Genomic DNA, 288,358 nt, shown 5'->3' with positions numbered 1-288,358 from the left:
GAGGCGCACGCCAGTACAAACCCATCACCTGCTGCAAGATAATTGCCACTTGTGCAATGCTGCACAACCTTGCCACGAAAAAAGGTACAGATGTGGAACTAACATATTTTGAGGACAACGAGGATGAGTCAGGCCAGCCAGAGGGCAGCGCAGCTAGAGTGCCAACTGCAATCGATGGGAGAGAGAGACGGGCAGAGATCACATGCAACTATTTCTGAGTAAGTGAGGGGACACAGCGAGTCGTGAGAAGTCATGACGTAGTTTAATGTGGCACCACGCCATGAACACATGAACAGGCCAATCTGGCAATATGCCATCTATACAATGAGTATGTCCAGGGTTACGTCACCCAATGGCAAGTGGATAAGCAGGGCCACATCAATGTTTGCGCATACGCGCTGCAGTGGTGGATTGCACGGCCTGTGCATCCTCACTAGAGCCAACCCCAAGCCGCCTGCTGCTCCTGCGTGCTTCTGGGACGGGGGGTGTGATGCTGCTGCTGGTGTCGACGCTCTCCGCAGCATCCCCTGCAGCAGTTGTCGACGCCTGACTTGTCAATAGCACCCCTAGTGCACTTGTCACCTGCACCATCCCCCGTGACAGGTCGCTGCAGCACTGTGTTAGGCCCTCCTGCATCGTCACAGAGCGCCGGCAAAGTAGGGAAGTCGCAGTTGCCAGACGGTTGAGTGCCCTGCTGGTAGTGTCCCTTCTCTGGCGTTCCCGGCGCCGTGCTTCGATGTCAGCATCTAATTTGCTGCACAACTGCTGGATTGACTGGGACATGTCCCGAATGCCCGCAGCCATGCCGCCAATGTTTGTGTCCATGTTGACTAAGCTTGTCCTCATCACCCGCATGTGCCTCTGGACTGACATTACTGCCTTTGATTGCAGGCGCTGTTGCTTCAACATTTGGCCCTCGAGCCCCAAGAAGACACCATGGCCGTCAGTGGGTGCTGGTGGACTCTGGACACGCGACCTGCGGCGCCCTCTTGCTCCCGTCTGTGCTGCCTGTGAGGTGTGGGGCACAGTGGGATGGCTCCCTTCCTGGGGCCCGGTGCGGTCTTCTGGGCCCATGCTGTCGTCTGACGAGGTGTCTAAGGCTCGTAGCCTGGCTGCTGGACGCCTCCTCATTCTCACACCTGCAAGCGGAGATGTGGCCGGTGAATCGAACATGAGTGGCGATGCTGGCTCTGGTGGTGGTGATGCTGGCTCTCGGTGAGGTGATGCTGGCTCTGTGTGCGGCGAGGCTGGCTGCGTAGGTGGTGCGGCTGCAAGTGGGCCTGCTCCCTGGTCTGCACTCGTGCTGGCTAGCGGTGATTTTTGTGGCCGGTGTGCCGTCTCCCCTGCAGCATGCCCTGTACTGCATGATGTCACATCTGTGGACAGAAAAACAACATTGGCTCAGTGTCCCCGAAGGGCTGCATTGCAAGCGTCACAATAAATCATTTCACATTCCAATCTGTCCTCTGTCTCCTTGTGCCTCGAGTGCGTGACATGCCTTGTTGCCCTGTGACATTTACGTCATGGTTAGTGTTGCCCTGACTACATCTCCCGGAATGCATTGCCTGTCTGCACTGACACGTGTGGACTGCAGTGTGATTCTCGTTTCACTATGGGGGATGTGGGATAGGGGTAGGGGCGGCTACATTGCTGTGCTTTCGTCTTACCTTGGTGTGTTGCGGCTCTGGCAGAGCTGTCGGCGTCCCCAAGACCCACGACGCTCTCTTGCTCGAGTGTGGCCGCCACCAGCTCCTCCAGTTCGGTGAGGGCAGGTGCCCTGTTGGTTCCACCTCCGGTCTGGCTGGCCTCCTTCTGGATGTCGGCCATCTTCCTCTTGGTCACAATCCTCAGGTCATACCAGCGCTTTTTGAGGCGCAGGTCACTCCCACAGCATTGACCTGCGCCTGGATGGCCAGCCATATGTTGCGCTTTTCGGCCTCAGGCACTTTCAGGGATTGCCTCCCAAACAGCTTCTGGTGCTGCTTCACCACCTCCTCCACCAGCACCTGGAGTTCCTTGGGGCTGAATTTGAGCTTCCTCCTCCTTTCCCCTCCGTCTTTCTGTGTGCTCTGGCTGGACATGCTGTTCGTTTCCCGCTCGCACATGCAACTGCTCCCTGCCTCTCCTCTGCACTCCGAGCCTCTCCAGGGTCGGCTAATTATGTACACCTGCCTGGGTGTGGCCACTTCGGCTAATTGTGTACACCTGCCTGGGTGTGGGCAGTTCCTGGTTGGGTGGGCTGTCGTTGCACAGGATTAGCTGTTTCGTCAAGTCATGTGATGTTATTTACCGAATCCGTACGTACCGATTCGGTATTTTCCGATTCGGTAGATACCACCTCGGTATTTTCCGATTCGGTAGATACCACCTCGGTATTTTCCGATTCGGTAATTATCACCTCGGTATTTACCGAATCGGTGAATTCCGATTCGTATTTACCGACTGTTACCGAATCGGTAACTGTTACCGAATTTTTACCTACATATAACTTACCGATTCTAATTTACCGATTCGGTACGGCTCGGTATTTAAGAACCGGTAAAATTTATTTACCTACATGAGGCCCTAAGTCTTTATTCTTGTGTATATACATGGGGGTGAGTGTCTGAAAGTTTCAGCGCTCCGTCCATCATCTCCTTGTGTTTGCTTTGTTTGCCCTAAGTTGGCAGGGTATGCCCAGACGTGGGTCCCTTGCTCACTTTTCCACTGGATTCAAGCTAGCCAGGCTGATGAGGGGTGTTAGCCCGAAACCAGTCCCAGGATGCTTGTTTCCGTTCCAGGGAAGATATAGCTTAGCAGTTCGAGTTGGACTGTTCCCATGAGGCACAGGGTCAAGACTGATTTGTATATAGCTGTGTCTGAACTGGGATGGCAAAGTGAGCTAAAGAACGATGATGGATTCAACCCAGATCTGCGACTTGTAGTGAGTGTCTGAAAAGTTTCAGCGCTCCGTCTATCATCTCCTTGTGTTTGCTTTATATATACGCACTATATGCATTTATTTTACATGTACGTTAGTTCCATTTGATATATGGAAACATGCTGCAATATATATTGCCCTTTACTTAGCAAATGAGTGTTGAGCTTTGTTTATGTTGTATTTTGGTATTTTAAAGTGTACAGAGCTCTATTTTGAATGAGTGTTCACGTTGTGTCCTGGTGTTTTGAAGTCTTGCTCAGGTGTTCTGAAGAGAAAGCAAGACATTTGGCTGTCATGGACAGGATTCAAAGTGAAAGAGGTAGAATGTTTGGTCAAAAAACAAAAATGGATAAAGCAGGTTCCCAGATACCAAATGAAATACCAGGACGGGAATTAGTTCCATATAGGCTTGCTCATGAGTGGTCGCATTGTGTTGGGTTGAGTGAGAATTGCAGTGGAGTATGTCTGATGACCAGCCAGAAGATGTATTAATTTGCTTGCAAAAAGTGCCAATTGAAAAAGGAAAAGAGTTTTGTACATTGGGTCAAAGAAGCTGGATTCTTTTAAAAGCTTATAAAAAAATACATGAAAAATGTATTCAATTAGAAAATGAGCGTGAAGCGATGGAAAAATAGCTAGTGGAAGCTAAGAATACTTTTGCAATGCTGTCATGTCATAATAAATTATTGCAAGATAAGTTGGAAACATATCAGCTAGTTACTGAAAAAGCAAATTCTGGGTGAGCATTTTTTCAGGATATTGGTCAGAATGAGACGGAGGGTCAGAAAACTATCCGACCACAGCCAATATACTGGCAAAAGTTACAGCAACATCTACAAAATCCACAGGGGGTTGTGCTGAACGCCTTGGAGGATTTCACACAACAGGAGATTACTGATATCATAGACAGATTTCGACAAAGGTCGGGTGAAACATTGATTGCATGGATGGTGCACCTGTTTGATTTAGGGGCACAGGGAGTGTATATAGATCAGGGAGACATGGTGGCAAATTCTTGTAAACTAAGCTATGATCCTGCTGTGCAGGATGAGTTTAGACATTTTCAGGGAAATGTGCAGACCACTTTACTGCAGCTAGCGGCAGATGGATGTTCACTGAAATACCCAACTGAGTCAGATTGGCCGCCAACTGATAAGTCCTGGTTTACACTAAGCTATACAATGCAGAGAATAAAAGTGGATGTTATGAAGATTGCAATTTTCATAGGTGTGCCTCATGATTTGATGAATGGATTGCAAAATACATCCGGATGAAATAAGATAATTATTTTGCCTCCTTTATACGAGGTTACGCTAAAGAAACATGGGTTTAAGTGGGAGAGCTGTAATAGAATGCATTTGAATCAGCAAAAGCACAGACATGTTTTATGTCTTGATTGCAGTGTTTGGACTGTGTTTGGACCGTGTTTGGACCTGTCCACGGGGGACCAGGATGGTCCAAGGATGCCCACAGCCAAGGGACTCAACCACCAGTATCAAATGGATGTTAAACTAACCGAGGGATGGCTCTTTTCGTTTGGCAATACATCATACACCTATATTCCAGCGAACCGGACTAGTGGACCATGTGCCTTAACATGAGCAGGACTTATGATGTCTCCTTTGCATTCAGCTTTATGTTCCCGCTATGCTAGAGAGACATTTCAATTGTTTAAAGCCTGAGGTTCTGAAATTACTTTGTTATGCAAAACTGAATATTTTAGTCTAGCCACATCCATAGTAGGCGTTCCTGGGTTAACTGTGGATAATACTAGAATAATAAGCAAGCTTGAATGTTTAATGGTGAAAAATATAAATGAAACTTCTACCGCTTTAGCTGAATTGCTATTGGATGTTCCGGAAACAACAAAAGGCGCTTCACAAAATAGGGCTGCTATTGACTATTTGCTTTTAAAACGTAATCATGGCTGTGAAGGATTGTTTCAATTTGCCTGACCATTCCACATCTATTCATTTGCATCTTAATACACTGCATTAATTAGTCAAGGGAGTAAAGCAAGATATGGACATGGGGTGGTGGGATTGGTTATTTGGATGGTTTCCTGATTTGGGGCAACTTAATTACATTTTAAGTGTCATTTTCATTATAATTTGTATTTTGATTTCTATTTGTTGCTGTATGCAACGTGTGCCTAACTTTATATTTTTGTTTCACCCTAGAACTATGATTTTTACGCCTATAAGTTATGCTAATTATTAGTCAATGGTCAAGGGGTGGAGTGTAATGCTACAGGCATTTATATATTGTGAGATCATGTGTTGACTATTGACTCCATGTTGCTTTAATTACAATTGTGAGCATGGTTTCTTCTTGTGTCTGTCTGACGCTGCCTTTTCAGCTGCAAACACAGGCAAGAGTTATTTGCGCACACACAGAACTGTTTATGTTTCTCACTTCACAGAGCAAAAGAGATAATCTACTAGAACAGACAGTGTGTGATGTGTACAGTGTCCGAGGATGAGAAAGTGAAGAATTCTGCCTCAGCTCTCATCGGAGTCTGGCCAGCTCCATTGAGTGAGCTCGACACAGAGAGTACAGCCAGCACCTACAGGGCAGATGAAGGTAGAGGGAGCATCTAGAAGTTTCTCTCTGTGTTAGCAAAGAGTATAAAGACAAAGACCTCTTGCCGCTTTGACAGGAACTCTCAGCTCTGTCCAGGACTATTGTGCCCATTTAAGACTCTGCCTGCCTGAGATTGCTAAAGGGTTCCCCAGTCATGCTGGCAAGGATGATTAAGCTAAACAGGCCACCAGTGAAGTATTCCAAGTTCTAATTACTCATTCCTATGTATATGCAGGTATCTTTCAAAGCATTTATTCTTGTGTAAATACATTCACTATATGCATTTATTATATATGTGCATTATTGCCATTTGATATATGGGAACTTGCTACAATAAATATTCCCCTTTACTTGACATATGAGTGTTGAGCTTTGTTTATGTTGTATTTTGGTATTTTCAAGTGTGAGTAGTCTTTTTTTGAGGAGTGTTCACATTGTATCCTGGTGTTTTGAAGTCTTGCTCAGATGTTCTGAAAAGAAAGCAGGACAACATCACATTCTCAGATCCTGGTGAAGTGCCAAAACTCCTTGACAGGTCTGCCAGAGTGTTTCCATATTTAACTGGGAGTACACTGCAAAGGATGGAAACAGAATGCCAAAACAATGTCTGTGTATCACCTGGTTGCTGAAAGCTCAGTTTTTTCCTACCAGACTTCTGTCTCTGAATTTGATGAGGGTATGTTAACTGCCTATTGCTGGATTTTAGTGTTTGCTGTGGTAAGACACCATTATTACCATAGTTCACACCCCACATACAACCTAAGCTCTCAGGGCCTAAGGTTAGTGGGGCAGAAGACTTCAGTCATCTTGAAAATACCCAAGCGGATAGGGCTAGCGTTGGGAACCTTTACTCAATTGGTTAGAACATTCTTAGGGGTCATTTCCACCCACTGGCTCGTACCAGGCATAAATGGACCTTCTCCAGGCACCCACCTCAGAACAATCCTGGACATCTGGACGATCAGAAGAGGACTGACCATGCTATCTGAGACCGTAGAAGACTGGACCCTCTTGTACACAAGACAAACAAGCTGACGCTAAGGGTCATAAGGTTGATCTTTGGAAGCTACAGGGACACAATAAGCTTCAAGTGGCCTTTTGCTGTAACTGCTCAGCTGACCAGTAGCAATTGGACCTGGACCAGACCCTGCCGTGGCCCTCTGCCTGCAACTCTGTAAGTGCCTCTCCTGTGGTTCTGGGGTCATTATAATTATACTTGTGTGGTGGATTGGGACTTTAAAAGACTAAACTTAAAAAGTAAAATCTTTGAACAGGATGAGCCTCGTTAGTGTATCCGGCCTGGAATCCATCATGGTGAGCATCCAATTGTGCCTAGATCCTGTTCTACTGCAACCGTTCACTGTCATTGGTATTTTTTGTCAATTTGGTGTCATTTTATTTATTCATTTTTACTCTACTTTTCTAATTGGGATTTTTTTTGTTTATCTCTTCAACTTTATGACTGTTTAGCACTGCTTAAATACTTTACGCAATGTCACTTAGTTAAGCCTGTCTGCTCTGTTCCACAGCTTACAGAGGATTGAGCTCAGGTTTATTGAGTCCTTTTAGTGGTTCACTCTAACAGTGATTGTGATTATTACTTCAGGTGGGTATTTACCCCCCATCAACTAATAACCTAATTTATTGTACTCATCTACTCCCTATCAGATTGGCTTACTTTCCCAAAGTGGACGACATTCAAGCAGGTGTTTTCAGCAGACTATTCCCTGCATTCACAGAAGTCTCCCTTCATTTTCGAGTCTTCCAGAGTCTGGTATATCATTGTGGTCCTCCATGGCTTGACCCGTTTACGTATCAAATTCACAGCTTCTGACTTTTTGCTCCAGGGACTCTTCGATGAATGCTAAGGGGTGAATGATTTGTCCTTCTGTCAGCTGACACGTTTATTATACACTGCTCCTCATTTTCCTCATCTCCTAAGGTTTCTTGGGAAAATCCAACCAGAGAAGATCTACATGGTTCTGATTGCACGCTTATGGCCATGCAAGGTATGCTTTCCTCTACTTTGGAGCTTAGTTGTGGCTCTGGAGTGGCACTATCCTCTGTCTTTTTCTGATTAAATTGGTAATTTCTGGTTAGGAAGCTAGCTCCAACAATCCAGATGGCCAGCTACACTTAAGTCTTATTCTACACATTGGAAGTCTTTCTACAATTGGTGTGAGGCCTGTTGCTTATCCCCTTTGTTTTATAACCATTTGGAAGTACTTGACCTATTTAAAGAATGGCTTTGAACAGAGTTTAACAGTGTTCATCTTACACACCCAGTTGGCTGCTGTTACTGAGCTTAGGGGAATTATGGGGTGGATTGGCAACGATATCCAAAGCTTTGAATTGTGTAGGGTGCTCCCATTATGTCCTTTTTGAGACCTGCCATTTTTTCTAAGGTCTCTTCTATCAGTATTTAAAAAGAAATCAAATATTTATTGATGTTCACATTGACATGACATGGCATTATCTCAGGTTACATGAATTAACAGTGTTTGTGTCCTTCAAGTGATAATGTAATTGTTTTCCAAAATAGGATTACAAAAATACAAATTCTCCTTAACACAACTAATACATCCCCTCACTTCTCCATCCGACCAACAACAATCATCTGCTCATGGCCAAATAGCAAATGATTTCAAGTGCTATTATTTTGGGTTTTCTCCCATACATCATAACAATTTTTATTTATGATCCGTCAGTTAGACATCTCATCTAAAGATTTATAGAGCTCTTTATCATGGTGGACACACTCTATTCAGGTGACCTTGTGACAACAGTTCCACCAAAGTGCCTAGAAAGGTAAGTATGGCTCCTTTTACATTGCTCATGAGAGGCTCCCTGGCCACTATGTTCCACAGGCAATTGTATGAATGAAAAATCACGGTATGGGGGTTCCTTCTTGATGAAAAATCATGGAATAGGGGTTCACTACCTTGTATTTGTTAGTCACTGTAGGAAATCGGGTAACTGGTTGAGGAGGGTGTGAGCCCCCCTCAGGCAACAACCACAATCCTTGTAAGGGTGAACCACAAAAGTCACTAAATTAACCATGTGCTTAACCCTTCTGGTAGCCTGGCACAAAGCAGTCAGGCATAGCTTAGAGGCAAAGTGTAAAGTATTATGCAGCACACAAACAGTAATAGAATTATGTGGGTGGTACTGGCTGTTGTAGCGGGAAGTGCCGGTTGGACATTGCGGACAGTCAATGCTAGAGCTTTGCCTTGGTGGACACTGCGGGCTGTCGTTGCTGTAGCATGAAGGGCAAATTTTGCATTTTCAGTCATCACTGGCCGTAGCTGTAGTGTGAAGAGTTGGGTTCACAGGAGCCTTGCATTAGCTGTTGCAGCTGGCTGAGTCTCTGTGCAAATAGGCCTATTCACAGGATTTCACATTTCTTCATAGGAGGAGCTCAACTGATGCTAGGACTTGGTGAGGTACCTCTTGGGGATTAGGAGCTCACTCCAGCAGGGCTCAGGCAGGTCCAGTCCAGCAGGCCAGCTGGGCAGTTGTAGGAAGGCCTATCCAACTTGTTGTGTCCCTGTAGCTCAGACAGGAGATCAGCCAACTCACCCTTGGAGTGACTCAGGTTAGCTTGGGATTCGCCTGGGGGGAAGGGAGCAGGTCCAGTCTTCTTTCTCAGAGAGCAAGGCAGTCTTCAAACAGCAGGACAGCTCTCTCAGGGCAAAAGCAGTCCTCAAGCAGCAAGGTAGTCCTCTGGGGAGCAAGGCAGGCCTCAAGCAGCAATTGGTCATCTGGGGAGCAAGACAGTCCTCTTTCTGTAATGTCCACAGGTCCAGGAGTGTACTGAAGAGTGGCTCAGGAGGTCACATATGCATACCCGGTGTCAGCCTTTGAAGTGGGGGTTTACCTATACTACTCTCATATCTTGTTCTGGAAAGGTCTTCCCTTCCCCTGTCAAGGCTCCAAGAAGTCTGAGAGTGACAAAGAATAGTGCCAGATTCCTTTATGTGTGCTGGAGGCAAGCCATTTGAAGTATAAGTAGGGTAAGGCAGAGTTCCACACCCAGCTATTGTGGCAGAAAGGCCCATCCTGCTCACATCTAGTCCCTTTGTGTGTCACTGTCTGGGAGCAATACATAAACCCCAACAGCAGAGTCATCCCTAGTCATGAGAACCAGGACACTGAAAAAGGCTCAAATTGTTAGGCATTTTCAAAATTGTGGCTTAAAATATGACTTTAATTCATTAGTGTAAACTCCATATCTCTATATATCCTCATTCAAAGGTTATCACCTATTAAATGTGATAAAGTATTCAAGAGTTAGTTAATAAGAGAGACAGGTCATACAATAGTAAACTAAAAACAGTTTTCGGAGTTTATTACTGCTAGAACATGTAAAACATTATCCCACATGTTCTACTTCTTAAATACAATGCATACTGCCATATATGGTGACCTATAAGTGTTAAAAAGGAAGGTTTAGGCCTCACAAAAGGTTTACTTTGCCAGGTCAAAATGTCAGTTTAAAACTTAGCAGTGGAAGGCTACTGTAGTGGGTGGCACAATGAGTGCTGCAGGCCCACTAGTAGCATTTAATTTAATGGCCCTGGGTATATATAGTACCATTTACTAGGGACTTTTAAAGTAAATTAAATGTGCCAGTTCGGAATAGTCCAACGTTACTATGTTTTAAGGAGAGAACACAAGCACTTTAGCACTGGTTAGCAGTGGTAAAGTGCACAGAGTTCTAAAGACAACAAAAACTAATTCAGCAAAAAAGAGGTGTGCAGTCAACATATTTGGGGGGATATCATGTCAAGGATTTCAAGGCTAACATGTGCCCCCCCCCCCCCCAGCTGAAAGCAGAGAGGACTGCCCATTATGAAAGTTTTTATTGCTATGGCAGAAGAACCTGGAGGGCCATCAGCATTAGTGTGGTCAGTTCCAGGGTGGTGTTCCACTGTAAACTCAATTCCCTATAGGTAGATGGACCACCTCAACATTTGGGGATTCTCACCCCTCATCTGCATTAGCCATTTGATTTGTCTGTAGTCTGTCTGAACCTGGAAGTGAGCCCCAAACAAGCATAGTCTCAACTTCTTCAATGCTCCCCAGACCGCTGCAAAGGCTTCGCTTTCAATTGCACTCCACATCTGTTTCCTGGGAAGTAACCCCCTACTTATGAAGGCTACAGGTAGGTCTAGGCCATCTTTGTTAAACTGTGGGAGCTCACCCTTTATGTCTTGCTCGAAGCCATCCGTCTGGACAATGAACCCTTTAGAGGAGTCAGGGACTTGAGCACTGGTGATGTGCACATGGCCTCCTTCAATGATGTTGAAAGCGTTCTGGCAGGCCTCCATTCAGAACTCCTTTCTGGGCTACTTCCTTGAAGTCAGGACTGTCAAGAGGGCAATAGAAGTGCCATATTCCACTGACAAATCTCCTGTGGTATCCAATGAGGCCCAAGAAGGCTCTCACCTCAGTCTGGGTCTTTGGGGGTTCAACAAGCTAAGATGGTTTGAATTTTGGCTTGCAGGGGCTATACCATGCCACTGCCACTTTGATATTCCAAGTAAACCACCTCTCCCTGCCCTATTTGGCACTTACTGGTCGTAATAGTCAGGCCCGCCGGTTGTAGAACTTGAAGCACTTCCTGGAGGTGAAAGAAGTTATCTTCCCAGTTAGAACTAAAGACCACATTGTCATCCAGGTAGGTGGCATTGAAGCTCTCCATACCATCCAGGACTCTGTTGAGCAGCCTCTGGAAGGTGACAGCGGCATTCTTTACCCAAAAGGTCATCACCCTAAATTGAAAGTGGCCCTTTGGGATGGAGAATGCAGATCTCTCCGTAGTCCCCTAAGTTAAGGCAATCTGCCAGTACCCAGGTGTTAAGTTAAAAATTCTTAGAAACTTAACAGTTCCTAACCAATCAATGAGCTCATCTGCTCAGTGGATGGGGTGAGCATCAGTCATGTTGACTAAGTTAAGCCCTCTATAATCCATGAAAAATACCTGGGCCATTTATCCATGCTCCAGGTCCTCTTGACTTCCCTCTCGGGCTGCCATGGACCATGTGGTCAGACACACCCACTCAGGCAACGCTAACATCTCCAGGTGGGACTGGAGATTTACCTCATTCCAGATGAGGTGCTTCACGTCATTAGCAAGCAGACAGTTCACAAGCATGGCTGGACTCAGAAGGAACCTGAGACTACTCCCCATTCAAAGGGAACTAGAAAAAGAAGGATAGTGACTCTCGTGTTTGTTTGCTACTACAACCTGGTGGAATACATTAGGGGTTACCTGCTCCGAGGACACCAAATGAATCCTAACAGTAGTTGTACTGGCTCCTGTGTCTCTCTGGGCCTCCACTCGCTGCAAATTGATGGTGCCCACTGCCTAATATTTGTAGTATTTTCAGGCATCATCTCCAGAGCAAGTTTCTTCTCCTCCATGCCCTCTTTGCAGAAGATTCATCTGCAGGCCTCTTGGCTGCTTCCATTTTTAGCTTGCGAGCTGCATTTGAAACTCCCTCTCAGATCTCCTGGCCTCTAATTCCTCAAGTGACAGGTTGTGAGAAGCAATGCTGCTGTCTGCTGTGGATCTGTCAGGGGACCTCACTCCTGTGGGCCGTCCTCTCTCCTCTGTGGCCATGCTCAGGAGTTGTTTCTCTCCTTCTCCTCAAACTCTTCTTTGTCCTCCTCCTTCATCTCCTCCTCCTGAGCTGTGGGTGTTAAGTGACGGGCTCCCTTTACCGGCCCCTGAGGGCCTTCTGGAGCACCTGCTTCTTAGAGCTCTTTGTTGCAGGAAGTCCATCTCCTTACAGAATCCCTTGACCTCTGCCGCAATGCATCTTTCCTGGTTGTTGAGATCACACTTCATGCTTGCAGGCAGAGTTACAGGTGCACAAAGTCAGGTGGAATAGATACCAATCAAGGAGAATTGTATACAAAAAAAAGAAAGTAGAGAAGCCCCCTCCACTGAAATTGGAATGCCCCAATAGGTAAACGACCCTAGGTAAATTATTCATTTTTACTACATTAATGCAGCCTATCCAAGATAGAAAAAGGGTCAACCGTTAATGTAAGTTGTGGCTAATTTCTTACAGTACTGTGGAGTAATTTGCTTTATACCGTTCTGGTTTATTTAGTACAATTTTTATCCTTAAGTATTTGACGTGACATAGACCACCCACAAGCTCTCCATGCCCTCCTGAGATAGATTTAAATTCAGGATTTCTGATTTGGTCATATTGATCTTAAAGACTGTCAAACATTAAAAGCTTGTTAGTAGTGAAAGTGCACCTTCCAGGGTGCACCAGAGAGCCGCAAAATGGCTGCACTTTAAGGAGGCTCTGCTGGCCGGAACGTTGATCCACTATTCATCCACATAAGGCACCACTGGCTGGTGCATTACGGGGGCCGCGAGGACCATGCGAGTTGTGGGGCTTTATCTTCTCACCTGAGAGCAGCCATTGGGGAGTGTGTGGCTGCCGGGCACACCAATGGCTATTATGGTGAGACTGTGCACTGCCCGCTCTACGGGGAGGGGGAAATAATAAATCAATGGGGTTTGCCCTAAACCTCCTCCAACATCTTGGCAAGAGAGCATCAAACTATACATGGACAGTGATGTGGAGGAATCAATATGATGAATTATCGATAGGACACAACAAAGAATCCTATTCTACGGTACACAGTCCCTTTCTATTAACACTTATTCACTATACGGCACATACCAACTCTGGTTCCAATAGGAACAATTAGTAAATTCTTTTAATTGTTCTCTTGTTTTTATCAACACAAAAACAAGTATACAAATTATATCAATACAACACAAGAAATAAAATACATTAATACAACAATCACTAAACAAACAATTACATACATTCAATTGCACATAATGATATATATAATCATATATTCCTTCCTACCCCAAAGTAAGAAATTCATGTTTTCTACATAACTATGAGCAAACCAGCTACGAGGCAATCCTATACACACAGGGGGTAAATACTTCCACCTCTAAGTCAATCCACAGTGCGTATATCAAATTTTGAAACAAAACATTTTTCATTCATTGGACTCCTCTTTATTCATGCAGTTGATGAGTTTTGGCCCTTTCATCTGGGCCTCATCAGGAAAAGGATACAAGGAAAACACATCGCCCAGGTGGGGCAGCGCTGGATATCAATGTCCAATCGACACTAGGGATGCAACACTATTTGTTATCCAGGTTCAAATAGGCGGAAAACTGTCTCTTCGCTAGTATGCGACCTCCAGCATATTCCGCGCTGTGAGCATCATGTATATACGGGCCCCGGGGAGAGTCACCGCATGCCCCCTTGACATGCTCACAACTTGTAGAGAGTGTATTAGAGAAGTAGGCAACAGTCTGCGCTGTCGCTCGCAGGGGAGGTGGGCCCCAATACAGGCAAGTGCTGCGGGACTGTTTTCTTGGTGGAACGCGGGGCTGACAAGCCCTTCTACATGACCCGCAGCACAGCGGGACTGAGAGAAGGCCGTAGAGACCTTGACTGGTGGAAGCAATGGCTGCAGAAGGCTGAGTGATGAACTGGTGAGTGCCGACAGAACTGACTGCCTGCCTCTGGCTGCTTTTTCCCGGGGCTGTACGGCCCGACCCTTGACAGTGAGGCGGCGACCTTGTAGAGAACTCCACGCTGGAGCAGGATCTGCAGAGATCACTTTCTGTGCTGGAAGGACCCAGTTAGGAGCTCATTCTTGATGCTGGCACCCCAAACAGATAAATGAGATCTGAACATGCTTGAGGGGTGTGATACCCAGGGTTGACGTGCCGGGCCCCTGCTGTAGAACACAGGATTTGCCCTGCTGGGGTATCTGGTCTCCTCATGCCCCCAGTGATCTGGGGTGAGCCAGGACCATTAAAAAAAATGATTGCCCCCGGCTCAGCTGCAGATAACTGTCATGCCCCGCGGTCATGCCCAGAGATGCGGAGGGTATTTAAGGAACACCGATCGTTACTAACGCTGCTTAGCGTTCTAGCTGTTAGCCCGTTTCCGTCCTTTCGTGTAGTGCCTGACTTCCTGTTTGGACGTGTTTCCTGTTTCCGGTTTTCTGGCGTCGTGTAGCGAACAGTGCGAGTACCTTGCTGTTCCTTGTGTGGCGTGGTGGTTAAGGTTGCAGTAAATACTGGGGCTGCAACGGTAGTCGTGCGCTGGTCCGCTTGCTGGCAGTATTCGTCTACATCCCTGAAGCCTCCGGTTCCAAGTAAGGTCTCGGTATCTGTAGCTTGGAGTTACTGATGGGTCCGTTCCCTATGCAATTCACTGTTGGGGATTTACTGAGTTGAACACTGGGTTCAGTGTTTAGGTATCGTGAGTTTTGAAACCTGCTATTAAGGAGCCTCTTTGACGGTTTTGGGTCAGAGGGATATTATTTTTCAGAGTTTGCTTCAGTTCATTTTCTGTATGACACACCACTATTAGGCGGGGATAACTAGCGTGGACCATTGAGCCCTGTCTTAGGTTACAGCAGTACTTCTCAGACAGAGAAGGTAATCGTTAGTCATCACACGAGATTACGTGGGGGTTATTTATGTTTATCTTTACGTTTTTTTTCTCACTCATGTTCCCTGCAGCCCTTAGGTGAAATACTCTCCTCAGAAGATTATTAGACAGACGCAGAAGTCAGTGTTCCGCCTGTTCCAACTAGCTGGAAGATAAGGGGTGAGCTAGATAACTGTAGGTAGAGAATTATCATCTTAGAGGGATTGTTGGGTGTAACAATTGTATGTTTCTATAGGATTCCTAGCATCTGAAACAAAGATAGCGTGCTGAGAATTCCCCGAAACAAGATAGCGTGGTAGGTTCTTTCCACTCACACAAGGGTAATACCAGGGAGATCATTTAGTAAACGATGCACATTAACTAAATCTTTATTTTTTACAGCTGCGAATTCTTGCCTGTTGCTCAGACGTGGTCCACAACCAGACCTGCCTTTTTCCCCGCCTACCCTTGTTTTGTTTCCCTAGCGTTCCTCCAAGCTCTAGAGTTTGATAGAGCAGGAGGGACGTGGGGGACGACTGCGGACTTCTCTTCAGGATTCCTGGCGCTCCTGCGGAACAGAACCATTGATCATTACAATAACACCTCGCCTGCTTTTGAGGTTGGGGTCTGGCTTGTTAGCTGTGGGTCCCTGGCTGTTTGACCTAGCCTTGGCTCTTGCAGAGCCCACTTTGCCCACGCCACCTGCCCAGTTGCTGGTTGGTCCTTGTTGATTCCAGGGGATGAAATCTGTGGAGGGGGCCACTATTGGGAAACATGACTGTAGCCAGGCAAATATCTAATTTGTGTGAAAGAAGGCGTCCGGCAGGGCCGGACCTGTGGAAAGACTTGCTGGCTACGGAGGGTGACCCTGAGCTGGATGTTAAGTCGCTGCTTGCAGAGGTGCAGCAAGGTGTACAAACCATTGACTTCACTAACGGGTTGGTTAGAATAGGCAAAAAGCTAGACAAATAGTAGAGGCGCCTGATCTGCCTAGAGCAGAGTGTCTGATATAGGTGACGATGGGATGACATGGAATGAGCAGCTGCTTCAGATGGAGAAGATCCTGGAAGTTATCAATTCCAAGAATGATAACATGTAGGCTTTCTCCAGGAGGAATAACATCAGGATCCTGGGCCTGCAGGAGTCAACCGGTATGGGGAAAATTGAACTATACATCGAAGACCTGCTTCGCTCCCTTTTCAACGACCATCTTACTACCTTATTCTCGGTTGAGCGGGCCCACCACTTGCTGGGCCCACGGCCAGTACCTGAAGCCTCGGCACATCCCCTCATATCATGTCTCTTGCATTATCATGTCTCTTGCATTATAGAGAATGGGATGTGATATTCCAGATCGCCAGAGAAAAGGGAGACATCCACCACAAGAGAAACAAGCTCTCATTCTACCCGGACTTCACTTTAGTGGTCCAGGGCACTCGTTGTGATTTCCTCCCTGCAAAGGGCGAATGTGTGTCTGCCCTATGCCCTCCTATACCCAGGTAAATTGAGGGTCGTGGCTCAGGAAAAGACCCACTTCTTCACGCACCCTAAGCAGGCACTCAAATGTGGACATAAACATATTCAAAAGCCCGTGTCTGAAGGCGACCCTGATGTCGAACCCCGCAACAGCCACTTGAATGACAACGATTAATGACTGGGGGAGAGACTGCGGTTGGGCCTCCCCGACTTTCATGACTCACTCCCTGCTGGAGACTTGGCACATCGCGTGAGCACCGTTGCCTCTGTGCACTGACGCTCTGTTCGACGAAGCCAGAGTCTTCTTTGGCTTCCCCACAGTAACATGATTGTGCCATGGCTAGTTGTTGCCCTCTGTGGGTACACCGCTATCCTGGCTATCCGTTGGCCTTCTGCAATAGGGTCCTTGCCTCACTCTCTGAACACATCCTTGATGGTTCCGATCCTGATTAACCTAACTGTTCCTATGGGGGTCTTTTTTACTGTGCTAATTATGTCATTGGTTGTCTAAAAGAGTGTAGACACAATTCACCTAAGCTGAACGGGGTCCCTGTCCCTGCATTACTTTTTGCAGCTGACATGCTTTTGTTGTCAAAGACCCGCATGGTGTTGCAGTCCCTGCTCAACAATTGTAAAATCTATTGCGACAGCAAGCGCTTTGAGATAAACTCAACTCAACTAAAATAAATGGTGTTCAATCCACGTGTCCTTTAAGGGGAACTTTGGGCTCCACCAACAAAAGCTTAAATGTGTCCCCAGATTTGACTGTTTGAGCACAATGCTGGACTCTAACTTGTCTTGGGCCCCTCATATAAACAACAGAGAACTGTCCCTAGCACCTGGATGCTTGGCAATACTAAACAAGCATCACAAATGCAATAGGTCTCGCCTTTGATTAAGTTAAAGCCATTTGCTTTGCTAATGGTATTGTATAGCAAAGCAAATGGCTTTAACTTAATCAAAGGCGAGACCTATTGCATTTTTAATGCTGGTTTTAAAATACTGGAGGAATTTTTTTAACTTTCCTCAAAATATTCCAGACTTGAAGCCAGACTAGTACATATGCCTCTTGGACTTTTTTGGGTAAAGTTGCACTGTCCTCAAATAATCTAGTACTATAGTTAAAATAGTAAATTTGCTTTTCCAGCTTCCACAAGCGCCTCTGCTGCACAAGCACACCGTATGTGAAACACGAATAGTGAAATGCACAGTAAAAAAAAATCTTTTTGCGCATGTTTGTTTCCATCACGTGTGTTACCTTTAAACCATCTGCACTTTAATTGCCAGACTTTTAAAAACGCTTCAATGTGCAATGTATCAGAACAGGCCATTTTCCATAGCTCCCAGATTCCTCAGGTTTGTGCGTGAGTAACTCGTCCAGTCAGGTTTTTGCTTTGCACTCTGGAAATTTGTAGCCCCAAATTTATAATTGGATAAACAGAACTATCAGTCTCAGACTGCAAACATAAACTACTGAAATATGCACCTGGAGAAATTAAGTGCTATGTTTCCTGAACAACCAGAATCCAAAACATAGACAAACCATGCTAAAACATACTCTCACCTGGAATTTTGCGCACAAAAAAAAATGAATATAGAGAAACCAGCCATTCCATGGACAATGTTACTTTCCACGGGAACACGTACCCTTGTTTCAGTTTAAGCATGGGGCTTTTGTCAGAAAACATGCAGGGGCAAATAACTTGGTTTTCCGATATTTGTGGTGCTCTGACTGAGGTGGAATGTAGTAGCTGTAAACACATCCAATAGCCTGTTGCGACTCTGCACCAGGATCCGCAGTGAAGCCAATTAACGCCTCATTGGCAGAGCTCCGCGTTTGGGGGTGCAGCTTCAGACCGAAATTGGCGTTACTGGAGTTCAAAGTGTCCCGCACTTTACCCACCACTAAGCAGAGATCAAAAGGAATCCACAGCAAGCAATAGCACGCAGGAAACATCGGGGAGGCCTTAAAATGACAGCAAACACATCCACACAATGACTTGTGGGCAGGGATTCCTCTTCCTTTTAATTAGCCGGCTGTCATAATGGCCATTGTAAATTCATTCTGCTTCTCCTGTGCCGTTAACAAAGCTGCAAGAGGAAACCAGTGGTTAGCAGTTCCATTAAATGCAAAAATACAAATCCCTTCAAAAAATACAAGTCCCTTCAAAAGAGAGAATGGATATGGCCCAACGGCTAAAGCGGTTGACCTCAAAGCTGGGGAACGGGGTTCGAGTCTTGTCAGGGACGCTCAACATCCTGTGATGCTGGGCAAACCACTAAATCTGACAGTGCATAACAAACTGATTGTGTCGGTCTATAATGCAACTGGAGCATGTGAAAAGCGCTCTGATGCCTTCAGGCCGAGTTCGCGATAGATAAAACTCCAGAAAAACGAGATAACGTTGTGCAAGGGGGCTCTCAGCACACCTTCATTCATAACAAATCACAATTTTTCTGTGAAGTTCAGGTCCGTTGCCAGGGGACGTATCTGTGAAGATGATAAAGGCTGTTTATAAATATAGAACTGGGCTAAAAGAATCATTATTGGCACATTTTCCAGTTGTGTTTCAAACCGAAAGTATCAAAACTCTTAAATATATATAACTGAGGGTAGAAAAGCTGCCTAAATAGGGCTTGGCGCCCCAGTGAAAGCGAAATTTTACTGGCCCTTTCTGGTTGGTGATAGGTCACATGGGCGGCAGGGAAGTTGCTAGTTACCTGTTCAACTAGTGGGGTGAAGGAAGCACCACATGACCCCATGTCTCCGGGACACCATATTTCCAGTCACGGGCTATGTCCTGGGAGTTGTAGTCTTAATTTAGATGAACCAACCCAGCGAAAGCCTAGGAATTAAAAAGCGGTGAAACAAGTGTTCTAGTAACTGCTGCCCCTTGTATTAAGAATATTGTAGCTACAGCGCTCTCCACTTTCGCAGAGTCCTTCGCGAGACTCGAATACAGTTCCCCAGATTTTAGGTCGAGCCCCCCCCTAAGCGTTAGGCTACACTGTCCACTGCCCTGTGCTTGTTTCGAGGAGCTCATTCAGTCCACGTTTTTGCATTTTAGGGCCTGTAGATTGTTTAATGTCTTGTATTATAAAATGATAACACCTATAATGAAACAAGTATGGAGTTATTATTGAGAGAGGGAGACAGAGACTTGGGAACGCTGAGATCACGAAGGGGGGGGGGGGGACAGGAGACCAAGGAAGAGAGAGTCCAAGCGAGAGGGGAAGGTTAAGAAAGATGCGACGGTGCCGGACAAGCAAGAGTAAAGAAAGGGTGAAGGGAGGAGACCCGGACACGAAAGGGCAGGGAAAGAAGGGAGACATTGACAGCTGTTGAAAGGGAGAGTAGATAGGAAGATTGGGAGGCAAAGGATACGAGAAAGAGGCAGATAATGAGAACAGGGAGACAGACTAGAAGGAAGAGACAGGAGAAGAGACAGAGCGAAGACAAGCATTGAAAATGTTGTTGATTAAGTCAGGTGCTGCTGCTGCTCTGAAGATTGTCATGAGTCCACTCGAGGGCAGCACATCATAAGTTAAGCTGCATTCAAGTAAACTCTGGGCTGAAATTTAAACAAAATGGCGTCAGCCTGTCCACATCGGCGTGCGCGTGCACATATTTGTCCATCCCTACGCGTGCATATTCAGCTTTGGCTGAATCGATTACAAAAGGCGCTCGCAATGGCGAGAGTAGCACATGCGCGCTGCTGACACTAGGCGAGACCTAAAAAGCATAAAGCTACTACATCAAGGGCCATTTCTCCAGCAATCAAGGTTTATCGAAGCAAGGCCCAAGCACCTGCTCTATATGGAGTTATGGGAATTCAAGAAGGTGGACAAGCTGACCCCAGGGGAGAACAAGTTTTGAGATCGTTAACGTGTCTTGCTATCAGTAGTCCACCTCATTCCTTGATACCAAGACACTGATCTCAAGAGAATTGAGCACCTAGAGGCCTTGAGACCTTTAGTATTCTGAGTGAGACTATGGACACACAGGAACCTAGCTGCTACAGGGAAGGGTTAATGGAACTTCCGGAAATAGATGAATTTCCTAGCTTTCCTTGGACCAGACATGTTGAGTCTTGGTTAGTTAGATTGGGTCTGGACCTAAGTTCCCTCTTAGGTGCGCGCTTGTGCGCCCGCACACATGCTGCCTTCCTGCCGTGCACAAAGAGCCTGAAAGCATGCATTTAAGTCAAACTGAACACAAAGCAATTATCACTCTCAAATGGGCCATTAATTCTTCTAAACTAAGGCACTCAAACACTGCATTCAACATTACGTGAGCTGTTCTCTGCTGATATATGACCGTCTCCCAACCCTTATCAGGCCTCAAAGATAAACAAATGTTTAAATAGTGTGCCTTTGTGATGCAGGTACTGACCCTGCTTGGCAAAATTCAACTTTCATGTAAGTGCGCCCAAATCACCCTCTGTCTTGGACAGTAAGGCCTGTTCAGTTTCAATTACACAAATTGCTCAAAAAGACATTTTGTCTTTAACAAAATAACTTTCAAGGGCCCTGTACCATTTGTTGTTTCTCTCAGCTCTCTCTAACATTGGGCTTATGAACAAGGTAAAATCAGGCGCTATTTCTAAATGGGGTAATTTTACGTTTTATACATTTAAAATATGTTATGCCATTTCATTAACAGTCTTAACACAAACCCCTAGCAGAACTGCTGATTGACTCAGAAAACAATAAGAGCATTATTTTAAAAAGACAAGAAAACCCCAAAGTCTAATAGTTCTGGTCTTGGCGAGCTGCTGCAATGGTCAATTAAAAAATATATGTATATATTACATGCAAATGCATGTGCTACAAAAATAAGCAGAAGAAAAGAGACACCAACCAAGCGTCGCAACCATATGATTGCAATGCAAATTTTAAAATAGGAAAACATTATCATTGCACATAATTCTAACTAAACAGTAGCAGTATATCCTAGCTGGTGTACATAGTACAGGTTCAGAAGCCCTTTTTAGTTATGTACATAATGGGAAAATATGATTCTTATGCAGCAACCTGAATACCTATTTAAAACACACAAGGATTTCAAAAATCAAGATAATGAATGGAAAATAAAAAGTATTGGCAAAGGAAAATATATTGGTGCACCAGCCCGGTCAATGAAACACCATTCTTTTGAAGTGGATGTGCACATGTGAACAGGCGAAATTATGCCAGTCACATTGCAGGAAAGCTAGTGGTTGCAATGGGCTGACACATTGCCCTCTGCTGAATGCTGTGATGGGTGAAAATAACATGAAAGAGAGCCGAACAGACCAAATAATTAAGAGGTATGACTTAAAATCAAAGTATGTTACGCTATGTAAAGCTTACATATAGCACCACTACACCAATGTTTCTTGGTACTATAATAACCTAACCTTAGTAACAGTAGCAGAGTTAATTTAAGAAATACGTATGTTTTCAAGTGTAATAAGTCAAGATTTCGAAATAATGGATAAGGGTAGAGAAGTATTATTCCTACTGTCTGCAATTGAGAAGGCGCTGTTGCCGAAGGTGACAGTTCTAGGGATTCTGAGAAGAAACTTATCATTCTACCTCCTACTCAGGGGCGCCTGTCCCAGCAGAATTGAAATGCAATAAAATGTGGGTTGTGTTGGAAAACAGCTCTGTGCACTATGAACTTGATAACAATTCTTTAATGGACCAGAAGCCTTTGTAATTGTTTTAAGAAAGGTGGAATATTTTGGTATTTTGGAACACTGCAAATCAAACGGGCAGCCTCATTGTTTCAGTGATTTGTCACCATCTTCTAAGAGTCGCATTGCCATATTCGAGGCGAGACTGAACATATGCGTTGATCAGAGAACATGGAATCTATTATGTGTGACTGGCAGAGTATTTTATGTAGTTTTCAAATGGAAAAATCAGATGCTTGAAACCTTGGAAGCATGAGAGCCAAATATAAGTTAGCATCAGGATAGGTACCTAAATAATTACTGAAGGCCAGGTCAGACAAATACAGGGCACCTGTGCCCTCAGAAATAATTGGCAGCTCAGATGGATTTAATTTCAAGCATTTCAGTGACAACCATGAGCATACCATAGACTCTGCGCTAGGAAAAGAGTATTATATTGGTCCATAACAACCCCAAAGATCAATTCTGTGTCTTCTGTGCACATATAACATTTTGCACCCCCTTTCTTCAACAGTTAGGCCAGATGGTGCATGAAGATAGTGAATAAAAGTGGAGAAAGTATTCGGCCATAAGGGACACCTTAATTGAGAACTTTGGTTTTTTACACATTTACAATTGCCATGATTTGATAACTATTTATTTTTATTTGTGATTTTTTTGCATAAGGCTTGCGCAGCAGTGAAAGCTGGCCCTGGGCCAGACCTAAAATGTACTTGATGCATGCATTGACATGCATGACCCTTATATTAGCACCTACACGCCATATTCATTTTTCAACCACTGCTTAGCCTCTTTTGCAGACCAATGTTATAACTGTTTGTGGTGTCTTTGAACATTATATTTCTAGGAATTGTTGCTAGGTTCTCTAGGTGCACGATTTGCCAATGTGCTTCTGATTTTCGAAAGGGTCAGTTTTACACAGTAGTAGGATTAGATTTATACAGTAATAAGTAGGGCTATAGGACTTATGCGATTAAGCGGCTTCTGCGATTTTCACATATAGATATCCGCATTTGCCACAAAATCCATCATCTGACACATAATCTTCAGATTTTAGCAAAAAAAATGTTTGGTTCTAGCGCAAATGGCTCACCAGTTACAAAAAATGCAGCGACACATGTTGCAGCACACTGGAAGGCTCTTTCCAAAACTGGACTGGTCACCTTTTGTTGCTTATTGCTATATTTGGGTATTAAATGGTACTAATGAGGTGCAACCAATGCCCAGACAGTGTTACCAAGTTTAAAACTGACAAAATAATGAAGTAATACCATTAAATAATGTGCCACATAATATACCTTTTCTTGCCGCAAAATGTACTCATCATGCTGCATAATTTGGCCCTCTCCAGCCACATAATTCCAGTTGCCCTGATAATAAGTGAAGAGTTCTCTTTCAGAACTTATCCTTTTACACACCATGCTATTTCATTTGAGTGTAGCTTTACAATGATAACTTGTTTGTGACATAGTGCTAGATACCATATTCCAACCATTTATTAGTGCTGTACATAAAAGATTAGGGGCCTGATTTAGAGTCTGGTGGACAGGTTACTCCATCACAAATGTGATGGATATCCTGTCCGCCATATTACAGGTACCGTAGGTAAAGATGCACTTGCAATATGACAGATGGGATATCTGTCATGTTTGTGACGGACTAACCCACTTGCTGAGCTCTAATCGGGCCCTAAATCAGCCTACCTAGACTCAAGCACTGTTGGTCAGCATTTATGTCAGTGGCAACCATTTAACTCACTGAGACATCCTCCCAGTTATTGAACACTAGTGTGCTTCTGCAGCAGTTGATCTGAATTGCAAGTAAATGGTGTTACTATTGTTATTTGACAGTTTAGTGTTCTTTTGCCTTTTGTGTGGCCTTGTACTACTGTAACTTCCATGAGGCATAATAAAACACTGCCTATGATCACTCCACAGTGGTTCATTACAACTGTCAATTGCGCACACAGTCAGGAAACATGTGCCCACAAACATGCTATTACCGCACACAGAGAAAAATAATGAGAGGGAACATTGGTCTTGACCCCTAAGTACTGTAACTGGGATAATATCCGCACACTTATTCACCATGATCATCATTCACCAAATCTCACACTGTGTCCAGTTAATATTCCACTCAGGATGCTAAAGCACTTACAAAGATATTTATTTGAACATGCCACAATGATACATTAAAAATAATTTAAAAAATGCATCCACAATATGTTAAAACCAATATATGTCACAATGTTACAAATTCATTACTCTACCAACTCTCTGGAAAGGAATATAATGAGACAGTTATATTGGTCTTGTCATTGTTAATTTGAAAATATTAGACAGCACCCTCCAGGGGAATTAATTTCCTGTCTTTGTTTTGCTACTGTCCTTTATCAAATTTAACAAACTTCAAGCGTCGATGCGTTTCGGTGGGGTAGCTTCAATCCAACCACCTTCTTCAGGACAGAAAGTTTAGTTCACTCCTTTCCATGATTGCAAATATCACATATAATTGATCCTTTATGCACCGGTGCAGAAGCACTAAGTTGAGGATTGCTTTGAAAGAATTTTTGATGATTTGCCAGTAATTTCAATGTACTCCATGGATCTCCACTGTGTCCCTGCATGGGATTTTCCACTATTCCACTAGCCAACTCCACACTTTATCTTTTGGACATTGAAAAATCCATAAATGCAGATTCACCTTCACAAGCTTTTCAGGATTGTGTACAAGATCTTTTGACAAAATAAAAAAAAGAAATTATGCTGGATCCATCCAAAGCAAGGCGCGTTTTGGGACCCCCTTTTTTCTCGGCCCACGCTTGACGGATCACCGCAAAAATTTCAGGGTAGGAGCAGAGCGGAGCTGGCCAAAAGTTTGGAAAATTTCGCGAGGATTCGTCAACCGGCGCCAGACTTATTGGGAATAGAATGTTGCGGATTTCCTATGGAAAATAGGTCCTAACTATAAATACCTACTGGCGACCGCCAGTAAATAATATACATATATATATTAGGCTCAAAAGAATTCCCTCGTCAAACAAAGGAATGGACCGCACTCAGGTTGAAGTGGTATGCGGTATTTATTTCCGTATAAAAATCATCGTATTATTTAACTGACTCCTGAGATATACAATAATCAAAGAACACGAGTATTTCGGAATCATTGGATATCACTGTGTGTCAAGCATTGTGATCTGAGTTGCCCATCCAGGGCGTAATTTGTTTGTTTCATTTGACATTTAGTATTATTTGCAATTATTGCAACAAGTGGTGTATGTAATTTCATTACCAGCCTAAGATGGCCGCCAAGAGCGAATGAATTTTGTGTTTATTGAGGTACTTCTTTTATGTTTATGGCACAGCCGGAAATTGTGTAATTTTTCACCCGGAAATACTCCATGACTGAAATGGTCAAATATGGCAATTGATTTCTGTGTGCGTTTGACTAGTAAGAAAAAGGCGCGAAGCCGAAACGCGTCCTGCTGATTTTTATACGGAAATAAATTCCGTATACCACTTCAACCTGAGTGCAGTCCATTCCTTTGTTTGACGAGGGAATTCTTTTGAGCCTAATATATTTTCCAGGGTACCTTTGCCACGGTTGAGACCGGCACCCGCTCCTGAGTGCTACCCGGCGACCACTGATGGACTTTCTATACATATATATATATATATATATATTATTATTATTATTATTATTAAATTTTATAGAGCGCGTAGTCACCCGTGAGTATCCCAGCGCTAAGATCAGTACACCTGGGGGTAGTGGGGGCAAGGGGGGGGGAGGTTAGGAGTTAAGGGAAGAGGTGGGTTTTCAGTCGCTTTCTGAAACGCAGATAGTTAGGTTCTGTTCTCAGGTCGCGGGGTAAGGCGTTCCAGAGGCATGCGGTATGAACCGAGAAGCGTCTTCCACCAGTGCGTGCCTTCTTGACTCTGGGAGTGATGATGAGGTGTTCCTGATCGGATCGAAGGGATCTTGGGGCTTTATAAGGATTGAGAAATTTTCCTAGGATCGGGGGATATATATATATTACCTACTGGTGGTTGCCAGTAGGTAGTTATAGTTAGGACCCATTTTCCATAGGAAATCCGCAACACTCTATTCGGAATAACTTTGGGGCCGGTTGACGAATCTTCGCGAAATTTTCCAAACTGGTGGGGCGCTCCGGTCCGCTCCTATCCTGAAAGTCTCGGGGTGATTCATCAAGCGGGGGCCGAGAAAGAAGGGGATCCCAAAACGTGTTTTCCCCATGCAATTTTCAATAGGAACCTTTAATCGCAGCTACAGCCCGAACTGCTGAACGGAATTACACCAAATTTGGCAAAAAGGTAGCCCTTGGTTCAGAGTCGTGCCTTAATGGTGTAAATCCATTCCGTAGTTCCTGAGAAAATCAAAAGTAAAATCACATATATATCTGGGCGGAGCCTAACCACACATCTCATCGTGAGATCTGATTAGCTGTCAGCACTTCATCCAAGAAGTGTTGGCAGCCATCTTGGTACCAATATACATGATAGCACCTCATTAAAAAGCATTGCAGTTAATAGAAGGTTTTAAGACTTTAGTTACATTATAAATCATTTGTTGATGGTACTATACTCATTTTAGGAATTGTGGTGTGTTCTAAGGTGATATTACCATGTGAAAAAGCCTTCTGCTGGGATATCATGAATCATGTTTGAGAGAAAACTATTTTCTCATGCTTATCTCACAGAGGTTTGGAAGGTGATCTATAAGCTAAACTGAGAGCATATTTTCTGTAAATTCATATTATCTTTCTCAGTCATGTGAGAATGAAGTCTGACATTTTCAGTAAAACATGTATATCCAACAAGGGCAGAGACTGTCAGTTGATTCCTTTGTGTTCTACTGCAGCTTCCCAGAGTGTTCTAAAGAACAACTAGAGCGCTAACAGTCCTACTTATGACAACTCTTAGAACATTTAATTTAAAAAGGAACAAAATGAGGGGGTTCATATTGCCATAGAAAGTATGATTAGTGCTGCAGAAAAAAAAATAAGGGCACATTTTGACTTCTCAAATCCTCTTCTATTTCATTAAAATATTCTGACATGCAGACTGAAACATGCATTTTGAATACCAGCAGCAGACTTCCCTGGTGAGCAGGAGCTTTACTACAGTGATCTAATGAGCAACTAGAGTGCTAACATTCAGAATTTATGGCAAATGTGTGACACATCTGAATGCCTTCTTGATGGAACCAAAGTAAAAAACTGAAAGTATTTCCTACTGAGGAGACTGCAGTAAATGAGGAAATTAGGAAACTTCATAACAAATAAGTCTCCCAAGATGGCCACCAGAGACAAAAGAGCCCAAATGTAGCACAAATATCACCCAGATGTAGCCCAAGTATAGCCCAATGACAGAATGTCCCAGAGTGTTCTTAAGAACAACTAGAGCGCTTACTGTCTTACTTATGACAAAAGTATGGCACACCTGAAGCCATCTTGATTGGAATAAACTGGTAACACTTAAAACATTTAATTTAAAAAGGAACACAATGAGGGGGTTCATTTTGCCATAGAAATTATGATTAGTGCTGAAGAAAGAAAAATTAGGGCACATTTTGAGTGACTTCTCAAATCCTCTTCTATTTCATTAAAACATTCTGATATGCAGACTGAAACATGCACTTTTAATTCCAGCAGCAGACTTCCGTGGTGAGCAGTAGCTTTACTACAGTGATCTAATGAGCAACTAGAGTGCTAACATTCAGAATTTATGACAAATGTGTGACACATCTGAATGCCTTCTTGATGGAATCAAAGTAAAAAACTGAAAGCATTTACTGCTGAGGAGACTGCAGTAAATGAGGAAATTAGGAAACTTCATAATAAATAAATCTCCCAAGAAGGCCACCAGAGACAAAAGAGCCCAAATGCAGCACAAATATCACCCAGATGTAGCCCACATGTAGCCCAATAACAGAAGTGTGCAAAACACTTTTTATTTTTTGTGTTTTTGCAGTTTTATATAGTGCAGACTTGTCAGGTATTGGAGTGCTTTACATGAGCATTAGTGACATCACACAAGAACACATTCATTTTGGTTGTAGACATGGGGAGATTAAGTGATTTGACCAGAATCACAGAATGTCTAGCTGACGCAGAAACTCCAACCTGGTTCCCCAGTTGCAAAGTCTGCAGCTCTGGAAGTAACACCACATCCTCTCCCCTAATTACAACATTTAATCAAGTGGTCAACTGGATAAAAAAACAAAAAGATAACAAATAATTTAAAAGTGCTTTGTCGCTATTTGAAAACTCAGAAAATATGTGCTCATTTTAGTTTTTTAGAGCACTAGCCATAATTTTGATGCAAATAAGACCCTCTCATATATGTAATTTCTAAAGGCAATGCTCTATGTATTTTAGTTTTGATCACATCAAGATGACGTCAGGCGTTCCACACTTTTGTAATAAACATAGAATGTTAGCAATCTAGTTGTTCATTAGGGTACTGCTGAGAGGCAGAGGCCAGGGGCACGGACTCTGAAAATTGAAGGCAGGCAGGAGGGTGCAGAGGCAACCATTTGACCACACTGGGCAGGCAGGAAGGGCAATGGCAGCACAACAGACTAAGGAGAGCAGTGGAAAGGGGGGCAGGGGCAACAAACCAACAATAGTGGACTAGCAAGAGAGGCTGTGGCAATATAATAGACCATTGTGGGCAGAAGGAAGAGGCAGTGGTAGTACAACCATACATGCCAACAGACCCGATTCAGCCAGGAAACGTCCAATGTTTTTAAGCTCAAATGGGCTTGATTTGATCTGTCTCCTGTCTACAATCTCCTCTTTTTCAATGTAACTCAAAGGGGAAAATCAATACACCAGTTTTTCCCCAAAATCTCCCTCTTACCAAGTTCAAAATGTTCGCAAGTATGGTACATTGCATCATGGAAGGTAGGAGGAATTGGGGTAGGGACATGGACTCGGATCACAGAGGGCAGGAGGGACATGGAGAGGTGCACCAAACTGACCATACAGGGCAGGCATCAGGGTTTTCAGCAGCACAATACACCACACAGGGCATGCGGGACGGGAGTGCAGCACAACAATCCATAGAAAGCAATAGGGAGGGGACAGGACCATGCACATAGACAACAGAGAACAGAGGGGAAGAGGCAATGGTAGCTAGCTGACCATAATGGACAGACAGGAGAGAAAGCTGCAGCATAACAGAACATAAAGGGCAGGAGGGACGGATCAGGGGCATTACAATGGAACAGACAAGCCAGGAGGGATGGAATAGGGGTCTGCACATGGAAACATGCTGGGGGCAAAGGGGCAGGGCAGGAGCAGGAAGATGACCATGGTGGTCAGGCAGGATGGGCACTAGAAGCAAGACACCATGGAGAGCAACAGTGAGACTATGATGGCATACACACAGACCATGGAGGGAAGGTGGGAGGGGGTCAGGGGCAGCTAGCTGACCACACAGGGAAGGTGGGAGGGGCCGTGGCAGCACAGAAGACCATGCATGGCAAGCGGGAGGGTTTGTGGCAGCACAATGGCTATGATGGGCAAGAAGGAGGGTGCAGTGGCATGCACAAAGGACCATGGAGGATAGAAGGGAGGGTCAGGACCTGGGCACAGACAAGAGAGCTCAGTGGAAGGGGCCTCACAACAGACCACGAGTGGCAGGCAGAAGGAGCAGTTGCAGCACAACAGACCAGATAGGGCAGAAGGGTGTGTCAGTAAAATGGACCATGGAGGACAGGAGGAAGGGGATAGGGGCATGGCATGTGGACAGGCAGGATGGAGGTGGCAGGGACAGGTTACAGTCATATGACAATGCTAGGCATGTGGGAAGGGAGTGGCAGCTCAACAGAACACTCAGAGTAGATAGGAGTGGCAGGTCCATGTAACATGGTGGGCAAAAAGGATGGAGCAGGGGCATGCACAAAGACATCGGAGGGCGGGGGAAGGAGAATAGGGGCAGCAAGCTAAGCACAGAGGCTAAGCAGGAGGTCAATGATGGGGCATAGAATTGGGCAATGGAGGGCAGGAGGAGTGGACTGGTACATCATGCTAAATGGAGGGCTGTGGCAGCACATCAGACCATGATTGGCAGAAGGGAGGAGACTTGTCCATGGATTCAGACAACAGAGGAGAGGGAGGAGGTGGATGGGGCAGCAGGCTAACTGTTCAGAGAGGGCGGGTATTAGGAACTTTATTGTTTTTAAAATGTGTGTCTGTGCGAACTTCTTAAAATATGAACAAGTATGCAGCATAATCTCACTTTTATTCAGGAAGAAGAGGACGTTTGTGACTGTGACTCCGGGCTCACTTGGCAGAACCACCCCCTGACCCTCCACCCCCATCGCAAAATGTAATGCCCGTGAAAAAGGTAGGTGAACGCAGTGTTATATAGAATATAGTCCTGGGAGCACGATTGAAAATTAAAACTAGATATAGTGTATGGTATAAACTATGCACCAAAAAGTGTGATATAAGATGAACCGGGGCATGAAATATAAAATGCAATACATTGTGCACAATGACAGATTCATTGGAGAGCGTGAGATAGCACAGGCACTCGCGCGTGCTATGCGATATGCACCTTGGAGTGTAATATGCATAGGGCAGTGTTGTGTAACCTAACCAGTCTCTAAAGTTGTAATATAAAATATGTGCTGGGGAGCGTAACATTGCATATGCACTGTGACAAAGATATGGATCCCAGATTGTAATATGTATGGCATAGCGCTGTGCGTTATAACATAGGCATCGAGGAAGGCACGTTAGATGGGGCAATATGACCCGTTTGAAGGCAAGTGTGGCATGACATATTCACGGGGAGGTGTTACAGTGCACATGGGCTAGAGAGTGTAATAGCATACGCACTAGCTGGTGGAATACAACACAGAGGAGTGTGTCACTCGACGGGCACTGGTGGGTGTAACACAGCATTGGGCTCAGCCAGGAGCGCGCTGTGACTCTCAAGTGAGGTCCGTCTCCTTTCCAGAGAGTAAAGTAAAAAGTATTACACATCCGGCGGTGGATGTGTGTTTTATTAACCGTGAGGGGGGTTTCTTGCATAGTTTTTGTCGAATTTTTGTTGAATCCCCTTTGAATGGCTTGGTGTGCGTGTGTATTAAATGTGCCCGTCAATAGCTACCCATGTTTGTATAAACGACAAGGGTATCTACTTGGAGAGTACCCACCTGCGGGGGCCGGGATTAGGCACGGTAGGACGTCAGAGCTTCACTAGCGGTGTAAATACATTCCACGTGGATTCATTGTATGCATAGTCACCTTTTAATGAATATCACGCAAATCATCATGGTGATAGGTATGTACGGTTTGTCCAGCATGTCCTAGTTGTTTCTATAAATATATATAAAAAAAAAATTATAAAAAACAAAGGCCAGCCCAGGGGATAGGGTCCCCGGGGCCATAATGACCTGAGGAGGGGGGCAATGCAGCCCCCTCCTAAAGAATAATAATTAAAAAAAAGGCCATGCCCCGGGGGTTGGGGTCCCCAGGGCCGATTAAGGCCTCAGGAGGGGGGCCCACTTCCAATTTTTTTTTTTTTTTAAATTAGGGGGCAGGCCCTGGGGAATGGGGTCCCCATAGCCAATAAATTAGAAAAAGAAGGGGGGCCACACAGCCGTCCTTCTTAAAAAAAAAAAAAAAAAAGATCGGCATCGCGCCGGAGGCCACGCACCCTCCTTGCAGCACTCTGCAAACGAGTCCCCTGGCGAGTTGTAAGTTGGGAAATTAATTCCCCTTCAATACTGAGGGCCAAATAGCCCAACCGGTATCTCCAGTATGCGCCAGGGAGCTGCGTTGCAGACAGTTGTTCTGAGGCACGGCCCTTTTTACACCTCTCTGCAACTCAGCTCTGTGGCGCTTACTGGAGTTACCTAGTGGGCTAGTTTGACCCTAGGGACCCTTATGATTCAAGGGGACTTAATCTCTCAACTTAGAACGGCCACAGGGCGCGTTTACACAGTGGTGAAGGGAGGGGACAGGGACGGGGCCTGAGGTGACGTGTTCAAACACGCCCTGTGGCGCATTTTAAGTTGGGGAAATAATTCCCTTTCAACCCTGAGGAACCCTGGGTGCCAACTAGCCCACCAGGTGCTTCCAGTAAGCGCCACTGCGCTGCGTTGCAGAGCGGTGGTCCAGGCCGTGCCATTTTTTTACACCTCTCTGCAACGCAGCTCTGTGGTGCTTACTGGAGGTACCTAGTGGGCTAGTTGAACCCTAGTGACCCTCAGGATTCAAGGGGGCTTAATCTCCCAACTTAAAACGGCCACAGGGTGGGTTTACACAGTGGGGAAGGGAGGGGACGGGGCCTGAGGTGACGTGCACAAACACGCCCTGTGGCGTGTTTTAAGAGGTAGTTTTAATCCCACTGCCCTATTATATACTAGGGGCTTACAGAGGAGGTTATGCTAATCACAGGGGGACCCCAACGCATAGTGTTCCCTAGTGTATATAGGTGTTTTCACTGTATTCTAAGTGTCTTTTAACATAGCACTGGCTCTAGGACTGGTTAGTTAGACTCCGTTACCACCAGTATCTGTCTGAAAAAGTTGAGGGTACAGGATGATTTTGCAACAAGGCTTCTATCTGCTCTTCTGTTTGTTCTTTCTGCACATTATCCTTCTTCCTGCACTTTTCTTCGTCTTTGAGGACTTCTGTTTCTTATTTCTGCATTTCTTTTTTTTCTTTCTGTGCGTTTTTTCTTCTTTCTTCACATTTCCTATCTCTGTAGGCATAGTTAGAAATTAGCATTTAAAAAACCTTTGAAATTCACTGAAAAAACCATAGGTTTCAGGCACGTTATAGTTAGGAATTAGCATTTAAAAAACCTTAGAAATTCACTGAAAAAACCATAAGTTTCAGGAACGTTATAGTTAGCTGGACTTTTCTCTCGTACAAAACCATTGAAATTCCCCCGTTATAGTTAGTTCAGCTAACTATAACTTGCGCGCCCGCAATGCACTGCTGATGATGTCACATATTACATCACTCATGACATGGTCAGTGACATCACTGATGACATCTCAAATGACACCACTGATTACATCATCCTTGTGATAGAGTGGCAGACCTCCTCTCACCCTAATATAACCTTTGATACACACATTCAAAAATAGAAACTAAAATTTTCAAAACAATGGACATACAAATACCAGTTACAACAACCTATTCAGTAATTCTAAGATCCACATACACATCCACTCATTCACCAAAAGTCCTATACAGTCACTCATACATGTACTCACTCATATGTACTCATACACCTATACATCCAGTTACACAACGCCACTCATCCATAGAGTTACTCACACACATAGTCACTCATGCTAATTAAGAATCAAACATCCATTTACTTGCATATACAGTTATACACACACCACCACACTTACTTCTACAGAAACATACATATACTTGTGATTGCTCATGTTGTAAATTGGACTTTTCAAAATTAGCCCTGTCAATTTTGTGCAGTCTTTCATCAGCTTCCTGCTGAGAAACCTTCCATATTTTATTATATACCACATACAAGAAGCATATTTGACGTGATTTTCGAGGACCTAACAAGAATTTCCATAGTTCCAAGTAATCAGAAAAGAAGGAATAAGTAAATCTTTTACCTGGGACAGTGTTGAGGTTTTTTTAGCCACTCAAGGCACAACTTGCCAACAGTGTATGTTGTCACAACACCAGAGTGTTTCGTCTGCACGCAACGCTGGTCAGACCTGCTGATTTTAAACCCCTGGGCATTGCCCAGGAAACGTGCTCGACATCCATTAGTATTTACCGGCCACACTAACAATCTCTTACAATCGGTGTCTGATGTATTGTATGTGCCATTGCATAACATGGTGTCCAGTGTTTCCTCCCTGTGTATTGTAAAGTGCTGCCAGTTTTAAAAATGTGCGTATGTGGGCATGAGTGGTGTGTTCAAATCTTTTATTTTAGCTATACCAAGACAAGAAGTTTGTTGCACAGTTTTGTTAAGGAAAATCCTTTATTGCGGTATCAGGCAAGCTCTAACCATAGTCCCGTTCCCCTGTACCTGCCAATCCCTTGCCCCCCTAATCGATTTGACATCAATAGTATTCCTCCAAATGTCTAACCCTTGTCTGGGCAGCTGGGAAAAAAAGAAAGCAGATATCAGTCTGGTGTTTTTTATTAGCATATTTTTGTTTGCAGGTGATGGTGCAAGCCTATAATTAGAAGCAGGGTCAGACGTACATCATAACCAGAAAAATAAGAAATCATCTGTGCAAATGTTTTTGAACTACCCAGTGATGGTGTTGGTCAACGTTCCCATTGTGTACAATTACAAAAAGCACATGGAGTACTCGCTTTATGCAGAAAATGATGACCGTAATTTTGAAAACAAAACCTTCATACAATTAATCAGATGAAGACAGTAGAATGCCCTAGATCTTTTAGCCTTTCATATACTGTATCTACATCTCAATTGTTATTTAAAGAAAGTTTAAACAAATATGGAATCTGTAAATGTTCAGTGGGGCCATACACATCACATGATACCCTATACCAAACAATCCCATCAAGAACTGGAACAGCTGAAATGTTCACCAGCGAAATGATGACAAATATGGTTTAAGAACCAAGTTCACCAGTTGTACTGCAAGGCGTTCTGGGTGATAGCGTCCAATTAAAAGCAGGAAAAAGACTGACTAAACCAATCCAAAGGGCCAGAAAAAGTAACAATGTTGTAATCCAAAGATGTAACCATGGATAAACAATGCATGTCTTTTTCAGCTAAAGACAGAAAACGCGCAGCTTCAGTTGAAATGACAAAGATGGCGGTTAAAGGCGATGAAGTAGCCAGAGACTGTCCAATCTATTTTTGCCAGCTCAGTAGGTTTTGTAGAACTGGGAGATGAATCAATCTGTGGTATGTTAACGTAGACCAAATTCTTATCAGGATTCAGAATTGAAATCTGTGTTTCTGTACTTGACGATTTTACAGCTGTTGCAGTTAACAGGCAGGAGGGATACTTTGTTGTTGCTTACTGTCCTCTCACCCTGGAAGGGATGATTAATCAATTATTAAAGCTTCCGTCTGAACTTCCTGTAAGGTAGCGAGAGGAGGCAGGTAGCTACCCAGGAGCCCACATGTCTTATTGTTGAGAATTGGCCATATAATGTTGTTTGATCAGAGTAATGGAGACAAATCTCTTGTCTTCATGACCAGAAAGAGGTGGAAGAAGTACAGTTCTGGTACCTTCAACAGCCAGGACAGGGGCTCTGTGAGACGGCCCAAATTATTTATTGTCCACAATGTTTTCCCTGACCAACCACCCAGGGATTTTCTAGGCAGATTGTTTAGTGCCTTTTGGATCCCATATAGATGATGGACCCAACTGACCCGAGCCTCTTACCCTAGCTGTTAAAGACTGCTTTAAGCCCAAGTTTTTCCTCTCTACAACTGCGTTTCTGCAAGGATTGTATGGGGATGAGTAACACAAGGTCACACTCAAACTTCTCATGGCCACTTTGTAAGCTCCAGAGCTAAACGACAGAACCTGGTCGGAATGGAGTGTGCCTAATTTGTATATCCCAAAAACTTCAATATCCTTTATAACAGTTCGGGCATCAGCATACCACTGTGGCCATAACCATAGGAATCGAGAGCAGAAATCCACTGCCACCAAGATGTATTTGTAACCCACATCTGATGACAAAAGGCTGCAGTGGTCCAAATAAATCAAAACCAGAGGCTTGTTAGAAATCAGTAGAGGTGTCTGTGGTGGACACCCCACGGTGGAACCCTTCATCTGCTGGCAGATGATGTATTTGAGGGCAATGTCCTTGGTCTGTTTGTAATGACATGGCCACCAGGAGCTTTGCTGCAATAATTAAATTGTAGCAGCCACCCCAGTGTGCTGATGCAAGTTCCTCGTATGCAGCTAGAATGAATCCTAACCTGTGCCCTGAATTATGTATCACTCTATCCCCTACTCCAGGAATGTGAGCATATGGTATGATTTGTGCATCTAACTTGTAGGAGTACTCGACTGGAAAGCCTTTCAGCAGGTGGGTGTCATTGTGAGCAGCATCGACAGCCACCATTATATCCGGGTCTATCCTCGTACTTGATCAAATTATGTTTTTGCGGCTTCATCAGCACATTGCTGAATCAATGTGTGTATTACATGAGTCTATAGAAAGCTATATTTCAGCTTTGCCACCTATTCCCACAGCATTTTGTGCTGTATTGTGCTCCCTTATGAATCTCTGAATCCATTTTGTCTCCAATAGTGTAGATTTTCATTATAAGACTAGGCACAGTAATATGAATCGCACACTATGAGTGTGGGGAATATGGGATCCACATTCTCTAGTGCCAGAATTAGAGCCTTGAGTTTAGCCAGCTGTGCGGTGCTGTCACCAAGTGAAAGAGTATAGGGTTTCACAGGATGGAAAGCTCCACCATGCATGGATCTTTCCACTACTGTGCATGCTGCTAAGTATTGATGTTTTGTCCCAATGGCAGACTGGACAGAACCATCAGTGTATAGGATGTAATCATACTGTTCTAGAGGCAATATTTGATTAGGCAGAAGGTATTCCTTTTCATATTGTGGAAAAACTTATGTCTGTAGTGTAGAGTCAAATCTGTAGTGTACGTCTGTTGGTGTGAGTAAGTTAGCCCACTGTATCCAACATGGATGTAATGCTTTTGCGTTCAGCATGCTTGCTCTGGTGATGGCCTCTAGGGTCCGTACCAGGGTCACGACAATGATGTGTTTTCCCTGAGACAGTGCACTTTCTATATCTTTCTCTCTCTCACCACAGCAGCCTGTACCACTATCAGTATTTTTTCTGTAGGTGCAAAACACATTTCAACATTGGCGTATACATTTAAATGCAATTTGTACTGTGCCACCTTCATTGAATGTTACGTAGGTGTACCCGGATGATGCTACGATAACGCAGATCACCAGATTTGTTGTGTAAATGTTTTGAAGCTGGCATGTCAGCTTGTACTGAACGCAGTATCTCTGTGTTCAGTGGTCCAGTGCGCGCTTGAGAAATCTGGACACATTAAGTCATTGAATGGTTTTACCCGTGCTGCGTAATCTGGAATGTAAGTTCTGCCAAATTGTAGGAATCCCCATATAGATTGTAACCTCTTCAACATAGTCAGAGGATGTAAGAGCAAACACTTCTCTACGAAATATCAAGAATTTTGGCTTCACTTGACAGCTCATATCGTAGAAACAGGACATTGAGGTGGGCAATTTTCGATTTTGTGAAGTTAAATTTGTAGCCCATGTGAGCAATTCCCAGAATTATGTGATCCACTCTTGTCAAGTGCTCTGAAAGGTCATCATCTGTCAACTATATGTCGTCGACGGGGGCGTGGCTTAACTGGCCGCAATGGCGGACGTGCTGTGTTGAGGCTCCGAGCAGGGGCCCTGACAAACTGCTATACATCGTGACGGCGGGACCTAGCGGGCCACTGGAACAGGTCCAGCTACATTCCTAGAGTCAGACGACAGCTGCGAATTACTGGTGACCCGTAGCACGCAGCAGAACCAGACCCTCTACAACGGTGCTGGGCCCTCGCGCCCGATTCAAAATTGGGCCCGCGCTGTGAGCTCCCCGACCAGTACCCCCGAGGTGCGGAGGTCCCAACGTGGCCGGGGGTGGATTGCAGCCCTGGCCGTACGGCGCCACTTACACAGACTGAGGGCCTGTCAGCGAAGCGCCGCGGAGGTGCCCAAAGGGGTCGGGCACCACAACTCCTTCAGCCAGACCTCCGCACACAACCGGGCAGGAAATACTGGGACCGCGCCGGAGACTGCCCGCAACCAGGATTGGCATCCGCCATCACCCCAAAAAGTAAGGAGGAGCGCTGCGGGGCAACCCTACGGGGGAAGATATCTCAGCCCCCCCCCAGACACGCTGCAAAGTCCCGAGATACCACCAGGCGTGGGGGAGGCTGGCATGTCTGGCGGTGCCAGGGTGACCCCAACGGGCGGCAGCCCAAAAGACATGAAGGAAGCCACAGAGGAAGAAGAGTGCTCCCCATAACGCTGGGAGGACCACGGGGCACCCGGGGGCCACTAATTCCAGAGAAGCCTATGCTCCTGGTCAAGTGAGGGGAAGCAATGCGCTGCATGAGGACAGCACCCCCGCCATTAAGTGACCCCCCAGATCAGCGTCCAGTGGTGTGGCTTGAGAAGGGAGAAGCAAATTAGAACACCCTGTCAAGGGAGGAGGTTGGAGCCTCTCTCCTGGGCGCAGTAAAACGGCCTGGGGACCCACCAGACGCACAGAAGACAGAACAGGGGAGTTGTGGCCCAGGGACACGTCATCGGATCAACAGGTCCACACTCCCCTTCCCACAACGAATAGGCTGGTCTGAGGACCCCAACAATTCATTGGCATACAGACGCCAAGGGCCTGGCAGCTTCCGGTAAGGAACTCCTGGAGGTCGGGCGTAGGAGGGCCTGAACCACAGTCGACATCCCCCCACTCAGGCATTCAGATCCCTAGAACGCACCCGGTCTCCCGTCACCACCTGCAACGCGGATTTCACACTAGACACGAGGCACTCCGTCACTGAGCGCTAAGGAAGGATGGTGTCTACACACTTGGGCCCCCCCCCCCCCTCGCGGCCCAGAGGGATATATACGCATGGGAGTGTGCCGCCACCACCACACTCGCCGTGCAACAGCGGGTCTCACGACAACTTCCCTTCATGGAGGCAAGGACCCAGGGTGGGCAACTGGGCCAGTGAGCGCATAATGAAGAGCGGACCAGATAAGGTATGGAGAGGCCCAGACATCTCCCCAAGCAGAGGCCTAGACTGGGAACCCCCCCCCCCCGTGTGACACGTGCACGCCGTGATGGCGTGGAGGGCAACACAAACTGACACCGGAAGCCCACGGACCGGTGACAAGGAGGGGGGGCGGATATCAGCCATGTCACTTGGGCGCCCTTCACGCAACCTCCAACCATGGGTTGCCTTAAGACAACAGGGACGTCCCAAGCTGTCCACCAATCCAGGTTGACTTCCCCATCCCAGCAGGCTCCAAGACAGATACAGACTTGAACGCCAATATGTCCGACAAGCTGGACAGAGTCCTAGCCGCCATAGAGCATTTGCGAATCAGTATGGAAGAGCCCTTTGGAACCCTGGCTGCGGACCTCAACCTGCTGCGGGACGACCACCGTAAGTTGGGGGACAAGGTGTCGGATGGAGGAAAAAGTGCTAGCCGTACTACAGCCTCAACCAAAAGCGCACCACGACTCTCTCAAGGACCGGCAGGCCCGCGTTGCCACCCTGGAGGAACGGGCAGATGATCTGGAGGGGCGCTCCAGGAGGATCAACCAACGAATACCGAATTTGCTGAAAGGAGTCTAGGGAAGAGACCCGATCACATACATGGAATCCTGGCTTCAGTCCTTCACGCCTCGAGAAGAACTCACTTCCTACTTATCCATCTAACGGGCGCACAAGGTACCGGTGCGCCGCCTTCCTCCGGGCACACTCCCTCGCCCCATGCTTGTTAAGCTGCTTCACTTCCAGGACAGGGACGCTATCTTGCGGGCTGTTAGAGAACACCACCCCATCATGGTATAGGACAAAAATGTTATGCTCTTCCCGGACAACTCTAGAGCGGTGCAGCGAAAACGGGCATCATTCCTTGAGGCAAAGCGAATGCTCCGCAACCAGAACGTTCAATACTCACTGCTGTTTCCGGCATGACTCAAGATTATCCACAAAGACACCAAACAATTCTTCACCGATCCACAAGAGGCCATTCACTGGACGGAACTGCACTTGCACCTAGATCAGTCATCAGGGACTGCAAGAACGCCCGGACCCAATTCACTGAAACCTCGGCGGCGCCGCACCCAGAAATCCAAAAGCCACTCCAACACTCAGTCACTTTGCAAATCACTGGCATCTCCAGATCTGGAGCAGATTATAGCAGATCGCCGGAGGGCGCTTCAAGCGGTAGCGGAGTTGGCAACAAACCTCTCCACCTCGGACCAAGACGGCACCCCACATATCTTCACGCTAGACGAAGACCCAAACGACTCCAGTGACTCTGGCGAGAACTCTAGAACCCTGCCAAAGGTCACACCGCAGACAGCGGACACTCATTTGAAGCTCCTACAAGACAATAGTTATGAAGACTATAGAAATTTACCACACTTCATAACACCATGCCCCGCGTCGCCATACGACCATGCATGTATCAGCAACCGGCACCCCGCCAGCACACCCGACACTATGCACTAGGGGCCCCCCTTCCTGCTGGGGAGCCCTGGAGACACAAGCTACCCGGAAGGGCACCCCCCCCGTTCATCTAGCTATTCGGTACCTGGTAGTACCAGTTTGGATGTGCTGCTCGTTGCTGCAGATCCCCTGTATTGGGTTCCAAACCCCACAGAGTTCTTATTCACCTTCCCCCTGCCCCCTGCCCTCACACTTCCCCCATCACGAAAGGTGGGGACTCTCACTCATAGGTCCCCATCATTCACCAGGTAGCAACTATGTGCAACAGAGGGGTGGCTCCGTTATTCCAGAGACCTCTCACCCCAATAGCGCAACCCACCAGCCGCCATGACCCCGACGACAGATCTTAAAATTCTCACTCTAAATGCCAGGGGTATACATTCGGCTAGGAAACGCTATGCTATCTATGCGTATGTCAAGCGCCAGCAAGCACAGGTCATCTTACTGCAAGTGACACACCTCACAAAAGGGGAACTGGGCAAACTCCAAAAGAAATGGCGGGGCATTTTTTACGCCACGACATATTCTGCATATGCACGGGGAGCCTTGATCTGGAAACCGGTAGGAAGGTAGATCCTGAAGGGAGATACGCATTGCTAGAGGGGCTACTAGACGGGCAGCCCATACTCAGACAGCATATACGTCCCCAACACGGAGCAGGCAACATTCTGGGAGACCCTAACAGGCAACCTGGAACAATTCACATATTCCCTGTGGATATTAGGAGGGGATTACAACTGTTCCCATTGATCTCACACTGGACAGGTCTCACCCCCCACCAAAGACTCCCCAAGCCCACACACACACAGCCCGATTCCAAGCTTGGGCCACTCATTGGTTATTAACAGATGCTTGGCGCCATGCACATCCGACAACTAAGCTCTACTCTTTCCACTCTATCCCTTATAATCCACAAGTCTGATTAGACTGCTTCATGTGCACACAGACGATTCTCCACTCCCTCCAACACTCTGACTACTTAGGCATTGTCATATCAGACCACGACGCACATGTCATGACCCTCCAGTGGCGCCCACCCATGCCCCCGATCCCCACGTAGACTGTCTAACGGACCCTGTGTTCCAACACGAGCAATCGGAAACCATCCAACACTACTTTTTGGAAAACACGGGCACCACACTATCCAGAACACTTGAATGTGATGTCTTCAAAGTGGTCCTACGGGGAGCAGGTATTCGGAAAATTACAGGGGTGCGGCAAACATTAGAAAGAGTGGTGCAGGCAATAGAGCAGCGAGTAGCGCATCTGTCTAAGGCAGCTGACCAACACAAGCTTCCCCCTGCTCAAATGGCAGAAGCCAAGACTAAATACGCGGAAGCGTGCGCAGACCTGCAGAGATATAATTTTCGTGCATATGCCACCAGAGCACACAACGAAGGAAACCGTGCAGGCACCTTACTGGCCTGGCTCATAAGACAAGACACACAGACACAACCGATCACCAGCATTAGAAACACCGCCGGCGAGATTCTAGACACACAAGCAGACATATTGACGGCCTTTCATGATTACTACACCACACTATACAGGATAGGGGAGAACACATCCACATAATGCTAGACACTGAGGCCACAACTCAGCTGACAGACGAAGACAGGGCGTCTCTAGACAAACCACTCACGGCGACGGGGATTAAACATGCCATCCACCACCTAGCTAAAAAGAAAGCCCCAGGCCACGACGGCTTCCCCATAGAACTTTATGCCACGTTCTCCCGACACCTAGTCTGACAGCTAGACACAGTCTTTCAAGCAGCGTTAGCAGTAAGGTTGCTGCCCATGTCTATGCGGGAATCAATACTAGTAACGTTTCCTAAACCAGATCGGGACCCCTTGCTCCGGACGTCGTACCGCCCTATCAATCTCCAGACCGCGGATTTCAAAATACTCGGGAAGATATTAGCAGACAGAATCACGGAGGTTCTCCCCCATCTAATACACTCTGACCAATGGGGGTTCGTACCCGGGAGGAGCACCTCCCAAAACATACGCTGGCTGTTCCAGATCGAGGACAGTGTGCGCTGTCTTGGACGGGGGATGCCCCACGATACTTGGGAATCAGACTATCATACACCTCAGGACCTCCTGGAGGGCAACCACTATAGGGGCCTCCGAGGGTTGAAAAGCCAAGTTAACTTCTGGTGAACAGTCCCCCTGGCTCCAATTGGAATGGTCGCCTTATCAAAAATGATTATGATGCCCTGGCTCCTCTACTATTTCACCAACGTTCCGGTTATCCCCCCAAGCTCCTTGTTTCAAGAGCTAGACTCGTTACTGATATCACTGATCTGGGGGACGGGCCGCCATAGGGTAGCCCTAACACTACAACTGCGTCCTACGAATTCCTAAACCAGATCGGGACCCCTTGCTCCGGACGTCGTACCGCCCTATCAATCTCCTGACCGCGGATATCAAAATACTCGGGAAGATATTAGCAGACAGAATCACGGAGGTTCTCCCCCATCTAATACACTCTGACCAATGGGGGTTCGTACCCGGGAGGAGCACCTCCCAAAACATACGCTGGCTGTTCCAGATCGAGGACAGTGTGCGCTGTCTTGGACAGGGGATGCCCCACGATACTTGGGAATCAGACTATCATACACCTCAGGACCTCCTGGAGGGCAACCACTATCGGGGCCTCCGAGGGTTGAAAAGCCAAGTTAACTTCTGGTGAACAGTCCCCCTGGCCCCAATTGGAATGGTCGCCTTATCAAAAATGATTATGGTGCCCTGTCTCCTCTACTATTTCACCAACGTTCCGGTTATCCCCCCAAGCTCCTTGTTTCAAGAGCTACTCGTTACTGATATCACTGATCTGGGGGACGGGTCGCCATAAGATAGCCCTAACAACACTACAACTGCGTCCTACGAATCCGCCGCCTACCCACAGCAACGCCCATGTACTCCCCCATTACTGCCGTTAGCGGGCCTCCCAAAGGGGAAAGGGTACTACACCACGGGTTGTAGTGAGGAAATGGGGTTAACTGCAGGCATTGCTAAGTTAGCGCAAGTAGTATATGCTTGGCTGCCATTCTGACGCTTTTGCACACAACACTACATGGCTCTGTTCACGTGAAATACTTTGCTGGCACTGCTTCACATGAGAACTATCTACCTTTCACATATTCAGCGGGGCACCACGCTCTCTGTCTGCACAGCCTGTTCCAAGGTCGAATAACAATGTATGCTGTTGATTCACTTTGGTCAGACCCACGCACACATAACATGAAGCACAGCGGCCCAACTGAAACTCGGATGCTTTTTATATGGCATTACATGCATGAGAAGGCACTTGGAGAAAACCTTTCCAACATAGAAGAGCTGTGCTGATCCTGAGATGTAGTTCACTGCATCTGATCTCGTAGGTATGGGGTCTCACTGACAAAGCCCAAAGGTCTTCTATAATTATTCTAAACTAGCTTATGAGCACGGGAAGGGTGGTAAAAGAAGCTATAGTCCTGTTTCCACTGTCATAATATGATAACCTCTTTTGTGCTTTATGGAATTGTAACAATGCTAATTAGATTGTTTTTATGCATTATGCTGCTCGTACTGCACCTAGAGTACTGCACCTTAGAGCACGTTAGTTAAAAATAAACTTTTTTAATTATACAGTGTCTCTGATGCCTCACGTTGTGGACAAGTATGAGTGTGAACGAAAGAGTGTTCTTGTTTCCCACTATTCCTGAGAGTTTACTAAGTCGCATGTTAAATGTTGTCTAATCATTGGTAGCTTCGCTGTAGTACGGAGAACGAATGAGACACTATTGCTAGTCGGATTGGGGTTCCGGGCACTGAGGTGGCCTTTTGGTACACAACAATACACCAGGGTGCTGTTTTCCTGCGCATAGTTCTGTGCATGAGCAGAATCCCTGCAACATGGCGCCCTAATGTTTGGTCTGGTACTTATTTACAAGACGCTTTAGTAGTGCTTCTACTTGTCCACAATGCCCTCACTCCTGTTTTCCGGTAAACAGTGGCGACGGCATAACCTACCTGTATTGATACTCTATAGCTTTTTTCAAGCTTTATATTATAAAATGGTTTTCTCATTCATATGAATTACGAACCTATTGCGCTGCCACGCTTTTAAGATTTATTCCTTTTCTTAGTCCTTATGGCTGAAGTCGATATTGCGGCACATAGCCGCACGCCTGTCCGTCATCATTTGGCCGCAAATGGAGTGCCAGACGCTGGCATCGCACTAATCTTTGTGGCTGGAGCCAATCCGGCTTTCCACTTTGAGGTATTTTACTCTTGGGTAACAGTTCCGGCAGTGAACGGTATGATATTTTGTTCCATACATACACTCCCACTGCAATACCTGTAGAGTATCGGCCATTTACGACTCTCAAGGTTCCGATTTCAACATGGCAACACCGTATTTGGTTTAATGGTGCCCACACCGGGACTCCGGTCCGGTTTGGCCCTTTGTCGATTGCAGGGGCCACTTGGCCAGTTTTGTCCGGGTACAAAACACATCCAAGTTATCTAGAAACCACTGTAGACAAATTGCGTGTCTTTTACACCGCCTTGATTGAGGTCCACAGGGCTCTAGTACAATAAGTTTCCAGCAACCTCCATATGGGAGCACCTGGGGTTGCGGTGCAACCAGTTGGCCCGGCCGGGATGTCTATTAGTCCTGTCATACTTAATTCGGTTATGGGCAAGCGACCACAGAATAAGGATGATTTACCTTACTGGCTTGCTGAGAAATTTGACCACCTGGAAGCGGTATTTCCTAATACCTCTCCTGTGGAGAAACACAGGATCTTAATAATAAGTTTGCAGAAAGACTGAATACCAGAGGTAACGGATTGTGAGACTTGGGGTACAGTATTTGCAGCAGTGTATGCAGTGTTTTGGCACACCTTCTATGACAGTGCTGCCCTCGATGATTAAGCGTGTTCAGGATGAGCACAGGCCAGAGGCGGCAGTGGAGTTGGGGATAAGGCTTATCGGAGTGTTTGACGTAGTTGCTGATCTCATACTTGTGAACGTCAAGGGGAATGTGGTTAACTTTCAGGTGTCTAATGCTTTGCGTCTTGTCCCAGAGGAAGAGAAACCCAGAGTGTTACCAAAGATTATTGCAGATGCCTAGGAGACCATTGGACGCAATAGTTTGGGTTTGAACCCTTTTGCTAAAATACTCGCCTTTGGGACCTTATAAGTGTTTAGTTATGCAGCACAATATCCTTGGTGCAACAACATCAACTGTTGCATGACTAAGCACTTATAAGGTCCCAAAGGCATGACCTATTGGCTATGCCAATGCTTGTTTATTCTTTCAATTCTGTTTAGGTAAAATAGGACGGTCGTCTTTATTAGACTGCGCCGTCTGAGTTTGCTGTTGTGCCGTTATTTTAGCAAAAGGGTTCAAACCCAAACTATTGCGTCTAATGGTCTCCTAGGCATCTGCAATAATCTTTGGTAACACTCTGGGTTTCTCTTCCTCTGGGACAAGACGCAAAGCATTAGACACCTGAAAGTTAACAACATCCCCCTAGCCGCATCCTTTGATGTAGATAATCATTCTTATGTGTTACAGAAACTACAAGGGACTCGAGACGGTCTTGCAATGGAACATTTACCCTCGCCACTGAAGCGGTGCTGCAGATTCCGGTAGTCGGCTGGCTACCCAAAATCAGAGACCTGGTCCATGAGAAGGTGGAGAACAAGAAAGTGTCTGGCCCCTCTTATCGTGCACCGGTCCCAGTGCTTGGCGTGAAGAGTACTCCTACAGTCATTTTACCACTGCTGCCTGGTCGCAAAGATAACAGATACATCTCAGTGGACAATGTCAAACTACAATGCCTAACCGATTCTACATAGAATGACACCTGCTGCTTCCTGCCCAACAATACCTTTCCCACTAATACGTCTATCAGCTGATCAGCTGGGACGAAGCTGGGTCGTATTTATCAAACGCCCCACTCCTTTTGGACCCTCAGAAGGCCCTCTCTTATTTTTTCTTTGAATAAAATAATCATTAAACTGCTTCAGCGCCTTTTGTGGTTAATGATTTCCAGTCCTATCCTAAAAAGAAAAAAAAATCTCGAAGAATGCCGTTCGGCTTCAATAGTTTAATTTCCTATGTCAATTGAGGTTACTGACTACTTGTTATCTGACTAATTAAAGCAACATCTGGTTTGCATTTCTCTTGCATGTTTTAGCATATGTAAACAGTTCCATTGAGTCACTACGGAAAATATAAAGAAAGTTCACACACAAAGCAATTCTTAGTGGAAGTGCTTTTTTACTGGATACATGCGGGTTGTGTCAAATGATAAGGCAGCAGCTAACATTTAAGCCGGGATTAAAGCACAGAGTTCAGGGGAAAGAAAACTAAAACACTAAACAAACTCTGAATAGTAGAGTAGTTTGGAAATAAGAACCCTTCGTTTTGGGAATGTCTCTTTTGAATTTTGTAATAATTATATACATACCTATATGGCGCTGTCTGACAAATCTGCATGAAACTTAAAACACACATCCACCTCAATTCTTTTGTGGAAGGTGCTGCGCTGATCCATCATGTGTGGTCCCAAAAATGTGATTTTACATGTTAATCCCATAGAAAAAAGTCCTATCCCGTATAGGATAAAATTGGTTGCACAGAATTACACCAAATTTGGCATAAATGTAGTACTTTATTCAGAACGCATGTGTTGTGATCTCACTTACTTCACATTCATGTATTTGATTGTGTATATAGAATGTTGACACCATACAGTTATGTTGTTCTGCTGAGATTCCTTCAGAACAGTAAGAGTGCCAGGAAGGGGGAGCACCACGTATGGAAAACTGTGAAATTAATAAACTCATGTTCAAGTATTTTGCAGCTGAAGGACCCTTGAATACAACATGAATTGGTGACGAGGGGCCATCCAAGTGGGCTGTTATCTCTTCATGCGTAGATGTGTACCAACACGTTAATGGCCTACAGATAAGTGGGTTTATAGTTAGGGCGTACCGTATGGCCAGTGACGGGGGTGATGATGGTGATTTAGCCTAACTGAGGCGCTTGAAATAGACCTTGTGGAAAATAGAGGCATTTCCATCGTTAATGCGAGCGCAAGCCTTCATTGCGAGCGATATTCTTCACATGCTGCCTACGAACGAGCCTCCGAACAAAACCGTCACAGCCGTAGCGCGAAGAGTTGCATGCACTGGGACCACGCGCACAAAGAAAGGATCCCGTGTCACAAGCTCCAATCACATGGCCTCGATTGAACGAGTCGTATGGCCGACTATAGGTGAGCACGAGCCACGGTCAACAAGCGCTGGTTACCTTAAATAAAAGGATGTCAAAAAGAGATTGTAAAAGTGGTAAACGCTTGACTTACCACTCACCAGGGGTAATCTTGTGCCTATGCTGCCAGCAGGATTCAATCTGAGTCACATGACGCTCTGCTAACTAAATAGCGTGTATAACAAGCATTGGCCGCGCGGCCATCAAAGTGAAAGTGATCACGATCACGGGCTGCAAGGGTGCCTGCGAGCAATGCACTTAATGAGCCATGTCGAGAGAGGAAAGCCAGATGGCGCCTCTGCTCGTAACTGTGCGCGTAACCGCACGCTCTAGGCCACACAAAAAGCTGTGGTCGGCTTTTTAAAGCCCACTCACTAAATGTCTCGCCAGAGCAGCGCATGCACTGGCTAAGGAGAGACCTAAAAACAGGGGAAGCAACAACAAAAACAAGGGTCACGTACAGCGTCACCGGTACCCGAGCCCTCTGAGCGCACTTCTGATCTGCGCGACTGCGCGATAATTAGGTCTCCTGATAGGTTTCAGATCCCTGCTCAGCGTTCTCCTCTTTCTTCACAGGAAACATCAGGCTCACAAGCCGGTGGAGGTGATTGCCAGAATCGTGGCAGAGGTTGAGGTGCCCCGCAAGGACGCGCGCAACCTCGACAGACTGATGGTAAAGGAAAGCAGGGCGATTTTCCTAGCCAGCGCACTCCGTTTCAGAAAAAAAAAGTTGCTACTTTAACAGCGAGATATGCCACAGACGGTGAGAACCCGCCTTCGGAATCTGACTTGGGCAGTAACGCTGCTAGACAGCGCAGCGGAGGTTACCATAGTGCGGCAAGCACTGCATCCATTTCTGGAGGAGACACCAACTGACACTTTCATCACAGTAGAAACTGCTGACACCAGAGTGGCTCCCCCTGATAGATTATATGAAATTGTATTTTTAATTGAAGGTGATATACAACGTGTTATTAAAGGGTATTTTTTGGGAAAATCTGATTTCTTCGTATGACATCTTGTTAGCTGAGTCAGACTTGCCCCCGCCTTTTGTTTTAGCCGCTCCTTGAGGGGACGAGGTCATTCTCCCTAGTTTTTCACACAATGTAGCCAAGGAAAAAAACAATGGCTTTTGTGAAAGAGTGGGCTTTGGTGCTTGCACCGGCTCTGTACCGTACTCAGGTGGGCTGGGATGAAACCTCTCCGCCTCATGAGATAGCCTTGTGGTCTATGCCACAGCCACAACCCCAATATCCCATCTGGCGGGAAGCTAAAGCTCCCGTTTCTGAAATTCTTGAACAATTAGAGTATCAAGGAGTGATTAAGACATGCGTGTCACCGATGAATAACCCTCTTTTTACAGTAACCAAACCAGATGGGTCTTACCGCTTAGTTTGGATTACCGACATTTGAACTCTCATTGTCGTAATTGTGCGGTTCAGAATACCCATAGCTCAGGACTTGTAGACAGTCTTGTGCGTAAAAAATATAAAACTACACTTGACATTTCCAATGACTTTTTAGCCACAATCTGTCCTCTATATAAGTAGTCAATGGACAGCATTCACATTGGGCGGTAAACAAAAACAATTTACAAGATTGGCCATGGGTTACAAAAACAGCCCAGGTGTTTTTGCCGCACCTGTGGTCTCTCTGTTAGACGACAGACCCTGATGCGTACTCGTACGTTGATGATATTTATCTCACGGACGACTAATTATGGCCGCATCTTTGTCGCGTGGACCGCATCATAGTTTTGTTTGCAGACTACGGTTACAAATTTAACTTTGCAAAATCCGACATTGCAGGAGTACACAGTGTTGTTCCTGGGCTATGAGCTCAATAATGAAGGTAGAGGCCTGACGCCTCACTTCTTGGAGAAGTGCGCACGTTTGCGCTCTCCTACAACCCTGAAAAAATTGCAATCTTTGCTGGGATTTTTAAACTTCGGACAAACTTACATTCCCGATTATGCCCAGCGTATCAAGCAGCTGTATGCCTTGATACAACCTACATTTACAAAAGCCTGCTGGCTTCCGGAACATTCAGCTATTCTGCAATCCTTGCAGTCTGATCTTTTTTTTTTTTTGAAAAACTTTATTGTGCAGAGAGTCAATATTACAGACATGGGTCTACAACCACCAGGGCCGGCCGCTAGTTTGTGCCAGTCAATTACATAGCGTCGCAGAGCAGCAACTGATCTCCAAAGGCACAGCAGGAATATAGAATTATTCTCGGCAACTCAAAAGTTAGACAGGATACAGACATTTTTAAATTTTGAAGAGAACTAAAAAAACAAACAAAAAACAAAACTCAAGGTGAGAAACAGTCTAAATGGTGCCGATCAGGAGGTCAATAAAGTCAACCCGGGGGGGAGGGGAGGCAGCGGGGAAGCCAGAACCATCCACATAACAAGTACAGTATTCCGGGACAGTCTGATCTTCTTGAATCTAAATACTTGTTAACGCGTGATAACCACACAAACCTGGTGATATAAATTGTGCCAGGGGCAGGGCAGTGAGTTTCACCTACTTGACATTTAATGAAGGAGATACAGTACCTATAGCTTACAAGCCAAATTTTTACACTTCGGCTGAAATGCGTTTTTCAACCGCTGAAAACGTATTGACCGCAGTCCAGATGGCTATCCTGAAGGAACATAAACGAATGCAAGGAAAACGCATGATGGTTGTAACACAATATCCTGCTCTTGAGGCTGCGACGAAAGCCAGTGTATCAAACTCAAAAGCTTTACATCCGCGTTGGATACAATGGGCTACTTTGTGGAGATCATCTGATGTCACCTAGATCTTTGACTCCTCATTGCAAACTCAGGTGTTCTTACAGTATGAATTTGTTCATCCTGCTCCTCTGTCAATGCGTCCGCTCGAGGACTATCATTGTATCATTTATACCGACGGTCTGCTCAACCGGCGACCAGATCAAAACATTCTTACTCGGCAGCATGCACTATAGTGGCAGGTACCATAGTGAACAGTGAGTTCACGTCCAGTGTCGTGCACAAGCAGGCACTAGGGGACTGTACCGCCCAGCTAGCGGAGCCGCTTGCTCTGCTGCTAGCACTGGAGTTTGCTGATCTTAATGTGACAACCTTGATTGTGAGTGGCTCTTACTACTGTGTACAGTCTTTTAATTTGAAAACAATTAGGGAGGGTCCAAGGGACTATTTAAAGACCAAACAACAGACTCAATCCCCTATTCAATAATTAATAAACCAAGGAAGTCTGGTGGTCTGCACATTCAAGAGAGACAAATAGAAAACATGCAAAAGGCAGGAAAGAAGCTTTAAAGTGCTGTTCGACTATGTAGGATTTCCATCAACAACCAGTGATTGGTCAGTATCATCATCTGGATATCCATCCTTCCCACCACTATAAACCTCTCCAACAAGAGGTGTTCCATGTGGTGTAGGTGTCAACCAGATCACCTGAATGTAACCCGGGAAGGGGAAAAAAGAAGACAGCAAAGATCACTGGTTTAGTCAAAAAATGTATCAGAAATGATATATGATAGGTGCAGTGCAGAAACGTGAAAATTTAAACAAAGGATTTAGAGGAAAAAAGGGGAATTTTATTCAAAATATTCCTACTAATCCTTTGAATAAAAATTGGTGCAAAAACAGCTTTTAACAAATAGGCTGTGTGTCAATACGGTCGACATGTTTCAGCCTTCTTGACCCAATGGTCAAATGGCTTTCTTCAGGACCTTATAACATACTTGTATTGCTACTGCAACAATAAATGTGACAAAAAATAAGTGCATAAAATACAACCTTCGTGGTGTATAACTCTTCGTGCGATCAGTATATATGAATTACCTGTACACAAAAAGGAAACAACTGCAAGTTTAATCATTCACTCTCTTGATTTGATAGTATATATTGGACAAGACCAATAACATATCTCCAAGCGCTTACCTGATTAGCACGAGGAGTAAGCCTCACCTCACCCGGTGCTGACTCAGGTTAAGGGAGGCCCCGCCCTGTAAAATAGAGGGAAGGGTTGCGACAATATGGTTATAGAGGAGAGAGATCTCTCGTTAGCACTATGCCAAAAATCATTGGTTTTGAAGGATCGCATTTGGGATCCAGAAAAACAAGACATCCGTTCAAACACTCTGCTAGACAACTCATCAAACAGAAAGACGATATATAAGGTAGTTCGGGCGTCTGTTCTTTATCTCTACAGTTGTACACTGTTTGTTTAAAAACTACGGTGCATGTAATCAAATCTGTGTAGGCAAGCTCTACAAATGTGTGACAGTACTAGGGATATTAATGAACTGTCCATTTGGTAAGCTACGGGCGAAACCCAAAGGAGACTCAATCACGGACTAGTAATCCATCGCTCTAAAACAGAACGCGCGACAAGTTCTTAACAAAACTCATTACAGAGAAGACGTTCGCCTACCTCTCCGTCTGTACCTCGAGATATGTCTGAGCCGTTTGGGAGGTAACGGAAGGTCTGAATCGCGGTCATTTAAACAACAGCGAAGCACGCAAAATTGCGTGTAAATCAATCAACCAATGACCATCGTGTGACGTCATCGGCAGAAAATATGTAACCAATCAGTGTATAGTAACGTTCCAAAACTACAAAATGACGTGAGCAAACTGGGAAGTAGTAGTTTTGAAAAATGTTAGCTTTATCGATCATGACAGTGGGAGAAACTTAACAAATCCAAAAAATGTTTATTCAAGAGGCTGGTATATGTAAAAAAGGTCCAAAGCTTAATATCTTGGACACTTCCTTAAGAATAACGCCTTATTCAAAGCTTCATTGGAAAGGAAGGAAAACAAATAAGCGTTTAGTTTGAGTAAGCGTTTTTTTATGTGTTTTTTTATGTGTGCATACACTTGAATCTATAAAACATTGTGAGGTCCACCACGTGTGTAGCATGCTGATCGGATGGGTATAAAAATAACCTCAATTATCTGTGCTAGGTCTGTGATAGATGGAGCTGCACCACACCGACTAGCTTACTACAAAACCGGCATGAAAATACATGCCATTACAGTATTTTCGCTGATGAGCATATGTTGGCAGTTAAGAGAATGTAAAGACAAAACTGCAAAAAGTGTACATTATAAAGAAGACCATGGGATGCCATCGTTTAGGCCTTCTAAATCACTGTGAATTTTGAAGACCCATCTTTGTTCTTTATGGAACAAAAAATGAGATGCACCACTGACATGAGACGGTACAAAAGGTTTTTCTAGAACCGTCCAAGTGAAATCGTTGGCTTGGTGATTGGCCTCAAGAAAATGTCGTGTTAACCTGGTGTTTGTTTTCTTGCATCTAAATGTACTCTTATGCTCAAGCATCCGTTGTCTAACTTTGCGGGTAGTCATGCCTACATATCGATATTTACACGGGCTTACGATCAGGTAAATCAAATTTTCACTATTACAATTGGGAAAAGTCCTTTGTTCCCACGGTGTCTTTGTGCCAATGTCTATAGATTTAGAATGTTAAGTTTGTGGGCAGATTGAACATGTACCTACCTATCTACAAGATACCAAGGATGTCTTACGTTTACTACCCATATCGATGGAATTGTCACTACTCCATAACTTTGTACAAACACAAGCCACCCCCAGGGAGACTCCACAAGCCACCCAGACGGAGCCAAGACCAAACACACCTCGACCCTCACAAGCCCTGCCCAAACTAGGCCACCCCGACCTCCCAGAGTAGATCATTCCACTTCCTCTGAAGGAAAATCACCGCTTGCTGATAGTGGACCGGCGAGGAGCTACCCCCCACCCATCCCCCGCCCGCATCTCCCCGAGTTCTATTTCCCCAGTTCCGTTGTACACATGGATCGTCCTCTTGAACTGCCACACATAGGCAGCATAGGTCCAACACTCGCTCCTAAGGAAGGGTTATTCCATTAAGCCTCCCAACACCCCCATACAGGCATACATCTAGGCCTGCCTCACACGCGCAGCATGCCACCCCCTCTCAATGGACGCGCAGTTATTCACTGTGGAAATGTAGAAATGAATGAATCCGCACTTACATAGGGCATGAAAATTGTGCAATGTTGAACACTAATAACTGTTGTATAACCTGTACGGTAACTGTAAAATCCAATAAAAAGGTTTACAAAAAAAAAACCTATAGGTCATCGACATAGAATAATGCCTGATCAAACTTTTGTAGAAGTTCTGTAACCCTAGCTGAAAATAACCCAGGTTCTGGTCTACTGTGTTTTTAAGGTCATCCCAGATGGTGATGAGGGCAAACTCTCAACCTCATCCTGGGTGGTATCCTGTTTGGTAGTCTGACAGTATTTAGTGATCTTCACTGAATAGTGACATCTGGGCAAATGCTGCTCTTTCCATCAGTTTAACCAGAGAAAGTCAGTTTGTAATTAGTCTGTAGTTGTTGAGGGTCGTGAGTGTCCTGGTTTGCCTTCTTTAATAATGGGAGTATGATGCCTTTTTTAGGTCTTCTGGAAAGATTCCTATAAGAAATATTGCTGATTATTTTTACTGGTGTGGCAGCAGAGGTAGTTAAAAGAATGTTTTTGAAGATTTGTGGTGGACAAGAGTCAGATGGGCAGCTTGCTGCCCTGCTTGCTTTGACCGGAACCACAAATTCACTTTGTGATACTGGTTTGAAGGAATGCAGAGGCTGGATTAGCCTGCTCTTGGGGGGAATGTTTTTGAAAATGGATTGGCACTTCCCGTTTTCCTTTGTTTTAAATAGGAGTACAACTTGTCTGCTTTGGCTGTGTAATGATTTGCCAGTTTGTCAGTATATTCTTGAGTAATGGGATGACTTTCTTCTGTGCATTTAGGTTTATGAAATTCAGTGAGAATGTTATCAAGTTCTTTATTTGCACATTTAGCATTTTTAATTCTGTCTGAATCGAACCTTCTTTTAGCTTTTCAACTTGTATAGTCTGCTAAGTTTGCATTGGTAAAGTTTACCTTGATTACGATTTGTTTTGAGCCATGGGCGTTGCAGCTTTCTAAACTGTTTTATCATTTTTAGTTCTGTATTTCTCCAAGGTGCTTGTTTTCTTTTGCCCTCTTTTGTTGTCCTTAGTGGTATTAGGGCATCAAAAGCTTCCTGTAGCCACTCAAAGTTTTTGAACTGAATTTATTGCATCTAGATCTGTGCTGGATGTTAGTGGTTTCTAAGTATTCAAAATTGAGTTAGTTCCACAGTCGATAGGTGGATATATACAAGGTGCTGTTATGTGTGTTGATTTGAGGTGCTTTATGTTGGTAAGGTACCAAATGGTGATATTACCATGTGACTGGAATAATCCTTTGAAAGGTAACCATTTCTGGATTTGCAATAATGACATCTAGGATGTGTCCAGCGATGTGTAAGGGTTTGTGTACAATCAGATGTAGGTTTAGTGTGACTAGGTCTAGGATGATAGATTTTGAATATGGGACATATTGGGTTTGTGAAACCAAATGTTTAGGTCACCAAGAATGCATAGGTTGCAGTGTAGCGTTATAAGGTTTGAAACTGTTTCTAGAAACGTGTCTGGGAATGTTGCATTGCTAGGTTGTGGTCTGCAAAAGGAGAAGGAAGTTACAGGAGGAAGTTTGGGTAGGGTTGCATCTGGTGATGAGGGCCTCACAACCCTGTATGGAAAAGTCATCAGTTTTGGTGAGATGTATTGTTTGCTTGAATATAACAGCTAGCCCACCTCCTGTTTTGCCTATATGATTCAGTGTGATAGTTTGATAGCCTGGAGAAATTACTTCATGCAACACTGAAGCCATGTCATCTCCCAACCATGACTCAGTTATGAGTAGTAAGTCAGTTTGTGTGTCAGTGAGTAGAGGGCAGATGTGGTGCTGGTTTTAGAGTCATCAAGCATTTATTAGTAGTCAGAGTAGGATTGTGTTTTGGTGTGGTGGCGTGACTGTTTTCTAGAATAGTGAGCAGAATTTTTGAACTTGTAGCAGGAGTGTCATTAGTGCTGGTATTAATTCTATGAGGATAGCAAGAGTGTTGTTTTTCTATATCTTATTTCTTGTCCAGCATGCTTCATAGGCATTTTGTTGGGTCTGCGTATGCAGGTGATGGAGATGGTGGTTGAGAGTGAGTTGAGAGTGAGTTGGTGACCTGTGCTATTTTCGTAAAGTAGTCTTGTTGTATAATAAACATGGAGATGCGAAATTGTGAAGAGTGGCATGTTTATTTTGTTTGGGTATGGGTTCGGGGTGGATGTGGAGCATGTGGGTCAAGGCTCTAAATTGTGCAATTGATGAGAGGCGAGTAAATGAGAGTTATTGTGTTGGAGTATTAGTGATAAGTGTTGGTGGAGATAGAAACTTTTGAAGTAAAGATGGTTTAGGATGCGTCTTATTTGTGTAATCATGAGGGTGGGAGTAGGAGTATGTTTCGAACTTGTGACAGAATGTATTATGAAAGTCTGTGAGAGATTTTGATGTGTTGGTGTGTATGTTGTTTTTGTGGAATAGTCAGAGCAGATTTTGATGTAGTGGTTTTCTGAGAAGGATTTGTAAGTTAAGTGCTGTTGGTGAGTGGAGGATGAATGGTAAAGGGGGTGGTGATGTGTTTTGGCAATCCCAATTGGCAAGAACTTTACCTCCTTATAAGTCTCTAGTATATGGTACCGGGGTACCCAAGGTATAGATGTAAAGGGGCCCCCAGGGCTGCAGCACAGATTTATGCCACCCTGGTGACCCAAGCAAACTACTGACAGCAGGCCTGCAATTGCAGACTGCAGGAGCAGAGCAAACTGCTCAAATTCAACTGTGCCCTCACCATGTGTGGCACAGTTAAATGCACTACCTGTAATACATGTCAAGCACCCGTAAGGCATGCCTCCTCAGCCCAGGAGGCAGTGTGCAGTATATTAAAGGTGAGGACATACAAGTGCTAGCCTATATGTCCCTATAGTGCCGTTCCCCATTGGAAAATACTACAAGTGTTAGCGGTCGATAGAATAACATGGGATGCCACCTGGGCATTCGAGTTTGGCAGCTCCATTATATTACCACCAAAGTATGTCATGTTTGGTATCAAACAACGTGCCTTCTCACCCGGACATGAATCTTGAGCCCTGGGTGACGTGGTATGCACCCAGGTGGTGACCTTAGAGGTTTCCCACCTGCTTGTTCCAGCTTCACTGTTCTCTGGCCAACCAGCTCGCGCTTTCCCATACCTGCAATCACCAAGATAGGATTCAGACCTCCTGCCAGGCAGTATGATCACTCCCAGGAGTCAGGAACAAAGAGCTTTGGCAGGAAGGACGTCAAACCTCCATCTTAACAAGCGGGCTAGTGAAGTGGCATATCAAGACCGTGAACTACAAAGGCTGCACCCACCTCGGATATGCACCAGGGCTGACTCCCAGAGGAGGAGACAGTTCTCCCCCTGCCCAAGGAACAACTGCACCATGGCAGGCAGGAAATTAGCTATGCAGGGAAGGGCACACCCCCAGAAGCCTGGCCACAGTTCCAGGGTGAGCAGCCTGGTCCGTACATCACAATTTCATTTCTACCATCTCCACGAGTGGCAAAATAGAGGATTCTGGTTAGAAAAGGTGACCTACACCATGGGATGGGGTCATCTCGGGGGGGGGGGGGGGACTAGGTGCAGGGATTAGCTGCCCATTGGCTACTAGCTCCCACACCCCTAACTCTAATATTGAAGGGACCCCCTCCCCTAACACCAGAACATGGGATCTGAACTTGCATCAAGGAAGGACTCAGAGGAGACCACTGTTGCCGACTTTGCCCACAGCACCAAAGCAAAAGAGGGTTAGTTTGTCCAAGTGGCAAAAGATGTGGAATGGAGTGAACAACCCTCATCCTTGGCTAAAACTTGGCACTCCAGAAGGGAGGGACCCCTCCATAAGCCAGAAACACCCTCAAACTCCCCTGGACCAGTAGCACTAGTCCCCTGCAAACTGCAGGTAAAAACACTCCCGTATCCAAAGAATTGCTGGGCACAGAGTCCTCTATGGGATCACCCAAATCCAGGTGGTCCAGTGTATTGTTGGAAATGCAGTCTCACGTGCCCAAAATGTTCAGCCCGCTGAGACCCCCCCGGACCCAGTGAAGTTCCAGGACCTTTTCGCTGTGCTTACCGCTGCAACGGCTTGCTGGTCACCAATACAATAACCAACAACCACACTCGATATAGCACCTACAGTGAACACTGTGCAACTTCCACCCGACGTCAGAAGCTGTGTATCTGTTGTGTTTTTGCATTCTGTTTCTTGTAGCACCGTGTTTGCGATAAAATCAGCACCCATGCAGCTCTTGTTCCGCACCACAGAAAGCTACAACAACTGCACAGTGACTCCATGAACTACGTAAAATTGATCTGACTGACTGGGCTTGGCCGAGGGGGCCCGCATGACCGTAACCCTGTAAGGGTTCCACGTAACTCAGCTTGCAAGTGACCAATTGTTACAAGTGGTTCTTGCCACTGACCGCAATGTTGTCTTTTTCATGTATTATTCTGCACTGATTTCATATTGCATCAAAAATCTCTATCTCAAGTAATATGTATGCTGTTCCGTTAGTTTTGTAGTCTAACTTAAGATAAAAATACATTCTAGTTTTATAAATTAAATGTTGGATTTCTCTTGAGTCGTTTCAATGACTTATTGTCCATGTTGGCACTCTGAAAGGCTTTTCTCTAATAAAGCCTGACTGCTCTTTACAACTCTACCAGGACTGAGCTAAGGACTTATTAGTGTGAATCCAAGGACCATCTTTGGAGAAAAGTGCATTTTCGGTGAGTGTGTAATTATGTTTGAGGGATTTGATAAGTTAAGGTGGTGGCTGATGAATGGAAAAACTGCATTTGTCCTCACCATCATTTGTCTCGATGCCCTGAGCCCCAAGGTAAAATAGCCCTAGGTCAGGTGACCTTTAGCAAATCAGAACCCTAGCCCTAGGACCAATGGGTGAGCTGTAAATCAATCAAAAGCTAAACCCAGAGTCCAATAGAAACCCTAGCCCTAGGAACCAATCAGAGCACAGATGCAACAAACGTTAAGAAACCTATTTAAGGGGCATGTGACCTTATACACAAATTGATGGGCAGGTAGCTGCTTCTGATGCCAGAAACTCCTTGGATACAGGAAGATCCAATCCATACTTTGTAGTTCCTGTTCCATCCTTCAGGTAAGGCCCAGATACAAAGCCACTAAAAATGCTGATTTTCGTACACATAAAGCACTTTTTTTTTTTGGGGCTAGAAAAAGAGTTCTGCATACACTTTCCAAACACACAGATTAAACCATAAGCAGTCACTTTAACACACTCCGGTTTGCCTCCGAGGGGTATTTTTCCTTTTTACCTTATAAAAAAGAGAGGAGGGATAGATTACCTTTTACAGGCTTTAGCATAGTATGAGGGAAAAACTAGGAGAGAAATTTAACAGTCACAGGCAGAAAGAAATGAGCAGTTTTAAAGTACAAAAAGCACAGAAACCAAGAGGTTAATTTAAAAAGTCACAGGTAGATGAAAAAGCAGTTTTAACGTTTCAGGAATACACAGCACAAAGATTGTGTTCTTACCACTTTCTTAGTCTTTTGCTCAGTTGGTTGTTTAGGGCACAGACAAGCTGGGGCTACAAAATGGAGGAGGCTGTCTTGGGATTCCCTCCACAAACTTTAAGGGCCTGTGCAGGTACGAGAGGAGGACTCAGGGTTGCTTGGGAGCTAGAAGGCCGATCAGCAAAGCATAGTGGGCTGGGAGCTGCGCCTGAGGTCAGAATCTCCTTAGATGTAGGCAGGCTCAATCCACACTTTGTAGTTATGTTTCAACCTCTGTTCTCTGGCAGAAGGTCTCTGTTAAGTAACACCATGTGGTGCTGTGAATGCAAAACATTAACCCTTTTGTAACTGAAGAAAAGTACTGTCATCTTAAGTAGACCAGGTGCCAGAGATGTTGTTAAGTAGATTTATTGGTTCAGGTAAGATGGTACAGGGTGCCCCACCGGGAGCAGCATCCTGCTGCTCAGCCCCACTCAGTCTAACTGCTCACTCCTTCAAAGCATGCACACACCCAACATTTCATGATATCACACTCATGCAGGCTGAGCAGCCAGGACTAAGAAACATAGGATGCAACACATCTCCTTCCTTTAGAAACAAAAGGAACAACAAAAACATAGCGAAGAAAATAATCACATTCCGTTTCTTGGAAATTAAATAAAGATAGGTCACAAAATCATATTAGACAAGTAAATGCCTTCTTAGTTCACCATATCAATCAAATAGCATTCTAGGATATTCTGATCGACAAGATCAAATAAAATAATAAGAGATAATTGATTTCCCTCTGGTTCACATAAGAACATATAGCATAAGAAATACTGGTGTTCCTCATTAAAAATTGCATATGTTTCAGGCAGAGTAATCAAAACAGATACCCCCTGAAGAACACCTCAACACACCTATCTCCCTCTGCTAAAGACCATGAAAGAAAAACGTGTACATGTTCCAGTATGGAAGTAATAACGTACAATAAATGATCCGCAAGGGAGAACTAAATGTCTGGAGCACTACCACCGCAACCTTGACGTGCGAGGCAAAAGACAAAAAAATAATGCACACGACAACTACAACACAATTTGTTGAGTACTCTACCAATGCAACCCTTACGTGCGAGGCAATTGCACCTTCCCAACACAACCTTGACGAGTGATCGAGACTGCCAACGCAATCCAGACGTGCGAGGCCAAAACACATTCCTAACACAACCATGACGTGTGAATAACACTCCCAACGCAACCATGACGTGCGAGGGACACCACCAACGCAACCATGACGTGCGAGGCAAAACACATTCCTAACACAACCATGACGTGTGAAGGACAATCCCAACGCAACCATGACGTGCGAGGCAAAACACATTCCTAACACTACCATGACGTGTGAAGGACACTCCCAACGCAACCATGACGTGCGAGGGACACTCCCAACGCAACCATGACGTGCGAGGGAGAAATAAAAATAAATACTGCACGGGGTACACATGTAATACGTACTAATACTTTAAAAACCCCAAAAAATGTGCACCCACACTGAATGTTCACTTACATACTGAGCACAATTAAATACCAAAGAAATCATCGAACAACATAAAACAAAACACTTGCCAAAATAACACCCTCCCCTACTGCTCACATGTACCACTCACTATTGCTGCCCTCACGTATCACTCGCTAACACAATGATAGCCTTCATGTCCCCGGAATCTACAGTGCAAATAATGAGTCCATCTACAACCCGCAACTTGAAAATAATATCCAAAACTAAGCAGCAAGCTTGGAGTGTACATCGGTGCTTGTGTTAAAAAAAAACTTCATGTTCGATACACTTCAAATTTGCATCGCATGCGCCACCTAAGTTAAATAGGAGCAGTTTACACGGGTTTTTGAGTGCAATGCAAACCGCCCTTGACAGAAAATATATATACTTTTAAACATTTCAGGAAGTCATCGTTGTTCAATCTACAGCGCCGTTGAGAATGAACTTTAATAAGTAACGACGTGGTTGGCAAGGTGCATCCTATGCTGAAGATCGCAATCAGCCACTGAAAATTCCACTCGCAAAATGGCGGCACGTAATTGACACTGAGCCGGGAGGCTCACGGTGCGTTAAAGCAGCAGAGCATCTCTAAACAATCCCAAACAGCACGAATACAGTTACGTCAGCAAAAATTCCAGGAAGCAACGCTGCAAGGCTTGAGGAACAGGTACGAGGATCACGTGCAAACAAAGACGCGCTGTTTGTGTTTAAAAGATATAGATAACGGTTAAACAGCCAACAAGATCAGGGAAAAACTGCTGGTGCCAAAATTCATTTAAAAATAAAATAAAGGCCCACCCCCAAAGATCATGGGCAGCAGAAAGAATCCTTCTCAGTAGTGTACCAAAATGAAATTCATCGTTGTCCTCCCGAACATGTTCAAATTCACACAATGAGGTCAGGGGACAACCCCGGCTCTGGCAAGCACAGTTCCAGGAATATCAGGATCTTCGACACTCGACGGTGCAATAAGTACTAATGCACATTACAACAGGGGCAGCCGTCAAAGTTTCAGTGGCCTCAAGCGCTTTTCCCATAAAAGTTTATTTCACAAGTCACCGCACCAGGGGGACACTGCAATTTAACTACAAATAACACCGGGGCCTGATACATGCCCCCGAATGTAGCGTCTGTTTCAATTTTGCATCGTTCAATAAAGCATGTTCACTAAGGAGGTTCCTGTTTGAGCCACAATGATAGTAGGCAGGTTAAACACGCAAAGCCCAATAGCCTGTACGTTGGCAGGTTTCAAACATCAGGTAGTTTAAATATCTTCTGATCTTCTGTATCATGTATAGGCACTGTGCAAGTCAAATGTGGATTGTCAGCTCGAAATCCCACAGCAAAACCGTTCATTTTATACGGTCTGTAGGGAGGTTTCAAGCCACTCAAGCCAGCTAATGTCTAACGCCCAACACATACCTCTATGGACTGTCTGTTGGAAAAGACACCGGTGGGGCATCCAAGGCGTTGCGCAGGCTTAAATTTCAGGCTTCTTTTAGATACTGGCCATCTTCTTTTAGTTCCTTGTGTAAATTCTTAGTTCTTCACGCGTGGTTCTTTTCAAAATCGTCGCCATTTTTGTAACTGAAGAAAAGTACTGTCATCTTAAGTAGACCAGGTGCCAGAGATGTAGTTAAGTAGATTTATTGGTTCAGGTAAGATGGTACAGGGTGCCCCACCGGGAGCAGCATCCTGCTGCTCAGCCCCACTCAGTCCAACTGCTCACTCCTTCAAAGCATGCACACACCCAACATTCCATGACATCACACTCATGCAGGCTGAGCAGCCAGGACTAAGAAACATAGGATACAACAAACCCTAACAGGTCTGGCCAAGTATAGACGTTTATTCGGAGTAAGCTATCATGACTGCACAGGAAAGAGCCTGGTAACCCTACAAATAAAGAAATCAAAATTATTCGTCTTCTGGAACGTCATACACTCAGTGCAGGGGAACCAGTAAGAATACAAAAATAAATAGTAACAATACAATAAAATAACCTGTAACATCAACTTACAAAAGGTAATAATGACAGTGCAAAAGACACCTGTATCACCACCTTTCACCTTAAAAGTTACCAAAACAAAACCAACTATCACTTGTACAGTATAACATCTATTTACATGGACAGAAGCCTCAAGGTACTGCCATGCTGCATCTAAACATTGCTTTTATTTGGTACTTCTCTATCCGATGAAGTAGTCGAACTAGATGGAGCATTAAAACCAATACTCAAACATTGCAAATATGCCTTTTCACTCAGTACAGTGCATAGCTTATCATTCTCTAACCAAAATACAAATCACAGTGTTTGCAATGCCCAGATGTTTCCCCAGACATCATAACTCGTCTCTGTTCTTCGAAAGAGGAACTACTACTCTTTTGTTCCACCATTTTTCTCTTCACTAGAACTGCTCACTCGGATACCAAATTAACTTTGACAGGCAACATCAATTTAGTCTCCCCTTTAATTACCTCAGAGTTTTCTGATGGTGACCCAGTTGTCCAGTTCTATACACACCTTTTTCACGTGTTTAGGATAATCGTATTCTTCTACTTTGTCTTGCTTCATGTGCACCTAGACCCGACTATCTTACAAAACTTTGTTGGAGACCACATCTGATTGATTGAGCCATTCAGGCACTACTCTAGACCTAGGTTCCCTTAGCAAAAGAAATCAAGATGCACCCGTTGTACTGTGAGGAGAGACAATATAGTTCCATAATGTTTTCTAAGGTATGATTCAATACAAATCCTATCGCTCAAGGCTGTTTGAATAACCTCTTTCCAAGTTTGGCTCTCGCCATTAAATCGTTCCAAGGACTACACAGTGCCACTCTCAGGTGCTTCACTTTCTGAAAATCCAAACATTTTTGCATTTCAGATTAAGCAAACTGGGTGCCATTGTCTGTAACAATGAATTAAAAGAGTCCCATCTAATGCAAAAATATTTTTGGGGAAATCCATCACACTGACTGATATCTAACCTCAGGAAAAAAAAACAACATTTGGATTGGTAAATCAAACACCTCTATCAAATACCTTTGTTTAGAGCTCAGAAGGATCAAAGGGTCCTGAAAAATCAAACCCCATCTATTCTCAGCATTCCTCAGGTCATACCACAGGTTGCAAAGGGTTTTTACTAACCCTCTAATGTTACTTAGATAAAATACAATATTTGCTTTGATCTACAAACTTTCTGATGTGTGTGTTTATTTATGGCCACCAGTAACTTTACTTAAAAGCAAGGTAGCAGAAATTTCCCGAATCCCATCATAAGCCAGTCTCACTAAATTATGTCTGAAACTTTCAGGCGGAATAAACCAGTCATGACGCAACACAAAACCACAAGCTGTTCACAATTCTAGAGCCGCTTGTGCATAAAGACATAGTTCTGCAGGTAAACGTTTCTTGCGAGGCCAACCATTCACTATATATTGACATACTTCTACCAAATGGGAATCATTTTTGCATTCAACTTGCCATTCTTGTGCAGAAAATGTCTCATCATAATCAGACACCGCATCAAAAGCCGCTAATACATACTCCAGCACTTCATCTGAAATTGGCAATCTAGAAGTATAGTCAGCTTTATTTTTTTATTTAATATCAAAACTGAGCTCTTGAAGGAGAGACAACAGCCTAACTAATCTTGAGAAAGCTCTATTCGAACAGCCTGGGATCTGCACACAGGTAGCCTATCGCAGAAGTTACACTTCAGGGATTGGTGCTGTACCGATGACTGAAAATGTGCGTGTTTCACTGTATTACACACTATAGGTGAAAATCTATACTTTCACCATTCTGAGGTCTAAAGACAAGTGTTACGTACTGATATTTGGTCAAAATGAGCCCAGAGTGCACATCCAATTTGCACTCCTGGTGCATGAGGATTTTTCTTATTTGTCTGACTCCGCTTCTAATCAGATTCAAGGATTTGGTTCAAAGGCCTCCCAACCAAATAGAGCCATTTGACAGTTCTTGCTTGGGTTGGTACCTGGGAAACTAAGGGCTGGGAATGAAATCTGTATGTTCACATTGCATCTGGCACAGGAAGGCTCACTCCTACAGAAAATAAGGAGACTGCCAGATCTCAGGAGACAAAACAGGAGAGGCCCCCCTTTGAAGTTTTGGAGGGAAGAGACCAGGCAGCTGTGCGAGTTAGGGGCATAGTTTCAGGCTCTCAGAAAGGTCTTTCGAAGACTACTTCAAGTCATCATGTTTGGGGGGGGGCGGTAGCAAAATGCTCTGCAAGAGGGTTGGGGCAGGGGTGGATTGATGTCTCACCCTAGCATTGGGTAGAGGTGCCTACCTTGTAGACCTTTCGACCCCCACTCAAAAACCCCAGCACAAGGGAGAGATTGTTAGTAGAAGAATTCCAACTTCTGACTCCTGCTGCCTGGCTCCTGCTGGAAAGAGGACTAGCACAAGGACCCCTGAATAATGCTGGCACTCAAGGACTAGAACTGCTCTGCAAGGGTAAAGTTGCTGGCCTTTGGCTTACCTGCTTAAGGAACACAAAAAGCAGAACACCTGACTCCAAGAGTGGCCAGCTGATTAAAAATGATTAGACCCTGCAAGAGACCTGGCTGGAGCGAGAACTTGTGCCCAGGAGCCTGCCACGAGGAGCTGCAGGACTGAGCAGAAAAAGCTTTACCAGCAGTTAGAGACTAAGTCTGAAGGTAAAAGCTTTGACTGGGACAACCTGCTTGGTGGTCTGACATTAGCGGCAAGGGAATACCCAGAAGTGTGTCCCGTGCTCACTGTGCCACTGGAGCTAAGCTATACCTGGCTGATGAGCCCTTATCAGGGTGAGGCTGGCCCTAGGTTGCTTGTGTTCCAGTTCGCTTTGGGCCTGGCTGTTCAGAGTGGAATGCTCTCATAAGGAGCAGGGCCAAGGCTGATGTGCATATGGCTGGGTACAAACTGAGGGGACATGGTGGGCAAAAGAACAATGGGTTGGGATGCCACCTCGAGCAATTGCCAGTGGTTAGACAAATTGCAGTCATTCTTTTCATTACCTTTATTGTGCTTCATGTACAGCCGTACGTGGCAAGTTTATACCCACACGTGGGTCCTGTGCTTACTATGCCACTGAAACCAAGTTATATCTGGCAGGGCAAAACCGGTCATAGGTTGCTTGTGTTCTGGTTCAGTGAGGCCCTGGCTTGGCAATTCAGGTTGGACTGTTCCCATGAGGAGTAGGGTCAAGGCTGATTTGCATATAATATAGCTGGGTCCAAACTGAGGTTGCAAGCATTCCTCCCTTCACATTTTGCTTGTTTCATGTATCTGACCTCTGCTTTACCAGGGACGGCCTGAATTGCATCTAGGTCTCAGTCCACCACAAACTTCTTTTCCAGGTTTCTAGATTTTTTCCTATGAGCTTTTCATCTAAAAACATTTAAAAAAATTATTGTTGGTTTCCCTCAACCTATTGTGCTGATCGTGGTGTCTTAGTGCTCACTGATGTTTTCTCTATTTTTCTAAATGTGGTTTGAGACTATAATTGCGTTTTCTTCTTTACTTTGAAACTATTGGTTTTCGGTACTGCTTGAACTTATTGCACAGTTTTCTGGGAATTGCCTGTGCCATAGCTACCAGGGGTTGAGCGGAGATTCTTTCAAAACTGTATTTTGACCTAATCAGAGTGGATATGTTAAGTTGGTAGGAGTGCCTCTCTCCCACATTAACTCCATTACTGACAGTACTGAAGGCATTTTGTAAAAGGCAACGGGAGCACTGTAGCAACTTTGCATTGACTTGACAAGAAGTTCAGGTTGGTCTGTTGGAGCTCAGGAAGACCTTTGATCTGTTCAAACAGCTCCTCTGTACACCTCCTGTACTTATGCATCTGACAATACTCGGGCATCAATTGACCAGAATGATGGATCCATCCATCAAAATGTCTGTCCATTAGTCCTCAGTAGCAGCATGTGTAGAAAGCACCAAGGGTCTGAGGTCATAAGCAGTGTGCATTCACTTACAGCGTAAAGGACGCTCAGACAGCTGAAGAGACATTCCCTGCAACGGATTGTACTAGTTGTGGGCAAAGCAGGGCCTAGGAGTGTGCAGACAAACACATTCCATTTTAAATCACGAAGGGACAACGAAATGGGCCTTCTTACTTTAGCCACATGTTAAACAACAGAATTACATGGATGCGCCTTCCTTGAGATAACGACACATTGGGGCCCTTTGAGAAACGCTGCATGTGAGAAAGTGCTCGGTTTCTGCATGGTTGCCCCCACTTTTTGCTGAACTGCTGATGTGCTTTGACTGAGTGTGCCCTGGGCTCCTGCTAATCAAGTACCCAGGGCCTATGTTCGTTCCCTAAAACTGCATTGAAACCAAAACCCAATTGGCATCTCTGGCCACAGTTCAGCCCCTGGTAAATGGTACCAGAGGTACCCAGGGCACTGTGACCAGGGAAGGCCTCTAAGGGCTGCAGCACTTATTATGCAACCCTTAGAGGTCCTGTACCTTTACACTCACACACTGCCTTTGCAGGCTGCGTGTCTCAGTACAGAACAAAGTGAAGAGTCGACATGGAACACATCCCTGTGTGCCGTGCCTACAACCCACTGCCCTGGCATAGATCAGTCATCCCTCTAGCTGGGTGCCCTATATCAGTGGTGAGGGTACAGGTGCATAAGCCCTGTACCCCCACAGTGTCTAAGTGCATTCTTAGACATTGTAAGTGCAGAGCTGCCATTAAGAGTATGGCTACACTGAAAACTGAGAAGTTTGGTATCAAACTCCTCAGCACATTAACCCCACACTGATGCCAGTGTGGGATGTAATGACAAATGCACATAGAGGGCATCTTAGAGATGCCCCCTGAAAAACGACCTACCACTAGTGTCCAGGCTGAGTGGCAGCTTTCAGCTGCCACCACCAGACATGTTTCTGAACCCCGGGGTCGAGAGCCTGCTACTCTCGGGGGCCTGAAACAATGCACATCCTGGGACGAGGTGCCAAGCCTCCGCTTGGCACCTCGCCCAAGGATGGGCAGGGTCCACGAAGGGGAAGCTTCAAAAGCTTTCCGCCTTTGTGAGCTTGCCCAGGCCACTTGCTGCTTTCAGCAACTGGTCCCCAATTGTTCTGACCCCCCACTTTGGGCGGGAGAACCGGCGGAAAAAAACAAGTGAGGAAGAGAGGTGTGCCTCCCTCTGCCAACTCCCCCCCTCAGGTGTGGTAAGAAAGGTGAAGCACAATTCTCAGTCCCCGCCATCTTGCAGGGGGGGGGGGGGAACCCAGCCACCCAGGGTGAGGCTTATGCCACCCTCCCATTGCAGGGTGTCGTAATTGGGGGTGTACCCACCCCAGGGAAGGGACCCATTGGTACCAACCTTTAACCTACCAGTAACACCCCTAAATCTAGTCTTTAGGGGTGCCCCTGAACCTTGCTTCGGCAGACAAGAAACCAGAAGAAGAAAAGAAGAAGTACCGAACAGCCGTGGTGAAGCTAACAAGAGAAGGATGCCTACTGACTTAGCCCCAGCCCTGTCCCCACCTCGAACCTGCAAAAGCGAAACCCCAGAGTGTCCTGCAGCCAGCAGCCTCAAGAACCCAGAGGACCTGCCCTGCCATCAAAAGAAAAGACTGTCTCCCGTGAACACCGGATTTGTCCACCAACAGACTCCAGCACTGGCAGGATCCACAAGTCTGCACCACTCTGCACCGGACGCCAGCGGCCCGAGTTCGAGTGGCCCAACACCAAGAGGAGGTCTCCCCGGCGACCCTGATCCAAGATCTGGTGAGCCCTGACCTGCCTCAAGCCTCTAGCCGATGCCTGCAGCCTCAAACCGGAAGGTCTCCCCCAACCGCGACCAGGAGCTGGAAAGAAGATCTGACCCCAAAAGGTACGCCTACACCCGAGACACCCCACGGCCTTGGGTGGCCCAACAGACGGTGCCTAACCAACCCCCTGCATCCCACCTTACCTCTCCAAGTGGTGGTCACAACCAGAAGACCTTCGTCCCCGAGCCTGCAGTGTGTTTGCAAACTGGAGACTCCCCATTAAAAACTACAGGGCACCCGACACCAAAACAGCACTTTGCACCCGGCCACCCCAGTGCCGCTGAGGGTGCACCTTTTATGCTGGCTTGAACCCCCATTTGCCCTGAGCTTAAGTCCAGGAGCTTTGCTCCCACAACCCAGTGGCCTGCTCGTAAACAGCCACCAACCGCGGGCCCCGAATCCCCCATTGGATAACATTGGGTCTCAACACTCTGCACCCGGCCGCCCTAGTGCCGCTGAGGGTGTAACGAGTGCATCCTTGACCCAGGGGGATCTGAGTCTAACCCCAGAATACCAACTCCCACAACCGAATACTTAACTTTGAACCGATAACCCTATTTTCCTCCATATGATAACATTGACTATTTCTATGAAAAGTTTTTAAGTGTGGGGTTGGGAAATCTAAGAAACCCTTTAAAACTGTAACTAAATAACAAAAACGCTTTTACTTACCTGTTTACGGGAAATGTCCCAGTGCAGTATCCAGGTATACTGCACTGTTTAAGAAAAGTAATCTACTTGACATTCTACTAAAAAGTCTATACAAAGTATATGTACTGGATTCTTAAAAGCATTGCATTATCAGTACTTCTAATGTAATCTAAATAAAATGAATATATAATTGCAATTCAAACTGTTTAACAAAGTGCATTACTGCTGTAAAGTATGTATTGCTTACCTGTGCCAGGCTTGCTTGGTTCTAGAAAATAAAATAACTAAGAGAAAATTTCTATACAAAACCAATTGCTCTGAAGTTCAGTCTTTGAGTGTGTGACATTTGCTGACTGTGTACAACAAATGCTTAACACTGTCCTCTGATACAGCCTTACTGCTCAACCACACGACCACAAATAGAGAGTAAGGTGCTATCTACTTTTACCTCTCCCTACCTTTGGGGTTCCACTGGACTCTGTGCACACTATACCTCACTTTGGTATAGTAAATACAGAGCCAGCTTCCAACACTCCACATTTCCTTTTTTTCTAAATCTGAATGTAAAGTAATACATTTCATAATGATCATCGTAAAAGGCTTAATCATTGCTTATATAGCCTTTAAAATGACACAATGGGAACCAATTTAGGGAGAGATCACCAAATTCAACCGTTATTTTATCATTACAAAAATACAACTCAAGCAACACGAGTTCTCTAGAAAAAATGTTTTAATTTAACAATCTGTTGCTATCATTTTCGTCATACAAACATAGCTTGGGGAAGACAATTAGAAATTATCGGTCTTTGGGTGGATTCGTGTTAATGCGCCTTCGTCGATACCTAGAAGAAAAGATAAAAACATAGTGATTAAAACCATTTCACCACCCCATGTACAAGAAACTCACCATAATGACCCCAGTCCCCTTGCGTACAGCTCCCTTCCTCTAGAGAAATGGAGTTTGCAGCATTCTCTATGCATAAAAACAATGGAAATTTTAGCAGAAGAGTTCTCCCCGACACGAACAAAGACTTGCTGGCAGCTGCACACTAAGTAGGCCAACGAGTCAGGCATAACTGTTTATCCAAATAAACCCAAATTAAGAATTTGACTGGCATGGGTCAGACAAACAATTAGACAATATATGCAAGGCACGTTTACGCACAATCCCTTCCTTCTTTCAGTTGCACATTGTCAAAAACAGGAAGGATGGGGAGGTCAGCAGACATCCCGTCTTGCAAACGGCAGCGGCATTTCCCCCCAAAATCTTATCACTCATCTCCTTGATCTAAAACAAAGTAGCTTAATCTCCTAAAATGAGTTGGTATAACTGCTCATGAGGCAGAATGGGTTTATCCAGAAGAAAGCAGACCGACATTGCACCTGTACTTTGTATACTAAATATTCTCATATCACTACTACCAGGAAGTGGCATAACTATGCTGTTCTTCGGACACAATCTGCAGTGGCAGAAAAAACATTGTTTTATTCGGTGACATAGCATTTCTCAAGGACATACCTGGTACATGATGACTATGTCCGTTTCTTTATCCGGAACTAGAGAAATAATGGCACTTTGATCTGTATCATCTTTTTTTATTTTTTAAATTCTGAATTTCTTCTGTGGCATGAACATTTTTGCCCTAATACCATCGCATGGGCTGAGCATAGAATGTAATGCTCATGACCTAGGTTAATGTGTGACAGTCGTTGCTGATGGGCACCACAAGCACTTATTTGTGCCCAAAGTGACTTTTTGTGTATTCACACAGGTCGCATCAACACTAATTATTAAGGGACGGATAGGTACTCTCCCAATGGTGCAGCTTTGGAGTGAGTGGGGGCAATCACTGTGGTAACTGATTTTACTGAGGAAGCTTTGAAAACCTCTGTAACAAAGCTGCTCATATTTATCCAGACAATTGCATTCAGTGAAACGGTTGTGCAGATCAGGTGGAAGGGCACATTTTTAGGTCGAGCCTAGCAGCAGCACACATACGCTGATCGTTCTGTGAGGCATGCTGTATTAGGTATGCACTAGCAGCCCCGCCCACTCCGCCCATATTTGTCATTGGCTTTGTGTCATTGTCCTTCTTAAATGGTGGCTTCTGATTCGTAAATAGGCTTGTTAGTCCTGCCCTGGTACCACCTTGTCTGCATTTGTTAACGCCCATAATGACAGGACCTTACTTGGCTTGTTAACATGGTCGGCTTTATTTAGTGGGTGAGCACTATTTTGTTTATGGACACTGAGGGGGACAATGGCGGCTGCTTTTTTTTTGTATTTGCATGCTGAGCGCGGCTACCGCTTCAGGGACACTGCACACTGTTTATTATAATTTTTTTTAATGTAATACTGAGCGCGGAGCCTGCTTCAGGGACACCACGCTCGGTTTTATTATTATTTTTTATCTTTAGTAATGAGCGCGGAGCCCGCTTCATGGACATTGCGCTCTGCAATACTATAGGTATTGCTTTTGCAAAGATTAAACTATTGGTATTGTAAATGACAATGCTTTTTATATTTTTTTAATAAAAGGCATTGCCATTTACAATGCCAATAGCTCAAACTCACAATTGCAAGACCTCTTTCATTGTAAATACTTGTTTGTGAAGTCTTCATATCGAACGAAATGGGGAGGGTGACTAGCCCTCAGATACCTACCTCTCGAAACCAAAACTAGCCCTGCTGACGTCGAACTCCTTTGACTCCATTCTTTCCTAACTGGCCACAAGTTGTGTCAAAGTCAAAGCTTTTCAATATACACCCCAAAAAATAACATCTGGAAGATGCAATAGGGCAACCCCACATTTCATTGCTAGGACACTAGTATGCTGAGGAGTCTACAGTGGTGGTGGGGGGGTAGGAAGGGGGTGGCGGGGGGCTAGGATATGAGGACTCAGAGAATGGGTACACAGGCAAGCACAGGCCTCTCTCCCCCCTCCCCCTCCACAGACATAAGTTCTCTAAGACATCCTACATAAATGACCTCTCTTCAAGGAGGCGGTTGGGAAGAAGCTGGAAGAGGACGTGAGCGAGATGGGAGACAAACCTGTTGAGAACAGGATGCTCAGGTGTGTAATGTTGAGAATAGCGTGATACAGACAAGAAGATAGCAAAACTGCTTCAGATGAGACAACACTCTTTCCAGAGACACAGACCATGGTCGCCGCAGAGAGGTGACAATGACTCACAATCACAAGCTCACAACCTGCCTAGCAAGACACAGGGAGCACACAGTTGCCGAGAGGACCAGGATGCAGAATCTCCTGATGCCACGACACAAGGTCCGGGTCCTAACTTAAGGACAGTATTGGCAGCGTAGTGGTTGCGCAAGGCACAGGGAAACAGTAGGGACTGGCTGTATCCTGGGAGCATTGAAGGTTAGGAAAACACCTGAGAGTGGATGGTTTAATGCTATGGTCATGTATTTTGTGGTATCTCATGCCATATTCTTCCTTGGGCACCAACAAAGTGGGTACTATTTTCAATTTTCAATAAACAAATAATTTTTTTTTTTTTTAAAAACGCTAAGCGGGTATAAGGACAGTTATCAGCATCAATTCCTCAACCCAGATTCCCATAAACACAGGTCTTAGAAACCCAACCTGAAGCTGAACAAATCAAGACCTTACTATTAGTAACATCTGGCATCCTGGAGCTTCTTTCTCACTATGGAAGACTATGCTGAGGGGGGCGTGGCTAACCAGCCAAGGTGTCAATTGCACCTTAGCAAAGCTGCAAGCGACTGGCACTATTATTTGACATAGATCCTGTACCTAGAACATCCGCAGCACCACAGCGTAATACTGCACTCCATGCAAGTTGCTACATTACTCTGTGGAGAGTAAACAATTACAGGAGTGGACCCGTTAACCCAGGTGAGACCGGGTAAAGTTTGTAACAAAACAACAATATCTCAACTGGAAATCATTTAACAAGGGCAATTAAAAATAGTAGTGTACATCACAAGGGACGGGAGTAAAAGAAGAGAAGGAGACCACAACTGAAATGGTAAAGTGAAACAATTATTATTTGTAGGCAGTTATAGCAGCACTACAGTACAATTAAATATATGGTGACCATAACACACAAGTGAGCCCTGGGTGTGCTGGTGACAAGTGACGGCGCAGTGACACAGGAGTGAGAAGATAACAGCGTGAACGGCGAAAAAAATATAAGAACTAATAACTAAGTGGTCAATGATATAATAAAATTATATACAATTGGTATTTTAAATTTGGGATGAATAAATTGACCACTACAGCGCCAAAGTTCTGTGCTGGGTAGTCAACGGCGTTTCAACTGGATTAAATTCAGGTCATCATCAGGACAATCGTCACTGGTTTGAACAATAGTGCTGTATAGGGAAGGAAAGGAGAGTAGGGTAAGTGGATTGGTAGCCCGAAGTAGGAAGTAAAGGAGCAGAGTGATCCAGGTAATGGACAATTACCTGAGGAATGCAAGAAATACGTTAAGTATGGCGGCCAAAGGTCCAGCCGAGAGAGAACACAATCAATGGTAGTAGCCCGGCCACTGGGTGAGGTAATCGGGTCTGGGCGAGGCCTAATTTCTGCGAAAAAACAACTGTGGCAAAGGCGAACAAGGGCAGAATGAGAGATGGTGGTGATCCACAGGATTCACAAAAGGAAAGGGATCCAAATGGCTCAACTCTGGAGTAAATACATTTACAATGTTTGCAAAATATTGATACATCTAAATAATTGTTATTTGTAACAGACTCCTAAAACACACGTCTTCCAAACAGCAATGCCTCATGGAATGGAAACCAGTTTTAGAGCTCAGTAATAACTGACCCCTACAATAAGGTTCGTAAATATTTTAAAAAGCTTCCAGTCAGCAACTGCAAAAATTTGCTACCATAAAAATGTTTTGCATATCTGGTCCCAGATTCCTTTTTTTTTGTTTTTTTAACAGTGGGCATGGCTGAGGTAACCTCTTCTCTCCATTTACCTCAATTCTGTCTCACTCTCAGCCTTCGCACTACCTCACCACTCACCCCATCACCTTTCTACCACACCTCTGAACTAATGACCACTGCTGGAGGAGCTAGAAATCTGAGAAGTAAAGGCTCACTACCACTTGAAGTTCCTAAATCCAACTCTGCCTCCATAAGCAAACAATAATTCTCAATCTGCCTGGAGCTCATCACCAGCATACTTCACGACATTAACACCACTTGCCTCATTCATGAAACAATTTAATGCACATCTATGTAAAAACTTACTGTACAAAGGTCACACTGCAATATGTAGAATACATGGACACACACTCTTATGCTAAACCATAGGTGATTAAAGATATTAATCTCTGTAAGAAAATACCTCTTTTTCTATGGTCACCCCCAAGGTTTTGGACTGATGCTGCCGGTTTTTCGATCAAAAGTGATTGAGGCCTGCTAACCAGAGCTCAATGCCAGTGCCCTGACCTTAAAAATATTTTATGGTTGATTGGCTCATACCCAATTGCCATAAGCTAACCTACTTGTAAGTCCCTAGTATATGGTACACAGGGCCGGCATGTTAGCATGTTACCTCAGGGGCTGCAGCACTGGTTGGGCCAACCTAGGAGTGACAAAGGTAAAACATGGCTCCCACTGCAGACTGGAAGGGCAATTTTATACTGCTACCTCAACGTGTTCATTTAAAGTAATGACAAAACCCATTCCTCCTTTTTGAATATAGTCAAGTCACTCCTAAGGTAGGTCTAACAAGCCCTAATGCAGGGTGCTGTATATTAGAAAGTGGAACGTGTACTTTTACATGTTTTAACAGCAAAAACTCGAAACTGTCTTTTTTACTGTGGGAAAGGATGGTAGCCCATTTGGCGAGAGCAGTGTTATAGGCAGACACCTCAGTCTTGCCAACTCCTGACTAGGACTACTAAAGTTGACACTGGAAGGTATCAAACAACTCGTTACATTAAGCCCAGCTCAATACAACTCTTACAAAGTTGCCAGTTTGCTGCCCAAAGTCTGCTGTGCCAGTTAACAGTTACAGATGAGGGCTGCGCCTGAGACAGCCTTCTTCACTCCTGGGGAGGCATGCTAACGACTCCAAGGAAAGGATACAATAGAAGCCACCGTGGGGGAAGAGGAGTTACCTCTACTTGGCAGGAACCCACACGTGTGTTGGCCCAAAAGGCGATCGTCAATGGGGAAGCCACCTTTGAAGGGAAAATGATGAACAGTTGGCCAATGGGCTGTTCTAAGGTTTAAGTAGACAGGCTGGCACTCGCAGAAAGTGGTTCTGCTATCTTGAGAGTGGGCAGACTAGATGTCACACTTCACAGATAGTTATCAGGCAGGAGAGAATCTGGTAGCCCATTGGTTAGTGACCTCCCTGGTGAGATTTTCTGGGCATAAAAAGGGCAACCCTGATACCTAGAACACAGAACTCATTGGACTGGAGAAGACAACCAAAGGAGGACTGTCCTGCTGCACCGAGGAACCGGCGAAGAGAGTCTGCACTGACGTGGACTGTACCTGCTAAACCTGGTGGCTAAAAATGAGAAAGGATTGTTCCTGCCGTGTCCTACTTGTAGAGAAGTAGACTCCTGAGCCCAGCCGAAGCAAAAGGCTCCAAGGGTCACCGTTTGCAGCACAGTAACAGTTGAAGAAGCCTGCTGGGGTGAGTTGGTAACCTTGATTGCGAAATCGCCGCTCCTTGCCGCTGTGCAGCCCAAGGGACCAAGACCCAATGCTCAAACGTTGCCCTAGAGTCTGCTGAATCCGTGAAAGCTGGAGTGCAGTTAGGCAGTCCCGGAGGCAAATTACGGACAAAAAGATAGGAAACGCTGAACCTGCTGTACTGGACGACTGGTAGCCAAGCTCGAGAGAACTTCTAGGGATGTCTACCCCTGTGGCCAGAATTGCCTCACCAAGCAATAAACCCAGGAACACCATATTCAAACTCCTTTAGCATCTTCAGCATCCTGTATCTCCTGCATCAGGACCACTCACTCCAGAGTAGTCAATAGCAAGAAGCCACCGACGTTGGACCAGAATTGGACTGGAACAGAACTGGACTGGAACAGAACTGGACTGAACTGAACCGAACCTGAAGACTGCTTTCCCTTGAGAGGCAACTGTTTTCTGTGGACCTAGACCCTGACTAGCTCCCTGCCGTAAACCGTGTTGATTTAAAACCTTGTACATTTTGTATCTCTAGAATCCCCACCTCCCCCGTAGATCTTTTTCGTTTTGGTGACTAAATTTACATAAAAATCTATTCCATCTAAAAGCAAATAGGTGTCTGATTTCTTAAGGTGCTGGTGTATTTCCTCTGCAATTGTTCTGGTGCTGTTTAAATGCTTTACATTTTTTCCTTTGTGTTAACCTGACTGCTCAGAGTCATACTTACTTAGGGTTGAGCTAACCTGATTGGACCTAAAGGATTTGGTAGTGTATTACACAGTGAGGACATACAACCACACCATAAAATACAACCCATTTACTCGCAAAATCACATTTTTCTATATTTCTCGTCCCATTACTAGTCCCTTTCTGGTTCATTATCGAGTGCTTATATACCTCCCTGGCTGCACTATCAAATATTGAATAAACAGTATGACCTATATGGGAACAGGTGGATGTCAGATTTGAGGTCCTGTAACAGTCTGGTTGAGCAGCAACGAAAGTGGTGCAACTTATATGCATACTCATGTTCTCAAGGACATGTGAGACAGAACATGTGTCATAATGTTTTAAATAACATGAAAAAAATTTGTTGCCTGGCATGTTTAATATACTACTTTGCATAGTGGTTCACTAGATCAATGGCTGATGGGTGTGTTCCAAGACTTGCTTTGGTTTCACTTAGGGCACAAAAATTCAAACAGCCATGTTTTTACGGTTTTGTAGTTTCCTTATCTGGGTTGGGAGAGAGTTTAACAGCTTGCTGTAGAGACAGACAAAAGGGTTTCACAGGGTCGAGATTTTTGGAATATGGTCATTTCTGTTGTGGGACGCTTAATCTACAACAGTGAGTAAGACATTTTGCCATACAAATGTTGGTCAGATGCTTTATGTTTTCCACTCAGTGCTTTAATATGATCCCATGAAACACTGGTGGAGGAATGGCTGGTGTGATGTGGTCCCATGGTTTCAGGTGTAGAAATAGTAATGCGGATAAGTTTAACACTTGTTGCAATTTGTTTAGGAGGGAGATCTTTGTTCCTCGATAGCAACCATTCACAGAGTCCAGGAGAAACACCACAAGCACAGCTGCAGCTTCAACTCAGTCTGAGATGTCTATGTAGGGGAAATCCATCTTAAAATTCTCTACAGGTTTGTTGAGGATTTCACTACAAACGCTGCGTAATAAACGTACGGCCCTTTAGGGCCCTTAGGTTTCAAGACACAAAAGAAATCCAACACCAATTTGTAAAAATATACTATATTTTCATGTATTTTAGACACCACAATGAAAAAGATCCACGGAGGGTTTCGGGATATAGAATTTACAAGGTAAACTAAATCAAAAATTTCACTCAACCGCAAACCAGAATTAGGCTAGTTGTAATGAGGTCACTTGGTGACTAACTCCAGTGGGGAAATATTTACCTCCGCGGGTGAAACAGGCACTTTTCTCTATTGTAGGGCTTTGAAGAATGCTGAAGATGCCCAAAGTATGCTGCGGATGCAAAGCGGTCAGCAGGGATCTTGCTGCGGCTACTCATTGGTCCACAAAAGGGGGTGAGCTGATCCTCGTCACAGGGTCGACTTCCCCCAAAGTCCTTTTGGTGCTGGCAGAATTCCAGCCACCAATGGAGTACCAGTCGCCCAGTATCACGGTCACAGGCCAATCCTTACTGGGTTGTTAACTTGTCCTACGGAGGTCCCAGCTGCAATCCAACAGCACCCCCGAGCTGAGTGAACTTAGGTGCAACTTTGTGCGTTGGGTTCTGGTCCCTGGTGCTGCACGGTGGTGGGTGGCGACAGGTTGAAGACTATGCTATCAACTTGCCCAAGCAGGCTTCTGCAGTGGATGTGTACTGGTGCTGCGAACAGGAGGCCACTCAACTGGCCCTTGGAGTCACTTGGCTTAGGCTGGTTTCTGGAGACAGCTTCTCCTTGAGCAGAATGTATGGCAGGCACAGTCCTCCTTTGCTAGCCACCAGGTGCAGTCCACGACAGAGCAGCCACTCTTTACTGGGTCCACGTACAGCAGGGCAGTCCTTCCTTGGTCCTTTTCCAGTCCAGTTGAGATCAGAATTTGAGGTCCCAGGGGTGCCCTACTTATACTCAGAAAATGCCCTCTGGGCAGGATGCAGTTGAGAGCCAATGGGTGACCAGGTTCCCTCCCACCTGATAACCACTTCCTGCAAAGTGTGGCATCTAGGCATTCCAGGATGTACCATTCTGCCCACTTCCAATATTGAAGGACCCCTCTCCCAGTGTGTGGAGCTCCCCAACCTACAGGTGTGGCTAGCAAGGAGGCCACATACCCCTGAAAAACCAGTTTGACTTCTGACTTCCCCTCTTCCCTGTCCCTAGTGCCGGCCTGTCTAACTAAACAATAGAGCAGCCCCTCTCCCAAGTGTTCCCCATTTCCCTTCAAAGATGACTTTGCCTTTGAAGCTCACCTTTTGGGCTTGTACCCGTGTGGCTTCCTGCCTGGGGAGGCAACACCTCCTTCGGTGGCAGGTCTCTATTGCTATCTTTCCTGGGAGTCATTAGCATATCTCTCCTAGGAGGGCAGAAAGCTGTATGCTGGACAGATCCAGAGTACAACAGTAAACTAGCACTGGAAACCACGGGCAACTAAAGTAGCAACTTCTAAAGTTGCACTTTGCTCACCAGTGACATTAATTTTGATTTAACCATTAAATCAGATTTAATGCACTGATTCTTCTGATACTGTACAATATAAACTTTAGTAGTCCCATTCAGAAGTTAGCAGAACTGAGGTGTCAGCCTGTATCTCTGTACTTGCAAATGCGGCTAATAGCCTTTGCACAGTAAAAACAACAATTTAGGGTTTTTACTGCTAGAACAAGTAAGGAATATGCTACTTACCAGTATGCATCTGTTCTTGGCATGTAGAGCTGCAGATCTATACACTGTGCATAGATCGCCATCTGGTGTTGGGCCCGAATGTTTGCAGTTTGTTTTTCATCTTGAAAAGTCTTTGGAAGTCACGAGTTCGGTGACTCCTCCTTCGGTTCGTATTGCGCATGGGCTTCGGCTCCATCCTCAGATTGTTTTTCGCCAGCAGGGAAAGATGGAGCATAGTAGTAACAGTAAAGAAACCCATGTGTGTTGTATCTAAATAAGATAAACTGGAACAGATACAGGTAGCCGGGGAGGCGGGTGGGCGTGTATAGATCGGCAGCTCTACATGCCAAGAACAGATGCATACTGGTAAGTAGCATATTCCGTTCGAGGCATATGAGCTGCAGATTATACACTGTGCATAGATTATATAGCAGTACCCAACCCTAGCGGCGACCACCGGCATCCGTTGCAGTGGTTTGAAACAGTGTTTTTAGTACAGCCTGGCCCACACTAGCTTGTTGCTTGGTTTGCACATCTACACAGTAATGTTTTGTGAAGGTGTGCGGTGTTGACCATGTCGCTGCTTTGCAGATGTCATCTAGTGGTATGTTCCCTAGGAAAGCCATAGAAGCCCCAATCTTCCTTGTAGTGTGGGCTTTAGGGGGAACAGATAGCGTTCGTTTTGCTTTGTGGTAGCAAATCTGTATGCATTTTACAATCCACCTAGCTTTCCCTGATTTAGAAATAGAGTTGCCTTTGTGTGGTGGGGAGAAGGAGACAAATAGCGGTTTGGTTTTCCTGAAAGGTTGTGTTCTTTGGATGTAGTAAAGTAAAGCCCTTTTAACATCCAGTGTGTGTAAGGCTCTTTCTGCAACTGTTTGGGGTTGCGAGAAAAAGACTGGTAATTCTACCGACTGGTTTAGATGGAATGGAGAAATGACTTTGGGTAGAAATTTGGGATTGGTGCGGAGTACAACCTTGTTGTGATGCATCTGAAGAAAAGGTTCCTGTATAGTGAGTGCCTGTATTTCACTAACTCTTCTGAGGGAAGTGATGGCCACTAGAAAAGCTGTTGTCCATGTGAGAAATTGCAGCTCGCATTTATGTAATGGTTCGAAAGGGGGTCCCATCAACCGTGGGAGGAATATATTCAAGTTCCAAACAGGTGAGGGTGGCACTCTGGGTGGAATTACTCTTTTGAGGCCTTCCATAAAGGCTTTGATGGCAGGCACTTTGAAAAGTGGGAGGTGCTGCCTATTCTGTAAATAAGCAGCAATTGCAGCGAGGTGTAACCAAATGGAAGTATATGCTAGGTTACACCTTTGTAAATGGAGTAAATAACATATAATGTGCTGTATTGGTACATTTAAAGGATTGATTGCGTTGTTGTGTCAGTAAACAACAAATCTTTTCCACTTTGCTGCATAGCACGCCCTAGAAGTAGGGTGTCTAGCTTCCCTGATAACGTTCATGCAATCAGGGGGAAGGTTAAGGCATCCAAATTCTAGGACCTCAGGAGCCAGATCGCAAGGCTGAGTTGAGCTGGGTCCGGGTGCCTGATCTCTCCATGGTTCTGGGTTAGCTTTTGGTGTGGTACTACTGAGAGTTCCAGCAGTGTGGTGTACCACGGTTGTCTGGCCCATGTTGGAGCTACTAGGATGAGAGTTAGGGAATGCTGTTGTAGCTTTCGCACCACTAATGGAATTAGTGGGAGAGGTGGAAAAGCGTATGCAAATTTGTTTGACCAGTTCATCCATATCGCATTGCCTTTGGACAATGGGTGTGGATATCTGGCGGCGAAGCTTGGGCATTTTTTGTTTTCGTGGGTGGCGAATAGGTCTATGTGTGGATGCCCCCACTTCTGAACGAACAGGTGAAGAACTTGTGGGTGAAGTTCCCACTCGTGGATCTGCTGTGTCCGTCTGCTGAGCAGATCTGCCACGGGTGTTTTGTACTCCTGGGACGTGTTGGGCTAGGAGAAAAATCTTTTGTGGAATTTCCCATCTCCATATGCTCTGTGCTAACTGAGAGAGCTGTGGAGAGTGTGTGCCCCCCTGTTTTTGAATGTAATGGCAGTCATGTCTGTGCGAATGAGGACTGCCTTGCCTGAAATCTGCGCCTGGAAGGATTTTAGGGTGAGGAAGATCGCCAGTAACTCCAGATGGTTGATGTGGAGTAACTTCTGTTGCGGCGTCCATGTGCCCTGTGCTGTGAGATGTAACAGATGAGCTCCCCAGCCGGAGAGCGATGCATCTGCTGTTAGGATTATTTGTGGGACCGGGTCTTTTGATGGTTCACTGTGAAACCTAGCTGGTGAAGTAGTTGGACCGTAGCGGCGGTATGTTGCACACATTGTTTGTAGGACGTGGCTTTTATGAGCCAATCGTCCAGATACGGGAAGACGTGAATGTGCTGTCTTCTGAGGTGTGCAGCCACTACTGCCAGGCACTTGGTGAAAACCCTTGGTGCTGTTGTCACCCCGAACGGGAGCACCTTGAACTGGTAGTGTTGTCCGCCCACCGCAAATCTGAGGTACTTTCTGTGAGACTGGTGTACTGGAATGTGAAAGTATGCGTGGTGAGAAAATCGTTCTGGGAGAGGAGTGGAAGAACCTGTTGAAGGGTTACCATGTGAAAATGGTCTGAATGTATGTAGGTGTTTAGAGGTCTGAGATCTAGGATAGGTCGTAGAGTCTCGTCCGTCTTTGGAATCAGAAAGTACAGGGAGTAGACCCCTAAATTTATTTGATTTATGGGGACCTGCTCTATTGCTCCTTTTTGCAGGAGGGAGATCACCTCTTGTGTTAGTAGCGCAGTATGTTCTTGAGACATAGGGCGGTGCCTGGGTGGAATGTTTGGGGGGGGGGGAGATGTTAATTCTAGGCAATACCCTGACTGAATAATTTGTGTCACCCATCTGTCTGAGGTGATTGTCTCCCAGATGTGAAGGAAATGTTGTAGTCTGCCCCCGACCGGAGTGGAATGGTCTGGAGGGAGCGGGTGAAAGTCATTGGGCAGGAGGTGTGGCAGAGCGGGCGGTATTTGTCTTGCCTCTGCCCTATTATTATTGCCTCTGTATCCGCCTCTTTGATAACCCTTTGTGAAGGTAGATTGAGGAGGGGATTTGTAGGACGTGGATGCACTATCCGAGGAGTAGCCTCTGCCCGTGCCCCGAAAGGAAGAGTGGCGAAAGGAGCGCCTGGGAGTATGTGACTGCAGGGCTCCCATGGATTTGGCCGTGTCTGTATCTTTTTTCATTTTTTCGAGGGCTTCGTCTACTTTGGGGCCAAATAGATGATCTTGGTCGAATGGGTGGTTTAATATAGAGGGTTGTACCTGCGGTTTAAACCCTGAAACTGTGAGCCAGGCATGGCGACGGAGAAGGACACTGGTGTTTATGGCCCTGGAGGTTGTATCTGCTGCATCTAGGGCGCAGCGTATCGAGGTATTAGTTATTGTTTTCCCCTCTTGAATCAGTTCATTAGCCCTAGTCTTGTACTTTTCAGGGAGATGGTGCATGATGGTCTCTAACTCATCATAGTGCGCCCTGTCTTATCGGGCCAGCAGTGCTTGCGTGTTGGCGATACGCCATATATTGGCAGCCTGTGACGCAGTGCGCTTCCCTGACGAGTCTAGGAGCTTGGACTCTTTGTCAGGTGGGGGTACTTCGCCTGACGCCTGAGAATTTGAGCGCTTCCTAGCTGTAGATACCACTAGGGAATCCAATGGTGCAGGGCCTTTAATGTAAGAAGGGTCTGTGGGGGCGGCTTTGTATTTCTTCTCTATACGAGGATTCAGGACCCTGGCCCTGACTGGGTCTTTAACAACCTCAGGGGCATGTTTAATTACGCCCTTTAGCATAGGTAGAACGGCAGTAGACCTATGTGCATCGTCAAAGGTGTCTAGGAGAAAATCCTCCTCCACTGGGTCAGTATGTAACTCCACCCCGTGGTAATGTGCCGCCCGTTGTAACAAATGGTGAAAACCCAAGAAATCTTCAGGTGGGGATGGCCTAGATGGGTAAAGGTCATCCTGTGGGACATCTGGGATGTCCGGATTGTTATAATCATCCCATGGGTCTGGAGATCCAGTAGGGGTGGGGTCTTGTGGCACATCTGCTGGATCATAATAAGGGTCTCCCAAATCGTCTGGGACAGAAGACAAGGTGGGGGAACGATGAGGTGGGGGGGTGGAGGTGGAGAGGGTGGAGGAGGTGGGGAAGGTACCCTGAAAGGAGAAGTAGCAATGTCCTTTCTCTTTGAAGGTGGAGGTGGAGCCAGCTTGTCCAAGTGTCTCTTTTTTAAAGACCATGTCAAGTGTCCAGTTTTTGGATCCTTGGTGAGTGTTTTCTGCAGAGGTTCTGGTGTGAAAAGTTCCTGCGACACTGGTTGTTCGGTCGGCGCCGAAGGTTTCGGGGCCGACAGTCTTTTAGGCTTATCGAAGCCGTGCTTCTTTGGGACCTCCGATTTTTTGGTCGGTGCCGAAGAAGGTCTCGGCACGGGAGTGTCGGTGCCGAGGGTCTTAGGATGTTTGGTCGGCACCGGAGGAGCAGGTTTCGACACTGAAGACTTCGGTGCCGGGTTCGGTGTGGAGGTGGAGGCCGATTTTTTCTTCGGTGCCGAAGGGTGTTTCTCGGCACTGGTGGTGGGCTGGCTCGAGCCCGAGCTGCCGGAAGGCTTAATAGGCTTCTTTACCGGGCCCGAAGGTGGGGTGTGAGAAGCAGTGTCCTTGGTCTTGCCTAGGCCCGGAGGCGAAGGTGTGACCGAAGCCTTTTTCGGTATCGGCGTGGGAGGGGGAATTGTACTCACGACCCGCTGCGCCGGGGTGATGTCCTCCACATCTGAGTCGTCGGCCTCGGAAGCGCTGACGAGGTAGTCGTCCTCCTGTTCGATATCCTGCTGTCCCAGAGCTTTGACGTTGTCCCCGAAGATGTCGACTGGAGCGGAGGTCGAGGAGTGCGCCATGTTGCGTCTAGCCCGTCGATCTCGAATGGTCTTTTTTGAGCGAAAAGACTTGCAGGCGGGACAGTCTAGGGCCTCGTGTTCTGGGGAGAGGCAGAGGTTGCACACCTCATGAAGATCGGTGTGGGGAAACTTGGACCCACATCGAGGGCACTTCTTGAAGGGAGTTCTTTCTATCAGCCGAGACCGGAGCCGGAATAGGCCCGAAGGCCGCCGTCGACGACCGGAATCGAAGAAGTGAGATGATTTATTATTTTTGAAGAAGCAAGGATTTGTGCGTCGATCGGTGAACTGGGAAGTTCGGAACCGGAGCGCGAAGTATTACATCCGAGCCCGATAAAAACTATTTGAGGATGGAGCCGAAGCCCATGCGCAATACGAACCGAAGGAGGAGTCACCGAACTCGTGACTTCCAAAGATTTTCCAAGAGGAAAAACAAACTGCAAACATCCGGGCCCAACACCAGATGGCGATCTATGCAGAGGGGGGGGGGGGGGGGGGGGTGTGTGTGTGTGTGTGCGTGTGTGTGTGTGTGCGTGTGTGTGCGTGCAGTAATAGAGGAAAGTAGGCCACCTTGCGCTGCGAGGAAAGGGGGCTAGTTTTGGATAGGCAAGGTGAAGAATCGACAGCTGAACAACAGTCCTATGGCCAGCTTCAGCTGTGGAGTTTTTTTTTTATTTTTTTTTTTTATAACTATGTATACACTGACTCCCCCTGACTGGGCGGCTGGTGCCTAACTCAAAAGGTTGATACACAGTCAGTCTGGCCAAGCTCATAAAGTCATCTTGATCATTGTCATGTGCACAAGGGCAATGAGATGGCCCGGGCAAGCACAGTAGGATGGGAGCGTCTTCCCAAAACAAATTATCCCAAACCTTTGGAAGTGACAGGGAGGCCTAGGGAAATTGCTGCGTATAAGCAGCACAGTTAAAATTGGCCTTGCTTGGTAGGTGAGAAGAAGGTGGAGTGTACAGAAAAAAGGGGCTGCAAGATGGGTCTGAGTGAGGAAGTGGGGGGGGGGCATTCCATAAAGTACATCAAGTCACATGGGGTGATCAGCCAGTCATTGAGCCTATGTGAGTAGGTGGCTAGTAGCTTCAGGGAGGCAAATCATGTACTGAAGGTTTGAAAAACCAGAAGTGTTTGGTTACGTAGCTGGTGACGTAAGAGAAGTAACTTGTGGATGATGGAAATGGTCTTGCAAGGGTCTTGCATTCAATTATCTTTTTAATCAAGATCCAGTGGATTTACCCGAGGGCAGGAACAATTTGGTTATTACTTCCTAGGCTAAATATGAGTTGAGCGACATGGGTCTTAAACCTTCACAATTTGGGAAGTGTCTTCTCAGATACCAGGGGCATGCAATATAATATTTTGAAAATATCAAATCTCTGGATTATAGCTTTATTTTGAAAGTCAAGCCCCACCTTCCCCAAGATACCTATTGCATGTTGCTAGATTTAATTTCCTAACAGAGGAAACAGCACTGAGTCTGCTATAATAAACCCTCTTGTGTTAATGCTTTAGTTTAAAAATTGTCTGTTGAGTAACTCGCTTCCAGTACAGCTTTTGGCAGTTGCTTTCCTGGCTACAAATTGTTGTTATTAGTAATCTCGTCTTTATTGGTTTAAGTTACTTCAGCTGTTTGGATCTCTTAAAAATGGAGTTTGAGTGTAATTGCTGTGTTTAGGCACTCAATTTGCATGTGAGGTCTAGCCTTTGGTGCTCCTGCCTGTTAATCAATTACCCACCCAACTATTTCATCCATATTGTTTTTTCCTCTTCTGCAATCTGTTCTTTCTGTTTGCTGCAGGACGCTCACCCAAACCAGCATGTACCCTTTGTGTTGATTCCTCCATGACTGCTTACAGTCGCAAGCCTTTTTGTCCAACTTCACCAGCATAACGGGAGGCTTGGCATGTCACCTGAAGACCCGTTGTATAGCTCTGGGCAATCTGTCTTGGAATTTTTTCTAATGCACTAATGTGGAAACAATTAGTACAGCAGAGTAACTATCAGTTTGAGAGAGATCTAGACTTAGCTTTGCCATCCAATTTGACCAATGTATTGTATTTCCACATAACAGAGCTTTAAAATATTTGTACTTATTTTATTAGGTTTTTATTTGCATTGTTAGTCATTTTACAGATATCTACACTAGATGAGTAGTTCCTTGCATAACTGCTTTAACAATGCCAGAAAATGAATGGTCAATTGAAGTCACTTACTTTGATATTACATCTTATGCAAATTAGAGGGGCCTCGCATGTTCCTATTGTGCCTGGGCCCCACAAATCCTTGGACCGGCCCTGGCTCTATAAACAGGGCAACCAATGCAGTTTACCTACAAAGTAATGCTGGAGACTGAAAGAGTTCACCATTTGTTTTTACTTTTTCAACTCTAACCCATCTAAAGAGATTTTCACTCATTACAGATCACTGAGATTCTACTTGGAAGGGGCAGATGGAAAAATTAAAGTTAGTGGTACAAAGATGAGTAGATGGATGCTATGGTAACTGTAAGACCTTGTGATACTGCATTTTCCAAACTGCTTACATCACCATATGGCTTTTCAGACTTTTGTTAAGAGAAATTGTACTGAAAACGCACCATTTGGTCTCCATCTTCTAAATATTATCCTATGGTGGGAGACCATGCAACACCACAGATGACAGTCAAGTTTGCTTGGCATGAGATGAACAGAAACTAACAAGGTGATGGATAGAATGCTTGAATTAATCTTAGCAACTGGTGATTGCTCAGGACGCATTCCAGTCTTTCGCCCACTATACCACTTTAGACAGAGAACAGACAAATTGGCCTTGGCCCAGAGTATTTACAAAGTACTGAAATTAATACAAGCATTCCACACATTACCTGTTTGTTATTCCCTGTAGCACGCCAAAAAAGCATTGGAATACTTTGCTAGTTTCAATTTTTTTCCAAACTCTATTCGAGAACGAACCACCCTAAATGTCTCCTAAAAAAAAAGTGTGCTTGGAAATTTAACTTGCTCAAATTCAGGTCAAGTATTACACCCCAGTGGATACTGGCCTTACTTCAGCAGCGGTGTTTGCACCTTTTTTTATGTTATCTGGTATGTAAACAAGCTGAACAATGTTACCATTTTTAACCCATTTTACGCCCTACCTTGTTCTAAAACCCTGCAATGCCCTGTTGCTACACATCTGCACTGCCCTCAAAATTCTTGAATCCCTCAAGAAGCTGAAGACTTGGCTCTTCAACTAGGCAAGTCCATGGATCAGCTCAGACTGCTCCTGCGGCAGGATACATTCCCGGGTGATAGCGTGCTTTAACAATACACATAATGCTCCACCCCACACTACACATCAAGGTCATGTTTGTGGCCTGTTTGCCATGTTAATTGTCCATCAGAACGTGGTAGATGTTCAGATTGCTGTATGACAAGTGCGTTACAATCTCAGCACGGTGGACGGCACTTATGCCACATTGTCACCGAGTCCTATGTGCGGCAAAAGCGAATGTCCTTAGTAGTTTGGGACTTGCACTTTAAGGAACTTAAATGCGAAGCATCCTCTGACACCCTCCAACAACTGGAAGCAGTTGGATTTAACACAGCAAGTGCAATACAGGCACAAGAAAGACCCATATTCCCGAGCCTCATGTGGCTCTCATGGGAGCAGTTAGTAAAGGTTCACTAGGGACACGTTCAGTAATGCTCAGAACGTTCGAAGCGGATACCTGATCGGTAGTAAAACCTATTTTTAATTTGTAAAGCTTGTTGAGGCACCAACCGTTGTGAATGTAGAGGTTTGCGTTTGGTGCCTTTGTATGCACGTTAGTTGATGACTGGGTGAGAGGTAATTTGATTGAGGATTCTGTCCTGTAGCTTAGGAATGTGATGGGCCCTTGGATGGTGAAAGTATGTTGATGGGAGTGCACTGCTGTGTTGGAATGGGCCCAGGGCTGCCAGTATCAAAATCTTGTGTGGTGCCCGAATTGCCCATAAAGCGTTTGGTGCCTTGTAGCTTAAGGTTCATCTTCAGCAGCCGTGTTGACAATATTCTGATACTGTGATTAGCATTTGTTCTATCAAGCTCGCATTTATGGAGGTACCAGAACCAACCAGTGTAAGTGGCAGTTTCACTTCGAAAGTTAAGTAACAATCCCTTTTTTTGAACATCCAGAAGGGACAATGGTGGTGTGACTTGCATTCATCTGGCTCACTTTCCCATAATGCACTGAAAAACTGGAAAGTGTGTAAATGGCTACGAGGACTAATTTATTTTCATTTTGTGCTGGACATTTATGGAATTGGTTGTGATCCACAAATTGACAACCACCCAGCGTTCACCCATGGTAGGAAAGGACACATAATGAAACATGGACACAAAGTTTTCCACTGGAAAGCACCCTGTAATCGCAATGTGGATAGCTGCGGATTTTGGGGCTGTCTGTGCCACAACTCAGGAAAACCTATCAGTCCTGCACATTTCTAGAAACAAGACAACCAGGGGAGTACAGGGTGGTGTGGCTTGCGTGGATCTCACAAGGTTATCCAGAACTCCTAGCAATCCTCAAACATTGGTTAAAAACACATTTTCATCACATTTCTGTGCAGCTAAGTTCCAGAATCTAAGGGGGATCCACAAATTACCTACCAACCGAGTTACTACACATCTCACGATAACAAAGGTATCTCACTTGTGTGGGTGAGCCAAGGAAGCACAACACAAAAGACCCTAAAGCGTCATGTGGGGAGATCAGCAATAGGGGAAGCTGCATATTTGGAGCAGTACTCAGACGCCACCCATTGAAACCTACCACCCAGACATTTCTTGAAACAAGACACAGAATGGATCCAGAGAGGTGTGTCTGCGTGAATCTCATGAGGTTTTCTTACCCCCAAAGCCCTGCAAACCTCCAACTTTGCCTAATATCATGCATTTTTCTTACTGTGATGGAAACTCCCAGAATCAGCAGGACTCCACAAAATTCATACCACCCGGGATCCGGATAAAACTGCTGCCCCACTTGAGTGACTGGGTCGAGAGCCCATTAAAGAAACAGATCAAACTGAGTCCTCGCTCCTCTAAATTCCAAATCTGTAAATATTAATTATCAAACCTCAAGTATGTGAAAAATTAAGACCCGGTCTCCAAGTTCAAGACACTGGAATTGTGCTTGTTCGAAGTATAACTTTATAAAGGCACTTACTGCCCCACTGGATACCAGCGGTGTTTGGTTGTGTAGAACATCTTGCTGAGTTGTTCGATGGTAGGGCCCTGCTTGTTCTCAGTCACCTCTTGATCAAGTCTGGCTTTCAGCACAAGGTCATGTGTTTCTTCTAGGCTGTGCACTGGATCTGGTCGTGGTATAGGCTGCAAAGCACCAGACACAAATTACTTATTGCTTTATAATAAACCTGTGGCAGTTTTGCTGGACGAGCTACAGGCTTGGTAGAATTACTCTTTTTCATTGATCTAAATAAACACGCCCAAAACCTCTTTCCGCTGTAGGAAAGAGGCAAAGAATTTGGACTAAACAAACAGGATTCTTTCCAACTGATATCATTTCCACCAATGAGTACGAGGTTTACAAGAACCTGATTTCTGGCTTCTTTTAACCTGTATTCAAACATGCTATTTACAAGGGTTACAAAGGAATACTGCTGAGATTCACGTCAGGTCTTGTCAGTTGATCCCTCATGACTGAATACGGTTTAAAGAAAGTCAAATGAACTGGAAAATCACTTTCTGTCACTTAAGGTATGGCATCTAAAGGATGACTTGAGTTCATTACAAGACCGGAGGCTACCATTATGCATAACATTTATTGCCATGCCTACACAGCAGCACCTTTAAGGAACTTCCAACATAGAAATGGGTCCAGAACCAGAACTTCAAAAATACAATAAATGACTCTTGCTTAGAACCTTCTTCTTTAAAATGCTGCTCCTGTTCAGATAAGTACATTCAGCATTTATTATTTATGGATGTGTCTGTTTATATGAAAGATATATGGAGATTTACGTATAAGCTTCTAATTTTGAGATGCTGCAGGTTTGTGTAGGGTGAGAGTCTTGGAGCATAGGTATTCTCTGTGTCTGTTTAGTAAAGTATTTTGGGGGATTAAGTATTTTAAAAAATAAAGTTTCTAAAATGGCCGCAGAAATAGTGGATTATTAGGTAAAGTGGATTTTGTTGAGTGATTAAAAAAAAAAAAAACGAGTTGGATCGTGCGCTGGGTCTACTGGTATGAAGAAGCGCGAGTGCTATTAGAATGAGCCAGCCTGGTTGAGTGCTTTCGAGCAGCACGTACTTGCACGAGGGGCTGGAGTCGCGTCGTGCAGGTTCACGTAGGACCTCAGAGCTGATAGCGCAAGCAGGGTTGATTAGCTGAGTCTTGAGCAGAGAAATTGGTGTCGGTAGCGTGACAGATGGAGGCGCGCTGTCACGCTATCGGCAGGGAAAAAGAAGGGATTTGATTTGTCTGCTGTGATCTTGTGAGATCACTGCGGCCATACTGAATTGGGAAAAATATAATGAAAAGTAATGGGACATATGGTCAAAAGAAACGGGTTAAGATCGTTTTAACGATTTAGTCATACAGAAGCTAACGGCTGAGCAAGAAGGTGCATGTTAAAGCAGTGTGAGATTTGAGAAGATACACATCTAAGGTTTTTGAGGAAGAGGAGTTTAGATTTGCATATATTTTAAAATTACTTATGAAGAGAATGATGTCTGTCAACAGCTGGTTGAAGGTGGAGTTAGTGAGGAAAGCTTGAGAAAGTTAATACAAAAAGACGAAAACTTCTATTAGGGAGGTAGTAGAAATTGTAATGAATAGAAAAAGAAATGAAATAAGGTCTGAAGAAGATTATTCGTTTTTTTCTGATGAGGATGAAGGCAGAAAAAAGAATAGACCAGCCAAAAAGGCAAGGAAAACAAAACATTTAAATAATAAATGTAAGGATGGATTTAACTCTATGACAAGAGTGGGTGCCCGTGGCGGCACACAAAGCAAAGGTGTTGGTAGCAGCACATAAGATTTGTCTGATGAGGAATATGCAATGGATATGGATGAAAAGATCACGCAAGGTGGTGATAAGATGTATGATGAGTACATATTTGACGTGGATCAGGACAATGATTTAAATGATGATTTGAGAAATGATTTTGCGTCCTCATCTAAGACAGTGATAAAAGATACATTGGGAAAAGAAATGTTTAGTCTATATGAATTAAGGCACCCGAGAAGTGTGGATTGGTGGCCATTGGATCATGTTGGTAAATTCATAAAACAATGGCTAAAAAAGCCTCTGGAAGGAGAGGTAAGAAACGTAGTAAGGGCTGAGTGCTCAATGCCACAAATAGAAAACAAGGGGTTTCATACCAAACCTTGATCCTTTCTATTCAAAATGGGAAGGGACCCACAAAAGTCATTGAAACAATGTCAAGACAATTTGTTAGACATATTGGGTCCGTTGGCAAAAATAATGGACATGGCTGAGGAGGCTTATAATAACGTAGAACAGGTTGATGTTCACCTTTTGAGAGGATGGAGCCAAAGGGTAAAGGTATTTTTAGATAACGCCAATTCGGGTCTTTTGGCAGAGCGTAGAAAATCAGTTTTAATTCAAATTAATCCTAAATTAAGAGATATGGCAGGCAAGGAACCCAGTGAGGAAACTAAAGGGTTGCTGTTTGGTGAAGGCATGGTAAAGAGTTTGAGCAAACACGTATCACTGTTCATTGCATTAGAAAAAGAACAAACTAATATGAGTAACGTAAAAAAGAACAAACTAATAGGAGAAACATATTTGGATGTGTTATGGAAGGGTTCAGCATATAGGCACCGTATGCTGGCCATGAGTTTCAGAGGTCCCAGTATAACTATGTATAAAGAGGAGCAGTAAGAGGATTCATGGGGTACTCAGGTTTTTTCCCTCAGCGAGGTCGCATTAACAGAGGAAGAAGAAGCAGAGGGAGAAGTTAGCCAAGTGCAGGAACACGATTTGAGTATGGAGATAACTTTTGGTTCTTTGCTAAAAAAAAGTAGGATGACGATCGAAACCGTTAAAAAAAAAAAAAAGGCAAATAACAAAGGACCCATGGGTTTTAAAAGTGATACAGTGATTCAAAATAGACTTTGTAGAATAACCAATTCAGAAAAAGGAGCCAAAGGGGTTAAATTTAGCAAGAGAACGGAAGGAAATTTCAGATTTAGAAATAAAGAAAATGTTATAAAAGGGTGCAATTTCCATGGTACAGGATCATATGAAAGGGTTTGTAAGCACTTTGTTTCTGGTCAAGAAAAAGGAAAAGGGATAGAGACTGGTAATAAACTTGAGAAATATAAATAAGTCTTAAGTTTACAGGCACTTCAAGATGGAGGGGATCCATCTTTTAAGGGACATGCTACATGTCAAAGTACTGGCTGGTAAAGTTGGATTTGAAAGATGCCTATTTCTCTATTCCAATGAAGAAAGAAAGTCAGAAGTATCTACAATTCAAATGGAAGAACCAGTTTTATCAATTTGTATATCTCCCTTTTGGTCTATCTTTGGCACCATTGTGCTTCACAAAGGTGATGCAATTGGTGGTAGCGTATTTGAGAGAAGAAAACAAGTTACTTACCTGTAACTTTAGTTCTCCAGTATTGGAAACTTTCATAGAATCACATGCTTGAATCATTTCCCGTCGTCTAGATGGGAGTCCCCGGTATATAAAAATAGCAATGAAAAGCCACCAGAAACCAGGCCTAGGCCCATTCCAGTTCTGTAAAATATCCACCTCTCCTTGTAAAAGAGACCAAATAAAATCAACAACCAATCAGATCAGCCTCACCCCGTAGAACCTTCCTGAGAAAACCTCAGACCTTCAGATTTTCATAGCCGTAGGGCCATAGGGTAATAAAGAACATGCAGAAGGCTGAGCTTTCCCAGGCGAGGAGGGTGCGTCGCATGTGAATCTTTGAAAGTTTCCAATACTGGAGAGCTAAAGTTACCGGTAGGTAACTGCTTTTCTTACTCCAGTATTGAACTTTCATAGATTCACATGCTTGAATCAGAGTAGCTAGCAGTAATGAGCAAATCTTTTGTCGTTATTATATTGAACAACCATAAACAATGTACAGAAGAATAGAGAAATGCAACATTTTCTCATTTTAGACTTCATAAAATATCACAACTACATAAAGTGTAACCCAACAGAAAAAACTTAAAGTAGAGGAACAACAAGAAGCATCATCAAAGCTTACAAGCCCACAGAATATAATCAGAAACAGAAACAGTACATTTATCAAACAATGTGAGAAAACGTCAATAAAAAGGAAGGAGGGATGAGAGGGAAAGCTCACCACTTACTGAAACAGGTTTCCCAGGACTGATTGGCCCACTGCAGTGTCGCTGCGTGTCGAAGAATCCAAGCAGTAATGTCTGGTGAAGGTATGGATACTCTTCCAGGTGGCTGCTCTGCAGATGTCCCGGATAGGTACCCCAGTAAAAAGGGCTGTTGAGGAAGAGATTGCCCTTGTGGAGTGAGCACAGACCTTCCCCTTGAGGGGTTTCCCAGCTAATTGATGAAAATATTGGATAGAGCAGTAAATCTAACGTGCAATTCCTTGTTTAGAAAGGGGAAATCCTTTACGAGGAGTGCTGTAAGCCACAAAGAGCTGAGGTGACTTCCTGAAATGTTTAGTTCTTTGGAGATAGAATTTCAGGCAATGTTGAATGTCAAGTAAATGATGTGATTTCTCAGCCGGAGTCGTAGGTTGAGGGAAAAAAGTCTTAAGGACTACAGGTTCATTTAAGTGAAAATCCGAAGGCACCTTCTGGATGAACTTAGGGTTAGTATGGAGTACTACTGTGTCATTTTTGAACTGAAGAAAAGGCTCCTGGATAGTGACAGCCTGTAATACACTAACCCTTCTAGCTGGTGTAAGAGCAAGAAGAAGAGCCACCTTCCACAACAATCAATCAATCAATCAATCAATCAATCAATCAATCAAAGCATTTATATAGCGCACTACTCACCCAGAGGGTCTCAAGGCGCTGGGGGAGGGGGGTCCGCTACTGCTCGAACAGCCAGGTCTTGAGTTGCTTCCTGAAGGCGAGGTGGTCCTGGGTCAGGCGGAGGTGGGTCGGGAGGGAGTTCCATGTCTTGGCGGCGAGGCAGGAGAAGGCCCGTCCCCCTGTGGTGGCTCTTCGGATGCGGGGGACGGCGGCGAGGGCGTGGCCGGTCGATCGAAGCTGGCGTTTGGGAGCGTAGAAGTTGAGGCGGCTGTTGAGGTATCCTGGGCCTTGGTTGTGTAGGGCTTTGTGTGCGTGGATGAGGAGTCGGAAGGTGATTCTCTTGTTGACCGGGAGCCAGTGCAGGTCTCTCAGGTGTCCGGAGATGTGGCTGCGACGGGGGATGTCCAGGATGAGTCGTGCTGAGGCGTTCTGGATTCGCTGGAGTCTCTTCTGGAGTTGGCGGTGGTTCCGGCGTAGAGGGAGTTGCCGTAGTCCAGACGGCTGGTGACGAGGGCCTGGGTGACCGTCTTCCTGGTCTCGGTGGGGATCCACCGGAAAATCTTACGTAGCATGCGCAGGATGTTTAAGCACGACGAGGAGACGGCGTTGACTTGTCTGGTCATGGAGAGGGAGGAGTCCAGGATGAAGCCCAGGTTGCGTGCGTGGTCTGTTGGTTTGGGTGCGCTGCCTAGGGCGGGGGGCCACCAGGAGTCGTCCCAGGCGGAGGGTGAGGATCCCAGGATGAGGACTTCCGTCTTGTCCGAGTTCAGTTTCAGGCGGCTGTTCTTCATCCATTCGGCTACTTCTTTCATCCCTTCGTGAAGGTTGGCTCTGGCGGTGGCGGGGTCGTTGGTGAGGGAGAGAATCAGCTGGGTGTCGTCGGCGTAGGAGATGATGTTGAGGTTGTGCTGGCGTGCGTTGTCTGCGAGGGGGCTCATGTAGACGTTGAAGAGGGTTGGACTGAGCGAGGAGCCTTGAGGAACGCCGCAGATGACTTCGGTGGCTTCAGATCTGAACGGGGGAGGCGGACTCTCTGTGTCCTTCCGGCGAGGAAGGAGATGATCCACTCCAGTGCCTTCTCCTGGATTCCGACGTTGCTGAGTCGCTGCACTAGTGTACGGTGGCAGACAGTGTCGAAGGCCGCGGAGAGGTCTAGGAGGATGAGGGCTGCTGTTTCTCCGTTGTCAAGCAGTGCTCGGATGTCATCGGTGGCTGCGATCAGGGTGGTCTCGGTGCTGTGGTTGGCCCGGAAGCCAGACTGCGAGAGGTCGAGGGAACCGTTCGTCTCGAGGAAGGCGGCCAGCTGCTTGTTGACGGTCTTCTCGATGACTTTTGCAGGAAACGGGAGCAGCGAGATGGGGCGGTAGTTCTTGAGGTCGGTGGGGTCGGCTGATGGCTTCTTTAGTAGAGCGCTGAGTTTGGCGTGCTTCCAGCTCTCCGGGAAGGTAGCGGTGTCGAAGGAGGTGTTGATGATGTCCCGCAGGTGGGGTGCGATGACAGCGTCAGCCTTGTTGAAGACGTGGTGAGGGCAGGGGTCGGTAGGAGATCCGGAGTGGATGGAGTTCATCATGCGTACGGTGTCTTCGGTGCTGATCGGGGTCCAGGCGCGGAGGGTGGTGGTGGGGGGCGGTGGTTCGGTCGTGGCGTGCGTCGGTTGAGTGCTGAAGCTGTTGTGTATGTCCGCGATCTTGTTGTGGAAGTAGGAGGCGAGGGAGTTGCGGTCTTGCGAAGGGGTGATGTCGTTGTTTCCGGCGTTGGGGTTGGAGAGCTCTTTAACGATGTTGAAGAGTTCCTTGCTGTTGTGTGCGTTGTTGTCCAGTCGTTCCTTGAATGCGGTTTTCTTGGTGGCGTGGATGAGTTGGTGGTGTTTTCGGGTGGCGAGCTTGAGGGCAGTCATGTTGTCCGTGTTGGGTCAATGCGCCATGTTCTCTCGAGGGCTCGGCAGTTCTTCTTGGAGCTCTTGAGTTCGTCGGTGAACCATGGGGCTTTCTTGCTGCCGGGTCTGCTAGGCGGGGTCTTCAGAGGGGCGAGGTCGTCTGCGCAGTTGCTGATCCACTTCGCGAGGTTGGTGGCCGCCTGGCTTGGGTTCGTTGCGCTGGTGGGAGGGTTCATGCTCAGGTAGGTCGCGAGCTGGTCGGCTGTGATCTTGTTCCAGCTTCTGCGTGCAACCTGTTGCTGGTGGTGGTGGATCGTGGTCCTTCTGAACAGGAATTTTAAGTCTGCTTTATGGATAGGCTCAAAGGGATGTTTCATGAGCTGAGCCCAGACCACGTTCAGGTGCCACAGTGGTGGAGGAGGCTTCACCAGAGGGAAGACTCGAAAAAGCCCCTTTATAAATTGTTGAATTATCCTTGCTGACCAAAGAGAAGGGCCTGAAGATATTCTTCTAAAGCGAGAGATGGCCGCGGGGTGAACCTTAATAGATGAATGCCCCAGTCCAGCTTCTGCCAAGGAAAGAATGTAAGGAAGGATTTCATGAGCCGAAGAAGAGAAAGGGTTAACTCCTGATTCCTGGCACCAATGACAGAACCTCTTCCACTTCATCCAGTAGGTTTTGTTTGGAAAGGAGGTCTCTACATTCCGTGGAGAACTTTAGGTCGAGAAACTCTCTGTGCTCAGCCATGCTGATAATTGTAGGGATCTGGATGTAGTACTTGGCCCTGTGACATCATCAGCCATGATTGAATAGGATCCAAGGGAACCGGTTGCTCCAACAATAGGAGAAGAAGCTTTGTGTACCAGTACTGGCGAGGCCAGGACAGTGCTATGAGGATCATTTTGCAGGGTTCCGTTTTTAACTTCCTGAGAAGTCTCCAGATCCGAGGAATAGGGGAAAAAGCATAAAGGTGCCTGACCATGCCATCGAAAACACATTCCCTGAGGATCCCGGATGATGATGATTCCAGCTTGCGAAGAACCAGCATTTTCTGTTCTCTGGTGTAGCAAAGAGATTTATGGACGGTTTGCCACATAGTCGGATAATGTCCTCTGGTCCAGCTCCCACTCGTGGCAGACTGACTTTAGTCTGCTTAGTGTGTCTGCCGTCTGGTTGAGATTTCCTGGAAGATGCTCCCCCTTCAGTGAGACCCCATTTAGGATCACCCATTCCCAGATAGATTGAGCTCCCACAGACAGCAGACTGGATCTCTTGCCTGTTGATATAATGCATGGCCGTGATAGTGTCTGTTCTTATTAGAACCAACAAATTCTTTATTCTCAGAAGAAAAGCCTGTAAGGGTAGGCAAATTGCCCCGAGTTCTAGCTGATTGATGTGCAAAAGACGATGATGATGATATAGCCATCAACCGCTTATCTGAGGGTCCTGTAAGACCGCTTCCCAGCCCTCCAGAGATGCATCTGTTGTAATGATCTGAGGAGCTGGGGTGACCATGAAGTAGAGACCCTTGGAAATGTTCTCCTTGTGCATCCACCATGAAGCGGCTGCTTTCATTGGCGCAGTGATCATGATCATGTCCTCGAAAGATCCTTCAACCTGACGCCACTGTAAGTCCAGTTTCTCCTGGAGAGGACGCATACGTAGTCTTCAGTGAGGAATTAGAGGAATGCAGGACAAAATGGGTCCCAGAAGGGGCTTGTAGAGGCAAACTGAAAGTGACCTTTTTAGAAGTAGATGGGCCATTGACACCAGTTTGGCTTGCCTTTCTAATGACGGAAAAGCCTTGTTCAGGGATGTGTCCAATATGGCTCCCAGGAATTTAGCGTTTTTGGATGGACACAAGTTTGACTTTTCCCTGTTGAGGGTAAGACCTAGACTCTTGAACAGTGTTGTACAAGCTGCCACCAAATTCTTGGCTGCGGTCTTGGAAGGAGCCTTTAGCAACCAGTCGTCCAGGTAGAGGAACACCTGGTGCTTGTGTTTCCTTAGGAAAGCCGCTACTGGAGCCAGCATCTTTGTAAAGATTCTTGGTGCCGATCAGGGGCCGAAAGGTAGGACCCTGAATTAAAAGTGGCTCTTGGCTACTGTAAAGCGAAAGAACTTCCTGTGTGATGGATGAATGGGAACGTGAAAATATGCGTCCTCTAGGTCCAAAGTGGCCATGAAATCTCCTGAATTTAGAAGTCGAAGTATATCCTGTAAGGAGATCATTCGAAACAACTGCTTGATGAGATAGGTATTGAGCTTCCTCAGATCAAGAATAGGGCGTCACCTTTCAACAGTTTTTCAAACTAGAAAGAACCAAGAGTAGAATCCCTCTCCTCTTTGGGATAAAGGGACCGGTTCTATCGCCCCTTTCTGCAGCATTTGTTGGACTACTAGGCGCAGAAGACGGAGATGTTTTGTTAAGCTGGGGCGAGGGGGGATGGTTGGAGGACGATGAACAAATTCCAACGTATGGCCAAATTGGACTTTGTTGAGCACCCAACGATCTTATGTTATTCGTTGCCAATTTTGGAAGTAGTGGGAGATCCTGCCCCCCAAAGGTGTTTGAGGAGGGGGAGGAACAGTAGTCAGAGCCTGCAAGCCGCTATTGACTTCTTCAGGAATCCTTTCCCTGGCGCCCTGCTCTTCCTTTGGGTGCCGATTTTGAATATGTTGTGGACTGACCCTGCCGCTGATTGTACGGTGGGCGGTAAGACTGCATGGCAGGTGTATACGAGGAGTACCTATATTGCTGGTACCCTCCTCTATATGAAGGAAGACCTTTACCCCTTGCTCCTCGAAAAGGGACCTTGTGGTATTGAAGCGTCCCTAACTACCTAGCTGTGTCTGTGTCCTTTTTAATGTCTTGGACTGAGTCATCTATAGGTTTTCTGAGGTGCGCTTCTCCATCGAATGGAAGATCTAATATTTTGTTCTGGACCTCAGGTCTAAACGAGGTTGCACGAAGCCATCCTTGGCGACGAAGGACCGCTGCTCCCACCAGGGAACGGTAAATTACCTCAGAGGAGGCTCTCTCTCCTTCCTGGAGGATCTTTTTCGCTTTGGCCTTGCCGTCTTCAGGCAGTTGGTCGAGGTAAGGAGATAGATCACACCACATCTGGCGGTAGTAGCGGCCCAAAATGGCTAAAGCATTAGCAGCTTTGACGAGCAGGCTTGACATAGAGGAAAACCTCTTGCCAGCATTGTCCAAGCGCCGGGCTATCCTCCGGGGTTTTAGATTTCTTTTCCAATCGAGGAAGCACCAGGACCACCGTGACTGGGGTCTTCATGACTTTAAGACCCGCTTCCCATACATGATTGACAATGGGAATGGTTCTTACAGACTTCTTAAAGGATTCCTTAAAGTCATATAAGAAACACTCAGATTGCACCGAAGGCATAGGCAGATCGAACCTTTTGGCTGCCCTTTCCAACAGATTATAGAAACCGCATATGTCCCCAAGTGGAGAATCTGCAGGAACCATTGAAGGGGAAGAAGGAGTAGGGATAATATAACCACCCCATTCCTATGTGGGTTCAGGAGATATGTATCTCTTTGATTGTCATCCGAGGTATCATCTTGGATTAGAGGAGCAGCAGGAGGATTCTCTAGCAACTGCAGCGGTGGTGCTGGCAGCCGGGGGTGAAAGGCACCGCAGGTGGTCCAGCAGGAACCAAGACTTCTTCCGGAGCTGAAGATGGTGTCGGAAATCTCCATTTGTAGTCCAACAGCAAAATCAAGGAGGACGGCATACAGAGCATCTCTGCTTGATAACCTCTATGGTAGTCGAGGGGAGGATCATAGTCTTGTTCTTCCTCATATCTGTCTTCAGAATCCAGTTCTTGGCACTTAACGTGCAGTTCTGAAGGGCTATGTGCATAACCAAAGGGACCTTCCTCATCTGAATCTTGTTCCTCCAGGATGTGAGTAGGAAGTAGAGGTGTCACTTTGCTAGGGGAAGTGAGCTCAGGAGTTATATGACACTTTCTGATAATTTCCCCAGAAATATACTCTCTCGTCGACGAGGTCGTCGACAGTGTCTTTGACGATGTTGATATTGTCATCGACGGTGCAGTTGGCGATACCGTCGTCATTACCGTCGACGCCGTTGCAGTCGTCGCTTTCGTTGTCGTGGCAGCCGTCATTCACTGCAGACACAGTATCCGTTGTCATCGATGGAGGTTGAACTGTGGACGTGGAAAGTAAGGAAGCCCTCTGCGATGATCCCGTCGTTGGATGAGCTGAGGAGACTGTACCTTTTCACTCCCAAGTCTACGATGAGGGTTTCTTCGTCGACTGTGTCGACAGCTTCGTCGACGGTGGAGCGTCTTTTGCCTGTTTTCCCTCAGAGGAGGGTTTTTTGAAGACTTTCCTTCCTTCAGGAGGAGAAGGTGGAGGTAGAGAGCTCGACTTTCTCACTACACTCACATCTGTTGTAAGTCCTTCCCTCTCCTTTTCACCTCGGTGAGGAGATTTATTTGGACTAAGCCTGTCAGACACATGGGATGTCTTTTTAGTGGCTTTTCCAGGACGATCATCTGAAGCAGAATGGTCAGATCTCCCGCTCTTTAATGATCTCCTTGAAGACGAAGCAGATGAGGCCTCATCCCTATCGTCACTGGAGACCGGCTCTCTTCTGGACTTTAGCTTCTGGAGCCAGGTCAGAAGTCGTCCCTCACGGTCCCTCAAGGTTTTGGTGGAAAAGGTACGACATACCTTGCAAACTTTGGCCCTGTGATCTGGATAAAGGCAATAGATGCAGTCCTTGTGAGGGTCATCCACATAAAGTCTCTTCGTAGAGCAGGTGGCACAAGCTCTAATAAGGCCTTTTGTCTCCTTGTCAGCCATGAGGAACAATGAAAATATCTAAGCTGTAGTAGTCTGTGAAGAAAAGTAATTGAAAAAAATCTCTCAATAGTAATGGAATAAGGAAAAAACTGTGCAGAGCTCAGTGGAGACTCCCTAGCACTGTTGCGAGGATTCTGCTCATGCACAGAATTATGCACAGGAAACCAGGACCTCAGTGAATTGTGGTGTACCAAAAAACTCACCTCAGTACCCAGAACCCCTAACCGACTAGCATCAGTGTCTCATTCGTTCTCCATATCATTTCGAAGCTACCAATGATTAGACAACCCAGAACAAGAGACTTGGAAAACTCTCAGGAGTGGTGGGAATCAAACATCTTTTCGTTATTATTCTCATATCAGTTCATAACAAGAGTAATCCGAGACACGGAAAAGTTTAAAATGTTTATTTTTAACTACGTGCTCTAAGGTGCAGTACTTTGGCTAACATAAGCAGACAAATGATTAGAAATAAAACCATTAGCATTGTTACAATTCCATAGAAAATGAAGGGAGAAATCATATTAAAAGGATAGTGGAAACAGGTCCTATAATACCTTGTGAACCACCCTCCCCTGGCTAGTAAGCTAATAGAAGATCTCTAGGTTTGAATGGGGAACCCAATACCTCAAAGATCAGCTTTGGTGAATCACATCACAGGATCCGCTCTGCTCTGCTCTCCATGTCTGGAAAGGATTTCTCTAAGTGTCTGAATCATGCATGCAAATGCAGTATTAAAGGCACCCGAGTTTCAGATATTTGCAGTTGTGTGCTTATTAATGTCTAGAGCGTGGGCCGATCAACCTGAATTCAACAGCATACATTGTTATTTGACCGTGACGGTTTCTGCACATAGTGTTCAGACTAAGGTCACGGTGCACGTCTAGAGATGTGAACAACAGACCGTTCTCATGTGATTAAAAAGCAAGCAAGCAGTTTTACTTGTAATAACAGCTACCTATGGTGTCGTGTGCAAAAGCAGCAAAGTGGCAAGATGGCGTTTCATTTCTAAAGTGCTTATGCTAACATAGCAATGTGTGCACATAAAACCCTGTCTTCACTACAGCACACCTGCGGTAGAAAATCTGAAGGTCTGAGGTTCTCTCAGAAAGGTTCTAAGGGGTGAGGCTGATCAGATTGGTTGTTGATTTCATTTGTTCTCTTTTACAAGGAGAGATGGATATGTTACAGAACGGGCATGGGCCTAGACCTGGTTTCTGGTCGCTCTGCATTGCTATTTTTATATACCGGGGACTCCCATCTCAATGTCTGTGAATGATTCAAGCATGTGATACTATGAAAGTTCCAATACTGGAGTAAAGGGGATTTCATTTGATTGTGTATTTAGACGACATATTACTAATGTCGCAGGATGCAGTGGAACTGGTTGTACAACTCAGAGACAAGAAGTATGTTGGAGAATTTAGGATTCTTGATAAACAAGGAGAAAAGCGATTCTGTTACCGTCTCTGAATCTGGAGTTTATAGGATTCAAGATAGACACAATTGGGGAGGTCTTAAGGTTACCAGAAAATAAAGTGAAGTTAATCAAAAAAGTAGGCCAGAGAGCTTTGCGGAAGGTTTAATTAACTTTGAGAAATTTTGCAAGGATATTAGGTTTGTTTCCCTCATCGATCCAAGCTATCTTTCCTGGGCTTTCGCATTACCGGGCCTTACAGAGAATGAAGGCAGAGGCCTTGGGAAAGGGTTTATGGTATGGAGACAAGGCAAGGCTGAATCAAGAGGCAAAGGAGGAATTAGCTTAGTGGATGCACAACCTGGAAGCATGGAATGGAAGAGCAATTTTTGGATGTGTCCCAGACGGATGCAAATCAATTATTTTGGGGAGCAAGATTAGGAAATCAAGAGACAGATGGAGCATGGTCAGGATTAGAGAAAGATCTTCATATAAATTGTCCGAAGCGGACAGTGGGATGGTATGCCTTAAGGAGTTTCAAGGAGAAGTTACAAGGACAGATAGTCTTGATGAAAATGAACAACATTTCAGTAGCTTATATAAACCATTTAGGGGGTTGCAGATCCAAAGGACTTTCGGATAGAACTGAAGGAGTTGCGGATGTTCTGTCTGGAGCAAAAAAAATCCCTATTTGTGAAGTATATGCCAGGAGTACAGAATGTAGTGGCAGATTGGAATTCGAGGCATGTGAGGGATTACAGTGACTGGATGCTGGGCCGAGAGTATTTCAGGAAGAACAGATTATGGGTCAATTGGAAGGAGATTTGCTTGCGACGAGATTGACTTTTCAAATCGAGAGGTATTTCAGCTGGTTACCAGATCCAGGGGCGGAAGCAATAGACGCGTTTCAGCAAGATTGGTCGAAGATTATGGGTTATGCTTTTCCGTCATTTGCAATGATCCAGAGAGTTCTTCTGAAGGTAAGAAGGGAAGGAAGTCAGTTAGTATTGGTGACACCTTTTTGGGTGTCTCAGGCTTTGTTTCCAGCAGTGCTGGAATTGAGATGAGTGATTCCTATGTTGATCCAAGCAGAAGGCGGCTTGCTAACTAACATGGAAGGAGAAGAGTATCCTTTGATTCAGAATGGAATGTTGAACCTTTTTGTTTGGAAGGTGTCAGGAAATCCAGAGCATTCAAGGGCCTTTTCAAGGGGCTGCAGAGCTACGTGATGAATAATGGGCAACAGGAACCAGGAGACGGTATAAAAGAGTATGGAACTTTTGGGTTGGTTGGTGCATGGAAAGGGATTTGGATCCCATGGAGGCACCTGCATTGGAGTTTGTGAATTTTTTTAGTAGAGTAATTTGAGAAAGGATTAAGCTACAGGACAATAAATTGTTATAGGTCAGCAATTTTGGCAGGCCATATTTTCGTTGGAGGTAGATCAGTAGGTAGCAATGTTTTAGCTAGTATTAAAGAGTATGAGATTGAAGAGGGGGCACGGTATGGGGTGTTGTGGGATGTAGATTTGGTTTAAAGGTTATTTCTTTGTTGGCTAATGAATACATATTTGAATAATAAAAATCTTTCAGTAAAGTTGGCATCACTTTTGTGTCTGATATCGTGTAGGAGATTATCAGATGTTAAATGTCTTGAGGTAAACAATAGGTATTTCAGTCCGGATGGGGTGTTTTTTGAGATAAGGAAAGGAGCTAAAACTATGTCAACTTCACTATTTTGTATTCAAAATAGGAGGAGCGTAAGAAATTATGTGTGGTTGAATGTTGGAAGAAATAGGAGTGTAGAGCTTTGGAGAATAGAAGGGATGGGGAGTATCAGCTACTGATTTCTTTTGTTACACCAGTTAAGGCAGTAAGTATGGCGACAATCTCATGATGGGTGAGGTTTGCTATGGAAAAGGTAGGAGTGAAAATGGAAACATTTAAAGCACATTCAGTAAGGGGGGCAATGTTGAATAAGTCTTGTTGGTATGGTGTTGGTCTGGAGAACATTTTAAAAGCAGATTAGTCAAATGTGGGTACATTTGCTAAACATTACTTTAAACCAATTGAACATATGTCTGAAGTGGTGTTGAAGGGCTTTCAACATGCATAATGGTAGCCTCCGGTCTTGTAATGAAATGACGATACTCACATTAACATGACAAGAGAATCAGGAATTCATTAACGACGCAGAGGCTAACATTATCCCTCCCTACATGCCCTTTAAATACAAGTGATAAAAAACAAAAAAAAGGGAAAAGATTAAAATGTAGGGAGAAAGGACATTATGTGTTAAGTAATTGGATTTAAAGTAAGAAGATTGTGGTACAGTTTTATGTATTTTGAATAAGAAGAATAATTTAAATAAATTGTTTTACTTTCAGAATAAAAGTTGGAGAAGTGGCTTCACAGCTTTGCATTTAAAAGAGGAGGATGGTCCTAAGCAAGAGACATTTTGTATTTTTGAAGTTCCAGTTCTGGACTGTTTCTATGTTGGAAGTTCTTTAAAGGTGCTGCTGAGCAGGGGTGGCAATAAAACGTTATGTATAAGGTTAGCCTCTGTGTCTGTAATGAAGTCGTGATTCTCGTCATGCTAATGAGAATCGTCATTATCAATCTGGCACAAATCCACCCTTCTTAGTCTCAGTGGCAGAGAAGATTCTGCATAACTTGGATGTGAAGTGTACCTTCTCCTTTATCTGGCTCAAGCCACGATTCTGCATTCGCCAGAACATTACTTTTGAGCATTGGGAAAAATGATGCAACCACGGGATCTGGTAAAGCCAGCATTACCAGATACACTTTATGCTTCAGCCATCGCTACACTCTACATGGTGCCCAACTTCCATCCAATGTCATGACAAAGTCTGAGGTTCTGTCTGCAGTATTCTCCATTTGTGTGTCAGACTTGGAGAAGGTCTCTAATGCTCTTGATTGGGGATAGGTGTTTCATGTTCTTAAAAAAAAAAATAACAATGAATTTTGACTGTTAAATAGGAGTGACCAGTTGCAATGTTCTCAACTAGTGCACAGAGCATGGAAGGCAACAGATGCTAAGGAGTTCATAACATTTAGCAGCTAAGATGTAGAGAATAAGATATAGGCTAAAATCCTATCTTACCAATTTGATCCAATTTAATGATCTGGGGTAATTCAAATTCTTCATTGTGTAAGCAGCAAACTGTTTTGGAACGCTTACAAAGGAACTCAGTTTGCAGTGTATCCTAGGTAGGGAACTTATTTTGCACTGAAGCAATGCAAAGCTTTCCCAGCAAAATCCATTTTCCAGTTCCAAGCTGGAATAGTTCATAAAACCTCGTTTAAACCTTCTTTGCAGTCTGGTTCTTGTTTTTTTTTTCTTCATTCTTAAATTAAGGGTAATAGGCATTAGAATTAAAGAACAAAAAATGCCAGGACTGAAGCATATACGGGCAACTTGCTTGGGGCATATGTAGGGCTGTAACTTGCCATCTTCCCAGAACTGAGAAGATGCCAGTCTGTTTCCATACTACTCTCAAATCCTCTCAACGGTAAGCAAGGTTTAAGATGTGAAATTAGTGCAATCAGTCTTTCACTGAAATATACAAAGGTTACCAATTACCACCATATCTTCTGTGACAGCATTTTCCAGTCTTTAACAGCTTTTAAAAACAAATTCTTTGAGTTGTAAATCTGGTTCCCCTTAAATGAACAAACTGAAGTACAGTTTTGCACTACAAAAATCTGGACTGAAGGGGGCGCTAGAGGGCGCCAGTCCGTAATGGCCGCAGCTTTGTGAGGCTCTCGCCAGCCGGGCGCTTCGAAGCTCCATAAGTCCATCCTCCATCGAGGGATCGCCATTCTGCCCAGCTCGATCTGTGGGGCTCAGGCCAGTGAACACCCCCACCGACTTGTGGCCCAGTTTGTTCGGCGGTTCGGCTGCGGCAGCGGCCGGAACTTCCCGCGGCCGGAGTTGCTGTGCGGCTGGAGCGCAGGGGCCGGCTACATCGAGTACGCCACGGTGGGGATCCGGCGTGTGGGCCGGGCCGGGCCGTGCGGCGAGGCCGCTGCGGGGAGGAGAGATCGGCACCGGGCGACCAAGCGGAACCCACACAGAGCCGGTGAACGAAGGCAGACCGGAGTTATACAGGGAGCTGCTGGACAAGAGGCTACCGCCTACTACCTGCCTTCAGCTGAGGGGGCCATCGTGGAGAGATCCTTTGCGGCGCGGTCCGACTCCGAGGGCGGTGAGTGACGCGGGCTCCTGCTGCCCCCCCCCCCCCGAGTTTGCTGACGGGACTTACCTGTCGTTTGGCTCCGATCTGGTCCCCGGGGCGGGGGTGGCTGAGCGGGATGTCCTAGCGGGGGTGCAGTGGTCGCTTGCCGCCCGTGGCGCCTCGCGAGGGAGCACCGCAGCGGGGCCTGCGCTTGGCTCTCCCCCTGGCCTGGTGCCCCTGACGGAGGGTACAATGCAATGCTGACCGAGAGGCTGAATCATCGCCTGCCCTGACGGGAGCAGTTGGCTGGATAGCTTTATGGACGCTGCATAGCTGGGGCGGCCCCCGGAAAGCGTGGTCTTGAGGCTGTAAGGTGCCCCTGCTTTCGAGGCATTGAATTAGTGGGCTCTCCCTGGCTCCATAAATCGCTGGACACATCGCTTTGCGGCCCTTGACTGCGCACCCTGGCGGGAGGAGTTTAAAGGACTGTTCTCGTTCCACAGGGTTCGATACGCCTAGGGGGTGCCTGTCAAACGGAGACTGATCGGACTCGGGCTGAGCCCTTGGCGGCCATCATGGGGAAGGCGGACGCCAGGCAATCCCGGCTCCCGTTCGAATCCCACAAAAAAAAAGAAAAAACACCTCGGGCCCCGCCGCCGGGAGATGGCGATTCTGCTGGCGGTGACAGCGAAGAGGTGGATTGGAAGGCACTCCTTCTGAACATGCAGACCAGCCTCACCTCCATTGATTCCAAGATCGACGGCATGTCCCGTCGCCTCGATTCCGTAGTACACAGACTTGATCAGCAGGAAGAGCGGTCTAAGGAGGCTGAACAGCGGATCTCGGAGCTAGAAGATGGGGCGTCGACCACCCAGTCCAAGGTCTCGCAAATGGAAAGGCTACTAAAAGTCATCGCCGACAAGAACGAGGATTTGGAGGCGAGATCACGCCGCAATAACGTACGCCTTCTTGGTCTGGCGGAGACTACCTCAGTGGGGCGAATGGAACTTTTCATTGAAAAACTCCTGTCTGACCTCTTTGGCGCGGATGCCTTCTCTACGCAGCTGGTGGTGGAGCGGGCTCACCGCACCTTGGGCCCCCGTCCGGTGCCCGGAGCACCCCCGCGGCCTGTGATCATCCGCTTCTTAAACTACAGAGATCGGGACACCCTACTCCGCCTCGCCAGGTAAAAGCAACCTGTCCTCTTTGAAAATACCACGCTCTCCTTTTTCCCGGATTTTACACAGGCAGTGCAGGATGCACGTCGCAAATTTGGACCGGTCAAGAAACGACTGCTTCAAACCGGACTTCAATACTCCATGCTATACCCGGCCCGGCTTCGGGTGGTCCATCATGGTAAGCCCCATATATTTCAGGATCCGGCTCAGGCTGAACTGTTTTTGAAGGACTGCAAAAAGTCTCCTGAATCCACCCGATCCCACTCGGAGAGGGCGGGGTCCCGATCACCCACTTCTGCCCCTGACTGATATGGGATGTCTAGCTGTTACCGTGTTCCAATATTGCTATTGTTGTGGGTTGGCTTGCTATGCCTATGTCCTTCGTTCAAATTGCACTGCTGGTTACATAACTATCTATGAACATTGCTCCTGTATGGTTGAGCTACTACCTGTTAGGTCCTGATGGCTTCGATGGTCTCTCGATGTGTTTAAATTTGCTTGTGCCCTGGCTTTGATCCCCCCCCTCCTGCACTTTCCGCTGGGCTCTCAATCCAGAGGATAGCGGGTGAGATATCGGGGGAGTGGGATGGCCGGCCTGGACCCCTAGTGTCCCCCTCTTGGGTGTTCCCCAATAAGTACATGACAGGACATTGTAGGGTTGTATGGGGTGGGGGAGATGCCCGACATGATTGGGATGTCGGAGTGGGTGGGTGGGTGGGATTTCAAGGGAATGTTTTGAAGTTGTTATTGTTTTTCAGCATGAGCACTGCGCATATACGTGTCAAAGTAGCACAGCATGCCTCCTCACTAGACAACTACCTCCATGGCCTTGCTGCCAGATAGGCCTCTTAACCCATACTCTATCTATTAGCGAATATGACCCACACCGCGTGCACTGAGCTGGGGGGGGGGGGAGGGCAGCTCACTGCTATCATTGGAATGTGAGGGGGCTGGGGAATCCGAGGAAGCGCCGGCAGATCTTGGGTGCATTAGACAGATTGAATGCTCAGGTGGTATTTCTTCAAGAGACCCACATGGATCCCCTCCGCACGGCTACCTTTGCTGCCAGATGGGCGGCCCACTCGCTTCATGCACCTTACTCATCTTATGCGAGAGGCACTACCATCCTAATCAAAAGAGGTATTCCCTATGTTCCTCTGGGCACCACAGCAGATCGCGAGCGTCGATATTGTATAGCGTGGGGAAGGATAGGTATCGAGACTATCACCCTAGCCTGCTCTTATGGCCCCAACTGCGATAACCCGAGCAGTTTCATGGCTCTCTGGAACAAGATCAGAGACGTGGGCTCCACACACCTCATTTGGGGGGGGGGGAGACTTCAACGCTGTATTGGACCCCGCTTTGGATAGGTCAAACCCATCTATACACCATTACACTAATACACATAGATACCTGAGGGACATTTGCGACACTCAAGATGTCGTCGATGCCTGGCGTCACTTACACCCGACTTCCCTGGAAGGCACGCACTGGAATACTGCACATGCAACATGGGCCAGACTAGACTACATTATGGTGAATAGGGCCTTGGCTCCCTCTCTGACAGAGGTGCGTCATGTAGGCCGTATATACTCCAACCACTCTCCGGTGCTAGCCAAGTTTCGCCTACCGGATATAATGGGTAGACCCCCGACATGGCGACTCCAACCCAACATCTTACTTGATGAACTGTTTCGAGCCGAAATTTGTCAAGAACTAGAAGATTTCATATCCCGTAACAAGGGATCGGTGGAACGGGCGGCCACTTTCTGGGAAGCACTGAAGGTCACAATACGGGGGTTCTGCATCTCCAAGAGCTCCGGGGTGCTGAGGACCCTGCGAGATGCATTACGTAGACTGGAGTCCACACTCCACACCCTGGAAACCAGCCCTGACTACGCCGACAACACAGATGCACAGGCAAAGTACCGCGAAACACTATCAGACTACACTTCCACCGCTGAAAGAGAGGTAAATTTCCGGGGCAAGCACTTTAAGGCTAGTGTGTACGGGGAGGGGGAGCGACCCGGTAAATCGCTGGCAGGAGCGATCCGCCCGCCGCGGGGCTCCAATTTTGTGCTGGAGCTGGAGGGAGAGGATGGGACCCCTATCCGTGATACACACTCGCTTTTGGCGGCCTTCACTACACACTACTCTACGCTATACTCTACTACTAGGGTCGGCGCACTGGACATGGGCGACTACCTTAAGGAGCTCACGCTGGGCTGGCTCTCTGACCGTCAACGGGAGTTTCTGGCGGAGCCGATAGGCCTGGACGAGGTTAGGGATGCGATCAATCAGATGGCACCGGGGAAAGCCCGGGGCTGGACGGGCTGCCCATGGATTTCTACAAGGCGTTTATTGATATCCTAGCTCCGGTACTCCGAGAGGTATTCATGGAGGCACATGAGTCCGGCACGCTTCCTTCGTCTATGCAGGAGGCTCTGATTACCTCCTTATTAAAGCCTGGAAAACCACCCCAATACTGCGACTCTTATCGTCCTCTCTCGCTAATTAACTGTGACGCCAAAATCCTGACTAAAATACTAGCTAATCGTTTGCAGTTATTACTGGGAGGCCTGGTGTTGTCTGATCAAGCGGGATTTGTCCCTGGTAGGGCCACCTCCAATAATCTCCGGACGCTATTTTCCATTATGCATAATGTAGACCCGGATTTGCCATTGGTGGCGGTTTTTTTAGACGCCACCAAGGCCTTTGACTCTCTGGAATGGGACTATCTTCACTGTATTTTACGCAATATGGGAATGCCTTTGGGTTTTACGCGCTGGATTGATATCCTATATGACCGGCCGTTTGCTAGGGTGGGGTTTAATGGGCGGATATCGGACCCCTTTGTGGTGTCGCGGGGTACTCGCCAGGGATGCCCCCTATCTCCGCTTCTGTTTGCGGTGGCGATGGAACCCCTGGCGGCCCGGCTCCGTCAGCATCACCGAGACAAGGCTCTGCGCTGTCTTCAGCGTGAGGTCCTCATATCCTTATACGCGGATGACATCACGCTATACATCCGTGATCCCGCTACCAACCTCAACCCTGTCCTCCGGGAGTTTATTCGCTTTGCGGGTATGTCTGGTATCCATATCAACTGGGGAAAATCCACTATATTTCCGCTGACTGCAGCCGCTCAACCGTTTCCTTTTGACTACCCCCTACGGTGGGACATGGATGAGGTTCGCTACCTAGGCATACTTCTCTCCCATGACCGCGAAGAGCTAATGCGGATGAACTATGGCCGTACGTTTGACCATATCCAGGTCTGCGTGTCCAGATGGATCACGCTGCCCCTCTCTTTTGCAGGCCGCGCATCCCTGATCAAGATGGTGGTTCTTCCGAAACTCCTGTACCTCTTCATGAATATTCCCTATTATCCAGGCAAGTCCTTCTTTCAACTTCTGAGGTCTGAGCTTATTCGTCTGGTGTGGGGTGGAAGGAGGCCGCGTCTACGTTGGGAGGTGTTGACTCGTCCGTTCGCGCAGGGAGGGTTCGACCTGCCGAACTTTGAGATGTACTTTCATAGTGCACAGGCCCACTACATTCATCACTGGATTCGCCCCACTCCTTTCATGCCACAGACGGCTGTGGAACACTGGCTGGTTGCGCCTATCCCACTGGAGGGAGCGATACTCAGTACACCAGAGACGCGTGCGGCGTACCGCACCACTATTTCGAGCTCCATTCTGGCGTGGCGATATATTGCGAGGATAACCCACACACCGCTGCTTTATTCTCCTTTGCTTCCCCTGGCATACCATCCCCGCTTGCCCCTTTTACAGGAACAACTGTTCAAAAACGTTATGGCCAAATTCCACATTACAACATGGGGGGACCTCTATCATGACGGCCAATTCCGTTCCCAGTCGCACATGTTCGCTGGCCTTGCACCCACTCTCATGGACACATTCCTCTATATTAGGCTTCGCAGTGGTATTCGTGCACTGACGGGGGAGTTTCCCAGTGAACCACCCACATTGGAACCCTTGCACCGGATACTTAAAGCTCCCACTCCGGCACACGCGGTCTCCACCCTATACCACTCTATACGCTCTACACCAGACCCCTTGCCTTGCAAGGCGCGTACCAAATGGGAGGAAGAACTGGGACTGCCCATAGCTGACGAACTCTGGGGCTATTGCTGCTTACAAACAGAACAAATCTCCTCCAGCAGCAGGTTCAGGGTGATTCATTATAGGTTCCTACATAGGCTTTATTGTACTCCAAGGTACATGTGTAGGGTGGGCCTTCGGGAGGACGATCTTTGCTGGCGGTGCCGCGCTCCGGCGGCGGACTTTCTCCACATGGCGTGGGAATGCCGGGAAATAGCCAACTACTGGCAACAAGTATACTCAGGCATTTCAGAAATGATAGATGTCCCGTTGGCACCCTCTCCGGAGCAGGCGCTTCTGGGCTACACCAAAACTATAAAAAAACCGACACGCAGATTTGCCACTATTGCCCTCCTTATAGCAAAACGACTGATAGCCTGTAGATGGGGACGGGGCAGAGCTCCCAAATTTAAGGAATGGGTCAGAGACATGGTACACTGTCAAGATACTTTACTTCGATATGCAGAATTACTACCTTCCGCATCTAGGCCAACTGATGTCTGGGATCCCCTACGAACGTATCTGCTGTCGCACCCACAGACGTGACGGGCTTTCCTGCCCGCTTAGCCCCTACCCCTCCACGCCACTACTTTTACGATAAGGGACCCAACTGAATGGACGGAGACGGGGACTGCTCGTCATGGGCCGGGAGGGGAGTTCATCCCTTACTTTAGCTGAGGCTGCGCGGTGGGTGGCTCTCCCTCTGTCCCTCGACCAGACAACACACTGGGATGTGGGGTGGAGCGGGCGGTGCGCGCAACTGTGGGGTTCCTCGCTACAACTGGTGCATACTACTGTGGAAAACTCATTTAATGCAAAAATGTTCAGTGATTGATGGGTTGTGTTCGTACATGATGACATTCTGATCATCCTTCTCCCTTACGCCGCAGCCGGCCCCTGGTGGGTTGTAGGCAGGCAGCTGTGTTCAACATTCACTCACATTTTCATATTACGCCGCCGGCCACAAGATGGTTGTAGGCATGGGGCTGTGTATTCTGTGATCATGCTGAATAAAGGTTTTTTGGGAAAAAAAAAAAAATCTGGACTGAAACATGCTTTCCTTAATGATATTTAGCTATCTGGTACACTTATTTTGTGTATATATACACACTGGTATTTATATAGCGCAAACCTAGATAGAAAAAAACAGATCGCATACATCGAGTGGGGATTACACAAATACAAATCATAATTATAATTTTCTTTCTTTAGACATTAAGTGATTCAAGAAAAACCTCTTGCAGCAAAATACTGCTCTTGTTCAGATGTGTATATAGCAGTAAAAAGATACAGGAATGGTGGAATCCATGAGAACTGACTCTCTGTTCATAATCTTTCAAGTTAGCACTGCTTGTAGCTTTTATTTCTTTAGATATATGTCGGGTTGTGAGAGCTCTAGAGATTTTCTTTTTAGATGTTAACAACCAAAGAGTGTAAGTGTAACAGTCTTAGTTCTCTTTCTTATATCAAAACAATTTTTATCCACGTTTTAAAGAGCATGAACATGTGTGTGCTGGTGTAAGGCTGGGAAGGTATTAAGCTGGCAATGAAGGGAGGGTTGGACAGGTACTAAGCAGCAACCAAGGGAGGGTTGGGCAGGCACTAAGCTGCAACAAAGGAAGGGTTGGGCAGGCACTAAGCTGCAACAAAGGGAGGGTTGGTGGGCACTAAGCGACAACAAAGGGAGGGTTGGTGGGCACTAAGCGGCAACGCAGTCAAGGTCGGGTTTTCACTACGCGGAAACGAAGGGAGGGTTCGGTGGGCACTAAGCAGCACGAAAGGAGGAAATGTGGGCAGGGAAAAGCAACAGCTGTAATGGAGGGAGGGTGGGTAGGGAAAATCAACAGTTGCAGTGGAGTGAGGGTGGGTGGATTGGTAAGAAAGCAACAACGGAAATGGAGGGACCAGATGGAGGGTAGGAGGTCAGTAAGTAACAGCGGCAACAGAGGAAGGGTGGGCAGGGAAAAGTAAAGGAAGGGGTCTGGGTAACGAAAAAGTACGGACAGCAATAAAGGGAGGCAGAGTGAGGAAACGGCAATAATGCAACGGATGGGGGACGGGCAGACAAACGGCAAAGGAGGGAGGGTGTGGTAAAAGCAACAGCAACAATGGAGGTGAAGGAGAAGGAGTGGACAGACACTAATCAACAACGGCAATGGAGAGAGGGTTGGGCAGACACTTATCAACAGTGGAAACAGAGGAAGGGTGGATGAAATCTTTGGGAGGAAGCTCACTGGCAAGAGATGAGCAATGGATAGAATTACATGGGCAGGGAGCAGGCAGGACGAAGCAAAACGAAGGGAAGGAGGTTGGGGAGAGGGACTTGGGTGAGACACAAAATCCAGGGCAGGGGACCAGCAGAACAGGGAGAGGAAACAACTTGGAGTACTAAGGGCAGGAAGAGATGCACACAATGAAGACGGCTAAAAAGCACATGCACTCTCATGGAGTGCTTCAAGAAAAAGCAAAAAATAGACCTAGAAAAGCAGACACTTCAAGAGATGCTAAACATGCTATGCTCCATGGAAAAGACACCAACTGGACAAGCTAAAACAAATAAAGCAAGCAAATAGAAAGCAAGCAAATGTGAGTGACAAATCTAATAATCAGCAATGGGCGGAATGCATTCCTAAGTAAGCTTTCAATGTAGTAGCTGATAGGCTTTGCCCTAAAAAAAGAGGACATGAAAGGTGGGAGAGGGCGTGCACAAAGCTTACTCTTAGGAGTACATTCGCTGACGCGGCTCCCATCTCACTCGGAGAAGACTCAAAACAAAATGGATGCCGCTGTACTTTTTAGGTATCTGTCACCATCGCACCCATTCATCTGAACACCAAAAGGAAAGCAGGTCATCAGGCCAGGTGCTTCTACCACCCCTCTTGCGCCCGTGTCTGGGAGGCGGGAGCAGGAACCAGTGTTGAGTCCCTCCATGGCCCCAACAAAAAGTATTGAGCTGAGAGGGCCATGAGTTTGATCGGGCACCCTTTAGAAAAGCCCCCCCCCCCCCCCCCCAAATAAGAAGCCAAATTTACCCGCGGTGACTACATCAAGGGGGACCTGGATTGCCCTATAAGCTCTTGCGAGTGCACTGTACAATTTGTGTAATTGGCTAGTGGTGTTCATTTGACGGCAGGGGCACCACCAATGTGTTCTAAAATGTACATGGGCTGCCAAGAGTGCAGGAGCAACCACAAGAGACCCAATCACATTTTTATTTTTTTTAGTTGACCCAACTCTCACAGGGGATTAAACTAGTCACCCCCAGACAGTTTCACATTATTTTAAGCACTCCAAGAACTTTGATCTCTCTCACAGGCTTTGGGGTGTGGGGACGCATGTTGGTGAGTCCAATGGCTGCCCTTGCAGCATGCTGAAAATTGAAGAGAGACTTGCGCTCATATTTTAATGAAACGGTAATACTTTAACAAAATTGACAGTAAAACTCTATATGCCTTAATCAAAGCGATAAGAATATTTTTCCTAATCATCAGATTAAAAGACATGCATTACATGTTCTAATGCATGTCATTGTAACGTAATGCCATTGATAGCAGGTTTAACGGTGTTGCATTTGTCTGTTATGACAGGTTTCGGCTCTTATGAATGTGGTAACAAACCAACAAAGCTGGTAGGCCTGCCTTTTGATAATTATATCCAATAATTTTGTATTTACTATATGAAGGGGGTAACTTACTAGGCATGTGGACTGTTAGAAGGGTGTCCCCCCGCCTACTTTATATATTTGCAAATTAATGCGTAGAATTATGCAGTATGTGTAATGATGCACTGCTCCTTTTTTTAAGTTAAAAGCTCTGGCTGGACAATGATTTATTGGGTATTGTTCATTACATACCTGCAGACTGGTGTACAAGGCAACACCACCTCCTCCCGAGTAGGCCTCGCTACCCTGACAAAGTCAAGTGCTACAACCGAGTACTTGGTTCCCAGTAGACAGAAGGTTGCAGACCAATTACTGAAGGACACACATCCTTCCCAACTAATAAGACCCCATTCGTACGGTCCAAGGGGGTATGCAGCAGGGAGTTGGGTGACCCTGATGCAACGAGGGGCCTTAATTTTATTTTTTTTAATAGATCTGCGATTTAACAGTCCAGATATCTAAAAAAAAAAAGTAACATCTCCATGAGATCAAACACTGACTTTTGGAGAGAGTGCTTTACTTAACTGTGCCACTATAAACAGATTTCGAACACCCTTTACTAGCAAAACAAGCTGGCGCTGGCACTTCACCACTGCATTTCAGGCCATATCAAGGTTATTTCATCACATCTCCCTAGATCCCATCTCTATTATATGTGAGCTCAGCAGCATTATTCTAGATTATATAGGACTTTCCACGTAGTCTACTGCAAAGGTTATGGAATTCTTTGCATAGTTACCTCAGTAAACCATAGGACAATTTTACGAGTAATCTCCTTTATACAGCAGCCTTGTATAAATTCTTAGGAATTATATTCTTGGATACTTGAAGGAAAGGTTCATAATCACATAAAAACACCCTGACCATCTACCTTCTGTTCTTGTCTTGAATGTCGACCCTGTGAATGAGGCTCCAAGAATTACAAGGGTTTAAAGGGCACATGAAAAGAATCACAGTCCACTGTCAGTTTAAGCAGAGCCATAAATGCTCTACTTGTTTTAGGCGCTTGGATCTAGTTCCTACCTCTAACTTTTTAGGAAGGGGGAATGGGGAGGGGTGATTACCATACAAGGGCACAAATGATGAATGTCTCCGGTATGGTCACATATTATAAGAAAAAAATAAGAATTTGAAGTCTGGGATTTTTTTTGGCAAATATAATATAGATACCATATAACCAACTGGTTAGGTGATGACTATAAACTGATAATCCTTTTATTTTTTGGTTGATATGAAAATGTTAAAACTCCTGCTGCAATGGACTCTTAGAAAAGGCAAATAGAACTTTGAGAGAGGCAAAACGTGGGGGAAGCTGAACCTGAAAAGGCCACTGATTACTTTTTGATGACAGGCAGTGGCAAGGGGAGTGATAGGCATGTGCCCTCTGCAGTCTCCAAAATCACTATAAATGAAGTGGAATCTGAAAAGACTGTTTTGAGGATTGTTGGGGATTTTGGCCCTACTTTGGTTCTGGAGGTTGCAGTTCTCAAAATGAGGTCAGAACAGTGAACTTGGGCAGAAATGGGTGAAATGGAGATTAGGGCCAGGGGGTTGTTCGGTCTGCTAAGTGTGTTTGCTTGCTGTGGAGGCAGAAAGGAGCGTCTTCTAGTTCTCGAATAGTTCTCGAATGACTGACTAGTGTAGGCCTGGCAAATGCCTATGCGGGACTCTAGGTTTTGGTGGGACAGTATCAATTCATTGGATGTCCCACTATTTCTCTCATAGACTATTTATTTACTAACGGTCGTGTGCTGGGGATGGGCTTCAAGCCGTCCTGTCGTCGACCTGTGTTTGGAGTGCCGACGCTCCTCCCATGGGCCCCCAGCAACAGGCCTCCATTGGGAGGTGCAGCGGAACCGCTTCTGCAGCCACCCCCGATCCACCTCAGCAATCTGATGTTGCTGGTGGAAGTCAGGAGTGGCTCCCATAAACTGTGTTTTTATTCAATGTTTTGCCATTGCAGGGTACCCTGGATAAGTAAATGTTGGAGGAATCGACAAGCGACATCTCCCCTGGACTTCCATTCATGTCTACTTTCCAGAAATGTCTGGGTTCCCCTACATGGTTGCCGACCCCATGACTAATTCTATGTCAGGCCCTGAGGAAAGGATTATGCTAATCTTTCATCAATTTAATCAGTAGCAGCCATTTTAAGAACCCCTTTAACAAACTACAATTCCCAGAATGCCTTGGGAATCTCAACAAAAGAAACAATAGAGTTCAGCATGACGACAGTCTCCTCCTTCAAACAATCAGGAGCCTACAATCCCAGAAATAGTCCATCAACGCAGTCCAACCATCCTCTTTCTTCGCTGCTAGAGATAAATGCTATGGCTTATTACTAGTGTGCTATTGGTATTAATGTACTGATTTAACTGCTATGACGCATTTTTTGTGTGTACTGACTTACTACTGCACTGATTTCTAGTGTGTTTCCCACTTTCCGCGCTCACGTGGTCCCGTTTGATTTGCTCTGTTAATCTTGCACATTTTATTTGGTCATTGCTTGTTTGTACTTTCTGCGCTGATGCGGTGTGTCTGCAGCTGCTAATTACGACCGCGAGAGCCTACATCGCTCCTACGCAGCCACTGCTACCCGAGGTTTAGCTCCACGGTGCGTTCCTCCCACCGCCTGAGGGCGTTTGACTGGTGCCTCCAGCCGCGAAGCGCTCACAAAATTCTGCGCATCCCGGAGTTTCCTGAGCAGAGCGCCTCGGTCGGGAGCCTTGTGTCTGGAGAGTGACGTCCTTCGTATGAAGGGTCCTTACGGGGGTCAGTAACAGGCTGGTTTTACTGCCACGCTCCCACGGGAGTCTGTATTGGTTTTAAAGACACGGTCCTTTAGGGACTCTCCCAGACACCTTCCCCCTTAAAGTTTTTTCTGTACCTGGGGTGAACTGTCCCTGGGGCTTGGACCCCACGCTGCGAGTCTCCCTCACGCTAATGCTTTAGGCGGACACCCAACCCCACCCATATACCTAGCACTCTGCCTGGGTGCTGCACAACATTATTTCCTGTGTGCTGCAGTGATACCAAAGGACATCTCCCAGCTATGGAAGCCTTTGACGATTTGCAGGGGGGAGGATGAACACCTGGCTGGCTTCCCTGGGACAATGATTTTTATGATGTGGTAGACGCATCAATTCATAGGGCAGTTTCTGCGGCCATCGCCACCCCGGAGGAGCGCCTCACGCGCTAAATAGCCTAGGCCTGTGACCGAATCAAGGGGCATTCTTCTTCCCCCCTTTGCCCGCTGGGTCCTCCCCACCCCAGGAAACAACACCCCCACCGGAAAAGCATCCCCGTGAAGCTGAGGTGGATCTCGACACCTTTGCTAGGTTGAAGCAGGCGTTCCTGGCCAGTACCGTGCCCACTCAGTTATCCCCCACCCCTCGTGGATGACAATCATAGGGACACGGATAACAACGTAGGCCCTTCCCGCCCCTGGCTCCCTTCCTCTCAGCCCCTGACCAACCCTCCCCCGCAGTGGATGCCAGGGGTTGTGCTCGGCCATGTTGGACCCGGATGAGATCCTTCACCAGAGGTCTTCCACATGGGCTCCATCAGAGAAGTTCACGCAGTACGTGGTGGGCCACATTTGGAAGCCTCTGGAGAAGGATTCATGGAACTGTTTGCGGGCTGAGTGGCCCCTGACCCTCTCTTGATGGCAAGGTGGTGATGACACCAGATATAGATGCCAGAATGGCCACTTTCCTGCAAAGGTTTATTAAAGATCTCAAAAAGGGGATAGACTGATCCTGGCGGGCTTGCCAGGGCAAGCTCCTGGATACCCTTGGCCCTCTAACAAAGATCCTAGACATGGCTGAGGTCAGGCTCCCTGATCTCCCCAGATACCCTCTACGCCTGGGCACAGCGTGCAATCGTCTTTTTGGGAAACACGAATTGCGCGTTATCTACTGAGAGACGTCGCTTGTTGCTTATAAAGGAAGACCGCAAGCTGGGGGACCTGGCCGACTGAGGCAGGCCCTATCGCGCAAGGAAGTCTTTTTGGGGAGCCCATTATCAAGGAGTTGGGGAGTTTCGGAATACTTTTACCTCCCTTTAGAAGGCGCAGTCCTTAATCAAAAAGGTTTTTCACTCCCGGGTTTTGAGGGGGGAAGGGGGGTGGGGTGGCGGTCGAGGTAGGGGACGCTTGACCGGCCAGCCTAATAACGAGTATAACACCAGAGGACAAGGCTCCCACCAAGGCCAGTATGAAGATCAGGCAAGGTTTGGTAACGTCTATCCTACCAGAGAACGACGTGGCAAAGGCAGAGGAGCCAGGGGAGCAGGTGCCTCCAATAACACTGGTGAGTGTTCTCCCTTCTTCCCACTTAAAAATAGGGGGCCGTCTGTCAAATTTTTTTCCAGGCTTGGACTTCCATCACAGGGGATGCCTGGGTTCTACAGACGATCCAATGGTTCCTGATAGAGTTCAATGGCACCCCGGTTCAGGTCACTACACCGCCCCACCACCACCCCACATCCCAGGGGGTTGATCAGCAACCTTTTTCTGATGGACAAGGCAGACAGTATCGGCGGCAGGTCATCAATCTGTGAGAATTCAACGAATGGATCATCTACCGCCACTTCAAAATGGAGGAGATCCACCTGTTGCGGGATATCAACCGTCACCGAGACTAGATGGTGCGTCTGGACCTCAAGGACGTTTACCTTTAGGTACCGAAATATTCCCCTCACAGTAGATTTCGGCAGTTCCGTGGAGCATCTAAGGCCTCAAGGGATGAGACTCATCGTCTACCTAGACGACATCCTCATAATAGCACAATGTCCCAACCATCTGACTGTGCAGCTTTGGCACGTGGTCAACCTCTTACAGCAACGGAGCTTCATAATCAACGAATCCATGTCCCTTCTGGTCCCCTCCCAGTGGGTGATTTTTCTGGGTTTCTCAATTTACTCCGTGGCCACTACTCTTAGCCTCCTGTCCGGGAAGGTAACGAAGATTCGGCACGAAATGAGACATGCTTTGTCCAGGCCTTGAATCTCTCCGAGACATGTGGCCCGCCTAGTTGGCCTCCTCTCTTCCTCCATTCAGGCCATCTTCCCGGGGCCTCTTTACTACAGTGCCCTTCAGCGCTTGAAGGCGGCACACTTGCGCAAGGGTCTCTCGTACTCCCAACAGGTGACCTCCAGAGACACCAAGGAAGAAATCAATTGGTGGGTAGCCAACATGGAGGCATGGAATGGCCGAGCGATTTTTGGCTTCGCCCCGGACATTGTAATGGAGTCCGACTCCAGCAGATCAGGTTGGGGTGCCAGATGTGGGGATTTCACTACACAGGGACTGTGGTCTCCACACAACGCAACATTTACACATCAATTGTCTGGAGCGCCTGGCGGGCTCTTTTGCAATTCGGTGATGGACCAAGGACTCTGTCCAATCTTGCATTGTTCTCAAGATGGACAACGTGTCCGCAGTCCGTTACATCAACCATCTGGGAGGCACCCGTCGAAGGCCCTCTCCGACCTTGCCTCCAATCTTTGGCAGTACTACCTGGATCACCAGATCTCGCTCACAGCAGAGTACCTTCCGCGTCAGGACAATCAAATAGCGGACTTCCTCTCACGGGCCCTACGGTGCACACCATACATGTATGGTTCGAGGCACAGCGTGCGTTAGGCTGGGAAGGGGTCGTGACACAAGCCACGCCACTATGGGACACAAAGAAGCTAGGTATGCTACGGAACACTAAAGGCTTTAAACAATGGGATTTGATAGGCATTTCAAAGGTGGGTGATATGTGGAAGAAAGGCGAGATAATCACACTAGCCCAACTACAACACACTAACGGCCTAGCGCAAAAGGAAATGTTCCGTTATATACAGATAAGACACGCACTCACTGAGAAGATCGCACAAGGCATGCAACTCGAAGGCATCACCGTTGGAGGACAGACTCCTGACGGACCATCTGGCAAAAAAGGCCATCTCCCACACATATCGGAAAATAATAAATAATCAACCAGATGCAGTAACAGCCCTACGAGCCAGGTGGGAATCGGAACTAGGTGACTTAGATGACACAGACTGGCAGGAGGCACTGGCGTCCCCCAAAGAAGTGGCGATATCTTCTAAATTCAAATTAATACAACTAAGAACTAAAAATTCTGCATCGTACATACTACACCCGCACGCTCCTCCATAAAATAGGTAGGACGGACACACCATTCTGCCTCCGTCAATGTGGTGAACCAGGCACATTCCTACACTGGGGGTCCAGACAGGCCCCTGCCCTTCCCCAGTGATGTTGTGACATGGACAGTATAGTGGTGGCTGAAAAAGCGGTATATATCCATAGAGGATGCCCCAAGAAATGGACTCGAAGTTGGAACGCTTACCGTGGACACATCTGTGAACCCCCACATAGGAACTTGTCGCTGGACATAAGTGACTGAAGTAAATAGCACAGTAGGATAAGTATAACACCGATAACCTATCTTGTTTGCTGCTACTGAGCGCTACAGAACCTGTCTGGTAAAAAGTAGTTGTCATACACTGGATAAATACTGTAAAGAAACAAAATGTATTCACGCACCATTGCATTTTTCTTGATAAAAACATGTTTAAAATTCTATCTAGCTCACACAATAAAATTATGTAGAATGTTTGTTCATCTTAAAAAAAAAAAAGTATTTTTTGCAGCCAAAAAAACCAACAAAAAAAACCTAGCGGACTTCCTGTCACGCAACTTTCGGGATGGCAGCTTGAGGTAGCTCCATAAAGGTGTATTCTCGGACCTCTAAGCCAAATGGGGTCCTTTCTCCGTGGACCTTTTTGCCTCCCACCTGGACCATCAACTTCCCAGATTCTTCAGTTGATGGCCGGGTCCCCTGGCAGCGGCCACGGATGCGTTCCTCCAAGACTGGAGGGAAGAGAAGGGTTACGCCTTTCCCCGTTCGCCATGATCACAAGCGCCTCGGTACAAGTTCACAGGCAGGAATCGGAGGTGGTACGAATCACGCTAATTCAGAGATCTCAAGTCTGGTTTCCAGTTCTTCTGGAACTTTCCTGGGATTTTCTAATCACTCTCTTCCTGTTTCCAGAGCTGCTTCTCAACCCAGCTAGGCAACCGCATCCTCTTGTTCTGCAAGGGTCCCTTGCTCTCATGGTGTGGCAGATTACTGGGGACGATGGGCGGTCCCAGGCCTTTCGGATGCGGCTGAAAAATGAATGGCCTTGGCGGACAGCACTGTCAAGCAACACAAATCCACTTGGTGGAGGTGGTCCAGTTCATCCACTTGGTGGAGGTGGCCCTGTTGGTGTCTGCGACGGAGCCTTGATCCCGTGGCAGCAGATGTGACACATGTTTTGAATTTCCTGGCCTCCTTAGCAGAGGAAGGTTTGGCGTTTAGATCGAGAAATACCTTCTGTTCCGCTATCTCGTCATGACATGCAGTAGTGGAGGGCTCTCCGGTGGAGGAACACCCCTTGGTGTGTCGACTTTTGCGGGGAATCTGCCTTTCCCTTCCCAGAGAGCTCATATAATCCACTCTCTGGGACGTGAACCAAGTCTTGAATCTTTTTCTCTCACGGCAACCTAATAGGTTCCTTTCCAGGAAAGAGTTTTCAGCGAAGCTAGCTATGCTTCTATGCCTTGTGTCTTGCAGACGAGTTTTAGATGCCCGAGCCCTCAACATCACCGATTGGATTTTTACTCCTTCAGGGGTGACCTTCACAGTCCGAAGACGCACAGAGTGCGGCACGAGGGTAATCTTGTACACAGTTTTCCCTGAATCGCAAAAACGGTGTGGTCTGATGCCTTAAGGCCTATGAAGAGATGTCAGAGTTTTGCCCCCCTGGGGAGCATCAGCTCCTTATTTCCCTGGTGGTGTCCTCTCCCACAATTGCCCACTGGGTAAGGTGGGTGATGCAAGAAGCAGGCATTGACCTGTGTTTGTTCGGAGCCCACTCTGCGCGTGGGGCGATGGCTTCCACAGCCTTCATGCTGGGGGCCCGGTTGGAGGATATTTTGTATGCGGCAGACTGGCCCTCGGACTCAACCTTTAAAAGGTTTTACTTCAAACCAGTGCTGCACATGGCCCAACTGGTGGTAAGTAAGCTTTGAACTAGCATAATTCTCGCCTCCGGTCCTGACATAGAATGAAAAATGTCCTAGCTATCGTAACGGAAAGTTTCAATTCTATTAAGGCGAGGATTATCCCACCCACTGCATTTGCCACGACACACGTGGTTGGAACCCTCCCTTATTCAGTGAGTAACTTAGTTTGATTAGTCCTTGCTTTGCTTATTTGCACCATTAAGGATGTTGTCTCTATGCAACTGTTGCAGTCCTTTCCTTCTCATTTACAGGCTTTAAGGCTTTAACCCCATTGCCATGGCAGGGATCTAATCTGCCCTCTTTGTTACAGGGATGGATGCGAATAAACAGGATGCTTGAAGGGATGGACTTGGTTGACTTCGCGCGACGAAAGAGGATGGGTGGACAGCATTGATGGACTTATCTGGGATTGCAGGCTCCGGATTGGTTGAAGGAGGAGACTCTCGTCATGCTGAACTCTATTGTTTCATTTGTTGTTGAAAATCCCACGGCATCATGGGAATTGGAGTTTGTTAAAGTGGTTCTTAAAATGGCTGCTATTTATTAAAGTGAAGAAAGATGAGCATAATACTCGCCTCCGCGTCCTTAATAGAATTGAAACTTTCCATTACAATAGCTAGGACATTTTTCATTAGTAAACCATACCATAGTTATCATTATCGCCACAATATGTCCTGTCCCTCTCCGCCCCCTATCCACCTCCCTAAGATAAGCCTTTTTAGGTCTCGGCCTGGAGAAAGCAGCGCATGCGCTGCTCTGCCATGAGAGGCCTTTTGGAATCGATACGATTCCAGCGTGCACGCGGGGAGACAAACGAGACAGAAGATGTGCACGCCGGGATTGGATGCTTTACTGGCGGCGTGATACACTGGGGACTTTTTCGCCGCCAGTAAAGGCAGTCCCCGCGTGCACATCTTCTGTCCGTCCCATGACGGGCTGTGCTTGTAACAATTTCTGCTCCCTTCTCTTTCCCTTGTACTTCCTTCTGTATATTCCCTTTTTTTGTCTAATTGTCAAATAACATCCAAGTCTATCCAAGTCTGCACCTTCTCCCTTCCCTCTCTCCCTTCCTGCACACCCACCTCCAAACCTCCCTCCCTTGTCTGCTTCCCCAACTCCCTTACTACATCTCTTTCCCTTCCAACATCCCTTTTCCCTTAATTTCCTTCCCCTCATACCATCCTTTCTTCCTCCTCCTCCCCTTTCTGCTCTCCCTTCTGCAGATGCCCTGTCTCGTGTCTTTCTCTCTTCGTGTCCCTTTTTTAGTCTCCTCGTTGTATTCTGCTCATCTCGTCTGCCCCTCTCCTGTTGCCCAACAAATTCTAAACTGCCCTCTTTTCCTTCCTCCCTTTCTTTTCCCACCACCTTCCCTGCATGCGTCTCTTTCTTTCGAGTTCTTCTGTGCCAGCCCCCCTTTCGTGCCTCCCCGCTTCTCCTCTCCCCTCAAACTTGCGATTTTTTGTGCTCTTCACCAAACGTGAGGCCTCGAGCAGTTCTAGTGAGATCTAAATTTAGCTTCGCAAACTGATGCTGCCCCCCCCCCCTCACCTCCCTCCACTAAATCCACACCAGGAGTGCAGGGGCAGAGCGGCGGCATATGCCTCGCACACATCATAAAACCATCTCTGCCTAATCCGGCCACATTAATCTAGGATATCCGAGGCGGCTCCAGGAGCAATTCAATAAACGGGAGCAGATTCTAATCTATCCCCAGGAGCCCGGCGCACTCATTTACAGGCCGGTGACAGTGAGCGGATAGAAGAGCGGGAGCGTGGAGGGCACTGGAGACTGGACCTGACAGCTTGTGATGGTGACCGATAGGATAGAGCGACACAGAGGGAGCAGATAGGGGGATACTGGGGACCGGCTCACCCACGTGCAGCAGGCTGATAGTGAGCGGACGGAAGAGCAGTGGCGTAGAGCGCAATGGGGGTGGGCACTGGAGACTGGACCTGCCCCCGACAGCTTGTGATGGTGTCCGATAGGAAGGAGAGACACAGAGGGAGCAGACAGGGGGATACTCAGGGAACAAGTCCTAAATAAGCATTGAAAATGCAATAGGTCTCGCCTTTGAGTAAGTTAAAGCCATTTGCTTTGCTAATGGTATTGTATAGCAAAGCAAATGGCTTTCAACTTAATAAAAGGCGAGACCTATTGCATTTTTAATGCTTGTTTGAGCAAGCAGAGGAGTTATTCCTAATTTTCTAACTGCCTAATTCCTCTTGTTTTAACAAAACTGTAGTAAGACAAGAAGCAAAAAGATGATTGGCAAAACAGTTTGTTTCACCCAACACATGTTAATTTGACCAACAAATTCTAAACTGCTCTAATTCATGATTGCGTGACTGATTCATAATTTCTGATTAAGTTAAGAAATAATTGATTTGTGATAGTACAATAAAAAAATGGCTTTTGCTGCACGGCACATCATTCTGACTCGACAGAAGCTGTGTGAGGAGTTAGATCCTGGAGGACAAAGGTTCAAGGAACGCAGTTATGTGGGAACACTCCTATGAAGAAATAATATTAGCACAGCATATTTTTGGGTGGGGCATGTGGAATTTAATTATTATGTATAAAATGAACATTGTGATATTTAACTTCTTCGCAGTTAGAAAATTAGCTCAAAGTTTACCATGTTTCGTATTAGATTAAAAAAGAAAAGAAAAAAACTCCACTTGCCCCTCTAGAGGGCGCCATGGAGCTGAGGATTTTTTGACCAGTTTTGAACAGTGGGATGCAGAATTTAATGTTGTTATTTTGCACGTACTTTAGATTGCGTGGAGTGGTGAAGTCAGCACAACTCTGGAAATCTGAAAGGTCAATTTTGTTAGAGTAGTCAGTGGCAGGTAAAAGGGAAACTGGTGAGGGAGGGCTTTGCGGCCTCCTGTGCCAATGGATGCAACTATCCAGGGACTGGCCCGATGTTCACGGCTCTAGGGCCAGATTGTTCCAGCCTCATCCTGGGGCTCCTGGGAAAACCACACTCAGTGCAGCCAAGGTAATGTTTCCTGAAGTAGTGATGCCAAATGTGCTAGGGAGCTGTGTTGTGTACCAGGAAAAATGTGCGAGAAAAATTTCTAGGACGACACAAGGGTTGTAGGTGAAGCACCATCCTGGGGTTCAGGTTGTGCCTTTGGCGCTGGAGCGGATTTCAACTTGGCACTGATGGATGTACACCTTAATGGAGCCAAACGTATGTATTTATATCTTCTACTGAAGGACGTTTACTTGCCGGAGATTTTACTTTCCATCTAAAAGGTTACAGTAGTAGTACAGTAGCATCTCTTCCAGCTACAGATTCACAACAACTGACTAAAAAAATCCTTACAAACATTTACTTGCTCACCTTTGTGTGTTCAAATGGAATTTCTACTGTTGGGTGGTAGCAGACAATTGTCCTGTTATCCGAGGTCATGGCAAGCTCAACTTTGCTGGAAAAAAGTAACAACATTAATGTATCTAAGTAAAGCAGACGTTATATCTGGGCAGCTATACCACAATTCCTAGGGATACAGTAACTTCAGATTCTTAAGGAAAGGTGCCATGCAACAGGGATTGGAAAAAAAAATAGTGATAGCAAGCATGACCTCCTTGATGCTATCCCTCCAAATGCCCCCCTCAGGCCTTGTGTCAGCAGCAATTTTAAATCCCAAACTCCAAGTAATTGGAGATGCACACAAGTTTATTATATTTCGTTCTGATTTGATAAATCACTTTCTCACAGTGTGCTTATGTAGTTTGAGTAGCTGGGTGTCCACCACAAGTATTAAAGTCACTATCCCGGCAGTCCAGTCAAGGGTTTAAGTAATTTAAAAGTGAGCTCAACCCCTGCCAACTCTGGTACGTAGAGGCTGGCTTAATTTAGAGAAAATGTTTAAAGCATTTAGAATTACCAAAAAGTTAAAAAGTCCAAAACAACATAATAAAAATTTCACTCCAGTTTATAAAAAGAGAAAATTAAATTTAAAAAACAAAATGACACCAAAATGAGAAAAATTCAGTGATAGGAACAAGAGAGATGAATGTTTTAAGTATGTAAGTAGGAAAAGCACCAAGGAAAGAAAAGTGCCAATGGTTGCGGAAGACTGGGACCTAGACGCAATTTGAGGGTGACCACGATGGAGTGCGGGTTGGATACACCAAGTAGATTGGCCCACTAGGGACTGGAAGTAGGGGAGTTTGAAAAAGTTTCCAAGTTCAAATATGAAAAGGTATAGTTGTTTTTCTGAAGAAAAACTATACTCCACTGGAGGCAAACCTGAAATTCAATCAATGTCATGGACTGCTGTTGGATACTTGTTACAGTCAGTCAACTTGAAGCTCAGGAGCAAAGGTTTTGAAGCACACAGTGATATCGGCCAAAATGCTTCCAACAAAAACATATGGCAGTGTTGCTCTACACGTATGTAGAGCGGCCATAATAGCAGGGCTGGACCCGTCAGATCCTCAAATGAACTGTCAACTGATAAAATTTCTCAACCGCCATGATCTAGCACTGAAAACAGAAACTCTAGCTACAAAGCAGACAGAGAAATCTATGATATGCTAAGAGACGTTATTATCCATAAAATATAAGTGGAGAATGCTTGTAACTTTACAATCAGGCCTGAAAAGTAACTCGCAACTGAGTGGTAGAACGCTGAAACTTTACGATTTAGCAAGTGCTTACTGCATGCCACGAGCCCCATTAGGAGCATATGACCACCATTTTCTTATAACAATTGAGAATGATGTAAACCTTTTAAGTTTTTTAAAATGAGGACATTTTATTGCTTACTTTTACTCATGTGATAAATTGTTAAGGTTCTAACAAACATTTATTATCATTATCACATAAACATGAATATCAAGAAGCATGATGGTCACCAAGCAGATAATGCAAGACACTGGTGCTTATGCTCAACATTCCCATTTGAAGAAAGGTTGCAAGGGATAAGCTATTGAATGAAGTATTTTCTAACTGAAATGGTAATGCTAAATGTAGGGGCTTGAATATCCTGTCAAAATTACTTAGCGTTCTCTATGTGCAAACATGTTGATATACAAAGTGCACCGTCACTGTGCAGCTTTGTTATATTAAAATTGATAACTACAAAACAAGAACATCCTCCTCAAGCTTCTAAACCTCTTTCTATATCAACAACACACAGGAAACAGGAAATGTAGCTAGCCTTCAGCAGTTTAAATCCTAAGTTTATGATAAAGCTTATATGCACATTGACCTGATGCTAACCGGTGTTGCTAAAAAGTACTACTACCATTGACAGACCTTGTTTATTTTGTTCTAACTGTATATATCGAAGGACTTACAATTTATGAATGTGGGGAGGAGGAAGCAACAACGGTCCTTATCGTCTGCTCTTATAAAAATAGTAACATAAAAAAAAACTTTTGAAGAAATAAAAAAAAGGGGCACATTTGGGGTCATGTGTCAGCTTCAACCTTCCCACTGACTTCCACAAAATAGATTTTTAAGAACGGTAGAGAAGAAAAATTCAACACCACAAACTATTCTTGAGTCTCAAAATCGTGACTTGCTCTCTCAAAGGTTGACATTTATAATGTGGCATGCAGCACGCCACAATGACGTCTGCATGAAAACACTATTCTACTCAAAACTCGTGCAGCATTCTATGCCAGATTAGTTCCTTCTTCAACAAGCATTGGAATAGCCAATAGGTCTCGCCTGTGGGACCTTATAAGTGTTTAGGGGGAGGCATTACGGACAACGGGAGGGGGGGTTGGCATCATGGCCAACAGGGGGGAGGGAGGGGGGGGGGGGGCGAGTGGGATTGAAAGGCACGGACAAGGGGAGGGGGGTGGGTGAGGGAGTGAAAGGCACAGACATTGAAAGGGAGGGCTGGGTGAGTAAAAGGCACAGACAACGGGGGGGGGGGGGGGAGTGCTGGGGGAGGTACAAACGAAACCTCGTGCAGGTTAGCACATAATTGAAGTTCCACTAGCGGGAGCTAAGAGAGTTGGTTTCCCATAGGCTGCACCAGATGTGCAGGGCGATAGTGAATTTCACAGATAGTCAATTTTCGCGCTGTAATCATCTTGCCCCATTATCAATTATCACCCCCCTTTAATTACATAAGAGGCCATTGGAGTGTGAATGGATTTGTGAAGAGGCAGGCGCTTCTGTGCGGATTACCTGACATCCAACAGGACGACTTTGCTGAGAACAATGTACGTGATGACCTGCTAAAAGCCAAGCAAACCGTTTGTAGAAAAAAAACGCCGTCCGATTAAGACCTGGGATCCCGATTCTGTTTGATTTTGCTCATCAAAGGGAGTCCCTTAAACAAGCCTCATTTGCACCATACTCGGGGATGTGCTGAGAAAAAAAACAGGCAGGCACCAAAGCGGAGGGAGACGAGCAGCGCCTGCTCAGTTTAGAGCTTCTGCCGAGAGACACAATCGGATGACGTAACAGCCACCATGCTAAAAGCTACTTGGAGACCTTATGGCCATTTAAAAGTAAATCAACACTTTGTTAATAAATTGCAACTGATGTCATCAGCCCTGCGCGTGCATAAGATGCTGTATGAGCCAGACACACGCCACAAAAGGGAGCCAGAGGGGTATAGTTTGACATATATACTCAAAATACATCCTCCAGTACAAATTTCTACGAGGTAACAAAAGGCCAAAGATGAGCTCATTGAGCAATTTTGCAGAAATTACATCTATCATGCTATCTGCTGGCCTTCGTCGTGCGCACTTCCGCGCAAGCGCACAGTAGACCTGGGCTGAGGGCTGAGTTGTGGTTTTTATTTCGCATTATTAAACGTCATCAAACTTTCAACAGTATTCCTCACTTCTCTCGTCTCTATACTGCATAAAACGTGCTGGTGTTTATTTTCTCTGCCAACTGGTAAGCGCGTCCAGCCGTCTGACCGAGGCAGCGTAAGATGGATAGGTGATGGCAGCTGCCCTCGCTTGGCTCCAGAAGCCGCACATCACTGACAGGATGGCAGCTCCTGCCAAAACCACTTACGACCGCATCGAGTAATGGAAACCGCCGCAGCGAGGCCCCAGCCACCCACAGGAAGGGGGCTCAGAACAACACCACACACACCTGACCAAAGAAATTGCAACACTTCATCCGGCAGGGAAACGAACCAAGCCAGAGCGAAAAGACGGCGGCAACCAGGAATGACGACACCGCAGCAAACCCACAGGAAATTTAATAACAAGGGCAGGAGAGAGGGAAGAGGAAAGTTTACAGGGGCAGCACAGCACAAAAAGACCATGGCGTGCACACAAATGACAACACCGTGCAAATGAGACAGGAAAGTTTATAAGCACAGAACTGATCAAACAAACACTAGAAAACTACCCGCGAGAGGTGTGCACGTGCGCGCTACAAGGGAAAATCAGCGCGACCAGCGCTGACCGCCATCTGTTTCCAATTGCAATATTTGGAAACAGATGGTGCTAATGCTCGCTCCCGAGCACCCTAGGCCACAGTAGACAGGAGGGACATGCACCCGCCTTGGGCCAATTGCTTGCTGTCTTTCTAAGAAAGACGCATGCAAAGGCCAATAGCGGGTGGGGAAAAAAAGCGCATACGTGTGTTTAGAGTTGAAAAGCCCTTACTTAAAGTCTCGCAGAGCAGCGCATGCGCGATGGCTCAGGCGAGGCCTAGAAAGGAATTCAGGAGGAGGATGTGGAGCACAGCTTGAATACACATTGAAAGAAAAAGGTAAAATGATTACATCACTCACTTCTAGTTGCTTAAATGTTTTATTCCAAGAAGCCAACTTAAATTTCCCTCTCTGCAAACTTATATTTCAATCTATGCATGTGCGGCACTTCACGAAGGACAATCGTGAATTTCCTTGTTCAGAACAGTCAAATTCTTATTTATGTTTTAATGCATGTAAAAGTGCATACTTCCCAATGTATTTCACTTGTGAAACAAAAATTAAATGGCATGTCTTTGATTTGACAACTGCAGTTAAGTTCTGAGACAGATTATGAATACATTTTGTGATCATGACGTTGTAAGGATCCGTGAAAGTAAACCGTGCTTATGGACTGTTCCACTTTAAGCAAGAGAATCTCTGTTCTTTAGCAATATGTAGTTAAGAACCTGAAAGTAGCTCTCCCAGCTCAGTAGGAGCTCAGGTGTAAGTATGGGCATCAAACAACGGTATGCTGTAACAGCAAAAAAAGTATGAGAACTAATTAATCATACATAAGGTAGTTAAGGTATTAGACAGTAAAGTTAAAGTAGTGAAATGCAGTTAGGTCCCACTTACTACGATTGTGGACTAGTTCAGGCAAGCATTCATCGAATCAGTTATGATGGCCTCCACAACCGCTAATTTGGCCGCTAAATAGGTATAATCCAGACCCATCTGTAAATCGAGATGTTGCACTTGGATGATCTTATATATACCTACTTTCGGCTTACTGAATGGGAAAGGAATTGGAAACAGCTTCCCCATGCTGAATTCGATAACCCAATCAGAATACCTTAGCCAGAAAGTAGCTCAGTTTTTCTTATGTGGAATTCATTTGTTCTGAAAGAGTTACATCCATCCTGTTGCCCGCCCTCAAAGTTTAGTCCCTTTTTTGTCAGCCTTTCAATCATTAGCTTGAAACCAACAGTAGCAATGGTGACTGTCAAATGATAGAATGAAAAATGTAGGCACGTATGGTCCACATTCTTGTGAAACTCTTCTGTTACTTTCACTGGAGCAGACTTTGGGCCACAATAGAGAGGTGTGGAAACAATCATGTATTCCTATTTGTTTAATGTTAATGTCACCCTGCACATGTATATCACAATGAGCACCGATATATTTTATGATCAAACGTGCATGCAATTTAAAAAAATTACTTTTAACTGCCCTTTAGCCTCAATATGCCTTCTAAGTTTCATGACTCTAGTAGGTCTAGAGTAATTTTATTCAAGGGAGTGCATTTGAACATTTCCTGTATTTCGCAGTAAAGGGTAGCCTTTCTCTTTATGGTGACAACCAGAAGTGGCTTTCAGAAATTCAATTAAATCAGCAGCGTTTTCATGTACTTGTATCTTGGTTTTAAGGGTCTTGCATTTTAGCAGTAAAAAGATCGTGCCACCTCCTCATTAGATAACGTTTCCTGAAGTAACAAGTTTCTGTTGCATATTTATGCTCCATAGACTTCTACTGAGAGAAAAGTGCATGCACTTTAGCATGACATGGTTCAACTGGCCTTTTTGGGTGTCTTCTGATTAATTGCTGTGCTGCTTGCTTTTTTTTTGCATTAAACACATAAGACTTTTGGGCTTCCCGAGGTGCTGCGTTTTATTTTAACAGACGGTGCACGGTCACATCAAACTAACTCTGTAGACAGAAGACAGGAGAATGTTGACGGCACCAGAGGTAAGTGCGAAGTTTCTCCAAGGGTGGGGCACGGCTCAGTATTGGATCTGGGGAACTTGCTTTAAGTGTGAGCCTGTTCGAACCAAAAGTGTAACCGTACTTGCATGACCTGTACTTTTTATGGTTGTCAAGGTTTTGCTAAGAAAGGGGCGCACACATCATCCAGATGGGAAACGACAGAGAAAATAAGTTGGTTGGACAGGTAGGATTAGGCGGAGTTCAGTGAATAGAATATTGCTTTTGAGCGTGTATCCATGGCTTAGGGCGAGTAGGCTTTAGAAATAGTGTGGTAGCGGGGAAGATGGGCAGGAGTACTTGGATCTAAAGCACAGACCCTTGAAGGATGAACGTGTGACAGACAAAGGCCATATGATCCTGACCCCTTTCATGGGACCCTCCAGGCCAGTAGATATGCTGAATTCAAAGAGATTTTTGAGTGCAAGACTGAAGAATAAGGAGCCATGGTGGAGGCTGAAAGAAGGTACACTTTCAACCCCAACCATAAGGAACCCCTGCCCATACTATTTACAAATAACGCGATAAAGGAATATGCAAGTATTTACAAGAGTGGGTAGGGCTCACTAATGAGGGTGGGAAGAAATACTTGCAGCATAAAACTCTTAGTTGATTAGTGCACTATTCAAATCAACATAACAAGGAACCCACAATTAAAATAGATGCCGAGCAATGGCCTCCTTCCTACAATGGCATAAGAAGATACACATGTGTAAGCATGAATCTTAAGTCAGACGTATGAGAAATACACAGGGGTAGAGTATCAAAGAAGTCTCCTTAGGGACACAAATAGGGTTTGTGTTCCAATTGATCCGCCTCTTCCATATGTAGTACCTCAGATCACTGAGCCCCAGGTAAAAGAGAGTGAGACCAGAGGGAGTAATATCTGCTGGAAATGCTTCTCATGCTGGCAGAGGGGCTAATACGCCCGGGTATAGAGCAGTGCCTGCATGACTACCGGCGACTGGAGCCCAAGGATCGAACATGCAAGTGAGTGCTGGGATATAACAGACTGACAATGAAGCACCTGTTAGAGGGGTAAAAACTGAAACAGAGTCCAGTCCTGAACCCTGCCTCTTAATGCCCATCTGTGTGGAAGGGGAATTCCATGATTGAATCTTTATCAGTGACTATGCCACCAAACCCCAATTTAACGAATGTGTAAATTCTAAACTGTGCGTTAACATTTTGTTGCTGGATTTGTTCTAAAAAATAATGGTGGCCTGGTTGCTGGTTATGCTGTATGGACAGTGTATCAGACTGTGGAAAGTTGTAATGTGCCAAATGTCAGATAAGCTCAAGTGACAGAGCTAGTTGCACTAGCCAGGGCCTAGCCAAAGAAAGGATTGTGACTGTGCACATGGACTCAATTTCCAAGGATGCAAAGAGATATATTAACATCATGGACAGGATGTTCAAAACCCTTTCAAATGCCTTAGCTCCCAAGGAGGAGGGAGTAGTAAAGTGGGCCATGAACCAGCTTCCTCACAATGATATCACAAGGAGTAACACCCTAGCTGATTCTGCCACTAAAAATGCTGCTTGGTCTAAAACTGCTAATGTTGGTATGTATGTTATGAGTACTGACTTGTTTCACACCCTAAAAGATTTGTCTCAACTGTAGGAGCAAGCCTCCAAAAGTGAAAAACAGTCCTTAAACAATGGAAAAAAAGAGTCCCCGAAGGGGTATGGAGAAGCCGGGCATGTGGTTGCAACAAAACTTTTGCTCCCTAACCACACCAGGTCATATCACCAAGCAGTCCACGTCAGTAGGGATGGCACGATACATGCCGCAACCCACTGGTAAGAGCCCTTCTTTTCTTCCATATCTCAGATTTATTCCGAGTCCTTTGCCATCTGCCTGTACTGGAAAGGCAATTAAGTCCACCAACGCTGTCCTCCCACACATTGGGGCCCCTCTGTACACCTTCAAATAGATTTTATCCAGATACGAAGGTGTGCCAACTACTTTTACATCTTAGTCATCATGTGTATGTTCTCAAGATGGGTGGAGGGGTAACCCATTCCTAGTGCAGATGCCATCCTAGTAGTTAAGTTGTTAATAAGAGGTTTTATCCCTCGGTTTGTAGCACTAGATTGCAAGAAACAGGGGAACAACACTAGGTCTGCAGTAGTACAGGCAGCCTGCAAGGCTCTAGAAACAGACCAGGATTTCTATGGTGCATTCCACCTAGAATCAGCAGGCAAGGTAGAATGGACATATTGTACCCTCAAGAGAGAGCTCAGGAACTCAATTGAAATTTAAGGATGCCTTACCACTAGCACTTTGGTCTCTTAGAGCAATTCCTATACAAGAAAATAAAACTGAGGCCATATAAGGCAATCATGGGCAAACCCATGATGACGATACCCTTAACTCCCCCAGTCTCAGCTGTTAGGTTGGATTTACAATTGAATGTGGATGCAGTCTTTCAGAAAGCTGGATGTACCATACCAAATCCTACTCATCAACAAAGCCGCAAAATGTCATGGTCTCGCAACATGGATCCACTCATCTCAGCGGAAGCCTGCTGCTTAAACAAACAAAGGCAACCCACATGACCATGTGAATAAGGGTATCAAGTATAAACTTGGAACAAGCGTTCACATGGAATTAATTTTTAACAAAACAATATAGTAATGCAGGAAAATTCTGTGACAACTTTATCTGAATTATAAGAATGAGGTTGGGACAGATGAGGTGCAGTTTAGAATTAATCTACAAGAAGCTGAAGAAGAACAACCAGCATTTCATTGTCATATTCAATTCATCCTAATCGAAATGTATCCTTTAGACAGCAACCAGACAATCACAGTTAGGTGAGCATTGGAAAGAATTTCCCAAGATCCCCAAGTGAGAGAAACCAAAACCACATAGGAAAAAAAGTGACAAATTGAGTGAGCATAAATGGTATATTGGTTATTGTTTCAAAAGACAGTCAAATTATGTTACATACAAATATCCACAGAGGATAGTATCCTCACGGTCTCATTTACAAATTAAAATGTTTGTCTTTTAGTTGGTGTTAATATGGATATCGATGCCTTTATCAATAAAAATGAACTACAGTCCTTACTAATAGAGTTGCCTGTTCTGAACTCCACGTCTACCTCGACAAGCAAGTATGTAGTCAGGCAGGCCCTGCAACCTAGGCCCGTGATTACTGGTTGATGCTTCACAAGTGGGAGGGTGCATAGCTGGAAGGCAAACACTTAGGCAGGAAACTCTTGATCAATCCCACAGATAAGTACAGGGACATTACAATGGTCAGGAGAGATTACCTCAATAAAGCATACATGGCCATAGGGGGTACATGCGCTTCTGAAACCACCAGAAAGTCAGATGCCACATGAGTTAACCTCTTCAGTGCCCATGACGAGATAGTCTCGTCATGGAGCACGGTTGCGCTGTGCCCATGACGAGACTTTCTCGTCATGAACTCCACCCACTAGTGCAACGCCCGGCACAGGAGGGGGAAAGGGCGTGGCACTGAAGGGGTTAAGAACACATAGCCAATCAAGACCTACCACACGTAGTGAGAACGTGCTCTTCATGATGGACATCTGGACACATTCACCATTGGCCACACTGTGTCCACGCAAGGTCGAGACCCACCTGTAGCAACCATTTAACCATTAACCCCTTCAGTGCCCCGCCCTTTCCCCGCCCTGTGCCGGCCCTTTCATTAGCGGGCGGGGTTCATGACGAGATAGTCTCGTCATGGGCACAGCGCAACCGCGCTCCATGACGAGACCATCTCGTCATGGGCACTGAAGGAGTTAATTTATGACTCTAAGACACCAACAAAAATTTTTCACCTTGTATGGTACGCCAGAAACTTATATGGCTTGTTGTAATTTTGCATGTACGAAGAGCACAAACCCAAAGTAAATTGAGAAGTCCTCAGACCTCGTGCCTGTAACTGTTCTCAAAGCCAAACTGTTCCTGTTTTGCCAAATGCTTTTGGGCTTCTGTTTTTTTCTGAAGAATTCTAACCCGGGCAACATTGGTGTCAACAGAGTTTTCACCCTTTATATGGTACTAGGGTCTCATCAGGACTGCAATAAACCTTGGGACCAGATGAAATGCGCACAATTAATGGTTGGGGCACAAAAGGCTGGACGTTATATTTGTGAGGTTTTTAAGAATACATACTCGTTGCACTGACAGACTAGGTCTATATGCAACAGCAAAAGACCACTTGGTAGGCCCAGCATAGTTGTCCCAGGAGGTGACTTATAAAAATGTAGGCAGCATTAAATTACTTGGGGGGAGGGGCATGAATGGCCAAAATGTTTATGACAAACATGCATGACTGCTTACTAGGGCTTAATCAGGCTGGTTGATGCACCATTGTGCAGAAAGGATGAGGTGTATTTGAAACACCCAAGGTTGCCCTGCTAAGGTAGGAAAAAATGAGGCATTACCCATATGGTCCATATGAGCTGCTAAATAGTATTGAGGTAGAGAGGATATGGGTAGCAAGGCCCTTAGAATAATCCTTTCCTGTACATGGATAATTAATGCAGCCAGAGGCTCCTGATGTGAGAAGGCTAGTGTTTACAGCCAGAATGAGCCATCTCCTAATCAGAGATTCGCTCGATCAGAAGATTACCCTCCTCTGGTGTCCGAACGGGAAGATAAGGATTCAGCACCTTGGCCGTGCTGCGTACTAGAGGAGGAGGTATGTCGGAGGGCATGGCGGGGGCATGATGTGAGGACAGAGGATTCGTCTTGGAGGAGAGCATGATTCTCGGCTGGCTCAAACAATTGATATTATGCGTGAAGCACGCATAAAGCAGCAAAACGGAGATATGTAAAATAATCAGCGAAATCATAACATTTTTTAATTATATTAAATTGGAGAGGACGGGCACTGAACCCGGTGCCCGTATGCCTAAGTTAGGCGCTCAGTGAATTGAGCCATCCCAGTGTCGCTCAATGTCTGTCAATCTAACAGGGGATATCTTTTTACTGGGTTGGAGCAGCAACAAGCCACGATTAGACGGTGCATGATAGAGATGCTCTATCCACTAAAAAAAACGCACAAGCCTAAAATAAAATACACAAGGTAAATGAACATTCCAAATACGCAAAGCAAAATATAGACCAAAATTGAAAAGAAAGAGAGATTGAAAAGGAAGAGAAAGTAAACATATGAAAAGAATTCCAGCATATTGAGTTAGGCAAGGAAGAAGATTAAAAGTCACACCTAATCCATGAATGATTACAGTTGCGAAAGTCTACCAATCTCACTGGGATCAGGGGTGTGGTCCAGAGTCATGGATAATGCTGCGGGAGTAACATAATTGTCATTTCATAAGGGAAATGAATTTTCGCCACTCTTCCATGGTGTTCAGTCCGTTCCTTATTGAGTTATATTTATCTATGAATTTGCATTCAAGTCTTTGAAGGGTGTGTGATATGTCTCCACTTCTGGGTGCAGGCAGGGCCATCTCTATGACTTGCCACTTTATGTCATCCACTGTGTGATGTTTTCCAAATAGTGTTGGATCATGGGAGCTGTTTAGGTCGAGCTGCGGATCCTGTTTCTTAGTTGGCTTATCCTGGCTTTGATTTGTTGGGATGTCTGCCTGATGAAATTCATATTGCAAGGGCACCAAACACAGTGAATCAAATTAGTCGATGTACAGTTAGTGTGATGTTGTAAGGTGGTCTTGATTTGTTCATGTGTGAAGGTCTTGGTTTTCATTGTTTACTGGCATGAAACACAATTTTCACATTTATAATGGCCCTTTAAAGGGATTAAGGTCCAAATTGTGCCACCTGGCCTTGGGACGTTGGAGTTGGCATGAACCAGGTGGTCTTTAATGTTTTTGCCTTTCTTATAGGCGAAGCGTGGAAGCTCACTGAAGGCATCCATAGTTGTTAAAATGGGCCAGTTTTTTTTGATTGTCTTTAATATCTTGTTGGTGTCTGGGCAAAATGTGGTGACGCATTCAATCTGGTCCGATGTAGGATTAATTCTGGTCTGCAATATCTCCTCCCTGGGTCTAAACCATGTCATTTTTATATACCTTGTGTACTTTATTTTAGGCTTGTGTGTTTTTAGTGGTGGATGGCACCCCTCAATCATGCACTACCTAATTGTGGCTGTTTGCTACTCAAACCAAGTACAAAGATAACCCCTCTTAAATTGGCAGCCATTGAGCGCCTCAGGGATAGCTCAATTCACTGAGCTACTAACTTTGGGCATATACGGGCGCCAGGTTAAGTTCCGGTCCTCCCCAATGTAATAGAATTGCATTTTATGACACCGCAAGTTTGACTATTTATTTGATTATTTTACATCACTCCGTTTTGCTGTTTGATGTGTGCCCCGCACACAACACAACCTGCAATTATTTGAGATGGTGGGATTTCGGGATCTCCACGAAGGCAAATCCTTGTTCTTAACATCAGGCCCCTGCCACACCCACCAGCATGCCCACCCAGGCGCCTCCTCCTCAAGGACGCAGCGCGGTCGAGGTGCTGCATCCTTTTTTCCCCACTCAGACTCCTGAGCAGGGCCATCTTCTGAGGCAGGAAATCTCTGATCTAGAGATCGCTGTAAGAAAGTGGCTCTGTATATACTGTTCCCAAATAGGCACAGTGTGCACAAAGTCCACAGTCCCCAGAGGTTTGGCAGAGGCTAAAGTTAGATATAACCTTACTCTCTAAAGTGGTAGCTTGGTCGAGCAGTACGGCAGTATCAGAGGACAGTATAAAGCATTTGTTGTACACACTCAGTCAGCAAATGGTCTCACACACTCAATAACTGAACTCTAGGCCAATGGTTTGTATATACAAATATATTCTTGTTTTATTTTAGAACCAACAATAGGTATCAAAATATACTTTCTCAGGATGAGATGCTTTCGATAAATACTTTTCAACAGGCAATAGATTTTTGAATGCAATGTTACAGTTGTTGCAATAGGCAACACATTTTCAAATACAATTATACATTGAGCTCAATGGGAATTTCTAGTTAAATGCATTAATTACTTTTTGGATTACTTTTCTTACCACAGGACTGGATCCTAGATTCAGTCCTGGGACATCTCCTGTAAACAGTTCAGTAAAAGATTTTTGGTTACAGTTATGATTTTTAAGGAATATTATTGTATTTTAAAAGTTGACACTTAGAAACTTTTTCACATAGAATCACCAATGTTATCCTATGGGAGGAAATTCACTTAGCAGGTAAGTGGGGTTATGGTTACTTTTTCTAACTCAGTGTTGGATCCTGGATCCAGCACTGGGGCATCTCCTGTAAACAGTTGAAAGAATGTGATTTTGTTGTACAGGCGATTTTTAACGAATATTTGTAAGTTTGCAAAATTGACAGAAGAATTTCTGGTGAAAACCAGGCAATGTTATGCTATGGAGGAAAATCAAGTTAAAGGTAAGTACGGTTGTAATTACTTTGCAGGGTCAGTGCTGGGCACCAAGATCCAGCACTGGGATCTCTCCTGATAACAGGCGAGTAAATTAGTTTTCGTAATTCGGCTGATTTTAGATGAATATTTTAAAGTTTCAAAACTCAACACTTGGAAGAATTTCCAAGTGAAACCAGTCAATGTTACCCTATGGAAGAAAAGTGTGTAATCGGCTTTTGGATAAGTACTCGGCTGGCAGAGTTAAGGTTCTGGGCATAGACTCAGGGGTCTCCCAGGGTCAGGTAAGTACAGTTGTTACACCCTCAGCGGCACAGGGGCAGCCGGGTGCAGAGTGAGTTAGGCCCAATGTTATCCTATGGGAAGCAGGGGGCCTTTGGTTGGTGGCTGCTGGCTAGCAGGTCACGCGGCTGTGGGAGCTGGGCTCCTGGTCACTTGCTCAGGGCAAATGGGGAAGTAGATTAGAGTAGAGGTTGCACTGCCAGGGGCACTCGGGCGGCTGGATGCAGGGTGCTTTTGAGCCGTCGGGCGCTCAATGGATTGCAATGGGGAAGCTCAAGAACTAACAAAGGCTGCAAGCTCGGGGACGAAAATTCTTCAGGTGCGACCACCACTTCGAGAGGTAAGTTGGGTAGTTGGAGGATAGGTAGGCACTCAGGAGTTGGGCACAGGGGGCCATAGGGCACTGGGTGCAGGGGTGTCTTTTGGCGTCGGGAAATCTTACCCTCTGCTGGTTGCGGTTGGAGGGGTCCCTGGTTCGGAGGTTGCAGGCGTCGTCAGGAGCGTCGAGGTGGGTCCTTGGGTGCTGGATTCGGGGTCACAGTCGCCGGGGGGACGTCCTCTAGGTCTTTGTCCACTCCGGCACAGGCCAGGCTTGGCGGGTGCAGGGTTCGCGGTTCCTGGCTGATGCCAGGGGTCAGTTACTTGCTTTGAGCAGGACCACTGCTCGTGGGAGTCCCAGGTAGTCAGTCACAAGGCAGTCAGGTCCTCCAAGGTTTTTGAGGTTGCTGACCACTGGAGATGCCGGGGTTTAGCAGGAGCAGGTTCGAGCGTCGACAGGCCGGTAGGGCTGGGGCCAAAGCAGTTGGGGTCTTCCTCTTGTTAGCAGCTGCACGGCAGGTCTTCTTGTTCCTTGTTCTTCTTTCATGTTTCGAAATCTGGATCTGAGGAAGGAAGGTTCAGGGTGCCCCTAAATACTAAATTTAGGGGCGTTACAGGTAGGTAAAGGGTAGGGACCAATGGGTCCCCTCCCTGGGGTGGGTACACCCCCTATCCTGAGGGAGGGGGGCAGTAGCCTAGTCCTGATTGGGCAGGGCTTCCCATCTTCAAGATGGCGAGCGCCCGGAGATGTGCTTCACATCGCCTCCCCCACCTGAGGGGTGGGGTTGGCAGAGGCTGGCACACCCCCTTTCCTTCCTTCCCGTCAGAACCGGTAGGGGCCAGTTGCTGAGTACAACAAGTGGCCTGGAGAAGCTCACAAAAGGCGGCATGCCTTTGAAGCTTCCCCTGCCCATCCTGGGGGAGGAGACCAAGCACTTCACCCAGGATGTGCATTGTTGCAGGCCCAGGAGAGCGGATGGCTCTCTACCCAGGGGTCCAGAAACATGTCTGCTGTGTGGCAGCCTAGGTAGCCCCTCAGACAAGACATGGATTGTAGGTTAGGTTCAGGGGGCATCTCTAAGATGCCCTCTGTCGTGCATTGTACATTAAATCCCACACTGGCATCAGTGCGGGCTTAATGTGCTGAGAAGTTTGATACCAAACTTCTCAGTCTTCAGTGTAGCCATCATGGTGCTGTGGAGTTCGTGTTGACGATCTCCCAGCACCATATACTCTTAAATGGCAGCACTGCACTTACAGTGCCCAGGAATGGACCTGGGTACTGTAGGGGCACAGGGCTCATGCACCTGTACCCACACCACTGGCATAGGGCACCCAGCTAGAGGGGTGGCTGATGTATGTCAGGGCAGGGTGTGTTGTGGGCATGGCACACAGGGATGTGTGCCATGTCGACTCTCTGTTTTGTTCTGCACCCAGACACTCAGCCTGCAAGGGCAGTGTGTGTGTGTCAGGGTGCAGGGCCTCTAAGGGGGGCACAATAAGTGCTGCAGCCCTTAGGGGCCTTCTCTGGCCACAAGGCCCCAAGTACGTAGTGTACCATTTACCAGGGGCTGACATGTGGCCAGAGATGCCAATTGGGTTTAGGCTTCAACACAGTTTTAGGGAAGGAAGATAGGCCCTGGGTACCTGATTGGCAGGTGCCCAGGGAACACTCAGTCAAACTACATCAGCAATTCAGCAAAAAGTGGGGGCATACCATGCAAGAAAGATGGCACTCTCTCACAATCACTCATTCCGGCTGCAAACATTAGACTGCTCACATCGGCAGCCTCTGGCAGCATTAATTATCCACGTACGGGTAAGGATTATTCTAAGAACCTTGCTACCCAGATCACCCCTTCAGCCTCAATACTTTTTAAGAAGCTCATTTGGACAAAATGGTTAATGACCCATTTTCTCCTAACTTTGCAGGGCAATCTTAGGTGTTTCAAATACACCTCATCCTTTCTGAACAGTGATGCATCGACCAGACTGATTAAGCAATAGAAAGCAGGCACGTATGCTTGTCAAACACTTTGGCCATCCAATCTCCCCTCTCCCCACTGCCCCAAGTTATTTAATGCTGCCTACATTCTCTATAGGTCACCTTTTGGGATCACTACATGTGGCCTACCAAATGTTCTTTTGCCATTGCATATAGACCCAGTCTGTCAACGCAACCAGTATGCATTCTTAAAACCCTCACAAATATAACTTGTGTCACAACCACCAATTGGGTGCATTTCTTCAGTCTCCCTGGTTTATTACAGTCCTGATGAGACTTAGTACCATGTAAAGGGTCGAAACGCCATTGTCGCCAACTAAAAGACAGACCTTTTCATTTGTAAACGGCACACTGGGGAAACCACCCTGTGAGGGTATTTGTATGAAACATAATTGGCTGTCTTTTGAAACCATAACAAATATATTATTTATGCTCACTCAATTTGTCACCTTTTCTCCTATATGGTTTTGGTTTCTCTCACTTGGGGTTCTTGCAAAATTCTTTCCACTGCTCACCTGACTGATTGTCTGATCGTTACACTTTGCTGTTTAAAAAATAAATTTCGACTTGAATGAATTGAATAGGACAATGAAATACTGGTTGTTTTTCTTCAGCTTCTTGTAGATTAATTTTAGACAGAACCTTGTTTGACCCAACTTAATTCTTATAATTCAGATTAAGTCTACACAGGATTTTCCTACGTTACTATATCGTTTTGTTAAAAATTATTTCCATGGGAACGCTTGCTCCAAGTTTATACTTTAGAGACAACAGTAGTCCTGCTTCTAGATGTGTGCCTGGTCCTGGATCCCCTTTCTGAACTTTTGTTGCTGCCACGTGCCTGTGGGATAAGTAAACAGTGTCCACCTTCTCTCCCTGCTATACCACGTGATGCTCATCATTACCACCTCAGTCAGAGGTAAGCACCTCCACCTCCCAAATACCAGACCCCTTGGTGGGTCCGGCTAGTTACTTTTTTCACTGCCTTGAGTTTCTTGTTGATGGTGGGATATAGCTTCACTGTGGAACGGGGAACCATTCAAAGTTCTAATTGTACTGAACCTGTCCCTGCATTGAGCTGTTACTCTGCCTATGGGAATAACTGTTGTTAATGGAACAGTACAAAGGATTCATCTTGCTCAATTTGAACACGCCTGCCTGTTGATGTAGGGGGTAGTTTTCTTTTGACTGGTATGCCCTTCAGTTATGATGACACTTGTCTGGATCTTTTCTCCCTGGGTACCGACTGCCAGTGTGCTGGAATATCCCCCCACTTGCTATTAGGGCTTTGAAAAGTTTAACAATCCTATCATATGGAACACACCAGACTTGACTCATCTTGTACTAACAGTCAGGATGTGCTTGTGAGCACTGTAACGTAAGAAGGTTCCACTGATTTTGTACGAAATGGTGAATGCGACTTTGTTGTAGAGAACATTTTTAAACTACCCAATTATGAATTCAGTCTTCCCCATGGACTGTTCCATAAGTGCCCGCAGTCAGGGGGCTATGCATATGCCTATCCACGGCTGTCCTTAGATAGTACTGGAACTTATCCGGTATGAATTATTCCTGCTATGAGACACTTTGATGATCACCCTTTACAACATACTATGTTTCTGATATCATCGCTTGATCTAGTGCAACAAATCATACCCAAAGGTATATCTGGGAGTTTTATGTCAGAACGACATAAGCCTTTACCACGCATGTCATTACAACGCAGGCGGTACAACGAGTGGGTCTTTACCACGCATAACATTACAGGGACATGCCTTAGGGAACACGCTGGACTTTTGAGCGTTATAATTTACTATTAGAAACTCCAGTCTGCGCAACAGTGGGGAAAGCGTTAGACTTTAACGTCCAACGCCGCTTTCCCTAATGCATGTCGTAACGATGTGCATAGTAAAGGAATGCATTAGACGTAACGGCAGCGCGTGGTTCGCGGCACGTTGTAAAATGCTGTTTCCCATATCTTGGCGCTCTTCTGAATCAGAATAAGCAGCCCAATTAAAGCAGACATGTTTTTTAAAGTTTTTTAAAATTACTCCGCCTCGTACATGATCAAACATGTAAGGGCAGTTTGTTCCAATACACAAGAGCAACCCGCCAAATCTCGAGGCTCAGAGTAGGGGAGCTCGGAGTAAGTGTTTGTCCTTTGATCTGAGCAGTTCGACAGGACAGTGAAGGCTGAACTTACTCTGCAAATATATTGGGCCTTTACCAGTCAGTGCTTTGTGGGTGAGACAACGTAACTTGACTAGTACAAGTTTCCTGAATGGCAACCGTTGTAGAGTGCTTAGGATAAGGGCAGAAGGGGAGCCAGAAGAAATATTACATACTAACCTGGCCGCTGTGTTCTATACAACCTGTAATTTAGACATTATTGTATCATTAGCCAAAACATGCAAGGAATTTTCATAGTCCAACCAAGTGAGGATTAAAGATTGTATTAAGGAAGTTTGAGGAAGCCATGGAAAAGCTTTTTTCAATAGGCGCACGGTACCATCAGAGTTACACAGGTCGTTACCTCCTCTGTTCTCCACTGGTCGTTACCTCCTCTGTTCTCCACTGGGTAAACTAATTACCCACATACTACCGGACTCACCATAGCTCAGAGAAGGAAGGCATAGGATGCAATACCCATTTAGTTGTGGTGGACCAAGATCTGTTACGACTTGCTGCTGTGGTTACAGACAGACGCAATAAATTTAACAAAGTCTGGGCCACTTTAATACATATGAGAATCCCAAACAGTGGCAAGATGCTATTAGCCTCCTGCTGTTCACAGATGGGGATCTACTTGGGTAAATTAACATGCAGTAATGTTTTATCATCTCTGTTACCTATATCACTGACACACCCATGCAACCAGTTACTGCAATGTGGTGAGTGGCATTAGGAGAAGGGGGCTTTTTTTAAATGAAAGCAGATCACCAATTTGAGTATCGTTATAGGTTTATACTCCGTTATAAAAGATGTCACATTACCCTGATGACAATATGACCAAGAGTTATCAAATTCATGTATCCCGTACATTATAAAAATGTATTCAAAAGTTAGGAAAGAAATACGCCATGGAGATAAAACATGTGTTAGCAAACCGAGAAAAAGGAAGCTTAGTGAAGTGTCATGGCTTGAAAGCAATGGCAATGTTAAGTCTCCAACTGTATCTAAGGAAGCAGGAAACTGTTTAGAGTGGTAGACCTCCGGCCGCTCAAAGGCTTAGCACTTGGGCTGGGTACCTAAAACCCATTATTCGGCGTCTCTAACTGGCCAGATAGCAGTGATGACGAACATTATGCACTCACATCAGCCCTTGTGAGATGGCTGCAAGCACACCTGCAATTCATTTCCCCACTTCAGCCTAATCTGCACGCTCTCCAGATGACAGCACTAAATTATTAGAAGCATGTCCTAGCTTTAATATTCATTTACAAAAGCGCATTTGACAGTCTGAAAGGTATCTGATCAATCAGGTGATGAAAGAGCAAAATAACAAATCATGCGTCCAGCAGCAATTAGATGTCTTGCAGAAGTAGACAGTATGTTTGTGATGGAGCAGGGTTTTCCGTAAATAAAACCTGCTCCGATTAAACCTTCCATTGTGTGAAAATCATTAACAAAATTTTGAAATCAAACGGAAAAGTATTATTAACCTTTTGTTTTAGAACAGAAAATAAGAAAGGTGTGGGAAAATGACAATGGGTTTAAGTAGGCCACAAATGATTCCTGCACAACATGACAGCAAAGGAGCAAATGTTATTTTCATGAGCAAATGTGGAATGAAAATGTGTTTATCGATTATCTTTAGTTTAACAATGTTAATTACAAGGAATAATAGTTTTAAATGATAGCGTTGAGACTAATGAAAGATTGAAATGAATTATGGAATGGAGCATTTTTATTTCAAACAAATAAATGAATAGGTTAATTTCTCCTAGAGAAAACTGCATGCTTTGCAAAGTTGGCATCAAAAGTTGCTATTAGGTTTAATTTTGCTTTAAAACGTAGAAATGCATATTTTTTAATTTTATTCTTCATAGATGACTATTGTGTTCTTTCTTGTCGATGGCTTCTACGTGTTCGGAGTATCAGCGGAACATCCTATTGTCCGAGGAAATATTTAGTTTTGTGGATAACTGTGCTAGTAAAATGTTACAACATTTGTTCAAATGCATGTGTGTCGAGGAAGGAGAAGATTTCTATATCCTTTGCTGATGGACGATGATGACAGCGTGAAGCTAAACAAAGAACGTTTGAGAGAAAAGCAACAGAAGTGGTGTGACTTTACACCCTATGCTTCTAGACCAATGAGGAGAGAGGTTTTGCGGATTTTGATACAAGACTAGGGATGGACTTTCACATTAGGGTGTAACTATAAGTGACATAATCCATGTTTTTTTGGTCAGGTTAGAACAAGACTTCTTTATGAGGCGTTTGTGTGAGCGGTTTCTTTCAGATTCTTTGGCTGAAGCGGTCTGTAAGCAAACTCCTTAACTTTGCTTCTCATACTGTTATGATTGCCCCAGCTTTCCCTTCCAGCCGGAGGGATAGCATTTCCAGCTATTAGCACGCTGTCCTGTAGTTCTCTTAGGTTCATATGAAATTCTGTATTTGCATTGATCTTATAAAATGCTCTTATGTCTCATACACTATCCACTCAACTCATGCTCCTTAATTGATTTGTTATTGTGAATTACTGAATTTGTGTTCTCTTATGTGATAATCCTAATCCGGTGCTGTACCTGTGTTTGACCATTCTATATGTTTTCAAAGAAGATAAAGCAAAGTAATAGAGAAACTGAGCCTGTTGTTATTGATTATTGTAAATATATATATATATCTATATCCATCCTTCTGGCGGTCGCCAGTAGGTAGTTATAGTTAGGACCTATTATCCATAGGAAATCCGCAACATTCTATTAAAATTACTTTGGCGCCGGTTGATGAATCTTCGTGAAATTTTCAAAACTCGTGGCCTCCTCCGGTCCGATCCTATCCTAAAAGTCTTGGGGTGATTCGTCAAGCGGGGGCCGAGACAAAAGGGGGGTCCCAAAACATGTTTTCCCCATGCAATTTTCCATAGGGACCTTTAATCGCAGCTACAGCCCGAACTGCTGAACGGAATTACACCAAATTTTGCAGAAAGGTAGACCTTGGTTCAGAGTCGTGCCTTTTGCTTAAATAGTGTAAATCCGTTCAGTAGTTCCTGAGCGAATCAAAAATAAAATCACATATATATCTGGGCGGAGCCTAACCACAAATCTCATCGTGAGATCTGATTGGCTGTCAGCACTTCATCCAAGAAGTGTTGGCAGCCATCTTGGGACCAATATACATGATAGCACCTCATTAAAAAGCATTGCAGTTAATAGAAGGTTTTAAGACTTTAGTTACTTTATTAATCATTTGTTGATGGTACCATACTCATTTTAGGAATTGTGGTATGTTCTAAGGTGATTTTACCATGTGAAAAAGCCTTCTGCTGGGATATCATGAATCATGTTTGAGAGAAAACTATTTTCTTATGCTTTTCCCACAGAGATTTGGAAGGTGATCTATAAGCTAAACTGAGAGCATATTTTCTATAAATTCACATTATCTTTCTCAGTCATGTGAGAATGAAGTCTGACATTCTCAGTAAAACATGTACATTCAACAAGGGCAGAAACTGTCAGTTGATTCCTTTGTGTTCTACTGCAGCTTCCCAGACTGTTCCAAAGAACAACTAGAGTGCTAACAGTCCTACTTATGACAAACTTATGGCACACCTGAAGCCATCTTGATTGGAATAAAGTGGTAACTCTTAAAACATTTAATTTAAAAAGGAACACAATATGGGGGTTCATTTTGCCATAGAAATTATGATTAGTGCTTCAGCAAGAAAAATTAGGGCACTTTTTGACTTCTCAAATCCTCTTCTATTTCTGAAATGCAGACTGAGCATGCACTTTGAATACCAGCAGCAGACTTCCCTGGTGAGCAGTAGCATTACTACAGTGATCTAATGAGCAACTAGAGTGCTACCATTCAGAATTTATGACAAATGTGTGGCACATCTGAATGCCTTCTTGATGGAACCAAAGTAAACAAGCATTGAAAATGCAATAGGTCTCGCCCTCGTTTAAGTTAAAGCAATTCTGTTTGTAATTAGGTAGCTTTTTAGCTTTGCTTGTATTAGTGTTTTTCAAACTTTCATGTACATAACATGCATATGTATGCATATATGTATATGTATGCATGCATTTATATTTGTACATATATAAATATGCAGATTATATATATATATATATATATATATACACACACACAAATACAATTATATAAATGCATATATATGCATATATATGCATGTAGAGAGGTGTAGAGGTAGAGAGTGAGTAATAAAGAGTAGAGAGTGAGTAGTAGAGATTAGTAGAGAATAGTAGAGAGTAGCAGAGAGTGAGTAGTAGAGAGTGAGTAGTAGAGTGTGAGTAGTAGAGTGTGAGTAGTAGAGAGTGAGTAGTAGAGAGTGAGTAGTAGAGAGTGAGTAGTAGAGAGTGAGTAGTAGAGAGTGAGTAGTAGAGAGTGAGTAGTAGAGAGTGAGTAGTAGAGAGTGAGTAGTAGAGTGAGTAGTAGAGGAGAGTGAGTAGTAGAGGAGAGTGAGTAGTAGAGGAGAGTGAGTAGTAGAGAGTAGTAGAGTGAGTAGTGGAGAGTGAGTAGTGGAGAGTGAGTAGTGGAGAGTGAGTAGTGGAGAGTGAGTAGTGGAGAGTGAGTAGTGGAGAGTGAGTAGTGGAGAGTAGTGGAGTAGTAGAGAGTGAGTAGTAGAGAGTGAGTAGTAGAGAGTGAGTAGTAGAGAGTGAGTAGTAGAGAGTGAGTAGTAGAGTGAGTAGTAGAGAGTGAGTAGTAGAGAGTGGGTAGTAGAGAGTGGGTAGTAGAGAGTGGGTAGTAGAGAGTGGGTAGTAGAGAGTGAGTAGTAGAGAGTGAGCAGTAGAGAGTGAGTAGTAGAGAGTGAGCAGTAGAGAGTGAGTAGTAGAGAGTGAGAAGTAGAGAGTAGTTGAGAGCAAGTAGTGGAGAGTGAGCAGTAGAGAGTAGTAGATTGAGTAGTAGAGCGTGAGTAGTAGAGAGTGAGTAGTAGAGCGTGAGTAGTAGAGTGTAGTAGAGAGTAGTAGGTAGTAGAGAGTAGTAGAGAGTGAGTAGTAGAGAGTAGTCAGTCAGTGTCAGTCAGTCAGTCAATCAGTGTCAGTCAGTGTGTGTCAGTGTGTTTCAGTGTCAGCTAGAGCAGCTCTGCTGACCTGGCTTCTCTGGCTCTACAGCAGGTCTGCTGACTTGGTTCTCTGGCTCTAGAGCAGCTCTGCTGACCTAGTTCTTAGGCTACAGAGCAGCTCTGCTGGTCTGGTTCTCTGGCTCTACAACAGCTCTGCTGACCTGGTTCTCTCCCTCTAAAGCAGTTCTGCTGACCTGGTTCTCTCCCTCTAAAGCAGTTCTACTGACCTGGTTTCTCTGGCTCTGCAGCAGCTCTGCTGACCTGGTTCTTAGGCTCTAGAGCAGCTCTGCTGACCTGGTTCTATGGCTCTAAAGCAGCTCTGCTGACTTGGTTCTCTGGCTCTAGAGCAGCTCTGCTGACCTGGTTCTCTGGCTCTAAAGCAGCTCTGATGGCCTGGTTCTCTGGCTCTAAAGCAGCTCTGCTGACCTGGTTCTCTCCCTCTAAAGCAGTTCTGCTGACCTGGTTCTCTCCCTCTAAAGCAGCTCTGCTGAAATGGTTTCTCTGGCTCTACAGCAGCTCTGCTGACCTGGTTCTCTGGCTCTAGAGCAGCTCTTCTGACCTGGTTCTCTGGCTCTAAAGCAGCTCTGCCGATTCGGTTCTATGGCTCTAAAGCAGTTCTGCTGACATGGTTCTTTGGCTCTAGAGCAGCTCTGCTGACCTGGTTCTCTCCCTCTAGAGCGACTCTGCTGACCTGGTTCTCTCCCTCTAAAGCAGCTCTGCTGACCTGGTTCTCTGGCACTAGAGCAGCTCTGCTGACCTGGTTCTCTGGCACTAGAGCAGCTCTGCTGACCTGGTTCTTAGGCTCTAGAGCAGTTCTGCTGACCTGATTCTCTGGCTCTAAAGCAGCTCTGCTGACCTGGTTCTATGGCTCTAAAGCAGCTCTGCTGACCTGGTTCTATGGCTCTAAAGCAGCTCTGCTGACCTGGTTCTCTGGCTCTGAATCAGCTCTGCTGACCTGATTCTCTGGCTCTAAAGCAGCTCTGCTGACCTGGTTCTCTGGCTCTGAATCAGCTCTGCTGCCCTGGTTTCTCTGGCTCTAGAGCAGCTCTGCTGACCAAGGGGCATATTTAAAAAGGCCCTAGCTTTTTTGGCTTTTAAAGCCAAAAAAGCGGAGATAAAAATATCGCCCTATTTACAAGAGGGTGATAACATGCATTAGCGCATGTTAGCACCCTTTTACCCGACGCCTCCCTTTGCATCTCTAATGAGATGCAAAGTGGGCGGCACTGGGCAGTACAACCTTGTAAATATCGCTGATGTACACATCGCGATATTAACAAGGCTGCCCACGCATTTTAGCAGACATTAGTTTTTGGAGAAAACAGCGGTTTTCTCCAAAAACTAACGTTTGCTAAAATGCAGACTTAGCTATACTTACCATTGGGGGTGGATTATGTTGATACGACCACAGGGTCGTATCAGCAAGGTTATCGCCGTTTTCCATGGAACATCGCTGGAAAACCAGCGTTGTTCCATGGAAAACATCGCTATCGCTGGGAAATTATCGCCATTGCGCTATGCGTTGTTAATACAACGCTAGCATGGCGATAATTTCCTGCGATAGCCAGCGATAACATTTTTCTCGCTAACAGCGGCCAGCGATAATTATCGCTGCCACTTGTTAATATGTCCCCTAGTTCTTAGGCTCTACAACAGTTCTGCTGACCTGGTTCTCTGGCTCTACAACAGTTCTGCTGTCCTGGTTCTCTGGCTCTACAACAGTTCTGCTGACCTGGTTCTCTGGCTCTAAAGCAGCTCTGCTGACCTTGTTTCTCTGGCTCTACAGCAGCTCTGCTGACCTGGGTCTCAGCCTCTAGAGCAGCTCTGCTGACCTGGGTCTCAGCCTCTAGAGCAGCTCTGCTGACCTGGGTCTCTGGTTCTAGAGCAGCTCTGTTGACCTGGTTCTTTGGCTCTAGAGCAGCTCTGATGACCTGGTTCTCTGGCTCTAGAGCAGCTCTGATGACCTGGTTCTCTGGCTCTAGAGCAGCTCTGATGACCTGGTTCTCTGGCTCTACAACCGCTCTGCTGCCCTGGTTTCTCTGGCTCTACAGCAGCTCTGCTGAGCTGGTTCTCTGGCTCTAAAGCAGCTCTGCTGACCTTGTTTCTCTGGCTCTACAGCAGCTCTGCTGACCTGGGTCTCAGCCTCTAGAGCAGCTCTGCTGACCTGGGTCTCAGCCTCTAGAGCAGCTCTGCTGACCTGGGTCTCAGCCTCTAGAGCAGCTCTGCTGACCTGGGTCTCAGCCTCTAGAGCAGCTCTGCTGACCTGGGTCTCAGCCTCTAGAGCAGCTCTGCTGACCTGGGTCTCAGCCTCTAGAGCAGCTCTGCTGACCTGGGTCTCAGCCTCTAGAGCAGCTCTGCTGACCTGGGTCTCAGCCTCTAGAGCAGCTCTGCTGACCTGGGTCTCAGCCTCTAGAGCAGCTCTGCTGACCTGGGTCTCAGCCTCTAGAGCAGCTCTGCTGACCTGGGTCTCAGCCTCTAGAGCAGCTCTGCTGACCTGGGTCTCAGCCTCTAGAGCAGCTCTGCTCACCTGGGTCTCAGCCTCTAGAGCAGCTCTGCTGACCTGGGTCTCTGGTTCTAGAGCAGCTCTGTTGACCTGGTTCTCTGGCTCTAGAGCAGCTCTGATGACCTGGTTCTCTGGCTCTAGAGCAGCTCTGATGACCTAGTTCTCTGGCTCTATAGCAGCTCTGATGACCTGGTTCTCTGGCTCTACAACGGCTCTGCTGCCCTGGTTTCTCTGGCTCTACAGCAGCTCTGCTGACCTGGTTCTCTGCACTCACGATGCACACACCCGACTTTGAGAAAATATATTTAAAAATAATATAAGTTTATTATAAGTACAAATATTATTTTTATGAATATCTTAGATAATCTCTTGCCCCAATATGTATATTAAAGACTCATACATATCATTTTGGAACATACATTTTTTTGCGGGAGTCGCGTACCCTGCGTGCCCCAGGACGTATATGTCACGCGGGACCCACAACCGCGCAAGCATCTCGTACCGTAATGCACATGTGTCGCGAATGCGCGGGAGCAGGAGTCGCGGACTGGTCGCATACCAATTGCGCATATCACGTAATATTAAATGTTTATGATGTAACTGAAAAACACGCAGCCGTCGCACACCGTACGCGGATCCTTCACGGCTTTTCTAAAATGGCAGCTAGAATGCGCACATCTACCTTGATGTGTACGCTTTGAGTGCGCGACTCAGAAAAAAAAATTTGGATTTTTTTTTTAAAGAAAACATAAATATATTAAAATGAAAACAAGAAAATTCATCAATATTTCAGTTTGAATTTTTATTTTCAATTTTCAGAAAAATATATAATGTTATTTAATGAATAAAATATTTATAAATAAAGAGTTAAAAAGCTGTAGAAAATCAGTACAAAAAAAATAGGTATAACTACTATCACACTTAAAAGTTAGCATTTAAAAAACCTTTGAAATTCACAGAAAAAACCATAGGTTTCAGGGGAGTTATAGTTAGCTGGCCATTTCACTTGTACAAAACCATAGAAATTCCTCCGTTATAGTTAGTTCTGCTAACTACAATTTGCGCGCCCGCAATGCACTGCTGATGATGTCACATATTGCATCATTCATGACATGGTCAGTGAGATCACTGATGACATAATCCATGTGACAATCTTGTACACCTCATCATACACTAGCATAACCTTTCATCACTCACTGTAAAATACAGAGTACCATATTTGAAACCATTGACACACCAATACCAGTTACTACATACCCACTCACTGATTCCCAAGTCTACACACACAACTACCCATTCAACAACAGAATCATTTATACATGCAGTCACTAATTAATAGAACACTATCAAATGCACTTATACACATATATAGACATTGACACATCAGCGGTCATCCTACTCACTCATGAAGAAAATCAATCACACTTACATTTACTCACTTACACAATAATCCAACAACACCTCATTTATTCAAACACAGTAACTCATAGTTAATATGTTAAAAAAATCACCATTTTACCGAATGGACCGCATGTCGGAGCGTGTGGACAAGAACTCGGAGCGCCTAGACATGGCGGAAAAAAGGGTGTCCCACGTGGAGGACGCGCAGACGGAGTGGGACGCGGACAGGAAGCAAATCAGTAGACTGCTGCAGGTCATCCAGGACAAAGCGGAAGATTGAGAGGCCCGCTCTAGGAGATCGAATATCCGCATCAAGGGGGTTGCGGAGACAACACAGACCGGGAGGATGGAACTATTCGTGGAGAAGCTTCTGCGGGCCCTGTTGGGGGGGGGAGGACGTGTTCTCTCCCATGTTCGTGGTCGAAAGGGCGCACCGCTCGCTGGGGCCGCGCCCGAAACCTGGAGCACCGGCGAGGCCTATAATTGCAAAATTGTTCAACTACAGAGACCGGGACGTGGCCCTGCGGGTGGCCAGGGAAAAGGGCAAGCTCCAATTTGAAGGTATGGACATTTCCATTTTCCCCGACTTCACGGCCAGGGTGCAGGACGAGCGCAGGCAATTTGCTCCATACAAAAAACAACTTAGAGAATTAGGCCTGGACTATGCGATGCTCTACCCTGCGAGACTGCGGATCAACAGGCAGGGCCGTTCCCACTTCTTCACAGATCCGAAGGAGCTGCAGCGATCCTTGAAGGACTGGTCAAAGGAGCAGCGGAGCGGCCAGCGAAGCCACAACGACTCCACGGACGAGACCTCACGTCTGGAGGAGCAGGACTAGCCCGGGGTGAACTGCCGGACTCCGGGTACAAAGGGGCGGGCTGCTTTTGCCTGCTGAGCGGGGGGTGATTGTTGCCTGGGCAGCGGAAGGGACATTGGAGCTGTCCAACTGGCTGAGTTTGGTGCGGCCACACATGGCGAAGCCGTTGCTGCCTCCCGGTGAGATTTTTCTGATATCTTGGACTAGTGGGAGCCTTGGGGGCCCTGTGGTTTAGATATAAGGTGCGGCGACACGTGGTGCCTGCTCGGAGGTTGACATGCGTAGTCTGATTCTTGGGGACCTGGGAGGCCCCCCCCCCCCCCGGGGTGAGAAATGTTCCCTGCTTCCCTGACTCTGATGTGTGTTCCCCCGGGAGGGGGCTGGCGGGCGGCGCGGCCTTAGTGTGCTCGTTATACGGAGTGTCTGCCCGGGTTTCTCGAGGGAGTGATCGGAGTTTTTACCCGGGTGCCCAGGGGTAGTGGCGATGGGGCCGCCCACGTGGGGTGGTGTACGAGGGCAGGGCGAGGTGGGTATGCTTTGCACGGAGGCGCTACCTAATTGGGAGTATTTGGCGCCTGGCATTCTCTGCCCCCACGCCGCGGCTTTAGGTGGTCCCTGCTGGGGCTGCTAGGGGCAATGTTACTGAGTGATGTTTGTTGTCTAGAGGGGTGGGGGGTGGGATTGGGGTCCTGTCTGGCCAGGTTGGGGGAGGTCGGCTGTGGGTGGGGGGGGGATTACAGTTGGGGGGGGGGGGGGAGTTTTTGAAATGTGGGGTGGTGGGGTACACGACGCACTGCGAGACCTGTGTTCTGATTTGTTTCTGGCATATTGGCTGTGGAGGACTGGGACTCGCCTAGTCAATGACCTCCTGAGTAGAATCCCCCCTGTGGGCACAAATACAGTGTGATGTCGCGATGGCTGTCCCTGGAGTGGTGAATGGTGAAAGTAACACTGGCACTCTCAGAGCGCTGACCTGGAATGTCAGAGGGCTGAATGACTTCCGTAAGCTCCGGAAAGTGCTCAACTATTTCCGCAGGCACCACATTGACCTAGCTCTAATACAGGAAACGCACCTTCCCCCTGGGAGTAAAATGCTTTCGACACGAGGCCTGGCGGGCAACAGTGTGGCGGCCGGCTTTACAACGCACTCCCGGGGGGTGGTCACGTGGGTAAACCCGACCTCCAGATTGAAGCTGACGGTGCTGGAGGCTGACCCTCACGGGCGGTATTTACTTGCTAGGTGTACAGGGCAGGGTCATGACCTGGTGGTGGTTAACGTGTATGGTCCCAATTTCGACGATCCAGAGTTCTACGGCATGCTGGCTGCACTTTGCAGGCAATACGACCCAGCAAGAATGGTGTGGGGGGTGACCTCAATTTTATATTCGACCCGTCGGTGGACCGCTCATCGGGGATGGTGCGGCGCCCGGCGGCTGCGGCCATGCATATGCAGGCAGAGATGACTAGGCTCGATCTGGTTGATGCCTGGAGGCATGGCCACTCGGGGAGGGGAGGCTTCACGCACTACTCTGCGCACCATGACGTGCACACTAGAATTGACTACTGGTTGGTGTCACGTTCCCTGATGGCGGCGCTTAGGGGGTGCATAGTGCTCCCCCGTACGCTGTCGGATCACTCCTCACTTCTCCTAATTTTAGACTCCCCGATTAGGCGGATACCCCCCGTTCACCTGGCGCCTGCCGCCCTACTCGTTGTTGGACGAGGTTTTCCGAGGGGAGCTGGCGGAAGACATAGAAATCGTTCTTTGATAAGAACCTGGGCTCGGTACAGAGCTTCCACACGCTCTGGGATTCATTCAAGGCTTACATTCGCGGCATGGCTATGGCCAAACACTCTAGTGTCCTTAAGTGCATCCGACAGCGAATGTGGACCATTGAAACGCAGTTGACGCAGCTTGAACAGCACCGGCTGCGTTCGCCGGCAGCCGGGGTCGAGGCTAGGATTAGTGAATTGGTCTCGGAATACAACAGCGAAGCAGACAGAGAGGTGAAACACATGGGCAAGTATGCAACCGCCCGTACCTACGGGGAGGGTGAGCGCCCGGGCTCGTTGCTGGCGAAAATACTGCGTAATAGCAGACGGCCCCTGGTGGTGGAGGAGCTCGTCACCCCTGCAGGCACAGTCCTCACAGACCAAGAGGAGATCGTGGCTGAATTCAGGGATTTCTATGCCGACCTCTATTCCTCTAAGTCGTCCCAGATGGAGGAGGAAATAGATGATTACCTCAGCTACATCAAAATGCCCTTCTTGTCGAACTCGCAGAGGGAGTTTCTGATGCTGCCCATACAACAGGACGAGATACAGGAGGCACTGGGGGGCATGCGGTCGAGCAGTGCCCCAGGAGCTGATGGGTTGACGGTGGCCTTCTACAAAGCATTCCTGGACTTGCTTCTACCGCACCTGATCACGCTTTTTGATGAGATAGGCCAGGAGGGGTGCATGCCGGATACTATCAGAGAGGCACTTCTGGTCACGGTTCTGAAACCCGGGAGGCCCCCTAACGTCTGCGGGTCCTACCGGCCCCTTTCGTTGCTCAATGTGGACGCCAAGCTGTATGCTAAGGTCCTGGGCACGCGCCTGGCTCTGCTGGTGCCGGAGCTCGTGGCCCCGGAGCAGGCGGGCTTTATCCCATCGAGGAACCTCACATATAACATTCGTACGGTACTGGGGGCCATGCAACATGTGCGTCAGGATTGCAAGGCTCTGGCTCTTTTCCTGGACATGGAGAAAGCATTTGACTCTGTTGAGTGGCCATTCATGGTGCGCGTCCTCCGTAAGTTTGGGCTGGGTGAGCCCTTCCTGCAGATGTTGGGAGCTTTGTACTATCGCCCCACTGCTAGGCTGCGGATCGGGGACCGAGTCACGGGCGCATTCGACATCGGCAGGGGCACTCGGCAGGGCTGCCCCCTTTCCCCGCTCCTATATGCCCTGGTGGCGGAGCCTTTGGCCTGCGCTATCCGGGAATACCATAGATATGAGGGCATCTGCTTCCCCACCTATAAGATTGGCATTTCAACATATGCTGATGACACCCTCCTGTATGTCAGGGACCCGGAGGTGAATCTTCCCTCCATTCTCAGGGAGGTGGTTAGGTTCGGGGCACTGTCTGGCCTTAGGGTTAACTGGAGTAAGTCGTTGCGTTCCCTCTGTCGCCGGTGACGCTGCCGTTCCCCATGGAGTACCCCCTGCAGTGGACAACAGACTCGATACGGTACCTGGGGATTCAGCTGCACAGAGACCCGGAGGTGCTCCTTCGGGAAAACTATGGAGTGGCATACAGTAAGTTAGTTGAGGACGTGGAGACATGGAATAGGCTCCCCCTGACATTGCTGGGCAGAATAGCAATCATGAAAATGGTAGTCTTGCCGAGATTCCTGTTTCTGTTCAATAATATCCCGATTGTGCTATCTAAGGCGTTCTTCAAGCAGCTAAACAAAACGCTTATTACCCTTGCCTGGGGTGGCAAGCAGCCTAGAGTGCGATGGGATGTGTTGACACTGCCGTATGAGCTGGGGGGACTGGGGGCGCCGGACTTGGAACGGTACTACCGAGTTGCGCAGGCGGCGCATCTACATACGTGGATTCATGCTGACCCGGGGATTCCTCACGTGATCCTTGAGAAATTGTTCGCGGACCCGCTACCCTTACCGGCAATTGCCTTTCAGCAGGTGGATCATAGGGTGGGCAGCCTGGACTCCCTTAAGGCCACGACTCACGCTTGGCGGAAGTTGGCGAAGGCCCGGGGCTGCGCGATTTTGTACTCTCCGTTGTTGCCCGTGGAGTGGGCGGTGTGGCTCCCCCCGCTGCGGGAAAAGGGTGTGATACGGGCACTGAGCAAGTTGGGCATTTCGCGGATGGAGGATCTGTTCGTTAACGGGGTGGCCAAGACGTGGGACCAGATTGGATCGGCGCCGCCGATTCCCACGCCCCTACAGCGATTTCAGTTCCACAGAGTGCGAGGTGCGCTCTCGGTCATATTGGGGCCGGGAATGGCGGAACCTCCGGAGGTTCTGGAACTCACTTATGTAATAAAGACCACGGCGTCTGCCAAGCTGGTCACAACACTCAAACGAATGGGGGATCAGCATATCCCGCACCGGTGCGACGCGGCGAGAACTGCATGGCAGGCGGACCTCAGCATGGAGATCACAGACGATATGTGGAGGTACTGCTGCGCCAGCACCAAGACGGTCTCCTTAAACGGCCGGCACCGATTGGTGCATTTTAAATTCTTGCAGCGCGTATATTACACCCCGCAGAGATTGCATAGGTATGGGCTGCGCCAGTCTGCGGAGTGTGAGCGCTGCCACTATCCGGAGGCGGATTTCATGCATATGGCCTGGCGCTGTCCGGGGGTCGCCAGGTTCTGGGCAGAGGTTTTCCGGGAGCTCAGTAAGATACTGGAGGTGGAGATTCCTCCTAGCCCCGCTTTGGCGTTGCTGGGGTACTCTCGACCCCTCCAGCCGGCATTGCGTCGACTGGCGGACATTGCACTGTTAATAGCCAGGAGAGTGGTGGCGATTTGCTGGATGAGAGGACCACTGCCCACTAAAAAGCGATGGGCCAGCGACATGTTGTATTGTAGTACGCAGGCGGAGATATACAGCGAACTGCTTCCGCCTAAAAGCCGTCCCAAGAATTTTTGGGGGCTGTATAGAGCGTCGTTGAAGCCAGGGGACCCTGAGGTGGATAGTCAGGGGGGGATACAGAATGTAGAACCCAGTGGGGGCGCGATAGCGGTGGGGGATGCTGAACTCGGTCGGGAGGCCGGGGAGGGGCGCCTGGGAGTCACGTAGTAGCACAGAATGGTAGAGAGCGCTGCATGCGGAGAGTGCGGATAGCCGAGTTCCTAGATCGACTGGGTCGGGTGCCCGACTGGACCATATTAGGGGTGAGTGCGCTGTCAGGATGAATGTAGACCGACTGAGGGTGGGCACTTTGTCTATGTACGCCGGGATGGCGGGACGACAGACGCGTGTAAGCATTTCAGAGGCATGGAGGTACGGCGGTGCGTGTGTGGTGCGTGGGGTGGGAGGGGGGGTTAGTGTAATGGTTGGAGCTTTCAGGGGCTACGCCAGAGGTGCGGGTTGTGGTGGGCGCGTGGGTGGCCACAAATACCGCTGCCACACTATCATAGAGCGGGGAGTCTGCCACAGCTCTGACTGCAGCCGGGACACTGCTTGGGTGCTATTAATTTATTGACTGTGGTAAGGCCGCCGGTCCTCCAGGATGTCGGCTAAATGGCTGTGTAAGAGTGACCTCAACTACCAGCACGAGGACCTCCTCCCCCCTGCGTTGCAGTATGCCCGAAGGGCGATAGTTCCTGTATTGCTCCTTTGTGTTAATAAAGGTTTTTTTAAATTAAAAAAAATCACCATTACAATTATACACTCATTCATAGTTACTCTCACAATCACTGACTCCTACACATACTTATTTATATACACCAACTCTCACATACGCTTTTTATTTTTTTACTTTGTTGAAGATGTACAACTAAAACATATATTCGCGCACCAACACACAAATACACTCAGTCACCCAAAAAACTGTTTCCACATGCACTCTTAAACCTATACACCTAGTCAATCAAACATTCACACATCTATGCATAGAGTTACACACACCCCATCCAACCAGACACAAACTCAGTGTCCCATACAAATACTCAACCAACTAATCAATAACTTATATACACACTCATGTAGTTAGTGACCAACTGATGCAGCATGTTATACAACAACAGAGACAGTGCTGCACACATTCACATAGTTAAGTTAATAATCCATGTATTTAGTGAGACACTTTTAATTACTCACTTAGACAGTCAGACAGCTACTAAATCCTCCATCCAGACAGTTATATATCCACTCAATCTTCAATACAGATTGGTATATATAATACATATTTAAATTTCAAACTAAACCGCATTCATTGGATGACGAGATCAGTGATGTCATTTGAGATGTCATCAGTGATGTCGCTGACCATGTCATGAAAGAAGCAATATGTGACATCATCAGCAGTGCATTGCGGGCGCGCGAATTAGTTAGCAGAACTAACTATAACGGACGAGTGAAATGGCCAGCTAACTATAACACCCCTGAAACCTATGTTTTTTTCAGTGAATTTCAAAGCTTTTTTTAAATGCTAATTTCGAACTATAACGTCTCTGAAACCTATGGTTTTTTCAGTGAGGAAAAAAAAAAAAAAATTATATATATATATATTTTTTAAATTTATTTATTTTTTTATTTTATTTTTTCTCACTGAAAAAACCATAGGTTTCAGAGACGTTATAGTTAGCTGGACTTTTCACTCGTACAAAACCATTGAAATTCCCCCGTTATAGTTAGTTCAGCTAACTATAACTCGCGCGCCCGCAATGCACTGCTGATGACGTCACATATTACATCACTCATGACATGTCAGTGACATCAGTCATGACATCACTGATGACATCACTGATTACATCACTGATGACATCATCCAGTGAATGTGTGTTTTTCTGAAAAGTACATAGGTTTTATATATGTATATCTCAAGGTCGATGGAAGAATAAATGGGTATATAAGTGTCTAAATGGATGATTTGTTTTTGAAAAATTGATTGTATAACTGACTGATTAAGTGTATCTTAGTGAATACATGGCTTAGTGAGTAATGTTTAAATATGTAAATATCTGTATCAGTCTCTTACTTTGTGTATAAGTGGCTGCATGGGTTGGTGAGTAGCTACATGAGTGTTTATATAGGTTATTAGTTGTTTTTTTAAATATCAGTCCGAGTGTCTGTATGGTTTGGTGGGGGGTATTACGTAGTGCATAGGTGCATGAATGAGTGACTCACTGTTTGTATGTGTTGAAGACAGCATGTGTGCAGGACTGTATGGGTGGATGAGTGTGTGTATGGGTGTGTTAGTGAGTGAATGACTGTCTCAATAGTGTCTTTATGAGTAACTACATATGTTTTAAACTAGTATATGTGACAATAGGTGTACGTAAGTGAGTATATGTGAGAGTGAGAGATTGAAAGAGTTCCTGTATGAATAAGTAGGTGTTTCTATAAGTGATTGTTTAAAAGACTAAGTATGTGTAAGTTTCTGTAGAAGTAAGTGTGGTGGTGTGTGTATAACTGTATATGCAAGTAAATGGATGTTTGATTCTTTATTAGCATGAGCGACTATGTGTGTAAGTAACTCTATGGATGAGTGGCGTTGTGTAACAGGATGTATAGGTGTATAAGTACATATGATGAGTGAGTACATGTATGAGTGACTGTATAGGACGGTTGGTGAATGAGTGGATGTGTATGTGGATCTTAGAATTATCAATAGGTTGTTGTAACTGGTATTGGTATGTCCATTGTTTTGAAAATTTTAGTTTCTATTTTTGAATGTGTGTATCAAAGGTTATATTAGGGGGAGAGGAGGTCTGCCACTATCACAAGGATGATGTCATCAGTGATGTCATTTGAGATGTCATCAGTGATGTCATGAGTGATGTCACTGACCATGTCATGAGTGATGTAATATGTGACGTCATCAGCAGTGCATTGCAGGCGCACGAGTTATAGTTAGCTGAACTAACTATAACGGGGGAATTTCAATGGTTTTGTACGAGTGAAAAGTCCAGCTAACTATAACGACCCTGAAACCTATGGTTTTTTCAGTGAATTTCTAAGGTTTTTTAAATGCTAATTTCTAACTATGCCTACAGAGATAGGACATGTGAAGAAAGAAGAAAAAACGCACAGAAAGAAAAAAAAGAAATGCAGAAAGAAGCAACAGATGTCCTGAAAGACAAAGAAAAGTGCAGGAAGAAGGATAACGTGCTGAAAGAACAAACAGAAGAGCAGAAAGAAGCCTTGTTGCAAAATCATCCTGTACCCTCAACTTTTTCAGACGGATACTGGTGGTAACTGAGTCTGACTAACCAGTCCTAGAGCCAGTGCTATGTTAAAAGACACTCAGAATACAGTGAAAACATCTACATACACTAGGGAACACTATGCGTTGGGGTCTCCCTGTGATTAGCATGACCTCCTCTGTAAGCCCCTAGTATATAATAGGGCAGGGGATTAAAACTACCTCTTAAAACGCACCACAGGGCGTGTTTGCACACGTCGCCTCAGGCCCCGTCCCCTCCCTTCCCCACTGCGTAAACACGCCCTGTGGCCGTTTTAAGTTGGGAGATTAAGTCCCCTTGAATCCTGAGGGTCCCTAGGGTCCAACTAGACCTCCAGTAAGCGCCACACTAGGTACCTCCAGTAAGCGCCACAGAGCTGCGTTGCAGAGAGGTGTAAAAAGTGGCATGGCCTGGACCACCTCTCTGCAACGCAGCGCAGTGGCGCTTACTGGAAGCACCAGGTGGACTAGTTAGCCCCCAGGGGCCCTCAGGATTGAAGGGGAATTATTTCCCCAACTTAAAACGCGCCGTAGGGCGTTTTTGCACACGTCACCTCAGGCCCCGTCCCCTCCCTTCCCCACTGTGTAAATACGCCATGTGGCCATTTTTTAAGTTGGGAGATTAAGTCCCCTTCAATCCGGAGGGTCCCTAGGGGCAAAATCGCCCACTAGGTACGTCCAGTAAGCGCCATTGCAGAGAGCTGTAAAAAGGGGCACGGCCTGCACCACCTCTCTGCAACGCAGAGCAGTGGCGCTTACTGGAAGCACCTGGTGGGCTAGTTGGCCACAAGGGTCCCTCAGGATTGAAAGGGAATTATTTCCCCAACTTAAAACGCGCCACATGGCGTGTTTGCACATGTCACCTTAGGCCCCGTCCCCTCCCTTCACCACTGTGTAAACGCACCCTGTGGCCGTTCTAAGTTGAGAGATTAAGTCCCCTTGAATCCTAAGGGTCCATAGGGTCAAACTAGCCCACTAGGTACCTCCAGTAAGCGCCACAGAGCTACGTTGCATAGATGTGTAAAAAGGGGCGTGGCCTCAGAACACCTGTCTGCAACGCAGCTCCCTGGCGCATACTGGAGATACCTGTTGGGCTAGTTGGCCCTCAGGGACCCTCAGTATTGAAGGGGAATTAATTCCCCAACTTACAACTGGCCAGGGGGCGCGTTTGCAGAGTGCTGCAAGGAGGGGGCGTGGCCTCCGGCGCGATGCCGGTCTTTTATTCTTTTAAGAAGGAGGGCTGTGTGGCCCCCCCTTCTTTTTCTAATTTATTGGCCCTGGGGACCCCATCCCCCAGGGCCTGCACCCTAATTTTTTTTGTTGAAAAAAATAAATTTGGCCCTCCCAAGGCCTTAATCGGCCCCGGGGACCCAACCCCCGGGTCATGGCCTTTTTTTTTTTTAATTCTTTAGGAGGGGGGCTGCGTTGCCCCCCTCCTCAGGCCACTTATGGCCCCGGGGACCCCATCCCCCGGGGCCGGTCTTTGTTTTTTATTATTTTAAAAAATATATATATTTATAGAAACACCTAGGACATGCTGGACAAACCGTATGTACCTATCACCATGACGATTTGCGTGATATTCATTAAAAGGCGACTATGCATACAATGAATCCACGTGGAATGTATTTACACCTCTAGTGAAGCTCTGACGTGTCTGATGCACTACCCTGCCTAATCCCGGCGCCCCCGCCGGTGGGTACTCTCCAAGTAGACACCCTTGTTGTTTATTTACACAAAGATGGGTAGCTATTGACGGGCACATTTAATACACATGCACACCAAGCCATTCAAAGGGGATTCGACAAAAATTCGACCAAACTATGCAAGAAACCCCCCTCACGGTTAATAAAACACACATCCACCGCCGGATGTGTAATACTTTTTATTTTACTCTCTGGAAAGGAGACAAACCTCACTTGAGAGTCACAGCGTGCTCCTGGCTGAGCCCAATGCTGTGTTACACCCACCATGCCCACCGAGTGCCACACACCTCTGTGTTGTATTCCACCAGCTAGCGCGTATGCTATGACACTCTCTAGCCCATGTGCACTGTAACACCACCCCGTGAATGTCATGCCACACTTGCCTTCGCAAGGGGTTATATTGCCCCATATAATGTGCCTTCCTCGATGCCTATTTTATAACTGACAGCGCTATGCCATACATATTACAATCTGGGATCCATATCTTTGTCACTGTGCATATGCAATGTTACACTCCCCAGCACATATTTTATATTACAACTTTAGAGACTAGTTAGGTTACACAACACTGCCCTGTGCATATTACACTCCAAGGCGCATAACGCATAGCACGCGCTAGTGCCTGTGCTATCTCGCGCTCTCCAATGAATCTGTCATTGCGCACAATGTATTGCATATTATATTTCACGCCCGGTTCATCTTGTATCACACTTTTTGGTGCATAGTTTATACCATATACTATATCTTGTTTTCATTTTCAATCGTGCTCTCAGGACTATGTTCTATATAACACTGCGTCCACCTACCCTTTTCACGGGCATTACATTTTGCGATGGGGGTGGAGGGTCAGGGGGTGTTTCTCCCAAGGGAGCCCAGAGTCACAGTCACAAACGTCCTCTTCTTCCTGAATAAAAGTGAGATTATGCTGCATACTTGTTCATATTTTAAGTAGTTCGCACAGACACACATTTTAAAAACAATAAAGTTAGCTTGTTGCCCCATCCACCTCCTCCCTATCCTCTGTTGTCTGAATCCATGGACTAGCCTCCTCCCCCCTGCCATGAATGGTCTGATGTGCTGCCACTGCCCTCCATTTAGCATGATGTACCAGTCCACTCCTGCCCTCCATTGCCCAATTCTATGGCCCATCATTGACCTCCTGCTTAGCCTCTGTGCTTAGCTTGCTGCCCCTATTCTCCTTCCCCCTGCCCTCCGATGTCTTTGTGCATGCCCCTGCTCCATCCTTTTTGCCCACCATGTTCCATGGACCTGCCACTCCTATCTACTCTGAGTGTTCTGTTGAGCTGCCACTCCCCTCCCACCTGCCTAGCATTGTCAGATGACTGTAACCTGTCCCTGCCACCTCCACCCTGCCTGTCCACATGCCATGCCCCTATCCTCTTCCTCCTGTCCTACATGGTCCATTTTACTGCCACACCCTTCTTCCCTCCTTGGTCTGTTGTGCTGCAACTGCTTCTCCTGCCTGCCCCGCGCTGTCTGTTGTGAGGCCCCTTCCCCTGAACTCTCTTGTCTGTGCCCAGGTCCTGACCCTCCCTTCTATCCTCCATGGTCCTTTATGCATGCCCCTGCACCCTCCTTCTTGCTCATCATAGCCATTGTGCTGCCACTAACCCTCCCGCTTGCCATGCATGGCCTTCTGTGCTGCCATGGCCCCTCCCACCTTCCCTGTGTGGTCAGCTAGCTGCCCCTGACCCCCTCCCACCTTCCCTCCATGGTCTGTGTGTATGCCATCATAGTCTCATTGTTGCTCTCCATGGTGTGTCTTGTTTCTAGTGCCCATCCTGCCTGACCTCCATGGTCATCTTGCTGCTCCTGCCCCCTTGCCCCTAGCCCTCTGTCTCTGTAACGCCCTGAACGTCTCAGGATCGTTTAACAGACACGACAATGAGGACGCAACCACTTGTGAAGGGTTAGTTCTTTTAATGAAGGCAAATAAAATACAAAGAACAAACAAAAGTTATAGTCACTGGAATCCTCCAGGCTAAGTACGTTACCAGCCCACAGCACGGATGGTCCTAACCGTCCTCTGCATATACGCCGATCCCGGCGTATGCCAACAGAGGGCAGAAATGAAATGGCCGACAATGCCAATCGGTAGGCTGTGAGGGGCACGAAGAGTGTTGGGGAGAATCGAGGAGTCAGGGAAACACCCAGCCGGGGTCTCTACCTGAAGGGAGCAGCCGCTCAACCTCTTCCTCAGACTGCACCGGGACGCGGAGTCACCTCCTGGTGATGCGTCACCGATACCCCAATCACAAGCAAGAAGACTGAACCGAGAGCAGCCGCTCGATCGATCCTGTGGACTTCCGAGTCTGTAACGCGGCAAACACCTCCTGGTGTGCGTTACAGCTGGCAGTCCCTGTGTCTCTGGTCGGGCTGGGAGTTACGACTCCAACCAGCAAAAGCGCCACTGCGCTTGGACTCAGCCGAGTCAAAAAGCGAAGCTCAATGGTTGACCGGTAGAGCTTCCGGGTCCTTCACAGGTGACGATGGGGCAAGACACGGCCCAGGGAGTAACGACTCGACCTACCTCCGTTCTTGCCTTACTGGAGCACCACTCCGGAACACTGCTTTTCACGAAGCAGGTACGTCGGTGTAAACACAATATCCGACAGCCTTGTACCTCCCGGTTCCTCCCTTTATAGGGCGTGTTTTCCTTGAGTTATGTAACAGCTCTCCTGTTTACATAAGGGCGTGTTTCCCTTGAGTTATGTAACAGCTCTCCTGTTTACATAAGGGCGTGTTTCCCTTGAGTTATGTAACAGCTCTCCTGTTTACATAAGGGCGTGTTTCCCTTGAGTTATGTAACAGCTCTCCTGTTTACATAAGGGCGTGTTTCCCTTGTATGACAGGAATTCTTGACAGTACATCCTCCCTCTCAGCGGCTCCCCACGGGTCCAGCGCTGGCAGGAAAACGCCGATGGAACAAGGAGACCAAGCGCGGAGCATGAACCCCTTCAGCCGGTTCCCATGACTGCTCCTCCGGGCCATAGCCTTTCCACGCAACCAGGTACCACAGCTTCCCCCTGCGCCATTTGGACGCCCGTATGCCCGACACTTCATACTCCACCTCCGACTCCACGCATACCGGCCTAGGTGTCCCAGACGGCTTGGAGGGTGCTGGTTTGAGCAATGATACATGAAAGACAGGGTGTATCCGCAATGACTGGGGCAAGCACACCTTCACGGGACCCATACACTTGGTAATTCGATAGGGGCCCATGTACTTGGGATGGAACACACTGTTCTTTCGAAACCTCATGTTTCTTGTGGATATCCAGACGTAGTCTCCAGTGCGGTACAGTGGCCCGGGCCTTCTCTTCCTATCTGCTGCAGCCTTGTATCTTCTCTTGGCCTCTATTAGGACAGCCCTTGAGCGCATCAACGTGTCTTTTATGTGTGCCACCCTGTCCGCTGTGGCGGGAATCCTGTCCTCTCTGAACGGATGGCAAGAACCTGGGATGTTGGCCATAGTTGCTATAGAACGGAGATGACTGTGTGGAGCTGTGAGTGGCGTTGTTATAGGCTATCTCTGCAACCCATAGCAAGTCGACCCATTCTTCCCTGCCCTGGTCCACAAAACATCGCAGATACTGTTTGAGCGTTTGGTTCAGGCGCTCGGTTTGGCCGTCCGTTTGAGGGTGGTAGCTGGTGGACAGGGCGGTCTTAACATGCAGCGCAGTGCACCAAGTCTTCCAGAATTGCGCAGTAAACTGCGACCCCCGGTCCGACACGATCACCCCAGGTAATCCATGCAGTCGTACCACATTCTTTAGGAGTAGTGACGCCAATTCCCCGGCCGTAGGGACTCTCTTGCAGGGGATGAAGTGCCCCATTTTCGTCAAGTAATCCACCACCACCAGTATTGCCGTCATCCCCTGGTCTACCGGTAGGCCCACCACGAAGTCCAGTGATATGCTATCCCATGGTCTATCCGGGGTCGGAAGTGGATGTAAGAGCCCTTGGGTTCGGCCATGGTCGGCCTTCATGGTAGCACACGTAGGACACTCCTGTCCCCACCTCCTGACATCCACTCTCATGGTTGGCCACCAGAAATGCCGTCCCATGCTAGCCACCGTTTTTTCAAAGCCCAAATGACCTGCGCATGGAGAGTCATGGCACCAGATGAATGCTTGTTTCCTTAGCCTAGGCGTGGGTATCAATAGGCACCTGCCCTTCAGGGGTATCCCGTCCTTCAGCTGCCATTCTCTGTGACTGAGGAGCCACCTCCGCCATGCAAATTACATGATCCCTCTCTTTATTCCCCTCAGGAAAGTATCCGGTTGGATAACCCCCAATACCATCCTCGGGGAAATGATGGAACGCTCGGTTGCAGGCAATGGTTCCTTAACTGCAGATTGACGGGACAGGGCGTCCGCCTTCCGGTTTTCCGTCCCCGGCCGATATGTGATGCGGAAGTTGAACCCTGCAAAGAAGATCATCCACCGCAGCTGCCTGGGAGAAAGGTGTCTAGTGGCCGTCATGAACTGTAGGTTCCGATGGTCCGTGTACACCGATACCACATGTCTTGCCCCCATCAACCAATGCCTCCATTCGGTGAAGGCGTCCTTGATCGCGAGAAGCTCCTTCTCCGCAATATGGTAGTTGCGTTCGGCGTCGTTGAGTTTGCGGGACATGTACGCAACGGGATGAAGCACCCCTGTGTCGTGGTTGCGTTGGGACAAGATAGCCCCCAGCGCCACATCCGACGCGTCCGCTTCCACCACGTAGGGGAGATCCGGATCGGGGTGAGCCAACACCGGCGCCTTACCAAAGGCGCTTTTCAGGGCCTCAAAGGCTTTGTTCGCTTCAGGGGACCAGACAAACTCCTTGGACTTCCTCAGTAGCTGTGTGATTGGGGCCACCACTCCTGAAAATCCATCTATAAACCGCCTGTAAAAGTTGGCGAAGCCAATGAAACTTTGGACGTCCTTCACGCTTTGGGGCACCGGCCATTCTTTCACCGCCTTGATCTTTCGTTCTGCCATCTCCTGTCCCTCTGGACTCAGCATCACTCCGAGGAATTCCACGGATGTGACGTGGAAGTCACACTTGCTGAGTTTACAAAACAGCATGTTTTCCCTCAGCTTTTGGAGCACAGCTTTGACGTGGTGTACGTGCTCCTCCACACTGGACGAATAGATGAGGATGTCGTCGATATATACGACCACGTAGATATCCAACTCCTCTCTGAATACCTCATTCAAAAAGTACTGAAAGGCTGCCGGGGCGTTGCACAGACCGAACGGCATGACGAGGTACTCAAAAAGGCCGAACCTGGTCTTAAAGGCGGTCTTCCACTCGTCTCCGTCCCTCATGCGCACCAGATGGTATGCCCCTTTCAAATCCAACTTGGTGTAGATACGAGCTTTCTTGACCTGTTCCAGAAGTACACTGATGAGAGGCAAGGGGTACCGATTTTTTATGGTTATCGCATTCAATGCCCTAAAGTCCACACAGGCTCTCAGCTCCCCATTAGCCTTCGGGATGAAGAAGAGTGGCGAGGCGGCCGGAGACTTGGACGGGCGGATGAATCCTAGCTTGAGGAGTTTATCCAGGTACCCCCGGAGATGCACGTTTTCAGGCTACGTCAGGGCATACAGCCTGCCGCTGGGAACGCTGGCCCCTGGCACCAGGTCGATCTGGCAGTCAAACTGTCTATGTGGTGGTAGCACTTCCGCCTTCACCTCATCAAATACATCCTCAAAACTGTGATAAGCCTGGGGGAGAGCCACATCTTTTTCTGCCGCTGTAGCCACCGTCTGACTCCCGCTCTCATCTGCGTCAAGGGATTCCGTTCTTATTCCACAATGCAGGATGCAATACGGTGACGTCATTTCGATGCGATGTGTTGGCCAATCCACAAAGGGGTTGTGTTTCTGTAGCCACGGCAATCCCAATATGACGCCATATTGGGGCGCTCGGATGATGTTAAAATCGATTTGTTCCAAATGGTTCCTCCCATATCTCATCGGAAGGACCCCCGTGTGCTGTCCGATGGGCCCCGTCACCAATCGCCTTCCGTCTACCGCATAGACGTCTTCGGGTACTGCTTTGGGAAGAAGCACTAGCCCTAGCCTGCATGCCTCGTTGTGGTCCATAAACATGCCAGTGGCCCCTGAATCCACCATGGCCACAACGGGTATCCACTGGTCATGCACTCCCACGTGCACCGTGATAAACAGGTGTCGTTGTCCCTTAGTGACCGAGTTGGAAAGTGAAGGGATGGATGAGTGACTCCGAGATGCCCCTTCTCTGGTCTTGGAGTCATCTAGTTTTCCGCCGGTATGTCCACCACGGCTGTTACCGACCGGTTGGCCCGATAACGTGACGTCTTCGGTTTGGCAGGGCATTCACGTACGTAGTGGCCTTTTTTGCCACAATATAGGCACAATCCTTGTTTACGGCGTGACTCTTTCTCCGTGGCTGTGAGGCTCGCTCGTATTGCGCTGATGTCCATGGGTTCTCCCTTGGATGCGGTGGAAGTTTCAGGACTTCCCACCGTCACATAGGATGGAAGGGATTTTCCTTTTCTCCCATGATCCCCCTTTCTTTCACTTAGCCTATGTTCCAGCCGTAATACCAGGTTGATAAGGCCCTCACATGTCTTGGGTTGAGGGTCAATATGAGCCACGGCGTCCTTGAGCTCATCGCACAGCCCTTGATGGAAGAGCGCCGTCTGTTTAGCAACAGGCCACTTGGTTTCCGCAACCAGCCTTCGGAACGCGTTGAGATACTGCACCAGGTCGTTGGATCCCTGTCTCAACTCAAGCATTTCACGGTCCGCCGTGTACGTGTCAGCCCTTCTGTCGAATACCTTCAGGAATTCCTCGCGAAAAGCACCCCAATCACATAAGAGGGGGTCGTCCCTGCTCACCAGAGGTACGGCCCATTGTGCCGCGTTTCCAGCCAAATAGGATATAAGGAAAGCCACACGAGCCTGACTCGTGGGGAATGCCTTTGGTTTGCACGATAAATGTAGCGCCACTTGTGTGAGGAATACCTGCACTGTGTTAGGATCCCCACTGTACCTCTCTGGTGTTGCCAAGGGGATGGCTACCGGCATTTCCACTACTACCGCAGGGGTCTGGTTCGTGAGGGAGGTGCTGGGCGTGAGCGGGTCCAATTGGATAGCATCCAGTCTGGCTTTTACATCGGCTGTTTCTTGCCTAGAGGCAGCCACTTCAACTTGCATGGCCGCTAAAGCAGCCAGCACATCATCAAGTGTTGCCATGTCTGTTATCGACCGGGAGACAGTTAGTGTTATTAAGGTCGGATATTTTGTAACGCCCTGAACGTCTCAGGATCGTTTAACAGACACGACAATGAGGACGCAACAACTTGTGAAGGGTTAGTTCTTTTAATGAAGGCAAATAAAATACAAAGAACAAACAAAAGTTATAGTCACTGGAATCCTCCAGGCTAAGTACGTTACCAGCCCACAGCACGGATGGTCCTAACCGTCCTCTGCATATACGCCGATCCCGGCGTATGCCAACAGAGGGCAGAAATGAAATGGCCGACAATGCCAATCGGTAGGCTGTGAGGGGCACGAAGAGTGTTGGGGAGAATCGAGGAGTCAGGGAAACACCCAGCCGGGGTCTCTACCTGAAGGGAGCAGCCGCTCAACCTCTTCCTCAGACTGCACCGGGACGCGGAGTCACCTCCTGGTGATGCGTCACCGATACCCCAATCACAAGCAAGAAGACTGAACCGAGAGCAGCCGCTCGATCGATCCTGTGGACTTCCGAGTCTGTAACGCGGCAAACACCTCCGGGTGTGCGTTACAGCTGGCAGTCCCTGTGTCTCTGGTCGGGCTGGGAGTTACGACTCCAACCAGCAAAAGCGCCACTGCGCTTGGACTCAGCCGAGTCAAAAAGCGAAGCTCAATGGTTGACCGGTAGAGCTTCCGGGTCCTTCACAGGTGACGATGGGGCAAGACACGGCCCAGGGAGTAACGACTCGACCTACCTCCGTTCTTGCCTTACTGGAGCACCACTCCGGAACACTGCTCTTCACGAAGCAGGTACGTCGGTGTAAACACAATATCCGACAGCCTTGTACCTCCCGGTTCCTCCCTTTATAGGGCGTGTTTTCCTTGAGTTATGTAACAGCTCTCCTGTTTACATAAGGGCGTGTTTCCCTTGAGTTATGTAACAGCTCTCCTGTTTACATAAGGGCGTGTTTCCCTTGAGTTATGTAACAGCTCTCCTGTTTACATAAGGGCGTGTTTCCCTTGAGTTATGTAACAGCTCTCCTGTTTACATAAGGGCGTGTTTCCCTTGTATGACAGGAATTCTTGACAGTCTCCATGTACAGACCCCTATTCCCTCCCTCCTGGCTTGTCTGTTCCATTGTAATGCTCCTGATCTGTCCCTCCTGCTCTTTATGGTCTGTTATGCTGCAGCTTTCTCTCCTGTCTGTCCATTATGGTCAGCTAGCTACCATTGCCTCTTTCCCCTCTGTTCTCTGTTGTCCATGTGCATGGTCCTGTCCCCTCCCTATTGCTTTCTATGGATTGTTGTGCTGCACTCCTGTCCCGCATGCCCTGTGTGGTGTATTGTGCTGCTGCAAACCCTGATGGGTCAGTTTGGTGCACCTCTACATGTCCCTCCTGCCCTCTGTTATCCGAGTCCATGTCCCTACCCCAATTCCTCCTGCCTACCATGATCCAATGTACCATACTTGCGAACATTTTGAACTTGGTAAGAGGGAGATTTTGAAAAAAAAACTGGGGTATTGATTTTCCCCTTTGAGTTACATTGAAAAAGAGGAGATTGTAGACAGGAGACAGATCAAATAAAGTCCATTTGAGCTTAAAAACATTGGACGTTTCCTGGCTGAAACGGGTCTGTTGGCATGTATGGTTGTACTACCACTGCCTCTTCCTTCTGCCCACAATGGTCTATTATATTGCCACAGCCTCTCTTGCCAGTCCTGTATTGTTGGTTTGTTGCCCCTGCCCCCCTTTCCACTGCCCTCCATAGTCTGTTGTGCTGCCACTGCCCTTCCTGCCTGCCCAGTGTGGTCAAATTGTTGCCTCTGCACTCTCCTACCTGCCTTCAATTTTCAGAGTCCGTGCCCTTGCCCTCAGCCTCTCAACAGTATCCCAATGAACAACTAGATTGCTAACATTCTATATTTATTACAAAAGTGTGGAACGCCTGACGTCATCTTGATGTAATCAAAACTGTAATACCTAGAGCATTTCCTTTAGAAATTACATATATGAGAGGGTCTAATTTGCATCAAAATTATGGTTAGTGCTCTAAAAAACTAAAATGAGGACATATTTTTCAAATAGCGACAAAGAACTTTTAAATTATTTGTAATCTTTATTTTTTTTATCCAGTTGACCACTTGATTAAATGTTGCACCTAGGGGAGATGATATGGTGTTACTTCCAGAGTTGCAGACTTTGCAACTGGGGAACCAGGTTGGAGTTTCTGCTTCAGCTCAACATGCTATGATTCTGGTCAAATCACTTAATCTCCCCATGTCTACAACCAAAATGAATTTGATCTTGTGTGATGTAACCAATGCTCATGTAAAGCACTCCAATACCTGACAAGTCTGCACTATATAAAACTGCAAATACACAAAAAATGTGTTTTGCACACTTCTGTCATTGGGCTACATCTGGGTGATATTTGTGCTGCATTTGGGCTCTTTTGTCTCTGGTGGCCATCTTGGGAGATTTATCTGTTATGAAGTTTCCTAATTTCCTCATTTACTGCAGTCTCCTCAGTAGGAAATGCTTTCAGTTTTTTACTTTGATTACATCAAGAAGGTATTCAGATATGTCACACATTTGCCATAAATTCTAAATGTTAGCACTCTAGTTGCTCATTAGATCACTGTAGTTAAGCTACTGCTCACCACGGAAGTCTGCTGCTGGTATTAAAAGTGCATGTTTCAGTCTGCATATCAGAATGTTTTAATGAAATAGAAGAGGATTTGAGAAGTCACTCAAAATGTGCCCTAATTTTTCTTTCTATAGCACTAATCATAATTTCTATGGCAAAATGAACCCCCTCATTGTGTTCCTTTTTAAATTAAATATTTTAAGAGTTACCACTTTATTCCATTCAAGATGGCTTCAGGTGTGCAATACGTTTGTCATAAGTAGGACTGTTAGCGCTCTAGTTGTTCTTTAGAACACTCTGGGAAGCTGCAGTAGAACACAAAGGAATCAACTGACAGTCTCTGCCCTTGTTGGATGTACATGTTTTACTGAGAATGTCAGACTTCATTCTCACATGACTGAGAAAGATAATGTGAATTTACAGAAAATATGCTCTCAGTTTAGCTTATAGATCACTTTCCAAACCTCGGTGGGAAAAGCATGACAAAATGGTTCTCTCTCAAACACGATTCAGATATCACAGAAAAAGGCTTTTTCACATGGTAAAATCACCTTAGAACACACCAAAATTCCTAAAATGAGTATGGTACCATCAACAAATGATTTATAATGTAACTAAAGTCTTAAAACCTTCTATTAACTGCAATGCTTTTTAATGAGGTGCTATCATGTATATTGGTCCCAAGATGGCTGCCAACACTTCTTGGATGAAGTGCTGACAGCCAATCAGATCTCACGATGAGATGTGAGGTTAGGCTCCGCCCAGATATATATGTGATTTTGATTTTCTTAGGAACTACTGAACAGATTGACACCATATATGCAAAAGGCACATGCCTGACCTGAGGACTGCCTCTTTGCCAAATTTCATGTAATTCTGTTCAGCCGTTCGGGTTGTACCTTCGACTAAAGGTCCTATGGGAAAATGCATGGGGAAAACGTGTTTTGAGACCCCCCTTTTTTCTCAGCCCCCGCTTGACGAATCACCCCAAGACTTTCAGGGTAGGAGCGGAGCGGAGCGCCCCATTCGTTTTGAAAATTTCACAAAGATAAGTCAACCGGCGCCAAAGTTATTCAAAATAGAATTTTCAGATTTCCTATGGGAACTCGGTCCCAACTATAACTATCTACTAGCGACCGCCAGTAGATAATATATATGTAGTAGTTTGTATAAATATTCCCTTTGTTCTAGGTCCTCATGAGGGGGATATACATTTTTTGCCAAATCCCTGTCAACCCACCGATCTGTCGAAGGACCTGCTGTTGATAAGGGGCAAAATTCGTTGTAATGGAATAGAGATTTTAGAGTGATTGGCGCGTGGTGTAAAAATTACACACACTGCCTTAGTTAGCCAAAAAAAAAAACTTTTCCACTGTGTCACGCGCTATCATTTGTAATACAATTTTATTATATTTTTCCGTCATTCAATAAAAGGAGAAAATGAGGAAATGAGGAAATTTGGTGAGACTTGAAAATGCCAAACAGAGGGAGAACAGCAATCATGAGGGCAAACAGTCCAGAAATTAGTTCATCATCAACATATTCTGTCACATTTTGCAAAGGGGTCAAGCCCCCAAAATAATCCGCTACCACGTTTACAATCAAGGTCCATAGTTTTATATTTAATCAGACTGATTCCCCCAAGAGATCGCTAGTCACTTGGACCGAATTATAATCCTGATATAACAATCAATTTAGCCCCCCTGATTTCTTAAATTGTTTTGATCCAGTCCCAATGTTTGTACCCTCCCTTTCAGCGCAATACGTCTACCAATGTTACATCACATGCCCAGTGAGAGATTGTCGGTAGCACAGGACTTCCCCAATCTTTTAGTGATGCTCCTCTTCGCCACAATAAAGACTCTGGTATCTAAGCAGATCTTTTGCCACTCATACCCCTAGCAGTGCAGCTGCGTCTATAATGTAATACTATTTTAAGGTACAGGGAGATACCATTTATTTCCTGGGCATATATATGCAGCAAACACTACAAGTGGAAAATACAGATAGAATTACCCATAATTTCAGGTTAAAAAATACACTGTTCAATTGGAAGTGTTTTTTTCTGCAGCCAAGATCAAGTGCAATGAAACCATGAATGTCACTGGTCAATGCTCGTCCTCATACATACCAGTTTGAATCTTCTGGCAGAGCCGAGTAGGTAGATTTATGAGAAGCAGGGGACAAAACTGCACCTGTTTGAGGAAAGCAATCAGGTTAAAACATGAATGAAACAAAGGAAGCCTTTCAATTAAACCTTGGCTTTTACTGTATCATTTTAAATTAATCAAATCAATGTGCTAAAGCAATTAGGCAGGATAGAAAGCACATTTAACCAAGAAAGGAATGTGAAAAGCAATAACTGCCATATTAAGATGGGTTGATGCAGTTATCCCAACGCAAAACAATCCTGCTCTGAAGATTACAAGTAACTGCTTGTAAGTCAATGATCTAAGCCAGTCTAACCTAACAAGGCCAATCATTCTATTTAATAATTTAGAAAGCTCAACATATGCGGGGGTGTAGGTATCGGAGGTGTTCAGAACGCTAGTCAGATGCTTTAGTAAACAGTCACGTTCCCAAGGGCCCTCAGGTGTTGACAAAGTGTGTTTCAGGAGAATTTAAACAGAGGAGTGAGGCTGCCTCCTGTACATCTCTCCAATCACTAGATCGACACTCATGGTATGGGACTCCATTGCGTGGGGGAGGGGGTTACTTTAGCTCCCTACCCACTGCACTTACACCACAATGCAGACTTCACACCCGGACTAACACTCAAGACTTCCAAATTTGGAGGTCAGAGGATTGCTTTTAACTCTGAGACTTTTGTACTGATGAGGCTCTTAAGTAAGGGTGGGTGGAATGGGCAGTTAGATTCCGCGGAATTACATTGAAATTATGGGGCGGAGTGCGATTTTGCTGCTAGTTCATAGAACAAAATGCACTTGCGTCCAAAAATAGATGCAAGGGTGCATTTTGTGCTATGAAAATAGCGCATCCTAATGCCACTCGGTGCCCTTGCATACGCTGCAGTGATTAAAACCTCTAATCACTGCAGAGTATGCAAGGGCATGCAGTGGTATCTAAACTTTAAAGACCACTGCATATCACTAGCGCCTGCCCCTTATATACTCTGCAGTGATTAAAAGTTGTTAGGATGGGGTAGGGACAGAAATAATAATAATCCACATTTGTAAAGCGCGAACAATCACCTGTAAGGGTCTCTAGGCGCTGGGGGCCGTCGGGAAGATTAAGCAAGCTATTGCCCAGAGTCACATGGTGCTGGGCTAATCTGCCGCCGGCGCCGGGGATCGAACCGTGATCCCCAGATTCCGGAGTCAGTCACCCTGGCCGCGGCGCCACACCTCTTCTAAAAATTAGTGGGTTTTTTCACGAATTGTTTTGATTATCCTTGTACCATAATTGAATTAAATAATAAATCCCATTGAAAAGTAAACAGAGGACTAAGTAACTTCAAGGTTGAAGGATAGCAGGGTCTTGGCGGCTTATAAGGAGCTGTTGGGCTTGGCCCTTTCTGCAGGGTCATTCCCAAACTTTTTGCCTTTCTCCTCCATTTTTGCTGATCTCATTTTTGTTGGCTTTAGGACTCTGCACTTTACCACTGCTAACCAATGCTAAAGTGCTCGTGCTCACTCCTTAAACAATGGTAACATTGGTGTTTTCCCAGCACTTAATTTAGTGTGCGCTCTCCTATAAACACAGTGACATTGGCTTAAACACAATTGGCACATTTAATTTACTTGTAAGTCCCTAGTAAAGTGGTATTACATATACCCAGGGCCAGGGTCATGGAGACACCTCTGATGTGAAGGGTGAGCCGGTGGTCAAAAGAGTAGTGAAAATAGGACAGAGAAGAGGTATTAGGGGGAGAGAATAGGGAATAGTGGTAAAAGAACGTGAAATAGAGCGTGAAAATAAACCAATAAACAATTGCAGTCTTAACCGTTCAAGTGGGAATTCCCACTTGGAGGCGTCTCCGGCGAGCCAGGAAACAGCCCTTCACCAAGTGGGGGTGCCCGGGCAGAAGATCAGTTCCCTGAAACTTCGAAATTGTTCAGATTCCGGGGAAGCTAGTCCATTCGGTGGGAGAAAATGTTCAGCAGGTGTATCTTGTATTCCGCTGCGGTCAGACGGATTCTGTATAGATTATTCGACCAACTCATTTCAAGGTTCGCTCAGTACAGTACGCCTTACAGCTAGTAGGGTCATTTCGTTGGAGGCAAGAAGTGCAATAAACCGTCAGTGGAGCAGGATGGAGTTTTTAGTTGTTTAAAGAGGTTCCGGAGCTTTTGTCAGTCATTTTCCTGTAGTGGAGTTGTAGGTCTGGAGGTGGGTTTCTCCTCCTCCGAAGTCTGCCGCCTCCCCACTCTCCGCAGATATTTCAGGGCCTGTTGCAGAATGGTAAAGATGTGGTATTTACCTTGTACTGTGATGTGTAACTTTGCAGGGTATTACATTGCATAGGGAATATTTGCTTGCTGCAAGTTCCGCTTAGAAGGCAGATCTTTTTTGTGTGCTTCCTGCACTGCCATTGTGAAGTCTGAATAAAAAGATACGTCATTCCCTTCATAGGTGAGGTGACGCAGCTCCTAGCCAGTCAGAGTACTGTCGCGATCTCTGTAGTTTAACAACCTGGCTATGATCAGCCGAGGCGGCGCGCCTGGTGGGGGTCTTTCTGCCAATGACCTGTGCACCCTCGCCACCACTAGCTGCTTGGACAATACCGAGGCGTCAAACAGCATTATCAACATGGTCTCAACATAGTCTTCTATTCATCCTGCAGCTGTGGATTATAGGACTCCCAGGATACAGAGTTTGTTCCTCCGGGATCTTGCTTCAAAGTCTTCATTCTTGGCCACTATGGTCCACAAGAGATGTTCCATGTGTTGTATTTGGTCTCTCTGCGCAGAGGTGTCTTTTATGTTGGATATGTGTTGTTCAGCTTCGCCTATGCACCCGTCTTGTTTTACCAGTTGTTGTGTAATGAAATCCATGCGCACCCTCATGGAGTCCATTTTGGCTTCTATGGATACTGTGGCGCATGGTGAGCAGCAGGGTATGCATGTCAGTGTCCTCTGTTTGAGACTGAAGGTTGGCAGTCTGTCGTCGGTTTGGTCCCCCGCCGGTCCACGCGCTGATTTGTGGGCCTCAAAGTGCAGCTTAGTTTGTTTTCTGTCAGTGTGCCCGATTCCCTCAAAGTATATTTTTCAAGTAGTGTAGCTGGGGGTCTTCAGGGGCCCACAGCACAGCGTGTGTTATGTTTAGGCTAGGACCCGGGTCTTCGCTTCACAAGTAATTCGTACCTATAGGTTCAGCTTAGGGTGATTTCTCAGTGGCCCCGTCACAGGGGCTGTGTGCAGTAGAGATCTCCTCAGAGTCACGTCTCTGCCTTTCTTCCTCAGACCCTAGAGGGGTCAACCACCCATCTGTTCTCAGTAGCCTCTTGCCACTTATGCAACAGTTTTTGCAATAGTCATGTATGCTGGCCCTTCTCCCTTTCACCCACTCCGATCTATGCCCCTTTCGGCTGAGTTTTTAACTGCTTTTGTGTCTTGGTGTTGCGTGCAGTCCTACATTTAAGGCGCGGAAGGGATTAGGAAACGGGCGCTCTTCCCAATATTCATGGAATTCCGCTATTTCTCACCTCATTATATTCAGGCACATACTCCACAGTTAGTTATTTTCCCTGAAAGTTTTCGTCTTTGTCTCTCGGCCTAACTAGCCGCTTTACTCGCACCCTGCGATGTCAGCACAGAATACGTAAAATCTTGTCTTGCTAACTACATACAACTGGCTGGGCTTCTCATGCCTGGCTGCCTCGTCTGGCCAACCTATTATCAGGATATAGCAGAGAAAGGGGAATATCCAGGTCAGAGCATAGCAGCATTGGAGACAAGGCAATAGTTGTGCCTGTGGCTGCAGAATGCCCAGATAAGGACCAAGGCAGTGAGGCGAGCACAAGCTCACCAGGCCGGCCGCAAGCCACACCCAGACCTAGCTGGGTCGCCTCCACAGGAGCCCAGATTCACACTCTGCGTGCGGTGTCTATCACCCCCATCTCGGCTCTCTCTCCTCACCCCTGCTCCCGTCAGGTCTTGAATTGATGGTGGGGTCCTGTCGGATGTTACCGGAACTTGAGCCGATGTTAGCCTCGCCCCGAGCCGCCCTGTCCCCTCCGGCTAAAGAAGGGCAAAAAGACAGCCTTTGGATCATCCTGCCGGATTACTGCTTGCTGTTCTCGACATGCTCCTGACTCATGTTGGCATTTTTCTATGCACAAAGGGTAGGGGGGTGGGAAGAGAGGCAGAATCAGCATCACACGGCTCTAATCTCTTCTCTCCGGTCTCAACCTCTGCTTTCAATTGGAGGTTAGACGCCATGTCAAGAGGTCCTCAGCTGCCATTTTCTCGTGCATGGCGGCCTGCGCCGCGCCGTCCACTTGCTAGTGCCCTTAGTTGTTGTTCATCCGTGATTAAGGCATTTTTAGGCATCTAAGGTAATCAGCAGACCGATCGATTCATGTCTCCCCATTAGTTCCGTGGGAAATAGGATATTTGCCGGATAATGAGCCCGGGCGGCAGGAGCCACACACAAGGGCGGCCACGTTGCTCGCCGGCTCTCTGGCGCCCCCCAAGTGTTTGTTGTCACATGCATTCTTCGTGCGATGTTCTTTTAATTTGCACACGCCTATGCCTTTTGGAGCACTTAGAGCAGCACATGATTCATGGCCACCACACACCTGTGGTGGCATTTGTTCTGCTTCGACACTCGCTGCTACTCCCAGCTGCCCAAAGCTGCTTGGGTTGTACATCAGTAGCAAAGTAGCGAAAACATCTCATGCTTCCTTGTTTAACATCACAGGCCCTTCAATAGATGGAAGATGGGGGATAAGGAAAGGGAAGTATCGTAGATACAATGGAAGAAAAGTATAACCCTAATACAAGAAGTCTTATCCAAAACCTATGGAGATGCCGCTTTGCTTTTTAAAATGCTTTCAAATAAAATGTATTAGAAATGACAAGAAGCTCAAGTCAAACAATATTGTAACAGTTTTTAGTTTGGCGGTTTATTCTCAATGTAGTGCTTAATTTACCTGGTCGTTTCATGTAGCACCTTTTGCTCTATTAAAGGCTTTGGAGTGATTTTACGTGTTTACAAATATTGCTCTCGGTGGAGATGTTTTCTTTCACTTTTGACATACTGCGTCAGTTTGCCACGCTTTGCGGGCAGATTCTCCCCTTTTCTCCCCTTCTGCCTGCTTCTGTGTTTATTTTGTTTTGTAGCAGTTTTTTTTATATAGCGTAAACTAGACACGGAGGTATTGAAAGCACTTTATATGGCACCAGTTACTTTACACAACGAGACATTCATATTTGGTAGGCACCTGGAAATAAACCTAGACTCTAATCCGCTTCCCCAGTTAAAAAGTCCTCAAACTCATGCTATTATGCCACGCCATCTCTCACAAACAATTTTTTTGTGAGTTGTTGTGTCCATTTCCCTCATTTAGTTATCCTTCCTTCATGGTTCCAACGCTTAACCCCTTCCTCCCTTTTGTTTCCCTGAGCGCCCCAACCGTGTACTCACCGCAGCTCAAGTAAAAGCAAAACAAGCATTGGCATAGCCACTAGGTCTCGCCTTTGGGACCTTATAAGTGTTTAGCCATGCAACGGTTTATGTTATTGCACCAAGGATATTGTGCTGCATAACTAAATACTTATAAGGTCACAAAAGCGAGACCTATTGGCTATGCCAATGCTTGTTTTAGAGTGAGCAGCAGGCCTGTGAGTGTTGTTTCTGTGTGTAGGTGTAATACTCTGGGTAACTGTGCCCCCATGTGCGCTTGTGTAGTGGAAGCAGCTTGGTTAAGATATGTCCTAGTGTGTTTTTATGAGTACGTGTTTGTGTTGTATGTATTGTAGGCCTGTGTGTGTAGCATCTGTCGGTGGGTGCCACGTCACTGCCTTCCAGTGTGTTTATTTGTGTAGTGTAACATGCTTGGTGGATCTGTCTTTCCTGTGCGTTGTGTGGTGCGTCTATGCCAGTCGATGTGTTGGCGTGTTGCTGCTAGATGCTCTCTCTCAGTTTGTGGGTGTGTGGTTGTGTCAGAGGCCACAACAGTGGGAAGATGGCTGCTCTTAGTAGAGGGCTCATTGGCGTGGCCCCTCCTGACTGTGTCGCGGGCGCATGTGCAGCACACACGCACTTTACAAACCCCTACCCACAGCCCTCCAGTTATAATTAATTTGTATTTATGGCTGAGTCAAACTGGTGCTATGAGGTTTCCGGTGTATGAGAGGCGCAGCTTCCTGGCATTTGCGCTTGTAGTCGGAGGGGCACGGGTGACGTGCAGCAAGTACAATGAGTAACACAGAGCAGCAAAACAACAGGGCACAACGTGCGCACACAGCTAATGCACCGCAACACACATATCACCAGCCTGATTCAGGGGCAGTATCGGGGGGGGGTGGGGGGATGTTAAATCTTCCACCAATAGGCAGAGGGAGATGCAGGGGCTCTTAGAAGGGGTGAAAAAACAACTAAGCCTCATTATCATGTGAATGGTCTTTTAAAGACCTGTAAAGTACTGGGGTGCGGCTGTGTGTGCGCACGGGAAGCTATCTCAGCCCGGGCTGCCACACACGATGGGAAGGGGAGGGGGTGGGGAGAAGACGGGAGGCTGAAGCGACTGGCTATATTTGCCCTACTTCAATGGGGCGCACTCCAAAAATGCCCCACAAAGCTTACACGAGGGTGGATACTCCCCCATCAAATCAGGCTCCTAAACTACGGAGGCGGAGACAAAGGCTTGCAGTTTTAGAGCTACGGGCTGGTTTACATACACCCCTAATGGTGTTGCGCAAAAGTAATTAAATGACTAAACATGCGTGTTAGAGGCGGACCGTGCAGAAAATGAAAGCACACTGCTATAGTGCTGCGAAACGCTCCGTTTTGCCCCAAGTGGTAAATTAAATAAATAAGTGCGTCCGAGGCGGACCGTGCAGTTAACCAGCTGCAGCACATATGGAGAGGAGAGCGGGCAAAGAGAATGAGAAAGAGAAAGAGAAAGGCAGTCGGAGAATTTGAGAGGGCAAAGGGAAGAAAAACCAGCTGCGGCGACGGCGGGCAGCAAATGCTAAATTACAACAAGCGCGGCCGTGAAAGTTAAAGCGACACGCACTCTTCTGGAGGTGGGGTGGAGGGGACGTGCATAGGGACCGAGCAGCAGCACCATCTGTTTTGAAGATAATTGCTAACAGATGGAGGCACAGCTTCCTCCCGCAAGGGAAACGCCAAACGTGCACACGTTGCAATACAAACCAATGCAAAACGTGCATGCGTTTAGGCAAAAGTGGTGATCGATTGCTAAAGGTCCCCTCCTAAACAGCGCTTGCGTGCTGCGTAGGCGAGACCTAAAAAAGGTATTTGCTACAGGGAGAGAAGGAGGGGCATTTGTTACACATGAAAATTTTTGAGGGGTTCTCTTTGGGAAATAGAATAAAGAAATTATTCACTCAACCCCTCCCCCCTTCTACTCAGCTCCCACAAGGAAATTCAAGTTGGGCGACAGGGGTGGTCTTCTTACATTGACATGCAGACTACAATATTCCCCAGCTGAGCGTTCGTACAGGCAAAAAAAAAAAAAATGCATTTTTCAGCCTGGCTTTTCATTGGCTGCTCTCAGAACACTCAGAGGCAACCTGCCCCTGGTTCTCACTCCCTCCCCCTCTCTTCGCTCTAGTCTGGTGCGGCCTGAAGTGAAATGCGGTACTGGTTGCTGCCTTTGTTCTCTTTCATGTGCCGCCCGAGACCAATAACGGGAGCAGAGGCTTGCCTACAATTGATCTAATCTCAATGAGATGTCAATCTAGCTCCCTGGTGGGAGAAGGCAACTCTTTTGTGCCCACCTCTGTCTTGGAAATAGAGTGGAGGAAAACACTTAATCAGGGCAACACAAGGAGGATTGTGCCACAGATTCTACCCGGAATCTGTGTTTTTATTTTTATTTTTGGGAATGATTTTCTATTTTTGCTTATGGGGACTCACTTCTGCAAGCTTCCTTCAGCCGCCCCACACCACTGCAAGCTACCCGACACTGCTCCCAATGCTGTGGTCTTTCACACGTTCCTCACTTCTGCAAGATTCCCTTGGCTTTCCCTACACTACTGAAAGCTACCAAACACTGTTCCCAATTCCGAGAGCCTCCACAAGGTCCATTTTTGGCTGATATCTGTAGGCTGGAAGGGCATACATAGCAGGTGTTACCATTCACACACTTAATTGTACTTCTCTTCTTAGCCATGGAAAGACAATGGGCTCAGTGGCTGCACTGGAACTTGACACTACGAATCATAGATCAAACATATGTATGAACCTATTGAGCTATGCTATTAGATACAAAACCTACTTAATTGGAACTACCAATTCAATTTATTCCCACCATCGAGTGGGACCGAAATATGTTATGTGACCAATTGCCCGTTTAGTATTTTATTTTGTTATGTATTAGAAAAATGAACCACTGAATGACTCCGCGTTCTCGCTCAATGTGAAAAGAACTGCTATCAACAATGCATAAGAGGCTTGCCTGATTTTCTATTTTTAGTAGATCCCCCTGAGGCAAGAGCTGCACAAGAGATGCTTTTTAGGTCTTGCCTGAGCTAGCGCATGCGCTAGCTCAGGCGAGACCTTTAGTGAGCGGGTTTTCAAAGTGCTACCATAGAGGCTTTTGTTGGCCTAAAGCTTGCGTGCATGTGAGCGTGAACGTGCACAGGCCATCTGGCTTTTTGTAATGGCTCATTAAGCCTTACAGCGCGTAAATCCCCTCCCCTCCCCTCCCCTACCCCCTCCCTTCTCCCTCCTCGTCAGCTTAATTTTCACTCCTCTCGCGCATCTGTCTCTTTCTTCTGCCTGTTCCTCTCTCTCGTCTCTTTTTCTCTTTCCTTTCACTTTCTCTTTGCGCTTGTTCTCTTTGTTTAAGCACTCTACAAAAGTAAGTGTTTCTCAGCTGCTCAGTCGTGTACTTCTGCCCCCTCCATGTTCCCGCACCAGCCCCACCTTCACTCCCTGTGTGTGCTTGCCCAGCCCCGGTCCTCCTTGTGCTTGCGATTGTGCCCTCCCTGCCTATGGAAGTGTGTAATAATACAGGCGTGCCGCACACCGTGCTGTGCTCTAGTTTCATTCAATAAATAAGCTGCTTATTCCTTATGAAGAAAACAGATGTACAGTTTGTGTCATGTGATCTCTGTTCTCGGGGCCGCTGGCCAGCCCCGTGTTGCTGCAACAAAACACAGAAAGTCTGTTCTTTTTAATGTTGTTCGTGATTTTTTTTTTTACATACCGTCTTGATTACATGTAAGGAAAAATAAAGTAAACATTTGCGGCATTTGTGTTTATCAATGGTGCCAGAATCAAATTTTGCTATGCTACAAAAAGGCTTTCAGGGTCAGATTTTGATAGAGAAGTTTCATATTACAAAGACAGAGAAAAAAAAGCAACATTGCACCAGTACAAAGTTTTTCTAATATGGTCCAACGTGTCAGCAACGGGTGCCCAACTCACTCAGCTGCCCTGCTGTATATCCCCCAAAGTGGCATAGCCTCCTGATAATATTCACCTGTGAGAAATCAAGGGGCTCATTTAAAAATAAAATAAAAAATAAAAAAAACGAATTAAGGATTACTCAGATTCAAAATAGTTATGTATCTTAACTTATTGCACGATTAAATATTTCTCAATTTGGAGCATTATTATTATCAGTAGTAGTAGTAGCATTATTACTATTATTTACTAATAATATACTATCGTTCGTTTCTTGGTTCCATAACACTTTAAGTGAAATTTTTAGGTATGCATGCTTGTATATACACATCACCACCTGAAAAATGTCTAGGCGCCTGATTCACATGTAGCTCACGTCTGTCCTTCAGTCGCCTGAGGGAGAAACTCTGATGACAAAACTCGACGTCAATTAAGCTGTTGGTCAGGAACTCGGAACCATGCTTTGCAACTCTCTGAACCGGAGTAGTTACCCGAGCTTCTCCCGACTCTACCTTACTCCCTCGCAGCGCTTTCCCAAGGGCATTTCCATGAAGCGCTTCTCAGTGACGTTAGTTATATATGAACCGTAGTGATCCTTCCTTTCCAGATAGCAGTAGTGAAATATATTGCATTTATAGCGCCTATGTGGCTCAAAGAGTTGAACGCTGCCTGCGAACAGGTGCGGTCCCCTGCAGTCTACTTATTCGAATTCGGCTCTCTCCTCTCAAGCTAACATTCTTCCGAGGCCAGTAAATAGAGCAGCATAAATGGTCCGATAGCTGCGTCTGTTCTTTACAGTGCTTAGAAACGGCAGATGTTAGGAATGAAGCGCTATGTAAAATAAAATATTTTTCAAATAAAGGTTCTAGTGGATGTAAATATTAACATACTGCATATGCCTGCTCTTGACAATGATAGATAACCAATTGGAAATGAATCGATTCGAAATGGACGTGCCAACGTCACGCAAATCCTGTGCCGATTGAGAATGTCATTAACAGTCTAAAAATACAGTTTGTGGTACAAAACACTTTCCAGAGTGACCAGGACATCCTAGAAACGCTGGCGTTTGTGGGAGCGCGGAGCCTGCGGTAACCGAGCACAGAGGGGGTAAGTCCATCACCTGCTGTGTTCAGAAGGGTTCACTGGAGGTCCGTACCCTGTGAAGGGTGCAGCATGCGTCCTACCCCCGCAAACCCCACACACAATTGCCAGCTTTAACTCGTGTAACAGACCGATTAGAAAGAGCCCTGGGCCCTGAAGTCTGTTGTGATATGTCCTGCTCAGGAGAGGAATAAAGCCCCCCCGCCCACACTGGTGTCTCGCAGTTTCTTCTGCATTGTTCATTATAAATGAGCAGACGAACCTAGGAAGAGTTCAGCTTTTCACAAACCTCGATTGCCTTTTGTTCTAATAATAACTTCATATTCCATGCAGTTCTGCCGTTTCTAAGCACTGTAAATCACAGTGCTGTTCTGCTGCTCCTTGGCGCTATAACATAGGACTCCATTTGCCGAACTCTGAAGGATGGGTGGCTGAGTTGGCCTTTCCAGTATTTTATTTTGTGGCCTGTTTCAGGGATGGCTGTTCAGTGCGATTAGTATCACATCACTCCCACCCTGATTGAACTCCATGCACCCCTTTCCTGCTCGCACATCCTCAAAGCTAGCTGCATCCTATACAAACCCATCACCACCAGCGTCGTTCCTTATCTTACAAACAAGCTCAACAGCTCTGCTGGCTCTCGGCATACCATGGGCCAGGTCCCCATCAGACTGCAGAATAAAAAGTGTAAAAAAGAACAAGCATTGGCATAGCCAATAGGTCCCGCTTTTAGGACCTTATAAGTATTTAGTTATGCAGCACAATATCCTTGGTGCAACAACATCAACTGTTGCATGGCTAAACACTTATAAGGTCCCAAAAGCGAGACCCATTGGCTATGCCAATGCTTGTTTTATATAGGTTTTTTATTTTCATGCTTGAACCCAAACAATATAGTCATGCACAACATGCGCCATTGTCTTCGGATACATGTTGACGGTACATATAAACACAGTAATCAGTGTTTAGTAGATCTTAGCACAACCAAACACAGTGTCGATGTAAGAAAGTGAAATTACAGTTAGGGCACATGTACACATCTCTGAGGTCTAGCCAGGAGTCGGACCGGGAGTGCCATCCACAGACCCCAACCCATAGTAGGCCCTCCACCATCCCTAAATCTTGTAGCACTTAAGGGGAAATTCTCTGCTGCGGTATATCACCTTTTCCGCTGCCATTTAGAGGTCCATTCCCCTCTGCCACTCACGCACTGCGGGCACCACTGGCACTCCCCAGAACTTAGCCACATTCCCTTTTGCCATCATTCAGCCCAGTATGCTAAAAAGAAGATTTAAGTGTGGGATATCCACATGGTTCGGGATCCCAAAAAGCACAAACCGTGGGTCTAACTGGAGCGCCACCTCCAATATGTCTGAGAGTTCCAGAATAATTATCTACCAGTAAGAGAGTATACAGGAGCATTCCAAAACCAACAGCCTCAGCACACCGCAAACAACAGTGTGGAGGCTCTCCACCTGTTTTGCAGCCTATGGCGGTTATAACATACACTGTGAAGTATCTTAACTTGGATCAGGCACAGACACAATTTAATAGCCACTTCGCGAGGGTGCATTAGTGCCACCTCCTATTCTACGTCTTCGAGGTCATCCATGTCCTGCCCCCATCTTTCCTGCAACTTGCCCAATGTGCCCAGCATGACGTAGTTGTTGATTGTGCTACATGTGACGGAGACTGCACCGGTCTCTATTTCTTCCATCAATAGCCGCTTTTCTAATGGGGCATATTCTAGAATCTTGGCCCAAGCCAAACTACTCTGTCTGCCAAGAATGGTATTACTGTGCATACATAAACAAGCATTTGCAATGCAATAGGTCTCGCATTTACACAAGTGAGCTATTGGCATTGCAAATAACAATGCCTTTTATTTTTGTTTTTGTTTTTAAAACATAAATAAAAGGCATTAGCATTTACAATGCTAATAGCTTAAACTCTGGTAAATGCGAGACCTATTGCAATGCAAATGCTGGTTTATTACTCCTTTGTCTGCCCATAGCATGTTCCAGGGAGACTGGCAAGCTTCTTGTAACACTACTTGAATATAAAATATACTGCGTCTTGGCTGTTCCAAAGCTGTTGCTAAATATTTGCCATGCCCTGTGACTTAAGTAGATGCACCGTTCCCCAGCGTGCTGTCAAGGGACAGGCTAGTACAAGACAGCATTGTGCCCTATGTCCGAAATGATTAATGCCAACCTGGAAAATGAACAAAGAGTCCATTTAAACTGCGTCCATGCTGCTGCAGGGGCTCCTAATGCAACAGCGAGCAAAATAATGGGGTGACCCGGTGTCCCTCAGAACCTGGGTGGGCGTATTATATAAATACAATGGTTCTGTCGGGAATTTCTAATTTCTTTTAGAAAGTTTAAAAAATATTCATGACATGTAACAGATATAAGATAAATGAGGGGAAAAAAAAAAAGGCACACACCAATGAAGTTTGCAATTTGGTAATTTAAGGGAATAAAGTATTATGGGCTGTCGTAATACATAAGTTCAAAAGAGCAAAATATTGGTGACTTGTGGTGATAAAGTGACATGTGATGATAAATAGTATATACAATAGATTTCAAATGCGGTAAAAGTGAATAAGTAGAATAGAAAGGTACATTATTTCTTGATATGTCTTTATGGTTTTTCAAAGATGCTACAAGATCCTATGTGAATTGATCTGTGATCAGAAGCATTGTGTAGACATATAAGGGTGCGTCGACGTTTCGACCCCGTGTACTGCGCAAAATATAATAAGCGTCACGGTGGCTCTTCCTCAGGACAGTGCAGATGGGTATACAGCCCAAGCGCAGATTTTGGTTAATATCTGCGGGCGAGAAGGTTTTCTCAGTCAAAGTTGTAGTCCTGGTGAATCAAGAGGAGGCCTTGAGGATTTTTGAGGTAAAAGGATGATGTCTTCAATAAACTTGGGGTTTTACTTTTAAGCCAGTCCCATCATTTACGGGATCTGTAGTTCAGCACGTCTTGTCAGCTCTCAGTCTGGTGGAATACGATCCACAGATATTAACCAAAATCTGCGCTTGGGCTGTATACCCATCTGCACTGTCCTGAGGAAGACCCACCATGACGCTTATTATATTTTGCGCAGTACACGGGGTCGAAACGTCGACGCACCCTTATATGTCTACACAATGCTTCTGATCACAGATTAATTCACATAGGATCTTGTAGCATATGTGAAAAACCATAAAGACATATCAAGAAATAATGTACCTTTCTATTCTACTTATTCACTTTTACCGCATTTGAAATATATTGTATATACTATTTATCATCACATGTCACTTTATCACCACAAGTCACCAATATTTTGCTCTTTTGAACTTATGTATTACGACAGCCCATAATACTTTATTCCCTTAAATTACCAAATTGCAAACTTCATTGGTGTGTGTCTTTTTTTTTTTCCCCTCGTTTATCTTACATCTGTTACATGTAATGAATATTTTTTGGCGCTTTTATGTAAATCCTGTGTTGCTTTTTACCCTTAGCAACATACACAACAGTTTGTGAAGCCTGAATTTTAGAAGGCGAAGGGGGAGGCAGGGTGTGTAAATATTTGCAGATAGTGTCATGAGGCTTTGGTTTTACGACGGAGGTGAAGGCCTGGTGACCTGGGGTGGAAAGTGGGGATGGATTAAATGGGAGGCGGTGTCAATGAGTTGGGGCGAGTGCAGGGTGGCAGCCACGCTCTGTAGGATTTGGAGGATTGTATGGGGTGGGGGGGATTGTTTCTAGTGTTGAGCAAGGGGGAGCCATGGTTAGTATGGAAGGCTGAATGATGTAGGGTGTGACTAGAAACACCTAAATGGTGCTATTAGTGCCAAGGTTTTTTTCACCCTGCTTTAAGCTTTGTCGCCGTAATCAAAGTATATTGCTGCCATCGCCAACTATAACCAGCTAGCCCACGCTAAAATGCGGTTCAGCTCATCTTTGTAACAAGGCTTTCACAAACAATACAACTGTACAGAAAGTGCAGGAGTTGAAGACACGTTCGTTACCAGTATTTTATGTTCGTCATACATAAGCAACAGAGTGTGCACACTACAGATGTGCATGCTAGACACTGAACCAATGCCCATACTGATGGCATATAGCAATAAAGACTAAAGCAGCAAGTTAACAATCTAATCAAGTATAAAATAACAAGGGCACCAAATTAATGCTACTATTGCTTTTGCAACAGTGGCACGAAAAACGCTTTCAAGTGCCTTAAAGGAGAGCTCTGCCATCGAACTTTAGAGACTACACAGAAGAGGATATCAACCTACCAACACACCCATGCTTTTTGGGGGCTGGGGGTTAACCCTCACAATCAAGAGCATCTACTTCAACTTTCAATGTGCTCTCCAGCAGCACCCCTCCTCCAAGAACTTCTTAAAACCTCCCCAGGCATCATCATTTACATAGACGCTCATGAACTAGGCACAGTGAGGTCACTAAAGTGAGAAACGTGAATTATTATTCTAAAGTTGAAACAAAGTCCGAGTGCCCAGTTTTAAGTTTGGAAAACATTCAGCCAGCACATCAAACTAGTGCGTTGCATTAATTCATGTATTCTCTTTTATGGCTTCAAATGTTGTGTTCCACAGCCAGACACGCTTACGTGAAGACATCACCTTTCGGGAGCCCAGTTTCCACAAATCAATGCAAAAATAGGGACAACTAAGCGGCGATAGCTCCATATAACAAGGACTCGGTGAAATGTAAAAAAAAAAAAAGCGAGAAAAAAAATGATGGCCATTTAACACTTGCAAGCTTGGTTAATAACCAGGGATCATCGGCCGAATAAAACCTACATACTAGACGTCTGTGGCCCCTATGTAAAACGTCATTTTTAACTTAAGGCATATGCGCACATCAATTCATAGTTCTTCTCAGAGACTATCTGTTCAAACTACCTGCATGCAATGTAACTTTTATGATTAACTCCTGTGGTCAGACTAAACCAGCATGTATTCACCCATAGCACTCCCGTTTCGAGTTTCCCTCTCAGAAAATTTTCAACAAGCATCGATCTCTTGTCTTTATGGGGCCATGTGTTTCTAATTAGAAACACATGGCCCCATAAAGATAAGAAAGTGCTTTGCGACAGCAGCAAAGCAGGCGACCCAGTCTGGATTGGTGGCGAAAGGACGTCAACTAAAAACCCTCATTTCCAATGGCAGGCCAACGTTTAACACAAATGGTGACGCAAGCCAATGGAAATGAGGGGCAGGGCTTTGAGTCCCTTTCTGAAAACTCCTCATTCACAAAATCTCTCGCTGAGCAAGCAGCGCTTTGTGCTGCAACGCTAGCGAGACCTAAAAAATAAACTGGGATGGGTATAAATTGTATTACTGCAGCACAGAAGAAAAGTGCTTGATACACCCATCAGAGGAGATCTCCCCCACTGTGGTGAAGCCTATATTGTCCCAGGCCCCAAAGTGCCGCAGCTTCGCCACCTCTTTCAGCCATGTTCCCTTCCAAAGAGGTGTTGTTATGGTAATCTTGTGCCTACCCCAAGCATCCTAGAGGCCCTGACCCAAGCCACCAAAATCACCTTATATACAGGCGGCAGTCTCCGGGACCCTTCCTGCCATGCAGATGAGACCCACTTCCCCAGCTGCGCATGCTTGAGATGAAAGGTCGGGTGATCACGTAGTGCAAAAATCCAATAATTCATGTTTATCAAGTGAGCTGCTCAGTAATACCCGTCAGCATCCGGGACAGTAAACACTTCATTTAAAGGATTACGCTGCATTGTTCTGCGAAACACTCTTGGGTGTACCCAGTCCCACAGCAAGGTCCTCAATTCCCATTAATATTAGTGAGCCCTGTCTCAGAGACCAAGTAATACGTTTTCTGAAGCACATATATCAGTTTGGTCAGAGGAACCATTTTGAAAAGGGATACCCATCCAAGTAGGGAGTGGAAGCCCCCTTCATCGCTCTACATCAATCTGAAAGTTTGACAGAACCCTACCCACATTGCGAATGTAGCAAAGCTCCCTCTGCGCAGATACAAAAATCCCCAAACATCCACAGCCACGTGCAGTGGCAAAGAATCCAGCAGCTCTCAAGGAGAACAGAGTACTGATTTATCCCAGTTAATCCTATATCCTAAATGGGCAAAGTATTCCCATAGAAACTGAAAAAGCGCTGGGTCCATTATATAGAGGAGTATATAGTCAGTCTAGAGCAATAGTTTTTCCTCTAGTTTGTCAGATTACGAAATCCGGTACCCCTGTCGTGTAGCTAAAATGGTGGCCAGCCATTTCGTCTTAACGTTTAGCAATGAGATCAGGCAATTAGATTCACATCTACCCCTAGGTTTCCCATCTTTGGGAAGTCTGACAATGGTAGCTCTCTGGAGATCTGGTGGAGTTCCCCCATCGCTTCCACCTTCTGGAACAGGCCAAGCCAATAGGGACCTAGTTGCTCCACATATCTCTCGTAAAATTTGGCTGGACTGCCATTGGGTTCCAGAGTTTTCCCAGATCGCAGTTTGGCAATTGCTGCCTGCACCTCGGTCAAAGTCAGTCCTTCTAACCAGGGACTCCCTTGTAGTCTCATCTAGCTGAGGAATGGGAACAGGCTCCAGCTACTGCTCTATGGTGTCAGACACGTGTAGTGGTCAGGCCAGATAGAACTGTTTAAAATAACGAGCAAACTACCACACAATGAGCATCTGTGTTACAAGTATTCCTTGTTGAGGTATGAATAGTTTGCACCTACCTGCTCCCTCCTGCTCAGCCACGCCAGATGCCAACCAGTCTCATCCCCATACTCATATAGACGGTATAATGTGGCAAACATCTACTTTTTGGCCCCTTCTTTCACCAAGTCCGAGTACTCTGACTTTTAATGTTGCAACCTGCCTAAGGAGAAGAGGGTCAGCACTCGATCTGGGAGATCCCTCAAGCTGCAATGACAGATTCCAGCTCTGAGAGCTCTCTTACTGCCCTTCTCTTTTTATGGGCGATCAAGTTTTGGGCCCAATCCTGGAGGACAGTTTTCTATGATCGAGACAATATCACCCTGTAAGCCACAGACCTCATTTTCGGTAAAATAAAGTTCTGTATCCACCAAGAGTCCCCGTGCCACCGCCCTGTCCTGTAAGTCCCAGGCATTCAGCTTTCATCCACTGGCCAGCCGGTGCCTAAGGTGACCCAGTCCGACTAGCAGTGGGGAGTGGTCGGACAATCCCCTCACCAGATAGTCTGCTTGAGCTATGTCCTCCACCTCTCCCATGGGCACAAATACATAGGCGAGCCTCGAATAGACCCAGTGAGCACCAGAAAAGTAGGAGGATTTCCTTTCCGTAGGATGCATCCTTCACCATCTAATCAATTAAGCCTACCCTGTCAGAAAACTGCACTAGTGCCTCAAAGGAGGAGGAACAGTCTGAGCAACAGAATGATCTTGGCTCCCTACTAGAACGTCGCTCAAGTCCCTGCCTGGGACATGTAGTGTTGAGGTAGATTCAACAAGAATTTCTGTAACCTTGGGCACGGTAGCTGCCTGCAGTCGCAGTGGCACATAAACGCTCAACAAGGTCATCTCAGTGCCTCCCCAATGACCTTGGACGCCTACATACCTGCAGTTGTAGTCCACCAAGGTTTGGGTCACATGGATCAGGGGAGGCTTTTTCTCACCAATATGGCAACGCATTGAGCCACGCAGGTGAACCCTGCGTGCGCCTGTGTAGTGTATGCTCCCCCCAGAAAGTGACGTGTCCCCTGGTGAGGAGTCTCTTGGAGGAGAACTATGTCAGACTGCAGCCTTCTAATGTAATGTCCCACAAGCCCCTTCAATCTTGTGGTCTAGATCATTGACATTCCATGTCAACTACGCAAGGGGTGGGTCCTCTGTCTGACTATAGTGTGACATTTCCCAAAGAGTAGCAGTGTGACTGCATCGCAGGCTAGGCACCCTCTGAGGTGAAATTAGGACTCTGTACCATTGTGATCAGCAAAAGCAAAATAGAACATAACCCCTCCCAACAACTACCCGCCACCCAACCCCCCCCACTTTCTTCCCTCAGCACAGAACCACAACATCACAACATCAGACCCAGATCATACATCAAGAGAATACAAGATGTCTGTAGCCCACCACCTGCCTTAACTCGCTAACCCCAAAACAGCGCTGGCAACCAAAAGAACAAGAGAAAAGAGAAAGAAAGGAAAAACACACTCTCCAAATTGAGTGTTACAGGTGTGGGGGGGGGGGGGGGGAAAAGAGTCTGAAGGGGGGGGGAGAGGGTGCAGGGGAATGAACAAGTCACTCTCAGAAGCTCACGCTTAGTTAGTTGGCTTCATTCAGGTGCCAGGCCCACCTCAGCCAGGAACTCGCCTTTGCCACCGGGGACGTGTGACCCAAGTGCCCCTGGTACAGTTTGGAAATTGTGGCAGCCAGTGGGCGCATGCTGTCACACTCTGGCGGAGAGTTACTAGCCAAAACACCCGGCGATGTTTCACCCTGCCCTTCTTAGTCTTTTTTGCTAGCAAATTTAGCTCACACTTTGTGTCTAAGGAGACTCCGGACCTCCACTCTATCCTTCAATCAATCAGTGGGGTCTCCTTATGCCACAGCACGGCACCTAGGCTTGGCTCTATTGCCTTCTCCTCAACTTGCATACCTTTGGTTACGCCCTCTCAAAAAGGAAGCACTCTGGCCGGTCCTCTCCCCAACTGCTGGCTGTCTAGAAGGCCGCTCCTCCGGCAATATCCAAGCCTCTGCAGGAGAGTGAAAAAAAAGTGTGCCTTACCTTCAAAAAGGACTTTGAGCTTAGCAGGGAACAGACACTTGTAGTGGAGTACAGTCCTTCCTGCTGATAAACTCACCTCCATGCACAAGCAGAGAACTTTACATTGGCCCAGCAAAGTCCCCCATGCCACCGCAGCCTTCACAGCAACATCAGTCCGCCGATATAGGCAGCCATCCAGCACCCCGCTCCCTCCTAAGGCAATGCTGGGCAACAGCGCCCCCTGATCAAGGTTGCCTTCTGACCAGTATGCACAGGCAGTGCGGGAGGGGACAGGACCGACAGTTCACCAGCCAGCCCCACGGTATCACTGCAGTCAGACGCAGGGGGATGATATGTGAAGGGGCTGCCCCCATCAGTCCCTCTGTCTCCAGCAAACTTCTTCCAGGGCCCAGGCAAGGAGGGGAGGCGGGAGGGGTGAACAAAACACCTCCAGCTGCACCAGAAAGCAGTCAATGGAGCAGTCCACAGCCCGCAACAGCCAGGGGAGGCCCAGTCGCTTCTCACTCCTCACCTGAGCCAGCCTCTCGGGACTTCTACCCAACCACAGGGCTACCGGCAGTACCTCAGATATCGCCTCCCACCGACTCCCGATCAATGCACACTGCTTCCCAAGCAGCATCTCAAGGGACAAACTGCCGACAGGCCCTGGTGGATGGCCAACTTGGCCTCTTCGCTCCGCGGCAGGCAGCAGTCAGCCGCACTGCCTGGCTCTGGCGGCCAAAGACAACAGTAGCTAGGCTGCTGTGCAAGCCCCAACAAAGGGAGCCACGGGCAGAGGAAATGCTTCGCAGTCAGCAGTGTCACCGGCAGCTCCGCGGTCCGATCCTTCAAGCTTGGCCAGTTCCGGCACCGGCCTCAGCTCCCGGCCTCTGCCATGATAATATTGTTGCCATGGCTGCAACAGCCATTCACAGGGCCATTAAGATTGCATCCCTGCACTATTGCGGGCAAGCACCTGTCAAAGTTGTGACCCGCAGTGTCAGGGTGTAGATCAGGGGTTGGGGGCAGATAGCGGATGGTTGACTGAACTGCTTCAGGATAAATTGCGAGCCACCGGAGATCTCGGAAAATGGGGCTAGTTGGCCATCCTGCTGGCCATGCCCCCTGCACAAGAGATACTTGACCAACCTATCACAATGAAAATAACCTTGGACAGGGATTTTTAAACATCATTGACATGGGCCAGAACAGAGTACCAGTTGACTGGAGTAGTATATCGGGAGGGATGAGGCTGCAACTCTGACTGCTACACAGACTAATTGCCAGGAATCAGCTCGGGGATGAAAACAAAAATCTCAGGACTGTAGGAAGCGGTCTCTATATAGTGTACTAAAATGAAGTACACTGTGCAGAGACTCCAGTCAGTCCCTTATTGGTTTACAGAGGCAAAAGTAGACAATACTAACGCTCTATTTGTGGTAGTGCTAGGCATTTGTTGTACTCACAGAGGCAATAAAGGAGACACACACTCAATAATAAACTTTACAGTAAGTACTTTCAAAGTTACTATTTTTAAGAGTTCAGAACATATCACTTTTATGCGCCATTACGTACCATTGAAGTCAATAGGGAAAAGCAGAAAAATGCATATAAAATCAGGCATTGTTTTCATAAAGTTCACATTCTCGTTTTAGGTGATAGTAGGACCAGGTTCAAAGTTCCAGCAGCAGAAGATTGGGAGCGTCCTGGAGTCGGCTGAGAGCAGGTTGCGGAGGGGGATGGCAGCTGGTGCGCTACGACGAAGGGAGACAACTGGAAAGACAATGCACCGGAGAACTTAATGGCAAGTCTGGTGGGTCCCACTCGAGGGAGGAGGTTGCAAGCGTCTTGGGACCAAGAGAGCGTAGCTGGGTTGTTACCGGGGCTGGTCCGGCCGGCTGCAGAGCAGTTAGGTCAGCAGGCAACTTGAAGAGGCGATTTTTGGACAGCTGGCCCACTCACGACATGGGTGTTAGGTGTCTCAATATCTCTCGACAGGTGCATGCTTCTGGGGTAGTTGGAGTCTGGCACAAACTCATCATCTTGCAGTTTGAAGAGGGTCCTGTGCCCCAGTATTAGTACGGTGTGGCTCCAGTAGGTCCTGGTGCCTCCAAACTCAGTGGGGAGACAGATCTGATCCTTCGGAGCAGATGTACTTATTTTGGTACGGGTACTGCATCAGTCGCCAGGGAGCAGCACGTCGTCAAACCGGAATTAGCAGGATCAGTGCCTGCATCAAGAGAGGTTGTTGGTGATTTCTCAAAGGCTGGAGAAGCTTACGGGGTTCTTGGAGTCTTCACAAGTTCAGGACGAGACTGCACCACCAGGATTGTCAAGTCCTTGAGGCAACTAACAGGGTTTGGTGCCAATTTTCTCCACAGTAGAGCTTCAGTTCTTGGACAGCAGCTCTTCTGTTCATTTCATCTTCTTGCCTGTCGAATCTAAGGTTAAAGGTCCAGGGATGCCACCTAAACACCAACTTTAGGGGCTTTAAAGGGGGAGGCAGGTAGTACTCGATCGGCTATCTACCTTTAGGGTGTCTACACCCTCTAAGTGACCACTTCCTGTGGAAGGGGCACTGCCATAGCCCTGATGGGTTGTTTTTCCACCATCCCAAGATTGTGCATTTTCAGAAGAGGGGTTCAAATAGACTGACACCTTGGGTGTGGTGCTGGCTGAATGAAGACTCTCCTCCTCATCTAACTAATTTCCCCACCTATGCTCCTGTCAAAAGTGGAGATGGCAGGAGGGGGGAGGGGGGTTGACATTGCCTACTATCTGGGGATGCCTGGGCTGCATTTCAATGGCAGAATCGCCTTTGAAGCTTCCTACTCTGGAAGACCATTCCGGCCTGAAGGAGGTGGGAAGCACCTCTGCCCAGAGCAGTCTTTGTTTCTGGCCTCTGAGAGCACAGGCTCTCACCCCAGGAAGTCAGAAACATGTCAGGCTGGCTATGACTAGTCTGAGACCACACCAGTGCTTGGTAGGTTTTTAGGGGACCCTCTAAAGGGTATGTTGTGCGCATTTATTAATAAATCCAACTCTGGCATCAGTGAGGATTTATCAAGATGAGAGGTTTGGTACCAAACATCTCTGGGTAGAGTGGAGCCATCCTGGAGCTAGGTGCCATGTTGACTCTTTGGTTTTCTCTGCACCAAGACAATCAGCCTACAATGGCAGTTTGCGTGGTCTTGGTGAGGGGTCTTTAAGGTGGCACAATTTGTGCTGCAGCCCCAGTGGACCCTCTTCAGTCCCATTGCTCTAGGTACAAGGGGTACCGTTTACTAGGGCCTTATAAGGGAGGCTGGAGTGGTACAGTTTTAGGGAAAGAACACTGGTACTGGGAGCCTGATTGGCAGGGACCCAGTACACCTCAGTCAAGGTTGCATGAAAAAAAACAGGCAAAAAGTGTGCGTGTGTGTGTAGGGGCCTGCAGCAGACACCCAGTTTCTTACAAGGAGAATCAGAAGCAAAGTATACAAATGTTATTATTTATTTATATGGGAGATGGAACACAAAGAATAAAATGTTAGGAGCTAGAATAACCAGAATAAGGTGGTAACCAGCACTTACCAAATCCTGAACAAAGCTGTGAGGTCGCTTTGGTGATCTGAAGTCCGGCAACTCAAGGAGTGTGAACACGATTTTAAACATGATAAGTAATCTGGGATCACAAAGTCAAATGATACAAAACAGATGACAAGGTCTTAAAAAAGCGGCATTTTAAGGAGAAATAAAGGCGCAAGTCAGACACAAACACGACCTGTCCTACATGCCTTTGTCATTCGACCAGACAAATTAGATTTACTGAGAGAGAATTGAAAAGACTTAGCTCTCAGTGGGAAGAAGGACCTGCTTGAATGAGATATGGTCTAGATGTACTGGCAATCCTCATGTAAGATACAGGTTCAATGAAGAGGTAGCAAAAATGAGTTCTATGAGACTACAACATTTTCCAATGCTTGTTTTTGTCAGTGAAGAGACCACCTTCACATTGCAATTCACTCGATCAGCAGAACGTGGAAAATACATTTTACACATAACGTACCTGCCAACCTCACATGGCGCCACCGTATCTCACACGATTTTGGCCCCTTTCACACGGTCACCCGGTGAGGAGCCAAAATCACACAGTGGCAGGGAGGACGAGCTGAAAACTCCTGTGAACAGGTGAGTTTCAGCTCGTTTTCAGAGGCTGTAGTCAGCCGATGTCCATTAAAAGCCGTGAAAACACCTAAGGACATAGGTGACAGCCTCCATGACGCTTTTTTGGGGGGGGGGGGGGAGGGGGTGGGGGGCTTAGTGCGGTGCAGAGTGCCTCTTAGATAGCTCTCAGCTCCAGGCCCCCTTCTCACACGTGAACCGTTCCTGTAAATTGGCAGGTATGACATACACATTTCTTTTTAAAAACATGGATCAGAAGTAAATAACAGGATTCTAGCTTTGGTGGTAAACCCGATCTTAAGTACAGAAAATAATTTAAATTAGATCTAAATTGCGGCGATCATATTTCTTAAGAGATAGTTCCAGACAGCAAAAGCATTTCATAAATGAGACTAGGTTGAATATCCCCCGACCTCCAACTGCATAGCTATTTTAGTTTAGATACAAGGACAGGTCAATGATTGTCAGAAAGAACATGTTTCCATGAAAGAGTCTCATCACCAAAAGGCTCAATTAATTAAAAGAATTAGCTTGTGAGCCCCTACAACACAGAAAATACAGTTACAACTAGGCAAATTCAAGTGTAGGAGAGAATGTGACCATGCCTATCATTTATCATTGAGGCACGCAGAAGGGGATGCAGCGTGAAAATCTTTATATTAATTCAAACTGGAATGAATATTTTTAAGACCCAGTTTGGCACAGACCCACGCAATGGTTTTTATTTTAAAATACACACTAAGCAACTAGTCTGCTTATTTTTGGAAAGGATAAGCTATTGGATTGAATTGGATTTTTTTCTTTTCTTTTAACTCAAAAGAGCTTCGAATATAGCAAGAACGTGAATTATTAGTTGTGGGAGATAGTACTCCACCACAATTAATAAAGTCACTTACTTGTTCAGTCAGAGGTTTCAGTAATTTTAACCTGAGCTCAACCCCTGTAGCTATAGCAAAGGGCAGACAATATTAACTTAAAGAAAATATGTAAAGCATTTACTAGCACCTAAACAATTAAAAAGTCAAATACACAACACAATAATCCCACTCCAATATATAAACTCAAGAGAAATATTAGCAAAATGAAACAAAAGTTCAGTAAGGGGAACAGGATAGGAATATTTAAATTATTCAAGTGGAAAAAGCACCAGCAAAGTAAAGTATCCAACATGAGTCAATGGTAACAGCAGAATGGGAGCAAGGTATAATTCCAGGCCGCCTGCAATGGAGCTCCTATTGGAAACACCAAGCAGATTGGTCTTTGTGAATATCTTGACGCCAAAACATTTGAAAACATTTTAAGCCACACTTCAAAAAAGTGCTTTGTCCGGTTTTTAAAAAGAAAAATGTTCAAATATCCCAACACAGAATGGCACTTGACCAATTTATGAGAAGAAAAATCCTGGTCATGAGGGTTCCTGCTGAAACTGTATCCAGCAACGTGGAACTAGATAGCTGAAGCAGGTTGTTCCCACTGCCACTTAAGAGATTTCTCAGAGAAAACTTCTAGGTCACAAAGCAGAATAAAACGTAGCTTTTTTTTCTGAGGTGCCATGAACGTGCCGGTTGGGTACTTTTTAGCGGCCGGCTGAATCTCTGGAAGAAAACGTTTTCAAGTTTTCTTCTGGTGCCCAGATAACCATAGGAGTACACTTCCTCCGGCGAGGTACTTAGAGACTCTCAGGGTGTCAGGCAGAGGCCAACAGCAGGTTCAGTTGCAACTGGTTAGCTGGGCACTTTAGGAACATGGTCTCTTGCAGCTATTGTGTCCCTGTAAGTACAAGCGGTCAGGCAACTGACCCTTGGAGTCCTTTGTCCTTGGTACAAGTGGGAGCAGGGCCAGCAATTCAGGTATCTTCACAGGTTTTAAACAGTAGGTGCACCACTTCATCTGTTCTTTTCCAGGCTGAGAAAGTATTCCAAGGATGGTGCAGTGGGATGCCACATTTACGCCTGGCATCAGCTAGAAGGTGGAATGACTCTGGACTCTTCCCTGACTAATGGGGGACGAATTTCCCAGGAGGCAACCTCGACCCACTTTTGCAACAGTTCCGGTTTGTTCTACTGCAAATAGCCCCAGAGTGCATTGTATTCTCAAAATCCAAGATGAGGAAACAGTTCTCCCTATGTGCAGAGCTAGTGTGCCCACCCAGAGGTATGGCAGGTGTAATGATAAGTCCCCTCTTCTGTTACTCAAAACTGGTTCTAAGATTTGCTTTCCTCCCACTGGGTTTAGTGCCAGCTTGACTATGGGGATATTAGTTTGGCCTTTTCAGGCGTCACCTGAAATTTGCTTGTGACAAGGGACCCTGAACTACGAGCAATTTTCACCACACTTTAAAGGTCAAACACTTGATGGTCAGCTGCTGGAACGCTAATGTAAACTGGCTTTAACGAGCTTCGGGAAGGTAAAGGGTAACTTTCTAGAAGTTCTTAAATACTTATTAAAAATCAGACCATCTTTGAATTAGGCTTTTATTAAATATTAAAAAGAGCGGTTGCATTATTTGTCTACCTAGTACCAAACCAGAGATACAGATATAATATTTTAAATCGGTACTCTAGTTTAATATGAAAGCCATGAATAAATAGCTTTAAGAGAGCTTGTCACCGCAGGGCATGGCAACATAAAATTTGTACACGTCCTATTGTTAAATTCCATGTACCCTACCTTGTCCCCTACCACATAGGGCTGACCTATTAATATTTAAAATGAAAGTCTTTCCCTTGTCAAAAGGGTTATTGGACAGCTTTGGCTGCAGCAGTCAGGTTATACTGGTAGGCCTGAAACCTTGTTTTCTTTGTCACAATAATTGGTTGTTCAATAAGTGCTTCAGTCCACAGGTGACTTGACTTTCCATGCCATGGTTGTAGTTTCTATACTATGGCTTTACAGGATAGTTAAATATGCCAATCAGAGACAAGCCAGTTTTTACATGTTTTAGGGGTCATAGCACATACAATGTGCACAGGACAACAGTGCCCCAATTTTCAGAGTCTAAAAAATTGTCATACAAATCATAAATAATGGGAGTGACCACACAGAAAAAGAAATAACTTCACAAAAATGTATTTCGCACAAGTGCATATTGTGGCAATGACACCAAATGTTGGATTTTCTTTAACAGGGAACACCTGCAATAGTGTTTAAAGCCAATGCAAAATACTACACATAATTACACAGAAGACAGACCTGAATCCCCCACTGCGAATGCCGATGGAAACCACAGAATATCAACATGTAGGGGTTTAGTGTTTCTCTGGCAGTCGCCTTATGTACATTGTGAAATCTGTAAGGAGTAACACTTGATTATAAAATCTTTTAATAGTGCAACGCTTTTGTTGTAAATGTGGTTAAATGACAATTTTTCTTAATGCAGAAGTGATAAAAGGATGTTTAAAATGAGTTGATGTGCACTGAAGGAAGCAATGGAGACTGGTTGCCACTGAAATAGAATCAATTTCTTCATAATGTCTCATGTTCCATACAACATTTCTAAAAGTTAAAGTGCACTTGAAATTGAACATCGTAATTTTTTTTTTTTAAACAGATTTTATTTGTCAAGATATCACATATAGTGCAGATCTCTGAACCCCAAAGACAACTGCCGCATGCAAGATACAAATTGAATATGACCATTTTTCAAAAGAAACACCAAAAAATATAAAACGCAATACAAATAAAATCTTAGAGCCCCCAAAACAACCAACCCACCCCACCCGCACACCCAAAGCACTGTCCTCTAATTCTATGGTAACTTGTCGCTAATCCAAACTGCCATTAACTCCCAGAAGATCCCAGTATCCACTAAACCATCCCAGGTCATGGAATGCGGACAGAGCGCACGTATATGCAAAGCCCAGGAGAAACAAACAATAAACGGCATGGAGGTCTCGACTTCGACTCTCCCGCGGCGGCTCATGCTCCAAGCCACGATAATATGCCCAGCGCCTCCAGATCTTGTAATGCTTCCGGGGGCACCCCCTGGCCTCAAATATAGGGATCTCCAGGCCCATGCAAAAATCCATGCCGTTTTTCCAAAACGAGAGGGGAACTTCCGCCTTCCAGGCCTGGCTATGTCCCTGTTCGCCAACGTAAAACCCAGCAGCAGGAGATGATGCTTATAGATATTGCCCCCGATCCCTTCCATCACATGCAGGAGAGCTAGTTTCGGTGAAATGGGGAGCTCCCACCCCAACACTTCAGAGAGACAACCCAACACCCCCTCCAGAATCTTGCTAAAGCAGTGCAATGCCATACAGTGTGTAACAGGGTCCCATCCTCGTGGCCGCAACTGAGGCATTCCGGGGAAGCCACCAAGCCCGCCCTCCAGAGCCTAACCCTGGTGAAATAAACTCGATGAAGATATTTAAATTGTATAAACCGCAGACTCATCACAATAGCCGCTCCCCGTGGAGAAGCCAGGGCCTCTGTCCAGTCTTCCTCATCTAAACGACCAATGTCACCCTCCCAGGCCTTCCTCAAGCGTTGCAGCGATGGGGAACAGTGCGTAAACAGGGACTGATAGATTTTCGAGATCTTATGGTCTAGGAGGTCCCCCATAAATACCCTGGCTTCCACTGGGCTAAACTCCGGCAGCGAGGCCAGACCCTCGAGACTGGAAGAAATAGCATGTCTAAATTGTAAATACTTAAAAAATTGGGTCTTCGGCATCTGAAAGTCCTTCTGCATTTTTGAAAGGATTTTAATAGCGAACCCTGCATGACATGAACATTGTCGATTTAGAGACTGACCTGTGTTTTATCATGGGAAATAGGTAGTTCATGTGCTTCCAAAGTGGATTAAGGGTGAAAAACATAATTTTAAGACTTTTGCGTTCCTTGACATAAAAATAACTTGTGCATTTCTACATAGTGTTTTCAGGAAGATTTTTTATGATGTGCTTGTTATAAGACACATTTAGAGAATCAAATTCTATTTTCGTTGCTTTTATGCCAGTACACATTTTGAATAAATAAGGATTTTTCAAATTGGCCTAAGTTTTCTTTATTATTCAGATGTTGGCAATCTTGAAATTTGTGTTATTTGTAAGGAGCTTGATATGGGCCATGGCCAATAAAGAATACTATGAGTAGCCTCTCCTATAGCTATAGTAGCAACTGGTCAAATTTAAAGGGGAGAAAAAAATTGTACATTATTATTTTGAACAATACAACTAAAAATCTATTACAAATATTGAGGGTCAGCCTTCTAGATGAAGCCTTTCTTGGGAAATGTGTATTGGAATGTACTTACACCATATCGCGATCTAGCTCTATACCAGATGCAAATAAAACTAAAACCCTTCTCTTCCCTTCTCCACTACATTGTATAATATTAGTTTTCTTCTTTACATGCAACTAGACCATATTACACCCCTTGCATACTGCAATATTTAGGGGCAGTACTTAAGCTTTCTTGAGCCTGTAAACTACCAGCCTCCAGTTTCTGGACCGATTCATGTATGGTGGGATCAGTCATGATCTAGACCCCTTCTCCAGCCGTCTACCTTGTGCTCTCTCAGGTTGGGTCTCTAATGTTTTGCGGGTTTCCAGCAAAGCGGAACATTCGTGTTTATTCAGTTCTAAGACACAAACGCCCACGTAGATGACGTCTTATTTTTGTTAGTAATGGGTGGCTTGCAACTGGCACACTATCGTTTATTCGGCTCTCTTGTAGGTTTTCTACCTGGCATACTGGACCAAGATGTATTTACTAATGTGCACTTTGCCAAGCACTGTATATATAGTATTGTAGACATTCATATAAACTTAGTCTTGTCACAATTCCAAGGATGAGGTTCCCGATAGTCCCTTCTTTCAAAATGAGTCAGTGTCATCTCAAACTTACTCTCTTGGCTATGGACTGCAAGGTTTGCTTGGAGTATTTAACAAAGTCTCTTTTAAGTCCATTATGGATACATGTATGCTTTAATAGAAAAGAAACAGATGTTTTTATAAGCTTACCTGCGAAATACAACTGTCACTCAAAAAAGGGAAATGAAGACTACCTACAAATTGTCTAACCTACTTAAAGGACAGTTACTAGAATCCCTATTAAATTCTCCACACAAGAAAATGCATTTCCAAATATCCGGTGATCCGTTTTACACTTTTCCAGTATTAAGATTTTAAAAATAAATTAGGATCAACAGCCATTTTGTACCCTCAACATCAATCACATTTGTTCTTTAAAGACTACAAGTAAATAACAGGACAACCTGCACTTGAGTCAACATGAATGTTCATCACTTACTGACTCGGCTATTGGTGAGTGGATACCTTGATTTTCAGGGTTGTTCGCTCTTTGTGAAGTTCAATAGCTCTTTTCTTTGTAGCTCTACATTTTTCTTTCGGTAGACAATTTCCTTTTCCTGGCTGCTGCCTTTAGCACTGATGCGGTTGACATCATTCAGGTTCCCTCTCATCAACAGTGATTGTTCTTCTGCATTTTGCATCCTCTATATACATACTATTGAGTCAGAACGCCTTTTTAAGATATGCCCACTGGACCGGATCGGCTTCCAAAAATTTGGCACACTTAAAGGTTCTTCATAAAGAATTTAACATGGTCCATAGCAGCATTTGCAACCTTTGCCAGCACAAGCACATTATTTGAACCAAATAAATGATTTGTCAAGCTGTGAGGTTATGCCCCAAGAGTAGGACTGAAGAAAGTAGAGATTAAAAAATGACAGCCAACAAGATTCTCAACAACAGGAGACCGACAGCAAACAGAATAGCAATTATGCGCAATCTGACGATAAAGATCATCATAACAGCAGGGTTATACAAGAATTCAATAGGCAATAGATATTTGAATTGGAAGAAGACACCTACAATGTCACTGGCAACATATTTTATTAGTGTATATTGTAAGAAAAACAAGTTTCACAGAACTTTTTTTTTTGTATATAATTTGCAGGATTCCATCTTGACATCTGCCATCTTCAACCTCTACATGGAGCTTTCAACCTTCTCAAATTCCTGCACTCTCTGTGGGTCTCAGCAAGAGTCTTCCAAAGTAGTCAAAAAATGCCACCACAAAGAGATAGACTATTCCTGCTAGAAGACGGACTTCCGAACTGGCATTTATACTCTCTTCCTCTTGAATCTGGATGGTGGCACACTGGCCCCTTTAAGAACACCCTACATGTAGCAGCAAATCTCAGGAAGGGCCTGAAGAAATATGATCTCCCCCATTGGGATGTAACTCCGACTTACCTTGCCACCAGGTACCATATTAGAATGTAAAATACTAAAATATCAACATTAGATAGGTACGCATATCTAAAAGTATTCGAAATGGTAATAAAATAACACTTCTATATAAAAAAAAAGATTATGTATATACCTATTATAAAATGATACACGAAAATATTAGGATACTGCAGATAAGAGAGAACGCATGATAATGAACATAAGTTCAGAGATTTAAAGGACCCAACAGGATTGAAATGCAAAATCCGAGGACAGCAGGAAGGGGTGGGGGACGGAGGGTGTCAGAGAAAGACTGAAGTTTTCTAATTCTAAGAGAGCAGTCACACCATTATAGAAAAGAAAGACCATGTTAAAACTATAAAACACTTTCCATAGACGGAAAGCAGAATAGCAAGGAAAACAAAAACTTTTAGTTAAGTCTAGGTTTCTCTCTATTTTTTCCATTACTCTCACTTACCTGGTTTAATTCTTCGCAGGTAACTAAAAGGGTGGTGAGGAAGAGGGGACTGCTTCAGACCAGCCCACAGGAAGATGTCCACCTTGTGGAGGGAAGAAGACAACATGTTTTGTAGGCTTATCAACATTTTGGCCAAGACCAAAAGAATGTTTTGGAAATAAAACAATAATTGTAAATAAACCTCACTTTATTCCCTTCTCTGTGCCCTCGGGTTTTATTGAGTCATGAGAATTCCCACCCCTAACACAATACTTAAACTTTCAACAAGATGTTCAACATCATACACACAGGGTGCTTTTATTTCCAAAATATTGCCCGAGCTGCTGCCGAGAGGATGAAAAGGGTGCATGAGTTGAGGAAATCCTTCACTGGCTTGGAGGCACGAGCAAATGCTCTGTATTTGGATTGCATCTTGATAGAAATCTGAGAAGACAATCTTGATATTTGTGCTGGTGGAGACAGACACACAATACTTGAGGCTCCTGAGCAATCACCCACAATGATAGCATATCACTTCATATGTCCTTCATTGGTCTGCCATTTCACAGTTATGGATTATTTGATAGATTGTTTTGGTGTACTTTAATTATAACTTTGTCCTGATGCAGCAACTGATTGCTTTCGGTTGTGGTTTGAGAAGTGTTTTTTTCTTACTTGTTTGAGTGCTAAAATTCCATTCCCCCTGCCTCATCAGTAGTGTTTTTCTGTCTAATGTTAATAGAAGTATGAATGTGGATGCAACTCTAGCTGTTAGTATAATGCTTAACATGGTTTATGAGCCTATTTAGACGTCTATGATTGACTTAGACCATCTGTCATAACCTAGTATTATTAAATGCTAAAATACTTTAACCTAAAAGATACTTGCAAACAGACTATTGTTATGAAGAACAGATTAGTTAATTTTGAATACAAAGTCAGGGTCTTTAGTGTATTTGGACTGAAATCCAAGTTGTTGTACATTATGCCAAATTGCTTACATATAGGCTAAGAAATGTTATATGGCCATTATGGTCATTGTCGATATTTCTAAGTTAGCATGGGCTCTGCTGCCATGATGCTGCTTTTGCGCACATTACTACATGACTTTATTTTGCAAGACTCGGTTTGTGCCTTTCACATGAGAACTGTCTGCTTTCTGCGTTCCCTACCGGTTCCTGAAGTTTAGTCTGAATACGATGTGCAAGGTCAGTAAACAATGTCACTTGTTATTCTGTTCTTGTCAGTCCCTAGCACCTAGACAAAACATGCTAAACACAGCTGCACTGCTGGAAACTCATGCTTTGATATTAAGGAGATGCATGTTGTTAAAACACATACTTGGTGAGAGACCCTTCCTTGGGGAAGAGCTGTGCAGTTTCTATGATGTAAAACCTCCATCTAAGCACTAAGGTATGGGGTCTGCTGACAAAACCCAGAGATCTTCCTTTATATAATGAACTTCAACATAGAAAGGGAAGGGTAGTTAGGTTTTTTAGTCCTTTTTCCACTGTGTGTATATGATGACATCCCCCTTAATATTCTATAGAATTGTAACAATGCTAACTGTTTTAGGTTTATGCATTTTGCTGCTGGTAGTGGCTTGTATACTGCATTATAGAGCACGATAGTTAAAATAAACATTTTAAACTATAACCGTGACAAGTATGAGTGAGTGAGTGAGCGAAAGGGTACGTCTTGCTACCGCGATTCCTGAGAGTCTGGAGTGTTGTGTTCTGGGTTGTCTAATCCTTTGTAGCTTTGTGATTATGTAGGAGAACTAATGAGACACTATAGCTAGTCGGTTTTGGGTACCAAGGTGGTAGGAAGGCACAAACCCTATACACTGAGGTCCTGGTTTCCTGCGCATAGTTCTGTGTATGTGCAGAATCCTCGCAGAAGAAACACATAGGTATTTTGATAGATGGATCAACATCAATCATTCACAATTTTGGTTTATGGCAGTCGACAGTTACCATTATTTTAAATATAATTGTGTAGTTCTAGTACAGTTTATTAGTTAGTTAGGCCAGAAATTAGTGAAGGGCCTCCGCCAGTCACCATGCAGTGTCTGTAGGTCTCTCTCCATGTTGTAGGATTCAGCTCTACTCCTCATCTTCGAAGTGAGCTTACATTACGGAAGTAGTCACCATTCTCTCAATTCTCCAAATAAAATAGAAAAAAGAAACCAATGATGACAAATTGAAGTTAGAGTCTCTTTAGTCCACTTCATTAAGGTAACAATATTTTATCTCGCATAGGTAAATACTCTGTGAAGAATCCAGCAGTAATATCATCACGTATAGTCTACGATTTTAGAGACACACAAACTATACAAAAAGAAATGCTGTAATGAACTGTGGCCCAGATTACGATGGTGGTCAGACTGCACACCGACAGGCCGTCAGTGGCAGTCCGAAAGCTGGATTACAATCCCAGTGGTTGGAACCGCAGAGGTCAGGGGGTATGACCGCCGCCTGCACCAGGATCAGTGATCCCGTGGGGCTGCGGTGCCAAAGCAGGCTCCGCCGTCTGGATTAGGATATCCCTTTCAACAGTCTTTTCATGTCGGGAAGACTGCCATGAAAAAGCGGTCGGAAACGGAATTTGGGGGCCCCAAACTGGGCCCTCTTCCATCATGGACCACTGTAAAGTGGCCGTGCTGACACATGCAGTGCCCGCACTCATCACTATGCACCGTATGCCATGCACGACATGGGACATGGCACGCGGTCAAGGGACGTGCAGGAGGTGCTCCTTATGGCGGTTTGTGCTGCAGCCTTTTCCCTTGGCTGCAGCACAAGCTGCTGTGATAAGGAGCACTTTCGAACAGCAAGCACGGCAGTCGTATCGTAATGCGACAGTCGGACTGCCGCCAGCTTGTCAGGCGGTCTCCTGATCATCGCATTAGCGGGCTGCGGTGTGACCAATCACCATCGTAATTGGCCTCTGTATGAGAAAAGTAGTGAGCACTGGCAAAAGAAGCAAGATGGTTCCTCTATTTGTAGGCTGTAATTGGGATAGCATCCCATACCCATTAAAACGTTAAAACAAGCATTGGTAAAGCCAAACAGTCCTGCCTATGAAAGACCTTATTAGCATTATCAATTTATATTTAGACATACTGCACAGCAGCGCAAGTTTTTGTGCAACATGGCTTTGAAGTGGAAAACAAAAAATTATGTGACTAGCGTTGGCTGCGTCAGAGCATTTTTTTCAGCCCTGTTGCACTACAGCCCGCGCTAAGCTTTCATCAAATGAAGCTGAAAGAATCAAGAACATTTCTGATACTGAAAATGTAATAGGAAGGAAACATCTGACAAGATATAGACAGTTGAAAGATAATATTCGCCTCAGTCTTTTTAATAAAAATCAAGATTTTCTATCCATATCTTACCTCAGAAAAGCTGCATCTTACTACAAGACCGGAAGCTTGTATTATGCCTATTCATCCCTACCGAATAGGCATAAGCCACCAGTTTGCAATAAAACATCCTGAAAGTTGAGGCTCTGGACCAAATCAGCAGATATAACAATGCACTCTAATCTTATTTCATCCAAAAAGGGTCTGGTGGTCATATCTCCTCGTGTCGAATGCCCTGCCCCCCCCCCCCCCCCCCCCCCCCGCAAAAGACTTTTATAGCTTTTTCAGACAAAGAGATAGCCTTGGCCCATCTAGATGAAGTAGGAAACTGTACACAAGCATTTGTTTTCCCATAATGATTAACAAAGGAGGAGAGCACATACTCAAGTCAGTAGTTTTCTATTCATATTATTTAGGGCAACTAAACAAATCTTTAGATGAGAAGGAAAATAAGGATATTCAACACGAGTGAAAGCATTCATTATGCATCTGGTAACAGAAAGAACAACTCTCAAGGAGAATGTCTAGTAAAAACACCCAGAGGTTTTTTTTTTTTCTACTCTTTCAAAAGGAAATTTGGCAGATTAGCGAGGTTAGGCAATTGTAGTCAGACTACATTGGGATCAACTGAAGAATTCGTTTAACATCTCATGTTGACTATTAGCAGAGTTTAAAGGGTGGAATATCTTCTGTTCATCAGCAATATACAGACTAAATGATGTGCCAACAGGAGTTAGTCCATAAAATCTATATGGCCGGCAGAATAGATTATCTGTACCCATTAATAGACCTTAAAATCTTGCATAGGAGATGTAAAAGTGGAAGGGAAATTCAGAACTGAAAGGAAATTTTCTAAAAGGAGACCGGGATTCCTTTCCACACACCAAACACCCCCAAGTTTTTTTGTAAGTCTTGACGGTACGCGGAACCCAAGAAGATTTTAAGAGGATACCAGCTGGAGGTAAAAGGCAGGTCAGTGGCCAAGATTACAAGGAAGGTTCGGAGCCGTCCTAGGAGTAAATTATTACTCTTGCTGTGGGGATCTTGAAGGAGGTAAGGATAAAATGGTAGCAATACAGAAATATCTATGGACATTTTAAGGAGAGATATGAACCGGGCCATGGCCATTCAGAGTGGGGAACCAGCACTGAGCCATCCAGAAAGGGGAACCAATCCTGAGACAGGGATTCTCTGAAATTGGTTGCTAACTCAGATGAAACGCATTTTGTAATAAGTTAACAGAGGGCAAGAAAATGGGATGCAGACTTTGAGAAAAAGAGGATAAATATTGGCTCAGTATTCTTAGGGGAAAGGAAGGTCTGTCATTGGTATTGCTGAAAGTAGCCACCACATGGGAACTGTTGTAACAGGTTACTAAAGTTGTTTTGGCACTCTCAACAGTTACTAGACCCACCCGCTTCAGAAAGTATTTCACATTGTATAGTGAAGAAAAGACTTGATATATCTTCCCATTCTTTGTAAAATGGTCAATGAAAAAAGTAAACCCTGAGCTGCTGGATCAGTCTCTGAGATTGCAAGTTCACACACTTTCTAATCAATCTTAAGCAACAAGACTGTGTCGTTCCAGCAAAATAGCCACTTTGACATTAGCAGCAAAACAAAAATCTGGTTAAGCCCAGGTAGACATGACAGTCTTCTGAATCCCTATACTCCTTGGCTTGTTCCAAGAGTTCTACAATCTTAGTATGTGGATCCATCATATCTAAAAGCTTATCCTGGCAGGGAACACAGGCCTTCTCAATATCATTCTTAAGATCAATAAAACAAATCACCTTTTACTTGTTCCACTGAACCCTTAAACTCTTTGTAATGAAATAGACACATGATCATAAAGATGCCAGGACTTGAACCATTTACCTTCAAAATGAGAGTCTTACACCTTAACCTTTAGGCTACAAGTGACCTCCCACTTTTGTTGAAAAATGTAGCCATTCTAAAATCCGTTACAGGGGCAGCTATGGAACTAGGGTGCTAAATCATAGACAGATTAAACAGAGGGTTCACATTAGCATGTAGAACAACTGACACTAGTTCTAGGTTACTCCGATCTACACTGAGGGGCAATGGACAGATTTTATCTTTTTGATTGGTCTGCACTAAATCAGAAAGTATTGGAATCATTCAATTACCTGAATTAGTGACATTTTAATTATCATAATCATAAATGTGTGCATTCTCCACAACAAGAGGTTATGTCTTTTGCTTTCTACCTTGAGACAGGAGGTTCAAATAATTAGCTATGTATCGTTATCTTTGGGCTGTTCGGAAGTGCTAATCACAATACAAAAGTAATAGAACCACCCCAGTTATCATTATCTGAATCAGCGGTAGAATTACAATCCTTTTTTGCATTCTCCTAAAGGACATTTCTTCGTCTTGCATCCTGTAGACGTGAGGGTCAAAGGATTGACTGAGTGTCAATTTCTTTGGCCAGCTGAAAACTAATCACAGTACTGAAATCCATTTTATAGAAAGCCCCTAGACCTTATGAAAATGCATGCTTGATTTAAAAAACATTTACCTCTTGACTGTACAAAGAGAGACTAACCAAAACAGTGCGATCCCCTAAAATAGGATGAGTGGAGCCTGCTACAACCAGTAGGTGAGGGTCAGGTTTTTATTAACTGCCCAGGCCCTGGAGCCTATGGCAGGAACTTTCAAACAGAAAGGGAGATGGAACAATATAGGTTCAGGGGTGTGGAATTTAATAAAATATCTACCATGGGGCAGGTTGCTTCATAAATCTATTTGTCCCTTTGGTGCCATGTAGTGCGGCGACAAATTATGGCAGCAATCTTATTATATAAGAGCTCTGATATAGCCTCTCTGATTAAGTCAGGGATCATACCATAGTAGTGTTTGAATACTTTCAATTCCCTTATGTTGCCATGTTTCCGTAGATCTACATACAGGGGCTGAAGGTAGTGGTAAGCAAGAGTTCCAGGGTTAGAATGCCCTTTTGAGTCTGTGCAAACCTACTAACTTGCATGTTATATGGGTTTTCAACGACTCTTCTCTAATCTTTTCCCATACTGAGAAATGTTGGAAAAGTACTTCTGACAATGGCAGACGTAAACATTCTTCCAGAGTTGTGAAAAAAGTTGTTGGAGGAAAAGTAAACTTGCAAACACCCTGATTTTTGCATGAGCAAGTCTACACATGCATATTTGCTCATGCTAAAATGCATTTCACAAATATTTTCTAGGACTACTATTTCTTGTCCTACTTCTGTAAATTCTTGGGAATTCACGAAAGCCGTATATCTGCACTTAATGCAAGGACATATCCCATGGTTGCCCTTTTGAGACTTTCTTTAATTGGGCCCCTAATTTGGTTTGGTGTTGACTATGACTTTGCTGTATTTTCTGGCTTCACTGTGAGTGACTGCATTCTGCTCTCTCAGAAGAAGCACATCAGCACACAAAGTAGTTTTGTTCAGTGCCAGTAACTACTGTGGCAGTGTGTACTTTTTGAGACCAAAAACAAGTTTTGCTTTTGCCATGGTTTGTTATAACGGAGAGGGCCTGGCAGCTTCCACACCAATAAGGTTTTACAAGAACCTTGCCAAAACAAGTCACACATTGACAAAGCTAAAAAGCTGACCACCAATTTCAAACCTACTGGCTTTGCCACCGCTTGTTTATTTTTGTTTCCCATAATCTTATTGAAACTGGTTACACTGATTTTCCATTATGAATATTTTTGGGAAAAACTAGCATGCATCAACACATGTTGTTTCCCATAATCTTATTGAAACTGGTTACACTGATTTTCCATTATGAATATTTTTGGGAAAAACTAGCATGCATCAACACATGTTGTTTCCCATAATCTTATTGAAACTGGTTACACCGATTTTCCATTATGAATATTTTTGGGAAAAACTAGCATGCATCAACACATGTTACTAAATGATGCTGCAAAAAAATGGTACCTAAAATCTTACAGTAGTCGAGTGAATTTTTTTTTTCTCCAGCTATCATTTTTATCAACATTTTATTTAGAAAGCAAAGAATCATCAATCTTGCTTTCAGGCTTCTGCAAATATTTGCATCAAACCAGAGAGCATTCTGAGAGCATCATACATAGCCTCATATTGCTAAACTCTGAAAACGTGTACACATTTTTATACTGGAACCACTGTCAGTAGCAGTCAGAGCTTACAACATTTACTTAAAGCGCTCACCCTAATAATAAAGGCTTTCACTTAATGAACCATAAATACAAGTTTGAACAGATTTAACATGGGCAAAAATATTACCTTAACTGCAGACAGTGCCCTTCCCTGATCCATAATGTAGCACTGCAAACTGGCAGCCTAAGGGTTTGTGCTGCAGGGGTTTGAGCTTACTTGCCCCAAGGACAAAGAAAAAAAAACACCACAGGAAAACTTGTTGCCCTTGACCCCAAACAATATGTCCTGGGCGTCGGGCGACAGCAATTCCACATCCCTGAGGTTATATTCTAGCTGTGTACTACTTCTTCAAAGCCAAAATCACATGAAAAATACCACGCCTTTCATATCAAAATGTATCAATCTAAATTTTACATGAACCATTGCAACAGTATGTAATGGAAGAAGGGTCTCCCTGTTTAAATTAAGGCCCTAGAGGAGGGAGAAAACACAAAAATATCAAGTAAGAACCTCTAAACCGGCCTGTATACTTCTTCAATTGATCTCTAAAGATTCTGCATTTCCCAATCAAACTGTCAAAGATACATATTATTTCATATTATAACATTATTTTCATAGATAATGTTATAATATGAAATAATATGCATCTTTGACAGTTTGATTGGGAAATGCAGAATCTTTAGAGATCAATTGAAGAAGTATACAGGCCGGTTTAGAGGTTCTTACTTGATACCATTGCAACAGTATACACACAAATATATACTGAAATCTAAAGTTTAGAAATCAGAAGGGTTACACTCATGTAAGAGGTAATTTTAATTTGACTGTTGAAGCCATGCACAAAACAATCTGACTTGTGCATGCACAATGCCATCAACCATACCCCATTCAAATATTTTCACACCAATGCTTCCTCTGAAAGGTATGAACCAGTGTTCCAGGTGCAAGCGAAAAATGCATGTGTGCAGTCATGGGACCTTTAATCAGTAAATGACTCCAATGCTGGATCTAACCTACAATAGCAATGCAAACTGGTCATTGTAGTGTCCACGTCAAGTCTTTAAACAAAATGTCAATGCACAAAATATAGCGTGCAATTAGTGGAAGCCCAACTGCAAGGAAAGGGGAAAACAGAGCCCGCAAATCTACACAGATACAAAGCAAACTAGCATAACAGCTGTGTGAACCACAATCCAATTACGCCAACGTCACTATCAGATATGAAATAAACACATTTCCAACAAACTAATGCCGTTCTTTGGAGACCAAAATAACACTGTAGAGTAAGACCACAACACTGGACTAAGGAGGACGTCTACTTTTTAACTCATGGAACGGTCACTACCCTGTGAAGTGCTTGCCTTTGAACAGACAGTCCTCAGAGACATTGATATAATGGATTCCACAATCTTACCAGGAACAAATCTAGAGCCCTGGAGTCACTGAAGAACAATGACGGATTAGACAAAAACACACACCGACAAGGGAGGAGTAATAGTGGTTATGCACAAAGCAATGTACGATACCGAATGCCACTGCCTCCTCTCAGATAGAGATAGCTATGAAATACTAGACGAGGACCCTAGCCCTCAGCTAATCAAAGGGATAAAAACAATGGTTGAGGAGGCACACACCCAAGATTGGATCACCTACTCGAGACAGATTTCCTTGTGGCGGAAAAACACAGAATCCTGAATTTCTACACTCTGCCAAAAATACATAAGCAGAAGTTACCACCCCCCGGAGACTGACTGTTTCAGAATTGGTTCATTATTAGAAGTACTGTCACAATTTTGCGACTGGTTTTTGAAACCTATTGTTCAGAAATCCAAGTCATAGCTCCGTGACACTAAGGATGTCCTATGCGTATTGAGGGAAGTGGAGATTAGGGTGCCTGATGATATGATCATCACTATGGATATAAAAGACCTCTATACTAGCATTCCACAAAGATGCACCCAGAAAATTGTAGAGGGCATTCAGGAGCATGTATACTGAATGGGATATCATGACTCCAAACAGTTTTGTAATCAAATGGAATGGGCTGAACTGGGATTCACTGAAACTTTTTTTGAGCTGGAGGACGGGTTATACCATCAAATACACTTAACATTGATGGGTAGTACCTTTGCCCAAAGTGTGACCTGCCTCTATGTGCACCAATTCAAGGCTGACCATATTTTCATCCCGAAGAACCGATACAAAGATAACATCAAACTTTGGTGTCGTTCTATCGAGGATGTGCTAATAATATGGCATGGAAGTGAGCAAATGGCAGCAGATTTTGCAAACTGGATAAACTCCCGGGACAGACACCTAAAGTTCAAAAATTAGATTTGTGAGAAGGAAGCAGTATTTCTGGACTTGGTAAGAACCATTGGGCAGAATGGCATAGAGACAAAAGGTACACAAAGCCACTAATAAGAATAGCTTGCTGTTGTACCACAGCTTTCATCCAAGGGCCCTATGAGATAATCTTCCAGTGGGGCAGGTTTTAAGAGTAAGAAATAATTGCTCCTTCCTGAAAACATATGAAACACAGGCCAGCCCCCTTGAGAAAAAGTTACTTGTGTGAAAATACCCAATGAAAACAGCAAAAGAGAGCTAATAACAGAAACAAAGAGGCATTGTTAGAATCTAACCAGAAACCTGAAACTGGCAGGATTGCATGTGTGACCACATACACCCCAGTATTGAGGATTGTGAAGAAACACTGGAGAATACAAAATAGAATCATTTTTTTAAAGGCCCCTTCCACTTTTTTCATTTAAACGAAAAATGAACATACGGGGACATGCTTGTGCATACCAAGATCAAGAAAATTATAACTCCAATAGAGACAACTCTCTGGAATAATCCACCTCCTGTGGGACATTTCCCCTGTGGGAATTGCATAGCATGTCCTTTTACAACACCAACGAGAGAAGTGGACATCAAGAAAGGGAAACCATGAATATTAAAGGCCCGCCAAACTGCAATAGTAAGAATGTAATATACTTGATTACTTGTGCATGTGGGCCTATTATACGAAGGCATGACGACCAGAAAAATAAAAGTGAGGATAAATGAACATCGCATTACCCTCTGGGGGAAAAAGATTAGGAAAAAATTGACAAGCCATTACCTAGAGGCTAATTACAGAGATCTTTGTTGGGTGGTCCCGGAAAAAGTGGCCACCAGTGTCCCAGACAGAACTACAAAACTCTTCAACCATGAACAGAGATTGGTGTACCGTCTACTAACTTGGGAAGTGGGTTCAACGACAAAATACCACAGCTCCAACTGTGATTCTGGACCTAGGGATTACATTCCCCCACTGTCATATCACAGTATGGAGCATAAACTATAGAATTAATGCATCAGACTTCCATGAGTATAATACCACACATCAGAAGTATGTTGCCTACCAAACAACTTGAAGGGAAGTGAGCATTATTTTAATGAACAATGCCGTGTTTACTATCCCCATAATAAGGGAACGGTTGGAGCATAAGCAATAATATGGCGAGAACATAAGAACATAATTGATACGGGTCCACAGACTACATTACCCTGAATCCTTTAAAAGTATGTTGCTCATCAGTGATCACAACAAATTGAAGGAAAGTGTGTTTCTTCGGGAAACAGATGTTCACCATGTTTCGATTACTAAAGCACGGCCCCTTTAAGCCAGACGCAATGTCAGAGGACAGAGCTTGCCATTTCCTGGGACTCCTCTCACATCATGCGCTGGAAGGCTAGCACCACTGTTCCTCTCATCAGAGGCAGCTGTATGTGAGTTAATTTGCCATGGCAACGAAAAGCCGCACATGGAAAATAGAGGAGCCAATACTGTACATAGGTTTTGATCTCACGAGCAATGGGTGAGATCGGGAGTGGACGCAATTAGCCAACCAATCACATAGAGGCTTACGTGCATATTCCAAATGGCTCCACTTTGACTCCCAAAATCATAAGGAAGAAGGAGCCGACAACAGTAATGCACCTAGATGCAGTAATGCACGTAGATGCATTAAGTGGGTAGTGATGGGATATTAGACCTGGACCATAAGTCCCCTTCTATTTTTTTATCTCTTATTTTACCTAAAGGTTAAGTGTGACAATCCTATTTTCTCCCTCACAATAGTGTGTGACTACAGGGTTTCTGAGCCCTTCCTCTATGGGACCCAGACAACCCAATATTAGGGTAAGAGGATGTGAGCTGGTCTCCCAGCATGTGTGATACATGAGTACAAGTGATGCATGCGTTTGATGCTCTCATGTTATGAGTGAGACAATAGTCCTGAATGTTCAGTTAAGAAATTGGCTAGTATAACTACACACTTAACAGTGGCATGCTCATTGTGTGCATGCAAAAGAAAAAGAGGATCCTGTGTCCTGCCCTGATGAATGCAATGGACTCTTCGGAGCCAAAAGGCATTAACATGTTGACAGTTTGAGCGGTAATGGGTACTAGTTCCACTTTCCTCCACACAATATATTTTTAATATTGAGTGGTGCTGCACCCAGTATTAAGGTCATATTGATGGACCTCACTGGTTTTTACTTTATTTCATGGGTCCATATATAGTTAGAAGTGCCTCCCTGAATTCAGGGTGTAGGCCTGCTATTCATCAAACCGGGTTTCTGAAGAGCAAGGAGTCCTATGACGAATCATGACACCTCATGGTGTGTAAGGACATCCCGTCACATTATTGTGTATGGCTGACATAAGATGTACATAATGCAGAATATGCTGAATTAAAAACTCTAAAGTTGTTCACGCATGTGGCTTTTTTGTAGCATGCATAATTTGCCTACATATTTAAAACTTTGGTTTGTTTCTTGCACAGCATTATGAAGTACTGACAAAGTATTTTAGCAGAACTGAAAAACGACTAACTGTTCATTAAATCCTGATACACAACTTAACTGTGGCCGCTTTGTATGTTCTCCCAAGACAGTCATTTTCCCACGCAGTTCAACATCTTTTTTTCTGGGAGAGAATTCTTTACCTTTTGTTTATAGAAACTGTTTTTTCCCTTGAATTGCTTGCCAAGGTTCCTAAACCTGGCCTAGAGAGAAAAGCATTTAGAGGCCTTTCTCTCAAAGTTTGTGTCGCCTGATTGTGGTCGAACTTTTAGGGTCACACCCCTGCAGAGCCGAAATATGCAATTCTGTTAAAGTCCCGTTTACTTTGGTTTTTAGGTCTCGCGTGGCGTTGCAGCGCAAAGCGTTGTTCGCCTCGGTGAGATTTATTGTGAACGAGGAGTTTCATAAAAGGGCTTTAAGCCCGCTCCTCATTTCCATTGGCTGGCATCACCGTTTATAGTAAACGGTGGCCTGCCATTGGAAATTAGTTGTTTGGGTGGCCTCCCTTTCGCTTTTTGGGTCGGCCCACCCGGACTGGCTCGCCTGCTTTGTGTCTGTCGCAAAGCACTTTCTTATCTTTATGGGGCCATGTGTTTCTAAACACATGGCCCCATAAAGACAAGAGATGATGCTTGTTCATAACGCAGCAGATACGCTTTTGTGCAGCTTAGGCGACAAAACGGATAGTCAACAGCTACACGTCCTCGAGCTCATGAAAGCAAGCCATTGGCTCGCAAAAACAACTATTGAATACAAGGAAAAATCCCTCAAGACGGAATAAGGGACGTGCAAGAGTAAACCAGACACGCATTATCCTAACCGCTGACTCCTTCCTCGAATCATATTTATTATAATAGCTGTGACACGGTTGTGCTTCGAAATACCGTTGGGGAGTGTTAAAAATTGTGTTTGCACATTATTATCAAATATATCACGCTCATGCTGTTCTGCATAGGTCTTCAGACATCTCCAATCGGTGTGCATTCAAACAAATGCTCAACTTTAACAGCCCCTGGAAGCTTGCCCTGGCATTTGAAGCGCAATGAAAATTAATGAAGCAGTAACTATTAGTAGTTATAGATTTTTTTTTTTTATGAAGGTTGTTTTTATTTTAGTTGCTCCTGTGTCAGCGGTGTGGGGGGAATTGAGCATAATTTATCATCAAATATGTAAAGCAAGTGCATGGGGGGGGGGGGGAAGAGTTATCTTATAGGAGTGGGAGATATGCAGCCACACTTCGGAACCAGTTTTCCCAAACAGTTTTTCTATGAATAATGAGGTGAGGTTTGAAAACACACACTGAGGTTTACACACACACTGAATAATAAGGTTTGAAACATACACATACATCACGTGCAAACACACGCACCCCCAAACACACACACCACACAAAACACACAGGCACACACACAAACACAATGAAGAATGAGGCTTGAAACACACACGCAGACATAATGAATATTGAGGTTTGAAACACACACACACTTTTTTTTATGTCTCCAATGGAATTGTCAGGTCTCTGAATACGACTGAGGCTTCACAGGGTTTCCCGCCCAGGCACGAGATGTCGTTGGTCCCTGGGTCGGACAGGCCACCGGCAGCCGTGGCGCCCCCTCTCTGCTGCCTCGAGCATTGAACGTCCCTTTGCCCCGCCGGTCCGGTAGGTGAATCGGCGCAGAGTGGAACCAAGCTGTACTTGACCCCTGCCTTAATGAGTGTCTCAGTGTTTGCCTAAAACACATTTGGGCCCGACAAGAGAGCCTGCTACCGTGCGGCACGGCCCATTCAACAGATAGATGTCCACCGCCACACACCACTGCGGGGGCATCGCAGCCAGCTTAGGTATTTGTTCGAAAAGCAGAAAAAAAGGCATAGATTAATGTCCGAAGGAGGGAGGAATGGTTAAAAGAAAGGGTGGGAGTATTTACATTTGCTGCGTGTCTCGAGACATCTTTCCTGAAACAACATGTGTCAGTGGTCAAACAGAACAACGGGGACAAAAAGTGTGAAATCAAAATATTACCACAGGGGTCACACTAATTATGTGGTGTGTGTGGCAAACATTTGGAAGACAACGATACTGTTCATAACGTGAAAAAGACAACGCAAGGTTGCACAGAAACGTCCCATTAGGCAAGTGACATTTCGAGGAAAGCAGAAACAGATTCGTTTCACAAAATATTTACCAATATATTTATTTAAAAAATCAAAATTTGAAGTGCAGTGTAATAATGAACACGGGCTACTGGTATAAAATTCACAGGACCAACCCAAACAGAAGCTATTGGCATTGTAAATGACAATGCCTTTTATTCATGTTTTAAAAACCAACATGTAAATAAAAGACATTGCCATTTACAATGCCAATAGCTCAAACTCTCACAATTGCGAGACCTATTGCATTGCAAATGCTTGTTTCCTGATGTGTACAGACTTGGTGTCCTGCATTGTTCCTGCAATAATATGTATCCAGGTGATAGTTTAGTTGGTGCAATTAAGAGGAACACCTTGGCTCCAGAGATGGCATAGTAGCAATCCAATTTATTGTTCATTGCCTTACACAGCCACCACGTCATTGCCAGGGGACTGAGAATGAAGCTAGTGAAAGGTTCTTTCCCCCCATTTGTAGAATGCATGAACAGGCACGCATTATGCAAAAGAAGCCCGCCTCAAGCAGTCATTGTTTGGTAGTTCTCTGGGACCAAGTCTGGGCAAATTTTCCCCCACCGCCCCCAAACTTTTTTTTGAGGTTCTGACCTACTGCAGCTGGATATTATTTATTAGCTTTTTTTAAACGGGTTATTATCGTAAACATCTTTGATACCATTGTATTTATGCAAAGGTGTATGCTCCTCGAGTTTTGGGGAAAAATAAATGCGTCAGATGTTCAGCCAGAGTTTTAGGATGTTCACACCTAGCAAATTTGGAACTGAAATGTAAAACACCAGTTGCGCGCTAGGCTGCTTTTCCCTTTTTTTCTTTTTGTTTACTTTCTTTATTGAATTTTAAAACTTTTGATACAGTGAAACATGGAAAAAGGTTCCGATCTCAAGGTACAGGCATAGGCAGGCAGAGATATGTATAGCAGTCAGGTGTACATACGTAAATGCTGTCTCTCATAGTGGTCATAAGATATTAATACAATGCCAGCATTATACATAGGTTGAAGTTATCAGTGTGAGACCTATGGGTCCTGGGATATGGTTGCTAATCAAAAGCATGGTGACGGAGCTATGTCTGCCCATGGTTGTCATGGGAGCTTTGAGTCTGCTACTCTAGTGGATAGGTAACAATCCCCGTCCCTCACCGGTGTTATCTGAGCAGCTGGTTTGTATCCTAAACTAACAAGCATTTGCAATGCAATAGGTCTCGCATTTGCGAGAGTTAGAGCTATTAGCGTTGTAAATGGCAATGTCTTTTACCAATGTGTATTTGTTTTGAGTGTTGTGGCTGGATTTGGTGAACTGTAATTGTAATTGCATTTATAAATAGCGCTAACAAGATGAGCCTGCAGTGTGCTTAGAAAAGAAGGAAGCAGGACGTGTTTGTTATTTCAAACGGTGGAAGTGACACCGGCCAGACGGAAAAAAACACTTGCCAAAAATCTAAACATTCTGAAAACTAAAAACAATTACAACAGCTTTTAAAATAAATCCACTTACTACCAGATTGGGTAACTTGACAGAACTTGGGTCAGTATACACAGAAACAGCATACATCCCAAAACGTCCTTCTCAAGAGGGATTTTAAAACAGCTGGTGGGGGGGGCGAAGCGGAGTTCTCCATCAATGTCAAGTTATGCTTATGATACTGGCAGGTATCCGATGCAGCAGTTCCATCCCTTTGGCCCACAATAATTTACAGCTCCCAGCTAAGTGTCATTTAACCCAACAACAAAACCAGGGAAGCGTGAAATAAAAAAATTACCCTAGATTTTGAACAATAGCATATGCTTTGCAGATCAAAAGACGTCAGGAAGAAAAAACAGGCTGGCGTGGTCTGGGATGTGTCAGAAGCAGCAGTTGGTGACACACTGAGTGAAGTATTACACAGCACTGTTTCTGTTCTGTGACGTAAAGGGGGCATGGAAAGACCACAGTGAGCGTGCACTCACATTTCTGCAAGCGTGAAATACTAAGAAGGCTAAACCGCTTTCCCTCTTCAGTGCTAACAGCACAAAAGCACACTTGGCAAATAGACAGCACGGGACCGCTTTCAGCGGCATATGGTTTCCTGCAGGGGACTTCATGGCACAGTGTTTACTTACAGATCTCTACAATGCGTGCGATTGCATCACACTTCTGTACACACTTAAGGAAGCCGATCTGTACACATTTGTTTTGTGTACATAAACAATAATATACACCATGGATACTTAACTCAGGGACAGGACAGCACCGATATCAGAGACTCATCAGGGCGGCGACCCGGGCTGCCAGTCCATGAAGGGCACCGGGAGAGCTGCAGTCAGCGGTGGCACATGGGGGAGCTGACGTAAGCGTGCCGCGCCGGACAGGAGATGTGTACACGTATGGTGCGAGCAGGAGTTGTGCTAACGCTGCGAGCCGTACGCGTGCACATCTCCTGTCTTCCACACATGTGCACATGTCCTGTCCCCTTCGCCCACCAAACCGACAACAATAGGTCTCGCCAAGGCGAGCAGCGCATGCACTGCATCGCTAGGCGAGACCTAAAAAAACAGGGGTGCTGAACTGGGGTACTGATGCGGGATCAGCAGGGAGAAGGGGTGCGTGTGCAGACGGGAAGGAAGTCAGTAGGGCTGCTTTTCCCTTTAATGCGTTGAACAGAAACCTCCCAAACAAGCAGGGAGAGTGAGTTAAAGGTAACCGCTACTTGCCTGCCAAAGTTGGTGTATTTTCATTCAGCAATCTGAGTCCTTCTCTCAATTTCATAAGGCAAAGAGTTCCTTAAAGCAAAATGCATTTTTAGGGCCCAGACACCCAAATAACATTCTCTAATGCACGGCACATTTGGCAAAAAACTAGTACTTGTTGAACTAACTTTTGTTGGGGAACTTTGGTTACATAACCCAAAGCTAAACGCTTCCCAAAAGGTAAATTTCTCGGAAAGTGGAGGAACATATTCCGATCAGTCTGTTAAAGGATGTATTGTGAAAATGCGCTGAGAATGGAACTTTTCTTTCAGCATTACTCTTTGTAGGCGATTGTTGCCATTTCCGTCACATTAGTAACAAAACTCTTGTCTGCCACTGTCAGAAATAAGGGAGTCGTTAAATGTTTTTAGGTCTCGCCTGACCCAGCGCATGTGCGCGGGCGTCACGCTTTACCGTGATTACTTTCACTTTCGCGGCCGCGCGGCCGCTTTGATGTCTGATCGCGAGACCGCACGCCCACTTTGATGTTCTCCGTGAGGCTTCAATAGATTGCAGCAGTTAAAACAAGCATTGGCATAGCCAATAGGTCTCGCTTTTGGGACCTTATAAGTGTTTAGTTATGCAACTGTTGCATGGCTAAACACTTATAAGGTCCCAAAGGCGAGACCTATTGGCTATGCCAATGCTTGTTTTATTTTCCTTCAGCGCTTACTGGCCTAGACTGTTCCTGGAACCAGATGAATGCAATGCACAGTATTTTCATGTGGTCACTGCAGTCCACAAGATTACTCGTTTGAATGAGGGTCATTTAAGCTTGAATTATTCCTTCCAGAAGAACATCCAACGGCAGCCCCTAAAGGATGTTTCATGACCAAAACAGGTCACCCATTTGTATACAAATTGGGAAGAATATGTTTTGATATGTGCTTACAATATAGCTCTTTATTAATTTTCCATGAAAAACAACAAGGATCATGCCTGATACACACGTAGTACAAGTAAAACTAAAGGAGGGCCTGTACATGACATGTTTGCGTAAATTGCTATTCATCGTTTAGCGTACCACATAGGATGACAAAATACACAGTGAGCATTGTAGCCACATTATGAACAAACAAGAACAAATGTGACAACCCCCTAGATCAGGCCAAGCCCATAAAACACATGGGTATATTCGTCATGGACGTCCGCACACTACTTGAAAGAGGAGAATCAGATGCCCTGATCCTTATAGACCTCTCTGCAGCCTTCAATACTGTTTGCTACCACACACTCAATGGCCGACTACACCAAGGACGACGCGCTCAGATGGATGGCATAGTTCCTCACGGGGCACATTCAGATTGTCCACTTCCCTCCCTCCCTCCCTCCACCTCTTAGCCTAAGCGCACCATCTGTGTCGTGCCTCAAAGTTAAACCCTCAGCGTGACCCTCTTCGACAACTACATGACGCCGCTAGCAGACAGTCAGAATCCACGAAATCAACATCATCACCTGCGCTGACGAAACCCAGCTTGTCCTCTCGCTCTCAGCAGACGCCACCACGACGAAAGCTAACTTTCACAACTGCATAAGCGTTGCAGCGTGGATGAAGGACAACTGCCAGAAGCTCAACATGGACAAGACTGAAGCGCTGATATTCGGCAGACACACTGCTCTCTGAATGACTCCCGGTGGCCATAAGAACTCGGCCCGGCACCCACGCCGACAGACCATCCCCCAACCTTGGCTTCATCCTGGACAGTGGACTCTCCATGAAACAGCAGATCAACAGTCTCCTCTGCCTGCTTCCTCACACCCTACATGGCCCACAAAATCTTCAAGTGTCAACCCATCAACACTAGGAAAACAGTAACGCAGGCCCTCATCACCAGCAGACTCAACTATGGGAATGCACTCTATGCAGGAACCACCAACGAACACATGTGAAGACTCCAGATGATCCAGAAATCAGCAGCCAGACTGATCCTCAACCTGCCAAAAAGGACCCACATCATTCAGCACCCGAGAAACCTCCACTGGCTCCCCATCCAGAAGAGATGCCATTTCAAGCTCCTGACACGCCTACAAAGCCCTCAACGACCAAGGACCTGCATACATGAAGCACTGCCTGAATGTCCACCTAACACCCAAAAACCTCGGCCAAACTCACCTAGACACCACGTATTTGTCGCTGCCGCACCGGAGGGCGTTCCTTCTCCCACCTCGCTGCCAAAGGCTGGAACGCTCTTCCCTCCACCTCTGAACCGCCGTAGCTCTGAAAAACTTCAGAAAGGGGCTCAAGACCTGGCTTTTTGACTGAACGCCCACAGCACAGCGCCTGGATACCCTCACGGGTAATAGGCTGTGCATTACAAAAACTGACTGATCCCATTCATCCATACAACGTCCCACTGGACACCAGGTACTATATTAACAACCGTTCTAGGCCTCCTAAAGTCACCGGGGACTACTAATGGGGTCCACCAACCTATGATTATCTGCAACGCTATAGAGTATTACTGGGCAGTGTCCTTCCACCTGTATGCTGGGTGGATGTTCATCAGACTTTAATAGGTATGTCGTGGCATTGCTGCATCTTCTCTCAAACTATTACCTTCTAGTTGGGGTTTTTCAATTTACAAGTCATGCTCTGTACAAATAAACTCTGTTTAACAATCGTAATTTCAAATATCTCAACAAAGGAAGTAACATTTGATGACTGATTGCGTCCATTTCATATAAGCTGTTTCCTACATAAATTGTCTCCAGCTTTGCAGATAGGCACAGTTCTCCTATCAATTCAAGCTTTGTTAAGTGTCTCTAATTCAGATGATCCATTAGCACACAATGTAGCCGAGCAGTGGAAGACCTGTGATGCCCAAGCCATAGAAACGGGTACTGTATGCGTTATGGCGTGTCTGCTTAGAGCTTTTTCTTTTTTTATTTATATGGCATTTATATGGCAGGTTATTGCTCACGTTTCTCCCCATAATGTTTTAACCAGTGTGCTTGACTGAGGTTTGCTGTAAACGCTAACAAAAATGGTCTAAGGCACTCTTAAAATTAATGTAACATCTATCCCTTGTACAACTGTAATCATTCCCGCCTAGCTTTAAATTGTAAGTTGCGGTTAAGGATGGATCCTCTGTGTTTGCATTCAAGATGGTTAAAGTTTAAACAATATACGAATCAGACAACTGTTTATTGTGGTAGATCATGCGTCTCCAATTACACATGTATTAGCACTACACACAGAAACCACCTCTTGGTAGTATTTGGTCTCTGGCAAACTTGTTGTCACATTTCTCCATACATTCATTTAGAAATGAGCAGAGAGGGTCACAGGAGAGCTTGTAAGCAATGGCCTTATCATTTAAGACTTGGGAGTTAGACAGCAGGGCAGTTTTAAAAGCCATTTGGGAAAGTTGTGTGCGCTATGCGGTCCTTCAATTGCAGCACTGCCCTTGAGGTACTTACATTCCTCTCCAAAGAGTTTTAAGCCAACAGCAGTGCTGTCGGGGACCTACTTTCCCTAACAAGTCTTTTCAAATAAAAACAAAATGTTAACCCTTCAGGACCTACATCATACAAATGCTCACTACCTCCCACTGCACAGAGGCCAAGAAATGGCTGTATGTCCGCCCACCCAATCAGGATAGGTGGACATGTATCCATTTATTTACTGTCCATCACCACCTGGCGAGAGGGAGAGTAAAATGTTAATGCTCCCATGGTGTAGGGAGCACTTTATTTTTATTTTCAAAAAGAAAATCCTGTTTCGGGATTTTGTTTTGGAAAAGAAAAAGAAAAAAAAAAACATTTTGGTGCAGGGCTGCATGCACCGAACATCGCAATGCATTGGCAGGAATTGCCGTAACAGCGGGCAGTTCCTGCCAATGCATTATAAAGGATTGCCTTCTTGGCAGTTATTTATAAATTTGGCAGATGGTCCCTTTGCCATGGGGATGGAGTAATTTACTCTGTTCCCCTGGTGTAACGACGTTCCCTTTGCCAAATAATAAATCAGGCACATAGTCATTTAGAAATGATGTTGCTCACAGTTATCCATGTGTGCACCCGTTGGGTCACTGCTTCCTTATAGTTCGTGTTATCAATTATCCTGGCTAACATCACGAAAGATAATCCTGAACAAGGTCCTGGGAGAATCAGCAAGGCTCGCACACCACTCCTCTAATCTGCTAATGTCTCTGCTGTTTTGTGATCAGGAATGTAGCATACATTTAAATCGAATCATTTCCAACCCATGTTTGTGTCTATTCGGATGGAGTGAACAAAGTTTAACTTAAGTGCCCACACTGCACCCTGAGATCCCAAAACTAATGGGGCCTTACCTGCACAATTTTACTCCACTTTAAGCAAGGAAGCAGCAGTTGTGTACGATTCTAACCAGCATGCCATGATAGAAATGAGCAATTCCATGTTCCAGTGCTTAGTCTCAAACCCCAAAAAGATTATCCTTCTAATGGTGGGAGGGTGACAGGCCGGGGAAGGCAATAAAAGATGTCTGGTTTCGAAGAAATAATGTCACGATTTTTGAGGTTGGATTTTGGGTCTGTCTATAGTTTGTTCAAATGTAACATGATCTTTGCATTTTAAGTGGAAAATCTAATTGTACTGCTTCTTCAATAACTAATTTTTTTTATATACAATTGTGCCACTTAGGATATCCTCCAAGGCAAACAGTGCAGAAAAAGGTGTAATTTGGGCACACTGGGTGGGTTAGATATTCGGTTGTGTCAAGCACCATTGTTTAACAGATATTCAACTCGATCAAGTTCACTCTTTGGTCTTCTGTTGTGGCCCTGCAGTCCGTGGCAAGAGGTGGTTGTGGCAGTGCATGCAGTGCCTGATTGCTCTACACTGGTGCCCTTACTTTTCAGGGCATGGCTATGAATAGCTCCGTGCTGAGCAACTATGGAATGCCTGTTATGGGACTTTCTATAGCGCTGTATCCGACATCACAAGTTAAGAAACACTATTGCAAGAAATGGAAAACCAATTCTCTGGGTGGAATCCTACAAATAAGGCAGTGGGTTGTGGGAGAAGATTAAGAGGAGTATTTCCAGTAAGAGGGGGTAAATTATTGAGGTGCGGATTAACTGCCAATTTGCTTATGGTCTGCTTGTACAATGTATTGTTTTTACAGTCCCTAGCCCAAAGGGAATGAACACTCGGAAACAATGCAGAAAAGTAACTCTGGTTTACTTTAATTCTTGAAAAGGGCCAGATGTTAACAGTGGCAGACACCTTATGCAGTATACATCTGTGTTCACCCAGCAAGTCTCAGAATATAAATACTGGTATGATAGCGGAGAAGTTTCGAGCACTTACTTCAAAAATCTATGTGTATTCTGCCGGGCAAAGGAAAACTTCTCAGTTTGTGGGGTTTTTGCAAGAGAACTGGATCTAACTTGCAGGTCAAAGTAGTGTATCTTGGAAAGATTTAGCAATTAGTTAAGTTGTATTGTGTAAAGACCCTAATGCAATTCGTTGGCCACTAGTATATTTATGCAAAGCTCTCACAGGTTAGGGAGGCTTTTCATACCCTTCCACCTGAGACAGAGCTGGGAGCAATTGCAACCCTGGCCCTGGTAAAGGGCTTGGGTGTAGAAATAATCCGCACAGTCCTCGCCAACTGATAGGCTGGAGAGGATAATCGATCCTCGCCTTAAACTTTCGCCTGCCTTGCCCAACAGATTGTATTTTGAGGGGAGTGTCCTATGGGCCAAGCTCTCTCCCCAGCCTTGCTCTAGAGTGAGAAAGAAGTAATTTTCCCATGCAAGCCCAACATCTTTTAAGTATGCACCAGCCTTTTTTAAAGACCTGGGGAGGGTTTCCCCAGTTTCTTCAATCCCCACTACACCTACAATTTCCTTCTCAACTTTGTCCTAGGGCGGGGACGGGGCATGATGCAGATGGACTAGCATGCAGGCTGCTCTGCTCTCAGCCAGCCAACATTATTGCCGAAATCCTTCAGCAGTGTTGGACCCTCCACCCCGCTCAACATGAGTGCTCTGCCTGGGAGATTGAGAAGGCTACAGACAAGCACAAGTAAAGCCAAGAACGTCTTACTTTAGTACCTAGTCACCCATGCATACTCATGGCACTCAATTATAAATGTCAGCTGGGAACTGATCGCCTTTTGTAGAGCTTGTTCATGTCTGTAGGTATTTTTTTTTTTTAATAACATTTTATTCATGTCTGTACGTATGGCAGAGGGCAGGGGAGATCCTTTGACAATAATGCTTCCCTCCGTGAGGTCATCCATGGGGCCCATCCAAATTTAGATTACTAACCACCAACAAAACGCTGAAAAAGGCAAACAATACCAGGGCTCAATTTATTCAGAAGGAGCTATTTTTAGAGACTACTCATCCTTTTTGGCAAGCTGAAAATCCTCAACTTTAGTCACAGAACAAAAAGTAAATTTAGATAGATAAACTGACTTTTGACCTCTGCCTCTAAAAGCAGAACAAATGTGACAAGATAACAAGATTTAAAGGCATCTTTATTGCTCACAAAGTGAAAGAGCAATACAAATGCATTTGAATCTTATCTTGTCTCATTTGCTGGCTTTCAGAGACAGAGCTCAAAAGTCAGTTTGTCTTCGACATGTATTTCTCTTTCTGTGACTGAAGTTAGAGGATTTTGTAAAATGAACTGTGTGACAATTGAACTGTGCAAAGCATGTTAAATGAAAGGCTGCAAGATGTCAGGCTTTTTTTCTAACAACACTGAAATAGCTATGTGAACTGTTCAAACACTTCAAACATATTTCACTAGTGAAGACCCATTTTTACGTCTCGGCTGAGACAGCGCTTTAGCGCTGCTCTGGCGAGACTTATAGTAAGCGAGTTTTGGAAGTGCAAACAGTGGCTTTTCAGGCCTCCAAATACAGTGCATGTGTGCCAGGGCACGCGCACCATTTGGCAGCCTGAAAAGCACTTGCTTTGATGTCCTCAGTGAGCCGCGCGGCCACTGAGGACATCAAAGTGCACACCATTTGCCACCCCCTTCTTTTCCTTTGATCCCTATCTTTCCCTTTCTCAATCTCACCCTCTCCCTGCCTTTTACAACTGCGGCCCGCACCACTGTGCCCGCCCCCACTCCCCCCTCGTCAGCTTCAGTGCGCTCTTGTTTGGGCTTACACTCTCCATGCCCTCTGGCTCCTTCGTGCTGCTTTACCCTTCCCTCTGCTTGTTACTCTGCCTGCTCTGTGTTGCGCTCCCCTCCGACTATGTTTGTCTTTGTTACTTTCAAAACGCATGCTAGGCTTGGCTTCGTGTTAAATTATTTAATTAGGTTTGTTGCATGGTTCAAGCACAGTCACAGGTCCTCTGTCGTAGGACTCAAATAAAAAAGGCTATTTTTTCAGAATGTGTCATTCTTTATGTGTTTGTGATCGAAATAATAAAATTCACCTTCTTAAAATACAAAATCCATACGTTCTTTATGTGTTGCAGAACAGCAGTTTAAATTCTGAATATACAGAATCCTTTTTGCTATATGAAATAAAAAAATACCGTGGGAACATATTTGTGTGGCTGATAATCACATTTCAGAAAACATTTAGTCAGGTTGAATCTGACCTTCCATCAGACTCAGCCTCGGGAATGAGGCTTCTCTCACGCAACATGGCGTTTGCTGTTCATAAACGATGCGAACGTTTCAGGCTCTGGCGAAAGCCCTGCAAGGGGGCAGATGGCGTATTTAGCATGAGACGGAGCTGCTTCCATAAATTATGATCCGTACACATGTCTGGCGATGGCTGAGGGCCTTTCGCGCGCATCCAGCCTTGAAGCCGCTCGATTCCTGGGTGTGGATAACAGACAGCCTCGCCAGAAGCCCGTGGGATGCAGTTACTCGAGTCCGTGCTGGCAGCCGTGCTCGGAGCAGGACTAAACTCAATCTACAGCGCGTGGTCTGGAGGATTATAAAAACCTCTCCTCCTTCCTTGCAGAAGTGCCACTAAATGGTTACAGATGAGGCGCTAGATGGGAGGGAGGATGCTTACTGGAGTACCCTTAGTTCCTTTCACTTCTTGTGAAAACCGAAATCTTCAGGCCAAATACATGTTAACAAAGTTGTAATTGGTCTGCTGCTCCCAGAGGCTTGTGACAAGGAAATTGTACCTACGTGCAGAAAACGACACATGCTGCCAGCCTGCTTAAGCCTAACATGGTTTCCAGAGAGAATGTTTGCATTCCAGCTGCAAAATGTTCACGTACATTGACACGACAAGAACTTTGATAAATCAGTCTTTTGTGTTCTGGCCTAAAATCACTCACCAACCTCATGTTTTTTTTTAAAACAAAATAATTCTTGCATATATGCTTACAGTGGATTTAGGTCAGCTTTTGCACAATTTGCTTCAGGTCTGTACATCATACAAATTGGAGCACAGGCAGTGTCGGTTTGGGATCACAATTAGGCCCGGGCACTCCCAAAAGAGCGGCCCAATCCCATATCGTCCCTTTAATGGGCCACTATGTTATTAGTCTCATTAGGCTCATTGTTGAAGAAATGTTTGTTAATTTAAGCATTTTAAAGCTTATAGAGCCATAACATTGATGAAAAGTAAAAGCTGAAGGGTGAAAACAATGTCCCAAGGGACAAACACCTGATCTGGCTTGGGTTACCACCTGGCCGTCTTCTTACCAGCTTGACCGGTATTTTAATGTCCTGGCTGGTACAAAGATTAGCATTGAAGCTGACATAATGTTTATATTTATCAAGTATATTTTTTTATATTTTTGTTCACTTAAAAAAACCTTGTTTTTCTTTTTAAAGGTTTCCCTTCCATTGTGACTAAGTCAAGTATGGAGGTATAATTGCACTTTCAGACGCTTTCCTACGTTTCTATTTTGTGCTTGTAGGGCTAAGGTATACTATACTGTCCCACTTACACCAGAGCCCTTAGAAATGCAAGGAAGCCCCTTAAAGGTATAGTCTTTTTTATGAAAAAAAGACTCTAGATATTCACATAATTTTCATGAACCATCCGCCTGACACTCCCTGGGTTAACACCTACTGGACATGCTTTATGATTATTGAATTTTTATAATCATGTGGTAAATTCTGCAGTCATAAGTCATAGCTCTACCCCTACATTTTTTTATTTGTGCATGCCGATGTTGGAATAGCATACACAGATGTCATTTTTCTCAAACAAAGTTGAAACTTGCCAGAGAAACAGTTTTGTGAATTTGGCTTTGAATGTGTTGCGAGCCATTCCATGTGCTCCTGAAGCATGCTGTATAGTATTAAGTTGTGATTGCATTTATATAGCACTTTCAACCCCTAATGTGACTATTTATGTAGTGCAAACTACAAGCAACTATGATGTAGCATTTTAGAAAATGTACTTTTGTTTCCTGAAAATATACCCCAAGTACAGTTTATCTGAGTAGGAACCACAGATACAAAAGGTAGAAATCGCTTACAACAAACATACAGAACACTGTCTGTATGTCATACTAGGATCCAAAACACACAACCAAGGGTAGAGACCGGGGGTCATGAAGGCTTTTCACGGTGCTATATCTTTCACTGCTGTCAGCTCATTTTTAGGTCCCACAAATAGACAGCTTTCAGCTGTTTGTCTGCATAACCCCTTTTGTGGACCATGGCAAAAACCTTACAGTGGGTTTAGAGTTTGCCCATTGCTTACCATTGGTTGGCTTTGCTGTCACTCTCATTTGCTTACTTCTCTTTAGATGACCTACTGTCCTGATCTTCTATTTGTCCCTCCCCTGGAAATTAGCCTCTTTACCATCCTTTTGATTGGAATAGTTGAACCATTCCACTGTTCACATTAGGGGAGTTGCATTTTTATTGAGAACTCTCTGAGTGCATGTCGTTTCTTGCTCTCTCCCTCATGTTTTGTTGTCACTCAAACACCTGCCCCACCTGATGTGCTACCTAATCACCCCTCCTCTCTCCTCCACGTCCATTGCTTCCCAATACCTCATACCCTTGTCATACTTTCTTAAGTCTCCGTTTCATTAAAAGCCATCCCTGGAACGACGTGAAAATATATTTGCTATTAGCCATTTTCAAGTCTTCTCTACATTCGGGAAACAATACAATCTCCTAACTATTTTAGCACTTTTCACACCAGAGTTAAATTTAAAAACATTATTGTACAGTTTTATTCCATTTTTGTGATACAGCTTCAAAATGATTTCTTAAAATATAGAGCTATAACAATTTTTTATATACCCACCTAATGTTAAGAGGTTGCCCCCTACGGTTGTATGACAGACCCCGCATGCATTTCCCTCGCATGACTTTACACCGCAGTCAGTACCCATAAAAGTGTGAGCAGTTGGCATTGCTAATAATAATGCAACACTAGCTATTGGCATTTTAAATGATAATGGCATTTATTTATGTGTTTGTTTTATAAAATAGATAAAAAAGGCATTGTCATGAACAATGCCAATAGCTTAAACTTTTGTAAATGCGAGACCTATTGCATTGCAAATGCTTGTTGTAATTATGTGGTGAAAAAAAGATTTGTAAAGGATCAAAACAAATTATAACATTTAACTTGGAGATGTGTAAATTTTAAATATTTTTACTGAAACCCAATTTCCAATCATTGTTTATGACCTATGTTGGTGGGAAGGTTTTGTGGCAATTTCAAGACAAAATAGGCCATCTTAAAATGACAGTGGACTACCACATTATGCTTTGGTAATATATTTATGAAAAGTGAGTTTTTTAAACATGAACTGGGAATTATTACTGCTCCTGCCCAGATGACAATGTTATTAGTGAACTAAGAGGCCAGCCAGGGATCATGTGTACCCTCCATATGGGCTTGATTCTTGTTATACATGGAGCAAACATTTAGTCTAGTAAATAAAAAGTTTCTTGTACAGCAGAAATAGTGAACTTGCATATTTGAAGGTGCTCTCTTATGTGATAATAATGAAAAAGGCGGCTCTATAAGACAACATATTTGCCTAGGATCACACTATTTGAGACAAGTTAACGGGTAAAGTACATTACAGTTAGTTCAAGTAGATTATTAAAGTTACTAGACCTGCATTTCGAGCCCCGAATTGCCAACTGACATTCATAAATGGGTAGACTGTCGAAAGCCAGAGACCCAAGACAAAAGCCTAGTAACCAAGGTTGACCAAGTGCATACAGGGGTAATTAGCACTCCTGGGTTTCACAAGTGATAGTGCAAGTATCTCTTATACCCTCTCAACAATAAAGGGAAAATATTGGGATAGTGCTAGGTCTTTAAAACTCGCATATTGGATCCCATGCTCCACTACCTCAATAAGTTCTCCCTATTAAAACAGGGAGTCCAGTTACAACTAGTATAATCTCTGGCTAGTGAGGCAGGTTGATGATGAAGCATGACACCCAAGGTGGTGAGTGAGGCCTAGCCATATATTAGTGTATGAATCACTGGTGCTTACATGTAGGGAAACATACAGGGCACTGAGATTCCCACCTTTGTCGAGAAATAAACAGGCCACCATGCCTGTGTGGAAATCACCATAGTTTTAGAGAGGTATGCTGCACATTAGACCTTTAAGTGGACCAGGTCTCTGGGTTGCAGACCCAAATCTCCTAGTTGCACTTGCTATAAAATCGTTGTTTTAGGCTAGTGCGTGGTCATGAATGATCAGATCAATGATCATCTTCTGAACAGCTGCAGTGCCTGGCTGCCTGCCCTCTGTTACCGAGAACTGCAGTCACGCAGTCTGTCTCGGTTAGTGCTCTTCCATTTCTGGTGCATTGCACCAGTTTTAAGATCGTCTTACACTGCAGTCAGTCTCGGTTAGTGCTCTTCCATTTCTGGTGCATTGCACCAGTTTTAAGATCGTCTTACAGTTTCTCGTTGCTCAAATAGGTGTAATTTCTGATATTTATAGGTTTTCTTTATGGTCATTGCTTGTTTTTTGCTCGCGAGAAAGTGTCACTGTGGTAATGGGGTCAGTAGAATGTTAGCAATAGTAGAATTAGAATGTATTCGTTATTCTATATTCTATGTACTTAAGCTAGGGTTTAGAATGTTGGTGTTCAATGATGCTTCACTAGATTTCTGTGTGAACAAGTCCTCCAAGCTGTACGAGGTTGCTCAAATAAAGAATACTATACCTTTTGTGGTAGAGTTACTCCAGATTTTGGCGATAAATTGAGCAACCTCACGGACCAATGGATTTAAATTGTGCAGTTTTGATTACTTCAGAGTGTCACACGGATGACTAAGAACTTGTATGCAAACAGAAATCACAAAAGGAGATCCCCTATATTGTAAAAATAGGGACGAGGGAAAGTATTTAAAAAGTAAAACAGGTCCCTAACCAAAAAGTAACACTCATTGCTGCAGAAATCACGTACTATTTAGTGAAACTAAGGGGTTACATTAATCAAGTTATATTGTCACAGTACGTTACTAGTTCAAAAAGCACTATTCACATATGAGTCCTTAATACAAACAGCTATATGTAAAATGTTTCAGATATCAGACACACAATTTTGTTCATATAAGATACAAATTCGAATTGTATTCATAGTTGTGGATTAAAATCAATATACATTTTAAAATTACAATCAGAAACAATCCATTCTTTCTGTGCAGATGATTACAATTAAAAATCAAATGACTACCATTAATATATATTAAAAACAAGAAAACTACAAAAAGTCGACGCGGCGTTTCAGTGCAGTAAGATCTACCACCTTCTTCAGGAAGTTTAATTGTCCAAATTCTTTTACAAATTTATAGAAACTTTTTCAGAGCAGATGTGCAATTTGCTTAAGAACAAAAATAAGTTGGTCTGTTTAGTGTTCCCTGCTTCGGAAACTTTTGTAACCACAGATGCAAGTGGGAAAGGTTTAGGAAGGGTGCTCACACAGAACAGTATTAATGAGGGAGAAGATGTAATTGTATTTGCATCGAGATCTTGGACACCTACAGAGGAGAAGTACTCTGTTATTGAAAGAGAGACATTAGCTTGCGTTTGGGCACTGGAACATTTTCGCAATTTGCTAAGAGAGAAGGAAAAAACTGTGAGAACGAATTGAAAACATTGGTTTGGATAGAGTAAAAGTTTATGACTCTGTAGATGAAAGTCCGTTTGGTATCAAGAGGGGTTGCGTGCCACATTCTAAAGCGAATCCAGGATGGATGAAAAGAGGAAAAAAAATATCATGGGATTCTGTAGAAATTAGGAGCAATCTATTAGCATCCCAGGAGAAGAATAGAGTGTATTTTAATGACAAACATGGTGTACGGAATGTGGATCTAGCAGTAGGTCAATGTGTACGTGTTAAGTCGTTCAAGAAAGTTGCTAAAGGTTATTCTAGGTTCAGCAGTCCTACTGGAGTTGTGAAAGTTATGAGAAATACTGTGGAATTTGAGTATGGTAGGATGGTAGTATCTGTCACGTGAGTAGATTGGTAAAAGTTAAAGGCAATAGGGAGAGTAGGGACGTTTCTAACAACAGAAATTTTAGTAGTAACAAGTATTGGTGGATTAATACGGTTCCAGGTGCAGCTCTGCCAAGTATCACGCATCAGGCGTGAAGCTAACACATTTCAGTGCTGGTGTCCGCCTCACCACACTAAATGCATTAATCACGCATAATTAGGGACCCCCCACCACCCGCCCCCAGGCATGCTGTAACAAGGAGCGGTAACAACGAGCTCACTGTGATATGGAAAGTGTGCATGTGGCTGACTGTGTCAGGAACTTACGGTGAACTGGAGCGCAGCGCAGTCTAGTGAACAATATTTTATAGCACACACAAGACGTCTTTTGCAGCTCATCATGATTGTTTTTATCAAGGCGTGCTTCACTACTGCATGCAGGGTAATTGGCCTCCTTAGACTGTAAGGCAGAGGCCAGGTGGGAGGCAGGTTAGATTTTCTTCCGGCCTCCCCTGCTGCGTGTCTCAGCAGCTGTAGTGAATATGACCCCCGGCAGTCAGTGGAGTGTAACATCTGACCTGATCACGTGACATCTTGTGGAAGGCCCCCAAACACTTCGATCACTCGCGCCTGTAAAAGACCAGTAAAGAGTTATGCCGTCACGGGGGCCCGCCCTTCAAAGTGGCGCAATGAGGATTGTGCCGACCGTTGTGTAGTACATCAGGCTCACAGGAGGTGGTCCGTAGGAGGATTTACTGCTGCTGAGGTGGACGACACAGAACGGGTCAAGAGAGAAACCTTTTAACTTTGCTGTGTCTCTCCTAACCCGAAGAAATTATTTCGATTTTACAGTAAGCTCTTTTATTTAGGGGGGCGAAAAAAATCGGTGCTGTGGAGGTCTCTCTGGCTGGCACAGATGGCAGCCGGGTGAATAACACGCAAAAATTATGTATGTGCCACTACCGGCTAGTCAGGTAGTATAAAGCACTTCTAAGCGAAACCAGATGCTGCTTGGCAGGCTCCAGCGACGTCTGTTCAGGCACACTCTAACTGCCGCCAAACCTGCTGTTGGAACTTGTGCCCCCTTGCCCAGCCAACTGAAGTTCAGTATGGAGCATATACTCCCCAGCGCCTGTTTACAAGCAGCAGTCAGGTGAGTCATTCATGCATTCTCGGTCTACAGACTCTGTACTGTCAAGTTGATCTCTGCAGCATTTGATTAATACTAGATCGCAATGTCAGTTAGTGCACACCATTCATTTCAGACAAAGCCTAGCAGTTTATTTCTTCACACACAGGACGAATTTTATTTATGTTGTAACTGCGATAAATTGTCAGGCAATCCCCTGCGCAGAATAGCTGTAACCAGAGAGGAACAGAAGTTTGTCCTTCTTGGCTTAGTAGTGGCTAGTTACTTTATATTATAGTGCTACGAGGACCCAGCCTGCGACTGTAGGTACATGAATTTTCACATTGTTTTAAAAATGTATTACACACAGTATATGCTAGCCTACCACAAGATTTGCAAACATCGTTCATTATAAAGCAAGTGTAAACTTTCATTTCAGGGGTTTTGCTCCAGTTGCAAGATATTATTAGAACTTCTTGTGGGTAAGTTCTGATATTTATCTCTTTCCGTGCACCTCATTACATGGTTTTTACTCATCAGAAAGTGTCACTCTAAATGTCACACAGCAGTTAAATGTCATTCACAAGTCCACTAATACCTTCCATTTCTAGTGCTTCGCAGCAGTTTTAAAATCTTCTTAGACTTGCTCGTGGTTCAAATGGGTGTAATTTCTAATAGATAGATACGTTTCCCTCGTCTTCATTGCTGGATTTTCCTCGCGAAAAAGTGTCACTCACAGTCGGTGAAATGTCACTCACAATTACACAAAAATTATGAAAATGTCACACATAGCAATCTGAAACCTTGGCAGCTATGCAGATGGAAACGTTGTAGAAATCGAAAGTGGTGTTACAAGAAAAGGAACAGGTTTGTGAGAATGAGGTGGAAAATTAATGTAGGGAGACAGTGGAGAGTGATATGGAAAATGTTGACTGGCAGAAAGAGTTCTAAATGTAGAAGAACTGCTTTTGGTAGGAATTAAAGGAAACCTTAGAATTTGGAAGATTAGTACTAGTGTATAGCGCCTTTGGTTTTTTTCTGGGGGGGGGGGGGGATTTGTAGTAACGGACTAAGGAGAATGTTAGCAATAGTGTAATTAAAATGTATAATGTATTCTATCTACTTGAGCTAGGGTTGAGAATGTTGGTATTGGAGAGAGAGAGAGTGTGAGTACACAAAAAGTCCTCCAGGCTGTACGAGGTTGCTCAAATAAAGAATGCTTCAATGTATACCTTTTGTTGTGGAGTTACTACAGACACTACAGCAGACTCGCGCACACCAGCCTAATTTTTTCTCGCATTTAGACAACTTTACTTTCGCCGCCCAACTGTACAACTCTGTTGGCACAACAGTGCGCAAGCCCCATCCTGCACCAAACGAAACACCCCACTGCGATCAATACCAGGGCAAATAAAAGACACCTTCAGGATTCAGAGCTCCGACCTATGACCACTTCCTCCCCTTTTATCTGAGTCCTGTTTTTCCGCCATATTGCATTGGGATGAGATAAATGTAGATTTCAGCCCCAAACCCCTCTCCTCCTTCTGTTTACTGACCTCCCATAAGCAGCAGCAGCTGCCCAGAACTCTTTCCTTGCAATGCTAAGACTGAGCTAACCCCTACACCCCCACAACAATTCCACTCCGTGCCTCACCTTGGTGACACCGCGGGCCAGCCCTGCCATCTTGCCTCAATACAGATCACCGGCTCCTCTGACTCTTCTGTGATCTCGCGCAGAAGTGGAAACCCGGCTCTACAACTTCCGCTCAACGTCGTCACTGAATTCCTCGTGTAATGCCGGGAAATAGAGTTCTCCGGGCAGTTTGCCGTACCTCATAAACTAAGTTGAACTTACGACACTACGAGAGGCAATTTGCAGTTTATGCTGGGCAGAAGAACGGTTAACCAAAACAGGAAATCAGGGGGTACCGATTCAAACAGATGTTCCGTCGCTTTCAGGCTGTGAAAAGAGTCAAAAGACTGTGCCACCGCAACACGGACCAGGCACGGGAGTTTAACCCATGAGAAGCCCAGCCAGAGGACGATAGAGGCTGGTACAGGTACTGCGCACTATGTAACTTCATTTGGGAGCTCCCCGCGGCAGATTTACCCGTGGTCGTGAAACGTGTTAGTTGGTTATAGAGCCAGTGGTCGAACTGGGCGGAGCGGCAGGGCACGGCGTGCCCCTACGTTTTTAATTAAATAGAATGATTTCCCCCATCTTATTTATTTTGACAAATCGCCGCAGAAATAGCTAAGGCCTAAAGGTAACGCTCAACCGTCACTGCCTATTCGGGGGCCCTGCGGGTGGTCAGAGAAGGAAAAGGACTCTATCTTTTCCTTCCTGCTCGGAGAAGACCAGGGCAGTGTCCACTTCTCCTTCTTTGCCGCTGTCAGCTGCCCCCTCAAACCTTTCATTATTTACATTCCAGAAGTTTCTTGCATGCTATTATACTAGTGAATCATGAATAGGGCTCCCGGTTTTATGGTATGCCTGACCCAGCGCATGCGCTGGTCTGGCGAGACTTATTGAGAGGGCTCCAAAAAGTGCTACCAGGCCAGCATAGAGCTACAGTGCATGTGCGCGGGGGTGCGCACCGCGGTTACTTTCAGGGCCCGCTTTGATGTTTGATCGTGATCACTGGCTTTTGGGACCTTATAAGTATTTAGTTTTGCAACTGTTGCATAGCTAAACACTTATACGGTCCCAAAGGCGAGACCTATTGGCTATGCCAATGCTTGTTTCACATTTCCGTCTGTATTTATCCATATTTATTTGTCATTTTATCTGTATTTATTTTTGTCGCAAGCAAAAAAAGACGTTGCAGCTAGTATTTTTCCACATTTATTTAAATAGACAGTGCACACGGTTGTATACATGCGCTAAATGAAGTAAACACAATACAGTCATCTGCAAACTTTGCTAGATATTACTTGCAGTATTAGTGAGCTGCTGCTGTATTACAATATTGAAAACACCGTCACTAGCCATGATTATTAAATGTAAACACATTTAGCGTTTAGACGAGTGAACCTGTGCACTTTCAGTGACTTGAAATTAGCCCCCCCCCCCCCCCGAAATTTGGCTCTAGTTGCACCTCTGCCAACTACGGTGGCCTGCAGAGGACACAACGTGACTGCAGTTTCGTCTCCGAATTCCTTTGTTACTGGCACACGAGCATGGAAAGCACCTGCTCTCTGGGGCACAGAGCACTCACACAACAACATGTGTTCCCACTTTGGCCCGGATTAGATGTGCTGAAAGGCGCTTTCAATTCACTGCCTTCACGTTTGACACCGTCTGTTGTCTCTGCATTCAGAAAACAAAGGCTGAACATTCTCAAGGCGAGGGGCCTGTTACCAGAGCAAGGGCCCTTTAAGCCAAGCAGAGGGGGCCCCTCATATCAGCAGCTTCGACCTCTGCACCCATGAACCCAAGAGGGCACATTTACGTAACTTTAATGTCATTTAAACCCTGAATTGGGAGAGAACACGTAATTGTTTGCACCACTGCTCACTACTGGCATCAGTGAAAGTGTGCAATGCTGGCAGCAAACACGCGTGCCTGTCAGCACTGCGCTCCCAGAGACGGTGCTGCTGTAAGGCACTGCGAGGCAGCTGCCCGGGGTGTTACTAGGTGGGTAGCAGCAGATTGCCCCTGGCTCCACCAGCCACGATCGTAGGGCACAGGCTTTGCCTCAAGGTGCACAAATGAATGCCCTGGTGAAATAGGCGTTCCGCTTCAAGGCTGCTGGGTACAGACCTGGGCACCTCATTTTTGGGTGAGTTGCTGCAAGACTTGCACCTTCCCATGGGGGCACACGTGTGTACTCTACTCTTAATAAAATACAGGGCAGCAACGCACTGAGTGTGAGCGCAAGATCAGGTGTGAATTACTAGTTCTTGCAGTGTGCACACACCTGGCTGCCTCTCTTGGGTGAAGTCCTGAAAGAGATAGGCGCGCAACGCCCATTGGGCTCAAAGGGCTTCAGCCCCCTCCCCGTCGTGTGTCAGCCCGGGCTGGGACAGTTTCCCGGGCACACACACACATGAGCTTATCGCAGCCCCCCCTGAGTACTTCACAGGTCTTTAAAAGACCATTTACGTGTGAACTAGGCACCTACCAGAGATTAATGGCCCAGCAGGTGTTCATGTGGGCAGGCATACACCGCAATCAGGAAAAGGGGCGTGGCAGCCAACCCTGGGCTGGAGCATGAATTGCCGAACAATTCTCGGAATCCGTGAATCCGATTTGGTTGTATTTTTCCACTTCTATTTATAAATACAGAAGGAAGAAAAATATTTTTCAGTCTGTATTTATATTTAAAATCTGTTTAAACGGAAAACCGGGAGCCTTAATCATGAAGAATAACATTGAAGCCAGAGATATGCACTAGTTCATGAGTGTTAAATGTGCACACAATTGTAACATCTGATATGCTTTTAAATCAAAACCCTCTCACAACACCTCTTGAAATTTTGAAATTACTTCAGACCTTCACTTTCATACCGAGGATTGGATGAAGATTGCCTGTCACCCCTAGTTGAATCCGCGCCTCTTCTTGCCCAACACAACCGCATAAGCCTTCTGATTCATGCTTCTAGCAACCAATTAATTCTTATTTTGTATTATTCTGCAACATTGTTCTGATTCCCAACTGACTTGTGCCTTCTAACTCAACTCAATGGAAGGCCTGGTCCACAAGTCCCTCCTGCTGTCTGCAACTCTGGCTCCCTTATTGATGCACACACTGTTGTAATTTCCCTACTGCTAAAGCTCTATAACTCTCGTCTCTCTTAACCCCTTTGCTGCTAGGCCTTCCCCTCGTGCTAAGCCTTTTTTTGATATTTGGGGTAGTTCGTGCTAAGGCCCCTGGAACTTTTTGACCACATAAGGTATCCACTCCAAATTTGCGTCCTTTTCTTCCAACATCACAGGGATTCTAAATGTACCCAGGGTTTGTGGATTCTCCTGGAGGGGACCCAGAAATTACCCAAAATGCAGCTAATTATTATTATTTTTTTTTAAATGGGGAAAAAAGGGCTACAGATGAAAGCGTCTGGTTTTTTCTCTGCAAATAGCATCATAAATGGGTTGTGGTGCTGAAATCCACATCTTCCCAGAATTCAGGGACAAGCAGACTTTTGTCAGAAAACCAACATGTTTTGCACAGTTTTGGCATTTTTCTGGGACATAGCCTATTTTTGCTATTTTTTGTGCTTTCAACCTCTTTCCAGTTAATGGTAGAAATGGGTATGAAAGCAATAATGGATCCTACAAAGCTATACATTTCTGAAAAGTAGACATCATTTTGAATTAAGCAAGGGGTCATTTGTGTACATCCTTCAAGGTTTTCGTATAGAAACTAACAGTTGAAAATAGGAAAAATTGAAAATGAGTTAAAAAAAACCAGCCATTTGTGCCAACGTTTTCACCTGTAACTTCTACTAAGTATGACAGATGTTTGAAAGCAATATACCGTTACATCCGCTGGACCCTTCTGGTTGTGGGGATATATAGGACTTGTAGGTTCACCAAGGACCCGAGGAACCCAGAGCCAATACCTGAGCAGCGTCTTGCAATGGTTTTTTATTGTGTATCGGATATATAGCAATTCATTTGGAAAAATACAAACGGAAAAATCGGTATGAAAGTTATCTAAGTATTTCTGAAATGGGAACAAAATATAGAGTTTAGAAACAGTAGTTATTTGCACATCTCCGAAATTGTGGGTACCCATACCAGCATGTGAATTATTGGTAATTTTTCAAATTGACTTCTTTTTTACACATTGTCTTACATTTGGAAGGCAGAAATGTATTGAAAGTCAATAGGTAATAGTTGCTCCACAATTTTGTGTTCCCCTAAGTCTCTCGATAAAAATGATACCTCACTTGTGTGGGTAGGTGTAGTGGCCGCGACGGGAAACGGCCCAAAACGCAATGTGGACACACCACATTTTCACAGTGAAAACTGACCCTTTTTTTGCAAAGTGCCCCGCTGTTGATTTTGAACCCTAGCTCTGCCGGCACCTAGGGATACCTAGCAAGCTTATACATTTGTGAAAACTAGACACCCTGGGGAATTCAGGATGGGGTGATTTGCCTGGCTCTCATCAGGTTCTGTTACCCAGAATCCATTGCAAACCTCAAACTTTGTAAAAATAAAAAATGTCATCACATTTCTGTGGTGGAAAGTTCTGGAATCTGCATGGATCCACAAAATTCCACCCACCTCGCATTCCCCGAAGTCTTTCGAGAAAAATGGTACCTCACTTGTGTGGGTAGGCCTAGTGCCGGTGACGGGAAACAGCCCAAAAAGCAACGTGGACACACCACATTTCCACAGTGAAAACTGACTCCTTTTTTGCAAAGTGCCTAGCTGTAGATTTTGAACCCTAGCTCTGCCAGCACCTAGGGAAACGTATTAAACCTATACATTTTTGAAAACCAGGGGAATCCAGGATGGGGTGACTTGTCTGGCTCTCACCAGGTTCTGTTACCCAGAATCCCCTTGCAAACCTAAAACTTTGTTAAAACAAAAACAAACACATTTTCCTCACATTTCTGTGGTGGAAAGTTCTGGAATCTGCATGGATCCACAAATTTCCTACCACTCAGCATTTCCCCAGGTCTCCCGATAAAAATGGTACCTCACTCATGTGGGTGCCCCGAGTAACTGCAATAGGCATGGGCCCAAAACGTATTGAGGAGACATCAAAATGACCTATCACAAAACAACCTGGTTTTGCAAGGAAAGTCACCTGGGTTTTTGCCCCAGGCTCGGCGGCCAACTTGGGAAATCTACCCAACCCACACATTTGTGAAAACTAGACACCCGGGGGAGTCCAGCAAGGTATGGCTTGCGTGGGTCTCCCAACGTTTTCCTACCCAGACTCCCCTGCAAACCACAAATTTAGCTGAAAAATTCATTTTTTTCTCTCAAATTTCTGTGTGGGTAAAGTGTTGGAATCTGTGTGGATCCACAAATTTCCTACCACCCAGCGTCCCCCCAGATCTCCCGATAAAAATGGTACCTCACTCTCATGGGTGGGTCAAGTAGCCGCGACAGACAAGGGCCCAAAACGTATTGAGGAGACTTCAGAAGGACCTATCACAAAGCAACCTGGTTTTCCAAGGGGGGTCATCTGGGTTTTTGGCCCCGGGCTCGGTGGCCATCTTGGGAAACTTACCAAGCTCACGCATTTCTCAAAACTAGACACCCTGGGGAGTCCAGCAAGGTATGGCTTGCGTGCATCCCCCAATGTTTTCCTACCCAGAATCCCCTTCAAACCTCAAATTTAGCTGCAAAAAACAAATGTTCCACATTTTTGTGTGGAATCACCGTGCCGGCACAAATGTCCTACCCCACAGCGTTCTCCTTAGTCTCCTGAGTAAAATGATACCTCACTTGTGTGGGTGTCCAATGCAGACTTGGCTAAAAACGTATTTTAAAAAAAATGTAGCGCTTAGAATTCTCGGTGCTATACCCTTAATGCCTAAGTTTTGGTCTCTTCCGAGTCACAGGCCCTTGCCCCAGCCACACAAGTGAGGTATCATTTTACTCGGGATACTGAGGAGAACGCTGTGGGGTAGCCTGCCAATGGCTTAGAAAAGTATGGGGAGACTCTCAGTACTTTGTCGTAATAGTGTATGCCACATTAAAACTGGGATACAAATAACACTTAATATTCAAGCCTCAGATTGATTTGGGTTGTCAAGTAAGAAATTGGTATTGGCCTGTGTAGTATATTACGTATATGTAAAATGAAACAACAGATTAGTAAATAAATTGTATTTAATTAATTTACCAATAAAAAGGCCCACAACGGCAGTAGGAAAGCGTGTGCCGATACACAGACAGCTGGCGAAGGAATGCCAGTAATTGCGTGACGTCAGTTAAATACCATATGGGGATTCTATTGTCACGTCACAGGGAAAAGCTAGGTTGCTTGCATTGTGTAACCAAACTTGGCATAAACTACAGTAACAAAAGAAGGACTACAACATCTTCCTTTGCCAATAAAAGAGAAAAATGAATAAGTTAATATAAAACATAGTCCTTATACTTGTTGGGAATGCATGACATTCTACCAGAGGTGGTACATGTACCTTCAAATACATTTTGACTAGAACTTGCAACATCTGATGGCACATTAGCTTCTGCAGTAACCTCATCAGTATTCTGTAGATCTTGCCTACCTATTCCGCACCCAGATTTAAGCTGTTTCTCAGCTGAATGGTGAACAGGTAAGGAAGGACAACTGCTATCAAACTCGTTTGCATCAGATGAATTATTAACACATGTTGCATTTGTCGTAACATTACGATTATCTATACATGACTCAGAAGGTAACCATAGAAAATCGTTCTCTGATTCTACATTATTTTTGATAGACTCTTCAATGAGTTCTCTTTGACCAGGTTTGAGTTTAACCACATCACTTTTGCTTCTCCATCCAAATTTGTCCAATAGAACAGAACTATGAGTAACTTCAACAACTTCAGATGGAGCTGTGAACTTGGATTCTCCTTTTTGTACCTTGGATGGTTTTTGAAGAATAACCCAATCTCCTTTTGCAAAGCTTTTGTAGATAGCTCTATGTATTTTATCATGGTAAGCTTTAGATTTGATTTGATGATCTTGGATTCTTTCTTTGACTTTTATAAGTCCATCATTGACTTCTTTAAAGCTTGTAGCATTTTTCCTAAGATCAATAAACATAGGTGTCAGCAATGTTTTACCTTTTCTGCCTCTCATTAGAAAAAACGGGGAATAACCAGTAACCGAATTAGTTGTGTTGTTGTACGCATTCACCTTCTCTTGAATGAATTCTTTCACTGGAAATTTGGATGCAATAGCAAGTTGAATGCCTTCTTTCAAGAATCTATTAACTCTTTCTACTTGTCCATTGGATTTTGGTGAATAAAAAGGAGTCTTTTCCTGTTCAATATTATAGTGCTGCAAAAATGACAACATCTTTTCTGAGATGAATTGCTTGCCATTGTCAGACACCAAAATACCAGGTAGTCCTTCAACAGCAAAACATTTTTCAAGAAATGCGATTACCGCATTTGTGTCTATCACTGTAACAAATTCAACATAAATCCACTTGCTGTAGTAGTCAGTAACTACTATCATGAATCTGCAGTCAGGTTCTAAAAGATTAAAAGGACCTGCAAAATCAATTGCTATTTTGCTCCAAGATGTGTTGGGAATGGACACCAATTGCATTTCATTTACTCTTGTCTTCCAGTGCTTATCAGATTTCAAGCAAACTACACAAGTGTCAATCAATAGATCCACATCTGCATCCATTCCTGGCCACCAATAATGCATTTTCGACATTTTCTTAGTTAGTGTTGAGCCAGGATGACTCCTATGTGCTATATCAATTAACCTTTTCCTCAATTTTGTAGGAGGAATCAAAAGATCACCACGGAAAAGTAAATTATTTACAATACTTAATTCATTTTCCACTTGACAATAAGTTTTAAATTCTGAAGTTAAATTTCTCATAGGTGGCCAGTTGCCTTTAACAAATTCCATTACTTTGTTCAAAATATAATCTCTGCTGCTGAGCTCTAACCATTCCGTCTCAGTGCAAGACTGTTCAGAGTTCAAAAGACTATCTACCGAAGCCACTACACATTCAGTGTCTTCTTCCATTTGTGGTTCTGAAGAATCTAAAGGTAACCTGGATAAAAAATCTGCACGGATATTTTCCTTGCCTGGAATATGTTTAATGGTAAAGTTGTATTCTTGTAATCTTGCAATAAGTCTAACTAGTCTGGCAGAGGCCTTACCATTACCCCTGCCATAACCATCAAACATATAAGTTAAAGGTTTGTGGTCAGTGACCAATTCAAATTCTTTGCCCCAAAGATACATTTTCAGTTTTTCTACTGCCCAAACACAGGCTAGAGTTTCTCTTTCAATAGTGCTGTAATGAAGCTCGGAATCAAGCAAACGCCTAGAAATGAAAGCTACAGTGTGAACAGCATTCCTAATTCTTTGAGTAAAAATTGCACCAATGCCTACTGAGCTAGCATCAACGGTTATTATATTTTTACCTTCCGAATCATAAGGATGTAGAGTTGGTGCATTAACAATAGCATGTTTGATTTCCGAAAACGCTGAATCTTGGTTGCTTGACCAAACAAATTTTTCTCCTTTACGAAGAAGGCTACGTAAAGGTTCTACTTTCTCTGCATAGTTTTCTATGAACCGTGAATAATATTCACTGAGGCCCAAGAAGGACCTTAGAGCATCTTTATCTTCCGGTCTAGGTGCCTCAGAAATGGCTTTCACAAGATCCAATTTTGGTCTAATACCCTTACCGCTGATAAAATGGCCCAAATATTCAATTTCTTTTTGGAAAAATTTACACTTTTCTTTAGAGACAGTTATACCTCCCTCTTCAAACTTGTGCAGAACTATGTCGAGAATGCTGTTGTGCTCTTCCGCAGTAGCGGCATGAATCAAAACATCATCTTGAAACTTTTCAACTCCCTTAACATCTTTGAGAATATTTTCCATAAGTTTCTGGAAAACACTTGCAGATGACGCTAAACCAAAAGGAAGTCTAATAAATCTGAATGCTCCTAAAGGGGTAACAAATGTAGTATAATCTTTAGAGTCATCAGCAAGCTTCACTTGATGATAGGCCGATTTGAGATCAATTAATGAAAAATATGTGGATCCAGATGTGGATGCCAATATTTCCTGAATTTTCGGTAAAGGATGGCAATCTACCAAAATATTTTTGTTAAGTGACCTCAAGTCGGCACATAAGCGTAAATCGCCATTCTTTTTCTTAATAATTACAACAGCGGAAATCCACTCAGAGGAATCTGTTGGTTCTATCACTTCCTCTTTGACTAACCTATCAAGTAATTTTTGTAAATCCTTTCTAATGGATAATGGAACAGCTCTTACCTTGTGTTTGATAGGTATCGCATTCTTCTTTAACTTGATAGAATGCTCGAAACCTTTAACACATCCGATGCGGTCTTCAAACACCGATTTATATTTGCACAGAACAGCATCTAAACTGTTGTGAGATGAAGAAGGGACACAAGAATACTGGACAGAAGCAACCAAAACATCACTAAGAACAATTGGATCATCTGCACCAGGTTTCAACATAATACCTAACCTTGCTAGGTCTTTCCACCCAACAATATTTTTGCCACGTTCTGCAACATAAATTTTTGTCAAAATTGACCTTCCTTTAACATTTAAATTATCTTGAAAATAACCTAACATGTTAATGTCATAATCACCATAAGCTTTTGGATTTACATCCGAAACTAATAATCCTACATGTGACCAGTTGTTTTCATATTTAGTATCTGAAATAATGGTGATTGGAGAACCTGAGTCTGCCATTATGTTTATCTCAACTTCGCCAATATGCGCAACACCTAATGGCCCTTTTATTGTGCCATCATTTGCTTCGATGGTTAAAACAATGTTAGCACACATTTCTTCATTAAACTCATCAACATAACTTACTCTTACTTTTTGCGTTGAATTAGATCTAAAATTTCTGCAGACTCCTGCAAAATGCCCAATTTTACCACAATTTGTACATTTCTTACCCATCGCAGGGCATCCTGGAAAATCTGCAATGTGGTTTTTAGAACCGCATCTGAAACAAACAAATGTTTTAGTATCTACAACATTACTTTGTTTGCTTTTCTGTATATTTTTCACAAAATTTTTCTTTTTATCCTGAATCGAAAAAACGTTTGCATTAGTATTCTTATCTGCTGTCAGTTCCTTTGTACTTTCTAAAGAACGTTCTATACCTTTAGCAATATCTATTACTTCCTGTAGAGAAGGATTTCTACACGCTAAAAGTCGTTCTTGAATCTTTTTCTCAAAACAATGGAAAACAAACTGATCACGAATATATACATCTACCATTTCAGTAAATTCACATTTGGTGGCTAACACTCTCAGACTGGCAATGTATTCCTCCACAGTCTCAGTTTCTTGTTGCTTGCGCATCGCAAAACGGTGCCTGCCTACCATAATGTTTGGTTCCTCACCAAATTGCTTTTCTAACCTCTTTACTGCTTCCTGAAATTCATCTAAAGGTATGAATTGTCCAGGTTGTACTTCGTATTCAGGCAAGCTATCAAATATTTCTTGACCAGCAGTACCAAGTAACCCAAACATAATAGCTTTTTTTCTTTCAGGCTCGTATTTTTTTCCATCTATTGCAACTAAATAGTTTTCGAATGCACGTAGCCAGTTCTTCCAATTCATAGATGGTTTGCCTGGTTCAGCCAAAAATGCAACAGGTGCATTTATGGTAGAATTTTGAGACATGCTGTCACTTTCACACAAGTCTTCCTCAATTTTTATTTTTAACGCAATTCTTGAAGTAGGCTGATGAAATATAAATAATTTGCTGCTTAAAATAATTTAGTATTCGTCAAAGATGAACTGTTTTTCAAAATACAGTTGCTTACTTTTGAAAAAGTTTTAATTAATTTCTTCAGAATTCCAAAAACGAATGTATAATTAAAAGCACAAACTGTTTTTGTCAAGAAAAATATTTCCAATACCTTGAATATGTATGAAAATCCACTCGCGTGTAATCTGCTGGTCGTAACAACCGAAATACAGTTAACTTACATGAATTCTGCCAAATCTAAAATGGAGTCGCGCACGTTGCGTCAAATCACGTGATGCGCGTCACGAAATACCGTTGACAAACACTAGAATCAGCCGTTGACAGTTACAGCTGAGAGCTTCGTTACGTCGTCAGACTTCAACTGTCAAACTCCAACAGTCTCAAGCTTCTCACGAAAACTACGATAAAGAACATTGAATGCAAAATGCATTCTTAGGTTAGAAAACTGGCAAGTGAGAAATAGTAACATGAATGTAGTAACTTGCCTTGTAGAATTTAGTATTCCGCGTTGAAATTCACCGCATGTAGAATTCTTTGAAGTCCGATGTGGGCCCGCATTCCTTTTTCCGAAAATCACTCGTCGCCAAATTGTAGTATATTACGTATATGTAAAATGAAACAACAGATTAGTAAATAAATTGTATTTAATTAATTTACCAATAACAAGGCCCACAACGGCAGTAGGAAAGCGTGTGCCGATACACAGACAGCTGGCGAAGGAATGCCAGTAATTGCGTGACGTCAGTTAAATACCATATGGGGATTCTATTGTCACGTCACAGGGAAAAGCTAGGTTGCTTGCATTGTGTAACCAAACTTGGCATAAACTACAGTAACAAAAGAAGGACTACAACAGCCTGTTACGTTAGAACATGAATTGGCAGACCGGATACATTTAATGACATAGGCTATACATTGAGGATTTCATATTGTGTGGTCTATGCATTTTTGATCCAAAAGAGATGCATATGATAAACATTTGGGTCCGCGGTAGCTAGAACACAGTTATGAGATCATATCCGTTAAAGCTTTTGAGGTATAACAAGTTGATTAAAATACAGCAACCATTCCAAGATGGCTGCCGTTCATGGATCGGAAAGGATCCGATCTACATTCTAGCTCGACAGAGATCCTGAAACCGGATATTCCGCTGCATGGGACAATCAGAACATATACATTATGATGCTGCGCCCACTCCTATCTTTGGAGAGCGCAAAGTGGCATGAGTTGGAGACACCGACCCTTGATGAAGTAAGTCAAAGGGAGTCTGAGCGTGTGATCGGATGTTCTTACATATAAGGGGGCGGATAAGGCACGCCTGCTTATCCATGCGTTCGGATGTAATTGACACACTAGGAATGATAATGCTTGGTTCAATCTCCTATGGGGATACCGGCAGTGGAATGGCCTCCCTGATGGTTGACAGGAGCATTGTGAAACCTTATGGCATATGGGGGGAACCACTGCTCTAAACATACCAGGATGGTATTCTCCGTAGTGGTTAATTTTACTGGACATCTTTTACAATGACATCCTATTGTAGAAATCATCTGACTTCATAATACACTTGTCAAAAGGTGAAGAATATATGTATCCCGTCTTTGTAATTATGCGTTTATTCACAGTGTTTGAGTACAGAGCGATGTTCCCACTTTGGCCCAGAGTTGGGAGAAAAAGCAATGCAACTCGGGTAAGAGTGAACATTGCAGTCCTTACTGTGAATTATGGGTAATTGAGCTCTAACGGTGAGTTACAATGTCCACATGGTGCTGGGTCTGTGTTTTATAATGGTGTAATTTGAATTGCTGACAGCCTATCACCCCACATGGTTGTGCTTAACAAGGTTAAGGTAACGGAATCGAACCCTGGTATATGGAAAGAAAGTAGATGTTTATAACCAAAGGGAGTATGTGACTGTCTTTTTTCTTTACATATGTATGAAAGGCGAGTGTGTTTACGTACAAAGAATCAAGTAAGGCCTAACATTTTTTTACTACTGGTTAAAGTATAACCTATGAGATTCTAAATACCCAAGAGGGATCATGACCCTGAGGAAGGCTAGAGACCCAAAGGGGCTATAATGATTGGCTTAAACATGTCGGTAGCAGCAGATGGGGTAATGGAGATGTAACTCCTCCTATACACCCAATACGTACTTTTAACCCTGTCAAGTGGGACAACTAATAAGTTAGTATATTGGTATCCACTTAGACAGTTTTAACACTATTGCTTTCTGAATTTGGGATCCCTCTTTTGGAGTACTGTCTCCTTTTCTCATTTCTTCTTTCTAAAAAAAATCAGCGCTCCGCCCTGAGTGTTGGTCTGCACCAGGGTGTTTGTAGCGGCCCAATGATGAAGCATTACACTACATTGTGGGTGAGGGTAGTCTTTACTCCTGTTTGGTTTTCTTCTCTATTATGCAGACCAATTAAAAAAAAAGATATCTTTTCATGTGGATACTATCCGTTCTCTAGCTGTTTGTCTTATACAGCACGTTTTTGTTCCTTCTCTTTATGTGAGGTCTATAGTCTGAGTCAGGAGAGCTAGCGAAGGCTCATTCTCTTGTCTCTCATCTTGTGTGGCTATAGCTGTTAAAATTAGCCACAACTGTTCACCAGGGTACGGCAATACAGGAGCAGTCTGCCAAGGCAAAATGTAGCACTTGACTGTCTGCTGTTGTGAGGGAATATCAAATTGTTAGACTCCCCACTTAACAAAGCCAGTATTCCAGCACATATTTGGATATGTTCACCCAAATCTGTATTAGTGTTGTCACATACATTGCAGCTACAAAGCATATGACACTTGTTAGAAAGTGTAACAGTGCAGAGACTCCAGATCACTGGAGCATTCCAATACCATCTGGATTGCCCCCGATCTCCTTTTGTAGACTGGCATTGGAAGATGCCTATGTAGCAATGACAGGAAACACAGATTACAAGAATACAAAAGGTGAGGGTTGTTCAGTACAGAAGTGTATGCCATCAAATTTCAAGTAAGATGTCTATGTACAAGTCAAATCAGGACATCAGTAAACATACACATACTTTAGGCCCAAGGTCACTTCTATTCGTTTAGTGTGATCAGAGGAGAACAAAGCCCTTCCTTGCTTCATGTAGTTATGTGTGCCGTTCTGACATGTACAACCACTACATTTTGATTTGTCTTCCATTTCAGTGGGCTCAGCTGGCCAAGACGAGCAGTACCCGGGTTGGAGCAGGACATCGTTGGGGCACCGGCAGCCACGACCTCTCTCCATGACTGAAGAGGAGAAGGTACCGTCTACATCAGAAGGCAGGGTAATTGAGCCCACCCGGACTGAGCAAGGACATACCTCAAGTGCTATGGACCGGGTGGAGGCTGAGGACATTGTAGGGGTAGGGTGAAGAACTGGACACCTCTAGCGGGTGGGGGAGGAGAGCGACTCTCCCTCTGACTATTCACAACTTTATATTGGCAAGGTGTCCCTGCGGCAGGCCACAACACAATCTAGGCCTGCCATTAGCCCCTCCCTGACTCTAGAGGCCCCCATTCCAGCAATGTCTCCAGCTGCATCCTCTGCCACTTTTCTCCCCCCAAGTGGCTGCCATGAAGAACCCAACATTGGCTCCGACCCTGAGACACCACACCCCTCATGTTCCCACCAAACCCCTCCCTGTGTTGTACCTCCTGTGGCTGCACCCCAGGAAGTGATAGGGGCATGTGAGGGTCAGCCAGCTGTCCTCTCACATCAAGCTGCAGATCTGCACTGAGGTGAGTATGATGCGAGAGGAACTTGCAAGATCTATGGCCACACTCGCTGCCAGTGTCACTTTCTTGGGTGCAAGAGACAGGGGTCCCTGGAAAGTTAGAAAGTATGTATGCAATGAATATAGCCTCAATCAGTGCTATATTTATGCCAATATCCAGCCGGACAGAGGCACTTTTAATATATACATTAATTCGACAATGGTACATAAAATGCAAGCCAAATAGCAGTGGGATACAAGCCTGTATCCGAGGACCTACATATCAGACCAACAGTAAAGTACAAAAGGCTCAGGCAGTTCGTGGTTGTTTCATTCAGTAAATACTTAAATGGCGAAACAACTAATATACAAGAGGTCACCTTCACACAAAAGTATGTACAAGAAATACTGTGTGTAAGGTTGACAACTGTGTCGACGGCGTTTCGATCCTTATCAAGAGGATATAGGATCATCATCAGGACTAACAAGTAAAGTGCCTGTAAACAATTGCCTAAGATTACACTATATAGAGTGCAACATGGATACAGAAAGAAAAATAGGAGGTGGGGGGGGGGTAACCACATTTATGGAGTTAGTTGAAGAATTTGAAAATATAAAGAACAATACAGTGTGACTGATTGAATTTAAAGCAGAGATAGGTGTCAATTACGCGTGTACTAAAAAGGAACGATGAAACATGAAAGTTTCGGGGTGATATGAATTGCGAGATGCGGATGAATACTAAGCGCAATGACCGTGCATTAATAAATAGATCAATAGCTGTCCGAATGGACTACGTGCAAGCTAGAGGCAGGGTGAAACGGTGTTTGGCCGAGGGGGTAAATGTGAAATAGCGAGATGCATACACAGAGTGAGCGCGAAAGTCGTGCATTGATGATCCGTGACTGTCCGGGAAGATCAGGCGTTCAAACTGTAGGTAAGGTGAAGGGTGAAAGTGTACACGTGGTAGGCGGGGTGACCTGAGTGGACAGAATTGTTACCTCTGACGCCGCGATGGACGTGGGCTAGGCAGAGAACCTCACAAAATTGAAAGGGGGTCATTTAACCTGGGGATGAAAGGAGTGCTGGATTAATGAAAAGGGGCAGCGAGAGGGAGGGAGAGAAACTCGCTGAGGCTTACCAAATCGGGTGCAAGGCAACCCCGAGATGAGTGTTGGCCGGAGGGATGTTGTGCCTGAACCTGCAGGGAGGAGAGAGGGGGAAGAGGAAAGAGGGTGGATGAGTGGAGCGTGTGAGGCGGTGAGTCTTACCTGTAATAAGGGGAAGTGGGTAATTCATTAATATTCCAAAATCGCGGTGGGGGGACAAGCCTACAAAAAACAAATAAATCAGGTCCTGGGGGGAGAGGTGCAATACGCAGAGGCTAGGGAAAGTGTCCAGCGATCGGGGATGGCGCTTACCTCAGGAGATTGATGGAGTGGTTTCCGACAGCGAAGTTCCGGGGGAGTGAGATGGAATTGGACGTGGTATTTAATGGGGCGTCATGTGATTGCGAGTCTGAGGTCACGTGACCGGGTGGGTGGAGGGATGCGTGCGAGGAGAGAATGGTTACTGACTGCAGCGGCCATCTTGGAGTGGTGTTGAAAAACACTGTGCTCGATGAGGAGGAGGGCAGAAAGGGGAGCGCTCCCGTGCAGTGGAGAGATAGAAAGATAGACACCTGATCATATTTAGAAAATGTTAATAAAGTGAGAGGGGCAAATAATAATATAGCAATTAGCGACTTAGGAGACAATTGACTCTAAGGGAGAGTACTGAATCCATTAGAGATCTTCATCACACAATAGTATGCAAGGATGGAGATCGTTGCAGTGCCTGAAGATTTCACATCAAGAGTAGTACAATGAGGATTAAACAGTGTTGGTACAACAATATGATTACAGCAATGTTGTCCAATCTTCAAGGCGGTTCAACCCTGTGTGGATGCTGCCCGTTTTGAGGATCCATTTCAATTCCTCTTTGTTGAGCAGTTGCGAGAGGTCAGCTACCCTTGGGGGCACTTTAACCACGCTTATTACTGTCCAACGTATGTCATCTTCAGTGTGACCAGAAATTTCAAAATGTTCAACCAGAGGGGCATTGGGCGTTTTGCAGCAGAGCCTGCTCCTGTGTTGGCAGATTCTGATCTGAATCTTTTGCGTTGTTGGGCCTATGTAGATCTTCTCACCGGGACATAAAATGGCATAGATAACATTGCTTGTGTTACAATTGGAAAACTCTCTGTGTACATGTTTTATAGTGCCAAACACAAATTCCTTACAGTCAGAAGTGAATCTACAGACCGTGCAGTGCCCGCACGTTGCGTGTCCGGTTAAGCGTGGAAGCCCCCAATGGTCATGAAGTGTGCCTGTGTGGGGCAAACAAGGTAGTGCAGCCCTGACCAAATGGTCTTTAATGTGTTTATTCTTTTTAAACGCAAAAAGGGGTCTGTCCAAGTTTAATATGCCAGCATTGATCACATTCCAATGCTTTAATACGCTCTTGCGTAGTTTGTTTGAGGATGGAGAGAAAGTAGTGACACAAACAATGCGGTTGTGTTTTTTTCGGTTTGGGTTCCAGAAGGCACTCTCTCGGGCAGTACCGGGCTCTTTTAAGGGCATTGCGTATCAATCTCTTAGGGTACCCTCTGGTTGCGAGTTTATTGCTGAGTGTTTCTGCCTCTGTGAAGTAATCTTCCTTTAAAGTGCAATTGCGTTGTATGCGCAAAAACTGGGAATAGGGTACAGCCATATTGTCTGTCCTACCCCAATGTCCCTCCCAAACCACCCTCAATGTTTCCCCCTGTATGTTTTCCCACACTGTATCCCCCGTACTCATGTTTCCAAACCCCATGTGATGCTTGGTCCTGCACTGGCCAGCCAGTAGCCTGCTTCTGATTCAGAGGATCTGGAGATTGTGGAGATAGAGGATGACCAGAGGACTTTTGACTTTGTTTTGGACATTTTCTTTTGCCCCTGGTGTATGGACTGGTTCCCCTGACGCTTCCTGACGTTTTATATTTATGTTGCCCCCCCCACTCCAAGTCCCCTAGTCCTTTCTGTTTGAAGAGCATCATCTGCTTTCCTTTCTCCCGTCCAAACGGACTGAATATTTCATTTTTCTCAAAAGAATTACTTTACATAAACTTATTTTTTAGATCAAGCTTTCTCTATCTTGCTAACTTCATTCTAAATGTCATGTTCAAAGTATGGACATATACCTTGGGAGTAGTTATTTGCTCTGCACATGATAGCTTGTTGCACTGATGGGGTTACACTTTTACATGTGTCACTCACACACATTCATCCTCACATCTCTAGGCCACCACAAGGGTAAACATTTGGACATCAATACATAATACGCATCTTAGTCTTGAGTTGAGGACATTCATCTTTTATTTACACATGTCCATGATGATATTTCTTCCTGGAATGAGGATGGATTGTGCTTGCAACTTCGCAAAGTTGGTAGAGAGGATCGCTGTGAATAAGTGTGTTTGTGTTGTGGCCGAGGTGCTGGTTGGTGCAGTGCATCTGCCTGTACAGGGGGAAGTTGCTGGACAGGGGCTGTTGATGTCTGTATAGTTGGTGGTAGTGCCTGAACAGGGGGTGGTGGTAGATGTGCTGAAGGGGGGGAGTGCCTGGACATGGGGGTATTGGTGGATGTGCAGGTGGAGGGAGTGCCGGTACAGGGGGTGGTGGTGGATGTGTACTCATGCTGCAAGCATGTGTTGTCTTTGGTACAGGTGTGTGTGTCAGGGTCAGTCCACGTAAGGCATTGCATCACCTAGGTATTCCTCCCATTAGTTGCAATATTCATAAGGTTCGCCGCTTTAGATCAAGCAGGAACTTGCCCCATCATTGGTTTCCCCGTTCTGTGGCAAAGCAACAGATTCACGCAATGCGGAATTTCAAGATGGCCGCAAATGATAACAAGGAGGTTGCTGGTCCAGTGTTTCTTCCTCCTCCTCAGCGCAGCTGTGCTCGCGACTGCAATCGCGGCAAACTGCGCACTTCAACTGCCTTCTGAGGGAAGACGGTCGCATTTTTCTAGCGGCGTTCTCCCGTTTTTGGCAAATCAGAGTTTGTGAGTATTCGAGTTGTTCTCAGCGATACCGTTTCCGCGGCTGCGGAAGGTAAGACAAATTTCTCTAAGTCTTTTTGGATTACAGTTGAGTCAGAAGGAATGTTAATACGGAGTAAGGGTTCTGACTAGAAGATTCCACAAGTCCTGAACCACAGTCCGATTGAAGGATTCCGAAGCTTGTAATTAAGTCAACATACCTTGCAACGTTCAGTGGTCCGGTTGTGTGCATTGCTAGAACTGAGACAATAATATCCTGGTTTCTAAGTAGAAACGGAAAAGGCAGCACATTACCATTGAGGGGTGATTGAGAACTTACCTACGAAAACAAAGAAAGGCAATTGTTAGAAGAATTCCACAAGAAACCATCAAGGAGGTGTAGTTATGTGTATGTGTGTGTATGTGTATATATATATATATATATATATATATATATATATATATGTATAAAGATACTTACCAACTTAAAGAAGCACTCTTCTTCCATGAGAGACGCATCTGCAGACACCCCCTGTAGTGGAGTTCTCCAACTAAGAGAAAGATTAAAGAAAAGAATTAACAACTGCACTTAGGTTGAGCAAGGTAAAACACAGTAATATACCTATAGAAAGTGTTTAGTATCACAGACACATCTAATAGGATTGGAATTAATTAGTATTCTTTTGACCTACAGAACCACTAAGTAGCAGAGATTAAATAGGAAGCAATCTACAAGAGAATAGACAGCCACTTAGAAAAGACAGGTAATCACATTATTGGAGGGGTAACGTGAAAGTAGAAAAGTAATTACAACATTGAGATGTTAATGTAGATTTTCTCTTACAGGAGAACTTACCAGAGTAGAAGCATTCCTGTCCAGTAGAAGAAGACGTGGCGTATCTCTTTTCTTTCCCACTCCCCTTTCCCCCCTTCGGCTACCCGGGTATATGTATTTATGCATATATGTATGTGAGTGCATGCTTGGGTAGCTGAGATGGGGAATTGAGGAAAAGTCATTGGCTCCTGCGGAAGCTAGAAGTTCTGAGTCTGGTACTTGACAGTGTGGGTGTGATGTGCTGCAGGTAGATGTGTTGGCTTCCCTCCCTGAGTTGACCTTGAAGGGAGACTTTGAAAAAGTTTTAGCATGTCCTCCATCATCTTCATGGCCAAGGCATGGTATCTTGCACTCTCTTCCCTTTGGATGGATATACTGTCAATGATCTTCTTGGACATGTCTTTCCAAGATCTATCCATCCTGTCTATGACCTGGGTCAGTTTGTCCACCTCATGAGGGATTTACCGAATGTCCTGCAGTGCCTTGGACATGTCGGACAGGGTAGCCCCTATGGCACGAATGTCCTGTCTCACATCAGCCTGCTGTTGGAAGAAGTCCTCCTCACACTGGCCACCATGGCTATCTGCTAGCTCCCTCTGCATGGGGTGAGCATGGCTAAGACCTCCAGGTCTACCAGCAGGGGGAGGGTGGCAGATGGTAGTCTGTGGACAGGAAATCGGTCCCCATGGGATACATGCACCACGCCAGGGGTGGTACCTTCCTCATATGTTGGAGAAAATGTCTGGGATGCACTGTATAGGAAGGAGTGGGTAGGGGAACCACCAGGTCTGTCCTGGATGTGAGGGAGTGAGCTCTGTGTTGGGGTGTGTGAGAGCTGTGGCTTGTTAGTGCTATGCTGAGGACCGGCAATCATAGGTTTTTGATGTTGAGGCACTTTACTAGAAGGGGGGACCCCCCCTTGCACAATTTGGCCAGTGTGACAAATGTTCTGGTCAGGGCATCTGACTTGTCATCCTCTGTGAGAAGGGCCAGATAGTCTCCATCCTCCTCCTCTTGCGCAGTACTTGCAGTTGAAATTGCTGCTTGCAAGAGTAGTGGATTCTCCCCTTCGATTGCCTGTCGCCCAGCACTGGTGAAAGGTCCATTCTCCTCCTCATCTGGAAGACAGAGGTGGCAACAGGATAAGTAATTTAGCCCGTATATGATGTGGTGCAACACAAGGGTTGATTCTACTGTATTTTGCATCTACCGATGATGCACATGTGATCTGGTTTGGGCACACTTACACGTGACAGATCACACCATAGCACCGAGGTGTGAAATGGAGATGTACAATACACAAGCTAACTCACCAGTTCCAGCCACAGCGTTGTGTTGCTTTGCGGTCCCCCCTGATGTCAAATGCGGAACCTGTCTTCTCATAGGTGTAGCTCAAGATGCGGTCCACGATCCAGCAGCTTGAGAGGGAAGTGACATCATACTTAATGATCTGCATGACTAATATGCTAACAGGCACACGTGACAAGCACATAACTGAAATAGTATAACTTTTTAAACACCAACTACAGTTGCTATGCAGAAGGGCACTTGGATATTTTGAAGCATTTTGGAATCCATATAAGGAAACACTTCATGGCACGCCGACCTGATGGACTGATGCGATTGGGTTTCACTGCTGCAGCCACAATGTCTTGCATACCTCGCTCGGGATGTTGTGTGTAGGTCTGATGGTATCCTGCCAGCAGCTGTCGGGAGACATATATGGCCATATATAAGCACACAGCATGATAGTAATTAGTTAACATGTATGTGTCATTGTCATCAATCATGGATCTGCTATTTCTGGCCAGTGTGACGCATGTGTACCTCCTGAACTTTACATCTGGGCCCCTGGTCATCAGCAGCAGTTGCCAGCTGTTACCTCCACACTGCACTGATATCAACGAGAAAACACATTAATAGACAAGGAGAAGGTAACCGATACTTGAAGGAAGGGGATTATTATGGTGAACGCCTCTGCCTACCTTTGGATATGCCTTCGTTGTTAGGCCCATCATGCCCCATGAGTATGATGTTATCTGCAAACAAATCTAAAGGAGTGTACATCATCATGCAGACTAGTTTCACATTTGCACATCTGAGAGTTAATATGTGATATGTCCAACAATCAGGTACGTATTGTTTCACATTTGTGCTTTCCTCCCCATTTAGTCACAATGCCCATTTACTTCTTGGAGGTCACACCTTTTTTATGTTCTATCTTTGTGTGTCCTCTATTCCAATTATACACGTATGGCATCATGGTAGAGCTTAGCGGTCAGTGGATGATGTTTTGTACAGCACACATCCTAACCCCATATATTATCCTGTCAATTATATATATGGGAATATGGTAGGGGAGGAGGCAAGCTGAGATACATATTGTGGTGAAGTGTAGTATCTTGGATGTTTTCCACCTACACTGGATTTGCGTTGTGCAGTTGAGCCACTTGATAGATATGTTTGATTTCTCTACCTACACCTTAGCAGCCCATAAACCACACCCAAAACAACACAACCTAACTGGCATCAGTGTAACCCTCATCCACACCAATGTCCATACATTTTGATCCCAGGGATTTTAAATGAGAGTTTACAGATCATTGACATACAATCCAGTTGCGACTACTGCACTTCATATGACACATTATAGTCTATTATGTACATACTGCACTCACTTGCCATACATTTGGTGTCATCCTTTCACTAGACCCCATGGTGTGATATGGAATGTGTTAAAATGCCAAATGTGGGCATATTGTGATTAGGACAACAGTAGTGTTGAATACATACAAAATACTGCAGACATGAAATCCCCATTTTATGAGCATGAGCATTCAGGTACATGATTCTTGGCCTTACTTACCAGGGACCCGCATCTGCCCAGTGTGTTGTTCCTTACCAGATGTCCCAGCCAACCTTGTAACAGCTGTCACTGTGGGGCCTGGAATCTTGTACGACATCATTGGACCTACAAAGAAATGTGTGCATGCCAGTTAGAATTCCAGTCGCCATATGTGATGCACTCGATTTTAGGGTTCAGTACACAGTTCTGGCACAGTTACTGGAATACATGTAATGGGCCCGATTCACAAAGGTATAATTAGACGATTATCTAACTTTACGTCTTTTGATATTCACAAAGGGCATTTACTTCTCGTAGATGTGCTTTCTGAATAACGATGTCATGCGCCGAATTCTCCACAGAGGCAGAATGCTGCTAAGTCCCTATGCCCTCTTCCCAGAACACACTGCCTGTATTGCAGCTGCTCTAGAAAGGGGAAAAGGGGTTAGGGACAGAGTAGAGACACTCCGACTGATCCTGGATTCTCCCTTTTTTAATGGAGTCTTCACGTATACTCCACAGGTGAAATCGGGAGAATTCCTTATGCACAAAAGGAGACAAACTTCGAACAACTTCCTCTCATCAACTCTACACCTGTTTACTTGAACACCTAACAACCCCTACCAGGTTCTGCAAGAGCATTGCCTCTCTTTTGTTTTCATTAAATATCTTCAGCCTCTGTTATTCTTTTTGTCAGGAATACCTAATGCACACAGGAAATATAACTTTCTGATTAAGCACATTTCATCCTCCCCTCCCCACAATGGTGAGTACAATATTCACAATTCCTACCTATTGGTTTAATTTAAGTCTCCTAAACTGTAGTCAAGTATCCCTGTCTGCTGATATGAAAATATAATTGAAAGTACTTGTTAGTTTATATCTTTTGCGTTGTTTCACACAGTAACAATTCTTCAGCTTATGCACTGTCCAGGCTGCTTAAGTGGGGAGATGTGCAAAAAGGATAAAGGAAGGGAAGATAGGAAGGAAAAAAAATCAGGAGAGGACGCAAGGAGGCAGTGTAAGCAAACGAAGCGCGAGAGAGGAGCCCGCGCTGAGCCCAAGTACAAATTCTTGTCTGGAGCTGCAGAGCTAATTAGTTGAGTCTTACTTGAATGCAGCCGATACTTCAGTATTTCGGATTTCGACTCTTCTTCAAATCTAAACGGGAATCAGGTCTCTGAACTTCCACAAGAACGCAAGAGGAGCTGACCAAGACGAGACGCGTCTTCCTCGAATTCTCCTCCTGAAGTATGGAACCTCCGGTAAACTCGGAAACTGCAGAGAGACCTCACAGGAACAATGGTCTCTGAACTGTTCCCAATGCGGACTCAGGAAACCGGAGCATAGAGCTCCTGTAAACACCATTTCACGGAGTGCACCTTAAGACGAACTTCTCTTCACTCAGGCAAAATGAAGTGCGCAGATGACAGCGCTATCTTGCGGCTCGAGCTTTCAAGTCCCGCAAGAATTCAAATCACCACACAAAACTATTTACAAAGATAACTAACGTGGCGGCCATCTTAGAACTTGTCCTACCTATCTAACATTCAACCACAGGTTGTAGCTAGATGGTCTAACGAAGACACTACGCCTTTTGAATTTTCCCCAAAGTATGGTATTAATTTGCTTCCTGACAAACGAAAGTCGTAAAGTTAGGCTTTCATCTCGGTTTAACTTTGTGAATTGGCCCCAATATGTTGATCTGTTGTCTGCTGAAAATGTAAGCCTCTCTTGACCAGATTTACTTACCAGTTTGTGAGGCTGTTATGGCTTGCTGTGGATGATATTGTTTCCTCCCAGCAGATACAGGGACCTTTGCTACAGTGCATGACTGAACTCTGGCTGAATGTGTCAAAGGAGGAGAAGAGAAAAGTCAGCTAAGCAAACATGTACATGTGCCACTTGTCAGAGTTTTCATCAATACATCTACATGCTAACAGTAATGCTGAGTGCAGCTGGTACAGTTAGAAGTAGTGGTGGGGAGGAAGTATGGAGGTACTGGGGAGGGAATGTATCCAGATGACTGAAAGGGGAGTATCAATTTGACAAAAAATAATATTCTCGTGCTCGGCGAGGCAGCGAGCGCAAGGTAAGTGATTTTGATTGTCCTTTTCATGATATTTTCCATATTAGGTTGTCTGTTGGATTACCTCCACCTCCCCCCTCGTACCTGCCATGGCTGGATAAGTGGAAAGGGAACTTTGTTTATTGCTATTTAGCAGTGTTGGGTATATGTCAGTCAATCGACAACCCAGCAGAGGCACACAGGATGGCTAAGTAAGAGAATACCCACTTTCTAAAAGTGTTATTTTCAAACACACAACATAAAAATAAATCATCTTTACTAAAAAATGCATTTTTACATTCTGAGTTCAGGCATACTAAACTCCAATTCTCTGTCTTGTCCCAATGTGAAGTTCTACTTATCAGATGCTACAAAGTATCTCCCATTCTATCCTATGGAACTGATAGCCTATCCATAGTGAAAAACGAAATACACTGTATTTCACTATCAGGACATGTCACACACACCAGTACATGTCCTACCTTCACATACACTGCACCCTGCCCAAGGGGGTACATTGGGCCTACAATAGGCAGACCCCCCCGGATATTGCAGCATAGGTTTGCACATTTTAGTGGCTCAAAAATAGAAATTTTGCGGCATTATTGCATCACTTTATTTTACTCGTAATCATTCCTTTTCAGCCTTAAATCAATGTAAACTGATTTAGCAGAATATTTAACTTTGAAATAGGCATCATAAACTGTCTGAGAGGTTTTTTGCTATATTCTCCTTTGTGGTAACATTCTGGAGCATAGGTTAAACCAAGAACGATACCCTGGCCTTGGAGATGTAATCTCCTCACTCTCTCTTCTGACAATGATGCAGTTCTAGGAAAGAGCTGAGAACGAATAACTGTTCCACTCTGTGAAGTGGCACTAATGTGTTTGCGTGTCACTGAAAACACTGGTCACTTTGCAACCACTATGTCTGGTTATCCAGAGAAAGACCTTTCCAACAAAATGTTTCTTTTTTGGATTCATTGCACAGGGGAACGAATGAAGGAGAGGTAAGAACCCCTTGCTGAAGTCACGGTTTTCCTTCAGCATGCTTAGACGAGGGAAGACATGGGACTCTATGGACCACTGACCCCCCCCCCCCCCACCTCCTTTCACCAGAGCTGGCAGGTCAGGACGGGTGACCGGGCCATGCGGACACACTCATCCCAACTCCCCACCCCCTACCAGGAAGGAATATCAACAATGGACTGGACTGCAGGAATACGCAAATAGGAACTCCCCATTGTATTTGCTATCTCTGGGAGACCATTTTTCACAACCATAATGGGAAATATTGTGGCCATAGCGCTCCTTAGCCAATTTCGCTGTCATTTAGTGAATCGCGAAATCACAAAATGTTGGGGGGGGGGGGGGGGGTCTGCTCAGTGTTGACCCTCCTCATTGCTTCCCCCTCCCTCCATGCTGCTTCACCCACCCCATCCCAAACAATAAAGTTTTGTAAAAACCCATAACAAAACAAGAAGTGCCAAAAGGCTGGCGGCCAACTCCTGATCTATGGGCGTTGCCAATGCTTGCATGGATGAGTTCTAGATTCTGTCAATTAAAGCCTGACTTCCTTCCAAGCAGCCTTTGCTGATTAACCAATTGCACACATGAATATTTTTTTCAAGTAGTAGCTGTCTCTCCCTTCTCTAACTTCACTTTCAACCTGCAACAACTCATCTGTTGGAACGGCCACTTTTTTTTTAAATAAAAAGAATAGGAACTACTTTTATCAAATTAATAAAGCTTACGAAAGTCGTTCTCCCGTCCCCCTACCCATTTCGACCTCTGATTCAGTCCCTTTCTTTTTGCTCCCTTCATTTCCTTGATCCGTCGGCTATGTTGCTGTTACTGCACCCTTTGCATTTGTAACTTGGCACGCGGCCTACACAACTTTGTGGTAAAAAAATCTATTCTATTTTTGGAAGTGTTTATTCTGTAAGTAGCTATTATGTGTAGCACAGAATGCACACGTTCTTCACCGGTGTCACATCCTCTAGATAGGTGCGTATTTCATTAATTCCGCTCCTGCATTCAGCTCCTCAGGCCTCTGAGGCAAGCAACATTAAAAGTTTGCTTCTGCGGCTGGCCCCCCCCTCCCTCTCAAGGCTGCGCCGTACAGTCTACAGCCATCACGGAAGTCTAGTTTCCTCAAACAAGTGCTAATCCACACACTAGAAATTTACGAGATGTGCTTTTTCAACCACATATCAAGGTCTTAATAAACGTGGTTCATGTTACATCTTATGCATTTCTGACTCACGTTGTAAAGAAAAATTCCCACCACGTCTGCTCACTTTCACAGCGACACAGTAACTAACAAACAGCTGCTCGGAAATACCGCCACAAATCTTGTACCTGTGTATTTACTTTCCCTTAGAAACATATGTGTTTACGTTGGAATTATTCACCGTATTGGGAAATTAAAGCTGCACTTGTTTAATGCGTATTTATTGCTCACAGTAAATTCACGGTCTCAGTCTGAATTGTGTGAATGCATACTGACCTTTTCTATCATACGGCTTTGAGCGCCTGCCTGTCATGCTGAACTGCTCCATCAACGTGAAGCATCTTAGAGAAAATGCCCGAGAAAGATGACATTTCAAACTTAGGGCCAGATGTACGACCATTTGAAACTGCGACTCGCAAATTGCGCTCAATTGCGAGTTGCAATTTGCGAGTCTCAATTTCAAATGTACAACAGTGTCTCGGACACTGATTGCGATTCCCAATGGGGTTGCAAAAAGCGAGCCTCATTAATATTCATGAGGCACTCGCAATTTGTGACCCCATTGGGAATGGCTGGCCCTTTCAGGGATGGTGGCCTGCTGGGCTCAGCAGACCTCCATGTCTGGTACTGCTTGTCAATAAATCAGTTTAAAAAAAAAAATGGAGCCCGTTTTCCTGAAAGGAAAACGGGATGAATTAAAAAAAATAAAATGAAATGTTTTCATTTCATTTTTCAATGGACCACTGCCTGCCCCTAACAGATATTTTCCCCTGCATTTACACATGCTCCCGTTGGAAAATGGATGTTTCCGACCGCAGCATGTGCGGTCACATCCAAATAATGCAGTAGCAACAGCTGCCCTGAGGTCGGTTATGTCCCAATCCACAACGGTATCAGTCAGAAGCTACTCTGACCGACCTCATAATGAGGGCCTAAATATTAAATCATACACTACTAATTAATTGTGAAAAAATTACACTCTAAAAATTATAAACTATACTAAAAAATAAAAAATACATTAATAATACTAACACCTAAAATTAATATAAATAGTATATATTACATTCATTAAAAATTATATTAAATGCAGCTGTATTAAAGTAAACAATATTATATATGTTGGACCTGGCACCATTGGCGTAGGTCTCCCTTCCATTTTTGTCGTTTATGTCTACTTCGTTGTTGCTGGCGTTAGATGTTCTGGGCGCTGTGCCACTGCCATTCAGTGACACAGTGTGAATGCTCCTTATTATGAAATAACTGATGAACCGGTGTAGTCCTAGTAGTACCAAGGAACATGCTAGGGAGGTCGAATTTGGTATGCTTCCACTCCAAATATTAACGTGCATCTGGTAGTAGTGATTATCTTTATGTTCTGCGTGTGTAACTGCCGCTTTTGGAAAGTAGGTATCTGTTTGTCTAAGTCTTTTTGTGTGTTTCACTGGTATGTGTATTGGTTGTCTGGTTTAGAGGGCCAGGACAGGCCGGGCCGACCTGGGTCGAATGAAGCAACCTGCTGTTGAAGTATGGGGAGGGGTGACCTCTTTGATCTGAGCAGGGCTGTGCCTGGCAAGGTGAATGATGGCTCCACCTCCTGCTGGGTGTCTGATGGTGGGCCCCTCATCCTGGAAGGGAGGATGCAGCCTCGTAAATAAAGTGACCCAAGTCGACACCAAACTGGTTCTGGCCGGGTCAAGTGATTTGTGACTCTCAAGATCAAAGACTTTTGGGGTATAAAGATCTGAGCTGAAACTCCTTCGTGGTGTGTAACTTCGGGATGCCAAGACGAACCTTGTCGTGTAAACGAGAGGGAGAGGACTTTGAAACTTTCATCCATCCACTGAAGAAACTACCCAAGGGCCTGAATTGAGCTTGCCCCCTGTCGAAGTCTCAGGGACATTAGACTTAATTCCTCAGCAGCCCTGATTCCTATTGAGAGAAATCCTACTCACAGGTGAGGCCTCTGTCGAGAAATCCAAGGCCTCAGGATTTACTATGGGGAACGCTGCTTTTGCTTGTCTACGGAAACTATTGCTATCGCCATTGTGGGCCGCTGCAGCTGAAGAGATGTGCCGCTGAGTGCCCGCATAGGCCTTACTACGAGATCCATTGTTGATGACATTGTGGGCCGCTGCAGCCGAGGAGCTGTGCCGCTGAATGCCTATCTTGGCCTTGCTACGAAAAACCTTGTTGTTGCTATTGTGGGCCGCTGAGAAGCTGTGCCGCTGGGTGCCCGCATTTGCCCTACTGCGAGAATCAGAACCACCGCCACTGTGGGCCGCTGCAGCCGAGGAGCTGTGTTGCTGCAGGCCCGCATTGGCTTTGCTACAAGAGTCCTTGCTATCATTGTTTTGGGCCGCCGTCATCGAGAAGCTGTGCCGCTGAGTGCCCATCCTTACTTGCCACAAGAATCATCCCTATCGCTATTGTGGGCTTCTGCTGCTGAAGAGCTGCGCTGCTGAGTGCCCACGCTAGTCCCACATCGGGAGCCTTGTCAACTTCCGCGTGCACCGCTGGGTGCCGCTTCCACGCCCGTCCCAGGATCATCGTGAGTGCACGCTGCGGATCGCCACCGCCCAAGAACTGTGGCCGCTGTGGGTCCGCCTGCAACCCCGCACCTTCTCTGAGGAGCTGTGCACCCTTTATATCCTAAGTACATTGTGCATCGCCGGGTCGCATAGACTCCGGCCCCGAACTAAGTTTGTTCCACCCGCACGCACAAGTGCTTTCATCACTCTTGAGACGAATCTGTAATTACGTGCATTGGAGTTCTTCAAGCATTCCTCAGTTTCGTGTTTAATCTATATAAAGATAACTATTTTTTATAACTGCTTGTGGTGTCTATTTTGTAGCGTCTTTCCTGCGTTATTGTGTATGGTCCTAAATGCTTCACACACTGCCTCTGAGATAGGCCTGTCTGCTCGTGCTACATTACCACAGGGTTGAGCCGGGGTTATCAAAGGGTGTAGCCCCCTTACTCTGACTTAGGAAGAAGGGTCACTATTCGACATCGGCGCCAGCCACTGTCGACTAGAGACCCCCATTCCTAACAATATACAATATCTTTTTAAATAATAATTCTTACCTTCTATATTCTATTACTCAATATTTGGTGATGATTCCATTTTTTACATGATAGTCATGCAACTTGATATTTTTGAAACAATAGTCTTGTCTTTCAGCCTGTCTAGAATGACCCTCACCCACTCTCTGGTCATCAGCAGAACCACATTTGTGAGGCATCATGTCTCAGTGAAACATATATATTCCTTTTCCATCCCCTTTCCTTTGCTGGTATTCTTGTCTCTTTTTGGGTCACTGGTATGACTGAGTGCTCTTGTGTAGATCGGTTCTCTAACACACTTGATCATGTGGAAAGTGATAGTAACGGTCAAAGGATTGATGGTTCCCCAGAGCGCTTATATCTTTTCTGTACATTAAATCATAGCTTTATGACACTCGTCATTGTAATAATATAGATTTTTCTTTTCACAAAACTCACTTCAGGAATTAGAACCAACTCCTCGCACACCAGTTGATCCAGCTGTTTCTTTCAAATTCCCCTCACTTTAAGACTCAGACTTTAATTGTGATCTTTATTGTCATGTTTCCAAGGTGTTCTTCCAACTGAAATAGAAAACACGTTTTTCTTACCACGAGTGACTTATGAAAAAAAAAAAAGTCTGCTTGATTGTTATTCCTGAAGTACAGTTCTGGGAATGCTCTGCATAATTTTTACATTAAAAACACATAACAGGTATTGCTTATACTGCAATCAATGTAATTTTTTAACGTCTGTTAAAAAAAACTTTGTACAACTCTGGTGTTATCACCATACTGACAAATAGATGTTGCATTTACTTTTCTTTGCCACTCTTTCATATAAGGCAGGTTAAAGTCCTAAAACATTTATTATACGCTCACAAAATCTCAAACAAATAGGCAATGGCAATCTTATTAAAGAGAAATATGAATTATAATTGTACTTACATGCAGCAGCCTGATAACTATGCAGTGGCCAACACCAGATTGGGGTAGAGAAGGTGATGGTGCCAGCCGAGCCAGATAACACAGTCTTGCAGTGATAACCATTGGCAACCACATCTCCTCCACCCTAGGCGCATGGCAGCAACTAAGATGAATGCCGATGCAGTCAACAGGAGGAGCCACGAGCAAAGTGTGTTGCAAGCCATGGGCATGGAGGTAGGAAAGGTATGTGTGGGTAAGAGTTGGAAGTGTGGGTGGGGTGCGAGTGTATGTGGAAGGGTCTTTCTGTGTTTGCGTGGCAACTATCTTGTGCAGTAAGGACATCAGGCAATTAACAAAATATACAAAGGCATCTAATAGGCAGCAAATTAAGGTAAATTAGTTTTAAGCAGCAAGCCGCTTGTTTCAAGGAGTCACACGTTCCACGAAGATCCTGATCAGGAAGGAATAGCAGCTGAGGGGTCTATACCCTCCCACTGAGGGGCCAGCGGCTTCCATGACTCAGCGTGGCCTGTGCTGGAGGTTTCCTTGCAAGCTTGGTTCTTTTTCCCAAAACCATGAAGAGATTACTCAGTCAGGTGCTGTGAGAAGGTGGTCTGTCCATCTAATCTGCCCAGATTTTTTGTTTGTTGATCATCTGGTTTTTGACCTTTTACTGTGGGAGAGCCTCATAACCTGTGACTCACCTATTGTAATCTCATGGTAAAATGGACTGCGCGTTTACCGCCAGTGTCTGTCTTTTAAGCAGGGCTCGAAAAATGATTAACTTTTTACTAGACCTGCAGATCTAGTAACTTGAATACACTACTCGACCTAACCGTAATGTACTTTACTCGTGAACTGGTCTGATCCTGATTGTAAAACAGTTTACTTTACAAAATCCTCTGACTTTAGTCTCAGAAAGAAAAGTAAATGAAAAAAAAGACAAATTGACTTTGGACCTCTGTCTCTGAAAGCGGAGAAACGTGACTAGATAAGATTTAAAGGCATCTTTATTGCTCATTCACTTTGTGAGCAAGCAGAACAACTCCTGTTGGCAGCTCACCAGAACAGGCGAGAAGGCCCTAAAAATAGCTGGTCCTTAATAAATCCGGCTCGCAGTTGCGAGTGGAATTTTCGAGCCCTGTTAAGGGAGGGCTGCTGCGACACAGCCAGGGTAAGAGGCACTTGGCTGGTTACACATGAACACATGTGGGCAGGCTTGTGGACAAGAGTGAAGGCTACACGTGGGAGACTCCTGTTATGCGTAGCCCAGGTACTGCATGCAGGTACCCTGGAACAGGAGGGATTCTGCAGGGTTGGCTATTGACCTGGGATAGGCCTTATGATGTTGATGTACACAGATAGGGAAAGTCAGTGTGCTTTACTGTCTGGTCTGCAGTGACCCTCGCTTATACACCACTGCCTTAGTGTGCAGATCCTCTCCACTTGGGTCTACAAACACCAGAGTCATACTAATGTACAGTGTAACCTGGCTAAAAAGAACAATCCTGTAAAGTTCAAAGTCTTAACTGTACAGCTTATGGGTCCTCCAGGAATGTCATGTTTCTCTAACTCGGCTCGGGATCAGAGCCCAGAGGTCTGTTGTCACCCTGCTGAGCTGGGTTAATTATTTTTCTCTCCAGCAGCAGGAACAAAGGCCTCTCCCCACAAAGGAAGCAATTAACCTTGATTGTGTCAGCTCCAGAAGAGTAAGATGTGGGTGGGACTGCTCTGCATCAATCAGCCAGCTGTCTACCTTGTCCAGGAAGATGGCTGGCCTAATCCCACTGAACAACGGGAGGGAGCCCAGACTCTGGAGCCAAACCGAAGCGAAAAGGGGCCCAGGACTCCATCATCAGGCCCCACGGTTGAAGCTTGCGGGTGTGCTGTAATGCTCCCCATGCAAGCAGCGGGATCCAGGATCCCATCCCTGGGCCCCAGAAAGAGGTGAGGGACCGTTGTCACGCTCTCCCACAAAGGATGGAAGGTTCGGCAGCGAGTACGCAACCAAACTGATGTTGCTGGCTCCCATGGCAGCACAGGAGGGTTCTGGCCTCGCAGAGTGCCAGTGAGGGCATCCAGGGTTGGGCTCCCCGAGCTGCCATACAACAAGGGAAGCTGCATGCAGTGTGCCCAGGTGGCACCTGGCACTCCGACGAAAATAAAACTGTGGTGCGAGGCCGCATGAAAGAAAAAAAATGAAACTGACACAGCTCTCCCCAGTGTAGTTGGAGAGCCTCTGCTCTAAATTCATGGAGCAAGCAGGAAGAGTGCCCCATAATGCCCTGCAGGGCCTGGCTGCATTCCTTTACAAAAATCACTAGTTTTGGCCTTGTGGTGACCCCAGGAAGATCGGGTCACCACCAAATGATTACTAAAGTGTAGGGGAGAGGCAGGAGGAGCGCAGCCTCACCCCAAAAGAAGTACCAGGGTCCCCACCCTACATTGGGTGGGAGTCTGCAAAGATAATCCCGCAAGGGTTTCCTCATATGTACAAACATTCCCCATGCTGGATATTTTGTTCTGCGGTTGGGAGTGTTGTAACCTCTAGGAGGCAAAGACTATGGCTGCAGTTCTTGTGGCCTGCTCTGCTCAATGAGAGATATCATGTTGTGAAATCATTTTCTAATGGTGATAGTTGGTAAATGCACATTGGTGTAGTTACAAAAAGGATGTTCTTTAGGGATTATGTTTATAGTGTAGCTGGTTAATACTTATTTATTTATTTCGACTACACAGAGTCACAAAAGAAAAACATACAATAATAAAGCAGAACATTGACCTCCCAACACGGACCAGGCTAGTTTCTTTGATGATATGTCGCGCGTCCTGGCGCCATGGCATGATATTCCTATGCTCTTGGAGGGGGATTACAATTGTGTACTGGATGTCTCATTGGACCGCTCCTTTCCACCCCTTCCAGGTACAAATGCGCATGTCGCCATGCAGGCATTACACAGCTGGGCAAGGCAGTGGCATCTCAAGGATGTCTGGAGACACCGGAACCCCCATGACAGGGTGTATTCCTATTACTCTGGTGCTCATACGTTGCATGTCCGGTTAGACCGCTACATGCTCTCAGAAGGGTTGCTCCCACATGTATCTACAGTACACTATTTGGGCAGGACACATTCAGATCACAACCTGCATGTATTGGAATTATCCTGGGACTGCGCCCAACCGCCAATTCCTGCCTGGCGACTGCAGCCAGATGTATTATTGGACGCACCTTTCAGGAGTCTCCTAGCCGCCAATATTGCACAATATTTTGAAGAGAACACAGGCACAGCTGCAACACCTCAGGTTGAATGGGATGCATTTAAAGTAGTGGTCAGGGGCGATTGCCTAGGCATGCAAGCGGGTATGCGGAGACAATTAGAGACTGAACTCGCACACCTTGAAAATCAGCTGCTCCAGAGTGAGGGGGAGGCACTGGGAGGGGATGATAGGTCCTTGATGCAGATAAGAGGGGAGCACTTCAGATTGCTGGACCGACTTCGCAATCTGAATTATGCAGCACACTCAGCGCGCTCCCATGGTGCGAGAGACAAACCAGGCAAGCTGATGTCGTGGCTGATAAGACAGGAGGCGACTACCCCACCCGTGATGTCTATACGAACCACACATGGTGACTTAGTACATTCCCAACGAGATATACATGAAGCCTTTGTAGAACATTACTCCGCGGTATACAGGTCTCACCTCCTAGCTACAGACGCGGACATAAGAGAATTTCTCTCCGCCCTGACGCTTCCGCAATTGACAAACCATCAGCAGGAGGAATTGGGTGCTCCTTTGCTATCGGAGGAACTGCGCGATAGTATTTTCTCCCTCTCAAATGGTAAATCTCCGGGTCCGGATGGACTGCCGGCTGAATTTTATAAAGCCTACTCGGACATATTAGTACCGGACCTGTTGCGTATATACTCAGCGGCCCTAGAGGACTCGTCCCTCACGCTCACGCAAAATGAGGCACAGCTGGTCTCCCTCTTGAAGCCCGGCAGGGATCCCCAAATCCTTGGTTCTTATCGTCCACTGGCCCTATTGAACACAGACTATAAAATCCTTGCTTCCGCCCTCGCCAAACGAATAACCCCGTTCATCCCAGCCATAGTCCACACCGATCAAAACGGCTTTGTCCCAAACAGAAGCACCTCTCTTAATATACGCAGATTCTTCAGAGTTCAGAAGTATGCAACGAGGGACTGGTCACGGTCGGGCTGCTTAGTGCTGGATTTAGAAAAAGCCTTTGATTCATTGGAATGGCCCTATCTAGCGGCAGTGCTACGTAAATATGAACTAGGCGACGGGTACCTCAAACTGGTGCAATTGTTATACCAGCGACCCATGGTACGGGTCCGCACAGGCAAACTCATATCTGACGCAATCAGGGTCAGACGTGGCACTAGGCAGGGATGCCCTTTATCACCGCTGCTTTTCTCTCTTGCCATGGAGCCGTTGGCGGCTATGCTCCGGGAGAGCGGCGCGGACTGGGGTGTCCCCCTCGATGATGGTTTGCATACGGTGTCTCTATATGCGGATGATTTGCTGATATATATACGTGACTTGCATGCTATACCGCCGGTCATATCGGAGATATTCCATAACTTCGAGGTGGTGTCCGGCCTTAGGGTAAACTGGACTTAATCAGGAGCCTATCCTTTTCATGAATGTGTAGCCTTGACGGACATAGTTGTTAACGGGACCATGCTTACTTGGTACCCGACCACGTTCAGATACCTCGGCATATATATTTACAGGTCACCGGTGGACGTGCTGGAGGGTAACCTGGTACGAGCTGTCACCTCCATAAGGGCACAGATCCACTTCTGGAAGACTCTGCCGCTAAATGTCATGGGCCGTATCACTCTAACCAAGATGATAATACTGCTGAGGCTGTTGTATTATTTTGCAAACCTCCCAGTGTATGTTCCGGTGCGAATGTTTAGGGAGCTAGAGGGATTAATACGGGGTCTAATCTGGAATGCGGGACGGCCCAGGATAGCATTGCAGAAGCTATATGCACCGCCAGAGAATGGGGGCTTAGCAGTTCCCCATTTCGAACTGTATTACTTAGCGGCGTAGCTACAATGGGTAGCCAAATGGCTAAGTGGCAAGAACCTAGCGGACACTGCCACCGCATCAGCGTCATGGACACAGGCTCAGATCTATAGTCTATTTCATCCATTGGCGAAACTTCCCCGTCCGACACAGATACATATAGAATTAGCCCATAGATGCTATCGAAGGAGCCTTCAACTCACAAAAGACGTCATTCCCTACGCCCCGGTACTCCCACTTACTGGGACACCCAGAGGCAAGGATACTGTAACGGACACGGTATTAGCACCCTGGACCACTGCAGGAGTGGAGACACTAGGAGACTTATTCGAGGATGGTGGCCTGCTGCCTTTTGCAGCCTTGTTGGCGGATACAGGATTGCCGTTGGGCCAGTCCCTCCTGCATGCAGCCATCATACGAACGCTGATACTAGCGTGGGGAGACTTGACCACTGAGCCGCCAATGCATCAGCTTATACAATATCTGTATGTGATGGGGGAGGGGTCGCATGTGGTTCACTGGCTGGTGCAGGCCCTACTCACGCATGTATTAAAACCACCACAACGACTCCGTACGCGCTGGACTGAAGACAGGGGTAGGCCCTGGACTGACAAAGAATGGGAACGTATCTTAGCTAGTGCCACGCACATACCACGCAACTCACGCTTTAAAGTTATACAAACATTCATACTACACAGAGCGTATCTGTCGCCAGACAAGATAAATAACTATTTCAACGTTACTACCTCTGATTGCCCAAGATGCCATTGCATAGGGGCTGACCTGCTACATATGCTGTGGTCTTGCCCATCACTCATGTCCTATTGGCGCAAAGTAACGGAAAAACTCACAAGCAGCACTGGCGTCGAGATATCGAACACGTGGGAGGTCTGCATATTGGGACTCTACAAACGATCAAAAGAAATTAAAGTGAGATCTAGGTTCCAAGACTTAGGCCTAATAACCGCCAAACGATTGATAACCAAGAGATGGAAACATAAAGACCCTCCAGAGGCACCCCATTGGTTGAAATCCCTAGAGGTCTGGGCGCAGGCGGAGAGCATTATTCTGCATAGGGAGGAAACGGCAGGATGGCGCAAATTCCCCATCGCGCAAGCCTGGGATGAACTTTTAAGAACCCTTATACAAACTAATATTACACCGCATGCGCCTCCTACGCAGCAGGCGGAGGTGGATGCCTAATAGGCAGTCTGGGTGGGAATGGGCGGGCTATGCATGCAAGACGTCTAAGTCACAGATGTCAAGTTCAGTAATGACCCCACATTCCAACACGGTGATCCATAGACAAAACTCCAGATACACGACACTTCATTGCCTGTATGCCCACACACAACACAGGACGAGCATCTCATATCCGCTGTGCACACATGACTCTTGGCACAACCCTACTCGGAAGGCGCAAAACCCGGCACATACACGTTCTGCTAGATAATTAATGTCTCTCATTCTCTTTTTATTTATTTATTTTCCTTTTGTTAGTTGTGGTTTAATTGTTGTAAGTAAAGAAATGTTGTATTGCATTGAGATGGTAACTGTTTATCGCCCATGCACCAACGTTTATTGTGATTTTAAAGCGGCATTACGTATGAGTCACGCACCCCTACAATAACTGATGTCGCTGTACATGGCTCATTGTCATTGTGGGGACACATAAGAGGTAGATGGATCCTGCCCCCCTGATAGGAGGTGACAGTCTGAATGAGATGCAGGCTTCCACACCAGTCGGTACATTTATGTTAACTCTTACACCACAGACGCTACCTGTGCCATGGTTGTTAGATGGCAAATGCTCGGAACAGTATTAGTAATGGCATAGCGAAAATGACTCTGTTACAGAATAAAGAAAAGAGGGGGAAAAAACAACAGGAGTAAAAAGTGGAAAATGTAACACTGTTCAGCTTGGCTGTATTAGGAAAATTGAAAATTGTAATAAAGATATTTAAACAAAAAAATAAAGCAGAACATTGACAAATTTCCAATGTACAAAAAATACATCTTCAAAACAATATTAACCAAGAAATAAAAATGATCGGTGTTGCCTGAAAAGAATATCCACTAGGAAACTCATCCAACGTTTGGATGATCATATACTACAGTGATGATCTCATTATACCATTGATCTTCTTCTGATATTCCACAATGCAGCTAGAAATTTACTAACAGCAAAAACAGTTAGTGGAGATAAATCAGATTTTAGTATTCGATAAACATCCAGATGTTTCCTAAAACCCCATTTTTTACATAGGGGGACAATCCACTTTTTCCTGGGCTTCATGTACGAAGGACAGAAAAACATTACATGAATATCGTTTTCTGGCTTCTCAGTGCAGACAGGACAATTTATAATAGTTGGTGGGTGCCATCTACTCGTAAGAGCTCTAATTGGAAGGGAATTGTATCTCCATTGGAGAAATAATTTCCTGAGACCAATGGGATTGATGTCATTCAACACTGTCTCCAGCTTATAATAATCTTTCATTAATAAAAATGAACTTGTCATTGAGCCCAGTTTATCAGTCACTAACCACGCAGACTGATTGCTATCATGATACATACTGACCAGGTCTTTACGGGATATAGTTCTGCAATTTCTTCTGGATTTGTCCACAGATGAGAACAGCCCAACCTGTCTAAACTCTTCCTTTATATATTTTAGCCATGGGAGTTTTTGAATAATTGGATATTTTAATAGTTCCAAGAATTCTTGCCTATAAATAGTAAGTTCAGGTGTTACCCATAAACGCCTCCAAAAAGTTAGCGGCTTTAGACCTAATTCCTCCTTTATGGATCTAATTCCTAGATCTAGCCTAAGAGGGAGAAGGGGAGAACTGGTAGGAAGGGATAGTAAATTCCGAAGGAATTTATTTTCCGTGGCCACGATTGCATGGGCACAATTGTGTCCCCACAACTCGGCGCCATAAATTACTGCCCCTCTAGCCTGCATTTTATAAATCTCAAGTGGCGGACCAATAGGTTTTATATGAGATTTATTCCAAAGTTTAATGATCCCCCCAGTTTTTTGCATTAACTTTAGTTGGGATTTAATCTGATGTTGGGTCCAGACCAAATTCTCATTCAAGGTCACTCCCAAATACTCAAACATCTGAACTCTTTCCAAACTGACACCGTCAATAACCGGATTAGGGCGAGATGTTTTTGGGGGATTAAAAATCATAAACTTTGTTTTAGCCGTATTTATTTCCAACCCCCGATCATGACAAAAGGAGACAAAACCGTCCAAAACTCGCTGGATACCCATTCGGGACTTAGCAAGTAACAGGGTATCATCAGCGAACATAATCGCCGAAATCCCTGTACCAGCGATCTTTGGAGCGTCTCTATTAGGGACCGCGTTCAAATGGGAGATGACTCCATTTACATAGAGACAAAACAGGGTTGGTGCCAAGACACAACCCTGCCTGACCCCCCTGTTAACGGGGAAGCTGGATGACAGATTACCTTCTCTCCCACACCTGACCTTGGCAAAGTTGTCACTATGAAGTCGTATTATAATATCCAATAAGGAAGGTGGAATTCCTAAGTCCCGTAAGACAACCCATAGCTTCATGCGTGGCACCAGATCAAAGGCTGCACGCAGATCTACAAAGACGGTATAAAGGGAACCGCCCTCTACCTTAACCGTCTTCCAAAATAACATATTCAATCTAAAAATCTGATCAGTAGTCGATACACTCTTTCTAAAACCTGCCTGGTAATGGCTCAGGATCTCAAATTCCTCAATCCAATCCAAAAGACGATTTAAAATCAACCTGGCAAAGAGTTTCTGGGCTATATCTATCAGGCTGATAGGCGTATAATTGGCTGAGAGGAGGGGCGACCCCTTCTTAAAAATAGGGACCACCTCCGCACCCAACCAGGTATGGGGAACCGGCATACCCATAGAAATTGCATTGAATATTGTTAAGAGGTAGGGTGCCCAGACTCTAGGTTCATGTTTATATAAGTCTCCGGAGACCCTATCCAGCCCTGGAGCTTTACCCGCAGGAAGCGCCAAAATAGCAGCCTGTACCTCAGCAAGAGTAAAACTAATCAAGTCTATCTCTGGAACATCACTCAACGGCAGATCACCCCAAAGGGGCTCCGTACAGGGAGAGTCACCCTTGTACAGAAGGCTAAAGTGGTCTTCCCAAACTTCTGGAGCAATGTTCGGGTTGACTGCAGGATCCGGCTCTGCTGATCCAGTAGTCACAATCTGCCAGAACCTCCGCGGGTCCCTGTCCGCTAAAGCAGTTGTTAGGGTGGCCCAATTCTCATTTCCCCACTCCAGCTTAGCGTGGTGAATGAGATGTCGGTAGGCTCGTCTCCTTTGCCGAATAACATCTCTACTAACATTATCTTTTAGTGCATTCATCAATTCTGTCTTTGCCAATCTACACGCCCTATTATACCATGGGTGCTTTCTACGTGGCCTTCTCCTGCAGGGAGCTGGAGGGTTCAAAATGTCTGTTAAACTAGAAAATAATGCGTTATTGAGTTCAGCAATTTTTCCGTTATAATCAGACAGAGGTTGTTGCTCAATAAGGACGGCCATTTCTTCCAAAACTGGGCTAACGCTAGCATAGACTTTAGATAAATCATCTCGGTTGCTAGCTAATTTAGCCCATTTTACCCTACGTCTATTATTGGAAAGAACGACAGTAGTAGTTTTATCCGATTGCAATAAAGATTCATCCTTGCCCAAACCTGGTAACAAGAAATCCAAGATCAGGGGATTATGGTCGCTCTCTCCCCTAGGGAGCACCGCAAAATCCTGAACTCGATTCCATTCCTTACATTGGACAAAGATATAATCGAGTCGGGCCTCTCTACCAAGTTTATTAAAGGTAGGCTTGGAAGGGTTGTCGGATTTTGTTCGCCCATTACATGCTCTAATAGAATGAGCCAATACTAAAGAGGTAATTTGTACAGCCAATGGTGTCCAAGATCTTACAATAGGTCCTTCCATAGGTCGTCCTCCTCCTGGTTATAGCATCCAGCAGCCCCTCAAGTGGTTCAAAATGAGAGTTAAAATCTCCACCCACCACTAAGAGAGTACCCTCAGGAATTCTAGACAATACAGTGGATAACACTTCAATGACCCCTGACTCTACAGAAAAACTAAACGGTCTTGAATATACGTTGATCAAGGCCAGTTGTAAGCCAGACCGCCATTTCAAGAGTATACCCTGCACATCATGTGGTAAATAATTTTCCTTTACCAGGACTGAATTTGATACAGAAACATAATAAAATAGCTCAGTAAAATGAGAGGCAGAATCCGTGGTATTAGAGGTTCGGAATGGGCTTTATTCCAATAATCGATTATAATCGGATGCTCCAAGTTCCATCACCACGGGGGTTCAGGAAGTGAAGTACATACATTATTGACATGAAATGACTTTTATAGTACATACATTACAATGAAGCGAATGCAATAGGCGTAACAATTGATAAGGAAAATGACGAGTTGTCTGCGTAACCGAAAATGGGTGGAACAAGGAGTAAAAAGGAACATAATTGGTTGTGATGTCACCTATAGGTGGATCTATAAGATAATACTTGGCATAGATGCGCGCGCAGCAGCATGACGTGTAATTGACGTGTAACTAGGGGGTGAAGGGGACTTGACATTTAGCTCTACATGTGGAGACAAGAAGTCTGGGGGGTCAAGTCAACCTAATCCCAAATCATATCTAACATCCTATGTTTAAAGAACTATGTTATCCATAAAAGAAGGACTCTCGGACAGAATCTATTCTATACTGACTGTGCGTGCGTGTACAAGCGTCTAAGTGTCTACACTAAATGCGAGGGGGTAGAAATATTCCATGGTGACAGGACTATGAATTACTTGCATGAGGACAGAGAAGCCGAGCCTTTTGCTTGGTAACTGGAAGAATGTTTACTTAAACTACTAGGCAGGAATGCATCGGCTGAGGGGGAAGCAGATAATTCGAAGGTGAAATACAGTTCTTGGCAGAGAATAGGCTGATGTCAGGCTTCGTGAGCCGCGCAGAGAATGAGACAAAGTTCATGGTCACAGATGCGGGCTCGAACTGGAGCTTTCAGAGGCAGAAAGCAAGAAGAGTTTGATGACAGAATCTGGGCCTACTTGCCTGGACTGTAAAATGGCATAAGTGAACCATATAAAGCCGGTGGCCTTTCGTACTTAGGAATGGAATATCCGGCCTATTCATGGCGGATCTGACAGAGGACATGTTGACGGTGGACGCACATGTGTTTGCGTCTTCATAACTGGAACTGGAGGGAACATACATGTACTTGTGACATGCACATAGAACCGTTGGGGTCCAAGATAGGGGACATAACTGACCAGAAAAATCCATATTTCCACATTCCCTCCTTGTCCCCTACTTGCCCGTTTAAGAAATATCAATCTTCATCAATCCATTGATCTGTTAATATAACATCATTTGTTCTTCTTTCTTCTTTCGTGACGAATGAAATCTTGGTGGTGGAATACATGATGTGGCACACAGACCACAGATCGCTGGTCCACATTGTAGACATAGACAGCAACTGAATAGTATGAGAAGGCCAATACCTAGGAAGGATAGAACTCTCCATCCCCAGGCTGATATCACACTCCAAAACCAACTGGACCAAGTCCAAGTGCCTGGGTTCTGGTGTATCTGGTTTACAATCTTATGAAGGCGAGTTATGGCTTTATATACAGATGGCGAATTTTCTGGTATGAATACGCAGCAGCTTGATCCGATGACCCTACAAGCTCCGCCCCTATCAGCCAGGATGACGTCAAGGACAAGACGATTTTGAAGCACAACAATCCGCATAGCAGACTGCTCTTCTGTTAAATTGCCTAGGGCGGAAATAGTTTCATTCACTACTGCTTCGAGGGTTCTAGTTAATCTACGTATCAGTTTACTATTAGTAACAGTACCTATATAGGGAAAGATGCCTTTATTGAAATCTGTGTATTTTTCCCATGCTGTTTCGGTGTAATCGACAATTGGGAGATCTCTCCGCTCTCTGTTGTGTACTAAATGAATATTTCTGTAATAATCCGGAGGAGCTAGAAAAACAGGTGGCAAAAGGAATGCAATGTAGCAGGTACCATCCCAGTCTAGAGGCAGACGCATATATGCAGTCTGACCACATATAAAGTAGGAGTGGTGATAAGCTCTAAATGAAGATTTGCCTTGATCACTGAATTCTACTATAGTAGTGCATTTACTATGGCCCATATGTATGGAACCAACCTTTCTTACACATAATTCCCCTTTTGCTGGGAATACTGACATGGTGGGTAAGACTAGTTCAACTTCGGGTATGACATTTAAAATCATGGGATTAGGTGTAAAATTACCTAATCCATATACTTCATTTTCTAGATTAGTTCCTGTTCTTTTGGGGCGACCCTCCTTGTCAGGGTAGCAGACCTTGAGTAAAACTAGGTTCAGATTTCCCCATACCCATCGATCTTGGTAAACAGCTGTGTCTGAATCTATGGAATTGATTAAACTAAACCATGCTCCACAGGAGCCGTTATGTGTAAATGGGTGTGGAAAGAATGGCAGGACTCCTTCATAATTCTGATAGGGAGGGAGCCGACCACACACCCAACAATTAGTGGCATTACTAGTCTGATGGGAATGATGTAACATACTAATGAAAGTGTTATTGCGCAGCGCAAGTCTATAAGACAATTCATGCGGAGGTAAGTCACTAAAAGAATGTTCAGCAGTAACATTATAAACTTGTCTAGAAATAGGGTAATATATGTGCAACAATATGCTTGCAGTAATTATTAAAAGACTCAAGAAAAACAATATTATTAATGTCACTATGCAATGGCTACGCAGTAATTTACAATACGCCTGTCGTTTCATCATTTTCCGCGACTGTCCATGATTCAGGTCTAGAGGATACATGTCAGAGACAGATTCAACCGCTTCACCTAGGAGAGGACTTAAACAATCAAACCGTCTGACGTTCTAGGCCTCAATTTAGCTTTATAGAGTTCATTTTCAGTTTTTTCAGCCAAAGGAAGTTTTGAATTAGTCTGTGAGGGAGTGCAGGGCACAATGTCTATACCCGAGTATTGTCCATGAAATTTCTTGATATGACTTGAATGAATCCAGCCCTTGCGGCCCTCGATCTTCACGGCTGTCCTTGTGGTTAGCAGAACCAACTTGGGTGTCTTCCACCTGGGCTCCAGCTGAGTCTTTCGGTCGAAATTTCTCACAAATACAATATCACCCGGAACTACGTCATGGGGTTTCACCTCAGTGTTGTCGGGAAAGGCTGCAGCTACCTGTGAACGACAAGATTGTAGTGCAGACATCAAGGAAGCCAAGTAATCTGTCAGCATATTACAGTCAACATCAGTTATTTTGCGTGGAATAGGCGTCCCCCACATATTTGGTGGTCTGCCGAAGATCACCTCATACGGGGATAGCCCTGTTCGAGAGTGTGCTACCATTCTCATGTAAAAGAGTGCAACTGGTAATGCTACTACCCAGTCGACACCTTTCTCTCTGCATATTTTGGACAATCTGATTTTCAGTATCTGGTTATGTCTTTCTACGAGACCTGCTGCCTCGGGGTGTCGGACACAGTGGAATTTCCACTGATATCCTAACAGAAGTGAAACATGTTTCATTAATTCGGATGAGAACGGCTGGCCGTTATCTGAGTAGACAACACGTGGTAAACCGTATCGTGGGAAGAATTCTCGAACCAACTGTTTGGCAGTAGTCGGGGCAGTGTAATCTGAAACCGGGTATGCCTCCGTCCAACGGGACAGAGCGCAGACGACTACGAGAACATATTTGAATCCTCGACATCGTTCCATCTGGATATAATCCATCTGGAGCACTTCAAAAGGGTGATCAGGAGGATGAAATCCACCTTGTTCTACGGGAACGCTTTTTCCTGGGTTAAACTGACAACAGATCATACAGGTACGGACTTTTTGCTTTGCGTCTGCTCGTAAATGTTTATTGAACCAAATGTGTTGAATGCTGTCTAGCATAGCTTTTTCTCCGAGATGTGCTGGACTATGTGTAGTGTTAATTATAACTTGGACCATTGAATCAGGAAGGAACCATACAGACTTTTCCTTCATCATCCATCCTTGGTCCGTTTGGATCCCTCCTAATTCAGTCCATTTCTTTATTTCGTCTTGTGTAGCATGTGTCTGTATGTCAATTATGTCAAGAGTAGGATCTTTAACTGTCATACAATGTGTCGGCATCGGGACTATTGTCTTTGTCATGTCGGGGGTTTGAGTTTGAGCAGTCTGTTTAGCTGTTCTGTCGGCTAAATCATTGCCTTGGGAAATGATATCAGTAACCTTCGTATGAGCCTTACATTTCATAATTGATATTGCAGTGGGCCGATGTATTGCATCTAATAAAGCATGAATGAGGGGTCCGTGCTGAATGTGGGCACCGTGGGAAGTTAAATAACCTCTCTCTCGCCATAGCACGCCGAAGTCATGTACAACTCCGAATGCATAACGTGAATCAGTGTATATGTTGACTTTTTTATTCGTGGCTTGAATACAGGCTTGTGTCAGAGCGATGAGCTCTGCGGCTTGAGCTGACAAAGTATTTATACGATTAGTTTCAATGACTTCAGTATCTGTTGTGACTGCGTAAGCGGCCACTAACTCTCCTGTACTTGTTCTCATACATGAACCATCTACATACAACGTCAGGTCTGGATCTGACAATGGGACATCGGTTAAGTCTTGTCTGGGTTTTGTCGTTATAGTAATAACTTCAATACAGTCATGAGCTAGTGGGTCTGTTCCGGTTACTGGCAAGAGTGTGGCAGGATTCAATGTGTTACAGCGTCTGATTTCTATGTGTGGCTGAAACAATGTAAGTTCATACCCTGTAAGTCGCGCTATAGTCAAGTGTTGTGTTTGCGTTCTATTTACAAGAACCTCTACTGCGTGTGGTACTTGAACTGTCAATGGATGTCCTAACACTATGGCATCGCTTTGTCTGATTGCTAAAGCTGTCGCTGCTACTGATTTCAGGCATGCTGGCAAAGCCTGAGCTACGGGATCTAATGTACTAGAAAAATAAGCACATGGTTTGTGTGCTCCTGCTTGTTCCTGTGTAAGTACTGACAAGGCAGTACCTTCGCGTTCTGTAACAAAGAGTGTAAACTGTTTTCTGTAACATGGCGTTGCTAAAACAGGTGCTTGACATAAAGCTTTCTTTAGGCTTTCAAAAGCATGTGTATGTTCCTGAGTCCAAGGGAGAACAGTCGATGTGGCTGCCTCCTGTGTTGTCAACTGAATGAGTGGTTTTGCTAGAAATGCATACTGAGGGATCCACTGTCTACAGTATGAAGTGAGGCCTATGAAAGCCCGTACTTCCTTTTGTGTCTTGGGCATTGGCATGTTAGCTATTAACTGAATGCGGTCGGGTGTAAGCTGCCTTCCCTCTTTGGACAGCGAGTGTCCAAGATAAACAACTCGCTGGACACAGAATTGCAGCTTAGAAGGGGACACCTTGTGCCCCTTTTCGGCTAGAAATTTTAAAACTGTCAGTGATGCTTTTTCACATTCTGGTTCGCTTCTTGCGGTGATCAGCAAATCATCGACGTATTGGAGCAGAGCAGTGTTAACTGGCATGTGGATACTATCTAGTTCTCGTTTCAGTGCTTGGCTATAGATGCTGGGGCTTTCTGTAAATCCTTGAGGTGCGCGTGAGAATTTAAAGCTACGTCCATTTAAACTAAATCCGAACAAATATTGGCTTTCCGGATCTATTGGGACGCTGAAAAAAGCATTCTTGAGATCAATTACAGTAAAGAATGTTGCTTCGGAATCAATGGCTGTCAGTAATGACGAGATATCTGGGACCACAGGGAATTGTGGCACAATGCATTTGTTTAACTCGCGCAGATCAATAACCAATCGATAGACTGGCGGGGCCTTTGGATCTGTTCGTTTAAGAATCGGAATTATCGGTGAATTACATACATTGGAGTCTGTTTCCACGACGACTCCTTGGGCAATGAGCTCGTCAATGATTTGTAGTAAAGCCACTACAGCATCTGGTGGTAACTTGTATTGTCGCATTCGTGGTAGCACCACTCCTGCCTTTAATGTGACTCGATATGGTGTGATATTCATGCGTCCAACATCAGTAGGGCCTTGTGCCCATAGATGTGTAGGTAATGTCTGTAGTCGGGGATCCATGTCTCTAGACACATAATGGCCTTTAAAATCGCGTAAAAACAACCTTACTCCTTCCGGAGAACAACATATTATGGCTCCTAGAGCTTTCAACGTTTTTATTCCTAGCAAGTTTTCTGGACATGATTTAGTAAGCAATAAATCTGTAGTTCGGGTCAGAGGTCCTATCGTAAGTGGCAGTGGCTGTGATACTTCATTAACAATAGGTTTTCCTGAAAAACCAAGGGAAATATTCTGTGAGCCTGAGAGGGGTGCCCCTGGAACTTCACTGCGTTTTATGGTCGTTCGACTTGCCCCTGTATCGAGTAGAAATTTTCTATCTTGGCCTAATAATTCACTATGTACATAAGGTCCTTCTTGATCTACTGGTATTTCAATAAGGGGTAAGTCAACTTCCCTCTCTAGGCTAG

The 288,358-nt window shown here is 45.3% G+C and overlaps 1 protein-coding gene across 2 annotated transcripts; it reads right to left on the bottom strand.

The window, feature by feature from the left end:
* Positions 1-69,950: 69,950 nt before the first annotated feature.
* On the bottom strand, positions 69,951-241,353 carry MRPL42 (mitochondrial ribosomal protein L42). 2 transcript variants are annotated; one of them, XM_085653197.1, is made up of 7 exons: positions 241,154-241,353; positions 207,765-207,846; positions 176,629-176,692; positions 126,953-127,037; positions 89,418-89,581; positions 86,040-86,197; positions 69,951-70,080 (listed from the first exon to the last, which is right to left on the bottom strand). In XM_085653197.1, exons 1-6 carry the CDS (start codon positions 241,181-241,183, stop codon positions 86,083-86,085), a joined length of 540 nt encoding a protein of 179 aa, XP_085509323.1. In that variant the 5' UTR covers positions 241,184-241,353; the 3' UTR covers positions 69,951-70,080; positions 86,040-86,082. The 2 variants fall into 2 exon arrangements, with proteins under 2 accessions (XP_085509323.1, XP_085509324.1); XM_085653198.1 differs by lacking the exon at positions 86,040-86,197.
* Positions 241,354-288,358: the final 47,005 nt, after the last annotated feature.

This window comes from Triturus cristatus, chromosome 4_1 (genome assembly GCF_964204655.1).
Source record: "Triturus cristatus chromosome 4_1, aTriCri1.1, whole genome shotgun sequence".
NCBI lineage: Eukaryota > Metazoa > Chordata > Amphibia > Caudata > Salamandridae > Triturus > Triturus cristatus.
Note: the sequence above shows the minus strand (reverse complement) of the source record. Positions and strands in the feature narration are given on the sequence as shown.

Excerpts from the sequence above, each read along its gene's own strand:
- MRPL42 (XM_085653197.1), bottom strand. The coding sequence starts at position 241,183 with ATGGCAGGGCTGGCCCGCGGTGTCACCAAG. Across the intron at positions 207,847-241,153 it reads TGGCCCGCGGTGTCACCAAG|GTGGACATCTTCCTGTGGGC; the intron begins GTGAGGCACGGA and ends TCCCTCCACAAG. Across the intron at positions 127,038-176,628 it reads CTGCCAGAAGATTCAAACTG|CAAAGTTGAGCTTGCCATGA; the intron begins GTATGTATGAGG and ends ACTTTTTTCCAG.